Here is a 283380-nt window from a genome sequence, read left to right as displayed (position 1 = left end):
CCCCAACCTAACCCCAACCTAACCCCAACCTAACCCCAACCTAACCCCAACCTAACCCCAACCTAACCCCAACCTAACCCCAACCTAACCCCAACCTAACCCCAACCTAACCCCAACCTAACCCCAACCTAACCCCAACCTAACCCCAACCTAACCCCAACCTAACCCCAACCTAACCCCAACCTAACCCCAACCTAACCCCAACCTAACCCCAACCTAACCCCAACCTAACCCCAACCTAACCCCAACCTAACCCCAACCTAACCCCAACCTAACCCCAACCTAACCCCAACCTAACCCCAACCTAACCCCAACCTAACCCCAACCTAACCCCAACCTAACCCCAACCTAACCCCAACCTAACCCCAACCTAACCCCAACCTAACCCCAACCTAACCCCAACCTAACCCCAACCTAACCCCAACCTAACCCCAACCTAACCCCAACCTAACCCCAACCTAACCCCAACCTAACCCCAACCTAACCCACCTCAACCTAACCCCAACCTAACCCCAACCTAACCCCAACCTAACCCCAACCTAACCCCAACCTAACCCCAACCTAACCCCAACCTAACCCCAACCTAACCCCAACCTAACCCCAACCTAACCCCAACCTAACCCCAACCTAACCCCAACCTAACCCCAACCTAACCCCAACCTAACCCCAACCTAACCCCAACCTAACCCCAACCTAACCCCAACCTAACCCCAACCTAACCCCAACCTAACCCCAACCTAACCCCAACCTAACCCCAACCTAACCCCAACCTAACCCCAACCTAACCCCAACCTAACCCCAACCTAACCCCAACCTAACCCCAACCTAACCCCAACCTAACCCCAACCTAACCCCAACCTAACCCCAACCTAACCCCAACCTAACCCCAACCTAACCCCAACCTAACCCCAACCTAACCCCAACCTAACCCCAACCTAACCCCAACCTAACCCCAACCTAACCCCAACCTAACCCCAACCTAACCCCAACCTAACCCCAACCTAACCCCAACCTAACCCCAACCTAACCCCAACCTAACCCCAACCTAACCCCAACCTAACCCCAACCTAACCCCAACCTAACCCCAACCTAACCCCAACCTAACCCCAACCTAACCCCAACCTAACCCCAACCTAACCCCAACCTAACCCCAACCTAACCCCAACCTAACCCCAACCTAACCCCAACCTAACCCCAACCTAACCCCAACCTAACCCCAACCTAACCCCAACCTAACCCCAACCTAACCCCAACCTAACCCCAACCTAACCCCAACCTAACCCCAACCTAACCCCAACCTAACCCCAACCTAACCCCAACCTAACCCCAACCTAACCCCAACCTAACCCCAACCTAACCCCAACCTAACCCCAACCTAACCCCAACCTAACCCCAACCTAACCCCAACCTAACCCCAACCTAACCCCAACCTAACCCCAACCTAACCCCAACCTAACCCCAACCTAACCCCAACCTAACCCCAACCTAACCCCAACCTAACCCCAACCTAACCCCAACCTAACCCCAACCTAACCCCAACCTAACCCCAACCTAACCCCAACCTAACCCCAACCTAACCCCAACCTAACCCCAACCTAACCCCAACCTAACCCCAACCTAACCCCAACCTAACCCCAACCTAACCCCAACCTAACCCCAACCTAACCCCAACCTAACCCCAACCTAACCCCAACCTAACCCCAACCTAACCCCAACCTAACCCCAACCTAACCCCAACCTAACCCCAACCTAACCCCAACCTAACCCCAACCTAACCCCAACCTAACCCCAACCTAACCCCAACCTAACCCCAACCTAACCCCAACCTAACCCCAACCTAACCCCAACCTAACCCCAACCTAACCCCAACCTAACCCCAACCTAACCCCAACCTAACCCCAACCTAACCCCAACCTAACCCCAACCTAACCCCAACCTAACCCCAACCTAACCCCAACCTAACCCCAACCTAACCCCAACCTAACCCCAACCTAACCCCAACCTAACCCCAACCTAACCCCAACCTAACCCCAACCTAACCCCAACCTAACCCCAACCTAACCCCAACCTAACCCCAACCTAACCCCAACCTAACCCCAACCTAACCCCAACCTAACCCCAACCTAACCCCAACCTAACCCCAACCTAACCCCAACCTAACCCCAACCTAACCCCAACCTAACCCCAACCTAACCCCAACCTAACCCCAACCTAACCCCAACCTAACCCCAACCTAACCCCAACCTAACCCCAACCTAACCCCAACCTAACCCCAACCTAACCCCAACCTAACCCCAACCTAACCCCAACCTAACCCCAACCTAACCCCAACCTAACCCCAACCTAACCCCAACCTAACCCCAACCTAACCCCAACCTAACCCCAACCTAACCCCAACCTAACCCCAACCTAACCCCAACCTAACCCCAACCTAACCCCAACCTAACCCCAACCTAACCCCAACCTAACCCCAACCTAACCCCAACCTAACCCCAACCTAACCCCAACCTAACCCCAACCTAACCCCAACCTAACCCCAACCTAACCCCAACCTAACCCCAACCTAACCCCAACCTAACCCCAACCTAACCCCAACCTAACCCCAACCTAACCCCAACCTAACCCCAACCTAACCCCAACCTAACCCCAACCTAACCCCAACCTAACCCCAACCTAACCCCAACCTAACCCCAACCTAACCCCAACCTAACCCCAACCTAACCCCAACCTAACCCCAACCTAACCCCAACCTAACCCCAACCTAACCCCAACCTAACCCCAACCTAACCCCAACCTAACCCCAACCTAACCCCAACCTAACCCCAACCTAACCCCAACCTAACCCCAACCTAACCCCAACCTAACCCCAACCTAACCCCAACCTAACCCCAACCTAACCCCAACCTAACCCCAACCTAACCCCAACCTAACCCCAACCTAACCCCAACCTAACCCCAACCTAACCCCAACCTAACCCCAACCTAACCCCAACCTAACCCCAACCTAACCCCAACCTAACCCCAACCTAACCCCAACCTAACCCCAACCTAACCCCAACCTAACCCCAACCTAACCCCAACCTAACCCCAACCTAACCCCAACCTAACCCCAACCTAACCCCAACCTAACCCCAACCTAACCCCAACCTAACCCCAACCTAACCCCAACCTAACCCCAACCTAACCCCAACCTAACCCCAACCTAACCCCAACCTAACCCCAACCTAACCCCCAATCCCACCTACCCCACCCTTCCCCTCCTAACCCCACCTCACCCCCCCCTCACCCCCTCACCTCCCAACCCCCAACCTAACCCCAACCTAACCCAACCTACCCCAACCTAACCCCACCTCACCCACCTAACCCAACCTACCCCAACCCCTACCCCCCTACCCCAACCTACCCCCACCCTAACCCCACCCCAACCTACCCCAACCTACCACCTCCCCCCAACCTACCCCCACCTAACCCCACCTACCCCCCTACCCACCACCCCACCAAACCCCAACCTACCCCCAACCTACCCCACCTACCCCCACCTAACCCACCCTAACCCACCCCACCTCACCCCAACCTACCCCCCACCTACCCCAACCACCACCCCAACCTAACCCCACCCTAACCCCCACCCTCACCCCCACCTACACCCCACCTACCCCAACCTCCCCCACCTCCCCCCCACCCTAACCCCACCCTCACCCCCACCACACCCCAACCTACCCCAACCTACCCCCAACCTACCCCCCACCCTCACCCCACCCTACCCCAACCTAACCCCAACCTAACCCCAACCTAACCCCCAACCTAACCCCAACCTAACCCCAACCTACCCCAACCAACCCCAACCTACCCCAACCTACCCCCAAACCTAACCCCACCTACCCCAACCCTAACCCCAACCTAACCCCAACCTAACCCACCTACCCCACCTAACCCCAACCTAACCCCAACCTAACCCCAACCTAACCCCAACCTAACCCCACCTAACCCCAACCTAACCCCAACCTAACCCAACCATACCCCCAACCTAACCCCAACCTAACCCCCAACCTAACCCCAACCTAACCCCACAACCTAACCCCAACCTAACCCCAACCTAACCCCAACCTAACCCCAACCTAACCCCAACCTAACCCCCACCTAACCCCAACCTAACCCCAACCTAACCCCAACCTAACCCCCAACCTAACCCCACCCTAACCCCAACCTAACCCCAACCTAACCCCAACCTAACCCCACCCTACCCCCAACCTAACCCAACCTAACCCCAACCTAACCCCACCCTCAACCCCAACCTACCCCCAACCTACCCCAACCTACCCCCACCAACCCCCAACCACCCCCCTCCAACCACCCCAACCTAACCCCAACCTAACCCCAACCTAACCCCACCCTAACCCCAACCTAACCCCAACCTAACCCCAACCTAACCCCAACCTAACCCCAACCTAACCCCAACCTAACCCCAACCTAACCCCAACCTAACCCCAACCTAACCCCAACCTAACCCAACCTACCCCAACCTAACCCCAACCTAACCCCAACCTAACCCCAACCTAACCCCAACCTAACCCCAACCTAACCCCAACCTAACCCCAACCTAACCCCAACCTAACCCCAACCTAACCCCAACCTAACCCCAACCTAACCCCAACCTAACCCCAACCTAACCCCAACCTAACCCCAACCTAACCCCAACCTAACCCCAACCTAACCCCAACCTAACCCCAACCTAACCCCAACCTAACCCCAACCTAACCCCAACCTAACCCCAACCTAACCCCAACCTAACCCCAACCTAACCCCAACCTAACCCCAACCTAACCCCAACCTAACCCCAACCTAACCCCAACCTAACCCCAACCTAACCCCAACCTAACCCCAACCTAACCCCAACCTAACCCCAACCTAACCCCAACCTAACCCCAACCTAACCCCAACCTAACCCCAACCTAACCCCAACCTAACCCCAACCTAACCCCAACCTAACCCCAACCTAACCCCAACCTAACCCCAACCTAACCCCAACCTAACCCCAACCTAACCCCAACCTAACCCCAACCTAACCCCAACCTAACCCCAACCTAACCCCAACCTAACCCCAACCTAACCCCAACCTAACCCCAACCTAACCCCAACCTAACCCCAACCTAACCCCAACCTAACCCCAACCTAACCCCAACCTAACCCCAACCTAACCCCAACCTAACCCCAACCTAACCCCAACCTAACCCCAACCTAACCCCAACCTAACCCCAACCTAACCCCAACCTAACCCAACCTAACCCCAACCTAACCCCAACCTAACCCCAACCTAACCCCAACCTAACCCCAACCTAACCCCAACCTAACCCCAACCTAACCCCAACCTAACCCCAACCTAACCCCAACCTAACCCCAACCTAACCCCAACCTAACCCCAACCTAACCCCAACCTAACCCCAACCTAACCCCAACCTAACCCCAACCTAACCCCAACCTAACCCCAACCTAACCCCAACCTAACCCCAACCTAACCCCAACCTAACCCCAACCTAACCCCAACCTAACCCCAACCTAACCCCAACCTAACCCCAACCTAACCCCAACCTAACCCCAACCTAACCCCAACCTAACCCCAACCTAACCCCAACCTAACCCCAACCTAACCCCAACCTAACCCCAACCTAACCCCAACCTAACCCCAACCTAACCCCAACCTAACCCCAACCTAACCCCAACCTAACCCCAACCTAACCCCAACCTAACCCCAACCTAACCCCAACCTAACCCCAACCTAACCCCAACCTAACCCCAACCTAACCCCAACCTAACCCCAACCTAACCCCAACCTAACCCCAACCTAACCCCAACCTAACCCCAACCTAACCCCAACCTAACCCCAACCTAACCCCAACCTAACCCCAACCTAACCCCAACCTAACCCCAACCTAACCCCAACCTAACCCCAACCTAACCCCAACCTAACCCCAACCTAACCCCAACCTAACCCCAACCTAACCCCAACCTAACCCCAACCTAACCCCAACCTAACCCCAACCTAACCCCAACCTAACCCCAACCTAACCCCAACCTAACCCCAACCTAACCCCAACCTAACCCCAACCTAACCCCAACCTAACCCCAACCTAACCCCAACCTAACCCCAACCTAACCCCAACCTAACCCCAACCTAACCCCAACCTAACCCCAACCTAACCCCAACCTAACCCCAACCTAACCCCAACCTAACCCCAACCTAACCTAACCCCAACCTAACCCCAACCTAACCCCAACCTAACCCCAACCTAACCCCAACCTAACCCCAACCTAACCCCAACCTAACCCCAACCTAACCCAACCTAACCCCAACCTAACCCCAACCTAACCCAACCTAACCCCAACCTAACCCCAACCTAACCTAACCCCAACCTAACCCCAACCTAACCCAACCTAACCCCAACCTAACCCCAACCTAACCCCAACCTAACCCCAACCTAACCCAACCTAACCCCAACCTAACCCAACCTAACCCCAACCTAACCCCAACCTAACCTAACCCCAACCTAACCCCAACCTAACCTAACCCCAACCTAACCCCAACCTAACCCCAACCTAACCCAACCTAACCCCAACCTAACCCCAACCTAACCCCAACCTAACCCCAACCTAACCCCAACCTAACCCCAACCTAACCCCAACCTAACCCCAACCTAACCCCAACCTAACCCCAACCTAACCCCAACCTAACCCCAACCTAACCCCAACCTAACCCCAACCTAACCCCAACCTAACCCCAACCTAACCCCAACCTAACCCCAACCTAACCCCAACCTAACCCCAACCTAACCCCAACCTAACCCCAACCTAACCCCAACCTAACCCCAACCTAACCCCAACCTAACCCCAACCTAACCCCAACCTAACCCCAACCTAACCCCAACCTAACCCCAACCTAACCCCAACCTAACCCCAACCTAACCCCAACCTAACCCCAACCTAACCCCAACCTAACCCCAACCTAACCCCAACCTAACCCCAACCTAACCCCAACCTAACCCCAACCTAACCCCAACCTAACCCCAACCTAACCCCAACCTAACCCCAACCTAACCCCAACCTAACCCCAACCTAACCCCAACCTAACCCCAACCTAACCCCAACCTAACCCCAACCTAACCCCAACCTAACCCCAACCTAACCCCAACCTAACCCCAACCTAACCCCAACCTAACCCCAACCTAACCCCAACCTAACCCCAACCTAACCCCAACCTAACCCCAACCTAACCCCAACCTAACCCCAACCTAACCCCAACCTAACCCCAACCTAACCCCAACCTAACCCCAACCTAACCCCAACCTAACCCCAACCTAACCCCAACCTAACCCCAACCTAACCCCAACCTAACCCCAACCTAACCCCAACCTAACCCCAACCTAACCTTTTTTTTTTTTTTTTTTTTCGTGGAGAAATCCTCATGGACACCCGCTAGGCGGGTAGTGTCGGACTCTTACCGACTAAAACTCCACGGTGGCCTATCCTGACGCCTGAGTCGAGACGCACCCGGGTTCTCTTCCGAATTCTGCCGGTCACCCCCGGGCGTCTATCTCTCCTTCTTTCGAAGGGAGGCATCCTTGCTCTTCTTTGGAACACTAGGGGGGACCACACCCCCTAGCGCCTCGATCCTGCGCGTCTTCCTGGGGACCCCGTCCCTGACGCCTTTCTTCCTGGTTTCCATGTGCTCCTGTGGCGGCCGGGATAGCTCCGCCGGTTACCCCCGGGGTAGTCCTGCGCTCCGGGGGCTTCTGCCTGCCTAGTACTCCTTGGAGAATCCCAGAAAAATGGCGGCGGTGCGCCTCCTTCCTCTTCGCCAGCGCCCGCCCGAACGTTCACCCATCCTTGTCCGTGCCGCGGCGACCGTTGCTTAACCCATGTGATCGGTGGGAAGTCCACGTCTCCACCGCTGCCAGCGGGAACCCCAACCTAACCTAACCCCAACCTAACCCAACCTAACCCCAACCTAACCCCAACCTAACCCCAACCTAACCCAACCTAACCCCAACCTAACCCAACCTAACCCCAACCTAACCCCAACCTAACCCCAACCTAACCCCAACCTAACCCCAACCTAACCCCAACCTAACCCCAACCTAACCCAACCTAACCCCAACCTAACCCCAACCTAACCCCAACCTAACCCCAACCTAACCCCAACCTAACCCCAACCTTTTTTTTTTTTTTTTTTTTTTCGTGGAGAAATCCTCATGGACACCCGCTAGGCGGGTAGTGTCGGACTCTTACCGACTAAAACTCCACGGTGGCCTGTCCTGACGCCTGAGTCGAGATGCACCCGGGATCTCTCCCGAATTACTACCGGTTACCCCCGGGCGTCTATCTCTCCTTACGTCGAAGGGAGGCGTCCTTGATCTTCTTGGAACGCTAGGGGGGGACCACGCCCCCTAGCGCCTCGCTCCTGTTGCGTCGTTCTGGGGACCCCGTCCCCCTGACGCCTCTTCCTGGTTTCCACGCGCTCCTACGGCGGCCGCGGCGGCGCCGGTGGCGGCGTCGCGCCCCTGTAGCGCGTTGTATTCCTAGGGCGCTGCGACCTCCTGGACGGGTCGCGATCTCGTTCCCTGCTACGTTCCGCCCGCTCCTTCGCCAGCATGACCTGCTCGCAGTAGGTGCGGACAGCGGAGTACTCCTGGCGCCCTCTGAGCATGGCCGCGACGACCGCTTCGGGGGCTAAGCTCTCGCCGATTTCGAGCCGCAGGACGCGTCGTGGTTCCGCCCACGCCGGGCAGAACTCCAGCGTGTGCTGCGCCGTGTCCTCCTCTTCCTCGCAGTGGTGACAGACGGACGTCGTCTCTCGCCGAATCCTTAGCAGGTACTCGCCGAACACTCCGTGGCCGGTGAGCAGCTGCGTCATCCTGAAGGTCAGCGGCGCCCCGCCTCGATCCCTCCACGCCTCCCAGTTGGGAAGCACGGCGCGAACGGCCCGGTGCGGCCGCACGGCGTCCTCCTGGATCAGCTGCGAGCGCCATCGTTCCCAGGTCTCCTTCCTCGCCTCCTCCCGGATGTTCGGGGCCGGCTGGCCGGCGGTCGATGGCGTCGGATTCCTCTGGTGTTCGTATACGCGTTCGAGCGCCAAGGCTTGCAGCTCGAACGGCGGGGAGGCCGCCAGCACGGTCGCCGACGCGTACGATGTCGTCCTGTAGCCTCTCGCTATGCGGATAGCGGTCGTCCTCTGCAGCCTCCGCAGCAAGGTCAGGCTGCGGCGGCTGGTCGCCAGGCTTCTGGCCCAGACGGGTGCCCCGTAGAGAACTCGGGACCGAACCACTCCCTCGTAGAGGCGGCGGACTCTCGATCCCGCTCCGCCGATGTTCGGTAGGAGGCCGCACAGGGCGTTGGCCGCGGCCGTCGCCTTCGGGACCAGTTGCTCGAAGTGTGGTCCGAAGGTCCATCCGCTGTCGATCGTGAGGCCCAGGTACCTCATCTGTCGTCCCACCGGGACCTCTTCTCCGCCGATGTTCACCGTCAGCCCGGGGGGAGGCGTTCCTCTTCGTCGCTGGTCGAAGAACCACAGCGCCTCCGACTTGGCCGGCGACACCGTCAGGCCGAGCCTCCGAATGGCGCTCACCGCGCACGCCACTGCGTCCTCCGTGCGGTTCGCCGTGTCGTGCCACCACCGTCCCCCGGCCAGGACCAGGGTGTCGTCGGCGTAGCACACCGTTCCCGCTCCCGGGGGCATCGGACATCGGAGGACCGAGTCGTAGGCCGTGATCCAGAGCAGCGGTCCCAGCACCGACCCCTGCGGAACGCCGCGCTCGATCCGTCTTCTCTCCTCCCCGTTCCTGCCGGCGTAGACGATGTACCTGTCGGCGAGGTACGCTCGAACGATCCCCACCAGGTACGCCGGGACCTCGAAGTGGCGCAGGGCTTCCAGGATCCTGCCCCAGGGGATGGAGTTGAAGGCGTTGGTGACGTCGAGCGACACCGCCACCGCCACCCCCTCTCGGGAGACCTTGTCCTCGGCCATGGCCCTCAGCCTCTTCACCGCGTCCACGGTCGAGCGGCCGCGGCGGAATCCGTACTGGCTGTCGTGCCATCCGGGCGTCCTCTCGGTGATGTGAACCTCCAGCCGGGCGGCGACGATCCTCTCCAGCATCTTGCCCACCTCGTCCAGCAGGCATATCGGCCTGTACGCGGACGGCGAGTCCGGCGGGCGACCCTCCTTTCGCAGCAGCACCAGCCTGGCCGTCCGCCATGTCCGGGGGTAGACGCCCTCCTCCAGGCATCTGTCGAACAGGTGTCGCAGGCGGGGAGCCATGGTGACGATCGACTCCGCCCACGCTCGGCCCGGTATTCCGTCGGGGCCTGGCGCCACGTCGCGGGACGCCGTCCTCCTGGCCGCTTCGAAGAGCTCCTCGTCGCTGACTCGCAGTTCCTCGCTCCATCCCGTCGCGGTCGTCGTCGCCGTCTCCTCGTCGTCGTCGTCGTCGTCGTCGACGGAGGAGGGGGAGGATGGCGCCGGTTGGCTCGCGCTCGCGTCTTCCGGCGGGAACAGCGTCCCGACGACGTTGTCCAACAGCGTCGGGTCCATGTCCGAGGTCAGCGGGGGCGCCGAGGGTCGTAGCTTCTTGGTGACCACTTTGTACGGCCGTCCCCACGGGTCGGATTCGACCTCCTCGATCAGCTCCGTCCAGCACCGAGATTTCGCGGTCTTGATCTCCCGCTGAAGAGTCCGTCTCGCCTCTCTGTACTCCTCGTAGCGGCGGGAGATCTCCTCCTCGTCGCGCGTCAGTCTGCGACGACGGGCCCTTAGGAATCTTCTGCGGGCCCGAACGCAGTTCTCTCGCATCTCGGCGATCTCCGGGGTCCACCAGTACGTTCCCCGGTCTCGTCCGCCCCCCGGGACGGAGCGCGGCATCGAGGCGTCGCACGCCGCGGTCATGTATCTTCGGAGCTCCTCCGCCTCCTCGTCGATGTCTCCCTGCTCGGTCGCCCGTCGGGCGTCCCAGCTCCAGGCGGACACGATCGCGGCCGCCCGCAGCATCTCCTTGTCCATCTCCTTCAGGCGCCATCGCGGCGGCGGCGGCGGCGGGCGGCGACGGTTCTCTCCCGGTCGTCGTCGTCTCCTCCTCCCGGCGTCGTCCTCGGTCCCCAGGGTCACCTCCATCAGAATGTAGAGGTGGTCGGACAGCGTTTCCACCCCCTCGGCCACCCTCCAGTCGCGGATTCGCCTGAGCAGCTCCGGGGTAGCCCACGTGATGTCCACCACCGAGGATCCTCTCCACGCCACGCAGGTGCTCGCCGAGCCCCTGTTCGCCAGCAGGAGCCCCAGACCCGCTGCCCAGTCGGTGAGCATCCTTCCTCGGGAGTTGGTCCTGGGGTTTCCCCATTGCGTCGAGTGGGCGTTGAAGTCCCCCAGGACGAGCACCTGGCGGGGGAGACATCTTCGGACGCACTCGCCGACTCGGTCCAGAAACTCCCCGTACGCGTCCAGGTCGATGTTCGGAGAGACGTACACCGCCACCACCGCCGCTCCTAGCCACTCGACCGCGACGAAGCCGCTGCCACGGTCCAGCAAGAGGCACGAGGCCGACGTCCACGTTATTCCTGCGGATCCGTCCAGGTCCCCGATCCAGTTGGGCGAGTCGGGTATACGATGCGGTTCCGCCACCGCCGCCAGGGCCACCTCGTTCTCCCGGATGGTCTGGAAGAGCAGATCTTGCGCTCTTCTCGACCTACCGAGATTGCATTGCAGCAGGCGCTTGAATTATGCCGCCACCTCCATGGCCTCCTCCCGGCCATCCGCCGCTGCTGCTGATTCGGCGGCGCTTCCCGGTGTCTCTGCCGCGGCGGCTGCTGCTGCTGCTGCCGCTACCGCTGCTGGTTGGCGGATCGGTCTCCTCCTCTTGACCTTCGGGGGGCTGCATGCCTCTCCGCCCATCCTGTGATTCGCGGGTGCCCCGAGCGACTCGCACAGCGGACACTTGGGAGCGGAAGCGGGACACTCTCTGGCGCGGTGTCCGCTCCCGCCGCACCTGTAGCACAGGTGCCCTCGGTCCTCGCCGGATACGCAAGTGGCGCGCACGTGCCCCAGTTCCAGGCACCTGAAACACTGCAGCGGCCGCTTCGGTATGGCCCTTATCCTCGCCGTTGACCAGCCCAGGGCTATCTTCTCCGCCTGGGCCAGCTTGCGGGCTCCTGCCGCCGGACACTTGACCCATGCCGATCCGAGGCCGCCTCTGGTGGCGCCGATCTCGCCCACTTGCACCTCCGCGCTGCCGCATCCCGCCGCCGAGGCCAGTGCTCTTCGCAGCTCCTCCTTCTTGACCGAGATGTCAATCCCGGTCACGCGCAGCTCCGCCATCCTGGTCGGTGTGGCGATTCTCACCGCCGTCGGGTCTAGCGTCTCGGCCAGCCGCGTCGCCAGTAGCGTCGCCTTTCCCCTGTCCTTGTCTCCGGGGACTTGTATTATAATGGCGCCCGTCATCGCCTTCTTCATCTCGAGGCGCTCCGTGCCGAGCTCCGATAGCGGGATCCTCGTTCTTGCCGCTTCCAGGACGTCGGCGTACGACATCCTCGCCCCCTCTTTCAACGTCAGGGTCACCGCGGATGTTCGCGGTGCGCGAGGGGGCGTGACCACCTTGGGTGTCCGCGGTGGTCCTCTCTGCGTAGCGGGGGCGCTCGCCTTCGGTGCGCCCGTCGTCCTGCCGGCCTGGGGTTGCCGCTGTTGTTGCTGCCGTACCCGCGTCGGTGGTGGCGCGGTCGGACCTTTCCTCGCCGCCTCTCCTCCGGCGGCGGCGGCGGCTGCCTTCGCCTCGCTCGCCTTCTTCCTGTTTCTCCTCCTTTTCTTCGTCGTCTCCACCAGCTCCCATCCGCCGTCCTCCCGTTCCCTTCGGGGCGGCGTCGGTTGGGCGGCGGGAGGGTCGACGGGGCGGTCCCCGCTGGGTCGCGCTTCGGGGGTGCGTTGACTTCGCGCGTCTCCGAATCGTTCTTCGATGGTCCTGAGAATGGAGGGACCCAGTTCTCGGACCGCTCTCTCCAGGGCGTCCAGACGCGTCCTGTTCTCGGTTCCGCCTTCCCACGCGGGGCGGGCGTATTCGGGAGCCGCGTCGGAGCATCGCGGGCACTCGTTGATGCGAGCGGCCAGTCTCCTCAGCTCCTGGCGGAGGGCTGCGTTCTCCCCCTCCAGCACGGACAGCCTAGCGTCCACGTCGTCGGTGGCACGCGCTGGCCTTTCCCTCCTCGCGGATTCCTCGTTCCAGGCGGCGGTGATATAGCTCGCCGCGTTCTTCAGGGACCTGATGTAGGTCCCCTTCAGGTTCGACGACGTCGTCGCGACGTGCATGATTTCAGACACGTGCATCGTCAGGCCCGCGCTGATTTCCGCCGGAGAACTCGTCCTCATCTGCACCTCCAACTCTTCGGACACCACCGGTGTTGTCGCGGCTGCCGTTCTCTTCCTCTTACCCCTGGACGCCATCGAAGCCAGCGACGAACGCGAGGCGATCGAGGCGACCGACTCCTCGTCGTCGGACCTCGCCCGCCCCCGCGATCCCCCCGCCATCGGTGACGTACCGTCGTCCATCGTGGCCGGCGCGAGAAAAACGTACTCGGACCTGTTCGCGGCTCTCAGCGAACGTCTCGTCGCCTTCCTCGGAGGCTCCTCCGCGGTCTCCATCCTGTCGTCCTCTGAATGTCCTCCTGCCGTTATCCTCCTCCTCTCTCCCGTTGTTTCATCGCCAGTCGTAGAAACGCGTCCGGGGGCCTGGCGGTCCACCCTCGAACGGCCGTGGTCGCGAGATATCGACGCAGCGGGGCCCACTTCACTACCCGCGACTGCGCCGGTACTGGGGTATCCCTCCCCTGCACCGTAAACTTTGTCGTTTATGTTCTCCATTTCCATATTGTTGTTTGTTTTTCGCCGAGGTCGTCGTCGAAGTCTCCGTCCTGGTGCCACTCACTCTTTCGCGCCCTGCCCCGGTCGAAGCCGGTGCAGGGCGACAGGGAGCCCCGCGAGAAGGTGAGGTGAGTGGTCTTGACAGGCATGGGCCCGCCAACTTCTCCGAAGTTCTCCGCACCGGATCGGCGAACCGACGGGTGCCAAGGGCACCGATCGGCCGCCACCCGACTGTAAGAGAACATCAGATCCATCGGGGTTTCCCAGGGCATGGTCCTATGCCCCGGGAACCCATGCCCGCCTCGTGCTCCCCAACCTAACCCCAACCTAACCCCAACCTAACCCCAACCTAACCCCAACCTAACCTAACCCCAACCTAACCCCAACCTAACCCAACCTAACCCCAACCTAACCCCAACCTAACCCCAACCTAACCCAACCTAACCCCAACCTAACCCCAACCTAACCCCAACCTAACCCCAACCTAACCCCAACCTAACCCCAACCTAACCCCAACCTAACCCCAACCTAACCCCAACCTTTTTTTTTTTTTTTTTTTTTTTTCGTGGAGAAATCCTCATGGACACCCGCTAGGCGGGTAGTGTCGGACTCTTACCGACTAAAACTCCACGGTGGCCTATCCTGACGCCTGAGTCGAGACGCACCCGGGTTCTCTTCCGAATTCTGCCGGTCACCCCCGGGCGTCTATCTCTCCTTCTTTCGAAGGGAGGCATCCTTGCTCTTCTTTGGAACACTAGGGGGGACCACACCCCCTAGCGCCTCGATCCTGCGCGTCTTCCTGGGGACCCCGTCCCTGACGCCTTTCTTCCTGGTTTCCATGTGCTCCTGTGGCGGCCGGGATAGCTCCGCCGGTTACCCCCGGGGTAGTCCTGCGCTCCGGGGGCTTCTGCCTGCCTAGTACTCCTTGGAGAATCCCAGAAAAATGGCGGCGGTGCGCCTCCTTCCTCTTCGCCAGCGCCCGCCCGAACGTTCACCCATCCTTGTCCGTGCCGCGGCGACCGTTGCTTAACCCATGTGATCGGTGGGAAGTCCACGTCTCCACCGCTGCCAGCGGGCGCTGACAACCTAACCCCAACCTAACCCCAACCTAACCCCAACCTAACCCCAACCTAACCCCAACCTAACCCCAACCTAACCCCAACCTAACCCCAACCTAACCCCAACCTAACCCCAACCTAACCCCAACCTAACCCCAACCTAACCCCAACCTAACCCCAACCTAACCCCAACCTAACCCCAACCTAACCCCAACCTAACCCCAACCTAACCCCAACCTAACCCCAACCTAACCCCAACCTAACCCCAACCTAACCCCAACCTAACCCCAACCTAACCCCAACCTAACCCCAACCTAACCCCAACCTAACCCCACACTGAACCGACGACGTCCCACGGTGTCCAACGATGTCCCAAGGTGCAGTCCAGTCTAGATCATCCAAAATTCTCTTAGGGGCTTTTGGTGATCCAAACTGGACTGTTGCGTAGTTCTTAGCTTGGCATCGTTATCCAAAGATTAATCAACTGATTAATTTTGGAAAAGGATGCCAATTACCAGGTCCCACCACGAGGAGGTGACTACGCACGAGACCCGCCCATGGGTTATGTAACACTACACTTTCGATCTCGACATTCAACCTGTTGGCAGAATGTCGAGTTTTGACTCTACTTAACCATGGGCCTGCGTATGGAAATAGTTGTTTCGTAGCCTAACTGCGAAACACATATCTCCAACGCAGCGCTTACATGAATCTTTACAAACGTAGAACAAAGCCTACGTAACGCAAAATCCATCTCCCACACAACGATTACATCGATCAGTACAAATATCGTACAATAATTCGCATCCCTACTGGCATCATTCGGTATCAAACACACATTTATCTAACTTGGAATGAAACGAAGAAAATGTAGCTACTGACACTGTATATACCATTTCGTGTCTCGCAGAAGGGACATACGAGTCGCTGTACTAAACTAGTTAACGTTCTATTTTTGCGACACTGTAAGATATTGAAGATACTGAAAAGTTATAAACTCTAACGTGATCTCAATAAGTATCCCTTAAAAATGGGAAAACAAGAAAATGCCCGATGAATCAGATGATAAAGGACAAAAATCGCGCCGCGCCCGCAACGAACGAGATCGCGATCTCTCGAACGAACTCACAAACCTACGCGACGTACCCCCGTGCACGAGATAACCCCGAGGTTCAGCGGAAAGCCCAAGAATTGACCGTAACTCGATTCCTGTTTCGCTGTTCGAAACTTACACGAGTCGCGGTCGATGGCGCCGACCGATGATGCCAGTGATCCACGGGTAATTCAGCCGTGGATCCAGCACATAGGCCAGCAACTTAACACACTCCAACTGAACATGTGGAACCCGGGGATGGACCGCTGAACAGGATTACGAAGGCAAGAGGCCTCAACTGAACAGTGGGGTCCACTCACGGGGAGGGACCGCTGAACAGGATTACGAAGGCATTGACCTCCACTGAACAGTGGGGTCCACTCCCGCGGGCCCGAACAGAATTACGGAGGACGTGAAATTGCAGGTCCCTGCCCGAGTACCAAAGTACCCATCGGACAGGACTGCAGATCCACGACTGAATCCCCAACAGATTCGCTAGCATCACCGGAGCGACGACGACTCCCGCGATCCGATGCGAACGTCGAGCAGTCGTCGAGCAGTCACCAAGACAGAGGTGTCCTTGGGGCGACTTACGAATCCAAAGAGTTGTCCAGTGCACGTTGACCCCCACGTACGCGGAATACGCTCGAGCGAGTACGTCACGCTACGGTTTGAAAAAACTGAGTGATCGCGAACCGATAAATCGCGAGTACAATAAGTACTGTGTGGTAAGCGAGTGAAGGGAGACGAGATTTTTCTTTTTTTCGTTCTAAGGTAGATAAATGTCGTTGTACAGAATGAGCTCACAATGCACTTAACATAGGTATCTACCTTACGATTAATTAAGACTAAAACGTACGCATCCCACGATATCCCACGGTGTCCCACGATGTCCCACGATGTCCCACGATGTCCCACGATGTCCCACGATGTCCCACGGCGTCCCACGATGTCCAACGGTGTCCAACGCTGTCCAACGTTGTCCAACGGTGTCCCACGGTGTCCCACGGTGTCCCACGGTGTCCCACGATGTCCCACGGCGTCCTACGATGTCCAACGGTGTCCAACGTTGTCCAACGATGTCCAACGGTGTCCAACGGTGTCCAACGATGTCCAACGAGGTCCAACGGTGTCCAACGCTGTCCAACGATGTCCCACGTTGCAGTCCAGTCTAGATCATCCAAAATTCTGTTGGAGGCTTTTGGAGACCCAAACTGGACCGACGGTATCCCACGGTGTCCCACGTTGCAGTCCAGTCTAGATCATCCAAAATTCTGTTGGAGGCTTTTGGAGACCCAAACTGGACCGACGGTATCCCGCGGTGTCCCACGTTGCAGTCCAGTCTAGATCATCCAAAATTCTGTTGGAGGCTTTTGGAGACCCAAACTGGACCGACGGTATCCCGCGGTGTCCCACGTTGCAGTCCAGTCTAGATCATCCAAAATTCTGTTGGAGGCTTTTGGAGACCCAAACTGGACCGACGGTATCCCGCGGTGTCCCACGTTGCAGTCCAGTCTAGATCATCCAAAATTCTGTTGGAGGCTTTTGGAGACCCAAACTGGACCGACGGTATCCCGCGGTGTCCCACGTTGCAGTCCAGTCTAGATCATCCAAAATTCTGTTGGAGGCTTTTGGAGACCCAAACTGGACCGACGGTATCCCGCGGTGTCCCACGTTGCAGTCCAGTCTAGATCATCCAAAATTCTGTTGGAGGCTTTTGGAGACCCAAACTGGACCGACGGTATCCCGCGGTGTCCCACGTTGCAGTCCAGTCTAGATCATCCAAAATTCTGTTGGAGGCTTTTGGAGACCCAAACTGGACCGACGGTATCCCGCGGTGTCCCACGTTGCAGTCCAGTCTAGATCATCCAAAATTCTGTTGGAGGCTTTTGGAGACCCAAACTGGACCGACGGTATCCCGCGGTGTCCCACGTTGCAGTCCAGTCTAGATCATCCAAAATTCTGTTGGAGGCTTTTGGAGACCCAAACTGGACCGACGGTATCCCACGGTGTCCCACGTTGCAGTCCAGTCTAGATCATCCAAAATTCTGTTGGAGGCTTTTGGAGACCCAAACTGGACCGACGGTATCCCGCGGTGTCCCACGATGCAGTCCAGTCTAGATCATCCAAAATTCTGTTGGAGGCTTTTGGAGACCCAAACTGGACCGACGGTATCCCACGGTGTCCCACGTTGCAGTCCAGTCTAGATCATCCAAAATTCTGTTGGAGGCTTTTGGAGACCCAAACTGGACCGACGGTATCCCACGATGTCCCATGTTGCAGTCCAGTCTAGATCATCCAAAATTCTGTTGGAGGCTTTTGGAGACCCAAACTGGACCGACGGTATCCCACGATGTCCCATGTTGCAGTCCAGTCTAGATCATCCAAAATTCTGTTGGAGGCTTTTGGAGACCCAAACTGGACCGACGGTATCCCACGGTGTCCCGCGTTGCAGTCCAGTCTAAATCATCCAAAATTCTGTTGGAGGCTTTTGGAGACCCAAACTGGACCGACGGTATCCCACGGCGTCCAACGGTGTCCAACGGCGTCCAACGGCGTCCCACGTTGCAGTCCAGTTTAGATTATCCAAAATTCTCTTCGTGGCTTTTCGTAATCCAAACTGGACTGTATTAGCGTGGTTCTTAGCTTGGTATTGAATTATTGTGCAATGCTTGTATTTATGGATGTTGTGGTTTTCCAAACGTTAATCAACTGATTAATCTGCGAAAACGATTACATCTATCAGCACAAACATTGTACAATAATTCGGTACCATACTGGCAACATTCTGTATCAAAGATACATTTGTCTAACTTGGAACGAAAGAATGGAAATGCAACTATTGACACTGCATATACAATTTAGAGTCTTGCAGAAGAGACATACGACTCATTGTACTAAACTTATGAAAATATCGAAAAGTTATATACTCCAACGTTACCGCAATATGCTTCTTTTAAAAATGGGGAAACGGGAAGAAGCCTGAACAATTAGACAATGGAAGAAAAATCATTTGGGTATCTAGCATACATATTTAATATGCTATGAAATGTTCATATATGTAATTGAAATCTACTTTCTGCTAATTGATAAATTTGAAGCAAACTCATTTACTTGATGTGGTATATGAAAGAAACAGGTATTTTTAAAACGAGAACATTTTATACATGAAAAATAAACTACTAATAATGGTTAATTATAGATCAAATTACTATTGATTAAATTTTAGCAAATATAGAGAATCATTTGTATCTTTTTAATCGAAACTAGGGTTACGTTGAAAACAAGAATTTTAAGTAATTGAATTTAATCTGAATTAAAAATTCACTATGAAATTCGAATATTTATAAAATTCTACATTACTGTTGAAAGATTGAAAATATCGCGGTCGAAGAAATGTTAAAAGTTATGGTTCTAAGAACGAACAATCACCAGCGGAAATTCCAATTGCAATGAATTAAATTTTAAAAAATATTTGAAGCCTTCATAGCAACTTTAAGATATTTCATTATAATACTTTGTTGCGCATGAAATCGCTCACAGTTTCAAATATGTAAATCTATATATAATATACATTCGTAATAAATTTCTGTATTTTAGCAGTTATGGTAACGTTAACGCTGACAAAGAAATATGTCTTATAGCAGTATTTTCAGTAATAAACGTGGTAATAAGGGGCGCTGAAAAGGAAACAAAGCAGTAGCCAGAAGGGCTACTAAAATTCAATCGTATTCCACTCTATATAAACCCGATCAACACGCCGAGAGTGGAACTGAATATTCTTGTTTCGCAACACTAATTTACTACAAATATTTATGAAGCAGAAAATTTTCAAAATCAAACGCGATGAGTGCTTCGTTATATCTGCAATATCAATTAATCTACCATTAAAAAAAAAATTAAGCCTGAAAATTCCCGATATTTGATACGCAACGCTAATAAGTATAAATCTACGCACTCGTATTTAAGCAATACGCAACACTAATAGCGAGAGATCAAAGTGCAACCATTTAAGAGGTTGCTGATGAACGATCACACTTGTACAACTCTTGCAGCTGTACGTGTGATCCAGGAACAGTGTCCGACCAATGCAGTCGGGGGGTTTGGGCATTTTGTAAACGCAACTCTACTTAACAAAACGCGATCATTCATTATCGCAACGCTAATTCTTATAGTGAATTCAAATAAAAATTACTATTTACTATATGAAAAAGCTACTTTAAATATTCTGATATTGCTACTTGCAATACTATAAAATTAATTGAAAATTAACATTTCTATAATCTAATTTTAAGCAATAGAAAATAGGATAAATTCTAAATATTCATAATAAAATTTGCAAAAGACAATCGCGATATCGTAATTCGCAACTCTAAAGCAAACGCGATTATCATTTTATCGCAACTCTAACTCAAACCGTAATCATTTTCTCGTCACACTAATAAAAAGCCGCGATGTCATCTCGCAACTCTAATACAACCCGTAATTAATTTATCGCAACACTAATAAGAAAAATCGCGAGTGGGGCGCTGACATATCGCAGTGCAACCATTTAGGAGGTTGCCGATGAACGATCACACTTGTACAACTCTTGCAGCTGTATCGTGTGATCCAGGAACAGTGTCCGACCAATGCAGTCGGGGGGTTTGGGCATTTTGTAAACGCAACTCTACATAACAAAACGCGATCATTCATTATCGCAACGCTAATTCTTATAGTGAATTCAAATAAAAATTACTATTTACTATATGAAAAAGCTACTTTAAATATTCTGATATTGCTACTTGTAATACTATAAAATTAACTGAAAACTAACATTTTTATAATCTAATTTTTAACAATAGAAAACAGAATAAATTCTGATACGTATAATTCTATAAGAAATTCTAAAAATTTATAATAAAATTTGCAAAAGACAATCGCGACATCGTAATTCGCAACTCTAAAGCAAACGCGATTATCATTTTATCGCAACTCTAATTCAAACCGTAATCATTTTCTCGCCGCACTAATGGAAAGCCGCGATGTTATTTTGCAACTCTAATACAACCCGTAATTAATTTGTCGCAACACTAATAAGAAAAATCGCGATTTGCCCAATGGGACGATGGACCGATATATACATCGGTCAAAAAAGCTACTACTACTACAAGTACTAAAATCGAGCATAGTGACAAAGTAGTAACAATAATGACTTCCCATGCTCTGGATGACCCAGAGGATGGAGAGCCATTAGTAGTTGCCCTCTTGAGTGGCAGTTTGCCGGGCCTCTTCGGCTTATAGCCCCTTCTTTCTTCGGGCGCAATGCCCGCTGAAACTTAAATCTAAGCTCGAGACTTCTAAATCGCAAACAAAAAAAAAAACTTACCAAGGTAAAATAAAAATATAAACCGCGGAAGCTGATTGAAGTGCACATGGACTGACCAACGATCACAGCAGTGATCGTTGCCCACTCGCATGTGCGTGCTCGAGCAATATACGTTCGTTTCGAGCCCACTCGCGACCGCGACCGCGAAATTCGAAAAATCGAAAGGCAAAACCAGAGACGAGTGCATGCTCTACTCGTGCCAGTTTCACCGTCGATTTTCCAAATATGTCCAGAAACAGGTTGGCTACACGAAAACGCGCCTACCCGACCAGAGACTGTGCCAACCTGCCCGGCCCTACCTACTTATAATTAACAGACATACCAGAAAGTATACTACCTATCCTACCTAGCGCTATATTTAAAAATGGCAAAACAGGCACACCAACACACTCGCTCCACGGTTCTCACACAAACGCTCGGGCGCAAAGGTCCTACACTAGAGAGGACGTCCCGGGACGCCTCCGACACCCGAGCTTAACACACACCATGCACACTCTAAGGTACGTACCGTTTTCCTGAAATCGACTGACGAAGGCTAGTGACCATTGCGTAAAACGTGATAAAACACGTCTGAGGAAATGATATCGTTAAAATAAATGTAAGTAAACTTGGAATTATAATTCTAATTTACGGCAACATTTAAAGCGTGGTTACACTTAATCGCGTGGGCGATATTATCACAAATTGTGATTGTATCGAGACGTAAATTGAATCGATATATGTTTCGACATTTTTAATATTTGATGTTTTAACGAATGAAAAAAAGCGACGCAGTTCCACGGCCTAACAACACACACACATAACGTGGAAAATACGTCGTGCACGGTACACTAACACATCGTCAGTCGCTGACAAATTATTACATTACTTAATTCTAGATCATCGTGCCCAGTGTCTTTCTCCCATTCAAGTAGCTCCTGGGCACGTGAATGAGGTCCTGACAATGGGCACGGAAAGGGTTAAACCTGAAAATCCTGATCTAAAAAAATTATTAGTTTGTGTAATTTTTATTTAACGGACTAACGTTCTCTGATTTTATATTTTACTACATCGTTTCTGATTAAATCTACTTTATTGATTTAATAGTAACTAAGTAACTCTACTTTATTAATTTAATAAATCAGAACAAAACTTTAATATTGCAAAACAGGTAGCGCTAATTGAAAAAGACTGAGGCTCGATCAAATGGAATAATTGACTCTAAATATATTACTAAGAAAGAAATAATCTCAGGCGATCTCTTTATCAAAGCATATACTCGAAAGTGCAGAAGCAGTGTTCAAAATTATTGCTTTGATTCAAAAATCTGCCTGTCGCGAAGTATCTTCTTGCACGTAAAATTTCACACATTCTTGTACGGGAAAAAAATGAATTTTGACTCATATTTTAAATTCTAACCGAAATGAAATAAACTGACGTGACTTGATATTATCACGATTAATTCATTGTTTAAAATCAAGTATGTTTATGTTAAACAGGTATATTCGTGTACATATTTGCCATTTGCAAATATTTATACGGAATGTTAACATGCATATTTAGAAATAACACGAATATATTCTCAAGTGTATGTATTTAAACTAATTATTATAATCGCGCTGTGCAAGAAGACCTATCCTAAACTAATAAATTTAAAAAAAGAATGTTACTACTCACGGGTATAAGAAATACCCGCGGTCACTATGCTCGCAACAAAATTCTACGTAATACAACCGGTCACCCGTGCCGATTCGGACCTTTCATCCTACGACATGATTGAGTGACCGGAGGAACAAAAATGCATGCGACTCACCGTTCGATGCGGAGAAACAGAGGACGTACCATGGATGCTGCGCCACCCCAGCGAATATCATCAGGGAGACTAACATCAGGCAGGAACCGTGTAAAGTCCAGTGGTGGAAATGGTGGTTGTTTAAGGGCGGGGGGGGGGGGGGGGTGAGAGGAAGAAGCGAAACGTCGTTTCGACAATTTTCTTCTTTTTCCTATCGATCGTTTATTTAGAAAATACTGCTATTTTTGTACGCTTAAAAATTATTATTAAGAAATTGGAACAAGTTTGAAAAATATTATTTAGTTGAAAATTGTGAGATACTTTTCGATAGCAAACAAATGCTCATGAATAACGTGAATGCAATGCAATCGTTTGCAAGAATTATATTGTTCGCAATTAGAATATATACTGTGAATTTTCATTATTAGAATACGAAATATACATTCCAATAATACACTACAGTCGCGTGTTTTAAATAATGGAAAATATTTGCAAGAATTCAAAAGTCCGCCACTAAATATATTTAAAGAATACTGTGCAAACGCGCGCGAAACCTTGTTTCGAGGTATTTGAATCTACCTGTTACTAATTTGCAAGTTTATGACGTTATAACTCAATTTGAAACAATAAGATAATTCGTTAAAAATTGGTTTGAAATAAGAGAATGATTTCATACATCGGGATCTTTCAGAAGAATCAATGGACTCCCGCGACGCACCCCTGTGCACAAAATAACCGCAAGATTCAGTGGGAAAAAAGAATAGATTTTTATATCTCGTTCCAAGTCAGATAAGTATCATTGTACAGAATGAGCTCAGAATGGATTCGACATAGCCAAGACATATCCCACCATGTCCCGCTGTGTCCCAGGGTGTCATACGGTGTCCCACGGTGTCCCACGGTGTCCCACGGTGTCCCACGGTGTCCCACGGTGTCCCACGGTGTTCCACGGTGTCCCACGGTGTCCCACGGTGTCCCACGGTGGCCCACGGTGTCCCACGGTGTCCCACGGTGTCCCACGGTGTCCCACGGTGTCCCACGGTGTCCCACGGTGTCCCACGGTGTCCCACGGTGTCCCACGGTGTCCCACGGTGTCCCACGGTGTTCCACGGTGTCCCACGGCGCCCAACGTTGCAGTCCAGTGTAGATCATCCAAAATTCTTTTCGCGGCATTTGGTGACCCACACTGGATCGACGATGTCCCACGTGGCAGTCCAGTGTAGATCATCCAAAATTCTTTTCGCGGCATTTGGTGACCCACACTGGACCGACGATGTCCCACGTTGCAGTCCAGTGTAGATCAGCCAAAATTCTTTTCGCGGCATTTGGTGACCCACACTGGACCGACGACGTCCCACGGTGTCCAACGATGTCCCACGGTGCAGTCCAGTGTAGATCATCCAAAATTCTTTTGGAGGCTTTTGGAGACCCAAACTGGACTGGTGCGTAGTTCTTAGCTTGGCATCGTTTTCCAAAGATTAATCAACTGATTAATTTTTGGAAAAGGATGCCAATTACCAGGTCTCACCACGAGGAGGTGACTACGCACGAGACCCGCCCATGAGTGATTCAACATTATGCATCGGTCTCGACATTCAACCTACTGGCAAGAATGTCGAGTTCTGACTCTACTTCATGGGCCTGCGTAAAGAGATAGTTATTTCGTAGCCTAACCGCGAAACACCTATCTCCTACGCAGCAGTTACACGAATCTTTACAAACGTAAAACAACATACATAACACACCATCTATCTCCCACACATCGATTACATCGATCAGTACAAAAATTCGCAACCCTATTGGCCGCATTCGGTATCAAAGACACATTTGTCTAACTTGGAACGAAAGAAACAATATGAGGCTACTACGAAAAGGGAGCCCCAACAATCAGACGATGGAAGAAAAACCGCGGCGCACCCGGAACGAACGAAATCACGATCTCTCGAAAGAACTAACAAACCTACATAACGTACCCCCGTGCACCGGATAACCCTAAGGTTCAGCGGAAAGCCCAAACATTGACCTTCGCCCGATTCCTGTCACGTCGTCTGGATCTTATCACGGTCGATGGCACCGACCGATGATACTAGCGATCCAGCAAATAGGCCTGCGATTTAACACACTCCAACTGAACAAATGAAGGCCCGGGGAGGGACCGCTGAACAGGATTACGAAGGCAAGGCCCCAACTGAACAGTGGGGTCCACCCCCGCGGGTTCGTCACTTGAACAGGATTACGGAGGACGTGAAATGCAGGTCTCTGCCCGAGTACCGAAGTACCAATCGGACAGTATCGCGGATCGCAGGTATCACCGGTGCGATGACAACTCCCGTGATTCGAGGCAAACGACGAGCAGTCGTCGAGTAGTCATCAAGACAGAGGTGTGCTTGGGGCGACTTACGAATCCAAAGAGTTGCCCAGTGCACGTTGACCCGCACGTACCCGGAATACGCGCGAGCGAGTACGTCACGCTACGGTTTGAAAGAACTGAGCGACCGTGAACCGATAAATCGTGAGAACAATTTTTCCAATGTGGTAACCGAGGGCATCACGAGAGACGAGATTTTTATTTTTCGTTCCAAGATAGATAAGTATCTTTGTACAGAATGAGCTTACAATGCACATAACATAGGTATCTATCTTAAGATTAATTAAGACTAAAACGCTCGCATCCCACGGTGTCCCGCGATGTCCCACGGTGTCCCGCGATGTCCCACGATGTCCCACGGCGCCCCCGCGGGGGGGTCTTAGTCCGGTCTAGATCACCAAAACTATTTTGGATGATCAAGACCAGACTATATTGAAGTAGTTTTTAGCTTGATATCGTTTCTCAAATAATAATACTAATATTCAAAATAGTACTTGGTGTATTATTATTTGGGAAACGATACCAATTACCGGGACCCACCACGAGGAGGTAACTACGCTCGGGTCCCATTTACATAAACAGTTTTTAAGCATTGGAAGCAGAGATGTAAAATTATTTTATAATAAAGCGACATTGTAGCGGCAATATTGTTTTGCCCGGAGTTTATTTGTTCTTACATTACTTGCAATCTAACGGTCTTGATACTCCGAGGCAAAACAACAACATGATTTGAAATGTCCTCTGACTTATGTCCAGCTACAGAGAAGATGTGGTTGCATTCGGTTAAATTGCACTCGCTTCCTTGATTCCATGAATATGGTGTTGTTTCCTTAGTTTCGAGCAGACATGGAAAATTACATCTTAAGATTACACTCTGTGTTAAGACAGGTTTTCTACGAAATAGTGAAATGAGAAATTAAATACTGTATTGAAAATTAAAAAATAATGCTACATAGAAATAAAATAGTACTTCAAAGACTTGATAGATTTCGTTAATAAAATGAAACAAAATAAATCATTAATTCACTCACTACGAATTGATGGTATTGATTTAAATCAATGAATGCAGAGCTACAACCGATTAACGGTACAACTGCTATAAATTAAGAGCATAACTACTTTGAATTAATGGGAGAATGTGGTTATAGATTATTGGTATAACTGTTAGGAATTAATGGAGTAATTGTTTTAGATAAATGGCTCAAATGTTATAAATTGATGGCTCAGATGATATAAATTAATGGTTTAAATGTTGCAAATTAATAGCTTAAATGTTATAAATTAATAGCATAAATGTATACAATAACAGTTTAAATAATGTAAATTAATGGCTTAAATGTTATAAATTAATAGCTGAAATGTTATAAATTATTAGTTTAAATATTGTAAATTAGTAGCTTGGATGTAGTAGATTAATAGCTTAAAAGTTAGAAATTAATGGCCCACACGTTAAAAATTAATAGCTTAAATGTTAGAAATTAATAGCATAAATGTCTACAATAACAGTTTAAATGTTGTAAATTAATGGCCTAGACGTTACAAATTAATAGCTTAAATGTTATAAATTAATAGTTTAAATGTTGTAAATTAATGGCTTAAATATTATATATTAATAGCTTAAATGTTATAAGTTAATAATTTAAATGATGTAAATTGATATCTTAAATGTTATAAATTAATACTTTAATAGTTACAAATTAATGGCTTAAATGTTATTAATTAATAGCTTAAATGTTATAAATTAATAGCATAAATGTATACAAAAACAGTTTAAATGTTGTAAATTAATGGCCTAGACGTTACAAATTAATAGCTTAAATGTTATAAATTAATAGTTTAAATGTTATAAATTAATAGTTTAAAAGTTACAAATTAATAGCTTAAATGTTATAAATTAATAGCTTAAATGTTATAAATTAATAGCATAAATGTATACAATAACAGTTTAAATGTTGTAAATTAATGGCCTAGACGTTATAAATTAATAGCTTAAATGTTATAAATTAATAGTTTAAAAGTTACAAATTAATGGCTTGAATGTTATAAATTAATAGTTTAAATGTTAGAAATTAACGGCTTAAATGTTATAAATTAATGGCTTAAATGTATAAACTAACAGTTTAAATGTTGTAAATTAATAGTTTAATGTTGCAAATTAATAGCTTAAATGTTATAAATTAATAGTTTAAAAGTTACAAATTAATGGCTTAAATGTTATAAATTAATAGCTTAAATGTTATAAATTAATAGCATAAATGTATACAATAACAGTTTAAATGTTGTAAATTAATGGCCTAGACGTTATAAATTAATAGCTTAAATGTTATAAATTAATAGTTTATATGTTGTAAATTAATAGCATAAATGTTATAAATTAATAGTTTAAAAGTTACAAATTAATTCCTTAAATGTTATAAATTAATGGCTTAAATGTTATAAATTAATAACTTAAGTGTTATAAATTAATGGTTTAAATGTTATAAATTAATAACTTAAGTGTTATAAATTAATGGTTTAGACGTTGTAAAGTGCTAGTTGCAATGTTGTTATTTGATATTTTTTGTTTTATTTACCTTATATTTAAATTCTTCTTCGATGTTCACTCTCCGGAATTTCAGGCACAAAAGAGCTCGCGCGCGACTTCCGTGTTCCTTATATACTTTGACAAGATGCCGGTTTGTTAATCAAACGGTAACGATATTTTCACATAGCAGGGGACGGTTTTTCCATTATAACGAAATCAAATTGAACGATTTCTTAATTTTTATCTTAAATTGGCATCTTTAAAGATTTAATACGATATCCATTTTTATCATTTTAATAGTTTCTGCAAACTAAGACTAAATTCACACTTCTTTAATATGACTGTTCGACTATTAATTAGTTTGAACAAAAAAGGGAAAAAAGCCTAACGGCAGACGATGACGTTACTGTGAAATAAGTTAAGGTATTAAATAATCAGTCCGATAAAATTCATACTAAGCGTTATATTATATTATCGATATTCGTTCATTTACTCGTTCTAATTACAAAATGAAATGTTCCTTTTTCTTGAATAACACCTACATCACTGTTTGCGATAGTTAAAATTCTTATTTAATGCTTATTTAAAAGTCAGGTACCTTTTCAATTCTCCTCAAGTTAAACGAGTAAATTTACTCGTTATAATTGTAACATAAAATGGCTTTATTTCTTCAATACCGCCTGCATCGCTGTACGTGATACAGTTATTAATTATGTAGCGAACAATATGATCTAATTGGCTGTAATCACGGTTAGGTATTTCTTATTGATTCCTTGAAGAATGGTGTGATTCTTATAAATTAATGTTTTACATGTTGTCAATTAATGTTTCAGTTGCTATAAATTAATAGTTTAATCGTTGCTAATTATTTGCTTAAATGTTATAAATTAATGGCTTAGACGTTATAAATTAATAGCTTAAATGTTAGAAATTGATAGTTTAAATGTTATAAATTAATAGTTTGAGTGTTATAAATTAATGGCTTAAATGTTACAAATTAATGACCCAGATGATATAGATTAATAGTTTAAATGTTAGAAATTAATGGCTTAAATATTAGAAATTAATAGTTTAAATGTTAGAAATGAATGGCTTAAATGTATAAAATAACAGTTTAAATGTTGTAAATTAATAGCTTAAATGTTATAAATTAATAGCATAAATGTATAAAATAACAGTTTAAATGTTGTAAATTAATGGCTTAAACTTTATAAATTAATGGCTTGAATGTTATAAATTAATAGTTTAAATGTTAGAAATTAACGGCTTAAATGTTATAAATTAATGGCTTAAATGTATAAACTAACAGTTTAAATGTTGTAAATTAATAGTTTAATGTTGCAAATTAATAGCTTAAATGTTATAAATTAATAGTTTAAAAGTTACAAATTAATGGCTTAAATGTTATAAATTAATAGCTTAAATGTTATAAATTAATAGCATAAATGTATACAATAACAGTTTAAATGTTGTAAATTAATGGCCTACACGTTATAAATTAATAGCTTAAATGTTATAAATTAATAGTTTATATGTTGTAAATTAATAGCATAAATGTTATAAATTAATAGTTTAAAAGTTACAAATTAATTCCTTAAATGTTATAAATTAATGGCTTAAATGTTATAAATTAATAACTTGAGTGTTATAAATTAATGGTTTAAATGTTATAAATTAATAACTTAAGTGTTATAAATTAATGGTTTAGACGTTGTAAATTGCTAGTTGCAATGTTGTTATTTGATATTTTTTGTTTTATTTACCTTATATTTAAATTCTTCTTCGATGTTCACTCTCCGGAATTTCAGGCACAAAAGAGCTCGCGCGCGACTTCCGTGTTCCTTATATACCTTGACAAGATGCCGGTTTGTTAATCAAACGGTAACGATTTTTTGACATAGCAGGAGACGGTTTTTCCATTATAACAAAATCAAATTGAACGATTTCTTAATTTTTATCGTAAATTGGAATCTTTAACGATTTAATACGATATCCATTTTTATCATTTTAATAGTTTCTGCAAACTAAGACTAAATTCACACTTCTTTAATATGACTGTTCGACTATTAATTAGTTTGGACAAAAAGGAGAAACAAAGCCTAACGGCAATCGATAACGTTACTGTGAAATAAGTTAAGCTATTAAATAATCAGACGGATAATATTCATATTAAGCGTTATATTATATTATCGATATTCGTTCATTTACTCGTGCTAATTAAAAAATAAAATGTTCTTGTTTGTTGAATAACACCTACATCACTTCTTGCGATATTTAAAATTCTTATTTAATGCTTATTTAAAAGTCATGTACCTTTTTAATTCCTCTCAAGTTAAACGAGTAAATTTACTCGTCATAGTTGTAACATAAAATGGCTTTATTTCTTCAATACCGCCTGTATCGCTGTACGTGATACAGTTATTAATTATGTAGCGAACAATATGATCTAATTGGCTGTAATCACGGTTAGGTGTTTCTTATTGATTCCTTGAAGAATGGTGTGATTCTTATAAATTAATGTTTTACATGTTGTCAATTAATGTTTCAGTTGCTATAAATTAATAGTTTAATCGTTGCTAATTATTTGCTTAAATGTTATAAATTAATGGCTTAGACGTTATAAATTAATAGCTTAAATGTTAGAAATTGATAGTTTAAATGTTATAAATTAATAGTTTGAGTGTTATAAATTAATGGCTTAAATGTTACAAATTAATGACCTAGATGATATAGATTAATAGTTTAAATGTTAGAAATTAATGGCTTAAATATTAGAAATTAATAGTTTAAATGTTAGAAATGAATGGCTTAAATGTATAAAATAACAGTTTAAATGTTGTAAATTAATAGCTTAAATGTTATAAATTAATAGCATAAATGTATAAAATAACAGTTTAAATGTTGTAAATTAATGGCTTAAACTTTATAAATTAATGGCTTGAATGTTATAAATTAATAGTTTAAATGTTAGAAATTAACGGCTTAAATGTTATAAATTAATGGCTTAAATGTATAAACTAACAGTTTAAATGTTGTAAATTAATAGTTTAATGTTGCAAATTAATAGCTTAAATGTTATAAATTAATAGTTTAAAAGTTACAAATTAATGGCCTAGACGTTATAAATTAATAGCTTAAATGTTATAAATTAATAGTTTAAATGTTGTAAATTAATAGCTTAAATGTTATAAATTAATAGTTTAAAAGTTACAAATTAATGGCTTAAATGTTATAAATTAATATCTTAAATTTTATAAATTAATAGCATAAATGTATACAATAACAGTTTAAATGTTGTAAATTAATGGCTTAGATGTTGTAAATTAATAGCCTAAATGATATAAATTAATAGTTTAAATATTGTAAATTAGTAGCTTGGATGTTGTAGATTAATAGCTTAAATGTAATAAATTAATAGCATAAATGTTATAAATTAATAGTTTTGGCGTTATAAATTAATTCCTTAAATGTTATAAATTAATGGCTTAAATGTTATAAATTAATAACTTAAGTGTTATAAATTAATGGTTTAAATGTTATAAATTAATAACTTAAGTGTTATAAATTAATGGTTTAGACGTTGTAAAGTGCTAGTTGCAATGTTGTTATTTGATATTTTTTGTTTTATTTACCTTATATTTAAATTCTTCTTCGATGTTCACTCTCCGGAATTTCAGGCACAAAAGAGCTCGCGCGCGACTTCCGTGTTCCTTATATACTTTGACAAGATGCCGGTTTGTTAATCAAACGGTAACGATATTTTCACATAGCAGGGGACGGTTTTTCCATTATAACGAAATCAAATTGAACGATTTCTTAATTTTTATCTTAAATTGGCATCTTTAAAGATTTAATACGATATCCATTTTTATCATTTTAATAATTTCTACAAACTAAGACTAAATTCATACCTCCTTGATACTAGTTTTCGACTATCAATTAGTTTGGACAAAAAGGAGAAACAAAGCCTAACGGCAATCGATAACGTTACTGTGAAATAAGTTAAGCTATTAAATAATCAGACGGATAATATTCATATTAAGCGTTATATTATATTATCGATATTCGTTCATTTACTCGTGCTAATTAAAAAATAAAATGTTCTTGTTTCTTGAATAACACCTACATCACTGCTTGCGATATTTAAAATTCTTATTTAATGCTTATTTAAAAGTCATGTACCTTTTTAATTCCTCTCAAGTTAAACGAGTAAATTTACTCGTCATAGTTGTAACATAAAATGGCTTTATTTCTTCAATGCCGCCTGCATCGCCGTACATGATACAGTTATTAATTATGTAGCGAATAATATGAACTCATTGGCTGTAATCGCGGTTAGGTATTTCTTCGTTAAATCTATCGATGTATTAGGCTATTAGTGGGAGACTTATTGATTCCTCGAAGAAATATCAAATTCTATGAAAGTTAACTAAATGATTTTATTCAATTAGTATTCGTCAATGTTTGTCATATTCAGCAAGCTTCTTTTATAATAGATTATGCCACTGTATATTATGTTTGCCTATAGCTCTTTTTTTCTAATTCATTGATTTTATTATTAGTCTCGTTGGTTTTTCCCGTGAGTATCTGTTGTACGTACATCTCCATTATGCTCAGGTTTTTAACATCATCGGATAACTATCTTCTTTATAAAATAGTTCGTACAACCGTAAACTCGTACTGTTTTTAAAATCATCCGGTAAGTAATCATTACAGGAGTGAACTTGTCGAAGATTTCATGGGTGTGAATTTTCGTAGGAAGGTATAAAATGATTCGATTTATTGTAGCTGGTCTTTTTTTTTAATAAAAATTTATTTCATGTTGTTCCTGGCAAATGACATGGCGCGATTAATAACTATGATACACGTTCAGTATGGACTCCAGCTTGCTGCGATTAGGCCATTGAGAAATTAAACGAAAGACGGAGAAAGAGTAACGATCATTCTCGAATCTGGCGAAAGTCTGACGAATGTCATCTTTATCTTCATCTCAAATTGATTAGTTTCCATTCTCATTCTAAGACGAGTATCGCAGAGAGGTTCGAAAAATGATTTTTCGTTGGAAAGTCAGATTTTATTCAATTTTCATTTCTCCAATTTCTACGGAGATTTTCGTTCTTTCAGAATTTTCTTCTTATTTAACGAGTGCCTTGACGAAGGATTTCTACAGTACCAGCCATAATAGAGAGAACTCGTTTGAAACAGTTTATCGCTAGAAAGCAAACACATCATTGGGCTTTTGCACGCTTAGACTTGATATAACAGATTTTAGCTTATTTTTTTGTAATAATAAGTTACAGGTGCTTGGATAGATCTCTTTCTCAATCGAAGTCCTTTAATGTCTCGATGAAAGAAATTTTATATTTTAACGTTTCAATATTTTAATGATGCAATAGTATAATATTTTAATAAGAAGGGAGAAATGGTTCGTATACGATTCTATATTTTTAATCGGCAAAAATGAAGTTGAAAGGGTAGAAAAGCTATTGAAAAAAATTTGGATATCATCGAAGCATCTGCAGGTCGATCTTAATTCGATCTATCGAACGATGGCCCGCGGTCGGTTCGATCGTAACGTCGATTAACATTTATGAACGGCTGGACCCGCTAGTAACTTCAAAATACAATTTCTTTTGCCAAGAGGAAACATTGAATTATAGGCTCGCCCTACCAACTCAAGATCAACTTCAATTGACGACTAATTAGACTCTGAAAAGTTTCACATCCCTCACGATCACGACAGACATTGCGCGCGACGATTAATTCGTTTCGAAGTTTTTCTTTATACAGAACCAAACACGCGACCGATGAATTCACGGTAGGAAACGGTAACAAGGAGGGCTCGCCGCAGGAAATCCCCGACTCTAAACCCGCGAGCAAAGAGGTTGGAGCGGAGGAAGCGATGGAAGCCATGAACTTAGGGGATTAAGAAGATGCTCATCCTCCAGACCAATCTGGGACGGTTAAGACGGGCACAAGACCTGCTCTTTCAAACCATCCTGGAGAGCACGATGGCCCTAGCGGTGGTGGCCGAGCCATACAGAGTCCTGGACGCTCCGGACTGGGCCGGAGATACGGATGGCTGTCACCTGGACATCAGCACCGGGGGCGTCCGCCCACGGGGATCCACTGGAACGCGGCAACGGATACGTAGCGGTCGAATGGGCAGGAATGGTGGTAATGGACGTGTATGTGTCGCCCAACAGCGTATCGATTATTAATTTAATTTTCATGGAAATTTGATAACGTTTAATTTATCTTAACTAAGACAGCCGTATATAAACGATTCTATCGTTCTTTCTACTCGAACATGGATAACATTTGATATACGATTTATATGTCGGGTTTACATTAGAATTAGGGTTAGGAGCGTGAAACGAATCTTCGTTTGGATTACACGTTGTCGTTATGCAATAGAGAAGACATTGACTCGTGCAAATATGATTATCATAGAACTGGACAAGTAACCGTGGTAATTAGATACTCGAGAGACTAATGACAATGATCCTAGGTTCAATAACGAATCCGAAGAATGACTTTCCGTCCCGACGATGCCACAGAGGAAAACTATGATGGGATGTGTCTAAGGACACGAGATCATCGGATTCGTCGGGGATAGCCTTCGTTCGGAAAGTAAGGGAAATTGACGTTGCTGCTAATCGGTCAATCTCCATATGGGTAGTTAGAAAAAGAAAGCCGCCCTCGAGGGAAAGTTGCTAGTGGGAGACGCCGCTCGTTGAAAAATAGGTCTCCCCTATTTTCCCGTAGTTGGGACAAAGACTGTTTGTCTGTTTGAAGGACTTTAGGTAACTAGATCTTAGTGTTTATAACGGCCCTCGGGCTAGCTGATCGCGTACTGTGGAGACGCGTCGGCATCTGGTAACCATCATACCCGAAGAATAGGATCTGCGTGTGGCGAGCGACGGGACAGAAACCGTTGGAATGTTTACTGTCGCGTGCCGCTACAAATATTTCTTTTAAGGAGAGCGTCTCCGCAGTACATGTTCAGCTAGCCTGAGGGCCCGTCATAAATCTTAGGATTTAGTTGACTAAAGTCCTTCAAACAAACAGTCTTTGTCCCAGCTACGGGAAAATAGGAGAGACCTATTTTTCAACGAACGGCGTCTCCCACTAGCAACTTTCCCTCGAGGACGGCTAGCATCTTTTTCTAACCACCGATATGGAGATTGACCAATTAGCAGCAACGCCAAATTCCCTCACCTTCTGAACGAAGGCTATCCTCGACGAATCCGATGATCTCGTGTCCTCAGACACACCCCATATAGTTTCCCTCTGTGGCATCACCGGGACGGGAAAGGCATTCTCGCTCGCGATCTCATTGATGAAAGGAGTAACCCTTTATGACCAGTGAACGTTACGCGTCCGACTTAGATTTTGTGAGTACGTTCATCTATCATCCCGTCGACCGCGGATTCGTTATTGAACCTAAGATCATTGTCATTAGTTTCTCGAGTATCTAATTACCACGGTTACTTGTCCAGTTCTATGATAATCGTATTTGCATTAGTCGAAGTCTTCTCTATTGCATAACGACACGTGTAATCCAAACGAAGATTCGTTTCACGCCCCTAACCCTGATTCTAATGTAAACCCGACATATAATTAATCCTTTTTTTCCGCAATCACGGCTCTTTTTTTCTTCTATCTTTTCATCAAAAAAATATTTTAGACACATCCTATTATCCTACACTGTTATTTCCATTCACCAGCCATTTTCCACTTAATGAATTACATTTCATTCTCCTTCAGTCCCAACTTTCCTTTCTCAAATAACATTAAGCTTTTCAATAATTTCCTTTTTCCATTCCCTCCCGCTCAACCTTCTTCCAACGGATACATTTTTCTTCCCTGGCTCTGTCTGTAATGCGTCAATTCTCATCCACCCTTATAACTCACCATAGAATGATATTATTAAAGCTAGTAATTCTATATAATTCTATATAATTACTAGCTTTAATAATACCATTCCATATTATTACTAATAAGTTTCATACCTTTAAATAGAATTCATTTAACGTTAATCACTTTCCACATAGCATCCATGTAATTAGAAGATTCCAACGGTGTTCTTCCGTACTAATATATTTCCAGATCATAATTACTACCTTTCATAATGGTGTTCCATTACCCAATTCTATTCTATCTGTCATCTATATTTTTCAAGCCTAATTTCACAATTTATGGTCAATGGACAAATAAACAACGCACACATATATCTCCTAAATGTATCTTTATTTGTTCTTTAGTCTCCTAGAATTCAAACAAATCTATTCTTCTACCATCCACAAAATTATATTGCCTTACGTATTACCTATTATCTATTCTATTTGCATTTCGCAAACAAACCTCAATTTCTTCTCTCTTTTTGTTCCTTTCTTACTTGTTTCAAATTTCACGCGTCTAACCTACAACAATGGTTTTACATATCTGACATATTCACGTGCTTCTTCTTCCTGTTCTTCTTTACTTCACCCTTCTGCTACTGCTTGTTGTTATTCGTCACAGTTCATTTCGCCTGTGCTGCACCACATTTTTTTACAATTTTTATTTTTTTTACAATTTATACAAAGGAAAACAAATCGGTATAGCCTATAACCGTATATATGACAACTAGAATTACCCTTAGCGTAATATTTACCTGAATTTTCGATCAATATACCTTTATGTTGGAAACTTCCGAATACAAAAATATCTTACACAGATTCGACCACGTGACGTCCGTCTGCAACTATGGAACATGCGCTCGTCAGATGGCCGAATCACCGCGGACAAGATGTCCGGTCATGAACTACATAGAGTTCAGATCAACCACTCCGTCCAATAAATTATTCTAGTACTTTCGAATAAATTTAACCCGTATGAAAGACCCAATCAACCTTATTGCCTTTGTTACGTTATCGTGTCGACGTTATTAATCTTATTTCTTTGTCTTCCATGTTGTTTTAGTATCGTCTTACTTAGTCTAACTCCACTCATTATCCGTTTTTTTCCTTCTAGTTATTTTCTGTTTCTTCATTTTCCGTTCCCTTTGGTACAAAGTAGCGAATATAAAATTATAAAATTGTTAAGTATAAACTATGTCATATATCTTGTGTGTTCGTCGTTACATTCTCCGTTAAAACACTAGCCTAATAAAACTACACTGATAACCATTTGCGTGTAGATTGGCAGCAGAGCGTAACAGGCTCTGCGTAGCATAATCAGACGGCAGAAAGGCAGCAGAAATCCAGCAGATCCTGCGCAACTCCGACAATTTAAAGCGCACACATACTTTTATTTATTTAAATAAGGCCACTAAATTACTCTTATTACTATTATTGTAGTAGGCAAATGAATAATTTTCATATTACATTTTGTATTATTAATAAATACATATTTATTCTTTTATAGCATATAGTTTTATGTATAAATATAAATTAACGTTAAGCACCCAGTGCAATCCCCGATTTCCGGAATGTCCAAATACAGTATGTCCGTTTTAAATGTCCACGCATTAACATATCTCCAAGTATCAGAAATGCGAAAAGAATGTTTCGTATAAAAGTTGCTTGACACTTGACGGGGAAAAATTAATAAGATATTACCATTTCTTTCTACGTTCTTATCTAAAGAGATTTCAATGTCAATGTATAGCTTTTTCTAATGGTATTGTATATTTTTTTGTACACCGCTAGATACATATTTTTATTCTCTACGAAGAATGTATGAAGATATTGGGGCTGAGAAACGGTTGATTTAAAAAATATTGCAACTTTAATCTTCCAAAGTTTATCGTATGAAAGACAAAGAAAGACAACGCAATGTCTTACATTTCCGCAACAGTAAGGCGACCAAGGTACTAACGCGTGCGCTGCACGTCACATGAACGCACAACATATATATAGACAGAATACACTGTCATAGTGTACACACTGAATAGACAGAATACGTACAGGGAAAAGTTGTTCAAAATGTCCTATATTCGAAATATCGAACGTATCCAAAATTCATTGAAATCTATGAATAAGTAACTTTACTTATAATTAATACTATATTTATAATTAATTTGTTATTATTTTATAGTCAAGGGTCGTCGGTCGCCGGATTGAAAAAACTTATCTCGAAACACAAATCCAATACACTGATGATATTCGTTTCTAATTGAATTATAACAGATGTTTCTTACAATCTTGCATACGTAGTTATGATCGGATTTTGGTAATTATTTATATTAAGGAACACCAACGCTGATGACGTTGATTCTCACGTATGTCGTTAAGTACTTGATTCTGAGTAAATTTTTGCTGATAACTTCATCGGTGGTCTAATTATTGCTTTATTAGCAATTTATTGCTTAATTATTATATTTGTAGAAAAAAAAACTGTTCCTCTTAGTACATTGAATTTTGCCTATACGCTTGTATGCTTATTTGCTGTTCCTAGATTCAAGTTTCTCTTCAAGATTCTTTTCTATTCCTGTAGAGACTGCCGATGGATGTTAGACGCGAAAAAGGATAATGCGAGTGAAAAAGAAAGAGGGACTAGGTGTCGAAACGTTTGGCTTCCATATGAAATAATAGGAAGGAAATCTTTAACTGAAATATCAAACTTTTTTATTTTTCATTTGTGATGAATAGAACCTTTATCAACATGTTTTTTACGCGTTTCTGTTTGCTATAATTTGCGAACATATTCGCTTACTTCATAAATAATAATTAAATACATATCAGTAAGTAAATACAAAATTCAAGTTGTACCGTATTTGGTCTCATTTTAATTAAAATGTTCTTACAAATACGCTGACAAAGTTTCATTGAAAAAAAGCCAAAGATAAGAAAATTTCACTCTTCGATTAGTACTGACATACATACATACATCATCTGAACGATATCTGACACTGGATCGTGTTACACTACTCGACCGCGGCTGGCTCTGGAACTTACCGGCGCGTTATGTAGATTTCACATGATTGCCTACCTGTAATTTGATCCCCACCCTCCCATCCCTATGATGGGGATGACATCCGTGCGATTACCAAGAATAAGAGTAGATTCTTTTCCTGCAATTGTTATAGAAGTTTTCCTTTCCAGTATTCACTTCCATCCAGGTTCGTGCATGTCTCACGGTCAAAGTATCAGTGACATGCTACATATATGTATGTACTTTAAGCGAAAAGTGAAAAGGAAAAGTTCCAAAGGAGAAATAAGCAACTAAATAACTAAAGCGAAAAGATGGAAAAAGAATAATATCTTCGACAAAGTCAGATTTTAAATTGGATCTGAGGGTTCAACGAAGTCAGAGAAAGCGTTCCGTTGATCAACGCGTTACTAATTTTTGTTTTTATTGCGTTTATTGACAAAGGTTATTAAATATTACAACGAATCCAATGTTGGTTCTTACTTTAGGGCATTCGCAGATTATAATTTTTATCGTTTTTGAATAGCGATCACGACATTTGCTTTTTTTTTTTTTTTTGTTTTGTAATTTAATTACGATCAAGTTATTAGATATTATATGCCTTGTCATGCCATATTGAAATAAATAGTTGAAATAATAAAATAGTGAATAAAACGGATAATAAATAAAGTAGGCCACAATAAGAAGAGAGTACAACTAATGGAAACTGAGTAATGTACATATGTACATTAGTACAACATTAGTACATACATGTACAGACTGTATATAACTAATAAATTTAGGAAGTGTACTTTTTAAACTTGTATTACAGGCTCAGATGAAGAAGTTGTAAGAAGTGTAGCCTTTACTGTTTTTTTCGCGATTGCGATCAACTGCAATTTATTATGTAGTAAACTAATCCTCCTAATTTGTTTTAAATAAATTCAAATCGTTTGGCCTGATCGATTTTAAAAAAGTTATTCTGTTTTAAAGAGTGTACCAACACTTTTGTTCGTGACTACATATGTTTAAACACTTGAACGTTATTAATTCATAACGCTACTTAATTCTGAATATGAATGTTTCCTGTTCTTTCCAAAACATTATAGTATCGATCGCAAACTGCGTGAAGGATAAAAACTGACTGATTTGTATTTTTTCCAAATATGAAATATGCGTTGCATTTCTCACTGTCAATGTATTACAATAGCTAATTTTAATAGAAAATTATAATTTTCATTTATATTATACGTGAAGTATGGAATTTATTTCGTCTATTGTAAATAATTGAAATTTCATTAACTTTTATATATATATAGCGCACACTGAATACGTACATATTTTTTACATTTTTTGTATGTATAATTTAAACAGTGATAATGAAAAACAATCGTACGGCCTGGTCACATCATATAGCTTTTCTTTATAAAAGCCACGTGTTACTGCGAAAGCGTGATTATCAAATCTATTTGCCAGAGAAGCTGATTGGTTAACTCAAGGTCACGAAATCTGATCGTCCATGCTTCAAAGGAGCAGGCAGCAGTGCCGCTTCTGTTCTCTCGGTGTATAGTTGCGAAGTTCTGAAGAAAGCGCGGCAACCAGACTGCGTTCTTTTTTTATTGTTAAAGTTGCTATTATTGCATGCTTCTTAACTTGTTCCAAAGGTTAATTAGGAGAATGACTGTGGAAATCGATAAAGAAGAATTAAAAAAACGTTTGACACCGCTACAGTGGCACGTCACGCAGGAAAAGGGTACAGAGAGGTACGTATATCGGGAATTTAATTCACTTGCTATGAAATTAAAAATTGAATCGTGTCGATCTTTATATCGGTATATGTTATTTCTCGATTTCATTAGAAAATTAGTTGTAGCTGTAGTAAAGTTTCGTGTAAAATATAAATGTACGCCGCTATATCGTTACATACGAGTCTATACATGTAAACAATATTTTACAAAATTCTGAATTTTTTTATACAAACTTGAATAACGATGCTTTTAAATCCTGCAACGTGTAACCTATTAATAATGTACGTTTTATACATCTTGTAATTTCCCAAGGATTAATGTTATAATCGACGAGTTCGATTTTTTGTTACGTATAATTATCAACTAACAATGTCGCATTATTGAACCTTTAGTCACTTAGGTTTAAGTAAATTGCAACAGTCGCATGATACAATTTTCCAAAAATATTGTCGTACGATCGAAACTGGTTTACTTTTAGGTGATGTGAGACTAAAATAACTTTTTCAAGAGCATGTATTGGCTTGACTTTGCGTCATGACCGAGTGGTTTAAAAATAAAGTATAGGTCCTCACAATTAACTTCCTAGTGTACATGCATCTTCATGCTTCTAATTGTTCTTTGTTTCTCCATGCAGACCTTTTTCTGGTTGCTACAATAAATTCTATGAGAAAGGCACGTACACCTGCATAATCTGTGATCAAGAATTATTTTCTTCTGACACAAAGTACGATAGTGGTTGTGGTTGGCCTGCATTCAATGAAGTATTGGAACAGGGACGAGTCAAGTTAACCAAAGATACTTCACATGGTAAGCGGATATATGAATTTTGATTTACTGACAACACTTTTAGAATTATGCTCGGATTCTTAATACAATAACATAGTATTCATCATGCGTATCATTTTACATTAATTACATATATCTATTTAAATGGTACATAGATAAACTCCTTATTATCAAATTTGACTTATATGACAGATTGAGATATAACACAATATCATATCATATCACAAACATTAGAGTTTTATCTGTTTACCATTCTTGTACATTCTTCATTTTTTCTTACAATTACTCTATCACAAAACCTTTCCTAAACTTTTAGTTCTGCTACTGTCTCGTAGTCTCCTAAGTCTTCTGTAATTTGTTTATCATTTTATTTGGTCAAATCTTTGCAATATTTTACATATAGTACAGACATACATACACAAAGTATTATAATATCAATTAGTAAAATATATTGGTACAGTATATTATATGCTTTATGCGTGATAAGTTTATCAACATAATTCAATTTTTGTCACAGATATATACATGTTTTTAATGTATAAGAACAAAATGACTTGTACACATTTATACTATTTGTATAATTTATTTATATTAAAATTATAATACTTGGGAGGCAATATTCCTTGTATCCTTTACCTCGCATGTTAATGCTTAGAGTGTGATTTGTGTTAGACTTACATCGCCTATTGTACAAACTAAGGTCATAATTATCCATTAAAAATAATCCTTTCTATATCTTATTTCTGTATATATGAAAAATATAGAATTAATCTTTTTTTTTTTTTTTTTTTTTGGTATTTAATCATGTAATAATTCTTTACATATAGCTTTGCTTTATGTAACATTAAGATTTTAATAAAATTATTATAATTATTAAATACTTTGCTTATATGAAGACTAAATAATAAAATTACAAGTTTAAGTTTGCATTAGAAGAGAGTATGCGTTTTATAATTTTTGTTATATCGATTACTAAATAATTCATACGTTTGTTGGTACTAGTTACGTTGAATCTTACTTATACATGTAGAAATACATTGGCAAATAATGATGTATAACATGTAATATTAACCAGGTTGTGACTAGAATATTTGATTAGTTATTTGAATGTTACTCTATATGCCACTTACAGATAACAATATTGTAGTAATTTATTCATAAAAGTAGGTTTGGCAATATGTTTAAATCATGTTAATTAAATGAAGATGTTTCTTTCAAATAGTACCATAAAAATATTTGACTAAAGAGGCAAATATTGCTCTGAACTATTTTAATATATCTTTTAATTTTGTCATACAATATCAAGACAATTAGATATCAAAGGGAAATTTGGACAGAGCTTCGATGGATGAGTAAAGCAAGGGACAAGATTACGGGTATTGATTAGAATGTGTAGCTATTTCTTACTTTACGCATTATTTTAAGGATATAATTAATAATCACAGATATATCTTTATTTTTACTTAAAACTTCTATTTCTTGTGAATACTTATTTAGGTAATTGATTTTAATTTTCGTTACTATCAGTCTATAGCTTTTATTAATATTAGTTTACTGTTTTTGGTGCTGCTATAACTGGAAAATATTTAGAGTGAACAAACAAAGGTGTTGGTCTGCGTTTAATCACACTCTATTATTCTATTTCCTTTGTCTTCCTATTGCTCCGCTACCACCACTTCACTTTCACCATTGACACACGAAAACTGCGTCGACAATTGACGTACAGTTGGTGGAAATCTACTACTGCTGATCGCAAACCCAGATATGGTGCGGACCGAGGTGACCTGTTCAAAGTGTGGTGCACATTTGGGACATGTATTTAATGACGGGCCAAAACCTACAAGGAAGCGATTTTGCATCAACTCGGCATCCATAAACTTTCATTCAGCGGGAGAAGAGAAAAAGATGACATCATAAAACTAAGGAGGGCATAAATTTTTAATAAAATTTTTGAAAATGTTTAAAATATCTAACTTATCTTATTGACAGAAAGAATTTATATTTCTTAATAAAATGTGACTCTATTTGATATTTTGTAATTTGCTGTTACTGTTTTGTTACTCTTCGGAATTATAAAGTTCCTTTAATGACAAAAGCAATCATGTTATTAAGAAACAATAAATATTTTTATGTTAAATCTTAGCATACATATTCCATAGTTGCTATGAATATATGTCTTGTCTATGCGTCGTAAACTCTGAGATTAATAACATTTATTAGAAAGCATAGATTATAATACACAGATGTACATCCATAGCGACAAATCTATTAATGGGATACTAGTGAATAATAGTGAATATCTGCATTATTATAATCTTAGAATAAATTCGATTCTGTACATACACTCTAAATGACTGTAAAATAATACATTTAGTGTGTATAAAATATAAAAAATTAATGTAAAACACTTATCAACTAACTTATAAAAACATTCTATTATTTTTTCATGTTACACATTTCATGGACAGAACGTGTAAATAATAAGTACTATTTATTTGTCTGAATATATATGCTAATAATATAAAAAGTTTGTTATACTTTGTAATTATTTGTGGTGCACAGTCTTTTATATCCAAAAAGAAAATCTAACTACATTTGAGTTTCATAAATTTACTCTACTCTTACTGTATCTATAGAAGAAATACTTTATCGTTCAATATTATAAAATAGAAGGAAGGATGATTTCATTCAAAGAACTAGGACGTTTTGTTATAAAATGTTTCCTTATATTTTAACGTTTCAAAACAAACTAAAAGATGTTACAGTACAATATATACGCAAATTCTAGGCATAATTTTTACAATAATTCATTATCCATTTGCTGCTTTCTTTCATTTTTAAATTCGACACTGTTAAGTATTAGTTTTCCTGAGAAACCAGAATTTTACCAAATATTTTCAGTAGATAATAAAAGCCAATTTTATACAAATAGAGGTACAGTTGAAGTGGGAAATTTTATTAAAAATTTGAAGCCAAAACGTTTACTGTGACATGTATAAATGAACTAGCGGCTTCAGTATCAGTAGGCCTGATTTATTTTATAATTGAGATCTCGAAGCATTTTCAAAAACATCATAAAAAAAGGTATTGAAAACATGCATATACATACTTAACTTGATTTGTGTATAGGAACCTATTTCATAGTTCTAAACTGACAATAATACATTCCTTATGAGGATACATAAATGCACTTGCAACGGTAATCAAGATGAAGATGCAAAAACATTTACACTTGTCCACATTTTTATTATGTGTTTTATACGTAATTTTGTATTGTTCATCAATATTAAAATAATGACGATTGCTTGCTAATTTTATAAATAATGTTTACTTTTATTACAGTAAGGCATATTAATACAACTTTTGTACTTTTGTTTATTCTCTATACATAAGCAACAGGATTCATTCAAAATATTCATATTTCTAATTATTATTTGCATACGTTTCTATACAAATTTTTCAAAATATGGACAAGTAAAATTTTGCATCTAACTTGCCTCGATTTACGAATAAAAATGAATCTTATAGATAGCTACTACTTGTAGCTGAAATATGCTTAATAACTGTCGCAGTAATATAATAGACATAAAATGGACGTTACTTCTTTTTTCTAAAGATATTTGTGAAAATGCAGGACCTCGTTCAGTATTTCTGATCGAGTTGTTAACGTCAATTTTGACCCTGAATCTCATTTTCTTTTCTTCTTTTTTTCTTTTTTTTTTTTTTACAGAAATGTATATTTATTAATACTAGACGTGCACAATTATTTCGTTTTCTATACCTCCTATAATTGCTTACAATTCCTAGAAAATTTGAAGTTGATGCTGAAACAAAATAATGCAAGAGCTCGTTCTTACAGAATACTGAAACAAATTCCATGCGATTATATATTATAATCCCTGATTCTTTACAGGTAAGTAGATTTACCCTTCAGCATACAACTCCAAATTTAGGCGTAAGCGCACAATACAAACTGAGCTGCTTCGTCTGTCAAGTATAATTAGACATTATCGATTATTATAAAAAACTAATCAGGCTTTTTAATATTACGAAAGTAATAAACTCAGTAAATAATGAATATATTATTACATATACGATTGTTCATTACCAAATAACGTATGCATTTTCCTTTTTTTTTTCCTTTTTTTTCTTTTTCTTTTTTTGTTTCATATGTAATATGTTAATTTCTTCAATATCTATTATAATTTTACGTGGCGTTCTTTAGCTTTAGTTTACGATAAACTCCTATACGTAACGAAGATGCAAAGAATAAAAGTAACAAATTCGAAAGTTCGTATTCCTTAAACTAAAAGTATCCAAGGTTTCATTCTCAGTAATATAGTATGTTTAAGATATAATATAATTAGGAAAGACATTAATTATTACGTTTAATGTAGTACAACCATACGTAGAAACCTTGTCTTATATAATCATCGTCAACATAAATTTATATATTTTTTCTCAATCTGTATCTGTATTAAACAAAATATGAAATTATTCTGTTGATGGTTCAAGATCATAAGGAATCTAGCGCGAGTTTTTCACGTCTCTAAACATGACAAGACAGGCACTTTATAGTGTCACAAAATGTTCCTATATCTGAACCTTGTTTTAAAATTTCGTCCATCATCCGTTCACTTCTTAATAAGACACGTTAAAGACAACTTATGTTTGACCTGTATCGAAGAACACACGTAACTAGACATTCGTCTATAGAAAGATGTTCTCACATCATAATATACTTTAGCAACAGGGTCGATATTTTAACGTGTCCCGTCAGCGATGCAAATGAGAAAAAGTACTTATATTTTATCCTACAACTATAAATGAACAGCTTTAAATAAGAATCGCGTGTATGAAATTCATCATAAATTTCATTATGTATGAAATTAATTGCCTATACTATATACAAATTAACATAATAATGCAAAAGTTGCAGTGTCCAAATACTTAAAAGATTCATTAAAACTTCAGTTTAATATAATAACATAATGAAGTTTACTAACATCCAATTGACAAGAACGTGATTCTTGAGAACGTTTAAAACAAGTTAGGCTATCGCTTATACATCTACGTCATACTGACAGACCAAAGACTGAAAACATATTGCTCTGCTCTCCATATCTTCATTCAAAAAATATAAGTCTGACACGAAGATCAATTTTCTTCTTCTACGATTTTTTTTTGTTAAACCATAATAATATATTAGAATAGGTCCTATGTACTTGTTCACATTTGTTTTGTGGTATTATCTAATAAGGTTTTTGCTATAAATAATGTATGTTTGTAGCTAACTCTGATCTTCAATTTTAGAGTCAGTAATACTAGCTTTATATTTTTAGAAAATAACTGACAGTCGCTTGAGAATCCTCGATGACAGTTCGGTATTAGTACAAGAGCTCTTCAGGCAACAACCCACTCGTACAGTTTATCTTTTACTTTGAAGACTATTTAAATAAAATGTTGAACTCTTAGTAACTAATATATACCCATCGAGGAATACAAGATTTCTGCCGTCAGATCGTTCACAGTTCTTCTGATTTAACTTGATTTCCTCGCAACATGCGAGAATCGAGCAATTTAAAAACTTTGAAACCATTTCTCGATACTTTTCAAGGTATCGGATAAGTTCTATCTATCTATCTATGACCTATATATATATATATATATATATATATACATATATATGTATATATGTTTATAAATATATATATATATATATATATGTATATATATATATTTATATACGTACGTACATACATACATACATACATACATACATATATATTTATTTATTTATTTATATATGTTTATTCATTATTTATTATATATTATTGAATTATTGTGCCGTTCCATTTTGGGAGGGTGATTCATTATTTTTCTGCAAAATTATATTTTTATGATCATATCATAATACCACTCTTCTAATTACCTTTAGCAGCTTCCTTCGCTGCCATTATTAAAGGTGTTAGGGAAGCAAGTGGCCTTGCTAATTTCAGAAAAGGATGCTGCAATTTGCCATAAAAGTACAAATTTTATTAAAAGTTTATTCCATTTACGTAAATTTAAATATAAAACATATATTAATTGTACTTTAGGTTAGTATAAAATATTGTTAGAATTACCTTGAGTAATTCTGAAGCCGCTGATCGTTTCTCCACTTCGACCTCCAAACACTGATCCAAAAAGTCTTGAAAAATTCCTGACAGTTTATCCTTTTCTTTGATTTCAGGTTTACCATTTGTTGCGATCAAATATAATGCTCTTAATGGATTTTCATTTAAATATGGTGGTTCTCCTTCTATCATTTCAATAGCCATTATACCCAACGACCAGATATCAACCTATAAGATTTAAATAATTTATAAATATTATAGTACAATAGTTATATAGTAATTACTATATAGACATTGCAATGTAATAGTTGTAGAGTATCATTCTTTTCATTCACCTTTGGACCATACTGTTTTCTTGTAACTACTTCTGGCGCCATCCAATATGGTGTACCAACCATTGTAGTTCGTTTGCTTTGCTCTGGTGAAATTTGTGCACAAAATCCAAAATCTGTTAATTTTACTCCACCGTCTAGTCCAAGCAGGATATTATCAGACTTAATATCCCTGTGTATAACTTGATTACAATGAAGGAACTCCAAAGCTTGTAGGACCTCTCTACACACTGCTGCTATTTGACCCTCATCCATACAAGTCTCAGTTACAACATCTGTCAAACTACCACCAGGCAAATATTCCATAACTACCCATAATTCTTCTCCTACGAGGTAACTATCCAAGTAATTTACAACATTTGGGTGCTTATTCTCCCGCATAACCAATATTTCATTTATTATTAACTCCTTCTTTGGTTGTTGTGAAAGATTCATTTGTTTTATTGCAACTTCCATACCTGTTGATGTTTCAATTGCTGTGTACACCGTTCCCGAAGCACTGGAAGATAACATTAAAAATATATAAAAATGCAAAAAAATTCCATAAGAGAATATTTACATTTTATATTATTTTATATTATATAACTTACCCCTGCCCTATTTTTTCCATTTTCGTATATTTCCTATTTGGGTCACCTACACTTACAATTGTTCTTAATTTTTCTAATATTTCATCATCTGACATTTTTTTCTTTCTAGCTTTATCACTTTGCGCTGGTCTTGTTTGATCGGTTGTCGTTGATGTAGGAGTCGCTTGATTTTTATTTCTATCCAGTTGTGATTGATGTGGCTGTTGCGGCGTTCCGTTTCGTTGGGGTGATCCTAACGTGGTAGTTAATGGAGGCGGTGGTTCTTCTTCTATTGGCTTTGTATACTATTGCAAAGTATTTAATTTTTTAGTTTAGTACTTACAACACTTAAATATAGAAAAATAATTCTAATTTTTGACAATTTGCAGACAGTTATTACTTACGATCGATTTCGTACGTTCGGGCCTAGCAGAAATCGGTGGTGGTGGCGGTTCATCTTCCTGTTCGGAACTAGTCGCGCAAGCATCCGTTGGTGTACTACTTGGACTACTGCTACTTACTCTATAATTTTATATACAGAATAAGTACAAAAATAGGAAGAGAAAGAGATTTGGAAGCATATGAGGCTTACCTGCTGAGCGAATGTTGAGAATGAGAACTTCCAGAAGCTTGTGACATTGCTTGACCACGAATATTTCCTCCTCCTCCTCCTGTCCCAACACCTATACCCACCATGCTTCTAGGACTACTGGCTCTCTCAATAGGAGCTGCACATAAAATTTCCTGTGCTTCATTCGTTAATGTATATATAACTGGCATATGATAATAAGAACATTATAGATTAATCTTTATGTAAATGTTATTAACTTACCAACCACCCCAACCATTTTTGTAGTTGTCATGTATTTGGAACCTTTTGTTTCTTTACTGCTACTGTCATACCAATTCAGAACATCCAATACAGCCTGTGGATTTTTCTTCTGTTCTTGTTTACTAATATTACTAGACATAAGCAACCTTGCCCATGCTTCTGGCATCCCCTAAGAACAAAAGTTATATTTCAAAGTAATCATTAATAGTCTTACATGTACAAAACTTTAAAGAAGATGTAACTGATAGGTTAGGATATAATATTTACAAAAGTATAATTCTCAAAGTTCTGAAAACTAAGAGAACACCGTGCAAATATAAAATATTTAAGACTCCAATTGTTACAGTTGTTGAATAAATAGTAAGATTGTAAGCACTCAAACCAATGTTAAAATTCATTCTGCAAGAAAGCAATAATATTAAATGCAACGTTGACTAAAGCATCTATAAATCTACTAAAGCAGCTATATGCTTCTAATCTATGATAAACTCTAAATTTTGAAATAAAATATAACAACTTAATCCTGTTAATTGCAACAAAAACAAACAGTTAAATTAAGTGTATGTATAATAAGAAGGATTATAAACAAACTACTTTTGTGGTCATTTTAAATTACTTACTTTTAATGGCAGCTTGAAAGAAATACGTGTCTAGTTAGTTTTTCATGTGAAAAAATAATAGGTATAAGAAGCATCAGACAAATTACCAAATTACTTTTCCACAATGTCCATACACATGTGAACAAGTGATGAAAATTTATTTTTTTTTTTTTTCGGTACGAAAGATCCATTTGAGATATACTTTTTAGACAAAGAAAATTGTTTGCATTAATATTTAATAATACATTACTAGTTGCTCTTACGATGACACACGTTTCACAAATGAATTATTCTTCACATACATATATATATTCATTTATCACAAACACACTCGCACACGCACACATACATACACGCACGCACGCACGTACGCACAATTTTAATTTATTGAAATATAATAAAAATTGCACTACAAAGTAAATTAAATTCTATCCAGGTTGTAGTACTGTAACTTACTTTATTTCCACATATTTTTATTATCATTTATTATGCAATATATTAATACATGAATAAGCCAATGAAAATTGCAAAGCGATTGCTAAATATTACCTATTAATAAATATCAATTTAATAATGTTCCATTGGTGAAAACAACAAATAAAAATTCAATCAGAGATGTTTCATATCTAAGAATTAGTTCTGTTTTTCTTGCATTGTCAAAAGGGATCTTGGAGAATTTATGTAACCAGTAATGTAATGCAATAAAGAATTACTATGTAATGTCTATGTGGATGCTCCGTACCATTGTATAGTAGCAAAGCGGAAAGCGAGTGCATCTTGAACAATAGTAACAAATTGCAAATAGTGAATTGACTTACCGTAAATTCACCAGTAACAGCGTCAAATCCAACATGTACAGTATGTTCAAAGTTGGTGGGATAACTGATGTTGGGTTTATCCTTATTTTCTTTTACCTTCATTTTGCTTTTCAATGTTTTCTTCTTACGTTCATCAGAATCAGGTTCCTTAGGTAGTGGACGCATATCCACTGGTAAATTAGGTGTTGATTCACCTCTGAAACATGTTTAATCTATCATTATCTAACTAGTGATATCAAATGAGACAAAATAATCTTACAGTTATACATTCACTTCTATATACATAAATTATACATAAATAGAATTTGTAGATTAAATGTTATATTGGATACTTTAATATATATTTTATTATTTATATATTTAAGTAGTAAGCTATTATTTATAGAACATACAAATATATAACTAACTTTTACATTCGTTATAACAGCTTTTATGTCTAATACATTCAAAATATGTACAAAATTAATATAAAAATTATAATACATATAATACATATATATGTATAATACATATATATATATATATATATATACACACACGTTTGTTAGTAAGACTGCATATAAAGACTTAAAAGGATGGTCTCCCACATCAGAATGTCATCGTGTCTGAACTGTAGGATTTTATTTTTAGCAACCACTAGATTAGTGTCTGTTATCCTATTTTTGGAAGATGTAGACATTTACTTATTGTAAAGAAAATAATAAAAATGTAATGTGTAACAAACTTATCAGCTTTTAGTGTTACAGAACAGTGTTCTGATATTACATCTATTATATTACATAGAAATGTATAGAACTAGAGAATGAAACATTAGACATATCTGTTACTGAATATATATTAAAATATCTAATATTAAATGATATATTCTTTCATTGAGAAATTTTTCGGTACTAGTAAATTATAACAACATAATAATATAGCATAGAATATATAGTTACCTATTTGATGTAAGTCGTACAGGAGGTGCAGGGGGTTTGTCTTCTTCATCTGACATGTTGTTTCTACTTTTGTCCCTTTGTTGCCAATCTACCTTACGTTGCTGCGTTTCTATAATTTTGTTCAAAGATTTGTTTAATACTATTAGCCCTTGCCTCAGAGATCCTAGTCGTTCTTACGTTATATAAATCCTAAAAGACTAAAGGTTTGAATCACAGTATACAGAGAATTCTTTATGTTGACAAAAACACCAAGTTGTTTGTTGAAAACATGAGACTTGAAGATCCATTCACTTTCGTTATAGATAAAAGAATTTGCTTTCTTGAATTTAGCAGACGTTATCGAAATGATGTTTGAAATTACCGGCTCTATATCACAGATATGGATATAGTCTTGGTGACCGGTAAAGAACAGGAGACAAAACGAAAGAAAAATGCCTCTCCTCGTGAGTGACAGTTTCGGGTACTTGTGAAAGGTGTTCGATTTTGAAGAATAGCGGCGTCTTCGAACGGGTCAATGTCGTGAGTATAGGGTGTGCTCGAAGACGAGGGATAGACAGGCACCTCCAAAGCGTGATTCACGCACGCACGGGAGCAGACACCGCGCCGCATCCACGGATCTCTAGTTCTCTCTCCCTCTCGCCCTCCCTCTTCCTCTGTCTCTCTCTCTCTCTCTCTCTCTCTCTCTCCCTCCCTCCTTCTCTTGTTCTCACTTTCCACCGTTCTCCGTGTCTGGGATGTTCTTTAGTGTCGCGATTGCTCTTTCGTTCTCGGAGTGTTTTCACTCCTCCCTTTTTCTGTTGTCTCGCACTCGCGAAAGAAAAAATACGATTGTATATCGTGTATATATGGCGCCGCTTTATCCACACGTCCGTGATGTGCCGTGTTTGGGCACGGCGGAGGCGGAACCACGCGGCGCTCTGAGTCTTATCAATGGTATCTCATTTCGTACGTATAATCGACGCCCAATGACGACGAATCTCTTCCTGTTCTTCTCCACACTTTTTTCAAGGTTGATAAGAAGTCTGAATCACCACCGCTGCCACAGTCCTCTACCACTGTACAGCGCCTCTACTACTGGAACACCGTTCACTCCCTCTCTTTCTGTACCTCCCTCCTTTCCTTTCCCTTTCTTTCCCTCTTTTCCACTTTTTCATTTGCTTCTTTCTCTCTCCTTTTCACCATGTATTCCTCTGTTCATACACTTACAAGGTTTGATCATTAGTACTTAGTATGTACACGCATATACTTACTTTCACCCGCAACCTATTGTCGATTAACACGAGTAAGTCCGTATATGTACATATATGTATATATGCGTGCGTTCGGGTGCCTGTATATATATATATATATATATATATGTATATGTATATGATTTAAAAAGAAATTTAGAACAATATAGGTTGGAACGGTGGTAAGACTGCAAGTGAATCAATTACAGGTTAGCCAACATGGAAACAAATACATATTGTTGTAAACTTCAATATGGTTTTACTCGTTAAAATGAAAGCTTTCAGTGGATTATTATATACTTTTTAAAGATAAATTAGAAATTTGTATATTCAAAGAGAGTGTGCTGAAATATCTTAAGATTTCGTATGCGTATAAATCGTAGTTTAGTAATTATAAAACTGCATATTTGCTATTTTCGTGTAGGTACCTATTCATATTTTTATTTTTATTTATACTAGAGTTTGTACATAATGAATTAAATATGCTTTTACAAATTAATTTTATATTCGTATTCGAAACTATTCAATCTTTACCTTTCGAAAATAGATGTAATATATATTTTTATAATTTATGTATCATAATTACATGTTTAAATCTCTTCAAAATATTTGTCACTAAAAAGTGTGCTTGTTAAAAATGTATTATCTCGGTTTATATGTCTGACAAATGAGTATCTTACTTATCTGGAAGAAGCATATATGGGGGTTAACTATATACTATAAATAAAGTAAATAATAATTTAAAAAATATGAACTTAAATTCTTAAGACATGGAGTATAATAATAATAACAATAATAAATACATATATATATACAGGACTATTTATAATTATATGCATAACAAAGACTATATAAAGAATATAATGTTCAGATATCATAAGCATTATTAATATGTATGAAATTGCATCTTAATAACTTGTATATTTCTAAGTCCATAATAAAATTAACTGATTTTTTTTCTTTTTTTGGCAAATATAAATATTTATCGTTATCCATTACAGGTAGTTTGTTAACGTGTGTCCAGAAATGAATCCTTTGATTATATTATACCTGTCTATGTAATATATTTTTGTAACTTAAGAAAAGAAGGAACAAATATATAAAAAATCATATTATGACATATTTGAGGAAGTTCTTACATGTTTTACATTCCAAAACATTTGTAAGAACATTGCTCTATCATATGTAAATTTATATGTAAGTTTTGTTTTGTAATATAAAATGCTTGTTTGAAAATCAAAATTCTCTTAAAAGTACTTTTTATTATTTTCTCTGTTATTCTTGATACTTTGAATACATAATACTATGACATTTTAATCTTGCAGATTTTTATCGTTTGACATATTCATATTTATAAGAATTATCATTCTGTATTTATGCATAGAATCATCATTTAGTATGGTTATAAGCCTTCCGCATGATTAAGTTGTATTTATAATGTATATTAATATAAGTAAAATGATACCAATTCTTTTATAAATGATTTTTTACCGCAATTATATTAAAGAAAATAATAGTTTCAGAAGTGTATAATGTTAGATTAATTACATTTCTATTCGATATAAGTGCTTTCCAGTGCTGCATAGTCTAAAAGCTTAAAAATTTAGAATTTATTTATTTGTGTGTGTGTGTGTGCGCGTGTGTGTATATATATACACGTAACATCAAAATAATTTAGAAACTTAGAAAAGATAAAGATTGGTTAAATTTGCGAAATGTTACAGAAATATTAAGTAATACTTGATAATATTAAAGGTATTAATATGCATTAATGATAAATACATTGTTTGTCATACATTTTATTAAGTACAGTTGGCTCAATTATCTTATCTTTCAATGATACGTGAATAATGACAACATGTGTGAAGTTAGCTACATACTTAGCTTAAAAGTTAATCACATTGGAAGAAGGTAGAGAGTAATCACAATTATTATAATTCATAACATAAGACTGTTTACTATTAAGGAGATCGTTATTTTCATTCTGAACAACCCATGTTTTTGATATTATGAAGTATCTGTAAATGATATTTAATGCTATTTGTTGACTGACAAGAAAATTGGTGTGCGTTTATTATAGGTTATAGAGTTGTACTATGTGATTCATCGAACAGTGTGAAATAACCTATGAATTTAACATCTGACCACGTATTTGACGTATGTTCGGAATGTACTGCTGTCATAAGTGTAATGGAAACTGTTTAACTGTGTAACTGTATCATACTATTCAATAATTTGTTGCAGGACACAACAATTGATCAACTGTCGCATACGATTTTTAACTAATTCTTAGATATAACATTATCAATTCAAGATGAAGAAGAAGGTATTCAAATTTTGTACTTATCTAAAATCATAACCGCTTAAATTAATTTGTACCGTTTATTAATAGATGTTCGTGCGTGCGCGCGCGTGTGTGTAAGTTTTACATATAATGAATATTCTATATTTTTTAGGTTCTGTTGATGGGTAAGAGCGGTTCAGGAAAGACTAGTATGCGCAGCATAATTTTTGCCAATTATATTGCTCGTGATACACGTCGTTTGGGAGCAACAAGTATGTAATACTTGGCTTATACCAGTTTTATCAAATATTTGTACCTTATGCATTATTTATTAATTTACTGGTATGTTTAATAGTTGATGTAGAACATAGTCATGTTCGATTCCTTGGTAATTTGGTGTTAAATCTTTGGGATTGCGGTGGTCAAGAAGCATTCATGGAAAATTATTTTGCATCGCAACGTGACAATATATTTAGGAACGTAGAGGTTTTGATCTATGTTTTCGACGTAGAATCCAGAGAATTAGATAAAGACATGCATTATTATCAAAGTTGCTTAGAAGCAATATTACAAAATAGTCCAGAAGCAAAGATATTCTGTTTAGTACATAAGATGGATTTAGTACAAGAGGATCAGCGAGATTTGATATTTAGAGAAAGAGAAGAAGATCTGAAAAGACTTAGTTTGCCACTCGAATGTACTTGTTTTAGAACTAGCATATGGGATGAAACATTATATAGGTATATCTTTGTAACTCTACAATGATTTCAATCTTTATTTTATAATTCCATGCAAGCTATTATGTTTAGGGCATGGTCTTCGATCGTATATATGTTGATTCCAAATGTGAAAGAGCTTGAACAGAGTTTGAAACAATTTACAAATATTATTGATGCCGATGAAGTACTCTTATTTGAAAGGGCAACATTTTTAGTAATTAGTTATTGTCAAAGGCAACATCATAGAGATATACATCGATTTGAAAAAGTTTCTAATATAATAAAACAGTTCAAACTTAGTTGCAGGTAACTTGCTTATAAAAAGTATATATATAAGCTAGTTTGAACATATATTTATAAATTACATATTTTTAGCAAACTAGCGGCACAATTTCAAAGTATGGAAGTTAGAAATACAAATTTTGCAGCTTTTATTGATGTGTTTACATCAAATACATATGTAATGGTTATTATGTCGGATCCTGCTATCCGTAAGTATTTAGTATCTTAATTCGTTTTTTAATAAATACTGAAATAATTATTCCTACTGTTTCAGCATCAGCAGCAACATTAATCAATATTCGTAATGCACGAAAACATTTTGAGAAATTAGAGCGTGCTAGTCAGAGCTCGGCATTAAGTAGATAGAAATCAGCTCGACCCAGGCGCGTTGTCACCCGGGTCCAGGCTGTTAATCGCTATTGAATCTAAGAGTCACTTTAAAAGAGAATCATCACAATGAAGGTGCATGAGAACTTTCCTCTTTTATTAATTAAAGTAAATCGATAATTTTGCTAATGAATGAATAATTTCAATATGTAATTTGTGACAAAACTATTATTAATACTGTCATTTTCAAAGAATTATATTGTATTTCAGAATTTTTAGTTTCTTCTATACAAAATTTGAAAGAATATTTAAAAATTTTGCTACGCATGTACGTGTTAATAAATGAATACAACATATATATATACAAAATATATATATATATATATATATATATATATATATATATATATATATATATATATTTATACTTGTTAGTATGAAATTGTACGCTATTAGTATCATGTTAAGTGGACATATATATCGTTGTTCGCTTATAGTAAATACTGTCTTGGCTCTTAGAGATAATACATGGTTTTCTGGGTTAAGCTTTTTCCTGGTTCTATGATGTTATGTATTTTATTTCTGTATAGCAATTATTCTCTCTGGCCTGTTACAAAGATATATATATTTTCTTAAATTATATTTACTTGATATAATAGTGTACATATATACTTATTATATAAACCGTGCTATTGCAACAATCAAGCTAACCGTAATTGTATCTTTCGATTTAGATAACGATAATGTTAAATTATACGTTATATTTTGTATAAAATTTTGATTGGTACCTTTCGACATACGGAAAGAAGAACAAATATTAAACATGTATGAATTTATTTACAGCTGTATTTACGAAGAAGTAATAAAAGGAACATGGAATAATAAAAGCTTATGCTTTCACGTGTATCACTAGACTGTATTTTTTAATTATGCGAATAAATAAAGTCATCGAATTGAATCTAAATTTAATGTCGTATTTAAATGAAAAGTAGAATAAGTTAAGTAATCTTTGAACTAATCTTTATACTCATTTTTTAGTTGTGTGATACATTTAAAATTGCCGCCTTCTGCTCGGCTATGGCGAAATCGTGTGTTGTCACCATTTTAGGTTGATAGAACGTGACAAAGTGTGTATTGTATCCACCATGGATAGAATAATCAAAGGAATTACGAAATATAGGAATTGCCATAGGGAAGAAATGGTGAAACAGTTTCAAAGAGTTCGAGATCATCCCGAAGTACGTTACAATTTTTTTTCTCTAAGTCACTGTTGATAACTTGTGGACATATTTCTCTTTTTATGACGTTTCATGTTTCGTCTGATATTAATATTTAAATTGCGAAAGACGGTGGTAATTATTTTTGATATTCGTGATAAAAGGTATACATGTTGAGAAAGTATAATCAAATTTAAGTAAAATATGTATTTATTTCATATATGTTTTTATTAGATTTGGAAAAGAACAAGTTTGTTTTCATATGTCCTTGAACTAAAGAATCATCCATAGGAATCATACATACATGCATGTGGATAAAATTTTATCTCTGTAAGCATGTGTCAGACATTAGTTTGATATAACGCGACCTATAAAGATTAATTTAATAATAGATTGAAATATTTGAAAGTTGAAGTTATTAAATCAAGTATTAAAATCCGCGTTGTTATTAATATGCTTTATTGTTGTTTTAAATGTTTATTGCATTTATTCTTTCTCAAACTGTTGCTATGCATGAAAACTATATACATATACGTAAGATATGTATGTACGTGTGTGTATATAATTTAACGTGTAAAAAAGCTATTAGAATATGAAAGTATAAAAAGTATTATAAATAATATACTGCATAAATTACATAACTAATGTAAGGTGGGATATTAACATTTATTGGCATGACTGATTTTTGTCGTTACTTATCTTACACAGCCAAAGGCAGTATTCTTTACTTGCATGGACTCCCGGATGATTCCAACTAGATTTACGGAAACAAACGTTGGGGACATGTTTGTCGGTACGAGACCTTATCATGACATTGATCTTCTCGAATATGAAACTTGTTGCTTCTTTTTTTTTTTTCCGAACAATTTCACGTTTCAGTTTAATACAATGGAACATTACTGTAACGTTTCTAATGTTTTTAATGTATTAATTTGAAAGATATGTTTTCTTTGAATGTGTCGTTGATTTTGCTAAAGAAACATGGTGTGAAATATTCCAAAGAACAAGTATTTGACAAAATTTTTTTTTTAAGTTTTTGAAGAATTTAAAGTTTTGTCAAATTTTATGTTTTTTCAGTAAGAAATGCCGGTAATCTTATTCCTCATTCTCAGCATTTCGTAGACGAGTTAACAATGTGTGAGCCAGCGGCCTTAGAACTTGGTTGTGTAGTAAACAATATAAAACACATTATAGTTTGTGGCCATAGCGATTGCAAAGCTATGAATTTGCTGTATGCTTTGCGGGACGAAGAATTCGCATCGAAAGTGTGTACTTTGTTAGTTTTACTATTTTTACACATATTTATTTAATCTATAATAATTGTTACCTCTTAGGTGAACAGAAGGATATCACCGTTAAGAGCATGGTTGTGTGCACACGCTAGCAACAGTTTAGCGAAATTTCAACAGCTTGAAGTTGCTGGCTTCCACGAGCCGATATTATTTCAAGCTGAAACGCCTTTACGGAAGTTTGTGGCCTATATCGACTCAGACAATAAATTTGCTATAGAGGATAAGTTATCTCAAGTTAGTATAGATGCATTTATTATCGCATAATTGGCCAAACACCTTTTAAAACAGAATAAATCGGATAAAATTTTCAGTGTATATACAGGGTGGTTGGTAACTGGTGGTACAAGCGGAAAGGGGGTGATTCTACGCGAAAAAGAAGTCGAAAATATAGAATAAAAATTTTCTTTTTAATTTTTTTTTCTAATTTTTCCATCGAGACAACGATCTACAGTTTTTTTTATTATTTATTTATTTACATTTTACAATTTGTCCAGTAGGACATTTGGTAAAATATTATAGCTTAGTGAAGTAGCAATATAGCATGTGAATGGCTACCCTCAGTGGGATACCATCTTCGAGCGATCTACAGTGAGATCCGTTATAACGTACCGCACGCGTACCGAGCGAAAATTCAAAGTCGATTTTTTCGAAAACAAAGCCTCAAACGAAAAATTTTTATTCTATATTTTCGACTTCTTTTTTCGCGTAAAATCACCCCCTTTCCGCTTGTACCACCAGTTACCAACCACCCTGTATATATATATATTAATATATTTTTATTAATTCCCTTAACTTAAAAAAAAAAAAAAAAAAAAAGAAAAAAGAGAAGAAGAAGAAGAAGAAAGAAAGATAGAAAGAAAAGAAACGCAAGTTGTTTGGTCCAATTTGGTTATACTATAATAAAGTGTGTGTGTATATATATATATATATAGTCGGTTACGATCATCTCTGTAATTAATAAATTTAAATTGAAGTCTATTTTAAAGAAATACGTGTATTTTAATTTCAGATAAATACTCTACAGCAGTTACAAAACATAGCTTCTTATGGGTTTTTAAAGAAACGGCTTGAGAGGCATGATTTGCACATTCATGCTTTGTGGTTTGATATTTACACTGGTGATATTTATTACTTTAGCAGGGCAAATAAAAGATTCGTAGAAATAAACGAATCGACCGAAGCGTCTTTGCTTGCAGAAATTAAGAAATATTATTCTTAAATTGCTTAATGCTAAAACGGTAACTTTTACTTATATAGGTGGGAAATCGTTTCGTCGTTGAGATTGAATAATTACGATTCGTTGAACCTCCCTAGAATGTTTAAACGTGGAGTGGGTGCGAGTTAGATACTCGCTCAATCGAAGACCGTGTAACGTACCTGAATGTGAAAGTAGTGAATTCTCTTCTATTTTTTTCTTTTTTTTTTTTCTTATTAAGATTCATATTACAAACTCGTTTGCACAAAATAGATCGCCATGACAGTGTTGAAGGAATTTATAATAAGGATATTTGATATAGATTTATTTCTAATAATTCGCGGGGCATAGTTTAATTGTATATTATTATTAGTTTCACTGTATATTATAGGGAGATTTTTTTTATGTAGCACGTGTTCGTTAACATGTAAGGTGTAAAGGAAAAATTATTTATTTATCGATGAGATTTGCACTCAGCAGAAAAATGAAACGTTATTTTTGGAATAAATGATATAATATTTTTGAAATGGTTATACGATATATACAAGGTTTTTTCACTGTGTATTTATAACAATTTATACATGTGATAGTAAATATTTCTACAATTTATGTAACTTGATATAATTACTTGTAATTTGATATAATCACTGTGATAGGTATACAAAATATAATTATTGTTTTCGATATGTTCGGTTTGATTCATTTAACGATCCGCTTGACTTGTCATCGATTTGGTTCAGTATACTTTGCGCTTGAATCACGTGAAATAAAATTGAAGTCGAGCAATAAGAGCTGGAGGACGTACCGTATTGACGGATGGACGATTTCGTGGCCAGGCGAACTAGAGCATGCCACTCCCGAAAGAGAAAGCAAAACAACGAACCAAGGTGTAGAATTAGGATGATTATAAGTATCAATATCAGATGTTCGAGTCTTATTAACGCAATGTACAATAGTTATTTGCACTTACCGCAAATATTTAAAAATCGTTGTTTACTTTTATTATTTTCGTAAATTTAAAAACGTAAAACGTGCAAATTTACATGGAAATGTTTATACGTAGTAACGAATGGTATCACAGTGCTCTGCAATATCATAGGCATCTTCTGTTAACGAACGTTTGTTAACGACGAAACGTCGTCGTTTCATAGACAGGTATTAGACGCGTCGATGCCAACAGTAGGTTTCCATGCAGCGGCCGTTATAAAGTAAAGTGCAATTGTCCACGAAACAGTGGCGAACCATTTTCGTCGCTACGCGTTTTCGTCGTGAGTCATGACGACAGGCGTTAACATTGCCAGTAGCGAGACGTGCAGTTATATTTAATAATAGGCAATAGGTAATAACGAGGCAAAATGCAAAATATTTTACTGTACGCTTTGTAGACAGAATCGAATAATATTGCGAATAAATTATTGCTGGAATAAAAATTGCGGATAAACGAAGTTGTTCGAGAATAACGGATAGAGACTTGTTCGAATATGTTTTCGAATATTGTACGTAGAGAGTAGAGAGTAGAGAGTAGAGAGTAAAGAGTAGTAGCAATGCATGGAAATCATCGTTAGAACGTTTACTTAAATACAAAGACAAAGCGGTCGCTTGCAGATCGTCAATCGTATCACGCCGGGAAACAGAGTGCCACGGGGGCGTTTTGGCTTCGAGTCGGCGCCTGACTGGCTGTGCAACAATTTAGTTTGCCGTTTTGCCATTTTATTTGCAGTTAGTGCTGAAATCGAAAGACGATTTATTTGCGACTAACGAATAATTTTTCGTCTAATAAAATCGCTATTTCTTATTCGCGAATTTATTCGTTATTCGAATAAAACTTGCCCAACTTTGCTAATAGAGAACGCTTACGCTACTACGAAGCGACGCTTCGTGGACAGTGGGGTTTAGCGTGCGAGGCGCGCGTACACGTTCTGTTGGCTGTTTCAGATGAGAAAAATGGTTCGAGCGGCTCGCGCTTTTCAGCGTGTTTCGCGGCAAAGTAAAAGCGAAGGGGATTCGCTGCTATGTTTAGGCGAATCGTCGAGTTGGTCCGGTTAGGCCGGTCTACGGAGTGTGACGAGCTCTGACACGGTTGCCACTTGCCACTTACCACCAACCGGAAGGTGGAAGCAAGATCAAAGAATCTCCGCGATCTTCGGTCTCCACGAACGATACGCGCGTCCCTCTTGCCCATCTTTCTTCTCTTTTTCCTCTTTTTTCTCCTTTTCCCCTCTTTTTCCTCTTCTTTCTCCTTTTCCCCTTTTTCCTCTTTTCCTCTTTTTCCTCTTTTTCCTCTTTTTCCTCTTTTTCCTCTTTTTCCTTCGCATTCGATACTCGCACCCCACGAATCGTTCCGCGGCATCTATCACGGCGCTGAAAGCACGCGTGTACCACAAATAATAAATATAACACACGTTGTACGTTAAAAAGTAAAATCATGTGATCTTTTGTCTTTATATATATATATATATATATATATATATATATATATATATATATATATATATATATATATATATATATATATATATATATATATATATATATATATATATATATATATATATATATATATATATATATATATTAATATATATATATATATATAGCCCAAGGTCTAGTCTAAAGACTCGTAACAAAGTTCTAGACTTTTCTCGCCTTCTGACTTGCCGTTGTTACAATCATCATTAGAAAAGTAAAGTGTTAAGCGTCGTACCTCGACGCTTTCCCCATTTATGCTCGAAAATATTTCCTTGATCATAGAGCAATTTAGTAGCGCTTATAAAACAGCTATATTAAGACAAGTAATTTAGTATGTACAGTTGGTTGGAAGTTGTCGAACATTTCGTTGTGCTGTTTGGTTACGGCTACATCGTCGACACAGCTATTTTCCAACTAGCTATGCAGTTGCCGGAGTTACCGGGGTTACGTCGGAATCGTAAGAAGGTTTTTAAAGCGTGCACACTACCGAACTTCCGTGAAGGGTGACACCTTTAAATTAGACTCGGTTACGAAATTCAGGTGCACCGGTAGTTTCGTGGTTCGTTTACCTGGCCTTACCTGGATAGTCGAAGAATACATATTGTTTATTGCCACTGCGCTACGCTGGACAGTTTGCGTAGTTTCAGTTTTGTGGCGAGGGACAGAATTGCGGGGCTAACCGAATCTACCCGAGCTACGGGGGTTCTTCTTGAACCAGGAAGTCAAAGAAGGAACGATTGACGGCCTTTCAACCCTCTGTTGACCGCAATTGTTCGATGCGCTGCTTCCGCGTTCGCCTCGGTCTTTGTTCCGCAATTAGCGGAACGAGTTTCACCGAAATATCGCTCGACAGTTTCTTTGCAAAGATTGGAAGATGCTCTGAGAGGTGCTTCGGCAATTTAATCCCGCAGATTGAACGACTAGCACGATTTGTTACAAGAAATTTACAATAAGAAATTTTCCAAAATTTCTTGTTAAGCTAAATTTATTTCATCGACACGCAATCGATATACAATATTTAACATATTTTACAAAACTCATAGTTTACAAAACTCGCGTTTTAGAAATTTCTTCAACGTCACGAAGCACAGAAACGTTTGTTTTTCAACGTTGAACTTGTACTACTGTATTTAAGTAGTTTAAATAGCCAAATACCTGTAGTTAACCTATAGTTCTATATATATATATAGAGTATGAGATTTTGATAAAGACGGGATTCATCTATACGTGCATCCAATCCTATAGAGAATGCTTTAGACATTTATTTTGAATTCACTTTTTTCTTATCAATCGCGTGTCTATTTATATGAACAATATGTCTATACGAGCTTTTTGTCTCGCCCCAAACCCAAATCGTTTAAAACAAACTGTATAGGATTTTCACAGCACCTGCAAACGGAGCGAAAGAGCGGCAAAAGAGCGGCAAAAGAGCGGCGAAAGAGCGGCAAAAGAGCGGCAAAAGAGCGGCAAAAGAGCGGCGAAAAATCGGCGAAAGAGTAAAAGAACGTTCATACCTTTTGTTTCGTCTTGCCAGAATGCATTCGTCATATCGTTTTTTTTTTTAGGCGGGATTGGATAACGTCCCTTGCACAAATTTACTCGGTACGTTAATTAATTACGCGGATACGACATTGTTAATTTTTCTACGGTCGACGAGCGTTCCTCGCCGCGAGCCAACAACGCTCCTACAAGAATAAGGTTTCGGAAAAATACACGAGCGGAACGGAATAGTAAATGTATTGTAGTAATGCTACCGGGGACTGCAGTGTGTTATGCCTCGGCACACACCACTGGCCACGCGCTCTTTTTCTTCGGCCAGTCTAAAGCGAAAGAAAGAAAAAAAGGAGATCGTGCGAAATCGTGACATCGTTACTATCTCCTATGCTTCAATGGCGAATCTATTCGACTTTTCGACTCGCTGAGTTATACTCGAAGCTGGTCAACTATAACGTTTCGACATTCTCGTTATTTACTCGAACGAGATAGAAAGTCAACGTGGAAATAAAAGATGAAATATACTCGGTCAAAAGTTTAGGTACGGTTGTTTCATTTGAAGATTAGGAAGAACCGAAGAAGGGAAGGTTAAGAAGGAACGGAAGAACTTACTAAGTACATCGTTGTTCATTTCTTCCTTTTAAAATATGACTTTACTACTGCAAACGAGTATATTATTTTAATATGACATATTTGAAAGAAGAGAGGGTTTTCTGGAACGGAGAGGAGAGGAGAGGAACAAGCGAGATTTTCAAAAGTAGCAAAAGTAAGGAAATAGCCATAGTATAACTATGGATTTAAGGAAGTAATATTTTAATTTACTAATTATCATATGACAGTCAATATCTTTAAAATCACAGCAGGCAACGGGAAAATACATGTATAATTTTGAAACCAAGGATTCAGTTCCAATAGGAAGAATTTTATAAGTGGAGTTTAAAGCTTGCCGCTGCTAAAATGGTAAATGTGATATATCACGTTTCTCCATAGTTATAATACAAACGGTAAACGGTATGTAGGTTTATAAACGATTCGTATCGTCGCATCGTCGTAACGTCGCATCTCGATTCTTTTGTGCATATCTTTCGTCTGATTTTACATAGTTTCACCTTAACCGCAGATTGGTAGTACATTAGAGGTTCAGTTTTCCCTTTGTTGATTATAGTTTGCCAATGATTGTATATAAATATAGAAAAATGATAACTGTAATCGAGGGAAAGGTTTCTCGGTCTTTTTTCTTTTTTAGATAGGTTTCAACGCCTATACCATTTATAGGAAACCTTTATGAATATGTTACGCGAGTTGTACGAAGCTTCGTTGGCGCTGTAATAAGATGCAATTCTCGCGATTACGTTTGATACGGATCGGGAAATAATAATATTCGGCATATGTGATAATATAACTGTACAAGTTGCGACTGATTTATCGCAAATATTTACATACCTAGTTACAACAAATTCGTAAAGTATGCTATTGTAGTTTTACATATTTGCGTGTTCGAGTTGAGTGTGCTTCCGTAATGATTTACGTTTGTAATCTATGTAAAACCAATTTCAATTTCTAGACCATCGGGCTGAAACGAATTTTAATATTATCGCTAGAAATATGATGAAGATTTTGGAAAGGATAAAAAAACATATGTTTGACTGAGAAAGTAAGTAAAAAGGCAATCTTCCTAACATTGGATTGCATTTCGACAACGTGTTAAATTTAAAAATTGCCTGTAAAAAGTACAAAAATCCGCTTTATGCGTTCTTGGCCTGTAACCTTCGTACACGCACATACGTATGTACGCACGTATGTAGCGTGAAAAGTGGACTTGCGCTGTTTTGGAATTCATGACTCAATCGTTTCGTGTACAATAACCGCTATCAACTTTTCATTTCTCGCTTCGTTCGGAGCTTACTAATCGGCCGTCGTTGGATTTAGGTCGAGGAAGTGACGAGTGGTGCGAGTTTGACACAATTTTCTCTATGAGTCGGCCGAATGTCAAGGTGTAAAAGTCTTGAGTGTGACGCGTGCGTGTCTATTCGCCGTCTCGAAATGCCCGAAATTCTAAGCACGACCGTTAGCCTAACGTTTAACTGTATAATCGTGGCGCAACCCGTACGAAAAACCTCTCTCTTTCTCTTGCCCTCTCACTTCTCGCCCTTTCTCTGACGCTTCGTGAATTAATGCGCGCAGGTTCATCCAGCCGTAATGTCAGATGTTGCTGTACTCCTTACGAATGCGCCGTACCGCTACGGACAATAGACCTCGTTAATGAGATCTATGTTGACGAGGATGTCTCCTCTATGGGTACCAGATATCGAAGATAGTATTTTGTATAGATGGAAAGGCAATAAAATACATGGTACATGTTATGATCGGGGTCAACGTCTCGGATTTGAACTCTTAATTGGTAGTTGTTGGTAGGATACCGATGGCTTGCCAAGGTATTCGAACACTCTTAGAAACTCGTACGATGAGCTGGTATCCACGACGATGGCGAAAGTCGTTTATCGATTCTCAAGTCTTCTCTCGTATATTGACTCCTGGTTGGCAAACTGGTTCCCTAACGCTTTACCCGAATCTATATAATCTATATAATCGTTCTTCATTGAAATCGACCAACAAGACAACACGCGCTGTCTCGTTTACCTGTTTCCTAGTACGATCGTTTCTTCTTCTTCTTTCGCGAGAAAACACGATTTTCAATCGACATTGAAACATTGAAACATTGAAACATTGAAACATTGAAACTGATATCGTAGCATCTTTATCATCACGATAGAAGAGAATCACGTAGAACGCCCTTGATAAATGTGCAAGTCCTTGCAGTGCGGCACGTTGCAAGTTGCGAGTCGTTTCGCATCGGTTCGCAGCGAGAAAAATGATCGTGTTTGCGCAGATCGACGATTGGCCAATTCTCGGCAGCACAGTGTGTCGAATGTCCCCCAATGGTATCGTCTATTTTTGCCAGGTACTTACTCGCAGAACGGTAACGCTGGCGTAGCTACGGCGTAATTATAAAATGTTGCAACAACAGCCTAGCCGGTGCAATGAACTCACGAATGTACTGTGCCATGACTCTCCGCCGGCCAACAGTCCAATTGTTATGAAACATCTTTCCATACGTTTCGTGAACGGCTACCTCGTCCAGCAATGTTGTACTTCGCCCCAAAACGAGCGCGTGCCTTACGCCTACGTTTATCTTTATCCTCTGCGGATTTCCTAATAAAATTGTTGCTTACAAAACGACGCAGATCTTGACAGAGTAGTACAAAATTTGTTCCAGTGGTTCTTATCGTGTTTCTTAACGTTTTTTAATGGTGCAGCAAAAATACCCGCTGCATAATCCTCCATCCCTCCTCCATTCCACCTGCCCACCACGTAAATTCAATATCTGTATTGGCTTGTATAACAATTTACCGATTAATTATACCGATTATAGTATAGGTTTTCGTCGCGATATGCGTACATGATACGTATTTAGATATTAGCCAATTTTGCATCTCGTTCATACATTCAGTATTATATTACCGTATCAAATATAGATTCCGTGAAACTGAATTTGAATTATAGAATATAATTCCGTCTTATATTAAAGGTAAATATCGTTAAATTGTATATCTTATTATAATATTTTTATAATCTTATTATAATACCTGCATAATGTCAATTGTATTTTTAATGTCAATTATATGTTTTATATCAGTGTGAAATTTTACTGTATCAAGTAGATATAGTAAAATATAGTGGATTAATTAACTAAATTATCGTTTAATTTAAAACGCGACATTTGTTATATCTACAGTAAACAGGCGGCCGACTGTCTTAAGATTTGGAAAATAACAGCACCTCACTGTTATCAATCTTCGAAATATCTAGCCTTCGTACAATTCCAGTACACGAGAAAGCGATAAACTCGTATATTAGTTAGTAGGCTCGTATTAGTTCTTTATTATTCGTTACTGATTAACTATATGTAACTATATAACAACTGATATAGTTATATTTCGGAATATTTATATATGGAATTCTTCTTCTAGTCGGATATACACGTTTCCCAATAGCATTTTCTGGCATAATGAAATATCGCGTATAAATAATTTTTAGAAAGTTTTCCGTCCCGTTCAGCTTGATGGAGAACTACGATAAAATACAACACCGAAACCGACTTCAGATATTGCGAACGTTTAATCCTTCAAGTACCAAGGTCATTTTGACAATATTTTTCATTCGATAATATTTTAGATGACAAATCTAGTATACCGCTATAGTAGTAGACAAAGTATAGTAGTAGACAAAGCAAGTATATAGAATTCTAATAAACGACACATCCTATTTTGCATTACTTTAGGCACGTTGAAATTACTTTAACTAGACTCCTGCGATATCAGAGTAACGTCCGATACAAATGACGAATACCTACGTAGAAAGGATTTTCCTGTTACTTGCAAATGCACAAAGCAAAGAGTTAGCGATTCTTTTTTTATTTCTATAAAGATTCAATTTCTTAAATTCTCCGTGATGTATTATATAATTTTTTGTTAGAAAATGAAGGATATTACTTTCTCTCTGTCTCTCTCTTTCTCTCTTTTTGTATCTCTCTCTCTCTCTCTCTCTCTCTCTCTCTCTATTTGTATTCATCTTTTTGTATGCATATCATCTATTGGAAATAGCAATAATTCATAAAATAAAGATAAAAATAAAGATAATAAAGACAGCATAAAAATAAAGATAATTCATTTTATATGCTGTTCTATTTCGTCCTGTAAATTTATTCGTTTATTATATTTTTTATTCCTTATTTATATTACATTGTGATGTTTCGTTAATGACTGCTAAATGCAAAGGATACCTAGTCGTGACGATCGCTTTATCATTTTCATTTTCATCCGATTGAAACTTTACGTTTCAACCTGAGTTTCCCTAAAGAAACTTACGTTTCCTAGAAAAGTATGAAATTTTCCACCGATACAATTGGGGTTTATTCAAGTAAAATGAGAGTAAAATATATATTTTATCTATTTATTAGCTAATAACATTAGCGAATTGACAAGCGATAGATTATTAGATAGATTGTTAGACAATGTTCACTTTTAGAAAACTTGGAAGCGTTTTTTATTATGTTCCGTGTATGTTATATTTGCGTACGTCCGCGGTATTTGTTATAAATTTGAAAAATTGAAAGAAAAAATTGAAATTTATTATAGCAGAGTCCGATCGATTAATAATACAAGTACGATAATAAACGCAGCGACGTAGAAATACTTTTTGTAACCACTGTAAATGTAGCATAGGCAGGTGAATAAATAAAAACGGTACGGTCACAGAGCGAGAGTATTTTACGCAGGGCCATGGCGCAACGCGCGGCGGCCACGGGAACGATGTTATGTAAAATCGAAGCAAAAATTTCAGCCACGTAGAAAAACCGCGTTCTACAGTTGCTGGGAACCTCGAGGATACCTACTTGCCTACGCTACCGAGGAATTGGCCACCACGACCTGGCCGATTGGTCACGATCGTTGGTGTTGGTTCGTACCTTTTCGAATCGTCGCTTCTTTTTTCAATCCTCCATTTATTTTTCCGATATCGCGACATTGGCGTTATACGTTAATTAATTAATCGATTAAATTAATTTCGAAATTGTCCTCTCTCGGTGCTATTTGATTTTTGCTTAGGTTGTTAATTCGGCTCGACCACGCTCTCCTCTTAGCAGACAAAAAGATATTTAATATTTTTGCAAAATCTGTGGGAAAGAGTCGACTATGTCTCTACAAAGTCAATCTCACGCGTCAAGAATAATCGTCTCGTTTCGTTCTTCGAGCTTAACAAATTTGGTAACCATCGAAAAATACGATTGGATGGGAAAATAAGTCAAAGCCTTAAGTCGATCTATTTAGCTTGTGAAAGGCTGATATCGCAAAGTTATCGTATCGTTATAACTTGTAACCCCAGCCTTTCTTGTTAGGGAACGATATTCATTCGGTAAATCTAAAATTTCATCGATACTTGAATTTAGTAACGTTTAGTTTAGTTTAGTTCAGTTTAGTTTAGTTTAGTTTAGTTTAGTTTAGTTTAGTTTAGTTTAGTTTAGTTTAGTTTAGTTTAGTTTAGTTTAGTTTAGTTTAGTTTAGTTTAGTTTAGTTTAGTTTAATTTAGTCTAGTCTGGTTTAGCTTAGTTTAGTTTAGTTTAATTTAGTCTAGTCTGGTTTAGCTTAGTTTAGTTTAGTAGAGCCTGGGATCGCGACGAATCAGCTAAAATATGTAAGATCGTAGAAGCGTAAGGGCGCAGCGTAAATCATTGGTCAGGATTGGTAGCGATCGATCACGAGTACGACAAAAAAAAAAGAGAAAAAGAGGGCGGTTGCAGAAGTTGTAATAGGGCCAATTTCACCTTATGAAGGATCGCTGCGGTTTTCTCCGTGCAGCTGTCGCGTCTGTGAGTATAGGTATAAGTAGTATAAAACGTACATCGCGGTCGGTGGACGCGTGGCGGTGCGTAGGTCGCCGGTGCGTGAGCGTGCAAGTTCAAGAACAATGGCGCTTCACGATCTGTATAATGTAGGTACAATAGGATTTTGCGAGGCGGCGGTGCCGGCTGATTGTGATTGTGATGGTGCGGCGGTGGCGGTGGCGGTGGCGGTGGCGGTGACGCTGGCGGTGGCGGTGGCGCTGGCGGTGGCGGTGGCAGCGACCAGCTCTCGTGCCACTGACCCACAAACACACTTACCTATGTTATAGGTACTATGCTGCTATATACACTGTTGTGCTATGCCGTGCCGCGCCATTGTCGCTATACCTTAATGCCCGTACACACCGCGTTTCCGTCTCTCGGAACGTGTTTGTGTATGTCGTCCTTGGAAGATTTACTCGCGGACCTGATCGTACTGTCGATGCCGAGCTTCTTGAATTTTTCATCGGAACCTGCACTACCGTGAACCGAAAGTAACTTCGTATCGAGCAACCAGGGCAGTAATTTTACGGTAAACGTTTCACAATCAGAATATGTATCGTTATTCGTTTCTATAAGGACATGCATAACCGGTAAAATCAGTCTCGCTGTTTTTTCATTTTCGCACTTTGAGCACTTGCGCTTAAAAGTCTTCGCACACCTCCTACTGTCGATAAATCTTTGCTACTTTGTATAAATCGTGTATCTGAAATTGTATAAACGACAAATTGATCTTTCAATCATATCGTATAACTGTATATATTCATTATCGTATAAGCCATCGAACGACTATCAAACGAATAATTCAGTCTTGTTGTCTTGTAATTTTTCAGTCTTGTAGAATATGTAATAGCGATGCCGAGAGTGCTTTTCCCCTTTAGAGGGCCTTTGTCTACGTTGACAAATATGACAATCGCTGCATTCGTAACCTTATAAGTTGGTAAGACGATAGAACGACTATTCGACTTTTATCGAATGCCTGATTAAAGTTACACGTAATACAAAGATATTAAAAATTCAAACTTTTTTACTACCGATGATAATATCGATCTCGTAACGTTCTTCGTTCTTTCTCTTGAAATTCGAATTCAGATGGAGCGAAATTAGCGCGAAAAACACGAATCCGCGCAACTGTGTCTGCAGGAACGTAGCCTCGTGTAATCCGCCGCGTCTACGTACTCCCGCGTTTTACTCTCCATCTCGATTGTCCCACTTGGTAAACAGGACAAAACTGGAAGAGCAAGGCTGGGGTCCTGTCGGTGGCGGAGAGCGGCAAAAGCGGAAAGAGGTGGTCGATCCGCTCGACTTTTTACCATCGCATCGTCACGAATCCGAGACGAGAGTCGCCGCGTTTGGAAGGAGGCAGTAAAGTAAGCAACAGGACGGAAGAGGAAACCGAACCAGCCGCGTTAAGATCGCGAACAGTTCGTTATCGCCGTTACAACTTTGAACGCCTCGACCCACTCTTGGTTTCCGATGCCAAACAAAATGGAAACAATCTGATCCCCCCTCCTCCGTTGTTTCCTGCTTCTTCTTCGTTCTCTAACTTTTTCATACCTCTTCGACCAGATTTGACTTTGCGCTGCGATCGATTCGACCGTGGAGTCGCCAAATATACATATGTATTAGGTTGTCGGAAAAGTTTCTTTCGTTTTATGATGTTTTCCGTCTATTATACGATAGACGCAAAACGTTTTTTCTTTTATATTATTTTGTCGTATTACGTGCGATCCATTTTGTTACGTGGAGATAAACACCGCGACGTTTCACAGACTTGGTTTCGCCTGGTTTGTATGAAGGCACCGTTACTGTTGTAAATAAGAAACACGTTTGCGAAAGAAAGACACTTTTCGGACAACCTAACATATCGTCGATTATATATGGTCGATTTAGCGAAGCAGAGGTGCAGTTAGAAAAACTAAATTTCGATGAAAGTCGATTTCAGATAGGATAATTATATTAAATTATAGAATAATTATAAAAAATTACGAATAACCCGTTCATTCATAACCCGATGAGACATGTTCTTTTTTCTAATTTAGATAACTCTGAGTTTTCAGGCTATTTGGTAATTATTGTGGTTAAAATTAGTTAGTTTAGTAGTAGTAGTAGTAGTAGTAGTAGTAGTAGTAGTAGTAGTAGTAGTAGTAATTCCTTACGGGATAACGTCGCGTTAACGAGGAAACATTTTACAATTAATTATTTACAATTCTTCTTCCTCTTTTAGTTCATTTACGCTATCGAGTTCCATTGTTGAACACCGTGATCGAGAGAGGAAGCTTAAAGAATATTTTAAAATATCTTTTTGTCGCTATTCCTTGCTTCGCTTAATTAGTTAGCTTTTGTCATATACAGCGTAACCCTAAGCCTAACGTCTCTTATAATACGATCGTTGTACGCAATTTACGATTATACACAACGAACACAATGGCCATGTATTCGATGATACGTACGTACGTTTAAATGGTTCGTAACTATATTTCGAAGAATCTATCGCCGTCTATTATATACTCTTCATAATGGAAAACTCTCGATTCTCGTCAATTGTTAATTCTCCTTCGAACGAGTCGTTCCACTTCCAGTTAGGATTATAATTAATGAAGAATGGCCTCCTGGTAGTTTCCTTCTTTTATCTTGGAATTTAGGACATTTTTTGCCGGTTCTTGATAAAAAGATTTTACGAGAAGCCGCGATCTGTTATTTTTATGAGATCGGGCTTATTTTTACGATCGTGCCGACCAACCGCGCATACCAGAACCAACACAACCTAGCCATCGATTCCTTTCTACGCTTCTTTTTTCTTTCTTTTCGTTCGTCCGACGAATCGAACCGGGTCACATTTCCTTCGCGATGCCACGACAATAGACAGCGAGCAACCTTTACCTAGCTACGCTTAACGCAGAATTCGGATGACACCGGAGTTCCGTTGCCCAAATTTCTCCCTCTCTCGTTGATTCTGCATACCCAAATCCGGAACCTGGTTTAGTCGTACAGGGGACCGTCCCCCCCCCCTTTCCCCATACACACTTGACAGAATGTCCTCATTTTTTTTGGGGCCTCGAGGGCCGCGTGACTTCCACAACGTAAAACAACTGGGAGCCACGACGCGACATAGGCTCGCGTGAACTTCCAATTCGTCCCTTCGAATTCCGTGAACGTGATATCTCTCTCTGGCGGTTAATTTTACCGTTCTTTGCTGCTTCGATTCATTGATATCCGGACAGCAGCTCCTATCGCGTGAAGAAAAATAATAGATACGTAGCGAGCGTACGTAGCGTTAAATAGCATAAAAGTTTCACGTGACAACGTGTCTTCTCATCATTTTCGTTAGCTGTTTATGCTTTGATACACGTATGTAGTAATAATGTTTCTAACAGAAAGAAAGTATCTATTATCGGTAGGGATTCTGCTCCGGATAACAGAATAATACGTATTCGGCATTCGGATAATAGATAATAGAACGTTCAAACATTAGACGTATTCGAACAATTCGGGATTTCGAATACACGAAGCTCTATTATTTTGTAACGCGTTTGATACGTATTACGTATAAAAGCTAGTTGTTAATATGCTATATCGTTAAACAAATTTCTTCGCTTTCTTTCACAGAAACATGATCATGTGCGATGTCTTGTTTCAGTTTTCTACTACACTCTGGTACAGTCATTATTTTCATATGTGCGATTAATGAACGAAATGTGCGATTTTACCTAACTGGATTTGACGATCGCCGGCTTCTCCTCTGTTAATTTCACACGCATCGTCTCGGATCGTAGGAGACCTTTTTCTTCCTCGAATTTTTCAAACAATCGCCATTTTCTCTTTCGAATTTTCTTTCTTTCTTTCTTTCTTTCTTTCTTTTGAATCGCATGTACGGTTTGTTTGTTGTTAAATTTTAAGTAGCGTTTAAAATAATGTTGGTAGCTATCTCTATCCGTCAAACTTTCTGTAAATATGTCGCATAACCAATGCGGAAGGCATTGGTTGGTTCATTTTCTTTACTCATCTTATTTGAGCCTAGTGACGACTAATGATGGAATAGCTTACTTTTACTTGAACTGATATTTCTCTTACTGTTCTTCAGCGGATTATTCTCGGTAATATAATTCAAATATTCCGCCTTCCTTCGGATTTATGCATTTGCCAGATATTATAACGTTATAATGTTTAGAAATTATTATAATACTTATAAATACATATAAATTACTTGGGTATTGGTTTAATCACCTAATACCTAATACGACATTTATACGTTACCTGGATATACTATATTTGTACGCGCAATCCACCGATGAGAAGTCGTACGAATATTTGACTTATTCCACCATAATGGATAATATTATGAGCTTTTTCAACGTTTTATTTGTATCATATCGTACAACTGTGCGCTAGCTTCTTTTCGATCGAACGTTGTCGCCATGTCTCATTGGTCAAGATAGGAAAAGAATATCGTAGAAACGTGTGTCATTGGAGGCATTGTTAAAGAGTTGTACCTAATACAAAAACGATATACTATATAAACGATATTTATGTAGTATGTATATGGGTATATAGTGGTATGGTGGATGACGATGATATGGTCGATAACGCGGAATGCGACGTGTTTGTCGAAATTGTGGCGGATCGATTGCCGATATTGGTGCAGAGCGAAGAAGAACAGTCGAGGTTGCTTGGACGCGTTAGGCGGTGAAAGTGTAGAATTTCTTTCGTTTCAAGATCACCGACGATGGAGGATGTTTGTGATTTTGCAATTCTTTGGTAGTATCGTGAAAAATTGTTTACCGTTGTTGCGATACTCGAGAAAAATGATTTCAGCTTGGCAATTGTTCGTCTATCCGTATTCAACTACTTTCGTTAGACTAGCGACTGTACAATCGAGCGATTCAACATTTTTGGCTGGTTTCATAACCGTGGAACGTTGCTAAATGAACTCAGTCTACAAATATTGACTTGGAAGACAGAAATAAATACGGCGAACTATTAAATACGTAAAATTACTTAAATAAGCTTAAATAGGTAGAAAATGGTTTTGTATTGGAGAAACGCTGTTATTCAGAGTAAGTGCACGTTTGAATCGTGCATTACGGGGCGTCAGCCTCGAAACAACGAGTTGGCCGTTCACCGGCGATCAGAGCGGCGCAGCGGTTCGTCTCGGCGCGATAAACAATTACGAAACGGATTGTTAAAAAAGGAAGTAATACGGCTTGCGCATATTTATGTAACGGCTGCACAGGCTTAGCGACCACGAGCGTGTAACGGCAACGCGAGTAAGTTTCCTCGTGAGCTAGTGTAAAACATCCGCATCGACAGCCTATGTGTGCACGCGCCACCCAGGCTACAGGCTACAGGCTTCTTGCCTTGTACACCTGTGCACCAGCACGTATGCCTGCCACGTGTGTGTCCGCGTCTGCGTTACACTTAACGCCTATCTCTAGTCATCGGCCAATGTGTATGGTAGGGGTAGGATCCTCCATGCTCCAGTATACCACCAAGAAATTTCACTTGGTGCTCATCACGACTTTACGATTCTTTCCCACATATACGTATATGTATATGTATACGTATACGTATATGTATACGTACAAGAAAACTCGAGCGTTCCAATTACGTCTACGTATGGGTATATGTGTATTATGCGTTAGCCGTATAAGCATGTAAGCGAGTTTTCGTGTTCCCATTATGTGTACGTAGGTAAACGCATACGTGTGTGCGTGAACGGCGAATTCGCGTGTTCCTTATTGCGTCTATCGCGTTTACGTGTATGCACGGGCTATTTGTTAACTGTATGTGTTACCTGCAGGCAAGTTCGATTACGTGTATAGGTAAACGTACGTTGCAAATTGCGTGTATCTGTCTCTGCAAGCACACGTACGTTGAAGCTCGTACGCGTGCTACCGGCCGTTTAATCGGAGAATGGCCAGCCAAGTCCTTGGCAAGGCCGATCGAGACATCATCCAGCCACCTTTTTCCAATTAGCGGACGTCTGGTAATCGGCTACCGACTTCCTACGAACAAATGCACGCGTCTCCGACCGCGCCGTGTGTTTGCGAATTGCCTCGTTCTTTCGAATCTCTTTTTATCCTATAGGTTTTTCTTTTGCGCGAATTTGTATTCCGACTGATTTCGGCTTGGTTAAATATTTGTATGCATCGTTGATCGTGACGAGAAGAAGTAGGAGAAGTACCTGAGAAGTACTGAATTATTTATCGAATAAAATATTTCGATTAATTACTTTTAAACTAGATTCAATGGAATTAAACGTTGTTTCAGACTAACCCGTATTTTTGAAAAGAAAATTCGTACGTAGTGTTTATACTTTATCGCAGTTGATAGAAGTGAAAATTTTAATTTGCTATTAAATGTAATTCTTTACGTTTTGTCAAAATTAATAGTAACGCCAATTTAATTCTCGGACTGCGGACTACAGACTGTGGTAAAAACGGAATTACACATTTACAGCGTTATTATTTCCACTGCATCGACGCGTAGAAAGCAAAGAAGGTATAGAATCTTAGACGTTTGCAATTTATGACAAAATTGTTTATAGGTATATAAACGGATGAAAAATACATTAAGATTAAGATTAAGATTAAGATTAAGATTAAGAAAACTTTCCTATAAATACCGATGTTGGTATTATCTACGTGGAAGTTGGTGCGTCAGGGTTCATTGGTAGAAGGAACGAATTTTTCTATCATTATCGAGTAAGTAAACGAATCAAGCTACGCAATTCATCTAATTAATAAATAATTATTTAGAAAATTACGCGGCCCCCTCCCTCTACCTAATCTTTCCATGAAATATTCATAGAAATTTACGTTATCGGCGATCATTAACCCCAATACAGATCCAATCGGCTATCCATTTGCATATTTATTTTAGCAACTTTTCAATTTTCTAGCGAGGATACAAAGCGAATTACTTTGTATCTATAGATAATTTTACATTGAAAGTTATGGAAAAATGTAAAGTATTAAAGCGATTGAAACTTGTATATTGACACTTGTACACTTGCTGGATAAGCATAAAATTTTCTGATCGTTCGTACAAGGATTAATTAATCGATGGTAGGTAGAATAATTTGATTGTTCGTTTCGTTTCGGTAGCTCGATTCCTTCGAAGGAGGTATCGTGCGATATCTCTTGACCTTGCAGAACGGCGAACAATAAAATTTCCCAACAGTTAACAGCAACGAAGGTAAGGATGTTGCGATTTGCAAAATTTACAGCATCGGGCCACCGGATTCTTCGCCGTTGTAGTAGACGCCGTTCAACATTGAATTGGCTAGGTGTACGGTTTTCCGAGTGTTGTAAAACACAAAAAAAGGATGTTCGGTGGCCACATCTAGGCCCACAGGTTGTTTTTGGCCGATTTACTACGGTAAGATTTTAGTACACGGGTGTCGCGCCGTTTGACGCAGGCAGCGAGATACGATCTTCCTGATTTTGTACAGTTTTGGAATTGGCGGTGGCAACTATGGCGGTGACTACCCATGAAAGAGGCATAACTATCGCGCGAATTACCAGCCTACGCTGATCAAAGCGCTGGTTACAGCGTTGATTACTACGCTGTTTACTACGCTGTTTACTACGCTGATTACTACGCTGATTACTACGCTGATTACTACGCTGATAGAGATAAATTTCAATATACGGTAAGGAGGAAAGATTTTGGTTTATTGAATATTTTATTGAATATTACGTCGTCAGAGAAACAAACAACTTTTCATGTTTAAAACGATGCTGCAAGTTACGTATAGATCTAGCTCCTGGTTTCTGTAGCCTCTGGATAAATCACTTTATCGAACTTGTGAGAATCGATAAATAAAAACGTCAGACGTAAAATTGCGATGCCTGCCACGGTAAACTGTCAAATCTCCGAACAACGTCATTTACTATTTTTTACTACAATCGTTACAAGTAGCACATCCCTTCTTGGTCAAGGTCTCGAGATTCATCTACTCAGGTGCAGCAATAATGGCAGAGCGAAATGGTTTTCGGTGGCCACATCGGGTGCCACAAACCGTTCCTTCTTTCATCTCGCTCTTTCGCAAAACCACCGTAAATTTTCAGGCGTATTTGCGGAAGGACCGTCGTCCAAATTTTAAGTTGTCGAAAAGCAAAACCGTCGTGCCGTGCCTACCAACAATCGCCGTACAATTTCAGTGTCATTGAAACCTGTTAAATTATTATTTACGGCTTCTTGTTGGGAACGTGGCCATGAACTTTGTTCCTCGATCAAATCGATCTTGACTGGAAATAGAGAAACACGTCGAGTCCATTCATTTAAACAAAAGGCTTTTATTTTTGGCATCGTTTGTATAAAATGGAACATTTTCATTTTTACTTTTCAGTTATGTATAGACATGTATTTTTCTCTTTACCGAAGGTTTCCAAAGTGCTGTCAGAGCCGATCCAGCTTTTGCTAGGAGAACGATCGAGAAGCTAACAAATTTTAATCTCCGTTCGCTAAACTAGCGGTAGACTACTACTTCGGTTTGAGTGACGTTTACTTGGGGATCTCTATCCTTGCAGTATTCTCATAGCGTGTTCAGTTCAGGCTGCGTGTCTATTACGTCTGGCGAGGTTATTATCGTGCGATCCGTAAACATTAGCGGTTCCGCGATTAAACAGAGTCGATAGAGTTTGATGTAACGTTTGGATCGAGACTCTTTCGTGTCCTTAAATATATCTAATAGTCGTTAATAATGTGTAGAAGAAAGTTAAATTTGCATAATATTATCGGTGGACGAAGAGTATAGATTTTAAAGACAATCAGTTTGAAATTTTAATAACTTTCTCTTGTTAATTATCGACGTTGGAAATATCTTTCTTGCGAATACCATTCGCGCGTGAATTTCGCAGAAGCGAAACTGAATCTATTTGTCATAAAGGAATATATAAGAGGAATAGTATTTCAAATTCTCCGACTTGTTTTTCATTGTTGCCTTTTTGGTTTGAAAAGAAAATAGGTAAAGATAAGAACGAGTAATTGTAAAAGATCTTTTGAACGAATATTTTAACAAATTGTAAAACGACAGAGTCGCGGTATTACGAATTTCAACGAATAAAACGATACAAAAATGTTCTTCTTGTCTTTTGTTCGAATGAACGTTTTTGACGTATTATCAACTAATAAGTGTCTGTTATCCGTTAGGATATTATAGGTAATTTTTCTTACGCAATATGGAAAGCAATTTTCAGACAGCAACAGTTTTTGCCAATTGCCGATTCTATTTAGAAGAAAGAGTAAACCAATTTCAAGAGTATCGGGATCGCTATGCCACATTGAGGGACTGTTTTTGACTTTTAGAAGAGCGATTCGCTGTAACAAGCATATCAAATCTCGCGTGGCAAAATATTTTTGGTTGGGAAGCATGGAGATGGGAAAACTCGGCGGGCAAGGTAGGCAAGCAGCCAGGCAAGCAGCCGGGTGGGCAGGCAGGCAGGCAGGCAGGTAATCGACCGACCGACCGTAAGAAATCACGCCTCGCAATATTTAGACTCATACTACTTAACCGTGTAGAAGCGTACTGTCGTCGGAAATGACCGATTATTCACGGCCCTTTTCTTCTCCCTACTTTTCCGCCTACGGAAGAAGATCCTCTTCTTTTCGGAAGAAGATCCTTTCGGGTTCGTTGTACCGACAATAAGGAAGCCTCGGTACGTTTCGCAGGTAGTCTTTTCCCTTTTGGAAAACTTCCGTGTAGTCTACTGCTTCGTACAAGAATACTCGTTGTTCCTTACTTTTCGAAAATTAGATCAGATTTCGACCTACTAGGATAGTCTACTAGTATAGGAAAGTAAAATTTTCTTTCTGTCTCGAATTATGCTATTTGAATTTTATACAATAAAATTAACAAAGCAGTGAAACGACCGAATAAATATGTTGCACGTTATAGAAAACAGTATTATATCGTGGTCCACTAGCATATACATATAACTCGAATCAACGTTGTAGATAATTCAGTTTTATTATTATGTATTGAATAAAAAGGACTGTAATTAAATTACAAAGCGTAATAAATATATTAATAACTCTTAGGTAATAAATAATTTAAATACCGTACAATAAAATGTTATTTCTCCTATTTCTTTCTATTTCTTTCTATTTCTTCCTTCGTAATATTCGCGTAAATGATACGTAAATGATACGTAAATTATAATATTTCCATCTTTGTTCACATTAGCCGACATTGTGCACACATCGTTATAATTTAATTGCATTATTTGTCATAATGTATATGTACAAATATTTCAGTTAATGTGTAACACACAGCGTGTATGTGTACGAGTATTTAACTTTCGAGTGGTAGAAATGTGATAACGCGACAGATAGTTCGATTAAATTAATTAATAAATGTGTAAACGAAACTAGTGGGAAAGTGTTTCGTTCGTGGAGAGTATATTTTCCCTTCAAAACGAGACGAATGCGACGAAAGAAAACGAGATTTTCAAATTGAATCACTCTGTTGCCAACGATATACGTAATTGCTTCTTCAACGATTCGTTTCAACCACGTTTATTAATGAAAATCAAATGATCGTTAAAAGGGCGGAACGGACGCAAGATACGTAATTGGCAAATCAAGGAAACGCTTTTGACGAGTAATTTGCTTGACCTCAGCGAGTTTTATTAGCTGTACCTCGAGGCGCGTGTGAATCGTTGTCTAATCGCTTCGTCGACTATGCGAGCCGCCTCGGTTTATTTAATCGTCTCCTTGGGAGAACCTTGCTGCGTTGCACGAGCAATGACACGAGGACAACTTATCTATCCTTCGTTGGTTTTTCTGCCTTATTCTTTGTCTTATGGCTTACGCTTACGTTATTATTAATGCAGAGAAATCCCGGTTTCCCTTGTTATGCGGCGGTAAGCGCAAAATCACTTACTCGTTGCAATTCGATCGAGATCGCTCGAAAGAATATTTAGCCGTAACGTTTATAAATTATTGGAGAAAGAAGTTTTGTTACTTTATCAGGGGGTGTGCGTGGTTTTCAACTGTTCAACATTTCCCTCGAATTTTAATGTAATTTTAATGTTTAGGTTTTAATGTTTAGGTAATGTTTAGGTGTAAGTTTTATGTAATGATACGAGAAAATAATATACGATAACTATTTCTGCACTTTTAGTTAAACACGGAGGGGGAGATAACGTGAAAATGACGGTTGTAAATTATCATTGAAGCCACATTGAGAAAACAGAAGGAATCGCGTTAGAACTTTGTAACACGTGGAGAGAAGGATATTTGGGCAATTTTTTCCAAGGACCCGAGGTATAGAACGTAAGTATTTAAACTAGTCGTCACGCGTGTCGTATTTTCGACACGTGACCATTGTAAATTTTCAACAATTCGTAACAAATACTCTCACCGTCTGTGACACACGTGTCTTGTTCGCGTTGCCACGTTCCTGGTCGTGCTTCGTCCTTACGGTCCACGTGTCTTTGGCCGACACCTTGTGCCTAAATGAATTCCAGGATAATACATGCAATTCATCGTGTCATCGGCACGAGCAAGTATCGAACGAGTACTTTGGTCATTTCAATTTCGAATGTGACTTTTTCAATAAAACGAGATTATTTAACGGAGCAAGATTAAGGAATTGAAATAATTGTGTTAAATGCGAATATTCTGTTCTATGCTTTCGAACAAAATAAGTGGCTTATATCGATGGAAATAAAGAGATTGGACGATGAAACGAGTAACGATGAAAATTGATTATAAATATTCGACTAATTTGACTTTATTCTATATTTGTTATTCGATAAAAGAAAGATTAATTATACTATGAATTATACGAACATAGCTTTTCAGTCTTTTCAACTATATAGTTGAATATATATATGTATAAAGGGTATTCGATTCTTTCTGACAAATTGCAGTATAATGTACGTGTATGAATTAGAATTAGGTATTCGATAATAATTAATTGCACGATAACGTAATCTCGAATTAATAAACCAATATCGTAGATTAACAAATATCTCTGCCTTGTTTCACGTTGCCTTATCTGTAAAGCGATGTAAGGTATTAATTAGAAATAATTAGAAATATCTTTATATAACATTTATCACAAAGTCCAATTATTTGGATATTTACTGTTATTACAACCTTGTTACTCTACGCTGAAAATAGATAGAGAATTTACTTATTATTTAAGTATTATTACTACCTTTGTAGTTATAGTCCCGAGCTGTAGTCAATCTTAAAAATATTCGATTATATACATTTATATATGATTATATGATAGAAAATCGATATAGATATTTCTAGGTTGTAGATATTTCTAGGCAGGGGATGCCTAAATATTTTGACAGCTTTTGACTTTGGAAGAGCACGCGATATGGTGACATTTACAGTGTTTTTCTCTTTGTAAGCTCGAAAGGTTACGGTTGATTGAGGTTCTGCAAACAACCCTGTGAATTCCGTTCGAACATTTAGGACTTGCCGATTGCCTTGTTTATTGCCAATAAAGAAGGTTTTGTGCTGCCGTTTTGCTGACTTTTACGAAGAATCACGAGTGATCCTCGTTTAAGCCTCCGTTTGAAACAATTTTAACGTTCGAGTAGATGGTTGGGGAAGAGAGTATCTTGGATGTAATTTCTTTATCCGCTGCATTATACTTGGAACAGATAATAAGAAGAGAGAAATTTAGCTAAATTAAACAGGATTTCGTTTTCCTATTAATACGCACCAACTACGTACACGTTTTGTTCGAAGAATCCAGATAGAAACGACTAGGTCAGATTTCCACACGATCGAAAAATGTCTGTTGTATCTTTACTGGTTCTATATGGCTGTATATGGCTGTATATAGATCTGTAGCTGTATCAGCGATATTTCCGAAACTTTCTTTCCATTTCCGGCAAGAATGATGATCGAGGAACGGAACGATGCTCGACGAAGCGAGACAGTTGGTAATTCCCCGCGAGTGACCGAGAAGACTCTCACGGTTCGCATACTTTTAAAATAAACTTGGAAACAATTAGGTCGATCTGGTTAGCGATCTTCGCGGAGGAGGAACGCGGTCGAGTGGTACCACTAGTCGCAGTAACGAAAGTGTAACCGACTGGGGCAAAAGTGGGGCCCGGTTCGTTGGAATCGACGGAAAGGGGCCCCCGACGGTGGGACGCGGCGATCGCTCGTCGTACCGTGTCGCGCGTCCTTGCGTCACAGAAAAACGGAGCCCTCTTCGACCATATGCCTGCCGCGGCCAGCACCACCAAGCTTCGACGCCTAATTAATCGAAAGTTATACAACAATTACCCATTATGATGCAAATCGCCACGAACCTATTACACGTGGCAGCGTGTACGACGTGACAATAACATCGCAGCGACGTGATACATATACCGTATATACCTTTATTGCCTTTTCTTCCCTTCCATAGGGTGAATAGGAAACCTATTCGTACGATTCAATACGAAATTGGCATAGTTTGGATTAGCGGTGTTTAGTAATTTCGGCAAGGAAGAAACGCGTGAATATAAGAAATACCAGATAATTAAGGAATTTTTGATGGGAGGAAGATGCGATGTAGGTAAACACTGTCAATGCCGTTGCCAGTGCGAAGACAAATTCTCGACGTTAGGTTTCCACTTTAAAGGAGGAAAAAAGAAGTTTGACCTTAGAACCTTCCGCCACCTGGAATTCCGTCAATGACTAAATCGATAGGTCCGTTTATAGTATTTTGCAAACTACGGTTACAATAACGGTAACCTGCTTTTTTTTCCCTTCTTAAAATCTCTGAAAGTTTTGGTTTTTCATCTGTTCGGTATGACCATGACTGTCACGGATTTGTAGGGTAACTGTAAAAGGATTTTCCGTTGAAGGGTTATTTTTTTTTTTCTTTTTTTGCGTCGACAAAAATTCATACCTGGTCCAATACTACTTACATTTTTGCTTCGTTTGAGAGCGAATGTTCGGTATTATCGAAAGTTGCGAAAAGCGATTTCTCCAACGTGTCTGCTTGTTACATCGCCGATGAATTTGTCACAAGTTTATTAGTTACATGATTTTTTATCTAACATAGATATTTCCAGTAATGGTTCTAGAAGATATTTACAATTTCCCATATAGCCTATTAATTGATACGAAATTATTTATTAAGAATTATTTGATCTCTGATCTTTTAGATGCTTGGTCTTATTAATACATGGTATATTGGCCGAACAGAACGCATCTTACCAACGAACACGGGCATGCAATAGCGCTTTGGATGGTTGCAAGAAATGGCCATGACGAGGCATGTGCTGAAAGCGTATGAACATTCCTTTGCTCGTGTTCTTTCAACTTTTCAGAAACTTCACCACGCGTTATTTCCATTGACTACAAGGTTGTTCGTTGAAATTGACTGGCCGGAATCCAAGACCAGCTAAAAATTCAACAAATAATGAATAACAATTTTGCAAATACCCGAATAAAAGAAAACGATTAGTAGTAGTAGTATACACGAGTTCTTGGTGTAGATATCCAATACCTGATGCCTGATAATACATAAGTGCCTAATACATAAACATAATGTACATAAACGATATTTTATCCGATATTATATCTGGGAAAGATGTAAACATACACTTTTTTCGATCGATACAGCACTTTTCTTTTATTAAAGAAATCGTAAGAAACGAATAAGGTTCGGTATAAAATTATTTTTTCGTTTAACCGTGTCCTTCCCACCATTTTTGAGCCAATTTTCTCGAATATTTCTCTAATGAACATCGAATCGTATCTCACGGTTAATGCTTTAACCTTTTAACTAATTAATAACTTTTCCTTCCGATTTTATGGTAAACTCGATTCAATTCCATGTTGAATGACGAGGATATTACAAATTTCGTTTGTTCGTTAAAATGAGAGCAAGACCGAAATCAAATGGAATAAACCTTAAACTTTAACGATTAAACCGTATCATTATCCACGTAAACAGTTAAACGGCAACGAATGATCGCCGTTCGTCTAAATATAGCGCGTTGGAGGCGCAACATAACTCGTGCATAACTCGATTACAGTGCAAGAATTACACCTTTGCCATCTTTCTCGCGAGCTGCAGTCATGCATGCATAATGCGTATCTTTGTTTCTGTTGCACGCCCATGATCGTGGAAAATCCGACAGACGACCAATCATACGAGATAAACAGTTTTGTGATGAACTTTGTGGAGATTCTACAGAGAGAGTCAGCGCGGTTATTTTCGCATGTATCCGAATAACAAGCTCCTATTTAGCCAAGTTTCAGTATCAAGTACACGCTGTGTATCGTTGACTAATATCGTAATCGTCGACTAGTCGATTGGCTGTTAGAAATGCACGAAAAGATCGTTTGGCGTAGTGGGCGTAACTTTGAGTTCGTAATTTTGAGGCAGAAAACGAAGAGGGAAACTTGTGGAAAGGAAAAAGGAAGAGAAAATTATTCAAGCTCGGGCGTACCGTATACGGTACAGCCATTCGCCGGTGGCAATGGTACGTACAAGTTCGATCGTCGATGTATCTGGTGAAGGTGAAAATTACGAAATTCTCGTCTCTGCCAGTTAAATTCAAAACTCGAGCACAGACGCGCTACAGTAAACACGACTAGCTCGTTGGTGAATTCGCGTGCTCGACGATGGACGCGAATATAAAACAGGTACGCCATCTATATATGTAGTTCTGGTTCACTAATTTACATAGATCGTGACTTTTTCGATATTTACATTGGCTCGATAACGATAATTAACGGCGGGACTACGAAACCTTAATTAGAAGAGGAAGAAGCCTAGAGCTTCTATTCGGTTGGATGGCTATTTCGATTTCGGCGGCATATAAACACTCTGTATTCTATTTATCGTATACGCTGCGACATTGATAACATTTACCACGTAATATATACTTATTCCGCGTTCGATCGCATCGACCGCGAGGTGAATAGCGACGACGTTGGGTCTGCACGAGTTATACGTACATATGTATTTTCGAGCATACAGTTTATTGCGTTTGCTGCGTAATCCTGTTGTTATAGTGCTGTTGGAATTGCGTCTGGTTCTGTTCTTCGGCATTCGCACGTTAGAAAGGAAGAAATAATTACGGTTTATTCCTCGTTTGATATAACGCGTATACTGTGTATATATTTCAACTGTGTATATGTCGCATCATTGATAACTCGTCGAATAGTTTGTCTTTGGTAGATTCATCGAAAATCGTTCATAACCGAATCTAGATGAATCACGATGAAAATTGCTTCTGGCATGTCATCTTAAATATCCTATTGATTCGAATAACTGTATCGCGTCTTACTCCATGGTGGATAAATGGGATACGGGGACACGCGAAGACGATACTCTTTCGTGAAGCGTTGATAATACTCTGATGCGTGGGTGAAAAGCGATTGAACGTATCGTAGACGTTCGTATGACGAACATTTCTCGCCAGTGCTTTCGTGATTTCATGATTTTAATTGGAATCGAAGGATATTAATTATGGTGGGATAATTGAACCGGTGTTTGCGTTCAGCAGACGGCCAACGGAGGAACAATGTTGTAGGAATCAACATACAATAACTTATACCAACGACGTTTCACTTCTGTTGTTCCAATAAGTATATATCGGATTTGCACGATGTTCAGGCACGAAGAAAATAGACCGTTAAAGTTTTATCGAGACTTGCTGGATAGATTTGATGGAAGCGGTTGAAGAAACGGGATTTAAATGGAGAGATTTGTCTATATATTTAATCGCTTTATTGAAAGAAACTAATTTTTACAAATTACGAGTCACTCCACCGATGGAGGATTCGTAACGAAAACTCGACTTCCTTGCGAGCAAACGATACTTTAGAATCATCGATAATGTGTCCGATAATCGTAATTGTTTTAATCTTTTTCGAACAAAACATTCGTCATATCGCACATTCGTTGCAATTATATGTGTGTGTAATTATATGGTGTAAGAACTGTATCCGATTAAATTATGAAATACTGGATCTCGTAACGAGATTGTTGTCCTGTATGGAGCCTAGTTTTTTAACCATTCTAACGTTTAACCATTAGAACGTTTAAACGAAGATCGTGCGCCTTTTCTAAATTCGTTGCACGAACGTAACAACAATAAGGTAGTTTATTATTAAATAACACGCATAAAATTGTAATCGAAGCGAATGAAGTTGAATCAAGTGAATCAAGTACTGAATGTCGAAGAAGCATCGACCAAGTATGATTTTCAGTGTAACGTATTTTAAAGAATTAAAAATGTTTTTTTCAATAAAAAGATGACCGACAGTTATACGTGTATTTTAATTTCCACCAGATGTATAGGAAAGGAGCGGAGTCTAATTCGCGTCGTAACTTTGCGGTTAATCTTCTGTTTCTATATAATAATAACGACATCGATAATAAGAAAGTGCACTGACTACGGATATTTGTGCAAATGTGTTTGTCGCGTTTCCATAAACTGATTGCTGGTAAGTATCTAGAAGAAAGAAGGGAAAAAAGAAGAAGGGAAATGCGTAGAGTTGTTTTATTTTTTAGTTATTATCAGGTATAATTTAATTCGAACGTTTTGTATGTTTGTGTACTTATACGTATGTATCAACTAATAACTAAAAGTATCAGAAACTGATGTTTTTAACACATTTCGTGGGCCAACGAACAATCACGTTTTCGTATCTGTAAAAACACTTGTCTTTTTTCGTTTGCTACCTTCCGTTTTGCATATTATTCTATTAAAAAGACAAAGAGAGAGAGAGAGAGAGAGAGAACGATTACGTTAAAAAAGAGAAAAGTTGCGTACCTTCGAGCGATTAGGGTCGAAGAGAATCGTACGTCGAGATCTATCGGCGCCCGTATCAAAGTACTTACTTGGTCGTAGTCGGTATCGTTGAATCATCGTGGCTGGTCCGAAATCGAGGAAACTCTTTCCGACCAGCGTAGTGGTATTCCGACCAGGCGACGACGTATCGGTGTTACGATACGAACGGTGGCGGAGGGATCGGTGGACAGTGATTTAACACCGGTGGTGTAGGATACACAAAATGGTGTGGCCGAAGGTGGTGGAAGAAGAGCAGCAACGCACAGGAGGAGAATCACGAGGGAGGAGGTAGCAATTCGTTTGTGGTGGGGGGTCCTCGGTCCCACCTCTCCCTCTCGCCGCACGGTACGCAAGGAGGGCCACTGGAAGTAGGGGCCGCTGTCGGTTGGTGCCGTGTAAGACCCCTCGCAGTAAGGGCCCACAGGCCATCCAGTTCGTTTCTTCTTCGCCTACTTTTAGGAATTAGTCGCATCTCGTCCGGCGCCAGACGAGCGAGGCCTCTCTCCTGTTCGTACTACATCGACAAGGCCTCCCTCCTCTCTCTCTCTCTCTCTCTCCCTTTTTCTCTTTCTCTTTTTCTTCCTCCTTCTTTCTCTCTCTCTCTCTCGCTCTCTATCTCTTTCTTCTCCACATCTCCCTCTCCCCCTCCCCCTCCCCCTCTCTCTATCACTCTCTATCACTCTCTGTCTATTGCTCGTTCCGTCACTGTCTCTCTCTCTCTCTCTCTCTCTCTCTCTCGCTCTCTTCCTCTCTCGCGCGCGCTTGTCTCGCGAACGTTATCAACCGGAACGTCAGATAGTTCGGAATTGACGAGACACGAGGAATGAGACGCGGAAGAGTCGTTGGATCAAGGGACGACGTCAACGTCCTCGTGCGTAAATTTTTGTCGCGACAGTGATCGTATCCGAGTTGGATTTTGCCAGAAGAAACGCGAGATAGAGACGTGGTCGTCGAGTGATCGTATTTGATACGGTCTCGTCTTATCGATCCCGGAGGATCGGTCCTGTGACATCGACGCGGAGGATATCGAGCAAGATCGAAGGTGATACAGCGACGACAAAGTCCGTGTAAAGAGAGAACGATAGGTGGCCGATGAGGAACAGCGGATTGCCGATGAAAGATCGACAGTGTTCGTGGAGGCAAGGGAGGAGACGCTGGTCAAGGTCAAGGATCGTGTCCCGCGGGAATTCCATTTGCTGATCTATGCCGAAACGCGTATTACGGATTTTTCCACAACTTGCCAGAGGGAACGTGTCAGCCTGGAAGGAAACGCCGGATGATCGAGAAGAACACGAGAAAGAGAGGAAAAGGAAGATTCTTTCGTGGATACCGGTTTCTTCTCGGAGAATTCGACGATCGATCGACGATCGTATATTCGGTGATCTTGTGCCTGGCAGATTTCCCTACGTCGTTCCGTTTCGTCAGAAACACGACGATACGTTTTCGTTTTGTTATTGCTTGTCGGGCCTCGTCTCGCCCTTTGCTCGGTGCTGCGCCGCGTGACAGGTGAAGTCTGTACAAGTGATCTGGATAATTCGTCGTCGAGAGAACCAGACGTACGGGTGAACAGTGTCTCATTCTCTGGATAGATTTAAACGAGCAGGTGGTCCCGAGGACATCAACAATTCCACTCTGGATACCACGCTGCTCATATGTAAGTGGATCGTTAAAATACAGGTATTTTATCCTCGTTCCATTGTTTCCGTCTGTTTCGAATCTTCATTTTTTGTAGAAGAAACAGTTTTTCTGCAGAACGGTTACTTTCACAGAAAGAGTCGCGTGAATTTGATATTTGGGTGTAAAATGGGGGAAAAGGAGGGAAAACGGCGTTACACGTGTTGCACGTGTAAATACCTTTCTTCGAAACGATTAACGACGGTTGTACGATTAACTGACTGGATCACGGCACAAACTGACAAACTGACAAACTGACACAGTTACACAATATGGCTGCTCTGTTTGCACAAATTTCGCGCGTATCGTGCCATTCGTAACAAATGATTAATTCGATCGTGGCTTTTCCGCGACGAATTTGAGGAAGCGGGTCGTGAACGTTTTGCGAACGGCGTTGCATTTTTATGAATCGATTCCTGCACAGAATTTCTTGTACCACATACGTCATTCGAGTTACCACGCTTTCTAACGATAGAACCCGTGTCTCGTATTCACGATCGAAGTTGCGAATTCCGGCCGACTTTTTTTTCCCTCCGCTGCGAAGAAATTCAACGAGTCTCGTTTAACGACCCCGCCGCGTACGAACGATCGCGTAGTAAATGAAATGGTCGCGAGCTGGTTATCCTTGGACTTTCGCAACGTGGTGAACGATATCGTAAGGAAGGTCAGGTCTACTTGTTTGAATGGACTAGAATTGTTCCGGAACAGCAGCAAGTTGTATAGAGAGTGTTACACCGATGCGACCCAGTAAAAAGTCGAAGACACTGGAAATTGAGAAATCGAGCAGTCACGATGCGATGGATCGTCGATTGTATCGCGAGTATACAGTAGGAATCTAAGCTGGTTTGAAAACATGGCAATTGAAAAATTGTGCATCGTGCAAAGTGGCCAAGTTGACGCGAATATGTTGATTTAAGTAGCGAGTACTTTTTATTCGCGATAGTATAATTGTATAACGGTTCATCGATTCGGTTGTATTTGTTATTTAAGATATTTGTTATTTAAGAGGGGACGAGTTTGTTTCGATAGCCGATGTAAGCGAATAATGGGAAATATCGTTATCCTTTGGTTGGTTTCGAGAGGTCGCTCGCAACGTGTCAGTGGGACCTGGCACTAAAACCTAACAGTTAGTAACGGGTACTGGTAACCGTGTCATAAAGGAGGATTCTCCGCGGCGTGAAAACATTTCGGTATTTCCGCGGTGGACCGCGGGTAACCCGCTATATTAACCCGGTATATCGAAAATGGGCAAATTTGCAACGAAGCCGCATCCGTTTGCGCAAAGATCGCGAAGAAAGGCGGCTCTTCCTTAAATATCGTTTCCATGTATTTTTTCATCCACATCTGCCGACTATCCGATCTGCGTTCCCACCGTCGTAAAAACGACTTTCTATCTACGGCGAGGGGGAAACGTCTACGGCAATGGCGACTCGTATGAAATTGCAGTTGAATGAATGCCACCGTATATTTAGCCGTATATTTAGCCGTATATTTAGTTGGGAAGGGTGTCAAAGTCGTTGGCCGTTGAATAATAACGGGTCGAATGGTAAACGGTTTCTGGGAGAAATTTATTTCGCGAGTATCATCGTTGGCGATCTTACTCGCAGGTGTTGCGATCGCCGCTAGACTTTTCCAGTTTCTCGCTCTTTCGCGGACGACGAATCGTATAGCAGAGCCGCGCGTTCGATCCAGTAGATTCCAGTCTTTGCCAGCGGAGCTAGACTAAAGAAATTTACGCGACAGTTGCAACGAGCAAAGTCTCGCTGTAAGACTTCGAGCCTCGATCGTCGAGCCTTAATCTCGAGCCTTGGAAGAGCGTCTCTGACTGTGTTTTGGGAACAACGAGCTTGTCCTTGACCGAGACCACGAATTTCGACGACCGGTTCGAGGAACGCGCGCGCGTCCATTTTCCAAGTGTAGAAGATATCCGAATCGTGGCATAGTAATAATATAATACACGGACGAAAGTGTAGGACAAGTAGGCCTAGGGGGATAAGGAAGCCTAGGAAAGCAGCACCTATACGTCTTGCTGTTGGTGGTTGTTTGACATTTAGAAGCCGACACGGCCATTAGGTATTCGGGTACCGACAACTAGGAGGACGTCGGATAGGAAGAAGACTATAGAGACGGCGGAGACGGAGGCTGCTCGGTTCGCGGTGAAATTTCTCCGCAGTGACTTGCTTAGTTCTGGCGAGTGGGGGATCGACGTGTTGGCGCGAGGTTGTAGACATCTCGCAAGGCGGTTCGTTGCTCCATGCCGATTCACGATTGGCTCGAGCCAGTGTCAGTGTCAGCACGCCGATTTCTCGCGGTATGCTCGTTTTTCGGGCCGAGATCGGCCGAAATTATTTGGAAAATTCGTTGCAGGCAGTTTGATTTGCCAAGTATCTTTGCGACCTTTGATCTTCCTATATGCCGATGCTATATGTAATGGCAATTACGTTAACGCGATGGTGCTCGTCTCGCTTTCTTGCCCCTTTTCTATCGCCGCGATATCGAAGAAACTGTCAAGACGATTAACCCTGTTCGCGTTAATAATTTTCCGCCTACGAAACTGGTATTCCACCTGTTCGATTCACGGTTGCACCGAGCCGCCGCAGCCTTCGTCTCTTCGTGGATATAAACGATCGTAACCTATCGTAAGTCGGCTTGGAAACTTTCAATGCTGCGCGCCGAGCCTTCCCAGAAGAGGAATCGAGGACGAAGAAAGAGGAAGCGCGTGAAAGAGCAAGCATCGGGAAACACGTCAGAGGCTGTTTTTTTTTTTTTTTTTTAACGAAGGACCAGAAAAACACGAGCGAGTTTGTCGGCGAGAGAGCAGGTCTATTCGGTGTGAGAGAAAAGTGGCGGTCGGAGAGAAAAGAGAGAGAATTACGGAGGCGCAGAAAGGGAATGCCGTGGAGCGACGAGGAAGGTGGAAAGAGGGTGGAGCGAGGAGCGAGGAACGAGGAGCGAGAAGAAATACCGGCGGTGAGAAGGACGAGAGAATAACAGCGTGGTGGGGCATTGAGCCGGTGTTACCGCCGTGGCTGGAGAGTAGGTCAGTGTACCACGTTAACCGGTATTCCAACGAGGTAGGGGGGCTTCCGACTCGTCAGTTCCGCAAGGCTCTATAGATACTCGCAGCTCCGACCACGGTCGCGTCCATGCTCGCCTCGCTCTTCTCAACGGCCAACGTAACTGCTTTGTTCGCTCGGATGTTCGAGTACCGGTACTTTGCCGGGTTTGTTTCATCGTCCAGGCAACTGTCCCCCGAAGAATCGGCCTGGCTTTCTTCGTAGTACAATAGTAAACAGTTTTTCGTCGGACAGAGATCCGACAGAGATCGTGATGGTGGTCGGAATTCCGATCGCTCGTTGTGTCCATTTTGACACGTTTCCCATCAGCCGTCTCCTTTACCTCGAGCTAGTCTTCTTTAACCTTTACCTTAATGGTTACCGCACTTTCTCCGTTGGCAGCACGGTGCCAGGTTGCCTCGCGTACGTTCGTACGCGCCTATCTGCTACCATGCATTTTGATGTCGACGTTCGGCCAAATACCGGAGCAACGTTGAATCGGTCAACGCGGTTCTCCGCAAGAGAACATGCTTTCAACCTTGAAATCCTGTTCGATTACATGGTGGACAATTACAAAATTATCCACTTGCCGAAGCTTCGCCAGACTTTTGTCATCGTCGTAGGCACGTGCATGGAATACGTACATGGAAATTGATAACAGCTAGATTTTCTGTGAAACTGACTCGCTCGATTATCCATTTCTCGATCGTTGTCGCGTTATTCTCGAATCAACTAAAAAATGCTAAACTAATTATTTCCAGACCAACTATCACGTTTATAACTATCACGTCGCTTTTTCCTGTTTCGCGTAATTGTACTTGTGTCGTATCCAACTCTAATCTCTGGTACTTAATCTCGCACTTTGTCGTATCGGTGACACGCGTCCGCTTTCGTACAATCAAAAATCGTGTGGTCGGTCACGTACGATTGCAGAATCGATCGTATTTAACGGAATACTAACGAGTCGTTACGAGATCCATGAGTCAAAGATAAGGTATTTGCGCGAAGTATGCGAAGCGCTAGAGGGGCGGGCGTTACGCTTTTGCCGGCGTTCAAGTCTCCAATTTCGATGCGCGTACAGCCGAGTTTCCGTACATCTATCAGCACGAACGAAAGCGATTGACGTTGCACAGGGATTTTACGATAGTTAGTAGGTTTTCTCAAACCCACATAGTCGACGCTAATCAGCCAGAGCGCTAACGAACGTTTTAAATATAACCGTGTTTGAATATACCGCTATGATAGATAAAAGATAATACCCTCATTTGTATCTGCTTTTGAAACGTATTAACGCGAAAGTCACCGACCAACAGACGCGTTATCCTGCATTCCTGCATTCCTGCATTCCTCCTGCGTGTCAATCCAATTTACCTGTAACGCGACTTCCGCTCCTAGAAACGTACTCTCCTTTTTTCTTCCTGTATAATTTATCCGCGATCGATATCGAATTTTATCGTAAGGATTTCGCGAACCTGCTAAAAGGTGCTTTTTTCCTTTCTAATCTGTTATTTTTCCTTTCTTAATCTGCTTATTCCGTTGTCCTTTGGCTTCAGACAGACTGTATGGATTGCTAAAGTGTCCTAAAAAACGGGAAACTTTAGAATCGTTACTTTTATCGTCAAGACCGATAGTGATCGGCGCGGAATTTCCGTGCGCGTCCAAAAGCGAAAGAACAACGGGGCTTTTACAAGCCGAGCTTGTAACGTCGACCGAATTGAAAAACGCGCACGATCCCTGGTTCGTGGGTTGCACGCGAAAACGTGGAAGCGAGTTTCACGTTTACTGATTTCTGGTTTTCCGTGTTACGAGAAGCGGCGTGACCAACAGTGTGCAGCAGCAGCAGCAGCAGCAGCAGCAGCACGGTACCACGGGAGACAGGAGACGCGTGCACGAGTACGAGTGTGGCACGTTTCCCGTATGTAGGTCACCGTGGGGAGCTGCGATTCGCACGCGCCATTTTTCGCAACGAAAAGGAAAGCCATGGCTCACGCGCCTAGCAAAATCTGACTGGTTTTGCGTAGGCCTCCTCTCCGTCGAGCGCAACGCGTAACGGTGCTTCGACCTACTTCCGTTCCCCACTATACACGCGCTCGGATATAGTTTAGCCGCGTATAGTAGCGCGAACAAGTGCGCCCCCGTCACGTGACCACGCGCGCGCCTCTCGTCCAACCATCGAGAAATTCGAATTCCGAGCGTAAAAATACTTCTAACCTCGGTTATTTTAATCGTGGACAGCCAGGCGATCGATCGTAGAATTGCTGCAACGTGCGTTGAACGCCGATTTACGATTATAGGATTTCCGTTTACAACGTTGTCCATATTATAAAAGGCATAGCGTAAAAGAGGCACGATTGTTTTTCATGGGACATGTTGTCAAGTTAACGGCGTCGTTACGTTGGAAAGAAAATCGGCGGGTTGGCTGGCGAAGAGGATAGCGGCGCATCGGCCGGCAAAAGTGGGTCAGCACGGAAACCGCGGCTCGCACGCGCCATTTTTCACAACGAAAAGGAAAGCCATCTGGACAAAATCTAGCCGATTTGCGTAGGCTCGAATCGTGCAGCGGGTTGTAACGGTGCTCCGGCCTACTTCGCTTCGGGCCCCCACTATACGCGGGCGCGAGCGCGAGCGCGAGCGCGGTATAGTTTCGGCGTATAGCGACGGGCACGAGTGGCCGCGGATCAACGTTGCAGCTTCTTCTCGCTTACGCGTGAACGGCCATTTAATTCCGATATGTTTGTATCGGCAACGATTGTTACGAACGGTCCCATTCGTTACGATACAGAGCCGTGGAATTTGTATTTTTAAAGGTAACCTAGAAAATTCGTATCGACGATGCTTCAAACCCGTTCAAACTTTCCTCCATGCGGCTGCATCGTGCCATCGAATAAACTCCGTCGACGATCGTCGAATATCGGACGAACAAGCAAATATCCGAAGCGTGAATATATGAAATATACGAAACGACGGTTATATAAGGAAATATACGATCGAACGACGGTTTAAAACGCGATATAAGAGTCGAAAAGTTGGATGGGTCGGCGTAAATCGATAAAGCCGAATTGGTCGCGCCGCGCGAATACCCGGTGATCCCATTGATAAGTGGCTCACCGAGACATTGTCGTAGGGCCGAAAAAGTGGGACCGTAGTGCGAGTTGTTTTCTCGTGGTCGATCGACGAGCGGGTCGAGCGGCTTGTTTGCCAGTCCACGCCATTGGATAACGGTACCCGGTGAACACGTCACAGCTCCACGAGGGCCCCTGTCCCCTCTGTCGGTCCCCGAAGCGGGCACCTCCAACGCTTGTCTACCGTCGGTTGGCAATCGACAAGGACGGGCTCTAACCGACGCGACGACAAGGACGGATACGGCATGCTGGAGGGAGCTTGGCTGGGGCAGAAACGATGGTAGGAGGGATGTCGGACCTCGTGGTGGGCAGTCGGACTATACGTATGCGCCGACCATTTGCATGATTCCCATGACGTGCTTCTACGGCCACGCGGATGTGTCAATCGGAACGGAGAGAGAGGAAGAGAGAGAGAGAGAGAGAGAGAGAGAGCCGATTCGCGTTTTTCGTGGCAGGATATGGGGATCGCGAACTCCTCCGATAAAATGCAAATAAATCTTCCTTTGTGCAATCATCTCACGACCAGATTTATATGTCATTCACAACCGGATATTAGATTATTCAGACTTTTCTATTTGATTGTAGGATACTTTTAGAAATTAAAGTTAAAAAAGGACAATTTTGTACCTTCTATTCTTAGGAGTCGCGTGATTCGCAAACCTACTTTGCATTGTTCCGTTTGTTTGCGTTGGAATTTTCTACCAGCGTCGTCTGCCTTTTCGTGAATGAACGGTTTTTGCGTTCGTTTTTGCGTTCGTTTTTGCGTTTCTCTTCTCTATTTCTCACTCGTGTGGTAGCTAGTTATTCGCAAGACGAAAATGTATTTTTAAACGCGGCAATTTGGTTGGTCGAGTGTACCCAGCCGTGGCTGGCTAGCGTGCCACTAACCTAGTTAACAGGAGCAAGTCTTTCTTCTCGAGAGAAGTGGTATCTGCCTACTTAACTTTGCGATACATGCTGCTATGCTATACATGTGTATTTACACGCACCAGTATTACCTACGTTTTACCTGTGGATATGCATGCTACATAGGAATAGTATTGTTTGTAGGATATATACGCTCGCGGAAATAAAAGACAAAGTAATTGGTTCACCAAACTATTTCTTCCGTTTACCGTATAATCATTGCATTTTGGATCCTTCTTTCTCGTATTTCTTAAGCCAAGAACAGAACCTGACGTAACGTTAATTTAAAACTTTAATTTCCAAAGTATTCGACGACTGCGCAAACTCGATCAAACTTTCGTTTTTATAGAAATTATTTCGAATATAAGGTAAAATAGAAACGAGCGACGTTTCGCTGCACGGTGAAATTCTTCTTCTTCTTCTTCTTCTTTTTCTGCTTCTTTTCATTATTATTATTATTACTATCGATTCGTATCTTTATAAAGACAAGTAGAGGAATAGATTTGTTTTACCTTCAAAATGTTGTAATAGGCGTTAAACGATATTACGCGGATTCTGTGGATTTCTGCACCCTTTCTTTCAAATTTTCCATAAATGCATAAAAATCCGCAGCCTGACTATCACGTATACGATTCCTTTTGAAAACTGAAATCCGTGTTACAGGTCCCCGCGGCGCCGTTGGCGGTTGCAGCACCCCCGGCAGTAGAGTGGATCCCTGGTGGAATCCTGGTTCCCTCTTCCCCTCGACCCCTGGGCCCCCAAGGATCGACGAGGGGGCACCGGATAACGGTAGTGGTGGTTTTCAGTTCTATAGTCCATCGAATCGTAACGCGAATAGTCCGTCGCAACAGTCACAACAACAACAGCAACAGCAACAACAACAACAGCAACAACAACAACAGCAGCAGCAGCAGCAGCAGCAGCAGCAGCAACCGGACCACCGACACAAATCGCAACATCAGGCGAATCAGTCGAACGCAAACAGTAGCGTCTGTACGAGCTACGGTATCGCCTCGACGTCGTCCTCTTCGTGCTCGTCGTCGGGCCTCGGTCACGTGGATTCGGTAGCGCGAGGTGCCGATGCCGTAGGTTCGCCTGGCAGCGTGTACGGCATCGCCTCGTCGTCACCGGAACCCTCTTCGGCCAGCAATCTGACGTTTTCCGCGCTCTTGACCACCACGTCCTCCACAGAGACCCATAATCGAACATTGCGAACCGGGGTCCCAACTACGACCACGGGTCAGAGTAACGTGCTACCGTCCACGTCGACGATATCCCACGGTCCGATTAACGCTAGAAACAACGTCGGCAACAGCAGTGTCGCGTCGCCAGATTCCTTAAACGGAATCCTGTCGTCTCTAAACGTTAGGATCAAGACGGAGGAATATCCGAAAGTACGCACGGAGGAACGAAGAACGACAAACGCGACACTTTCATCAGCGTCACCGTCGTTGTCTTCGTCCTCGACGTCCACCTTTAACGCATCCCTGCTCAGTTCCTTATTGTCCACGTCGCGAATCTCGACGGCCTCCTGTAGGAACGACAGCGACGAGGACATTCTGTCGAGATCGTGCATCAAGCTCGAGTATCCGTCCACGGATACGCAACGGCCGAGTCAAGACCATCAACAGGAGGAACAAAGCACGGTGCGCGGCATCAAAGTAGAATATCCTCTCGGTCAATCGTCGCAGGACGTTCTGGATACCGGTGAGGAGCAGGAACTCGCTACCACGTCGCCGTACGACATCATCCCAGCCGGGAATCCCAGGTGTCTGACGAAGCAGACCGTTTGCACCGGCAAGAGCCAAACGAGTTCCTTGGTTAAAGACGTGATCGTGCCCGTCTGTCCGGGCGGTGTATCGCCAACCTCGGATATTGTGATCGAGATGAAGTACGAAACTCAGTCAGGTCCGCCAACAGCGCCGCCGCATTTAACATCCTCCGGGGTTGAGCCGCCTCACAGCAGTCAAGGGACAGGCATCGTGGTCGGTGGTTCGCCCGCGGAGGTTGTCGGAGTGGACAGTTTACTGCTGTCGCCATGGGGAGCGACTGGTCCGGACTTCCTGGAGCCTCCCGACGTCAAGCAAACGGCAGCTGGTCTGCAGGATGCATGGGACACCCTACTTCTCGGTTCGTCGGTCGGCGTCGCCTCGGCTCAATCGCTGGCAGAATTGAAACCTCTTCCACCCTTCACCGGCTATACCGGACATTTGAGCATCAACGGTATACCTGGTCATCACTATCACACGATAGCGTCGTCCGCGCAGAGGCCGTCGCTACCATCCTCATCGCCAACGTCTTCATCGAATCAAGAATATTACGAGTCACCGGTCGTATCCTCCAGCACGCCGTGCCCGCAGGGTAGCCAAAAGCAGCAACAACAGCAACAACAACAGCAACAGCATCACCAGCACCAACAGCAGCAGCAGCAGCAGCAGCAACAGCAGCAGCAGCAACAGCAGCAGCAGCAGCAGCAGCAACAGCAGCAGCAACAACAACAACAACAACAACAGCATCATCATCATCATCATCATCATCATCATCACCAACAGCAACAGCTGCCACAGTCGACGCAACAAGTGGATTACGATATCGAAGATATAGCAGAGATCATTGGTTCGGCGATAGCGGACACAACAGTTCCTGGTGGTGGAAACGGGGCAGGTTCGGAGCACGACCCGGACGCGTCGCGCGATTGGATCGACATTGCCGAGTGGATCGATACCGCGTGCTCGCCGAAAGCTCAAGAAACTACGTCGCCAAGCCCGTATTCGCAGATATACGGGACGGCGACACCTTCGACGCAAGCACAGCAGCACGGCTCGACCTTGCAGAGTTTGCTGACGCATGGGTACGCGCCGTTGATCAACGCCAGGTTGCAATCCGCGAATGCTGGCCTACAAAATGCATCCTGCGGCGAGACTCCGTCGTCGACGAGCCCCTACCCACCTGTCAGTCCACCTGGCAGAGTCTCAACCTCGTGCAGTCCCGATCATTTGCTGCACTCGTCGTTCGCGGCACCTTCTCACCCCAGAAAGAGGTCACGGCCTACTCCAAGCTCTCAGAATACATCGAAGAAGAGTCCAGGCACGGGTGCGACGGCACTACCGTACGGAACGGAATCTGGCCTGATAGGCGGCAAGGAGAAGCCGGTGCATAGGTGTTCCATCTGCAACAGAGGATTTCTAAATAAGAGCAATATCAAGGTGCACTTGAGAACGCATACGGGCGAGAAGCCGTTTAGGTGTGAAGTATGCGGCAAAGCCTTTAGGCAGAAGGCGCACCTCATTAAACACCAACAGATTCACAAAAGGATCGGCAGGGATTAGATCGATGGAGCGGTTTCTCTCTATTGTGGGGAGAACGTATCGAGCGTACCTAAATTACTGTAAGTACCTATGGCGAAATGGCGTTGATCGAAACGTTAAGACGTCGAAACGTCGACGAATCGATCGTTATGTAACGTGTTTAATACGATTCGTTCGAGGAAAATCAACGAGAAGCTGATGCGTTGTTAAACGGGTTGCTAAACGAGGAATCTGATTCTATCAAGCGTATGTGAGTGGGCAAACTTAGGCCGAACCTAACGAAACCGTGCCGAACGATAATTTTCGGTCTCGAGAAAAGATAGGCGGCAGTGCGTAATTCCCAGGTGCAATATCGAGCAGGATCGAGAATCTCGTAGATGGGTATGAAGCCTTCGATCGGGACTCGACCAACGATTCTTCTGCGGGGGTGAATTCAGAGGAAGTGAGATGATCTCTTGTGCTGTGTTACATTGACGACGTTAAATTGTGCGTGCATGCCACTGTTGCGAGGTGTGTATATATACGTGTCGATAACAGAGCACACGTACGCGGGTACGTGCGTATACATACGTAGAAAGAAGCGAACATTAAAGAAAAAGGAAAATCTCGAGCAAAACATATTGAGCAGAGAGAGTGTATATATATGTATATACATATGTATATATATACATATATGAATATATACATATATGAATATATACATATATGAATATATACATATATATATACATATATAAGTGTATACATATACATAGCTAGGTGTAACATATACGTAATAGACGTAAAAGGAAGTGACGAAAACTACGCGAGGCGCGGCCACGCGTATGGTCTCGCTACGGATGTACCTAATCTCTTCCAAATACGTTTTATTTTTATTATCTTTTTTTTTTTTTTTAATCAAGTAAGTCCTACCGCTTGTTCTCTTATTTATATTGCTTTTATATAATATACTCTCACACTCATATTGTCCGCAGTCCTTTTCTGTTTCTATGTTATTTAATTTCATTCGTCTCTGTCTGTCTGTCTGTCTGTCTCTCTCTCTCTCTCTCTCTCTCTCTCTCTCTCTATCTATCTCTCCCTCTTATCTATTCCCCTTTCTATCGGTTTATTTTTGTAAGATAGTCAGTCGTTTTTTTATGTCGTTTTTTTACTCGTGTTTCTCATCCTTTTCCGTTGCCTGTTCTCCCGCTCTGTAAGTTCCTTTCGTCCTTTAGCTTTTGATCGTCACGCACCGTCTGTAACACGTGTACGACGACAGTATCAGGATTGTTTGAGGACATCCTTTTGCAGACCGACGTTTCGAAGATTGGTTATTACGTTCTTCTTCGTATTTTAATGTTCGTAAGCTGTCGAAGCTTCTTTACAGGTTCTTTTCGTTCTTTTCGTTCCTTTCTTTTCTTCCTTTTTCGCTCTTTTTTCTTTTTTTTTTCTTTTGTCCGAAAAAAACGTAGTACTTGTGAAAGAGAATTATACGTACTTGCTCGATCGTTGTTTCGATTCGTCGTCGGAGAACGAGCCACGAGCCTTCGATGGATCGACCGACGGAGGGCGATATCTTCTTTTTTCAAATACGCGACGTTTTCAAAAGAATACTCATTAGTTTTCGACAGGCTGATACTTTCGACCTTGATATTAATTTATTCCGATCGTCCTTCCTTACTCGATCCACGAATTCTCGTTGAAATTGTATCGTGTGTTGCAATGGCCGATGACTGCGGAACTGTAATTTTTAATTTGTATAAAGTCGGAAGATGTGGATTATTTATAAAACTCATGTTCGATTAAATGATTGTTACCGTAATACAAAGTTGTCAGTTCGTTTTACTTCCCACGATCCCTACTCGTTTCATTCTTCGTAGGTGCGCTTTTTGGTCTTCACCGTTTTGTTCGTCTTTCATCTGGTACGAATGTTTCGTCAAATAATCCTACGAATTAACGAGATCTTTCTATAATCTTTCTTTTGGAATGTTGAGGTATCATAGATTAACGCGGTGTACTTAATTTACCGTATAAGAGTAGATCACGCGAAATGACCATCTTTAGTAACGAAATTTGCCATCTTCGTGGAAGTTTAATCGAAGCGGAACGTATCGACATTCGTAAGGTGAAAGTTGGCAAGTTTTCATCCGAAATAATCAGGCTGTAATACTTGACGACGAAATGTACCCTCCGTGTATTTATGGGGCTAGCCAATCAGCAACCACGCACAGATCTCGGCTGCTCGTTGCGTGTTCCGTGTATCCGGATGTCCTCTCACGCGTACGTGCCCGTTTTGTTACTTTTATTTCACTTGAAGTGTGGCACTGACTCAAAGAGGAGAGCCCAAGTCCGGATTCTGCGTTTACTTCGCATAATGGTCCCGTTGCGTGTTTCGATCTCTCGGAAACAGATTTTTCTTCGTATCGTACATTTGGCGGTGGATAAAGACTCCATGTCTCTTTAATATAAAATGCAAGTATAAATGTAAATATAAATGCAAGTGTAACCAAGTTCGAAACGAATTTCTAATTTTACGTTGGTCCAGATTTAGTCTCCTATACGATATTTCGTTTCGTACAAGAGGAATCTGCGTTAGTGATAATAAATAAATTAGTAATGTAGTATTTAGCGTTCTAAACAGAGCTTTAAATTTGATTTTACAGGAATTTTCGTTTTACGATAGAAATTTCTTTTATATTATATATCAATCAACGTTATATTAATGTTATATTAAATATCGATTAATATTTCAAGGAAAATTTCATTTTATCCAGGATTTTAGTGCAGAGTAGGAGTTGAGATATTTAGATAGGCTTCGTGTTGTCGCGGTGTTTAATATAGTTGCGTAGTTATATATCGATAAATGGTCGATATGTGATATTTCGTTTTCAATAAATGCGTTTAAAAATAAAACTCTGTATCCCGCCACAGTCGGATCGAAAGGCACGATTAACGTTCTCCTTCTGTTCTCTTTCGTTACTTCGTTACACGTGCTTGTAAAAATGTACTTGCTCCGTAACAATAATTTATTTCTCTTTTGCTTAAGATTAACCTGTCTTTTTTCCCCAATTTATCATCGTTTTCTGGCCGTTCCGTTTTCCGTTCCAATTAAATAGCGAGTAGAAAGTTTTTCTTTCGGTTGCTATATTATTATTACGTTGTCTTGTATAATTCAATTCCTCAACAGGGAATTGCCCGGTTTCTCAATGAATACGCGTATTACTCGAACACGCATACGCATCATAGATCTGATTTTCTCAGCTTGCATCTTTGTCTCACGCAGTGGATCACTGGCAAGTCAGTCGATTACCACGTTCGCTCCGTCTCGCAAGTATTGGCACACGTACGTAAACTTAAGTAAACGTTCAAAGTCGTTAGAAAATTATGACGACGTTTCGAAGCGTTTCGAAGCTATTCCGTATTTATCTTATTTTCAAGCGAATCGTATTTTCCTATCATATTTACAAAGTTCTCGAGTATCGAACGAAACTATGTAAAGTGAAATCTCAGTTTACGCGAATTCAGCCTAGTTGTAACAGTTTCATAATAACTTGTAACCGTTGCAAACAATGACCTTGCTACTTTTCATTTAACGTTAAATATATTAACGATAAATATCGTATTTGTTTCGTTTTATCGATGTCTAAAATCAAAAAGATCTGCTAATGACGTTACATAATACACTATGAAAATTACATACAATATATGGAAATAAAAGAGGAGCGTGGATTCGAGTCGACGACTCGTGTCAGATTACACGACGAAGATCGGTCAAAGGTGGAGAGCGTCGGCGAAGAAAGGAAAAGAAAGAAGGATCGGAGACAGCTTCCGCGACAGGTTGTAGGAACGGTGCATTGGTTAGAATAAAGACCGCGGACCATTGTTAAATGTAATAATATAACGGGGTTACGGTCCCAAAGGTTACACGGTCTCTCGTGACGTTGTCTTGGCAGGGAGAATAGGGGGACAGAGGTAGAACGGGTGCAGCCGGACGAAAGAGGAGACGAGATCGGGAAGCCGATCTTCTTATTTTGGTCCGATTATGGAGATCCGTTAAAGCGAGAAGCGCGAATAGCAGGTACAAACGAATTTCTTGCAATTTATGCTGTAGACGTGGCGATAGACGTGGTCTGCTACCGCGAATCCGTTTATCCGCCATCGCCATTTATCACCGTTTATAACCATTTGCCTGTGACAGATGCCGAGAGACTGGGCGAATTAGGCTAATTCCGGCACCTCGTTTTTCAACATGGATAATGTATCAGCTTGGATATCTATATACAACATATAAAACATCCATACTTTCCTAAACGAAAATGATTCTCTGCTTAGATTTCATTTCCTTAATCCTATCAACAAATCAAATATCAACTCCCTTGTACAATATTTTATGCATATATACTAATATCATGGAATAGTATCGAACGTGATAATCGTTAGTTCGGTGGTAAATTTCTGCAGCAAACTGTCTTTTCTAGGGCGTGTAATTATCCTAACGCGATATTTCTATAAATAATTGATCGTGTCTGATTATGTATTCGACAAAGTATCGATCAGTCTGATCGGATAACAAGAGACATACCATTGATCGTATTCGGTCGAAATGGAAAGAAGAAGAAGAAGAAGAAGAAGATCGGTTGAGAGAAGGAACCGATCCGAAGGAAGAGCGATTGATTAAGAAAGGCGAGAAACAGACGAGATACGAGGAGTTAGAGGCTAAACGGCTAAACGTTAAGACGGCGCGGTAGAAGAAAGGGATCGTGGCATCACGAATCCAATCGCGGCCTACGTAGCCAGTCAGGCCAATGACCTAGATTTTTCGGGCCCGTTGGGCCAGGCAGGGCTTTTTACCAAAGATCGCTGGGTCAGGTTATAACGAGCGTACACCTTTTCTAGGAGACTGGTTCCTGGACTCCCGTAGCGTGGCAACGTAAGAAGGTGTTTGACGCTGCAACAAATCGAAGAATCCGAATTAACAGGATGCTCGGTGTCGATACTACGTTTTCCACTATCCACACGGTATCGGCGGACTCGGCTGCTGCTCTTAAATAACGATTAACGTTGAAGAACGACGTTTCTACGATGTTTCGAAACGTCATAATTATAAATATATAAATATATATATATATATATTTTTTATTTGCAATTTTGAGGAAGCCTTTTAATGCTTTAGCCTAGATTTTATCACAACTGTAATTAAGCAATTGTCATTTGTAATTGTTTGATATTTGTGAAAACGAAAGTGGGTTCGAGGTGACAACTGGTCGCCGAACGTAGCCACGGTCACGGGATAAACGTTTTGCCTGACGAAGGTGTGGATCGGTTGTATCGTTCTCCCTAGAAATCACATAGAATTGTACTTTAGAGACGTCGATATAATGGGACACACGTTGTATTAGGAATCAATCTCTAGACAGAAACTGCCTAGTAACGGCGTTTCGATCTTTCTCGATGTTTTCAAAGAGTATACAACGAACTTTTGACAGAAATTGCCTAGCAACAACGATTGGAACCTTCTCGATGTCTCCAGCGAGCATATAACAAACAAATGCAGTCGTATAGCGAAAAAGATTTTCATCGGATATTCATTCGTGTGATCGCCTTGGAAAGTGATACATCGAGCAATTTACCGAGTGTCTCAGCAATCGTATTTTTGTGTTTAAAATTATTCTACGCATAGTAAAGAGTTATCCCGTTGACCGTGGATTCGTTTGAACCCCGGAACATTGTCAATAGCGTTAATTAAATTCATTATTCGTAAAACCTATTAATCGTTAATCTCAATATTCGTTAAATTTATTATTCGTAAAACATATTATTCGTTACTCTTATTATTCGCTAAACTTATTATTCTTTAATCTAATCGTTAGTTAAACTTATCGTTTGTTAATCTTATCATTCATTAAACTCAATATTCATAATATTTTGTAAAATCTTGTATATTCGCGTAAATGTAATCTCTGTCTCGTAAAACGATGGTTAACTCAAACGAAGAATCGTTACGCGCCTTAAATTCTAATGATAATCCGACATATATATATATATATATATATATATATATATATATATATATATATATATATTTATATAATGAATAAATAGACACGTATTTTTGAATATAGGTTTATCAGATGTGAACGATCCATTGCATCGTAGTTGTATCTTATCTTATCCGGAGAGTGCTCCCACCCGCCTTCCAATTCCAGGCAAACATCCGCGTTCCTGGCGAGCGTTTTCACGTTTCCGTTTCGACCGCCAACCTAGTAATTTATAAATTGCCCTTTGTAGCGGTCAACGTTAAGTCGGACAATAGAGGCACGCGGAAGTGGAGGAAGATCGGTATTTTCGGAGGTGGTTGAAGCGTGCAGGAAAGAAGAGTCTCGGAAAACGGATGTGCGGAAGATTGGGCTCGATTGTGGGCTCTCGTCGAGAGAAAGAGAGAGAGAGAGAGAGAGAGAGAGAGAGAGACAATGGACATCCTTCTGTGGTTTGGTGCACGGGTTCTACCGTTGGGTAAAGCGTGACAGACGGTAGCGTGCTGGCAGCGACTGTAGAACGGCATAGGCCGGTCGAAGAAAGTCTTTCACCGTGTACGAGAATACTCGACAGGGGGGAGTACGAGGAGAAGGAGCAGCAGCGGATAGTGGTGGAACAGGGCAAAGAGGAACGACGAGGGAGGAGAACGATGTTATACTACGTTGTTACGTTGGTATACTTGGTCGTCGGTACCAGGCAGCGATGTTCCACTTACACGGCACACTTAGCAACCCGCCTCGGTTCAGGATCCTGAAGAGTGGGTCTATTCCACGGCTCCGACCGCGTCATGTACTACTCGGTCGTGTATACGACGGCTGTTCCGACGTGAAATTCCTGATAGAGCAGCGCCGAGCGTCGACTACTTCCTTAGGAAATGACGGACTCGATGCTAGAAAACTAGGGGAGAATTCAGGTGCGCGCGTTTCGATCGATGCTTATCATCTGCGCCGAATTTCCACTTAAACCGCTGACAAATTCAGATTCCAAAGGATTATTAGTATGGATAAATCGGTATTGCGTAGCAGTAACGAGGATCGTAACTTTGGCAATGTATGGTGGAAAATTAGAGGAGCTAATGTGCGACAAGTAACAAAAGTTGAGTAAATAAATCTCATGTGTTTGCGAAATTATTTTATTGTTAAGAAAAACAAACTTTTTGTTTGTGTAATTCGTAATATACGTCTTTGTAATACTTTGATTTTCTAATCGCTTGCACAAAAATGACGAGAGCATGTTCCGAGAGAAATGATTTCGTTATAAACTAAACGTAATCTAACGAACTAGTTCTCACAGGTTGAAGGTTCTAGGGCAACGGAGTGTTTCGATACGTGAAACGCGCCAGATAATTAACATAACAATTGCGTGTCGCGGAATGACGGCAACGCGTTCCTGCTCCAGTGTTTGCCTTTCAGTACTGGCGTCTTTCGAAATAATTTACATACCTACATCGACGTAATAAATATATAGGAAAGTATATCGAAATTAACAATGACTATGCAACAATAGTTGGATAAACTTGCGCGAAAACAGAGAGAAAGAATGAAATTTTCATTCATTGTTGCCTGTTAACCTGTTGTTAACCTGTAACGACAGGTACCTGGAATGTATTTGTCTCGAGTGTCAGGCATTCGCAGTCGTAGGAAGGTAGCGAATCGTACGAAATTTGATATAAAGGCTGAGGCTAAACGATCGATTCAAGTGGATCAACGATACCTTTTCTAGCCATTGTAATAGCGACGTGGCCACGATAACATCGCGAATCGTTCGAGCCACGCGATTCGATTCTATTCGGTTCGGCCGATTCGTAATCAGCGACGAGATCGAGGCGGCGCGCCAACGTCCGTGTCTCGAAGATCACGCAGCAACTGGGCCAAGTCGAAATTTCCTCCACTTTTCGAACTTGCGTTCAAATTCGAGCGTTCGCTCGTTTGATGCGAGGGATAGAAGACCGGTGGCGTCTGCGGGTGTCGTTGTCCTCGCGGTTCTGCGGAGAACACGATCGACACGATGGCGGCATGAAACAGCAAGATGTTCCGAATTCCCGTTGAGAAATCGAAATTACGTCGAATCCGCTCGTTTCAAGTTCGACACGCTTTCCACCATTTAAAGAAAGTTTCGTCGCGCAAAATTCTGCGTCACTCGCGAAATCCTCGAAATTGCACTTGCAAGCACGGTCGTCGATGTCTCTGGTACTGTTTCATCGAGAACGAGGAAGATTGAGGAGGCTGGCGATATAATGGAAGGTAAAGAGTACTTGCTCATTTACTATGCTACTCTATTTTTTTTACAGTTTTTATCTTTAAACGACAATTTTATTATTATTTGTTCTTCCAATTACACAACATATGCAAACGAATAATTGAAACTGCACCGAAGCGTTGTTCGACGAACTGAACTCTCGATTCGCTGGTTCTTCTTTACATGTGCAGTACGTTTACGTTACTTTTACTTTTTGTTATAGTTGGCGTTGTAAACGGCTAAATATCAACGGTAACTTTGTAGAATTAGAACTCTTTCCAAATGAAATTTCTTTTCTCGTAAGACGTTACGTAAGACGTAACATTGGGTGTCGTTGCGCGTGATGTCGATATTTTTCAATTTTTGTCGTAAATTTGACCAAATTTTGAAAAATAATTCCCTCCCAGTAATAATTATTAGTATAAAGCGGTTAGGTAAAATTAAGCACGATGTAGAAACAGAATGTTTACATCTGCGAAATTTGGATATTTTGGATATTTTGAGGAATAAACATAGTAACTTGTTTCACCAATAGTCGCGATAAATAGACCGCTAATTAGGATTTATCTCGATGCTGTAATTGCGTACTCTCCGCCTGTACAAACACGTCGTTGAGATATTGTTCTCTAATTACATATACATCTGTTGTTCGTCTACATAAATGTTATAGATATGTACTTGTACAGGCTGTTGGAAAATGGTTTGTCACGAACATCGAAAGGTAGCCGGCGAGTTGATCTTGACATTGAAGAAAGATGGACATTTTCGAATATCGAATATCTTATATCTTTTAACACGTTTGATTGGAACGCGGTTGAGGCTAGAAAAAATACGTAAAACGCAAAGAACTGGATAAAATGTATCGTCTAATGGCGGTGAAAGTTTAAAATCTAAAAATAAATGCGCGATATGTTTGGATGGAAAATAGACAGTTGTCCCGGCGGTTGCTGACGAACCGATTGCGCGGCTGTGGGGCCGCGGGGCAGGAAAAAGAATTTCGTAAATGGACGAATAATTAAAGGCGATTCGAATCATGTGAGTGGTATGGTTCACACAATTACGTGTTCTGAGCTGCTTCTCAATGGACGATGGTGGGTATGCTTTGTAGACAAGAAGACGAGCACCTTACACACGCGTACACACTGTACACGCATAGACCCGCGTCATACTTGCAACTTGTGACTCCGTAATAGGATTCTCCATTCCCGTGGTAAAGTTCCCATCGTCTGGTCTATCGTTCTTCGGTCTTTTCAACGCAACCTCAGCCGGAGATCGTGTCAAAAGATTCGCGACACATTAGGTCGCAGTCCGACGAAAATAAGAAAACAAAACGATTCAAAGAATACGCTTCTCGTTTCGCTTCTTTCTTCGACTCGATTCGCGCTCCATACAATTTCCTTCTCTTTTCTTTTCTTTTCTTTTCTTTTCTTTCGCTTCGTAGGGTGGCACGTGTAATCTTATATAAATAAGCGTCAACTATTCGATTCTCTGGATAAAACATCTTATAATCAAATAACTTTGATGTCGTTAGATTTTTACTTACAAGCGATAAGAAAAACATTGGAACGCTAAATACACAGAAGATAAAACCTAAGCTTTAGGTAAGCTTTTTTAAGGCGATTAAAGCAGAAAAAAAATCTGGTCACCACTGTACGTCTGTATCGGTCTAGATAACGAGCATCTTACTATACCCTGAAGCTTAAATGCGGAACACTTGTCGATCTATCAAAGAAAGCAGAACACAACGAGTAGTACGTAAAGCATAGAAAGCCTTTCACCATTAAGATACTATCGGCAAAATAAGCGTGTACATAGGAGGTGCTAAAGAAGTAAGTTCACAAAGGTGAAGGAAGATATTTTGAAACCAGGCGGCAATTGTTTCCTCGGAAGGAGGTTTGACTTTTCGTGATTATTCTCGACCCACGTGGCAGACCGTGGCCTGTTAACTTTTAGTCATCGTTTAAAAATCTCGATCGTTAGCGTACGAGTAGCGTCAGTCGGTGATTAAGGGGCCATTAAGCGTTACCTGTCGCCCTGTTGAAGTTTGCGGCAAATAAGCCGCGCTGCCAAATAAAGCTCGCTTTACGCAATGTTAGCTTCGTGTTATCCGTTCAGACTCGGAATGGAAACGAGAAGATATCGCTGTACCGTTGAAAAAACGAGGAAATTCTACGAAAATGATTTTTCGAAAGCCATATACGATTTTCGTGTTGGTTTTTCGATAGAAGCGATCTTTAACGTGTATCTAAATATATTAGATAAACCGACTAACGAGTTGCACTCGGAAGCTATCTTTAATCGACCCTTATAAAATTATATAAGTTTTATATAAGTAATTGTATAATTATATTTATATATATTCTTTTCCTGCGATCGATAGGTTTACCGAGACGAATCGTTTATTATTTAAGCTGTACAACGTCGATCGTGTATTTGGATAATGAAATTGAAAGACTCGCACAGAGAGTGGAATCATCCGAACGGTAGTATTTAATCGGGTAGAGGAATTTTTGCTCGAATGGAACCGTGTGGATGATACAAGCGAACCTCGGTGTTAATATATTGGCTATTGAGGCTGCTAGTTGGGAATGCTTTTGAAAACGAGGAAGAAATGGCGCAGTAAGACACGGAGAAATACAGTTAAGAATTCGTCGCACGTGGAATCGCTATATCTAGCTGTTCTTGCCCTTATCTGATGCTCCATTTAAATAAGAATTCCTAATTACCATTGTACGCTCCCTTCCAGTCACGATTTACGATTTGCCGTCGAACCATGTACACGTGGAATGACAACGATCGTAGCTTGTCATCGGCGTTAAGGGCACCTGCCATCGTTCTTTTTGCTTCGGCACCACTATCTTTCTCCTCTCTCCTATCGGTTCTAGCGGTACCGTCATTACATTAGCATATTTTTAATGCGCGCGCAACCACTAAATTGTAACATATTATATATACATACATATATATATACATATATATATATATATATATATATATATATATATATATATATATATATATATATGTATGTATAGAAGCCAACAATCAACGATCGATCAACGGATAGATTGAAAATCTTGATTGGTCCGGGCTAACGAGGTAAGTGCTTATGGACTAACGTTACTCGTAATTCAGATTCGATGGTAGTCCTTGCATTTGCTCGGTATCGTAGAACGAAGCCAATATACAAAAGTATGGAAAAAAAATCTCCGCGTAAATTTCAGTCATATTCATAAAAAAAGATGGTTATCGGTTAAATTAAATAATTATTACATTATTAAATTAAAGTAAATAATTATCGATTCTCGTAGCTTTCTACGTTATTTCTCTCTAAGCCTGTATAGATACGATAGATGTAAAGATTCCTATTTGGTGCATTTGGAGCATTTTGCATGAAAGTTTCAAGATTAAACATAAATAGAGAATATTTCAATAGAACGAGTGAAACGTAAGATTGTTAAGATCGTTGAATTAAAATTTTAACGAAACTAACGATTTTTAAATATTTGCAACATTCCTTCCTCGTTGTTTATAACTTGTAGTTTAAAACCAAGTAATTTTTAGAACGTGTATTTGTTAAGACTTCCTACTTACATACATGTACATTATATGCTCTAAAAGTTTTCGACCTTCTTTTCAAAACACTCTATATATTTCGCTTTCTCCTAGATGTTCTGAAAGACAAGTATCTTGGCAAAAGCGTAATTCTTTGTATACATGTAGAAATAGAAGGAATATCTCGTCGACTCCAATACCATTGAGTAAATTGATCGATAAAGTACAAACGTATACGACAAATTCATAAAAAATCTATCTATTTGGAATAATCGATTGACAACGAAGAACGTTCGATTAGACCAACTTTGAAATAAAATATCGAATAAATACCGAAACGTTGTTAAACAAACGTCATTTCCGGCAAAAAGAAAGAAACGGAAGAGATCGATTGTTATCCTATGGCCTTTCAAAGTAACAATCTGGCTGGTGTGGCCGCTGTAACGTCCCGTTCTCACATCTTAATGATCGATCAGACTAATCGTTGTACCGCGTGATTTACGACGTTTGTCGCGAACGCGATATACATCCATACATATACGTAAGTATGTTCATATATTGGAAAAATTGACCTTTCCTTTCTGGTTGTAGTACGACAAACAAGTACTCCACGTTTCATCCGTATCTAATTATTTCACGATAATATTTCTTAATATATAATATAATACTTCTTTGCGTATTTTTCTTATAAGAAATGTTGCGATAGATGCGAGGATTGGAATGAAAAAATGGTAATGCACGAAATTCATCAAATTTCATAGAATAATAGACGTCGATTGTAGCCGAGCGACTGTTGATTTTTCACACAGATTTCATTAAAATTGATATTCTTCTGGTATCGTGTATGAATACCAAGTGGCATTTGTTTTCATTGTCTCATTTTTTTTTCTTTTTTTTTTTTCCAGAATGGATACATTTCGTACTCGTACGTGGTATTAATGATACTTGTATCGCGTTTCCGTAGATTTCACCGTTAGTATCGTTATAATGATTCCGCACAGTAGTTTCTACAGCGACGTACGATCTGTATATCGATCGAATGCGAATCCGAAAGTGTATTCCGTTTCAGTTTGTGCGATATTAGAGAGACGATCGATTGGTTGCTGTGTTTTTCGAAGATTTAAACGTGTACGAAAAATGTAAGCTGTTGGTTAGATTTTACCTCAACGATATCGCTATTTTACGTTACGATAACGTAAATTCCAGCGTAATTGTATTTAGACACGCAGCCATAGCTTGAAATGCATTAATGTAGTAATAATGTAATTGTAATTTAACAAGATGTAACATGGAATAAAGTTGCTGATAACTTTCGAAATATAATGTTGCTGTTCGATCGAGCGTAAACCGAAATACCGAATACCGAATATCCATAAATATGTTTTACTTGTCGCGGTTTATTTTGGAAAAATGACATTTGAAAGAGAAAATGGTATTCCACGTTCGACCATTCTCCTCCGTTATTACAGATTATTCGATTTTGCACGATGAAAGTTTTTCCCATCTTGCGTCGTTTCAGAGCAGTAGCTTGTCCTAGGTACGCGAGACCCACTCTATATTGCAAGGAAGAAGTGCGTTTTTCTTTAATTTTTCAGATCACTGAATGGAATCAAGTGGAAGTAAGTAGACCAGTGTTTACGAACGATACGATACGATACATGGTATGATACGTATTTATCGGTCAGGCCTGAACCGATCCGCCACTTTGGTATACTATGTTTCAGCATATTCGTTTTAAATATTAACGAGATCCAAGTAATAAAATAAAACAAATGAATTATCAGTAGTATTACCACTACTATGTATATTTGTTTACATGTAATACATTATTTCCTGCGAAATAATCACGGTCTTGGAATCGTTATTAACACGAGTTTCCCAAGAGTATTCACAACGTAAACAATAGAACATCGGGTTCGAAAGTTCGGAATGAATTTTCTTTATTGAAATACTAATATATATCTAATTATTTTAAAAAAGCGTTACATATATATACATATATACATAAATAATAGAATTAACATTTACGAGATACAGCGAGTTTTATATCCGAGTAATTCTATGGACAAAAGGAAATAGTTGACCTACCTATTTCACTATGTTTACCTTGCCTGTATATTACTTGCCTCTTTATAAACAGAGCTCGATATCTAACTAACGATGGCTGGAAAAATGCGCAGAGTAAGGCAGCACGATGATAAAACGTCTGCAGTCTTGTGTTGCGTTTGGATGCAACCAGGTCATTTTGTACTTCTCTGGTGGAAGCACGCACAGATACAGTTTGTTTCGGAAGAAACTCGCCATAACTCGGAAACAAGGTCGAACAGGGCACACGTTTATACGAACTTGTTTTATTGTTTCCGTGTACGGAATTTACCACCGAAGCGGTCGGATCAACCAAAATGTTGGCATATCTACCGTATCTGCTACGAGCGGCACTATCTGTTATTATTTGATACAAAACACAGCGGTGTGGTGGCTCTTCTGTGCGCAATAATATTGTATTTACCTGCTACGTAAATGTAATAACGAGATGTGATATACGTAATATATATCAATGTAACGTACTTTGAATATTTTACACGTTTTACCTTCAAATATATCATTAGAATTCCTTACAAATTACAATTCCTTGCAAATATATTAGTGATTTATTAAATCTAATAGATGTTGTACGTCGTTCGTATATTGTCGATACGGATTAACTAAAGCGTCCACATGGTTGCATGTATATCGATGGCAGTGTAGTACGTAGTCGACCGTTTAGTACGAAGAATTTTGTATAGATCGTAATTTCGTTAGAAAATGAAAAATGAGAGTCACCGAAGACCAAAGTGACAGAGCGATTTTGTAATGGGTCGACGCCACTCGTAGATCGTCGCGTCTCTTTCGGGCTTCGTCCGATCGTTCCTCGTCCTCGGTGTTCGCAGGCTGTTCTTGCACGCGGCAAAACAACCTCGAACGCGGCTAATGGGCCGAGCTGACGTCGCGGCTCGCTTAGCGATCAAGTTCGATTTCTCTTGGCATCGTAGCTACCGCGTGTGCAGCACGCGCGGTGAAAACTATATGGGGTGCCGTCGAAAATTGCCGTCGAAAATTGCCATCGAAAATTGCCGTCGAAAATTCCCATCGAACATTATCGTCGTTCAGTTCGATACGCGAACGAAGAACCACCTTCCCCGAGTTGGTAGCTACTAGTCGACGGTGCGGTGTGACGATGATCGATCTCGATACGATTTCAACTATATTCATCGAACCTGGTCGCCGGTGGAGGCGAAACCTTTCTTTCGTTCGCTCGTGACACGATTATCGGATTATCGTCATAATACTGGATTTTTCATTTTCACGTTGATTAAGATTTGAAAAAGTCGAAAGAAATTTCTTTTTCACGTCTGCCCTGGAGAGGCAAACTGAGATACGTTCGCTCGTGGAGCTCGAAACAAAGCGCAACGTATTAACCGCAACGATCGATGTACGAATTTTAATGTACGAATTTACGGATCTCGCATAAATTCGTATAAATCGCTTTGTTTTTATTACGATTGCCAACCTAACCCCAATCGTTCATTTCCTTTCAATGGATCTCTTAATTAGAGGATCTTAATTAGAGTTGTTTCAGATTCTAACAACGATATTTATATAAATACGTATTACGCAAATTTCGTGTTGCATTAGTTTCTAATTTTCCGAGGAAAAGACGTTTCTCTAACGATAATTTCTCCTACTTTAAAAACGTTTTAGATGTATTCGAAAAAGTCATTTCGCATCGCGCCTGCAAGTATATAACCCGTATTACGCGATCTATTTCAACCGCAGTGAAAGTGCCACACTTTGTAGCATGGTCGTTTTCAAAGATCGTGACTTTGACTAAAATTTACTCGGTTGATCGTTGCTAGCGTAATTATGCTATCGAATGCCACGGGTCAACTGTTCGTTCGCATCGTTATACATGATTTAAAAGTGGGGAAAGTAGCTGTTACTAGAAGGGCGGAGATATATCTTCGATAGAACTCTTCGTCCATATTATTTTATAAATTCTTCGCAAGTGAAACTATGAGTTAGCAGGATATTTAAATAATGTCATCAAATTAAATAAGGCAGCCGTTGAACGAGAAAATTTCTCGTAGTTGGCGTAATGCCGGCGTTAGGTTCGATGTAACCATATCATTGCACGTTTAACTTTATTACTATAATCTGTACGATAACTGTACCGTTGGTACTGTTACTACTATTTCAGTATATCTAGCGCGTCTATTGCCATCGTTATCGAGCCTGCTATTCGAATAATCCACAAAATCAAGGATCACTCGACGTCGACACTTTGTTAACATTGCGTCTTTGTTTGCGCGTTTTGCAATCGCGAATCCTCCAACGATCATCCAACGATCATCCGTTGGTTACGACGAATAAATCCGGCTGATTGAAAACGCGATGTATCGACACGCGCTTACGTAGAGTCGATCGGTTCTTTTGCCAGTGTTGCACCAGGAAGAGAAGGTACACTGTGCTTGGAGCACATCGTAGAAAGCACCGATTGCGTTGGTGGCTCTCTCTCTCTCTCTCTCTCTCTCTCCCTTTTTGCCTCTGCCTACTTCAATGTACAGATACGCCAGCACGAAAGCGATCGAATAGCTTGATCGCAAATCAAACGAATCAAACGGCTCGGAAGAGATAGCGATTTCAAACCTTTAATATATAATAGCGGTGCATTTAAATTTGTACGTAGACTGTTGGAAAGGGATAATTTAGGAAACAAGATACTGCGCTTCGTAACTACAAAAGCAATCTGGGATTTTCCATTCTTACAGAGGTATCGGACGCGAGTCTAGAGTAAAATTTTATTTTCCAGGAAGATGATTCGTAAATCTATTTGAAATATCTACAGGAAATGACTGTTCTGGCATTGAAAAAATGAAAAGAGTCAAGTGCGACACGCTGAAATACTCTGAAACAGCACACAATTCAGTCTACGCTAGTAAATAAAAACAGAATGCTTCGCACGTGCACTCGACAAATTTCTTACCCATCGTCGTTCTCTCGACGACAAATACACCTCTTAACAAATATTTTATTTCACACTTTCGACCGTATATCAACATATAAAATTATCCTCGATCGGTTTCGAAATTTCGTGAAAGTATTCCAACGCTTACCACGGAAGATTTTTATGAATATGATTGTACGCGTTATACGAAACGTTTAGAAGTTTCGTTAGCGTTGCAACGAGACGCGACCATCGTAATTACGGTGATAAAATTAAAAAGTTATTCCGAAAATGTATAGAGAAGTTTATTACGAACATACGCCGAGCGAAACATTAGTATAGAACATAAATAACGGTCTTGAACGTACAACTGATGGTGGCAAAGATGGTCTCGCTAAATATCCTGGTTTATTGATATAACGAATAATTGACTGTTCAAATAGTTTGGCGAATAGCTTGCAAAGTGTATGCTTCCAATAAATATCTTGTAACTTCTATATATATGTTTGTGCGCGTGCGCGTATATCTTCAGATGCGTTTCGAAACTAATATAATCGGGAGAGACTGTCCTATCTCGTTATAACGCTAACGAGATTTCCAAATGTTTCGCAGAATATCCGTCATACGTACGTAAAAAGTTTGTAGGGACGCTGGAATAATTTTCCGAGCCATTGTAACCTTTACCTGTGACAAGCTAACCGCTTTATGCAATATTTACCGTACGTATTCAGCGCCGAAGAAAAGAAAAGAAGAGAAAAAACTACATATTTAAGGAGCATAAATAACAACAATTCTGCTGGCGCACGTGTGCCGTGTGCATTGGCGTTCGCGAGAGAGCACCGCGTGTGCGCGTGCAAGTCTATGGAAGTATGAAACGGAGCTCGAGTGGAGCGCGCCGTGCCGCTGCGTCGTTCTCTGCTTCTCTCGTGCTCGTCGTGCTCCTCGTGCTCGTCGTGCTCCTCGTGCTCCTCGTGCTCCTCGTGCTAGTGGGACCTTGTTTCATGACCCACATAAAGCAAGGCCGTTAACACTACTCGCGGCTCGTGCGCGTATGGGTGCGGGCCCCAACCAGCTACTCGCCGCTCTATGGGACCCCACGGACCCCCTCCATCGTTTGTCAGGGGGCCTGACGTGCCCCTCCGATATACGCTACCTGCATATATGTAGTACCTGCATGTATCTGTATGTAACGTCGTGTTACCATACCATACATCACGCGTACGTATGAGTGTAAGATGAACCGGAGAACATGGACATGTTGGTATGGGTGAAACGAGTGGACCTGTATGCCGAAATCTGTGTGCAACGAGACAGCTCGAAAGTCTATGTAAAGGTTAGTCGTTCAAATCGTAGCTCGTAGATAACTATAGGATGCTAGATTTCCTATAGGTCGTGCGCTGATTTGCCTATACTTACGTAGACTGGAATCTACGTTAATCGAGTAGTCGTTGTTAGAAGAAGAATGGAAAAGTTTTGTTATGAATTATCTCGACGCTGCGACCGCGTATACGGATCTATGTATAGAGTATAAGATGTCTGCTAATCGAATTTAGCGTTTTGAATTACTCGAAGATCGCTTGAAATCAACGCTCTCTAAATATTAAATACAGTCGACGAAATCGCTGTAAGTGACCGGGGAAGGGTCGTTGATCTAATAAATATTGTTATAACAACGATTAATCGTGGACGATCGATATGTCTGTTGCGTGTAAGAAATATTCGTTTGTTGGAAGCGAGGAGAAAAACAGTGAGAAAAACAGTGTCGTTGTTACGTTTAAGGGAAATTAAAAGAACGAAGGATACGTAAATGGAAAGTTAAGCGGGGAAAAGGGACAGATCCTGGGTTCTGTTCGTGCATTTATGTAGGATTTGTAGCGTGCACGCTGAATGCACATCCGTATACAAGTGTGCGCGCGGCTCGATAAGTTAGTAGGTCGCATGGACGAGAGACGTAGGTGTGCGTGAGCAGCGCAAACCAACGCGCTATCGTATCCATGGAGAACTGTGACTCGAAACGAGACTCGACGAGGTATGTACCTTGATCTTGACTGGATGCAAGCACCGTTTCGCTGTCGTCGCACGTTCGATATCGAATTGCCCCTATTTGCTTTCGCATTGTTCGCATTGCTGCCGCATATTTAAACCGACTTTATACTAGTACTACTAGTACTAGTAGACTGTAAATGGGAAAAGTTGAACAAGTTTTAGGTGTTTGCAAATTTTCCGTGAAACGTGTTCGTGCGATATACGGGAGGAAATATCGCACGAACACGTTTCGTATATGTCATTTATTTGGCTGTATGTATATGGAAAGAAACGTAGATTTGTACATTTTGATTAAAGAAGCTGTTAATGTAACGCGGCTCGTTAGTTCGGCATGCAGTAACGTAAAATACAGTTATACGATATAAATGGATACGGCGTAAATGAAAATTTAATTTATCTTTCCTTTGTACGTATTCCTATATTGTTACTCGATATTTAGACATTTCAATGCACGTGTTTTCTATCGTATTCGTAGCGATCGTATATTCCGCGATATACGTTGTATTTATTCGTTGCTCTTACTAACTATAAATCCACTTTGCAAGATTATGGTACGGTTAAAGGCTTCTTACATTATAAACTTTTCTTCGCTCGTCGTTCTATATTTCAAATTGGAAAGAACGATTTATTCGTGCCGATCGATACAACGAAATAAGCGACTAATTATAATATAATAGTATTAAATAGTAGTGGTAAATATAAATGTATTTCGGATCGAATCGTAAACGATTTTTGAATATCGGCTAGGTGGTTATAAGCACATTTGCTGCCATCTGACGGGGACGTTCCGCATCGGACGTTGTTGCAAGGGAATGCTGAAAGATGTCCGGCGATCATATATGCGGTAAATTCGCATGAATCGTTGTGCGATGAAATCCTCGTCTTACGTCTGGCTTTTTGCATTCGTGCAGATGCTATCGCCAAAGTTAAAATTTAAATGAACGATCTGTGTTTTTACTATCGGCAAGTAAAGTAGTATCGGTTGGAAGGATGTTTTATTATTATTCTTGCAACGAATTCGTATAGAAATACAGGATAGGTGGCATAAATATGCGTGCGTTGTCCTTATCGATTCAACTAATCGTAATTTGGTAAAATAGCAGCAGCCTATATTCCGTATTACTAGAATTCGATAGAAATTTTATAGAAAGATATTTTCGTAAAATAGTATCTCGTAGAAATGATATTTTCATAGAGAAAGATCCAAGAGTAAGAAATTTCATAAAAGATGAAAAAAAGTTAAGAAATAATAATAAAGAATTTCTGTGTAACGTTTCGAAGAATTGACCCTGCGGAGGAATTTGCGATACCTATAGAGACGCCTGCGTCTCTGTCCTATTGATCGACCCGAATCCACAGGAGCTGTGTATACCGTGAAGCGCCGTGATTCGCGTTTTCTGCCGGTTTTGCACGCGATCTGTAATTATCGGGCGACTCGTAGCGGTCACGACACTTGGCCGAATGCGAGTCTCTGCAAGTTTAAGAGCAGGTTGCCGCAGTTATCCGGCTGATGAAACGAAGAAAAGTACGAGAGCTTTAGACTTTCGAGAATTGTTGTCTATTTTATTGGTCTTCGAATCTTTCTTGTACAGCAATGGTGACAATATATTTGGGATTCTTTCGCATCGTTGGTAAAGCATGGTACACGAGCGGTTTAGCTTCCATCTGAGATACACGCGTAATTATCAAAGTGTTCGGTCCAAATTATTCTTAACGGTTTATCGATAACAGAGTAGAGTTCTTTTGCTGAAAGTACGAAGAAACGTACGTACTGTATCGGATATACGTGTGGCAGGTTCCTGTTTAAGAACCGTGTATTATAAATTTAAACGTGACAGTTCGAATGCTCGAATTATCATTGCGCTATGCGACTAGCACCGAATACGATTTGAATCTCGTTTTCGACAAGCACGAAGCTCGTGGATTTAAATTTAGCGTTACGCAGTTTATCGCAACAAAGTTCGTCAACTTTATTATTTTAATCGTTCGAATCGAAAAGTTACGAAGTAACTTTTAGTTAAAAAATTTCTTCTATTTTTAAAATGAGTGTAAAGTACAATTTACGATTATTAACGTTTCTTAAGTGTACTTATAAAACGGATTTTTTTGTTTGTTTTCAAAGTATTTGTTTTGTGCGAATCTTTGTTGTCTTGCGACGATCGATTCTATCAATTCTATATTTGCCGAAAGCTTGGCTCTTTTAACCAATGATATACGTTTAGAAAAATATTGCTTCCAAGTACACGGCCGTAAATCGATATAAATATCGTAATAAATCGTAAATAATTGTACCATGCTCCGCAAGAGTAGCCCGCTTAACGTTCAATTTGTCCATACTGTAGCGGTGCAACTAACGATCCTGCGCGTCAAGCCCAACTTGATAATCACGGATCGCCAGTGCACCCAACTCGACGGTCGATTCCGATTAAACTTACTTCTTATTACACGGATTTCTTGAAAAAATCGTTTAGTCGTCGACAATTCGATAGAGCAACGTACGTATATCCTCGCAAGTTCTAACGTTACATATTCTCGCGATACTCGAAGCCGCATTTCGCTTCTGTTAAATCAATAACACGGGCACAACGGTTTACCAAAGACCTTTATCGATCGAACAAAACCAACTGCCCGATTATTATCTCTCGGTAAAGTTTTCTATCGTTTAAAAATTGTCTAACGAATGCGGCAACGTTACGAGTTTGTAATACGCGATGTACAGATTGGCCTGTCGTTGATCGATAGGTGGACGATCGCGCCAGAGTAAACCTATATTTAAGAATTTTCGGGCTTTCGTCTTTCGTTCGTGTGTTTCTTATTTTTTATTTGGACCAGCTCTTAAACGATAACGCCTTGTTGGGCGAGCAATTGTTTCCTTTGATGAAGGCTCGGCGACTCTCCTTCCATCTCTGCCGGCTTAACACCGTCCAACGACTTTGACGTCTTTAAATTATTCAGAGCTTTCAAACAGTTGTTCGTAGTCATTTCTAAGGACTTGGAGCTTTTCAGCGACGCGTTCGCCAGTTTCTTTATAGTCTCTGAAATAGGACACTTGATGAAATCGGCTCTCTCCCTTTCCTTCTCTTTGATCCTCTGATTATTCTCCACGGTCAGCATGGAATCTTTCGATTCCACTTGCTCTTTCATTTCCGCTTCTTCTTTCGCGTCTTTCGCGTCTTTCGCGTCTTTCGCGTCTTTCGCGTTTTTCGTTTCTTTGGAATCGTCGTTTTTCGTTTTTGCACTTTCCTCCGCGTTCGATCCTCTCAGGACGTCAGGACCGGGTGACCCGGTCTGATCTTGACCCGATTCCACGCGACCGTTATTATTATTCGTCTCTTCGTCCTCTTTGCGGTCGTCTTGGCCCAATAAAGACTTTGGCGGTGCCTCGACGTAGCCGCTTTCGTCGCTGTCCACTTCCTCGTCCAAGGAGTCCAAAGTCAAGAAAGGGGAGTCGTCGTTTTGCAGCAAGTCGTGACTCATTCTGCCAGGGTACTTTTCCATCACTCGTCTCTCTCTATCCTGCGGGTCGTCCAACCTGCACAATATCTCGCCTCTTGGTCTATAATCCACCACGTCGTCAAAGTCCTCGACGTACTCGAAATCGAACACATGCGACGCAGGATCCTCTATCTCTTCCTCCTCCTCCTCCATCGATTCGTCCTCTTCGTTCCGATGTGGAAACCTTTCACGACCGGTGTGCACCGTGTTTCGACGGTGAAAACGCGGACTTCCGGCACAGGTCATGAAGTTTGGCGAACCTTCGGAATTTCTTCGGGGACCTGCACCTCTTACGACCGCGTCATCCGAGAACATCACTCTTCTGTCTATTCGCTGTTCCGTTGTCTCACCTGTAATGTATGCGCGTTACGTTACCATAGTTTACGAACGAGCAAACGTGGCTATAGTAATTCGTATCTCCGACGATCTCGAGTAATCTAGTTCCGATTATTTAGCCGAATTGTTCCGCTTCCAGTTGCGCTCGAGTTCAAGTAACTCGACCGTATTTCTATTTCTACTCGCTATATCTCTGTTACATTAATTTTAACGGGTTTGAAAAACGTGAAAAAAGAAACAAGAAATTATCGGTCTAGGGACTAGGCAAGTGGACCTTGATACGTTGAAAATTGTTAGAAAAATTAGTCACAGCTCGGTCATTATGCTAATACGTTATATTAGCGATTGTTAGATAAGATAAACTTTATATCAATAAGATAGTCGATGTATGTAATCGGGGATAATCTGAACCAAGTTTAACCGACCTATATAGTTTATCTTTTTCTACTCAAATTTCTCTCTGGTATCAGTTTTTAAAGTTCAAAGTTCTTTAACGATCTTCCTTAATTTTGAAACAATTAATTTCACGATAATTCGCTGTAACCATATTTCTTTTATACCTATATATTTTCAAATTCATCGTATTATCTTTTAGCTAGGTTCATCGCCCGATTCATTATACATATATACGTATACGTACATATATATTTGAGAGAAAAGGCAAAATTGAAAAAATTAAGAGATTTAACTTGATTTCGATATACCTGTAGCATGGTGATCTTCCGGACCTGGAGCTCTTTCTTCGCTGGTCGCGGTGCTGGCTGTTTCACACCCGCTCGAAATACTTCCGTTCTCGTCGGAAGATTCGCGATTCAGAGCATCGAGTAATCGAGCGAGCCTCCAGCTATCTTGATCTTGCCAACTGTGCGCCACGTTCTCTAGTGTCCTCAACTCTTCGAGGATCCTCTGCTGCTCTATTTCCTCAGCGACGATATCTTCCTCGATCGCTGATAATTTCGGCGCGCTTTTCGATCTCTCAAGGGGAGGTCGGTAATTCTGGCCTCCGATACTGAGAAGTAGCTTTCGTCGTGGTAAGGAAGGGTTCTCATACAGAGCGTTTGCTAGCGATAATCTGAAAAAAAAAGAAAACGATGTTCACAGTTTTAGAGATTTAGTCCCCTCACTTGGCGTTATCACCCTTTTCTATAACAGCGTGAAAAAATCTAAATTACTATAAAAATAATATTTAAATATCTAAATTACTCGCAAATACAAAATTACATTCTACTCAAAAAAAAAAAAAAAAAAAAAAAAAAAAGAAAAGACGAATACAAAATCACGGTCGATCGTTCGATTTTTTGATAATTTCAAATAATTGTTACGTTTGGTCTGAAACGAGTCGGCGTCTCAATGCTTATATATGGAACCGTTTTCGCCAAAAGTTAAAGCACAGTTGACAGTAGAGTCCAAGTACACGTATCTATCGAATTTTGAGTATTTGGCTTGCCCAAAGAGAAATTACGCTCTGCCACAAAATCATTTATACTTGGAAATCGATACAATTATCATTAGCGCATTTTCAATAAAATTACTCGAGAAACGAAGAAACTTTTAATTTCTTCGACAGCAACGGCAGATAACAGCACGTCATTCCCGTTTCCAGCTTAGCTTCCCGATATCCGGCTCAAAGTTCTGTCATTCGGGACAAGCATCTGTAATTTGCAACAATCGATCGGGATTTTGATCGTGCGAAAACATAAATCTCCGATATTATTTAAAGGAAAACGACTATCGTCGTGATCGTTTCTTTTTCGAAACATTCGGTTAGATACGCGTTGTCGAACGATCGAATTTGACCCGAATCGTGACTCGATTGCTGCGATCGTGTTCTACGAAGGCGACCCAAATTGTCTCTTCAGCGAGAGGTTACGGTCTTACGGTAGCTCTTGTCGACTGGCAAATGCCTGGCAATGCTGGCACACACACACACACACGAAGTGCATCTGATTTCCCCGCCGTCGAATTCCTGCGGGAATCCACTGGCCTCGATTTTCTTACGGGCTACGTCTAATATATACCGAGTATATGCTATGTACACTGAACACTTTATTTATTTATTTTTATTTATTATCCATTACAGGCAGAGACTTACCACCAGTAAGGAGAACAAGAAAAGAGAACGTTGTACGTAGCGTATAAGACGTTGTGCGTAGCTGCTAATCGGAATTAAAAGGATACGATTAATAAATAAACAAATATACGGGTATACGTTACCGTTTCTCGGCTCGATAAAAGTAGTAATAGAGGGTTTTACTTGTGCTGGGTCCAACGATGATTTCGAACGTGAAATAAGAGACCAAGAGCAACGTATGCGTAGAACTTCTTTCCCTTATCGAATTGGGTACGTCTTTTTCCGCGAGACGGAGAGTCGACGTTGAGGCAACGTTAATAGCAGAGAAAACGGGAAAGTAAAAAAAGAAAACTTATCCCACAAGTTCGTTTGTGACGAGGAAAGGACTATTCCTTACTCCTATGAGTAGGAATAAGCGTAGATGAGGAATAACGAGGATCGATCGATTCGGACCGATTGGAGGACCGATAAATTCGAATTTGCTCGTTTCGACTACGGCGACATCGATCGATGCCGATTACGATACCGCGAATCCGTTCGCGTCCTTCTTCGCGTAATTCTTTTCAACGATCACGCCGTTCTCTTTCGTACTTGCGCATAACACACGATCGATTTGCTTACCTAGCATTTTGTCTGGAGACCTTGTCCCGTCGGAATTCTAGGAGCGCTTGCTGTAACCTGGCGTTCAAGGTCGAGGCCAGCCTCCTGGCGGTGGACTCCTTGCTGCAGAGGGCAGCGTGGCACCTGAGCTCTGGCCTCAACCTACGTCCTTCGTGCCGGTAGACCCAGACGAAGAGGCGCGGATGAGAAGCAGGTGCCGTGCAATAGGTCACCCTATGCGCCCAGTACTCCGTCAAACCGTGATCCTTGGTCGTGGCGGTCAAACCGCCGTTCGTGACCGTCAACCTCATCGACACGTCCGGCCTGCTGCTGGTAACGTAATTGCGCCATAACGTCGACACTGGTTTCTCTACACAGCCCTCCCCTGCGATTTCAATCAGAATTTCTTGTAAAATTATGGCGAAATTACCATATAATTATGGTTAATTTATGTTGCGTTTTATGTATTATGTATTATGTTTTATGTATGCGCGAGTAGGGATCAGAATTTTCTTATTCGACAGTGGCGGCATGATGCATCTAACGTTCTAGGCACGTTTTAGCACTTTACCGATCGTTAGCGTTTCAACGGCATACGCACGCCCGACCGGCAGCTCGGGCGCAGATTCTCCCTTTAGACTCTCTGTTTCGGTTTAAACGCTCCGATACCGTTCTTTTTGTTCATCGCGAACGGTACCGTTTTTCAAATTGGTATAAAACCGCGAGATCTTACAAAGCGACGCACCTGAGCAAAGTACCTTGGTGCTAAATAACGAACTAATGCTCGAATAACGAGAAAGATTGTCGGCGGCAAACAAACCGATTAATCGGCTATCGGTCGGTAAAGTGTTAATCAAGCTCGAGTGAAATTATATCAAATAGAACAGGAATATTATTTCGTAAAATTACGGTATTTAGTAATTAGACTGCTTATATCTAAACTTTGTTTCGAGTATTTCTGAGCGAGGTCGGTTAAAAACGACGAGTATTTGATGGTCACCTCTATGACGATCTATAAGAAGAAAAATATCGAATTTCACGTCTCGACGTAGATGTTGATACTGTCCTTACAGACGTAGTTTGTCAAACGTAGCGTTTATAAGTTTTGCTTTTAGGCTCGCAACGCACGAAATTATATCGATTTTTCCATCGATCTTTGAAATTTTCTCTCTTAAATCTTCTCGACGAATGCTTCTGTCTTTGCAGATACACACCGTATCGTTGTATATTTTTGGATAAAAACCTAGCACGTTTCAAAATGTAAAGTCGTACGACACATGTTGGAAAGAAGTAACCTGTTATTCGTGGATCGTTGCCTCGTTCCATCTTCTCGCTCCTCTAAAATAACGATACTATTGGTTTCGTTAAAGCATCGTCGTATTATGTATACCATTGGCATTGCAACTAGTTTCGAACCAAGATGTCTCTATACGTTGCAGAAGGTTGTTACGTTGTTACGATCAAACAACGTAACAATCGCCTTACTGTTATTATTATTCGCGTTATATATATCGCCATTATTATTCAATGTTTGTATCGCGGTATTATTAAGAGTGGCATCGGTGAGTAACAGTAATCGAGACAAAAGCTGCGCGTACACGAGTTTCACCGCTCGTTTCCGCGTACAATTACACGTAGTACAATTACACGGTACATAATATCTATTACTTGCATTAGAGAGGTCGAAACAAAGTGGTTCTGTCGAGGGTTAAAGCCAAGACGCGGTCTATATTCGCACGAATCCGAACGTAAAACTATTCTTTGCTTGTTCTGCATCGGGTCGCGATACGTCTCTCTGTTATGGCTTATGGAAAACGACAGCGATTTCTCAAAGGAGATCCCGAGAGCAGCGTAAAGCTATCTACGTCGGAGTAATCGTAAGAAATTGAAAAGAAAAGGCGGACAGTTATAAGATGAAAACAACGGCGAAATAAGGAAATAAGAAGCGAATAGATTTCTCGGAGCCTGGAAAACGCTGAAAACTTGAAAACGCCGCAATGTCCGTCCGACTTGACGGTTCGGGACTTGAAAATTCGGGACGATCTGTTTGAAGGAGCATCGGGAGGATGTTTGAAGAAGTGCCTGGAAGAAGCGTAAGAAAGGACGGCGAGCGGTCGTTACCACCGAATGCCTTGGCGCGTGTACGCCTCGACTAGACAGACATTCCAGCTTCTAGACGCGTACGGAATACACGGCGAGGAAACTAAATCGAGGAACAGGCATATCCTGACCTTCGATACAGTTCGATCGGCCGTTCTTCGTTCGTTGCTCGGATCGCGTTACCAATTTAGAGATACAGGAAACGCCAGTAGTAGTACAGTTACTTACAGTAAAGAAAGCGATGGAAGGGAGCGCGTGAGTCGCGAAGAAACGAACAGGACAACGACAGGGTGCGACGACGGACGAGCAATAGCGGGTAAACGTCGCCACGAAGTAACCCGCTCTCTTCTAACAGAGCAGAGATGACTAATTGCAAGCCATCGGGTCATCGCACGAGTAACTAAACCTGATCCGCATTCTCTATAATAATTTGCTACGCCGTTTCCTTTTGTTGGCTCGTCGTATACGAAGTTCCATTCGATTCGTACGAGTTTTATTTATTCCAATGAAATTTCTGATAACGCTCGATCAAATTAATTATCGCCGATCAAATTCTATCGCTTATGTTCCAATCGAACGAAATTCAATTAAAACGTGAATTCCTGTTGTACGTGTTGGAAAGGAGACTGTAGCGCGTCGAAGTAAGAAGAAGAGTTCGTATTTATACTTCTCTCGTCGGACCTCCTGCCTACGCTTAAATTTTCAAACTCTTAGATCGTTTGTTATTTAAGACAGTTTCCAGTCGATTTGTAATTGTTTTCGGACTCGACTCGATTTTCTATCTCTTTCGCGAGACTTGGAATTCCTCGTTAGTGGCTAATAACGGGCAGAACTCGAGAGAATTGATATCTAGATCGAACGAATAAAATCTATTTTTACGATATTTACGATCGATTACGCTTATGATAAAGAAAAATATCCGAGACAATGGCACGATAAAGATAAATATGCGAGCCACTTGTCAAACCCATTAGTCGCTAATTCGTTATTTCCTTGGATTGTAATCGCGACAGAAACGTATTATCGAGAAACAGTTGCCACGTATTTGAAACTAGGGAACAACAACGGCGAAAGAATGGAAAATGGAAAACCTAACCCAAACATCGATGCACGAGAACGCGTAGAATGTCTCGAAAATGACTATAGAAGTCTAAAGCAACGGAATTAGTTAATCGATATAAAAGATATATAGAATCGGATGGAAATTATTTTCACAATGTACGATGTTTCGAAGAAGGTACACGTTTCACCGATGTTCTATCTCGGAATTCTTCTTCGAGTTTTGCAAACTTGTATAGCTTGGGTCAGTGAACTCGTCTGGGACCGGCTAGGCTGACGGTCTAATTAAAAAAAGATACGTAGGTCCGTTTAAAAAAAAGTAGCATTTGCCTTAAGAATTTTGGTGGTATGTCCGCTTACGAAAGATTTATAAATAATGCTGCGTTTCAGCAATACTTTCGTGCAATGATTAAAACGCGATAGCCTATATTATCGCGTGTAACTACGTTCATCCGTATTTGCTAATTCGATTAATTGCATCTACCTACGTATATTGATTAAATTGCCAATTAAATTGCTCGTTACGTACATTATTTCGTGTTGTTATAATTAGATTCTTCGATGCTGCACGACTGAATTTATATAGAATAGCTATAATAGAAATTATCACGCAGCTCTATCTTCGTTCGACGATAGTAAAGCGATTATGTTTTAACATAGGTTGAATCAAACGATGGAACGTCAGTCGATAGAATGCTATCGCAGGGTATTATAAATCGTAACAGGCGTGTGAATTTTATTCATTTAAATAAAATATGTATGATTCTGCGATGGAAAAAAATGGCAAACAAAGTAAAATAATTAAAGCGATACTACTAAGTGATCAACAAGGAAATAATTTTAATCGTGTTGACATGAATTTTGATCGATAAATATTATTAGCACCTATATAAAAGCCGACTTTCACCTTACGTAAAGCACTGCGCTTTCTATTTAATAAAATTATACATTTCATTTTTACTTTGCGCGAGGAAAAAAAAAGATTAATTGGAAATGAAAAGGGAAGGAAGGAACGAACTGAAAAGGGAAAACAATCGGAGAATAACGTTTCTAACGAGAACGAAATACATTGATGTTCTACCGGATTAGAATTGCAATCATTTGCCATTTATCAAATATATTTTGATCGAGCAAGCATGCGACATTTGAGTAAATTCATCCACCGATTGCAAGAGCAAATGTTGCGTCGACGCGGTGTTTCATCTACGGCATTCTTTTCGATAAATTTACATCGATGAATCGTATTTCTATTTTCTATTTTCGCTGGTTTCTCGGTGTTAGATCCACGCGAGTCTTTCGTCTAGATGCATATCGAGATAAAGATTTAACGCTGTCCTTTCCCCGATTAGATCTTCGCTGTTCGGATCGACTTGGCCATGTTGCGCGTCTTGCGGTGAAAGTAGCGTAAACCGACTTTCAGTGGGCCAAGAAGTGGGAAACTCGGATTAACACGAACGTGAACGAGTAACAACAGTACGAATAACCGTATTTTCTTTCGTCCATACGCTGCAATTTTCTAAATTTTGAAGAAACGAAAGTGCCCGCTTTATCCGTTCGTAGCGCTCGCACCATTCGTTCCGCCGTATGATTTTTAATAGGTTCATTTATTTCGTAACGTATAAGGTGATCCTCATAAATATTCATGTAGTAAAATAGAAGTATGTGTTATACAGAAGGAATCGTAGCAACTAGATATTCTCAAGACATAAAATATAAAGAAACGGATGATAAATCTCGTTTTAGAAAACCTAGTCTCCGATCGGATTGGACGTTTCGCGCGCGCATTTCAAGATCGATGAGTTTTGACTATGGTCGTAACCGGGACCGATCGAGATCGCGAATAAAGAGGAAGCAATCGGATCGGAAAAACAGTGCAGCTATCGAGGAGTCGCTGAAACGAAGATAATTGCATGTTACGAGTAGTATCTTTAAAGTGCGAGCATACAGCTTACCTTACAATTTCATTTTATGTGGATTTCGTAGATAGATAAGTTATATCTTTTTAATACGCGTTATTTCGTTTCTATCTAGATGAAACTATACCGCTATTATATTTGAAATAATTAGAATCGAGCTGTTTAAGGTCGATTCGCCTTTGTATAACTTATAGTTTTATGGTTATTGAAATTTTTCATTAGAAAATTACTCGGTTAGAACTACTCGGTTAGAACGAGTCGGTCTTCGAATGAGGATGAAATTTATGCAAATTCAGAAACCTGTTGCTTTTGAAAGGAAAAATCAGCAACGTTGAGTTTAGTCTCTCTTATGCTTCTTTGTATGCGCACTTTGTACGTAGCCTTGTACGAGAAGCAAACGAAATCAAAGATAGACGTTAAACCGTGAGATGGTCAAAAAATAATCAAGGCTTTTAACAATCGATATCTCGTTTGGAACTTTGTAACGTAAATTATTCGTATGTTCGGTCATCGAATTCGTTCATTCGTCACGTTTTACGCGCTTCGTTCACCAGGTATTTTTACCATCGACGTTTTTCTCTATGCAAATACGAAGAACAAACTATCCTGTCGTTAATATAAAACCACTCTGTGCCGATTAAAAATACTTTTGTTTTTCCGAAAAAGAAGACTAAAAGGAGTTTTGTTTTCCCGAGTAGCGGAGAATAATCAATTACGAGTTCTACTGTTATACGAGAAAGTGCACGAGAAAATGTTTCCACGATATCTTTATCTGTTGCACGATAATTTTTATGATCGCAACATTGTAACTGTATCGATGCTTTTGTCACCAACGAAACGATCGTCTTCTTCGTTTCACGACTCTTTGAATGTTGTACAGTCGCATAGAGTATATAGCGTTGCGGACAAAGTGGTTCCAATGTAAATAACAGACGAGTTAATTATTTCGAAAAGAATGCGATAAATATTTCATGATTCGTAATTACGCGCAAAGTTTAGTTTCTCGTTGCTTTCGTTACATCAAGCGGCTAACCGTATAACGTTAAATTCTTGATTTACGTCAATACATATTCTCGCACTATGAAATTCAAATTTTTCTCAGGCGCAACGGGCAACCGAATCCAATTAACTTGCGTGTTTCATCCGACATTCCGCGCATATTCCGTCCGTTTCGAAAACTGCGCACTTGAAACAAGTACGAATCTTAGGTTTCGTAATTAAATTCAACGCGGTTTCTACCGCATCGTTTACAGTTTTACGGTTTACGGTTTACGGTTTACGGTTTACGATATTCCTCCGATTTAATTGTTTAATGGCCCAACGTACCAAATTCGAAAAAAACAAGAAAACTGTAAAATTAACCGGTGATTTTTAAAAGTTTCCTCGTTTCTTTGCCATTTACGGCAAGCGCCAATAAACAAATATCCCGATACTTTCTGTACGCGTTGTTTACAACGATTCCAGCCATGCGCGGCGTTTAAACTCGTCTAAATTTTACCCGAGAAAACAACATTTCGTAGGCATCGATCCAAGAGAAATGGCGAGCGATTACGAAACATCTTGTCGTTCGGGTAAATCGAATCCCGGTTGAATACAATCGATAAAGGTGAACCGCGCGAGCAAACGATCGTAAAAATCCGAGCCATTAGTCTATATTCTCGGTTCTCACGAACGGATTAGCACCAGGTTTTCTTACACGTTCTCATTTATGCTGGTTTCTTACGCCTCTGTCATTGGCCACTTTGTCTTCTTCACACCGCCGATAGCATTCGTCATTGTCATTTTTATGCTCCGGTGGAAATTTTCGTTTGCTCGAGTATCGCGATATTATACATACTATGCATGTATGCGAGTACAAAGTCTTGGAACCTGCTAATTATCTTTATCGCGTTCCGCTTATCGTCTAACTGTGTTACGTCAATAGCCATCCCAGGATATAGCCTGGCGACCACCCGAATACATTCGGTGGGCGCGTTTCTTTAAAACCGGCCGAATTTATTATTACTTGTTAATTTAAAACTGCCCATTTGCGCAAATATCGTCTCTTTTCGAACGAATAAAAGCGTTTACGGCGCCGCGTAATCGCCAGTGATCATAGGATAGATCGAGTCTTTCCGTTGAGAGGATTCGCGCGAGAATTTGTTTGCGCGTCCAGAGTTTGCGCGAAAAGCGTCGAGACGTTGTACGTGCGTTTATTACGAACTCGATATCCGATTAAAATCAACGATCGTTCGTACGACATATCTGGAAAAGAAGTTTCAGGCTTTCTGCCAGTTCGAGACAACGATCAACGTGCGTGTATAAATTTCTAAGATTGATCATCGGTGCAAGGTTTGCTTTTGTTTCGTGTTAATTAGAATAATAAAAAAATGATAAGTATGTATGTAAGTAAAGACGAAGCCACGAATATCACCAAACTCCTGTCAAAGTACAATCGCGAGACTACAGATTGCTCCATCGTTCTCCGTTTGTTGTCACGTACAAGCTTAGTATTCGCTGCATTCTTCAGATTCCGTACGATCGCGTATAATAGCGCGTACGTGTTTATTACAGCCTGTACGATTCGTAGGAAATTTTGCAACGAGCTTGTTTAAAATTTCCAGCGATACCTGCCGTTAGCCGGTTTGCTCTACGACACCCGTTCCAGTTTCAGCCGTTTTTGCAAACACGATGTCGTCGCAAGAATGAAAAGTATATATGTAAGAACGTTGGCTGCAGGCGTAAATTCGTGGCACGAGCGAAATCGGGTAGATTTTACGGCTTAAAAGAGGACGAAAATCGAGAATATGGGAAATATAGGAAATATATAGGAGTGGAACGCTATAGCATCTTATAGATCTTATAGATGGAACGTCCGTTTTAAAAATTATCATTGACCTATACACCTATATAGTTTTTTGAACTCGATAGCGCGATTCTTCTCCGATCAATTATTATAAAATTATAACATTATCTCCGGAGAAAGGTTACGGTAATCTGCGGATTTTTACGCATTTGATACGCGCAATACACAAATATATACATGCACGTAGGATGACTTTTAATACGTAAAACGATTTCTCGCCTATTCTTTCAAAATTTCGTTCTTTCAACTACTTTGAACGAGACACGCCTATCGCGATAGTATTGGCGAAATTTCAAACAGATCCGAAGATGTACATGCAAGTTACAGGGTATTTATTTGAAGTTTGCAAAGATCGGCAAGGTATTATTTGAACGGTCGATTATTGATTACAGGGCTACTTATACAGGGCGTCCCGCATTCGCAGTGGATTCTGCATATGAAAAGAGTAAAAAACGTTCGTACAGACAGATGCCCTGTTTGACGTAGTTGACCTAGTTGTTTTCTTCCTTGACAAACTGTATCTGCATACCTCCGCAAGAGGTGTTCAAAACGACCTCTTTACGTCCAAACTGTCTCACTCTGTCCGTTTCTCGGGCTACCGTCTTCGCTTTTCGCCGATCTCGGTCGATTCTCTCGCAAAGCATCTCGCGGTGCTGTCACTTTATTTGAACGCGAAGCTTGCTGGACAACTTGAGAACGAGATCCAGCTTTTTATCGTTTTCGTTAGTTTCGTTTCGCAGAATCCACCGCTGAAGCGGCTCCCCGATACATATATACGATTATATGTACGTATCGCGTACATATAATAAAGCTACGGGGCAGCCGACACAGAGCGAGAGCACCGATCGTCATCGGTATACTACTGATTTTCCATCGAGCGTACGTTTGCAACTTCTTTTCGAGATTGCTTCAAATTCTACCTTCTAATTCTAAATTCGCGATAGTCGTGTCACTCGTTACATTGCTAACGAAATTTCACGCAATTTCGTACGATGCGTATGATAGGTGGCCAAAAAATGAATAAAAAATGGATAAAAAATGGATAAAAAAATTCGGTGGTAAGCGTTGGAATACCTTCGTCGACTACTATACACCGTAGGTATAGCGATTTTCTGGCGAATGTGTATCGTACGATTCTCGACACGTCGAGAGAAAGCAGCAGCAGCGTCGTTGACAATGATCGTCACGATCGAACGAGCCAACGACGCGAGGTATCGCGCTGTTGGTATCGAATCGCAAGCGGAAAAACGGACGATCTGGAACGACGCGGAACAGGAAGCGTCGCTACGGGAGAGCCAGTCGGTTGCAGAACGAGTGGTATAGCAAAAGTATATACGACCGCTAGGCCGTAACACTCTGTTCGGTATTATCCAATTAAAGGTAATGCTAGCAACCCGTTAATTTTTCTTCCGTTAGACGGTCGGCCATTTTGCCGACCGGCCTCGAGTTCATCGTGTTTTCGAGAAAATGAGAGCTACGGCCCGCTAGCGGCCGACCCGACGCGCGACAGCACGCGACAGCACGCGACGGTACGGTGGCCGTGCAACCGCTCCAGCGTTTGCCTTCCTAATGACATCGTGCTGCAGATGAAAAATCCGCGTTTGCTCTGTCAATTGTCGCGACCTGCGTGTCGGTCCATCGTTCGAATCGGTGGAGCTAACCAACCGTCACGATCCAACGATCCGAATGACGCAGATACGGATCCGCGTAACCAGACTTGCGTTGTAATTCGATTGCAGCGTGGTAGGGCTATTTCGGTCACCTATGCTTGTTACTCGCACTAATAATAATTTTTTTACCATTTTCCTTTTCTTTTTACCATTTTTTTACGATTATTCGGATTATTCGGCGCTTCGAGTTCCGAGAACTGCCGACTAATCTGACTAATCTCTTTCGACTGATCAACATGGTAAGAAGAACATGGAACACTGGAACTTTCAAACCTTTCGAAATTCCTGTAAACTTTGTGTCATTTCTGTGACTGCGAACTCTCAAAGTCCAGATAAACAGTAGGCAATTTGTATCGATAAGTTGGCTTTTCTTTATGTTTTTCGTTATTCGTTCGATAACGATCTTACGAGAGCTTACAAAGTTCCGTACTTGGGCATCGTGAGTCTAAAAGTCGGGTTTCCGACCATCTGTGCGATAATCAGAACAATAACAGGAAATGAAAACCCGAAGAACCGTAAATCGTGGTAACTCGAGTGTTTGCGACTTTTTCTTCATGACGCACTTTTCGTTACATATTTTCCACTACCTGTTTGCGGTATCTTTAATGGAAAGTTAATGTTTTACGATCTACCGTAATCACGAGCGTTAAATCAAGTATCGAGCGCGTGGATTTGAAAGATAAGCTGATAAGTAACTCTGTGAAAAATGCTCTACTCGACAGAAGGTAGATGATACACGGAATCCTGTGGCGATAAGCGAATGTACGGTTCGAACGTTTAAAAACAGATAAAAGATAACGACGGTGGACGAACAAGCTTGAATCGTGTTTGATAATATCGCGGAGATATATAACGTAGCGATAGTAGGAGAAACGGTATAACAACGGTGGCATCGATAAAGGCTAGCTTAAAGGAATAACTAGAAGAAATTGTGTTATGAATTTTACGTTACCGCAGGTACACACTGGTACTCGACGTTAAAAGGCAATAATTTTGAAAACTGATCGACCATTCGCTAAAACGTATCCACGGATATAGAGAAAGGAATTTATTTTTGTGTCGATTGTTTGTGTCGGTGCGGGTGCTGTCGTAGGTCGTGCTGTTGTTCGCGTTTCGTATCGCGTACATCGCTCCTAGCAGGGAGTCGAACGGTCGAATCGGGTGTTTAACCGAACCCGTTCAGCTCTTGTCGTTCCACGCCTTTTATATCCAAGAATTTGGGGGAAAAGGGGCAGTGCAGCTAGAAGGAATCCGTGTCCTAGGTGGCATTTTCGTGGAAAAGATCGTTGCATCGTATTGGTCTCGAGCCTTTCGTAGCGTCAAAGCCGAGCAGCGTACAACCGTGCGAATAAGGGAATTCGCGCGAACGTAACAGAAGCAAGTAGACTAAATAGCGAGTAACTAGACTGCCAGCTGCTAGCGCGTTTACGGATTTGTGGGAAATTGAGAGATGCAAAAATGAACGGAATACTCGTGATATGGAAAGGTATGCAAAGTACGTAATATTCGAACTCGAGTAGAGTGTGATCTACCGTGAGTAGTGCAAGTACGTGCAAAGATCTAATTATACCAACGTTCTACCGTTCGAACGATATTTTCCGCTCGTGTCCTTTTCGCTATTCCACAGCTACTCCTTCGCTGTTCCTTCCCGCGATCTTATATCTTTCCGTATCTCTGAAAACATGGGAACATGAACGAGCGAAACAACGTTTTTTACAACGTTTTACGCTTTTGATCCGCAAAATTTCGTAATTTTCTATCAGTAATAGAGGATAATCGGCCAATGAATTGATATTAACGATGTGAAATTATCAGGCTGCAAATTGTCTCTCTGGTGGCAATAAACGACGGAGATCGTTATCACCGTTCGTATACAGCGTATTTATTTTCCAACGCAAAACAATAAGTTGCTGGAATAGCGGTACGTTAACGACGCTTTTGTGCTTCGATACCGTCACTCATAGATACCGTAGACAGTCGACGATTAGTCATGCGTCGAATGAAATCCATTTATTATCCAACTGTATCGTCGATGAAACGACCATTAACGAATACGGCAAAGCCCATCCATCTATCCAAGTGTGAAAAGTAAGTTTCACTGTCGCGTAGCATTTTAATGGATAATAATAACGGATGTCGTTTCGTAATTGAAATACTCGAAGAGTACGGTAAGATCATTTTAAATATACCGGTCAGGGCAGCAACCCTTCGGATATATGGTGTTTCTCCAACCAATTAATTCCCCAAAAGGGGAACGTTCGCCAGCTTTTATTAAAGTTGAAAGGAAACAAGATTTATCGAGTATATCGAGTTTCTACCCGATACGTATATATTTCCAGGTATATCGAGAAAATTCGATAAGCTGAAATTATTATCGCATCGTCGATCAATAAATCGCGAAAAGTTAAAATTCGTATTTTTATTATATAGAGGTTTGTTTCGCCTTCTAAACGTTGCAAAGAATATACGGGCTGCAAGTAAGGCTGTAACGGAAAGTTAGCCAATTAACGAGACAACAGGTTAAATCGCGAATAGTATGGAATATCGATATCTCTCTTACACGCGTGCAATTGAAATTACCATTATTTACGATATAGCCACGGATAAACAAAACGACTATACCTATGTACATTCCATTGTCGATATATCATATTTTCTATCTAAGGCTTCAAAGATTTTCTCTTTTCTACGTTTTCAAGTATCTCGGTCAAACTTTATCTCTGATTTTTAAAAGCATAGATAGATGGGCACGCAGGTAGCTTCCTCTTATTAATCTCGATATCAAACCTGAAATCTTGTCGCAAGCTTCCAAGATTTCTTCAGATTTCAAACTTTTTAGTCAAATTATATTTATGATTTTTCAATCGCATTTCGAAGCATCTTTTGTTTGTACGCGTGTCTTTTATCGACCTTGATACCGTAGAGCATCATCGATATTCTTATAGGTTACGCCGTGGAATGTTAAGTATATCGCGTTTGGCCAGTACCAGAAGTTTAACTCGAGTTGACTTTGTCTTCTAAGCGGAGAAGCAACGTGACTTCGTGGTTATTGAATTTTTCTGTTATTTCTCGGTTGCGTCCAGTTGCCTCGAGTTTTTCATTGTCTCCGACACATTTCGAAACGCGTGCTGTTGCGAAACGGAATTAACGCATTTCTCCTGCGCTCGTTGCACCCACAACGATAGATAACGATTTCCAGGTAAAAGTAGACAGAAACACCTTTCGATCGTCCGTGGTTACGCGTAAAATGAATAACCGTTTCGCGTCTTGTACCAGCGCGATTCGCGTCGATTTGTCCACGTTGTGCAACTTTGCTGATTCTTGCAAGAATCTGCGAATAAAAAGAAAGGACCGTTGACGATAAAATCTAATTGCCACGTTATCCTCGCTTCTAGCCATATATTCGCAGTTATTAAGGTTAAAACCTATTAAACAGATATATAGATATATAAATTTGAAAGGCAGAGGAAGCAACGTCTATTTTCAATGTTTTTATGGGTTCGCGTCGGATAAGGTTAAAGATTGACGCGTTGATCAAAAAGAGGTTATATCTACGTTTCGTTGGAACGAAGCAACGTATGATTTCGCTTTTACTACGGCTAAAAATACACGGTCTCTTGCTACTGTATATGAATGCGTAGAAGAAACAACTATCTGAGTAGCGATAATGCTCGAACATTTCTCGTTTTCATAATAATTGAAACGGATACTTTCCGATATTCCAATATTCTACGGTTGCGGTACAGTATTCTACGACTCGAAACAAACGAATGCAGCGATACGTATAAAACGATGATTTTTTCCCTGCCATCTCGCTTATACCCAATAAAACGCCAAACTTTGTATTATATAGAGGATATTTTATTTATTTATCGTCAAGCGCAGATCATTTTCAATTCGTTCGATTCGAACGAGCCGTTCTCGTACCGGATGACAGATAATAAACCAATGTAACACGGTTCGACGCATCTGTCTCCTTTAACGTTATATCGACAAATGTTGAATCCGCCGACAGCCTATCTAACGCAGTTGAATTTACGGAATTTTATTTCTTCGTTGGTAAACGAATACCGATTTTTTCTGTCTCGCTCTATAACGTCGTACGACTTGAGATCTACGCAAGTGCATAGTCATTTTACCAAATCTGTCCATTACTCTGCCATCGTATTTTACTACCGTGTCGTATTGACAATAAGTTGTCTCTACTTGTATCGCAACTTATCGATATCTAATTTACAAATCAAAATAACGTATAGTTCTTATATAGAAGAAACCCAGGTCCTAGGGTCTAGATCCTAGATTCTAGATTAATAAGCAGGATAAAAATAGAATTAAAAAAAGATATTTGATGGAAGAGAAAATCAGTCGTCGGTTTCCTCTTTCGTCGCTTTACCGTACCTATTATCGCGACTTGTCTAGAGTTGCTGCTTACGGAAGACGAAGAACCGTGTTTCGAACGTGATTACAGAAAGTCAAAAATCGTGATATTCGGTTGGATCTATTTGCATTCTTCTCGAAAGCGGCGCGAAGGTCAGCGAGAACGAGTTGCAGGCAAAACTGGAAGTTGTTAAATCGAATAAATTGAACGACGGACCAGCGCTACAAGTATCGTTCTATAAACTCGGACTTTACGGTATCCGTTGAGAAAAGTAACGACAAATTTGATCGACGTAGCTGTTAAAATTAATGTTAACGCTACAAAGGACGGACAATTTATCCGCATATTTGCAAGAAACGTCGAATACGTGTTCCTTTCGCTTTAATATTATATCGGCGTTCACGGACAATAGATCGATGTGTTCGAACGTCTTTGCCGTGTTTCTGCGAAGAAACACATTTTTTTTAACGTTCCGAGAAAATCTTTATGCATAAAATCGGAATACGAAAGCATACGTTTCTTTTAGCGTAAAAGTAAACGATCTTTGCGTTTCATATTTAACATTTTCTTCCTCGGACACTCGTGCAAATTCGTATCCTTGTAAACGTAACTAAAAGATAGAATTTAAACGGATATCTGTGCCTGTCTACTAACCGTCGTACCATATATAGTCGACACGAACCTTATTGAAAGATAAAATGACAATAGTAGGATAACGATAACGATAATAGAAAATAAACGTATTAAATCAGGATGTTCGAGAAAAGTGTAGAAAGTCTCGTTTAATTGCGCTTAATGGAAAACGTTAAATGGAAATGAAACGAAAATTGGTAAATTTTAACTGGTGGCGATGATCTCTTGATCGTAGGCTGCGGTAAACTGTATTGTGGCTGAGGCTGTATTTTCGTTCAAGTAACGTATCATTGTAACGTTCAAGTTGTAAAACGCGGTTGTCGTTTTATTTTTGATCGATAAGCACGATAAGCACTTTTCTAATCGAAACTAAACGGATATATGGAAATTTGTTAATATTTGCATGTTTGCATCTTCGAATATGGCAGAAACGGAGGAGAATCCGCAGTCTGGCGAACGAGAGAGCGCGATATGCCAATGCAGAGTTAATTTCGTGGCTGTTAATAGCCGGTAAAACCTCCTTCTCCACGCTATTAAGATGTTGATCACGTCGCATGATCTCTAGCGGGTGAAAGTATCGGCGGCGATCGTGTTACAGTCGATTACTTAAATAATTTTCTTTCCGAGTTTCTGGGAATCGCGACAGGCGGTGGATTTCGTGAAAAGCAACTCGGCGGGAACGACGGGGCTTTTACTACCTTCCGTAAAAGGGATCGAAGGAGGTTACGAGTGTCTGCTAGCCAGAGTCAGCCGAGAATTAATTAATCGCGACGAAATAAGCGGTTGCGAATAAACGTACCGTAATAATGGTGTTGCCGATGATTAAGGCCGACCCAGTCCGAAGCAAAGGTATGTAGAGAAAGTAGGAGTCCCCTCCTATCGAGATCGCAGATTGTACTCCGTATACGCCTGTCGTTGTACCGCGCGATATCCAAGTATTCGTTTCTTTGTCTCTTCTTAATCTCTGGCTACAGCGGGTAATACGGACCGGATAATAGAATATTTGTGCGCCTAGTAGATACTATACAGACTGTACGAATTTTTTCTCAAATTGTGCGCAGCAAACGCGACGAAGGCTGTTTTCTCGTTAACACGCGCCGAAGCTGTCGTTATATCCAGAGTTTCTATTTCGTTGCTTCTTAAGCAAATATAATCGTTTAGCGAGTAAAATTCGTTTCGTTTCGTTTCGTTTCGTTTCGTTTGTTTGCGCGCGAATTTACGACAAATTCCAGTCGAATGATTTATTCGTATCGAACGCTGCCAGTATCAACGGGTGGAGTACGCGATTGGGCTGGTTAGACGTTGACCTTGCTCGGCTGCTAACTGCAACGAGTACGTATTACGCGCTTCCGTCTGGTCGTTTGCGCGTCTCGGGCTCGACGATTTAGAAATACGCGAGCTCTCCGCGCGTCTCTGTCGTCTGCTCGACGTCCCTTTGATTTATCCGTGTCAGGTCAGCCACCTTTCTCCTGACGCGATTAATTAGCTGCCCTGCCGATTAGAATTTGCAACCACTAGGCTAAAAAACGTTTACGCAAGTTCACATTTGTTCAAACTGATTCTTGTAACCGAGCAAGTGGAAGCGAGGCGATTTGTTTCAACCACTGGATGTTTATACTTTGCTTTGGATATTTTCCGCGAGTGCAATAATAATCGCGTAATAATACGCGTATAAACGTATCCCTTGCGCCGTTGCATCTTTTCATTTACTACGAACGAACGAACGAACGAACGAACGAACGAACGAACAAACGAGCGAACGAACGTGCACAGTCTGCTAATAACGATAAATGGATATACGTCGCTTCGTACGCAGACGCGAACAGAGTGGGAAACCTCCTTCGTTGTACATAAGAAATGTTCGATACAAAACTCGCATCTACTTGTTTACGTTCGACGAAGAAAATCATGTTTCATAAGACAAGAATCGTCAATGGTATTTATCGTGCAAGGTGTGAAGCTTATGTACATCGATATTAGATAGAAAATTACGTAATTTGATGGAAGCTGTGACACGATGCGGCGACATATTTCAAAACGAGCAAAATGACGAGTTGATTGTTACGATAAAAATAATTTTTTATACTAAGATTAATTAGGCGTCAGACGTTATTAGATGAAATGGCGAGGTATTCGTATCTATATTTAGATAGGACTGCTCGAACTAATCGGCATGTAATCTTCCTATCAGTTTCCAAGAACTTTTTTATCACGCTATTTATATAACTTACGACATTCTCTCGTTATATCTTTTTTATTAAATGTTAAATTTCAGCACGTTCGACGATCGACGATTTATCGGCGCGTTATCTGAAAACGCGATTCCTCGTTAATTATCCAAACTGGTTTTCATTATGTTTCGAAAGATTTCTTTCGCTGTCGTAGCTGACACCGACGATAATAGGCATTAGTATCGAATATAGTATATAGTATCGAGGTGAATATCGTTTTCGTATTAATAGGAAATGCGTATACATGCGTATATAGATGGCAAGAACGTGCCAAGAACGTGGCGATTCGTTTAACATGGATTCGAAGGAATAAGTGAAACGGAGAAAAAGATCGTCGTTAGTGAGTTCAAATTACGTATTAGGTGTATCGGGGCAAATATACGTGGCTTTCGCGCACGAAGAAACACCACGTATTAATTACCATAAGTCGTGAAACACCGCGTATTGGTATTTCCAGTCAGTCGATAAGTTCTTGGTCGAGCTGATCGTAGGAAATTGCGGGACGAAAAGCGAGAAACCATAGAAACGTAGGTAAGGTAAACGTTAACATTAACGCAAACCTAGCCTAGATAGAAGCTCGCCTCGCAAACATCGTATCGAGTGATCGGAGCGAGGCGAGTCTCGATACCACGGTGTCTCTGCGATGTTTCGGTTTTACGCGAGCGTGGTGATTATTTGGAAAGAAGCGGCCGTCGAATAAGAAGAAAGGCGCGTAAAGACAAAGAAAATCAAACGATTGGCTTACCCTTGGCCCATCCAGTGAGAACGTTCCCAAGATAAGCGACCTTGTAGCAAGGGTCGTATTCGGTGATGGAGGCGTTGCCACGATGCCTCCTCCAAAGTCTGCCGAGGCCCCTCTTCAAGGACTTGAGGGTCTTGTGGCCGAATTCTTTGCCGGCAGTGGGGTTCTGTGCCGAGGCGCAAGTGCCGTTCTGTTCGTCGACGGAATTCGGGGCCACGTCGCCCATCGTTTTCATGGTTGGCGCGCGACCGCGGCCACGCTGCTACCGTTCGGTTGTATCGTCCGAAAATATTTCAACGTCTTGTTTCCGTTTCTCTTGTCAAGGGACAGAGACGCGAGCGCACGGACGCGTACAACTCGTAACACGCGTAGAACACAGCTTCGATCAGATACAATGTTATCGCGCGATGGAATCGCCGGCAAAAGTCGCTACATCGTGCGACTTCCGGTGGTGGTGCGCGGTGGTGGTGGTGAGTCGGTGGTCCGGTGGTGGTACCGAGAAGCAAGAGTAGACTGGCGAAAGAGCGAGGCCACCAAGCGGCTCGACCTTTCAGGGTTCCGTGGCGGCTGCTCGAATCGAGAGTCGAGTTATCCAACCAGGTGGATGAGCTCTATCGAGGTCACGACCGCGACCACCGGTGCCGCTGATCGAGAGAGGTTGTGAAACTCGAATAAATCTCTCTCTTGATACCGAGTTCTGCCCGCCTGCTCCACGACTATTACCACGCGACGCCGCGTATTTCCACGCTTCAAGGCCGACCTCTCCTACTTATTCTCAAGTAAAATGGAAGGTCGTTGGTTCTCACGAAAACCCGCGAATATCTTCCGGAACCTCCTTCCCAGTGCGTCCCTTCTTCCCGGTGCGAACGACGTTCCTCCTTCGGTTGTTCCTGCAACAGAATCGGACATCGAAATTTATCGCGGAATTGCTTTCGTCGCGCTAGTCGCCAGAAAAGAAAACTCGATCGTTTGTTATCGGTAGGCAATGATGGAATACAGTGGTGTAGTATTTCTGTAGTAGTAGTAGTCTAGAGCAAGGACAAGAAAGAACGTTCTATTTGAAGCGAAGTTTAGTTTTCTTTTAACGAGCAATACCCGATGCAAAAACTGACCACAATATCTTCGTACGTCTTATTCCACCAGCACTCGGCTCACAACGTCTGTCTTCCCAGGTCAAAAAATGCTGACCCTCAACCCTTGCACCCTTCTCCCACTCCTTTGCTCATTTAGCTTTGACGTCACCAAGGCATACACTCTTACTTGCACTCTCATTCTCTCTTTCCCAGCACTCTTACGATTCTTAGTTTATACCTTAAATTTACAACTTGTACTATCCCGAGAAAACTTCAACTTAAATTTGTGATAGACCAAGCGTATACCCTCCCTTTTTTTTTATATTACAGTGGTATATGCTTCTTAAAATACATTGCCTGTCACTGCAATACCTACACTGCCTACTTTTCGACAAACTTTCGAATTTTACTTTTCAATTTCTTACGATACACTGTCTATCGCTTTGATTTTCTAATTGTAAGCCGTTTTATCGAAATCCACGAATAAAAGCTCGACAACTGGGTCAGCGATAATAGAAAATCTGTTAACAAGTGTGGTAAAAAAAAAACAAATTTTTACAGCGACGATCCAATTCTGAATGGAAAGAAAACTACGCTTCTTGTATAGCAACTTCTTGCAAGACTAAATTCGTCCCACAACTTGGCAAGAGGGCTAAACAAGTTTCACATCGATATATTCTTCCTTTGATTAAGCTCCTTTTCTTTTTTTGATTAAACTTTTGCTTCGCACACGCGCACAATGAATTTTTCTTAAATAACAGCGGTATTTTCGAAATTACCAGATATTTCTTTTGTAGCTCGTTATCGTTCCAAATATAAACCACATTTATTCTAATATGTAATTATCTTGTAAAACGCGGATGGCTATTTCCTTTACCTATATAAAGGCATCTCGGAAAAGAGAAGCTACTATTATATAAATCAAGATGTAATAATGATAAATCAAGACGACTAACAGCGTGTGTCTTTCAATTGCTCTTTTAATTACGACCTAATCCTAAAAGCGATCCTAAAAGAAAAGAAGGTGACGCGAAGAACGCGTAGACTGTAAAATAAAAATGGTACTGTCGCGAGAAATCAAAGCGGGAGGTGGAGGATCGTTTCAAGACTGTGAAAATGGAAATGCTATTTTTGACATTTTTTTCATCTCCTAAAGCGTAAGTAGGCTGAGTAGAAATTCTCCTACGTGTAGATATATATTCTTTTTACACGTGTATCCAATCTCTATTTTCTTTTTCTTGTTTCTACAAAAACGCTTTGTCTCGAATACGAGGATTCGCGAGAAAATCTTATTTATTTCACATTTCCGAGTTACTTTCGCACTGGTTGCCACTCTAGAGGAACGAGCATCGCGTTTCGGCTTTCAAAATTCAAATTTTCGTTACGCAACGCGCAAAGATACGATACGTTTCACATGGCGAATACGTTCTCGATGATTATCCGAAAGCGAATCTTTATCGCTGTATTATAGAGGCAACGTGCAAATAAAGCAAATAAAGAAATACCTCTTAATTGGTGCAACCAACTAAACGTTAATACGTGCAATTTTCTCGTTAATGTCGATCGATTAATGTCATTGTTATGAGATCTCTGTCCGTGTAAAGCCACGTAGTTCTCGACGAGGAGTTTCTGATCTTCGTTCGTATTATAGAATTATAGAAGAACAGGCTGTTCGTAGCCCTGTCAATCGCAGATGCGACTACGTAGCAACAGGATAAAGACGCATAATGTAATTTCCTGGACGACCTTCTACTAGGTTTTGCATGGAAACCTCGATAAAAGCGCGGTAGTATTCCATTTGCAAGCACATAGAACCCGGACGATAAGCACGTGTCAGGAAAGCGGCGACACATTGTCTTCCGTGTGTGTGTACGTATAAACGTGTATATCGCGTAGATATTTTCAGATAAATGCGTCCACCAGCCGTCCACCAGCCGTCCACCACCTTGGCAAAAATTGAAAAATAACCATTACCTGCGTCGATTAGAAAGGTGGTCCGTCTCGAACCATTGGCGATACTTTAAACTTTAAAATAAAATAAAATGTCATTATAAAGCTAATCGTTTTATCAGTGTCGCTACATTCTCGTTATATAATTTAATACGCGATCTTTCTACGCATTTACATTTTAATTTAATACCGGGCAATATATAAAGTATCCAAAATACGATATTCCGGTATCTGATAAATATTTGGTAATATTTAATAAATGAAAAAAGGACTGGTGCTCGAGAGTGCCATCTTTTCCAATATTTATATCTAGTAATCGTTGTCATCTGTCTGTTACTAGGTATTACGGAGTAACAGTACGTGTACGCAAAGTCATATTTTTCTGAATACAACTATAAAGAAACGGAATCTCGGTCTCGCCAGTGATTTCTTTGATTTACTAGTGATTTCACAAACTTCAAAATCATTTTCGTGGAATGGAAAACATGGAAAACATTGTAGCCGACCGTAAACGAACGTACAAAGTACGAAGAAATTTCCAACATCGTTTTAAGAGGTAGAAAAAACGTCTTTGCTATTGGGTTATATCGATTTTAAACGTGTAATCTCGAAAAATTCTACAACTAGGTCTACAACTGTATATAACAGTGTCGTTATTCGTAGTTGAACAACATATTGGTAGCTGTTGGTAGCTAAAATGACGAACTACGCGAATCGAAATATCAAACGTGGATTGACCACACAGCACGGGACGTGTCGAGAGAGTTTACGAAATTTCACTCACTACGAACCACGGTAAATAAAAGGATCGCAAGGATGGACGGGGATAAGCGTAAAAGCTGGTACACGGTTTGTTGAATTTCGAGCCCAAGGCTCCTGTCTTGCGCTTCGGCGCGGACTGAACAGTACAAATCGTCTATGTTTTTGCCCGCTTAACTTATCTTAGCGGAAATTACGGCTTTCGACGGAAGCGTTGCGGTCAGTCCAGTAGGAAACGTTGCCCAAGAATCGAGCTACCGTGTTTCAGAAGACCAACAAATCTCTTTCTCCTTCGAATTTCTTTTATCGAGTGTTTCTTTGCCTGTACGCGTACGCGCCTACACTGCGTCCAAGGTATTCTTTTTCTCAATATATCGCATAAATTAATAGAATACAATAGAATAGAATAGAATAGAATAGAATAGAATAGAATAAAATAGAATAGAATAGAATAGAATAGAATAGAATAGAATAGAATAGAATAGAATAGAATAGAATAGAATAGAATAGAATAGATGGTAAAAGAAATGGGAAGAAAAAGTAAAGCCTCGCGTCCTTCTCCTTCTTTCGTACGATGGATTTTACAAAATAAATGTTAAAATATCTGCCAAGTGAATGACTTTGATACACACGATATAGATAGGTTTGATATAGACAGGTTAGTAAGTCGTTTTATAAGAAATGTTTCAAACTCGCACGATTAAAAAAATAATATGAAAATTCCTTTGTCGTGAAAAATTCATCCATTACGTTAACCTACGAAGCATGCGAACTTGTAAAAAGAAAACTGATAAACGATCGTGTGTTTTAAAACTGTCAGGTGATTATCGGACGAGTGTTGGAACATTTCGATAATAACTCGTTACTTGCGATTAACTGTAATTGCGCGCGGTAAGCGTCAAATATAAACGCAACGCCGATGTAAGAAATTGCTGTCTGTCCGTCGTGAAAATAAAAACGTAAGATAGCTAAAGGCAAAGTGCAAGAACGGTGTTCGTTGTTATTTAGAACGGAAGAAACGTCTCCGAGAAAAGGTACTGATTAAACCATCGTTCTAATCGACCAGTAGATAATCGTTTCCGCGAAGTGCTTCCGATTTACAACGCATCGTATCGATAACGATCGACTCGCAAGTGCTTTCTTAGTCACTGAATAACGTGAGATCAAGATTCGAACTGTATACGCTTCTCGTGGTCGTAACGAAGCTGGTAAATTTTTGAAAACGTATCGAGTCGCGTGGAAATTACTTTCTTAGTAGTAGGTGTACACGCGTATAACGTGTTGAAAATATTATTGTAATAATACATAATCGACTTATGGTAAATCAAACGTATACGATAAAGTCGTTTCTTTGACCCCTAAAGCCTCGCTTTACAAGAAATATCGGTTTCAAAGAGTCGCTATACGTATCGCTTTTGCGAGGGAAATATCATTTTTCCGTTCTCATCTTTGATGCAAACAAATTTTTCAATAAAAATCCACATAGTCGTGCTGAATACCAGGCGTATCCGACTGCCTATTTGCGGAAATATCAGGCGTATAGTCTCTTGGTGAATAAATAAAAGCGTTTACCAGGTGCTGCGTAATCACCAGTGATCATAGAACACAGATCGAGTTTCTCCGTTAGGAGGATTCGCGCGACCAATTCTTATCGCTCGAGCGACAATTCCTTTTTTTTTATTACGATATATCTGGAAAGAAAGTTTCAGGCTTTCCGTCAGTTCGAGTGCGCGGATCAACGTGCGCGCATAAATTTCTAAGATCCATCCGTTGCTCGACCGTATCTTGTTAAACAGGACACGATCGTGGTTACTTGAGTCAATGTCATGCACAAAGATGACGGTTGTAACTGTTACAATGGGCCGAAAATAGAATACTCGAATCGCTATGTATGTACGTGTATGCTTGGACGATTCAACGATTGCACAAGACTGTTTCGCCAAGTGTCGTTATATCAACTACCTAACGTGTAATATAATACACGAATAAATCCTACAAAATAACGAAATATCGTATTGTACGATAGATAATTTCGAAACGTTAGAACGTTATCTGATATATTATAAATTTAGAGGCTAGTAAATAAAGAATTTCTAAAATAAGAAAAGTGGAGTTTGCGTGGAAAATGTATTTACCTAGCGAGTAGATGATGACATATATAATATAAATATTGAAAGTCAAAGTTGCCACTGAATTACGCAGTAACGACGTATGTGGTGTATAAAAAATTGCATATGAAAAAAGCTTCGGAACTCACCGAAACACGCCGTTCAGATCAAATATCGTTTAAAACAATGTTTAATCGAGAAACGAACCTTCGAAGTTGAACGAGTTGGAAGTTGTATGTTTGTAGCAAGTTGTAAATACGGGAAGAAGCTGTAAGTTTGCTGCGGATCGCTTAAACGCCTTGTTACTTCTAACAAATCGCTAACCACCGTAGTCGCTATAATAATTAGTTATCTTATCACTCACTAATTATCTACCTGTGCTTATCCGTACATGTATAATTTGTATTAAAAGTCACGGTTAAAAAAAGCTATTAATTATCTGTGTTAAATTATCGATCGTCTGTCACACAATCATCGCACAAAGAACAATTCATCGGGATCTTGATTCATCGCGATATTATTAATGAAATCGCTGTCGTTTTATCCTTCGCGCTATTTATTCGCAGCAATTTCGAAGGAATCGCCTCTTTATTTTCTGCGTAGCCGCTTCGTTTGAAACGTGCGCGTCGATATCCCGCCACGTGTCACGACGAACTGTAAAATTACGACGCCACCGGGCGAAACTTTCGATGCATCTATCACCTCTCACACGCATGCACACACACACACACACACACACACGCGCGCGCGCAATATCGTTCGATATTTAACACTTATTGTACACGGTTTGTCGTTGGTGGCAAGTAAATATCTGGAATGCCCGTTTCTAGATTTTACATAGAAACGTTTTTACGTTAGTTTCAAAGTTAACTTTGAACAACTTACTCGATGCTACTAAAATTTCCACATGTTTTTATAATAACGCGTACGATACGAACATAACAGTTTTACGTAATATATATTTCATCCTACATCTATGGATCCTATATATCTATGTACAGTGATGAAAAGGCGCGGATGAATTAGCAGCTCGAACGTCCGCGATTATTCGACTAATTGTTTCTTATGTAGGTTTACGTAACGAAAGGTTGGTTTGTTCGTTAGTATCCGATCCGACGATAGTAACGATCCGATATTTTATAAGAAAACAGATGTAATTACTTTATCACGCTTTAATCGTACCTTTACGTACTATAGTATGAATTAAATCGTTGAATTTGACGATTAAAAGTATTATACAAACATGTAAGTAGCAAATTACTTTATTAATTGCAAAATTTCATAGGTAGCAATTCTTGATAATTAAGATAGATACAGAGTTTCTCGTGGCGAGGGAAGCGAGCCTGCGAGATGAAACGAATGTAAAATAGAGAATAACGTTTTCGAGACGAGATTGCTTTGCCACGTGTACATGTGCGTACAGTTATTTTTCTGGAAATACCGTTTCGCTAGAACCGATACTTTTTCCGGATTTATCGGCATAAAAATTACGTTAATTTTCATAGATGGAAATTTACATATATCGTTCTATCGTAACCTGTTATACCTGATAATTCGTAAATCGATAAATATCGAATATCGATAAATACTTGGAGAATAAGAATTGAAACATTTTTACGATTATCAAATACAAACCAATGGTCATAAGGTGAAAATAACAATTTCGTGACTTGTACCAAAGACACTTGGAGTTATATCGCTATTATTTTACAGTCTTATTTTTACAGTTTTATTTTTTAAATAAACGAATCTTTCAAACAATTTTTAATCGTAATTATCAATTGGGACGTAGCTAAGCATAAAGTGCTAAATGCTAGAAACGTCCTTCGTTCGCAAATCTCCTCGATTAAAAGTACCAACGACCGAGTATTCCGTCAGCGAGTAATATCTAATATAATCGGCCGTAATTCTCTCTTTTTCTCCCGTTTTCTCTCGTTTTCTCTCGTTTTCTCTCGTTTTCTCGGTTTTGGGGTCGTTACGAGTAGCCGTCTTCCACGTGAACGAATTAACACGGTCTTCCTGGCCACGACTGTTGGCCAGGTAACGATCAACCGCTAATACAACTATCATCGAGACGAATTGTAAGAACAAGAGCACGCGCCATGGCCTTCGACTTTGCCGGATTTTCGCGTTTTACGAAACGAAACGCGTAGATGTAAGATTCGGGTGACCTCGAACGTGCCTTGAATCCGCAAACGTGCTTGACATTGTGAGAAATGTGCCAGCAGAAGGAGACAACACCGGTAAAATTTCCGACTAGGCGCCTGGCTAGGCCCGACTAGGCCCGACTAGGATTGTATTGCCGAGTATATAAGAAATTTTTAATTCCAGTTCGCGAGAACTTCTTTCTACTTCTTAAACTGTATTTGTAGGTCGTACGATCGTGTTAACAGATCGGTCGTTAACAGATCGATATAAAATGTTTATTTTCAAAGCAAGTGCTTCTTTTCGATACATTCCATTTTCCATTTCTGTCGCGCCTATCTGTCAAATTGTTGCGTTCATTCGTGTATGTACACTTTGATCGCGCTATATGTTCGCCGTTTCGCTAAATCGTTCCATTGACTAGCCACGTGATTTGCTTAATTCTCACGTTGGCCTTTTTGCTCAATTTTCGACGAAGGTCGGTAGAAAGCGTTCGCATTCCTAGTAGCAACGCGAAACAATGTGTTTATGCAGCGTATTCGCGTAAATAGCGAATAGCATGGCAGAGGTCGTTTAACCAACGGATCTCGTAAATAGCGAAAGGATTTAGTGGAATTAACGACCTAGAGCCGAGCAAAAAAGTATCTTATATCTGGTGTAAACTTTCTCCGAATAAATTGTCCGACAGTCTTCTATACGACGAGATTTTTTTAGAAATATGTCTTAGCTATTTCTATCTAAAGATGAAGTTATTCGTTTCTATCGCGATGCGCAACATACTAAACTATCTATATAACTAAACGATCTATATGCCATGTAATCCGCGTATGTTCTTCCGAAATCTAAAGCGAACGAATCTAGACGAAATACGTACGAGCTTATGTCTCCTACATCGTTTTCAAAGGCGATTACGTAGCACGTAATTACCACTTGATGTTTGTCAACACGAGTTTATCGAGAGATTAGTTTAGAGTTTACAGGTATAAATAATTATAAAGTACAGCTCACGGATAAATTAAACCAGATAATAGTATATGATATTATACGAACATATATCGTTACTTAGCGATAATACCGCGTATTAACTTTTAAAAGCTATGATCGAGGGGAATCGCGTTTCGTAATGCGATCGCGCGATACTATCTTATTGAAATATATCTTATCTTACTTTAGGTACTGATAAAGTCAAACAAACGCAATTAAATCGAATTCTATTATCATTTAATACTAAATAAAACTAATAACGCTAAGGAGCAACGATACTAAATAAATAGTTGTTGTTTACGATGGTTGCAAGTAACATGGATCGTAAAATCGATTATCGAATAAAATTGGCAGCGCGATAGCTTTCAAGAGGTAATACTTTCACGATATCAACGCTGACACCCACGTTCCGTTTTTACACGAGTTCGTTCGAACGCTTTCCAGAAAAAATATCAAGTTTTTGTTTTTACCGCCTAACGCGATACCAGCCACTTCTTTTCGTAAATATCCGTTTGATATCGTTCGTCTCTTTGCGTTCGGAGCTTTTTCACTATCGCGTTGTTCTCCGTTGCGATCTGATCTAAATCTATGTTTCCAATTCTTACGCGATATAATTACTTGCTATCTCGTTTTTTCTACAGGCTGCTATACAAGTTGCATCGGAAATTCCGTGACAGATAGAAAACTGTTCGATCATAAGATCCTAGAGATCGTATTTGTCATTCGAGGTTCGAAAGACCAGCCATTGATCTTTTTATCGAGACTGTAACAAACCGAACAACTGAATCTTCCGTAATTGAGATTGTGCTAAACCGAGCGAGCCTTTACTACGCAACCCTACGACTTGGCTAAATTGAATAATTAAATCGAACCACGGTTGAATCTGTGACTCAACCTCGTTCTCTTCCAATCCAAGAGTCGGTCAATTTCTTTCCAAGACGTCCTTAGTCGAGAATTTGGTACGGTTTCCAATCGATTCCTTTCCTTCGAAACAGATATTCGAAGAAACGGATAGCCGGATATTAGGTACAATGGAACGATGCGTAGCACCTTCTTTCTTTTTTTCATTGGATGATATTTCTATCGTCCATCGTTTCTTTAGTGTCTCCAAACAGCGTAAAGTTATGCGATAATATCTCGAAAAAGAAAAAAGAAAGTAAATGTTTAAATGCATAAAAATATTCTCATGCGTAACATATAGCTCGGATGGTCGTGGACTGGTTTAAACAGACACCAGAGACAAACGCGTCACGAAGAAGCACTATCCTTAAACGCACCTGCTACTCTCTTTTGTCGCGAAATATACTCGTCCGCGCGAAATAAGGATAGAAAAAGAGATAGAGAAGAAACACGCGCGAGCAAAAGAAAAGGATCTCGGTACTCTATAGTACCGAGTCTATGACTCGTCGTGGTAATTATCTCGGTGGTTGGAAAAAGAAAAAAAAAGAAAAAAAGGAAGACGTTAGCAAAGGAAGACGAGACGAAGGGAAATGGAGCATAGCCCTGCACCGGAACCTCCCACGATTGTATGCTAAAGCAACGATTGCGAGAGCACTGTCTGCAAATTCACCTTTTATCCGCTACACGAAACTCAGTCGTACTTTCGTCGTTTCGTGATTTATAGATACGATAGCAAACACGAGTTCATCGGTGCGTCGAGAGTTTTACGAAAGTGGAAAGAACAAAGTCAAAAGTACGGAACTTGTTGTATTGGTTGCCCGCCGGTTAGAAGGAAATCTCGACGGAAACGAGAAAGGGGATGATGCGCGGGAAAATGCGTCATCGAATTGCGTACGCGACTTGCACGTGCGTACCTATGTATACGTGTAAGAATTACGTAAATAAGACGGATGGTATACAGTGGTGAAAATCTACATACACCTATTTTAATTACGCGTATTTCACTTAGGAACGAAACGAAGAACGCACTTTGCTACGAGATTTACCCTGCCAAATTTAACACTTACATATCGATATGCGACGATTATCACTGTGTATTTGTCAAAGGAATTTAAAAAGTTGAAAGAGTTTGCGTAACTCTGAAAAATCTTGCGATGAAATTACATCGGAAATTACAAAGCCTTGAATTTGTTCAATGCCAAGCAAATGGATAGGCGTTATTTCGATACGCTAATTACGCGATAATTGCGTGATTTTTAAGGTTCGTCTCGCTTTTTGTAAGCTTAATAACTATGAACGAGGGCGCGTGTGTGTGTGTGTGTGTGTGTGTGTGTGAAAACCTTTACGCTGAAACCGTCGATATTTAAAAAAAGAAAAGAAAGAGGAATAGTATATACCATTGTAGGTTCATCTACGTAAAACCTGTCTCAAGATAAGTAAGAAATATATCGCTTTTACGATATAAATTACGGCCGATTATAATATGTCGAATTGTATAGTAGCTGATGGGGGAAGGTATGTACGTAAAAGCCAAAATACGTAAAAGTAATTCTTTCGTCCTCGTTGGAACAAAACGTACATATATAATAGGTTTCCAGCTCTTGAAGCACTACGTTATTTAGATAGCTGCGATATGAAAGGGAAAGAGACGTGAACAAGGAGGAAAATAAAAAAAGCGAATAATAACTACATCTCTGATACGTAGATAGACGTAATAAGAAAAAGTGTCAAGTAAATATAGTGGTGTAACGAGCGTCGTTGTGCTGCGCTCGCTCAAAGGCCATTGGACTCTGTGAAACTTTCGCTCGACGCTTTCATGCGGTGGTGTAGGAAAAAAGAATTGTCTCAAACACAGCAGAGAAAAAACGGAGAAAAAACGGAGAAAAAGCAGAGAAAAAACAGCCAACGTTCGAATTACGTGGCAAACTTCATCTCGACGAAATTCAGTTTTCTTACTAATTAGTAATCTTAAATATAGGATTAGGGTCAGAGATGCTCTTGACCAAGTATCGTAGCGCGTTAATACAACCTAATAATTGACCGTTCCAACGTACGTACATACATATCGTTAGGTTGACAAGTTTTCATCGATATTTATTAAGAACCTTCGATTAATAAACTACGATTATCGCTAAGAATGTATGAATTAATGGCATACTAACGATCGAAAGATGTTTCGTGTGTAATCTAAATCGTTTCTTTACAACCTTATCGACGACGTGTTCAAATTAGAGATACACGATTTATAGAAATATCAAATATCTGTGTCTGTGATAATGCTAAATCGATCGATCTAATAAGGGATAAAATCGTTACGAGTCTAATTGTAATTTCGTAGTTAATTTATATACATTTTCTAACAGTGTTTGAATACTTTCGCGGGTCACTGTACAGGTAGAGATAAGGAAGCGGTAATTTCGTGATTCGGGCGAAGAAGCGTCTTTGTACCAACTGTACTTTATACTGTTGGTTTGGCAAGAAGGGGTTGCCAATAGCGGTGTTACGTCGGGCGACACTCTACCTAGACCAGGCCACACAGCGCGGGCAAGATGGCAACCAGATGTCCGCTCATCCTTACTGGGTACCCTCGATAATCTCAAGGACCCATCGTAAATCTCAGGAATTTGCCAGCCAAGGTCCTTCAGACCGAACAAACGTCTCTTTACCGAATCGTTTCTAAAGCTTATTGTTACTACGAAAAAGTTAGTTTTCTCACGTATGATGCTTACAACTCTCTCTCTCTCTCTCTCTCGGGGGCGGTTAGCGCCCTTCCTCCTCCAACCAACTTGGAAAATTAAGCAATTGACAGCAAAGTCTTTCCCTCGCTCTCCCAATGAAACCTTGCCCTTGACGAATCAGCTCTTTCTTGTAGATTAGACCCACCCACGACTAGCTAGCTTTCCTCCGACACAGTGTCACGTAAACTTAGGGGTTGGTTGATGAAATAAAATAGCCGAGTCGTAACACAACTATTGTCTTTATTTTCTAGCACAGCACAGGTTTACACAGATCGGAGAGATGTTCACTGTTCGATGGTTTTGTCTATTTTTCCTCGGGTGTTCTCGTCTCATTACGGAGGAAAGCTGGGTGCATCCTCTTTAATTAACAACGCGGATTCGCTGTTCGCACCTTACGTTGCTTTCCCCGTAATTAGTAAGGACTTGTAACAACCTAAGGGCTGTTTCAAGGACCATCCATAAACAGATAACAGAAATAATAAACTTAAAAGTTTAGGTTTATGGTTGGTCCGGGGAGTAATCGAGGGTGCGCGGTGAAGACTTGCACACATCCTGCCTCTAATATGAATCGACGTTACAACAGCATCGTCGCTTTAGCTCGCTTATTCTTCATCGTTAGAATAGCGAACGTGTGATTACCGGGTTTCTATCCTTGAATCAATCACTTACGTAACTTATACGGACGCTGTGTATTTTCGACCGATCGTGGGGAGATCGATTCTACGAATCGACACCGCTAGTCGATCTAGGGGTGTCGATTCGTAGTCCTGATTTCCGTTAAGATAATAGGGGTGGTTGGTGTGGTATAGAGCTGCGATTAACAGAGTCGTGTCGGGGGTGAAATTGGCGATCGTGTTAGGAAATAAACTGTGGCGCGGGAAGAAGAAAAGAAAAAAGAAGAAAAAGAAGAAGAAAAAGAAAAGAAAAGGGTAAAGGGGCACCGGCAAGATTCGTCGGAGAAGCCGGCGGCGAACCTTCTCAAGGAAGGAAGTAAGGAAACCGAGGTTCGTGCCGGGACTTTCTCACGACGGTGGCATCGTAATCGCTATCGCGAATCTCTCGTTGGATCCTAATTGCAATCTCTTACGACCGCCTACGAGTAACCGCAGTCGTTTAAATTTGTGTCGTTATATTTCTTCGTGTGCACGATGCGAGCTTCTACTTTCGTTGATACAGAACGAGAGGAGAAACGAAAGGTGAAACGAGGGGCTCGGTGCGTAAAACCATCGGCCATGTCGTTGGAGAAAAGTCGAGTTTTCCAGTAGATTTTTTAATGCCTAGTAGCGACGTATCGTATTCGTTCGACGCCTTGAATCGACGACGACCCTTTGGATATTTAATTGGATATTTCAATTGAATATTTAATTTAAGTGGATATTTTTGTAAATGGAGCTGAAGAAATGGAAGACGGTATTTTATCTACCGATGGTTGCCAGATATGTCACAAGATGAACGTTACACTTTCGATATTTATATACTTTTCCATATTACGTTCCGTTTAATTCCGTGCATTTGTACATTTTCAAATTTCTAATCTAACTTATCGATAATGACCTGCCTATACGATAATTAACGAGAGTTCAAGAGCAGACGAGCGAGATCGATCGATTGGACGTTAACTGAGATTTTGTTCGAATAAATGGAATTTCGTTCAAAGTTGTAGAAACCAAAGGGAATCGTTGGCCTGTGCGTCGTTCGTGTTTTCGTGGCCGCAACGGCCAAGTGCGTACAAAGTATGTACACGCGTTATTACATATTTTCTCGAAGCCAGTGATTACCGACGATCTGGTGGCTGGCGACCGAGTACGTAACGGCTCTTATACGCAGCTCTTAAAACGTGGAAATAAGGTTTGCACGAGAACATTCCTAAGGCGGAATTTACGCGTCTTGACGACGCTCGCGCGACAATCCACCTAACGGGTTCCTATTAATAACTAGCTTTCTTAGTTAAACACGGACCTTAGCGTAGCTCGATTTACGGCACGTAACACAGAGATTAGGATTCCGGCATTGTTCGACGCGATCGAAACTCGGTTGTTAGCTAAATTACGCGATACGTGCGAGTAACGTTTACTACGTAAAGGAATTCATTGTTTCGAGCGTTACGCACAGACTGTTACGACAAACTTTAAAGTGTTCCGCTTTCATTTATTCCATTTGTCCATCTTCTTTAATACTACCGGTATTTTATTCGTCTATCGTTGTACCATAAATACCACTATGATCGTTAGTGACTTTACGACGGTGACCTATCGTACACCATCGAATATCGCAAACTAATATCGCAAATGAGAATGAACATTTCTATGTTGGGTAACTTGGAGCATCTACGAGAAGTCGAAACGCAATCGAGTTGAAAGCAATTACGATACGGTATTGGCCATATTATTGTATTCGGAACCGTTAACAAACGTTTCCGACGATATTCCGCGGACGTAAAAGTCGATGGCGGTGATCCGAACGTGCCCGATTGAAAAAACCGCGCCACGAGCGACGTATAGAAGAGCGGGACTTGGCTCGGGACGATAAAAAATCAAGACCACTTTCTACAGCGTCTGTGCTCCAGTTACGATCGAGTTATATACTACAGCGTGTATGTTTGTGCGGTTATAAAGCGATCGAGGTGCAAGATCATGGACCGTTTGAAAAAAGATGGAGCGATCAGCCTGCTGGCGGCGTTTCTGGCTTCGCTCTGCCATATTATTCGCACATTCCTTAAGAAAGTCGATCAGCTTAATGCAAAAGGTTTATTTGTATTTTATTTATATTTATAAAGGATACTTGGATAACGTAAATCGCTTTCAGTCACGCAAGCAGTTGGTCGTTGCCGATGATTTAGTCAATTTTAGTTTCAAAAATTCTGCGCCGAACGTGGTTGAACGCCGAACGCCGAACGCCGAACGCGGTGGAACGTTGAACGCGGTGAAACGTTGAACGCGGTGAAAACGTTTCACCTCGAACGGACAGTCAAGATCGCTTCCTGCAGGATTTCTTTTCGTCTGCAACGTGCGTTTCGTGCCTCGGCAAGGTGATCAACAAGATCCACCGACGAGGTCAACGATTCTCAGTTTTTGCGTTCTTTTCTTTCGCACGGACGACGAATCGATGAGATAAAATTTGATTTCTATTCATTCTTCCGTCATAAACGTTCAAACGTTCTCACTCGAATCCTGTAACTATATCGATAACTGTATGTAATAACTGTACGTAGCCATGAGAAAGAAAGAAGATGGTTAGAAGGAACGGAAAGAATTTCTCCTCGAAACAGATTATAATCCAGCGACAGGTTGGTCCGTTTGCATTTTCGTCCAGACAAACTCAAAGGCCAAACAAAAGCCAGAGGTTGATTTTCAGCTGCTGGAATTTTAATAAGCCGGCGTTCTGTCTAACGACCGGCGAGAGGAAGGGAAATACGCGTTCGAGCGTCTCTTCCACAGGATGGTAGAAACGGGAGACGCGGGCGTCTACCACGTTTATTCCATTTATCGTCTTTATCGATATTAATTTTAGCGACGAACTCGAGTACGAGAGCGAACGAAGTAAGTAGCTACATAGCGAGCACAAAAAGCAAAAGAAACGAGTAGGTTGGTGTTTAAACGCGACACATTCGATCCCTGTACGAGTAGCTTGGCAAACAAAAGGACTAAAATCCGACTAAAGTCGAACGAGTTTGAAACTTTATTACTCTTCGAATCATTTTTCTCGATTATATCGATGAAATTCGCTATCGCGAAATTTTCACGCCTAATCTAATTGCCTGCTAATAACCGGCTATTTCCCCTTTTGTAAAGGCATGGGAGTATACAGAGCGTGCGGTTTAAACGGATCTTTACGAATGTCTCCGAAACTCGTTCGTAACAGCGGAGAATATTTCGAGAAAAGGTTAAACGATCTTTCCAGACTGATGGAGTTTCAGGTCGATGATCAACAATGAAAATACAAAGGATCGATAACATCTGGAAAGAAAAATATTCGATATTCTACAGCTTTAATTAGATTTCATCTACGCTTTAATAATATATGTATATTATCCTGATGTTATAAACCCGATATAGGATAGTAATTAAGAGATATATAAAAGTACCGCAGGAACGTATCACATTGTGGTAAAAAAAAAACCGTGTTTCCAGGACGGAACACGTACGTTTCTTAGCTTTCTTTTCGTTAACGATGCAAGTTTCTCTAATAGCGAATGCGTGCTTTTGGCGATTCCTATAAGCCGATGCACAACGCAAACGCAACAAGGGACAGGGAAATGCATTAGAAAACGCATAGATGCGAGCTCGTGACTAAACTCTCTTAATCTGTTTCCGGTTGGCGCACGCACCTGCAGGAAAGTCCGTTCCTTTCCTTTACGTGTTTAGCGTTTTCACACCTGACAGGAAGATATCGTTAAAAGTTTCGTCGCCTAAGCTCCAACCACTCGGCATTCGATCTGCTTCCTTCCAGTCTGTTGCAGTCGGAGCCAGTCGGTGAAATTTCTCAAGTCCGATATACAAATAGGCGACGCGGATCACGATAGAACGATCCAACTTTTACTCTTGACTTTTAATTAACTCTCGATAACGCACGACGACTACGAATTTCACGCGTGACAAAAACAACTTGGAATAATAGTAGAAGATACGAAGAAGTAAACGGATAATAGTAGAAGAAAAGTCGCTTCTACGTTGCAATTTTATAAAATCGTCGAATGCTCTTCAAGTTTCTCGTATTCGTTTTTTACTCTTTGATAGACAGTTTAGATTTCGATAGAAATATTAACTAATATTCGATAGAATAATATAGTACCGATCGCGGTGTTTAAAGCGTCGACGGACAGGTAAGATACACGTGCATTTTTATAAAAGTAAAATGTCTGACTATGCGTAAAAGCAAAGCTGCGATCGAAATCGATTACTTTCTAGCCGCAATTTCCTATTTCTACCGTGGATGCGAATGACGTTTTTTCAAAGGTTAGCCCTCGTTCGTTCCGTTTAATTGAAATATCAGTCACGACTGTTTTCGCCGCCAGTGAAAAATCTACGCCGCGTTAGAAAGTGGCGCGGCGGGAATGAAAAATTTCTTATAAAACCGTGACGATCGCGTAAATCGTTTTTACGGACTTTTAAACGAGACTCGATGCCAAGAAATCTGTTCGATTCGAAGAAACCGTTGGTTTCGAAATGCGAGAAACTCCTACGCGGAACGTCGATGGATTTTCCTCGACAATATCATCTGCAACTACGCCGGTCGCGACAGCCGGGAACGCTCACTTTTCGGATAAACGAATTTAGAAAAGTCGCTTGTCTCGTGAGAACCGAGTCTCGTCGACTTTTCCGATGCAACGAAGAAATTAATAGAATCGATCGATTTTACTTTTATTAAAAGTGGGAATATTCGAATATTCTAGATAATTTGTATTTAATAATCGGCAATTTACGGGTGTGGAATAGAAGCCGCAGTCGAAATGAAACTTTCCTACAAATATAATTTACGTTGGTCGAGTGGAAGCCACGATTCAGACACGATTACATGTTCGACGTGATAAAGAAAAGTAAAGCACGATTGTCTCGTTTTAAATCACTCGCTGCCTTTTCTTTCTATTTGTATTAGTATTCGTACTAGTGACCGTCTATGACACGATCGATACCGCGTCTTTCCCCTTTTCATCACCCTTTTCTCCTCGCTATTAATCTTCCATCCTTTCTAATCTTTCCTATCTGCCTAATCTCCCATCTGTAAATCGCGCGGAGATTGGCGAAATTTGTTAGCGGTCGATTCCGTTCGGAATCGGCAAAAGCAGCCGCAAGGTGCGAGATACGCGATAAGGTCGAAGAAAAGATGCAACCAGGCTGACCGCAAGAAATTTGACGATCGTACCGAAACACGTTTTTGTTTCCGTTTCAAAAAGCAATTAGCAACTAGTATATAAATGTTTTAACATCGGCCGTGCCTAATAACTGCTTCTAAATCGAAATTTTCATTTCTAATTTTTTATCCATTTCTCGAGAACGAGTCGAATTTCGCGACAATAGAATTATTCTACTTTCAAGATGATAAAATCATTGACCCACTTTCGAATCGCTGCTCCATTTTCCACGTATTCGCTGAATAGGCTACGTTTTATCGACCGTGTTAATACTTGTTACGTAAAGGATAATTTCGAGAAAGAAAGCAATCGTTCGTTTCGATGATTTCAACTTCGCTAATAAGATATTAGAGGACAGGAATTGACGCGATAACAACGCGATAACAACGCGTAAACAACGCGTAAACAACGAAATGAAAATAGACGAGAGAGCGTGGAGGAAGGATACGTGGATGAGTTACTAGTGATATTTTCCAATCTATTTCCAATGCCGTGGAATACGAACGAAGGAATACGAACGATGTCAGCGCATTGTGTAAGAAACAAGGTAAAGATAGAAAAAGGAGAACAGACTGGTTTTTCTATTCGACGCGATAGTTAAACGAGAGTTAACCTCGACGAAGGACGGAAGAATCGATCTTTGGCTTGTAAGATCGCCGCGTATTGCGCCGCTGGATTTTCCTCGCGAAGAACGTTAAAGGAAACAATTTACCAGGTAAGATGAACGCGTATCGGCAAATTTATCCAAGCCTTTCTCATTCGATCCGATATTTTGTTTATTAGATATTTGCACGAATCTTTCGCACTGTCGTTTCCAACGTGTCGTCGATGCAGAACATCATCCACGATTCGCGCCAACAACTTATTTCCTAATTCTCGTAATATTTGACGATTAAATAAATTTATCAGAGATATTTAGATTCGCTCATTCCACGAGATTACGTAAGTTATGAATCGCACAAGAAACTTCTCTCATATTTTATTCTACTTTTATTTTTTTCTACTTCTTGCAACTGTCCTGCACCTGCTCGATGAATCTTTAATTCGAATCGTTCCAATTGGCTAGTCTTTTTTACATCATATATCATGAATCTCTATTTAACGATACCAATTTAATTTTCCTGCACGCCTAATCATTTGCTTCTGACAGCGTAATTTAGGTAATTTATAAAATAAAAGTAACGAGTTTTAATTAACATATTTTATGTAAAACGTACGTTTCAGACTGTACACGACTGTACACGATGCTCGAGAGTTTCTATGGAAAAATTGTAAATTAATAGATGCACAAGTTGGTTGCCAGTAGAGCTTGGCAAACTTCATTTGGAATTTAAATAAAATGTATAACAGTTTCACGTAGTTTCGATCTTTTAATTGCAATTAAACTTATAATTGAACGAAATATCGGTTTGTTTACGGTATCGGTTATGGTAACGGCCATTTCAAATACCATTATGCATACGTATCTGCGCTTTTTAAGCGTAAATAAAAGAAGTAGTAGTTGAAATAATTATATCTACGTTTGAAATAGTAAACATTCAAGTCCGTTTACTGCGATTCAAATGATATAAAAAGAGAAGATTCTGAAATAAAAGACAAAAATGTGAAAGCCTGCCGCAAGCAACGTTGCAAACTGTTACGAATAAACAGAAATAGGAGCGACTTAAAATACGAAAGGAGAAAAGTGGCGTGGGTGATTGGAAAACGACGAGATAACAAATCTAAGAAACTAAGAAACTAGGAAACTGCACGATTAACAAGTTGGAAGGACGTTGAAACTAGCTTGACGAAAGCGTGGACACACCTGGTCGAATCGACCAACTACGTATTATTATATTAATCGATGGGTGTTTGATTAAATTCGACTTAAATTAAATTGATTAAATTAAATTCGATTAAACGGTATAGAATATATACGCAGAAGCAATTTGCTTAAGAGGTGCTTGAAATTTTGCTCGCACCTATTTCCAAGGCGGAACGATCAAACGTATGCGATTAAAAGCAGCGGATAGTTGGCGTAACATCGCACGTTGCGCTTCCAACGAAAACGTTGGAACATACTGAACGAAATAAAGAGAGGCAAATGGTAGAGCGAGGCGCATCTTTCCATAAAATAGCGGATATCTTTCATTTGTTCCGGCAACTGAGCCCGGGTTCCAGCAACGGACAGTGGATTTCAATCCGTTTGAAAATTCTATTTCGCCGATTACGAAATGCCGACAGCGTGCGGCTGGTATCTGTGTCGAGGCGAATTCCAAACATCGATTTTCCCCAAGCTAATTTGGATTTCATGGAGGAGCATAAAAGATATAGAGGAAGAGGTCGATGGCATTCGGCTGCGGCTGCGGCTGCGGCGCACCAGAGTTACGCGGCGGTTAACAGAATGAAAATTCAGGATTAACGTTCCTTGAAACCCGTGAGAACATTTTTCGCTGGCCAGCGCGTCGCGACTCAGGCCCGATAACAATCCCAATTTTAATTTCCCCGAGGATGCTTTCGATTTTCATTCGGTGGAGACACGTACGTGTACGTACGTTCATCTATGTGTATATACGTAGGCTGTTTGAGAAAGTTTGCCAGCAAAAACTTGCAAAAGCTTCTACGAGCATTCAAATACTTTTGTGAGCTACTAAATATAAACTTTTTGTACCCCGACAAGTTCGTATAAGCGAGAGCTACCCTCTATACGAACGACGATAAATCCCCTCTTATTTCGACACCTGCAACTTGTATCTGAATTTTTGTCCCAACTTTTTCGAACATATATATATATATATATATATATATACACACAGATATCCGTTACGTATGTCCACGTGTACGTGAGTGTACATCTTTAAAGACGGGACTAACTAACGTCTAATCGGCTGGCCTAACGACCCAACTAACTATACGGGATACGCAACAACACTGCCAGCAGCAGCAGCAGCAGCAGCAGCAACAACATCTTCGCATAACGATCGCCGGCTTACTGCCTGTTAGTCATCGCTGAATCATGATCCAGTGATACACGACCCGCCATCCGAGGCAAAGAAATACGTGCAGGACTTACGATACACGTGGTAGATACACCCTGCAGTTTGTCCTTCAAAGCTACTTCCGCACGTGTACCGGTCACTTATCTTTCGTCGGGGCCAACGATCACGATCACGAACATTTGTAGCCTGTCTCTCATCGGCCGAACAACTTGGCGACCGATTACCGCCACATATTTCTTATCGTTTCCTCGTTTCTTTAGATTCTACCTGCGGTAATTTCCTTTATTCGTCAACGATGTAACTTAATATCTCGTGCATTTCACGGATTTCGATGATTTTTCGATAAATTGACTGTGAGGTAGTAGCGACAATGACTTCAACAATGTCAAACAGCTATGCAATTTGAGGTATAAAGAGATGTTTTTGCCTGTGATCGTTGTTACGAATTACAAATTGGCTATCGCCAGTTTCACCGCGATCTTCGTAATACCGATTTCAAGAAGACGTGAAAAATATCGCGTCGAAGCGAATCAAGACCTTGCCTTTGAGACAATGCGGTCGCTTAAAGCGAAAAAGCGCGCAAGTCCGTACGAGGAAAAACTGGCAACGCTTAGCAATTTCAATTTACGTGGAGACGCAGCACGGTAGCAAGGGTAGATGGAAATTGTTATCAGCGACGAGAGCCCCTAGTGAAATAAATTAACGCGTACGAGGTCGATGGCAAACAGCTTCATCGTGTAATCGAGAAAAATACGTAATACAACGTGCCGTGGTGCTACGGCCTGTATCCGTTGGTGGGTCGATCGTTAATGCATAATGCACCAAGCGCACCGTGCGTGTACCAGCTACCAGACACGATCGTTTTCCCAATCGTTGATCGAAAAAAATTCGCGCAAGTATTAGATGAAAGGACGGTGGTCGCCGCGGCAACGCAAATTACGTCTCACGGCATCCGACGATTCACCGAGTCCAGTGATTTTCACCCTACTATATATCCGATTTTTTCTCGCCTCTCCGCCACGGGAAAAAGACTTTAAGAGTTTCGTGACTTTGCTACTCGTTTTTTCGAGAAAACTGGTAGAACTTGAACTTGCGCACAGTCGTTACGTACGCGTACCGTGAAAAGTGGAGCATGCGTGTGTATGAGTAAAGAAAGATCGAAAGGTTTGCACGCGATAGAAGAAAAAGGTAGTATCGCGGCGAGCCAGTCGAACGGTAACCTCTTTTCTTCCTATTTCTTTCTTTCTTTCTTTCTTTCTTTCTTTTTTTCTTTTTTCACACCGCACATCTCGTTAATCTACTCGTTAATCCGAAAAACGAGCTACGCCTACGATGAAATCGCGTTACAATAACGTTTCCTATCCTGAAAGGGTAACGCGTATCCTATCGTAATTACGCTGTAAACGCTCGGCACCTGATCAGTGGACGGAAACACGCCGTTTCTCGAGTCCGCCTTACGAGCTACATGCAATACATAAATGCAGATTGATCAGAGTATGCGTGTACGATGTACGTTATACACGTAGTCTGCGATATTTTTCATGATACTGAAAAACCGTGTATGAAAAATACAAACGAAAAAAACGCGTAATTTTGATCAATGTAACAAACAATTGTCTACTCTCGTTATTCAGACACGATTCGAACCGTGAATTAGTGAACTGTGAGATCGATAACTATTCTAGGAAATTGTGATTCGTCTCTTTGTACGTACGACGCGATCGATTCAAGATCGATTCAAGATCGATTCGTATCCGGTGGAACAGCAGAAATCGTCGTTCAATGGATGAAACAGAGTCGATTGATCCTACAAGTCCTCGAACGTTTGAAGATAATGGGAATCGTATAGATATTGAAAATTTAAAAATAACGAGGAAATAAGCGGAACGAGCTTATCGGACGACCTAATAAGCGATTTGTAGTATAGTTTCTTGTTTCGTATAAAAGATACATGGAAAAGTACATGGAAATCGACAAAATCTCGTATAAAAACGTTAGGAAGGAAACGATGCGACGGCATAATTTGTACAACTCGTCGTTATATCATATGCGAGCATGTACGAATATATCTAATAGATTTAAAGACTCGTCAAATTCTGTAATAAAAAACTCAGAACGTGAGATATATCTAAAAACTATATTATTTGAAACGTATGGAGAAAGGCACAACGTTCTTTCCATTAAAATGTTCACGTAGCATTTTACTACTTTTTCTACTCGGATAATTTAGTGGGAATTCGAGATACGGATACGAGCGTGCAATACGAAATAAGATAACAGTTTAAAAATATAATAGCTTTGTATCTACCGGTTCTTTTACGTTATTCCATTTGCCAAGGTTCCTGGACTCCTGAATTTGAGACTCGTATTACGAGTGGACGTTACGAACGGGTCAAAGCCACGATAAAGAAGCGGAGAACGGTGTCATGACGTCGAAATATTGAAATTAGAAGGTAACGAGTATCGATATCTACGCGTCCGACGTTAATATGGCGCGTTATATTTCTATATTTCATTTATCGATTTAAAATCGCTGATTTTTCTCGTTTCCTTCGCTTGGTTAAGAGGTGGCGCGTGAAAAATATTAATTTGCACAAGTTGGTAATCGAAGCACAGTTGTAGGAAAGCTACGCGTTTAAATAAAAATTGTTCTATCGGTCTTGCGATAAAATTCTTTCTGCTACCAGATTAGTATCGAGCAAGTGGCACGCCGGATTAATAAGCAGCGGTTGAATACGTCAGAGCTCGGTTGTCGACAAAGTCACGCTGTACCGGTTTAACGTTAAAATATTCATTAGGCGTAACGATCGGCCCGATACTTTCCGCGTGGTTCTGCGTGATTCCACGTGTGCTCGATACACGTGTGCGCGGCGTAATATAACCGGCGAGTAGAACGATGATAACGAGCAAGAATCGTGCTATACTACAATCGGAAATGTCATTTTTCTGCACTAGTACGCGCCATTTTACCACGATATGTATATCACCGTTGTCTTACTTGCGATTGTCTTTACTGCATGCTCGCGATGATATTTACGATGGCAATTTGTTATTTGACAGCGAGGCACGACGAAACGAATTTCATTATTTCGTAGAATTATAAGAAATTAAGATTCTACGCTGATAACCGATATTATTTTTCAAATATTTTCTATCGATAGTGTCCGATCTTGGTTAAGCTGTTTAAACGGGCGGATCAGGTATTATTCTTACAAATCGATGAAGCGGACGTTTCAGGCTTCGACGAAAGGGCAGACGAGATATCTCGTCTATAGATGTGAAAGAGAGTCGATGCAAACTAATATCATTACGCCGGTTATATCGCGCAGAACGAATAATCGACGCTTTCTTCCCTCGGTTCGGATCAGACAACGAACGGGAGAATCGAGAGACCGTGACGGAAAAGCTTGGCGTGAAAAACCTCGATAAAAGAGAAAGCCATCGGAACCTACGCCAGCTACCTGTCGTTCGTAATCCCGTGGAACGTAGATTCGCGTAGCTCGCGGCAATTACCAAGATCGTCTTATTAATTTGGCGCGGCTGAGGAAAGAAGCGATCCGGGCTACGATTAATCGCTAATGGGTCTGGACGATGATGTCGGCGACGAAACCAAATTCATTCCGTTGCGCGTACTCCCTATTGGGAGAACCGTCAGATTGGGTGAGGAAGGGGGAAGGGGGAAGGGGAGGGGGCAAAGAGGCGAAAGAGTCGTGGGATTAAACGGTCGATAATCGAATCTATCGTTACAAGAGTACGAGGTTTTCTCGCCGGTCGTAATGACCGCCGAGCTTAATGACTCGTGTGATCCAGCGAGAGAATCGAGAGACCTTCTTCCGTCCCCGCGTTCTTTCGTGTCACTGCAGAAAGTTGAAAACTCGCAACGCGGCTTAGCGCGCAGAAGGAGGATTTTTTCTTCGGCGAAAATAAATTATCGTATTCATTCTGCTAAAACGATTTGGTTAATCGCTCTACTACAGTCGTTTAATCCTAGGCGATGTAAATGTTAATTACACTTTTTCTCGTAAAAGTTAATCGTTAGAAGCTTCGAATCGTATGCGTTCAACTGGGATAGTAGTCACGCGACCACACATGTTCGCAGAACTATCTCCGCTATATTATCCACCAATTCTTCATATACGGAAGAATTTTAATTGCTAGCCGCGTAATTGTCTCGCACAGATGCTTCGCGGCGCTCTACAGGCGGTCAATTTTAAATAGAAAATTTCTAATTGCTTCTATTAGCAACTAATGCAAGCGATTTACCATGTTTTACTCGATTTACGCGATTAAGCGTTAAGCTTGAAAAATTAGCAAAACCGTGGCGATTGGAACTTTGTGTCAAGAAAATCTTCCATCTTCTCACAGAGATTGTACGTATGGAAAAGTTGCGTTTCGTGCTCGGCTGTGTCATTAACTTGGTATAAATTACGCTTCGTTAACACGAACGGTAGATTATACGCGCTATCTGGGATTAACAGTATCGACAGTCCATGAACAGTTTCTTTCTTATGCTTAAACAACGAATCGTCCCTATTAAAACGTACGCACTATATAAAAATATGAAATTCTTGTGTAAAAACCGGAAGGCTCTGCGAAAGAAAGTTTTAAACAAAGTTTTAAACATCGTTTTACAAGAAAACATTTTTCCTCGAAAAAGGAATCGAGCAAAGAACTAATAAGAAAATGTTTGGAAATGTACGTAAGATCGGAGAAGGAAACGTTGACTGTGACCATATACCTTTCTTCGAGATAAGAAACTTTGTACAGAAAACGGTGACGATGGAATCGGTGGAAGTTGATCGGGCCGTTTCTTTGCACGTCGAGCCGACGATATTTTTTCTCTGGCATTTCGCGGCACGCGAGAAATAGCGAGCATAACTGTTGCGCAAAGTCCTTGTCTCGTTGTCAGTCTACCGTAAACTTGACTTTACGAGCATCGCACGGCCACGAGTCAGCTTCGACGCGTAGCTTTTTCGCGGTTTCCTCTGCATTTTGCTTCGTCTCGCCAGCGTAACGGTTCCCCGTTGCAACCTGTCGAGCTTGTTGCAGCGACCGGAAGATCGAATCCCTGCCGACCTACTGGCTATTTTTTTTCTTTTTTTCTTTTTTTATTCTCGAGGAAGTATGCCAGGGAAAAGCGTCAGCAATTTCTTCGCGGCGCTATAACATAGCAGCGTCGGAAATTCCATCGGGACACCAGGTCCACTAGAGCTACGTTACAATGCCACGGTACGACGATACGGTATGACGATGCGATACAACGATACGACACAGTTTACGACACAGTTTACGATACGATACGATACGATTCAGGCTACGATGAAAACGAAACGGCAGATTCGTTTGGCGCTTTGCGTCTCAGCGAAAATTATCGCCGATGCCTCGATACGTCGAATTCCACGGATTCTATCGGAGATGTACGAATGTCAGCGACGATTCATCCACGAGACCGGCTATCCGAGAATGTTCTGTCCTTGGGATTCCGCGAATCGCGGATCGGTATCGGCCCATTCCCTTTTACAATTTCGCAGAGGAGAGCTCAAAGTAAATCTGAAACGTTTCTAGCCAGATTTTGTCTCCCAGCGGCTGATAAATATTTTTGGATGCTAGATACGTTCCGCGCGTCTCTACTCCAATTTTATTGTTTACGAGTACACGAACTAACTAGAAATAGACACGCGTTTCACGCTTGTACCGATCGATACGTACGTGTACATAGAGCGAGAATCTCATCGTGGCAAAGATAATCATTGGATCGAGCAATCCTAACGATCGGCAGCCTCTACACACTTACGTACCTACATACGTATAAGTATCTTTATATTTGTGCGAACGAAACGAGATGCCGTTTTTTATTCGTATGTAAATATCACGCGCGTATCACGTATTATATCGTACAACGTATTATATCGTGCGATTTTATACACATTTCCTATCCCACTTTCCTATCCACCAACAGATTTCGCGTTTATAGAGATTCCTATATTCGTATTATGTATCGATTCGATCTTTGTTAGGTTACGTTGCGTGGTTGAGGCTTAGTAATTCGTTCGCATGCTTTGCTCCAGCTGATAATACTCGCATTTGTATTCAAGCGAAACAAATGCATCAAACATGTTGCGTATATTCTATTGTTTTCGATTAATATGGTTCGTTTGTATTTATCATTCGACGAATTAAAATTCTCCTTTGTTTTGTATCGCGTTCGCTCTTCGTATGTACTCGTATTACTTAAAAGTAATTATTCGCGGATCAACGTTGTTTCTATTATTAGAGACGTTAGTAAGAGAATACGAGCGAGCGTCGTGTACGCAGGTGGTCAACTCGGAGGCTTCGAGAAACTTTAGATACAGAAACCACGTCGTAGCACGTACCATATTTATTTAAATGGTACACTGGATGCAAAAGGTACCATCTTGTTCACGAATAATCATAGTATAGAATACGAGAATAAAATCGGATTTATTCGTATCTGTATATAGTTATTCTGTTATATAGTTATTCGTTTATAAACGAAATATATCGACACTTTTATTAATTTAAACGATCAAAAGCTAATTTCGAAAAGATACGTTACTGTAAAGGAAGAAATTTCGAAATTTAGCAAAGAACGCAGCCAATAGTATCGCAGTCGCGTTAGATGGATTAATGGCGATGAAAATTGGATGGATGGCGAAGAATCGAATACGATGGAGATGGAATTTTGTTTGCTATTTTATCATCGTTGCCGTCGCTGTTATTCGATTTGTGCGAGAAAAGCAGAATACCGCGGCATTCCGCGTGAATTTCGATCAACACCGCACCACCCTGTATACCGTGTGTACCGTGCGTACCGTGCGTACCGTGTGTACCGTGTGTACCGTATGTACCGTGCACGCTGCAGCTCGATGATCGCCGCTCGTTAACTTGCGCGGTTAATTACATCACGGCCAATGACGTAAAGCGGGAATCATCTGCACGAAGCACGATAGGTATGTGCGAAATTATCCCCGGAATATCTTTCCAGTGGTCATTGCGTACCGATTCTATTGGCTGCACAGCGTTAACAAATTATGCGACCATCTCACCGTTACGATTAGACGATCTATCATCGTGTTTAGGGCTCGTTATTAACGAACGGGCGCGCGTATCGTCGTGCTCTTTATTTATGAATGTACAGCTGCAGGCAGATAACGGCACTTAACAACACTGCGCTGGTACACGGGGCACACGCAACAAATACATGGCGCGTTAGAAAACACTTTGGTTCTCGTTATCCTAAAACGAGACATCTATCTCCTCGATATCTGGCTGCTTGGGAAATTGCGCGTTTACGCGGCAACAAGGACGTGCTATCGAGTATCATTCGATTCCATCTTATACGCGTTCAGCGCATCCAAACGATTCGTTGATCAGCGCCTCCATATCCATTTCGATCGGAGAATGTCCTCGCTGCGTACACGATTCCAAGAGATCGTGCATCTCACCAATGGTTATCGATTACCATCCGACATAGCTCATTTTCATCCTTAATTTCGTACATGCTCGTTGCACACGCGATTCTTACTTCCTTCTGTAATTGCTATTCTGTAATACGCGCATCTCGCACGAGGTGCACGAGTCATTCGCAGCAACAACGAACAGAGAACGCACCGGTTGTAACGCCGCAAAATAGAGCGAAATCGTCCCTACCACTGGCCCTCTCTAAATTAGACCGATCCAACACCCCACCTGCTAACGCGGATATTTCTCCTTCCCTAAGGACAAATATCCGCGTAACGTCGTTAATCAGAGGACGCCACAGCCATCACAACCACGATCTAACTTTTTCGTTCGAAACACGTTACTTATTTATTTACTCGCAGACGCGCGTGCTTTTCCTTTTTTGATCGCGATAACTGTTACGACACGGAACTCCTTCAATTTCGACTTATTATACCGTAAAATAGAAAGTTGCCTCGCTTACTTCCATAGAAACTCTTATCTTGTTAATGTTTACAGCGACACGCATTAATATTTCAATGTTTCACTTATTTATTCATCTATTGTTATTTATCATCAGCTCATTTAGCTTGTTTCTTATTTCTTATTTAGGAAAGGTATGTGCGTTAGACGAATAAAATATACGATTCCATCGACTACGATGTTTCTTTCGATGTACGATGTTCAGAAAAACGATGCGGTTAATTACTAGAGACAAACGTATAGAAGAATAATGTTTCGCATACCGTTAATCCTGCTCGCTGTTATTACACACTCGCATAGTTGTTGTATCAAAAATATCACGTTGTGTCAAAATATTCCGTATCTTTATTTTCAAACACGAAGATATTCGCTGAAGTATCATTTTGTTGTTGGTATTGGGCTGATCTTTCTCGATTGCCTGTGAAACATTTTTTTTTTTTTTTTTTTTTGCTTTTCGTCTAATATCGAGTACGATGATAATAAAAATCGCGTTTCTGTGTAAATTTATCGATTCCTGATACAAAAAAGTATATCCAGTTGTATAAAATTTGCCCCGTAATATTGGGTTGGCAACCAAGTGATCGCGAATTTTGTCATTAGGTGGTAATGACAAAACGCTTGAAATATCTGGTTTTCCTTCGAAAGAAAAGTTCAAATCGCGCAGCAGCTATTTTACCTGCGGATCAAGATCAAATATTTGCGAAAAAATGTTTTATGCGACATTAAGGCACTTATATTAAGCTTATCTATTCTTCGTATCGTTTATCAGCTTGATCAACGCGTATCTGTCATTCCGAATCTTTGGCAAACTTATCTGATCGAGAAAATCTTCGTGCTGCTTAACCGACAACGTAATAATGCTAATCGGTCAAATATCGATAAGGAGAAGAAAATATTTGTTTGGCATAAAAGCGATACGACTTTTCTGATAAAGCCAGCGTAAATGAAAAATTCAATGGAAATTACGGCGTATCCGGAATACTTCGCAACAGCTTCTCCTTCCTAAGAGAAAAGAAGTTGTGCGTTGACTCGATAGAAGAACGACTGGTGTCGAATGACGATTTTGTTAAAATTAAAACGTCACGATAAGAGCGAGAAGAATCAAACTTTTATAAAGGTGCTGCGCCACGATCTGTTTGTACAGTTTAATAATCGACGTAACTATTGGAAAATAAATGTACATCTCTCGAGCCGTAAACAAGGATAAGCGTTAAATTGACGAATTTACGATTAAAACTCTTCCTACGTATTTAATCCTATTTCTTTACGATCCGATTTCTTTAATCCTATTACGATCAATTAATAACTATTACGATTCGTTAGCTCTGCTGTTTTCATATTTTACGATAATTTATATTTGACGTAACCCAAAAGAAGAAAAATCAATGTAAACCATGTATACGCGCTACTTTCTCACCGAACAGTTCGATCGATCTCGCCCCGTTTTCTACATTAATTACGAACGAACGAACGAACGAACGAACGAACGAAAAAACAAAACGATTCAAAAACAAAAATCATAATATTACTGTTGGCAATTTTATCTTCAATAGGTATTATTAGTGGATAGATGATAATAGATATGGTTACGGTTATGGTTATCCAACACTCGCGTCGTTTTTATCTACGTTATTTTCATATCGTTTATCTATGAGAATTAATTTATGCATTTGTTCGTTAAAGAACCGATCCCATTAGATCAATCTAATGCTCGTCGTCGTGTTCTTGCATTCTTAAACATCGCGTCGCATCGATAACATGGTCTTTAACGACGGTCATTCTAATTTGAATTATTTCTTATAAGCGACAATTTTCCCGTAAGCAACGTTCTTCAAACGGTATTACACATTTCCTTCCTCTCCATCTCAGACTGATATATTTAATAGATATTTTTAATAGAATCCAGATTTTGCTTCAAATTGATTCACCAAGTAAAAACATTTGTGAGAAATTCTATTTGGATAAGAAACACGTATAAAAGAAAACGCACGTCACGCTTACTTTCCGAAAATAAACACGGCCGTTTTAAATTCCAACCCCTGTCGATTCACGTATTAACGAACTCTGAGCATTTGCAGAGACATTTTGCCGAGCCAATGGACTCGAGGAGTTCGTTCGCTGCAACATTTTGCTCGCAATTACGAAGGAAATCGCCTACCTGATACGATCACTGTTTTCTCCCCACCGACCGCCCGCCCTCCCACGGTTGCTCACGGTCGTCAGTCACGTTCGATCACAAAACGTTTGATCACCTCGTCACCTTGTTTGACAGTACCTCGAAACGCGTCCACGCTGAGAAACGAATTGATAAAAAATCACGGAAGAGAAGAAAAAGTGTCGAGTGACAGAGATGGTACACGCACGACGGTCGTACACGAACTGACACGAGTCGCCAGTGTGCCGCTGGCTGGCGACGTTAGCGTTTGACTACAGACGGCGCCTGACTACTCACCACGGGATTGGTCGACGGCCGACCACCTTGCACGTATGTTCGTATGTACGTATGTATGTACGTACGCGTATACACACCGTACACCTGGCTAAATTGCACGATCGTTCGTGTGCGTTTCTGCGGTCAGGAACAATAGAGGCGGAACTGGTACCGAGCTGCATTTTTTTCGCCACGAATGAATGAGATGCGCTCGCTCGGAGCTGCTGGCTCGCGTTCCCGCTGTCTCGTCTCCTACTCCTACTCCTACTCCTACTCCTACTCCTACTCCTACTACCTCTCTACGATACGATAGAGTGGAGCGCACGCCCAATCAACCTAACGCAACACTGCGAAAAATTATGTACCTATATACTATGCACGTATATATGTACGTATACTTGTCGCGTTCGAATACCGCTAACCTGCGAGTCCATAAAATCTGATACAGTCAATAGTCCATCTTCTACGTGGGATGCCATGCCGAATCTCGCGTTTTCGAACGTTTTCTAAAGTTTCGGCAAACATTTGTGCGTATATCGTAAGTAGAAGAAGAAAATTGGCAGAAGCACGCACTAGCTACTAAGGTATTTATCATTGCATTCGAATTGGATTCGATTGGATTAATCGATTAATTAAATCTCAAATATTTTGCTGATTTCCCAGTACCTACCAGCTCTACCATATAAAGCGCGTACTACTGTAACGATTCTACTATATAAACTGCATTCGTGTTTCATTTATGCATCGATAAAGAACCTTGTTACATTTTCGAGCAATTTTCCCACCAACTTATTTAAACGGATATAATCCGATATCGAATCCGATGTCTGAATCTGACTAATTTTCATTTAGTATAGTAGATTTAGAATCGTAAGTCACGCGATAAGATAAATTCCGATTATCTAATTTCGTTAGTCGCTTCGCTATTCGTTCTTCGTTGCATCCTTCCCGAATCTTCCTTACCGATTATGACTTTGGAAATAGAAATGAACTATCGTATCGATTAGTCGAATATCTTTATTCCATTGTCGTTCCGATCTCAGAAACTAAACTGAAAATATCCATTTTAGAAGAAAGAAAACAAAAAATACCGCTGTTTAAAAAATAATCAAAAAATAGTGTACACGTGCTTAAGAACGAGGTTGGTGCCTATGGTTTCCAGTCGTGCCATATAAAAACGAAAATCACCGTTCCGTCTAGCTAACTTTGAATAATTCCTTCTATCGAGATCCGTGCGATTCGTCTGCGAGTCTGGTAAAAGAAAACAAATCGCAATAGCTGCACGGAGTATGCAAATGGAGAAATGGATTCTCCGAAAGAAAGCTCGTGACGTTACATCATCTCTGGCAGAATTTTGTACGACGACATAAAAGAATAACGACTTTCGCCGTGCGTCGTTTGTAATTTGGTGAAAGTATACGGCGTTTCTTCCATTTGTACTTGCTTCGATTTCAAAGGCGTCTATTGGATGTCGTTATTGCGCAGCAAGATCGTACATTATCGTACCATTTAATTAGGCGTACAGTCGTAAATAGAAATTCTATCGGACCGCCACTATTCCACTCTTTCTTTCATCGATTCGGTCGACCGTCTTCTTTCCTTCTTATTTTCTTATTTTCTTTTTTTCAACGTCTGCTGGAGACCTACGGTTTTTCAACATTACTATCCGACTCTACGTTCGATACCCTTGATGTAGAAGTTTGAAAAAATGCACGAATTAAATAGCAGAAAATTATTTGCAAAGGATTATGTTACGTCGGACGACGCTCTACCTGGACCAAGCCACACACCGGCGGGCCAGACGGGAACCAGATGTCCGCTCATCCTTACTGCGTACTCTCGATAGTCTCAAGGAGCCATCGTAAATCTCGGTAATTTGCTAGCTAAGGTCCTTCAGACCGAACTTGCCAGAACTCAGACAGAATCTTTGCTTCTAAATCATTTTCTGTAGCTACAGAAGTCTACTGCAGCTTGACACGGGAAAGATAGAGAGAAAGAAGATTTTTCTCACGTACGATACTTCCCACTAGCAACTTTCTATCGAGGGCGACCAAGACCCTTCCTAGCCCACCAACCTTCGTTTATCCAATCGGAAGCAATGTATACTGCCTAGCTTAGGGTTACTTCTTTTTCCTTATTGTTACGTCAACTATAACAAAACCTCTAAGAGCCTTGCTCGACCACCAACGAATATTGTGCCAGTGTATCGCATCTCTATATGCTAAATCATCTTAAGCAGATATCTTAAGCATATATCTTAAGCAGCGGAATTACTCACTTGTGTTATTGTACAAAGTTGTTGGAAATATATATTTTATAACCCTGTTGATCGCAGCGTTATACCGCAACAACCACCCCTGTTATCTTAACGGAAATGAGGGGATCGATCGACTCGCGGTGTCGATTCTTAGAATCGTAACGGGAATTTACGACTCCCGTTGACGCGCTTCCTCGCGATCGCGTCTCCCCACGATCGGTCGAAAATACAAATTATTTGTTATTAAAGAATTAGAATTATAGAACTAAACGAGTTATAGGTATACGTGTATTAACTGCTTCCCACTAAGCCAACCATCGTCCCCGCCAAACAATCTGCATTGCATAGCGGATGGACATTCGGCCTGGATATTCCAAGTATTATTTAAACGACACGCACGAAACAGCGAAGCACGACGCCCGTTTTAGTGATTTGAAAGTAAAAGAAAGTCATAGAAAGATAAAAGGCCGCGTTATAAATATTTGTTTAATAATACGATGCTGATACGAACGGTACGAATAAGTCTTTAGGATATAATTATTTTACGTGCTAATATTTATGCCATATCTTTATTAGATAAATAGATAATTTATTACGTATGTCTTGCTCTGTCGCATCGGTTATAGGCCATGTTAATAAATGAAGATAGGAGGAGAAAGCCTCCTACCAACGCGGCTAGTAGGTAATATCGTTTATGGGGAAAAACCAGCTTTTTCGTTAGTCAAGTATTGGGTTTTTCCCATTAAGTAACTATCTGCTTTCCCCGTAATTAGTAAGAACGTATAACAATCTAAGGGCTGTTTCAAGGACCATCCATAAACAGATAACAGAAATAATAAACTTAAAAGTTTAGGTTTATGGTGGGTCCCTGGAGTAATCGAGGGTACGGACCGAAGACCTGCACACTCGTTTAATACACGTATTATTGCAAAACCACGAAATCGCGAAATGGACGAGCCGCGTGCAGAATATCACGGCGAGGGCACGTAGCGTCGCACGTAGAAACGATAATAGCTGCGAGTCGAATGTTAAATAAAATAGAAACGGATCGAATTCCACTTGTTTGCAAAATGCCGTTTGTCCATTTTCTGGTAGGCAAACTATTCGATAAACTATTCGTCGATACTTGTGCGAGGAAAGACGAGGAAAGTCGAAGAAAACGAAATGAGATCGTGTACGTTCGTTATTGCGCAACCGTGCAGATATTAATTAACAGCTGTTGGTTGCATCGAAAATCCATTACGTTGTCGAAGGAGAAACGTAACTGAATACCTACGTATCGATGATTATGCGATTTAATGGTTTAAAGAATTTTCAACGTTTCGAACAAGTGTAACTACCGATGAAACTCAATTCATTTATAAATATACAAAATACACCACCTCCGTTCATGCATATTAAGTAATATTACGTATTTACAAAAAGCCAAGTGAAACGTGGCAAACCATTACAAAATCGTTTAACCTTATTGGCGATCTTAAATTGCAAAACAACCATGTTAGACGTCATTATGAAAATTCCATCAATTTTGGATCGTCGTGTTGTACAGGGTGCGTCGAAGTTATACACGCGGGTTACCACAGCGTGATTCTACAGCCTCGGTTTGCTACAAATTGGCGTAAAAAAGCTAACGCACAACATCGAGTCTAACTTTGACATTCAAAGTCGGAAGAACAAATTTGTTCACTCGTCGCGAGAGAACGATGAAAAAAGTTTTGATGGCTCCTGTATTGGCGTTATTTACGGTACGTTTAGAACTCATAATCGGATACAAAGAGTCGAATGGCGTCAGAGAGGGCACGATCTCACGTCGTTAGTTTCTTTGCAGGTAGGCACGGAAACAACACGCGAACGCGATTCCATATCCCCGGCCTCTTCTCTACAATTTTCCAGCACTGTGTAACTTTTCTGTTTCTGTTTCTGTTTCTCTGATTATAAAGATCAACAGCAAATGACAGAATCAAACATACTATCAACTCTTATAATCCAAGTTACAGTACCACGCCAAAATAATTTACTTATAATTCTCAATGAGAATCGATTGATTGTAAATAGTCTACCAAGTAAAAAAAAAAAAAAAAAAAAAAAAAAAATAGCAAATGACAGAATCTCTCTGCAGAAAGGTAAATTAGCCAGACGTGTTAAGCTAAATTTCCAAAAATATCGCCTGGCAATTGTATTGTATATATATACATATATTGTAAGAATTTTAAATTGCTTTTATTTTTATTTGCTGAATAATTTAATATATGGATGAGAGAACGAAGAAGAACGAAGGAGAGAAACTGTCGGACAGACGATCGGGTAATCGAGTTGACCCCATGGACGATTAACCAAATTGGAAGGTCGCGGGATGACTGAATCATGACTTATCCGTGAGCTCGTGCCATCCGTTGTATTCGCTGAAAGTTTGTAGATTCGAGTGCAAACGTTCGATAAAAGTTAATCGAGCGAAATTTCTAAAAGTTAGCGACTATGTAGACGGAGATGAAAAAAAAAGAAGGTGCCTAACAAGTCGGTAGATTTTAACGATCCTCGACCTACTCCATACATATTCATGGTGAAAGGCGTGGCAGTAACGTTATGTCAAGGTAACAAGGTGTTTGTAACTTTTTAGATAAAGGTTCGAAGAGAGAACGCGTATAGCTATATAGAAGGAAGTTATTGCGGCGAACGATATGACTTTACAGCCATCAGGAAACGAGGCTCGCGTTAATAGTTACTCTACGATTTAAATTTATCGTGTGCTTCGGAATAATCGTATTTACGTCCAACGGATTAACGTAATATCAATAATCTTATTTAACAGCTAGTCTAACCGTTTGTTGAACGGTCGATACCTCCTATTCGTCCTTTAAAAAAGATAGATCGAGCTCGAAGGAAATCCGGCTAAACGTTAACCTTATTATTTTCAATTTAGAGTGATACACGCGATATGAAATGTTTTAATTTCGCCACGCGTGTATGTATCGATGCGTGAATTTCGAATAAAAGGATATCATGGTACCCAAATTAATAACTATCAAAGGTATAAACCTTTTTTCTGAGCTTCATTGGGATTTTCAAAGTCGTTGCAAGATAAAATAAATATCGGCACAACTGTGCTCTCCTCGGAATCCTACGACATTTGTTTCGAACGTTATTTTCCATCATCCATAGTGTTCAATACTTTCATAAGCTACTTTTAACATAACATAATTGCATTTCGACAACGGTAATGCCATTTATCTCTCTCGAATTATCTGGCTCTAACAATAGATTGCAGTGTCACAGCGACACTCGTCATCGGTACAACGATCGTCCTCCGTTTCAACGGTGACGGCTACCCCTCCCAATGTTTACCATCATTAATGTTTACTGATGTTTCAAGCATCCGACAAACAGATGTATATTCCTTTATATTCTCCGACTTGTCTAGAATTACGTAACTTGGATAAACTTCCGCCACGAATACTAAACCCGATGGAATAATTTAGATAAACGTTGGAATCTCGCCTCGAGTCGCTAGAAGATGTGATCGATATGTATTTTAAATTCTAAAGCTTTTTTTACGCGGTTCGCGTCTATAATTAACGACTTGAAAATTAATAAGTAGATATTTATGACTTTTCATTCGTGCACAGTACTATTTATTACTGGAAATTTTATTACGAGCATTAAAAAACAGCATTAAAATAGCGTAAAGCACCGAATCTACATGTATATACTTGCGTACGTGTATTATATAAGCTTCGACGCTGTTGCTATTCTATAGATCTTTTTTTGGAACGCAAACTACAAATCACTTTACGCAAACTACACGCAAACTACAAATAAGACAGAATCATAACCTTTGATATTTTTTAACACCGTACGATTTTTATACAAAATCGCATTTTTATCAACACAACTAAAGAAATAGAAATATAAATAAAGATCTAAATCACGTACTCGATACTTTGAACGTTTTATACATTTCTTTTATATATATTTTATATGCATTTTCTAATTGTATTGTTATTATTTCACGCACGGCGGCCGGATTGAAAAATCTCAGCCCAATCCAAGCCCAATCGATTTAATCGAGTTGTAATAGACATTTCTTACTCGCGTTACTTTTTCTCCTTCTATCTCTAGTCTCGGATATACAGTTGTGCACGGGGCTTCAAGCTCGCCCGACCCTCCTCTATAAACGGAAGATAAGGCGACTGGCAACCAATACTCACGCGTACGCTGTAATAGACGCACGCCTATAGTCAGAATTCGCTTACCGCGTGGTACGGACAGTTTTTTACCAACTCGGAAGCTAAGCGTGACCATATATATATATATATATATATATATATATATATATATATATATATATATATATATATATAGAGAGAGAGAGAGAGAGAGAGAGAGAGAGGAAAAAGTTATTCAAAATATTAATTTCTATCGCATATTTCAAAGTCATTGAAATCGGATACGAGATAGCCTTTCCGCAGTTTCACCAAGTAAACGTTGGAAATGATTCGCGATACGTGTGTGAGAAGCGAAAGATGTAAATAAACGATGGTGGTAACAGCGTTTTTCTGGCGGCAGACAACTTTGGACGGCGCTGATGTATATCACGTTCAAACATTTTTTTTTTATTCTTCCGGCGCTTATCAACGTACAAGCTTTTTGTACGAACGAAAGCTGTTAATTGCCAACAGTTAACTGCAAGTAGTTTGAACAAATGAACTTTTTTAATTTCATTGGAAAATCTTTCGATAAAAGAAAAATATGCCGTAAAATTGTGTGAATCAGTTTAATAAACATACATGAACAGATAAAATGTGTTAAAAGCTACCTTTTGCATAGTACGTACATTCCTTCTTCGGATACTCCGCTTACATATTCAGATACACGCTGACATCCGGAGAATATAAATGGAAACGATCGAAAAAGGTATAACGATCGTAAAGGTGAGTTTACGATAAAGGATTTATCATGCAACGTACAACGTATAAACGACCTAACAAGACTGCTTACAAGATAACACGTCTAGTTCGTTCCAAGTATATGATCCGTACTAAATTCGCCGATCGATCCATTCTGAAGAAGCTCTCTGATCCTCTGAGAATAACGAAAAATGTACCGATACAACTTTCCATCTGCATCCTTGAAAATTCCCATCAGTTAGCACGACCACGCGCCTTGTTGTAACGATTTCCACCAAAAGAACAAGTAACTCTAAACAGATTCTGAACAATTTAATTCCTTTGCTTTTTCTCACATTCTGCGATATGAGAATGTTCAAATACGATAGAGTTTTCTTGTAACAGCGGAAATTTCAAGTATGTTAGCTAAATATTGACACGATAATATATGTACGTATCTCTCGAGGGAAAATTTAAATGTCAAGACAAAGTGAATGAATTATCGATGTTATTATTGTCGCATTAATATTACGATGTAACTGATATTCCAATTTCATGTATAAATATCCTTTCAAAACGTTAAATGTTTGCGTTTCTCCTTCCATTATTAATTTCTTTTTATTATTGTTGCAGTCATTGACGACTACTATCGTGTTAAACGACGCACACGTGTATTCTCGTTTTGCTAGAGAGAAGGCTGCATTGTGGTACTCACGCTCAAGGCTCTAACAGTCTGTGGCGCATGGACCTCTCTTATCACCACTGAGACTATTGGTAGTCTAACGTGTCAGTACCTGCTACCTCCACGTACAGTGGGTAACAATTAAACATGAGAGATAGTTCTATGTTTTATGCGAATACCGAAGCACCAAAGCTGCGCTGAAATAACCACGATACAACTACGAATAAATCGCGTTGCAGAGATGCCGAGCGAAAACCGACCGAAAACCGACCGGGATTCCAACAGCTTTTATTTATTGAAATGAATTGTCATGTAACGATTGAAGGAACGCAGCATGGTTTAATAATCTGCTTAGAACAGCACACTGAAATAGCGAAACGTACAGTATAAGATTCCTTATGAATTGCAAAAAGTCATGGAAAGGATCGGTGTGTGTGTGTATGTATATATATATATATATATATCGGTGTATAAAATGACAAGTCAATGAAAATACTACATCGCCTTTAAAATTTCAAATTTCGCCATCAACTTTCTAACCCAGCCAATATTAACTTCGAAATCATTGTAGCCCTAATTAATGAAACGAAGCGTAATATCGTCAAGAATATCAGTAGGATTTTTCGTTTCGAAATTTTCTTACGCATTTCAGGTTGGGTGAAAGTAGTGCAACGAGTGAAAGTCAAAGCTACAACATCGAGCCTTTGGAAGTACATAAAAATGATTGCACGAAACGAAAAGAAGTTTAACGTAATATTTAAAGAGCAATCGTTTCTAAAAGCCTCGAGATATTTGCAACACTTGGAAAATCGATTTTTCACTTTTCTTACGTACTGTGCAATAATCTTGGTGGATAACGTAATTCGCCACTTTTTGCGTGTACATTCCGCGGATGAAACAGGTGCCTGTTATGCCATGTTTAGATATTAGCGCATCAGCAATTGCTGTGTACAGTGACCGCGAGAACTCATAAAGCGACCAAGTCAGACGTTGTGTCATTAAGGCCATGTTTGTAATAATCACCTCGAGAATGGTCGAATATTAGATAAATAAATAACGCGTTAGCTGCGTGTATATTAGCGTATATAGGGTGTTTCGTGCGACAGAAGCTGCGTTTTTTTTTTCTTTTTTTACAATTAATAGAGATATAAGAAGATTTTAGAAAAGAGAATTAAATCAAGTAGCGAACATCAGCTAAATATATACTTGCTATTACTTTCGTTTTATTATTTTTGTTACTTCCATTACTTCTGGCATAACGCTATCTTTTACTTTCACTCCCGTATCATGGATAAGAGTAGCTAACTTCTTCACGCACTTTTTTTCTTTATTACACATTAACGACCAAAGATTCTCATCGGGTTCGCAACTTCCAAACGAATTTTTCGAATTAACGATCATAAGGCTATCGACTAAATGACAGAAAATCACCCGAAGAAACGGTGTATATTCTGTTTACGTGATACAATTCTAAAATATGATAATTCTACGAAAATATATTACCTTTAAATTTTCCTTAAACTTCGCCGCATAATTTTTAAACGAACCGATATATCTACCAAAATTAATATTTCCCAGCGAATCGCGTTTCCGAAAGAAGCGAGATAAAGGAAAGGAAAGGAAAGGAAAGGAAAGGAAAGGAATGGGAAGGAAAGTAGCAAAGTAAAGCAAAACGAAGAAAAGGCAAAAGACAAGAGTCGCGGGCAAAGCAAAGGCACATACCTGAACAAGTCGCTTCGCGTCGCTGCGATCGCGATTGTCGGGCCCCACGGCTATGTTAGGTTGCCGCATTCCACCTGTCAGAAGGTGGGTCCGCTCTCTCACGGACCGTAAAGGAAGCAAAGAAGCCACTAACGGCAGAAAACGAATCGCGCTCCGAAACTTTCTTTCCTAACTGTCACGAAATCTCCTTCGGAAACCGATCCTTTTCAATATGGCTGTGTGCATACATAGGTTCTGATCCGCTATTCGCTATACTTACGTATGTACCTCTTTAATGTCCATTTTCCGCTAACGATTCGCGCCGCATTCCTGATTCGATCGTAGAAAATTCCAGCTAGAGATCCTATCGAAACTGCCGTCGACGTTGCTTCTTGAAAAATATTTTCACCTTTCTCCTAAATCTGTTCACCAAGCACACCAGATCCTGCGCAAATGTATATCGAGAAGCACGCGTGGGTCTGGAATGTAAATGGACTGGACGATTATTAAAAAATCAAACAAAACCGACCGAGTGTACTTTTTCACGATCACTGAACGCACGATCGATAACGTGATACAGTCCGCAACGTCTTTATCGAACGAACGATTCTACGGGACGTCTCCCGAAACAAAAGTCCAAACAAATTGTTGCCCGAGCAACGTTCTCCACAACATAACTGGACACCGGTAGGTAGGGGAACTGATCCGAGGAACGAGTGCTAGGGGCTAGGTAGGAGGTAGGAGCGAGTCCGAATGGCGAGAGGAAGGACGTAGGATGCCGACGAAGGAGAGGGAGGAAAGACAAAACCAACAGGAGGGGGAAAGCCTCGTACTCAACGCTGTCCTGATGAGGCAGGAGGATGGCCGGTAGGCGTTAGGGCTCAACACAGTTTTCTTCCTATGTAGCAACCTCTCTATACGCACGTGAATGTAATTGAAATATCCTTGTTTCCTTTCAGATCTTTTTTTCTATTTATTACCGTGTATACCTGTGACTCGATTTTTACCTTCCACACCAATACCCAACAGCTACCACGTCTCAATGCCTCTCCACTTTATGTTCCTCATTGTTTACACGGCTACTTTGCTTCTTTCTCTTTTTTTTTTTTTTTTTTTGTTTTACGCAAATTAGTTATCCTTTTTCCGTTCCTATTTGTTCTCCGTTATTACGGTTTTTAATAAATATCCTTTTTTTTTATAGTCTCGTAACGGTTTGAATCATATTATTTAAAGAGAAATTTAAAGAGAAAATTTAAAGAGAAAAAACGAGATAAAAAGAAATCTACTCTTAAGGAAACGAATACACTCGTAGGTATACTCGTAGGTATACTCCAAATACACTGGGACGTATCTTATACTATTTTCAGACTGTTCATTGGAAATCTAACGAACGGAAGAGACAAAGGAAATGCTAAATACAATTGAATAATAATACAATTTATAATAAATTACAATTTAATTTCAACAACTGACACGGAAAATAAATTTATTCTTACGTTAACGTTCTATCTTTCGCCTATGTTCCATCCATAGCTCATCCGCTTATCATTTTTATTTCGCTCTAACTGCAGCCAATTATTTTTTAGAATATTTTTACATTTTAGATCATCTATACAACAGTAAGGAAATTTTTAATAGTCCTACATTATAAAAAGTATATTAAAAAATTAGCTTCAAACGCTTATTAATACATATACCGTACATGCATACACGTACATACATACATGTATATCTCACTTACTCTTCTATTTCTGGTTTTTAATTTTATCCGTTAATTAATGCAAGAATCCTGAAATTAAATAGCTATAGAATTAATATTTATGATTGTTTATCAAACAAATTGAATCGATTAGAAAACAATCTATATCATTATCTTATACGTTTAAACGTTACAAACATTTAAAACTGTATTTTACGTTAAAGTTATTCCTCTTATTGCAGCGGAGAGATTAATGTAAAAAGTAGCGTAAAACATGGTTCGCGTGATCGTATACGCCCATGAGAGAAGAAGAAATATTTAAATCGTCGTCACCGAGTACACCGCAAAATTACATAATATGTAATTCCTTTTACAATTGAGGCCAATCACATTGCGTAAAAGAATCTCGTCATTTACTCCGCTCTAACTGCTTCTGAGCGCGCGATTTATCTAGATTTCCAAAGATACAGATGAAGATTTAAACAAAAGATATCAAGATATAATAAAGTGAACGATCTTAATAACGATATTTAATATCAGTATCGATGATTCAGTTCTGTGATTTAATTAATTTTCATCTTGTACGAATATAGCAAAAAATTATACATGTATATATATATATATATATATATATATATATATATATATATATATATATATATATATACACATAAAATAATAATATATGAATTTTTATTTTAAAGTATAATTAAAATATAATAATGTTTTTTCATAATTTATTATGTACATATATGTATTTTTTCTTTTTTTTTTTAACCAAATATGTACATTTTTTAAATATACATAATAACTACTTTATGTTTAAAAATTAAATTTTTGATTTCTTTTCAACGTTGACGTTGAATTATATTAAAAATGCAAAATGTAGTTATAGTTAAATATAGTTATTGTGTACTCATGGGATTCTTGTATTGTACATAGAAAATATTATACATACTTCATAGCTAGATTCTCTTATAGTTAGCCACATTTGTGAGTTTGCCGAAAGCACGTGGATCGTTATAGAAATAAAATGGCAACAATAATGGAATTAATTAATTTTTTTGATCATGAATCAAAAGAATATGAAGAATTCTTGCAACACTTAATATGTTTTAACGGAGATATACCATTTGATGTAGAAGAGGTAAAATTATATTTTTGAACATAACCTTACACTTGAAAAATAATACATTTCGATCGTAATTTCAACGCAAATACACCATATAATATACAATGTACGTTTCTATTTTTAGGTTGAAAAAGTACAGAATGTCATTGTATCGACTGTAAATACCTATTTAAATCAATCACAATCTCGATGTAAAGGTTTATTAATTTTGGACACGATCTTACCACAATGCTCGAAAGATATTCTTTTAAAATATTGCATACTATGGATGTCAAAAGCTACCCAAGTATTAGATAGTATCCATAGTACGCCACAGGAGTTATCCATTTCTTGTAAAGTTCTTGGACAACTGATTATCAGATCGAAAGATATTCCTGAGATACAAAAACAAGTATCTATGCAAAATGTAAAGCAGCTTATCAATGTAATTAGTAACCTGAGTACAGAAAAGAAATGTGGTCCGGTATATTATTTAATTGCTGTATTATTACATCGATATCCAGAAGTTTGTGAACGTTCTCAGGTAGCCGATCTTCTTTACTATCGCAGAAAAGTGATGTATAGACATATTTATTTAGTGTGAAATATTTTAATATCTCAGGTGACTATAAAAAAAATTATACTACTACAAGTTGATTCTACGCAAGAAAATCTGGTTTGCGCCAGTGCAAAATGCTATGCCCTTCTGGCAAAAGCAACAGAGCGTTCGTTTAAACCTCCACCTTCGAAACCAAATTATACTGGATGGATATATAACCAAGCGCTTATTTGCAATAGCTTACATGTAATAATGGATGAATTATTTTCAAACTTGACAGAATTAGAAAATGTGAACATATGGGATAAATTAGAATTACCTAATATATCTGAAGAGAATATCATTCAATTCTATTTTACACAGAAACAAAGATTTTCGAACTTGTGTTCTTATTTATCATTTATGTTATGGTAAGAGAATAATTTACAAATGTTAGTTTGTATGTAATATATTAAAAGGAGATTGTTTAAATAGTCTAAACTTTATAGCGGAGTTGATGACAAAAATTCAGTATTACCGCATGAGATCTTGAAGGTTTTATGTAGAGGATTAGCGATACAACCGTCAAACATAAAAAATCAAAATTCTGTCAAAGAACAGATTTTATATCTTATTTTACCGAAACTACATATTGCTTTATTCAATGTTTTGAATTCACTAATAAATGGGTAAAAATATTATAATTTTTAAATAGCAAACTATTGTTAAAATGAAATTTATATGAGTTTAAAATATGTAGATTTAAAGAACAGTTAGTATCGTATGGATCGACGATATTGGAACTGCTTCTTCAAACATTGCAATGGACAGAGAATGCTTTAGAAAACCAGATAACGATTAATAGAAACAAACCATTTAGAAATGTAAGGATATCTGTTTATAAATGTCTTAACTCTTGGTTAATGAATACTAACTCATTATCTGGTATAGAGACAGTTGCGGATGAATATCTTTCTTCTATATTAAAAGATATTGTACCAGAAAAAGATCGTGTTTTATTGACTGTGAGTTTATAATAACATTTAACAAAAATTTAATTGTATTTCGATATAATACAAACTTAATTGACTTGTTTAACGGATAAATTGGTGTCACAGATTCAAAAAACACAAAATTTATCAAAAAGAGCATTGAAGCGTCTCCGAGATAGTCAATATGAGAAGGGTATACATTTGAGTAATGGAATTGCTTCTAATAAAGAGCATTATCTGGATACGGATGTATGTAAAGTGGCTCTTGATGTATTGCAAAATGTATTTTTCAATAGCGGAACTCTTTTAAAACAAACATTTTTTAAGGTAAGCTTTCCACTTTCATATTTTGTTATAAAGCTTGATGCTGGATGTAATAATTGTTTCTTTTTTTTTTTTCCTTAGACTGTACAAAATATTGTAATACCTTTGCTGTATGACTGTTATTTGAGCACAACTGAACAAAAATTTTATAAAGAACATGCTCACTGTCGTTTGTTACTATTTAGAGTATTGAGAGCTCTGCAAATGAATCCACATTCCTTAACGCCTTTACCTACGCAATACTCTCTAGAGATATTTGAAATGGCTTTGAATGATAATAATTTAGATATTATTCAAGAAGCCAAAGTGGCATTGGCCGAACTTGAAAAAATCACGCATCCTCATGCTCCACCTATTCAACTAACTCAAGTAGAGTAAGTTTTAAGAGTTCATATATTTGCCTAAGAATATTAATGTCAATGGCGAATAGTTTTCTATAATTTGGATTTTAAATCGAAATTATATATATTTTTCAGAACAATACAAAAGGAATTTGTCACCGATGAACAAATTGTACAAGGACACAGCACAATGGAAAACGTACTTTCACCTTTTGTTGAAACTATCGCAGACGAAGGTGTAGAACCATCGCCAAATAAAAAATTAAAAGTTACAAATTCACATCATAATGAAATTGTTGAACCTGGGACAGAAAATACTACTGAAGATAAACTGCATATTACACAAACAAACAAAGATATTGTAAAAGAACAAGATAACACGATAAAAGAACAAATAACAGTTACAATACAGAATAAAGATATTATAGAAAGTGAACAAGCTGCACAAATTTCTGACGAATCAGTAAATGAAACTGCTTCAATGACAGTCGTGTTTAGCGATACAGAAATACCGAGATCAATGTCATCATTGAACGTTATTAAACAAACTGACGGTATTTGTATTGAAAATACGAATACAACAGGAGATATTAAGCGTAGCTCGGAAAATATTTCTAGAATATCTGAAGTAAATAAAGAGCATTTTGCACAAGAAAAAGAGGAAGAAGAAATGCTGCAATTGTTCCAGGATGTACCAAAGAATGACAGTTAATCACATCCATTTTGAACATTTTAAATTCGCGCTAAATATATTGTTATTTTATGCTTTCCGTGCATTACGTACATATAGCTGTAATATTTTAATCTTTTATATAGAATTGTACTTATGGATTATACATATATTTGCCTGCTGAAATTTCTTTCCAAATATAATTTTTAATTTCTCATATTTTGTACTTTCTATCAAATCATTGATTTTTGTTTCGTTCTTTAAAATTCGTTATAGAGATTTTTTAATCATAGAGCATCATTATGAGAATTTTATAATTGTATATACAATTATTTACTTCTCGATAATTCCGATAATGCGAACGTGAAGGCAGCACTAGCTCCTGTACCATGACCAAATGCTATAATTCTTTCTTTGATGTTCATCAAAATATTCTATATAATCTTCCACTTATTTAACCACTAGCATAATGTCGAATATGCCATTATTTTACCCGGTAATTCCTTCGCCCAGGAACTTAAAAATCCTAACATAAATCTGTAACATAATGTATGAAAAAGTACTTTTTCTGTCTTACTATTATACAATGAAAATAAATATTATAATAATTACATTAATGTAGGTATTTATTTGTAGTTTGATTATCAAATGAACCCAATCTATATTGAATCGATACAACTTGTATTATTTTTCTTTCAATTATATCCTTTATCTCATACTGACAAGCAGAACCTCTACTGAAACCGCCCCTCATGTACGAAAATGTTAATGCCGGATATCCATCGTTAGAATTCCGGAACGTAACTGTAAATATGTTCAAAAATCTTACATTACAATCTTCGCATCTTGTAATTCTCTTGTCATTAATTAATATTAAGTTGGAAACACGGTGGTTCCTGTTTCGTGGCATTAATTTCATCTTCCACGTGCAGAAGAATCAGTCTCTAAACGGAATAATGATCTTTTTTACTTCCTTATTTAATGAGCATGTTTCGTTTAATAAAAGAGTGTAATTTAAATAAACTTTTAGTGATAACACTATCATGTTTATTGAGTTAAGTCCTGCAGTCCTTATTACAGGATGTATGAGTTGATAAATTGATGTCCACATACATATATTTTATAGTGATAAAGTTTTATTGTTGTGATATATATCATTAATATGTGTCAGCTTTTAAATTAAATTGGTATAATTTGGTTGGAATAATTTAAGTTTTACGAAAAATCATATTTCGTAAAATTTTGTTGATAAAGAAAATATTTCAATATTACCTAAAACATGAACTGCGAAAAGCAAAGGAAAGCAGTGAATGAGCATACAATTATTTTTTTCATTTAAATTATTTTGATAAAATTAAAGCACACACACAAATTAAAACTAAACTTGAGAATATTATGCAAACGCGTCTACACATTTTGCATGCTTGCATTACAATAGTCAGAACATCCGTTTCCCTAAGTATTCTTGGTATTGATAACTAATACAAGTGAGAGTTTATATATATATATATATACACACGCACACACAGAGCAGAAGTATATAAATGCTTAATACTATAAAATTAACAATTATTAAATTATTATTTTTATAATAAAATCTATACCAAGTATCGTTTCGCCAAAGATACATTTCGATTTTTAAAATCAAACATTTCAGCGGGGCACTCAGTGCAACCAATTTAAACTTTACACGTTGATGTGATTTCCGGTTGTGTCTTTCTCTGTTCGATATTGGTTCGGTCGGTATGTGACGCGTGATTATGTTACATTTAAAATCCTCTTAAATTTATGAAAATAAAATGCATCTGCTATAAAACAATTGTTATTAGAACACATTTGTTAATTTTGTAGACGTTTCTGTAAATATTTTAGTTTTTAGGAAGGAAATTAAGTTAAATGTTGATTGTATCGTTTAGAGGTTATGTTGTTACGCTACGAGAATAACAGATAGTGTCACGTTTTTCACTGTTTCTAGCATTGTAAGAGCAAAATAATTTAACGTTTTATGTAATTTTGTGTATAGGATTTAAACCATGGGTCGAGTGATTCGTGCTCAGCGTAAAGGAGCTGGATCTGTTTTCAGATCCCATACAAAAAGGAGAAAGGGAGCACCAAAACTTCGCTCCTTGGATTTCTCCGAGAGGCATGGTTACATCAAAGGTGTTGTGAAGGTTCGTTCAATTTTTTTATTTTATAATATTTTCAGTTAACTTTGTTTTGTTTCTTTTTTTTTTTTCACTTTTCCTTTTTACTGTAGATTCCTACTGTATTTTCACTTTTTAGAAGTTATATTCACATTCATGATGAATTCTAGTTTGTCTACTTCTGAATAGACATCTGATGAATAGCTACTAGAGGCTCTTTCTGACACTATTATGCGTTTTTATAAAATTATACTATAAAAATTTATTACTATCTTCTGTTAAAAATGATTGCATTTGCAGGATATCATTCATGACCCTGGTCGTGGTGCACCATTAGCTGTTGTTCATTTCAGAGATCCGTACAAGTTCAAAACCCGTAAAGAATTATTTATTGCTCCCGAAGGAATGTATACTGGACAATTTTTGTATTGCGGGAAAAAAGGTAAACGAATAACTTTAGCCAGGATATATTATTTAGAATGCATTGAATTATTTATAAATGGAAGAAATATGGAAAAAGTATTGGTATAAATCAATAATATAGAATACTTTATGTTGCAGCGAATCTCCAAATTGGAAATGTGATGCCTGTTGGTCAAATGCCTGAAGGTACCATTATTTGTAATTTGGAGGAAAAAACTGGCGACAGAGGTCGATTGGCGAGGGCTTCGGGAAATTATGCTACAGTCATAGCTCATAATCCCGATACAAAGAAAACCAGAGTGAAATTACCATCTGGCGCTAAAAAGGTTATACCATCCAACAATAGAGCAATGGTTGGTATTGTTGCTGGTGGTGGACGTATTGATAAACCAATCCTTAAAGCTGGTCGAGCGTATCATAAATACAAGGCGAAGAGAAATTGCTGGCCTAAGGTACAGTTTATCTTTTACACTACTAAATACAATATGTGCAGATTTTTACGTTTTATTAGAAAAATGTTTGTCGATGATGGTTTTTAGACATTTGAAACCTGAACAATTTGTTGTGGAAAATCTTTGAACTGAGCAAGCCTGCAGTTTGATATCTATAATATGGTGTGGCGTCACCGGTATTGGGTCTGTAATATCTTTTCTTATTTACAGGTTCGTGGTGTTGCTATGAACCCAGTTGAGCATCCTCATGGTGGTGGTAACCATCAACATATTGGTAAAGCATCCACAGTTAAACGTGGAACTAGCGCTGGTCGTAAGATCGGTCTTATTGCTGCTCGTCGTACAGGAAGAATTCGTGGTGGAAAGACCGACACTAAGAAAGACGATTAGATTAAAGATTGATTAAACTCTGAGACTTATACAATAAAATGTTTAAAAAAATCATTCTATCGTAATATTATTCACGTTGCCGTTCGATTCATGTCATCGAAAGATTTATTTTACAAAAGTATTGAATAGTAATCTTATAGTTTTATTTTTCTAGTATATTTGATAGTGGAATCTGAATTTAGCGTAACAATTTGGTATTGGAAATTTGGATGTAGTCAATATGTCGAACACGGGTACCAACCGATAATAAATTAGAAAAGTAATACAATGTGTTCGTGGATTCTATTCTAACATCATGTGTAAGCCGTAAATTTTGTTCCAAACTTTAATACGCTAGAATAGTAGGAATGGTAGACAAACAGAAAATTGTCCAGCAAAGTATGCTCTTTTAGTTGCGTCGATATCCGGCGGATATTAGTCGTCAGCCATTTTGCTAGCGATATTTCGGCGCTCGGCCATTTTTGTTGCGTCGACGTCAAGTGTGGCCAGAGGCCTTTCATCGTAGCCAGTATTCGAATTTCCTTTGTACCGAATTATCGACAGGCAGAAACTGTAATTCTAAATACTTGACTTAGTCGACAAGTTTCGTTTTTAGCTCATCAAGAAACGGAAGGAAAGAGAAAAGGAACGAACAATTGAAATTTTTTGCTTAGTGATTGCCTAGGTGAGAAATAGCTAAAGAGCTTCTGCGGCAGAGCTACGAAAAATACGCACCGAGGCGGAGTAATATGAGTAATGCAGCCAACCAGAATGGATCAGGTCTAGAGCAGCAGGTAAAGAAAATTAGCGGTTTTGTTATATTTTTGACAGGCCAAGCCTTGTTCCAATCTACCGTTTCTTCCTTTATCCTTTCTACTTGAATCTTTTGTTGTCTTATACCGTCCCAAAAATTTTCTTCATATAATCGTGCGTGACTATCCGTAAGTATTATTTTATAACCTACATTTCTGCGAATCAATCATTCTTGCATCTTTCCTACATTAAAAAGTTTGTAGACTTGGATCATCGTCGGGTTGGTTTGTGACGTACAGCTTTGTAATGGCGGCAACCAATTCCGGGAACAGCAAACCTCGTGCCGTGACGCATTCTAACATTGCTCTTCTATCATGTTCAAGTTCTTATGATTAGATGAATTACATATAATACATAATTCCGTATAAAATTGAGGGTACACCGGATGTAAAAGCTCCATTTGCTTAAGGAATAGGGAACAACATCCACACTGCTTAAATTTGTCATAGATGTGATATGAGTTTTAAACTAATAATTGCTTATTTAACAGTAAATAATTCATTATCTAATAAAGACAAGCAATATGTTTGATATTCTATTAATAAGAACAAGAAGATACATACATTTTAGTGACAAATTTAGGGCATATACCCTATAAAATAATTTCTACATATTATCATATATACATACATAGTAACATTTATGACAGCGTATAAATATCAAATAGGTATATGTTCTGTTTGTTTCCTAGTATTTAAATTTAAGATACATCTTTCCCATGGTTATTTTGTTTCGATAGTTGGGTCTGTTTTTTCTTTTTTTTTCTTTTTCATCAATCGGATGCTGTTTAATTTTGTCTTTGATTCCTTGTATAAATGCGTACATAGATTGAGATCTGGAAATTGGCAAAATATTTAATAATTGTTTCCGGTTGTTATTAAAAATAGAAAGTAATATACAACCTAAATCTGTCGTTGATGTGTCAATCAAACAATAAATTTTATTAGTTATCTCATATTTACTTTCATCCATATACTATTTTCATAAATAAATTGACTTTGTTAAAAAGTGCTACATCATTTTAAAATTTCTTTTCACTATACATTTATTTTATGAACGTAGGGATTCTTTTATATGTTGTCATTATAGTCTTTATTGTTGTAACATGTGACGAATAATATTTGTTGACCTCAGTGAAATATCTTTTATCAACTTTGTATATTAGATCAAAGACTAGTTTGTCTTATTATATATATATATATCATTATAATTATTTATGTTCATGTATGTTAAACACGATCTATTTGCTACTTTTTGTATTTTACTTAATTTGTCAATATGATATTTTACTTATTTCTCATATCAGTCTCTTGGCTACTAAAAACCTTGATGTAAATTGTCAGTGAAGCGCAAGATGATAACCAAACCTTTCATAGTGATACAGAAATAGGAAGTAAATAGGCATGATTAAAAGAATTGTAAACAATGATGTACATGCTGTACATATATGACATAATTTAGACAATTTCATTTAAATAATTTCATATTAAAGTACTTACGTGTTATATTTTCAAAAAATCCAGAGTTTGCTCATTACTGTTGTATATTACGAATAAAGAAGATTTAAAAATATTTGTACTTTATATTTTAGTTAGCTGGTCTGGACTTGCAGGGCTCCCGCCAACCAAGTGGGGGTCGCTACGTAGCACCGCATTTGCGAAATAAGTCTGGAAGTGAGTCTTCTAAATTCTTATTACATTATATCTATGCTTTATTTTTAATTTGCATCTGCGTATATACATAGTATCATATTTTGAAATGATTCTGTTGATTTTTCTACTATGTTATACATCTACATACATGTATGTATGTAGAATTTGTATTGTAAACACCCAAATATAATATCAAATATTGGACGAATATCTAAAAAATGTTGCTACTGAAAAGATATATGAGTCAGTAGAGCTTCTTTGTATAGTGCTATTTTATAAAAAGTTTTATTATTTAAACGATTTCGTCTAATAATTAAAAAAAAAAAATGATAATAATAATAATAAAGAGAAGATAAGGACTGTAATATTAATTTGCCCACAGGCAACGCGCCTTCTGGCGGTGATCACCATTTTTCTTCCAACTCAAGACCATATTCCGATAGAGATAGAGGAAGAGATCGCGATCGTGAAAGGGAAAGGGATAGAGATCGTGATAGGGGAAGAGGTGGTTCAGCCTACAGAGATACACGCTCTCGTGATGTCGACTTTGGAAATTTCGGGAATTTTGGTGGGCGCAACAGACGTAGTGCCAATCAAGAAAATGGAAGAGATTATAGATATGCCAATTCTGACCGAGAGCGAGATCGTCAAATTAATTCTGGAAATGACCGTTGGCAGGATCAACCTAGAAACGATCGCTGGCAAGAGAGCAGAAACGATCACAGAATGGGTGGTAGATGGAAGGACGATAGAGAGGGAGGTAGAACAAACTCTGAAATCGACTGGACAATTCCCACTTCAAGAGACGAGCGATTGGAGGTGGAGCTGTTTGGTAGTGGCAATACTGGCATTAACTTTAGTAAATATGAGGATATCCCAGTTGAGGCTACTGGGGATAACATACCTCCACATATCACATCTGTAAGTTTTAAAATTGCATATAATTGAATTGCACACGTATAGTTTATAACTAGAAATGAGCCGTATCAACTTTTACGCATCTTATGATCTTACTTCTTCTTATAGTTTGACGAAGTTAAGCTGACGGAGATAATAAAGAATAGCATTACTTTGGCTGGTTATGATAAACCCACGCCAGTACAGAAATATGCGATACCGATTATTATCGGGCGCCGTGATGTTATGGCCTGTGCCCAAACGGGGTCTGGTAAAACAGCGGCCTTTTTAGTGCCAATATTAAATCAGATTTATGAAAGCGGGCCACGTGCACCTCCAGCCAACACTTCTGGAAAGCGTAAACATTTCCCTCTTGGTCTGGTACTAGCACCTACTAGAGAGCTTGCTACGCAAATATATGACGAGGCGCGGAAATTCGCATATAGATCACGTATGCGTCCTGCTGTTGTTTATGGTGGTTCGAACATTGTAGATCAAATGCGAGAATTAGATCGCGGTTGTCATCTTCTTGTTGCAACACCTGGTCGCCTTGTAGATATGTTAGGGCGAGGTAAAATTGGGTTGCATAATTGTCGGTATGTATAAAACTTGTGTTATTATTAATCTCGAACGTCTAATTTATAGCGTATAATGTTTAATATTTCTTTTCAGATATTTAGTATTGGACGAAGCAGACCGTATGTTGGATATGGGTTTCGAGCCACAAATAAGACGTATAGTCCAGGAGGACACAATGCCTCCTACTGGGGAAAGGCAGACACTTATGTTTTCAGCTACGTTTCCGAAAGAAATTCAAATGTTAGCAAGAGACTTCCTCAGTAACTATATCTTTTTAGCTGTAGGCCGTGTTGGTTCTACATCTGAAAATATTACTCAGAAAATTGTATGGGTGGAAGAACATGATAAGCGTTCTTATTTGCTTGACCTTCTTCAAGCTGGCAACTACTCAGATTCTTGTACGTAATCGAAATTGCGAAACATTGTGTAATACGTGTATACTTTACATGTATAACATTAACAATTATCTTTTTAATTTAGCTGCTGAGTCATTGACTCTAGTATTTGTGGAAACAAAGAAAGGTGCAGATATGTTGGAAGAATATTTACATCATATGGGATATCCGGTGACTAGCATTCACGGTGATCGAACACAACGTGAACGAGAAGAAGCTTTGCGTCGCTTCCGAGCTGGTAAAGCGCCGATACTTGTTGCTACCGCCGTTGCTGCCCGTGGGCTTGATATTCCACACGTGAAGCACGTAATCAACTTCGATTTACCGGGAGATGTTGAAGAATACGTTCATCGAATTGGCCGTACTGGTCGTATGGGAAATTTAGGTTCGTCTTTTTTACTTTATGATATATTTATTATTACAGGCATTTATTACCCTTTGTTGTCCGATGTTTAATGATAGTACAAATGTAATTTGTGCGACAGGTTTAGCAACGTCATTCTTCAACAGCAAGAATATTAACTTGGTGCGCGATTTGGTATCTCTTCTGATTGAAGCTAATCAGGAACTTCCTCCTTGGTTAGACGATATGTTCTCTGAAGCGAGATATTCTGGAGGTGGATCTCGTCGGGCTGGGAGTACCAAAGGCCGATTTAGCGGTGGGTTTGGTGCTAGAGATTATCGTCAAACACCAAGTTCCGGATCTGCCCGTAATAATGGTTCCTCCAATAGGCCTGGCAGTTACGGAGGTTCGTAAATGTTCATTATCGTAATTTAATGAAAATTTCGTATAAATCGTTCTTTCTCTTATAGGAAGTTATGGCAATTACGGAGGTAACTATAACAGCCCGTATAATAGTTCTGCTAACAATGTCAGCGGTAATGATCCTGATTGGTGGGACAAGTAAAAATCATTATCGCCATTTCTATTTTCACTTTTACCATTATTACTATCTGTACACGTAAATTCAAATATATGTAAGAAAGACACGTACGACATACACATCGGGTACAACACGCACGTATTTGCGCGCGTATACGTATACACAAGAAAAGACAGTATCACGTATAAACAAATCACATTCGCTGACTGCCTGTGCACTACAATTTTCAAACTAAAAAGAAAAAAGATAATTGTGTTTATTCAATTCCATAAATACTTTTATTCGCGTGCGACGAAACACGATTGACAAATCCAGAATGCAATCTTCAGCATTAGGAACTGTGAAAGGAATTCATCATACGATACCAAAAAGACGATGAATTCGTTTCGAAGGGAATGAGTTATCAGGATTTGTCAGCTATTGGAGAGAAATGTAGGATCCATCCAAAGTTTCGTTGCCGTGCGTGTTGAACAACACAAATAGTATATCGATTAACGAATCAAATCGAACAGTCGTTAATGCCTAGCTACGGTATAACGATGCGACGCGTAGTAGGTGAGAAGAAACTTAGTGAAATTTTTTAGAACTCCTGTCGAGACTATGGGGCTCATTGTGGCTTCATTATTAAAATTTTTGAAGGACGTGGTGGGCGTATCTTCGAGAATCGTGTGGCGTCTAGATTCGTGTAATCATAGAGCTTTAAATGCACAAGTGCTTTATTATTCTCGCCTGAATGGCCAGTACCTTGTGTAATTTAATTTAATACCAGTGGCGCCATTTTCCTTCTTACTTCGTTTTTAACGCATCTATATTTGACTAGGCGCCTACGATACGCCATATCGCCATCGCCATAGGTTTCGTCACGATTCCTGTTTTAAATTTACTATAGTCCAGCGACGAATGGTACTTTGTTGTTTTGCCGTCCCCAGACACAGACGACGTTGCGCCGGCGATATCATGGTTTAATCGACTAAATCGCGTTAAGTGTTCAGTAGTCGAGAGCTTTGATGTTATGAAAAGGACACACAGGCTACGTCTTAAGGTACTTTTAGAAATCTCGTTTATATTTCTGTCACGTCCTGTTAATATATAAGTAAGTTTAAAAGTCTGATGCTGTAAACTTCTTGCTTCTGTAACTCTTTTGATTCAAAGAGTTATTTTATTTAAAAGTTGGGTCATTGTATTTAGAGTAGGCTGAACATTTTCAGCAAACGTCAGGTATATTTGTACCTGAATTTTAACATACTCTAATTAGAATTTCTAAACGTAACAAAGACGTTGTCCTGTAAAATTGGTACGGTGGTCAAAATCTTAGATCGCAATACTGAATGCGAGTGCTCTAGAACGAGAAAGCTCACACACACACACACAAAAAAAAAAGAGAAAAAAGAAAAAGAACACAAAAAAGAAAAAACGGGTAAAAATATACGGTTGCAGTTACAGAAGGGAACTTCAAAAGAGATAAGAACAAAGAACAAAAATACATTACGTTGTTTGTTGGCTCAACCTTGCAAGACAAAAGGGGGTAAAAAAGGAAGAAAAATATACAAAAAGCAGGCCCTTTGAAAATAAGGATGCATAAAGGCGCACTCATATTTTATAACTGTATTTATCAGTACGCTATATATATATATATATATACATACTAAGTAATATTCGTAAATACATAAACATTAAAATAATTGAAAAACGACTGTGATACCGAACGATCTTGTGACATTCAATTTCCATGCTAATTGATAAATGAACAATTTAACGAAATACAAATATTAAATGTATGAATTAATCGGCATTGAATGTCCGGAAAGCACGAGCTCAGTTGTTTGAGCAGAGAATGGAAATATTAAGTCGTTAAAAGTGAATAGAACATCAAGAACAACGTGGCTGTTGTCCGATCGGGGAGGGCTGAACGCTAGCCTCTTACAGTCCTAAAAACACGTTTTTGGGGCATTGTTTCTACTTAAAATAAACGCGCATTAATAATAGATAATAACGGCGGAACGCGTCATTACTGATTGATGATGTTGGTAGGGCTTTATAGAATGTCGATATCTTTTGTGCAAACATGTCGGATTCTTACCTAATCTATGTGAGAAAAAGTACAAATTCAATTTGTGTGACAACTGACAGGATTTTTAGACATGTCATACTTATACCTGTTATATTAATAGATTTATAGTGCAATCGCGTGCGTGAATCGTATGCCGTGTGACAGTGGACCAAGGTGTGAATGCCTCTTTGACGGGGAATAATTATTTCAACTAGAACTTTCAAATAGTGTTATACGAATAATATTGTTGGCTTCCGACCACCATTGATGCGCGTGGTTTCAAATTCTAATATGATTGATTTATCGTCGAGTCCGTTTATCAACTCGGAGGCCCTGCCAAGAACATTACAAGAAGAATTCACAATGAAAAGTGATCGGTCACTTTTCTGTTAATATAGTGTACAATTTTACGGCACAATTGTTCAGTTAGACCTTAGTCTATTTAAGAGATAGTAGATCATGCCGTAATATTACTATTATTACTATCACTAGTACCACTATCGCTATTGTTCGTATTGTTTTTATTATTATTATTATTATTATTATTAATATTATTATTATTATTATTATCATCATCATCATCATTATTACTATTATTATTATTACTATTATTATTACTATTATTATTATTATTATTATTATTATTATTATTATTATTATTATTATTATTACTACTACTACTATTTCATCTCCTTTCGATAAAAATATTTACGTATGATTTCGTAGGTGGTACTATATGCGCAAACTTTGCATAACGGCTTTGCTGTATTGCGTTGCGTTATTTTACTGCGATAGGTGAAAACAAGCAAAAAAAGAAAAAAAAAGAAAATAGGTGACTTTTGGACACTATTATCCCGAATTTTTCCTTTCGCATATTTATATATCTTTCTTCCTCTCCTCTCCTTTCTTCGCGAGATTCGTAATCGATAAAAACCCGCGATCGTCTCTGACAGTGTTCCTGTTGTAGACAGACCTCCCGTTGAAATTTCCATAGCTATGTATATGAAATCGGAGAAATTCTGGATTCTATCGTCCAATCGTTCACTCAGGCAACGAATACATATGATGTGTCAGTGTAAGTTATTAGTCTTGTGCAGTTGGAAGTAATATGTTCATTTACGAATAATGTGGTGGACAGAGATTATGCAAGTAACAACTATACACGAAAGTATTTTCATACTTGTTTCTCTCCTAGTTATAACGCTATTTTTATACATAACAGAGTGATGTTGACCGCCGAGCAATCACAATGTCATTAATTCCATGTGTACTATTATCTTTTTTTTTTCCTCTTTCCTTTCGTATATTGTGAACCAACAGGTGTTCGAGTATCGTGATCGAATCTAAACGATGTGTAGCTATTGTCGTATGTTTCATATTTAAAACAAAAAAAAAAAAACAAATATTGATAAATATATTTGTGCGATAGTCAGATGTCCACCGTTTCGTAACTGGTAAATGTATAAATTCAAGCACGGTATTATGATTTAGGACGTATTAGCATCTTTAGAGGAAATAGGAAAGTGGTATAATAAACGAGACTATTTATTAACGTGTGTTAAGTATTTATTTTTTATGTTACATCTCTCGAAAGGACAGTCACATTTGTACGGTACAAATACCTTTAAATATTGTTTGGTCCTCTAAAGTATATCGGACGAGCAGCCTTAGAAAACATTTATGGATCTACGCAGAGTGGAATGATTAGACAAAGATCAATTAAAGTGTAGTGCGAAGAAATGTGAGGGGCTACGAATAGTAATCGTTACATATTATGTAAAAAAAAGTGGCGTTTGACTGTGACTGCAATCATTATTACGAAAAGAATGCGCAATTACAAAGCACACATACGAGCGAGAGAGGGAGAGTGAGAGAGAGGGAGAGATAGATAGATAGATAGATAGAGAGAGAGAGAGAGAAAGAAAGAGAGAGAGAGAGAGAAACATTGTAAGCCATATGTTACTCTGTACAACACGCAACAATGTCAACAAAAGAAGAAAATATAATCGGTACACGTAAATTGCTACCGAATAAAATTGTTGCGTGCGGTAGATCATAGTTTTCTTTCTTTCGTAATTTTTTACGTTACGCGTGTTTGAAAACTCGAATCTTGTTCAATTTGCTCTTGGTGAAAAACAAAAAGATTCATATACGCTAATTGTGTGTCTACCTCGAGCAATTTTCTGTTTAAGGTAAAAAGAAAGGATAAGATACTAATACTCAAAGGAAACAGAAAAAGAAGCATTGAGTTATCGTATGCGCGTGAGACGATTGTGAGGCAGAGGGAAGAAAGAAAGATAAACGAGAGAACGAGAGAAGGGGGAGAGATAGAAAACGAAGAGCACACGCGTAGGTGGCAAATTTTCGTGGGCAAAACTAGGTGGGATGGCAAAAAAAATGTCTTCTAACTTTTATGAATGTTATTTAATCGAGAAGCGTCGCTTGTCGTTGAATCGAGAACGCAGACAAGACGTGTATGGAGGAGCGGAAAAGAAAAAAAAAAAAAAAGAAAATAAAGAAAAGAAAAGAAAAGAAAAGAGTAAAGAAGGAAAAGAGCAAACTACAGAAAGCACAATAACATTGCGCTTTCGATACGAGTCTCAATGGCTGTGTTTCATTTTTCTACGGCGAATGACGCTCGTTGTATCATTCACTTGTAACTCTAATGATACTGCTATATATCTACTTCACTGAGATGGCGAGCAAATGGCAAAAGTGTGAAAGAGTTAAGAAACGGAACGATGAATGTACCATTTTGTCGGTCTCTTAATTAATAATTGCACATTTACACGCTACATTAGGTGAACCGAGAAAAATACGAGAAGTAGGAAAAAAATCTGCAAACAACTGTACGTCGTACGGCTATTGAATGAAGTAATAAAAATAAAGTGTCTGAAATTTAAAAGGGAAGTCAACTTAACCTTATAAAGTGTATGATATATACATATACATATACATATATACGTAATATATATACACTTGACGTTCATTAGTAATAAGTTACGGTCGCATTGTGGATAGCATGTGCTTCTTGCGCTTGGGTAAAGCAACATGTGTGTTCCGCGAAGAATGATTGTAGAGTGTCAATATTGTTACAAATACCTCATAAGAGACGATGGATCACATATATTATTTAAACGTCGTTCATTTAGTGATTCATTCGTTTATTTATAGTATTATGCAAAGTGACAGGAGAATTCTATTAAATGAATCGTATAATAAAGAAAGGAAAGATTATGCAGTGTAGAGTCTCTCTTTATACATTATATGCGTGTATATATGCCTTTTTACCCTGCTGTTCGCATGAAAATTCAAATGTTCCATCGTTTTTCAAACAAGCCATTGCCAAGATATTTTGCATTACAGTTTTACTATTTTTTGCGAATATGCGTCAGTAGTTCTTTACTTTTTATATTTTAACATAAAAAAAATTGCATAATCTTTTATACCGTACAATTTTTAATTCATGCAATTTCAGTAGGATAATTACCTGTGTGTTCTCGCTTTCGTATCCGTGATGAAAACTACTATAAAATATTTAGTTTTCATGGGTATGGAAAAATATTAATTTATATAAAATATCCTAAATCACTATCAAAAATATACATATCGACCACACACAGATAATTTTCATGTATGTATTTTTATTATTTTATATGTCTCTAGAAGAGAAGGGAAGAATATGTTTAGAGAAGCAAATAAATTCTAAATGAATTCTCACACGCGAATTTCTTGATTTTAGCAATTTTCTATTCGTTACATACTTTCGTAAATAGAATTTTTAGTTGGGACAAAAGGTTAGAGCATTAATTTATATAAGGTCTAGGTAAAGGATAAACTACTCTTAGCGATAAATTTATAGTTTAAGAAGCAGATAATCCTAGTTGGGTATCTTTATATGGTAGGTGTATTATCTGGAATTGGAATACAGGGAATACATCGTAACCGCTGATGACGAAACGCCAATTCTGTTGGGAGTAACTTGGACCAATCGTATAAGACCACGATCGCAATGGCGGCGTGGCTGAACAGTTTTGCGTTATCGGGTGGTTAGGTAGAGGCTTCTAAAGCCAGCAAGTTTGTTTTCTTATGTATTAAAATATTCATATTATCGTGGCTCAGTTTTTTATTCAGTCATGTATCATTGTGGTTTATTATTGGTCTTATTGGATCTGTCTTTGGATGGTAAATAATCCTAACCTACGATACCTTTAATATAAGTATTTTGCGGTGTAATACTTAATAACCTTGTATTCCAGTGGTTGGGAGTGTTTCTCAATTAGAAATTGACAGGCATTTGGAATTAGGTAGAGAGTTTTTAGCAAAAGGACAGTTACAGGATGCGCTGTCACATTATCATGCAGCTGTTGGTAAGTCTTGTTTGCAAGCGTTTATTTTAATATATTTTCTTGTAGATAACTTTTGCGATAGATTTATAAAAAATAAAATGTACAAAAAATAAAAAAAGATACATATATATATATATATATATATATATATTAAATTTTCTTAAAATCTTGATATATATTGTTTTTATAGAGGGAGATTCAAATAACTATCTAACATATTATAAAAGGGGCACAGTTTATCTAGCATTAGGTAAAGCCAAATTTGCGCTCCTTGATCTTGATAGAGTCTTGGAATTGAAGCCAGATTTTACTTCCGCCAGATTACAACGTGGCAATGTATTGCTTAAACAAGCCCAATTCGATAAAGCAGAGGCTGATTTTCGACATGTTGTAAGCGCGCTTTTATTTAAAAACACAAACTTATAATTAATATACGGTGTGTCCATTCTGTTCTAATATTTCTGTTTCATTCGTTATAGTTAGCAGTTGAACCGCAGAATTCAGATGCCTATAATGCCTTATATAAAATAGCACCTGTCCAAGAAGATTTGTTAGTTATAGACAGATTAATGGTTGACGGTGATTATGCAGCAGCTGCGCAACAAATTTCCAGAGTTATCGAAGTATGTCCATGGTCAGCTGAACTTAGGGAACGTAGAGCTGAATGCTACGAGGCACTCGAAGATTATGTTAGCGCTATTTCTGATGTACGTTCTACGACCAAGTTACAATCTGATAATATGCAAGGATTTTTAAAATTGGCCACCTTGCATTATCGTCTTGGACAAGTCGACGAATCTTTAAAGTAAGTAAGAATAGAACGTAAAATTATGTACGTTGTATCTTAATTCGTATAATTAAAATTATGTATGTGCAGGGAAATTCGAGAATGTTTGAAACTTGATCCGGAGCATTCAAAGTGTTTTTCATTTTATAAGAAAGTTAAGAAAGTGGCAAAACTGTTAACAGATTCGAATGAGTACGAAAATGAAAGAGATTACGCTAGTTGTATAGACTCTGCTCAATCTGTACTTAAACTTGAACCGCAAGTAGCTAATGTGCGTTTCATTGCTCATCAGCATCTTTGTAAATGTTATACCGGTAATTCAGAACCAAGTCAAGCAATAAAAAATTGTCACGAAGCGTTAAAAATAAGAAAAGAAGCTGCGGTATATTGCGACAGGGCAGAAGCGTATCTCGCTGCTGAGATGTTTGACGATGGTAAGTGTTATTTATATAAAGTTAAAATGTTAAACTTTGATACGCGATTATCTTTCAAACTACGCATTTCGTTCTTCGATTTAAACATTGAACTACTCTCTCTACTCCAGACTTGTTAATTCGCTCGAGTATTCTCACACGACAACTTGTTTAAGAGATAATCGCGTGAAAACTATATACAGCTGTACGTGCACGTTGTACAGTACATGAATCTCTTGTGTTGTTAATATAAGTTAATATCGTAAAAATTATTTTTCCAAAAGCGATTAGAGATTTTAAAGAAGCTTTAGAAATTGATATGAGTCTACAAAGGGCGAAGCAAGGTCTTCATAAAGCGCAACAACGACAAAAACTTTCTGAATCACGAGATTATTATAAAATTTTGGGTGTGCCAAGAACAGCATCTAAACGTGATATTATCAAAGCATATAGGAAAGCTGCGCAAAAATGGCACCCCGATAATTTTCAAGAAGGGGAGGAGAAGAAACGAGCAGAGAAAAGATTTATTGACATTGCAGCTGCCAAAGAAGTATTGACTGACGATGAAAAAAGAGCGAAATTTGATCAAGGAGAAGATCCATTAGATCCTGAATCAGGGAAACATCAACAAGGTTTCAATCCCTTCCAAGAATTCCATCACTTCCATGGCTCTCCCTTCCAATTTAAGTTCCATTTTAATTAGTAATTCTTTTCATCTTCACGGCATTAGGTCAAATAAAATTCCTAATTTTTCATAGTATGAAAATATTAAATCGCTATGTATGCAATATGACATTTGCTAGCTGAAATTTAATTTTGTTAATCTACCTCGTCGGTAGGTCATATGTCTTGTATCTGCATTGAATCAGAAGACTGTACACGGAAAATTGTTAATGAATCAGTAAGTCAAGAAAAAGTGACCAATAACTATAATAATAATAAATGATAAACATAATAAATGATGAATCGTAACACATGATTAAGAATTATGTTGTTCGAATCACACGAACTATAAAATATCCTCTCATTGTCAGTTTTCAGTCAGTAACTTGTTATTGAAATTCAATATATACATAATGTAAATAACGTATACATGTAATTTAATATGTTAGTTATAATAATTTATATAATATGGATTGTAGTAACTTTGAGTAATTGACTTACTGAATAACTAATAAACGACATACTTGATGCAGACTGAACGTATAATTAGTTTTCAGCGATGTGAATATTCGGTACCATCGATACCACCATATAGACATAGATTTCGTATCATTGACATACGAAACGAAAGTCGTGATTGAACTCGCATTTTAATAAAACTATAGGATATATGGCGGCGATAATGTTGCTGCTACCTAAATGTTACAGCGGTGGGCTGTGTATTATTGAGTTTAGCTTAAAATCATGCGACGATTAGATGAAGTAAATACTATTAAAGCCATTTTTGGTAATGTAACGGATCGAGTACAGATACACTTGAGGTATGGATAGCGGAATCATGTTACGGAGTGATTGTATTCGATGTTAATAAACACATGTAGGACAATGCTGTGTGCGTGTTGTATTCGCATGAGTGTGAGAGAACTTTATGTAAATACTGTATCTCTAATATTTGTTTAAATATATTTGATTAATTTATATACATATATTACACTTTATAAAATACGCGACGTATGTCGTACATTACGCTCTTAAATACCTGCCGCATCCTAGGAATATTTTAACGTATATCGATCTATTTCCATCTAAATTTCTCTTTAAATGGCTAATATTTGTTCTAGATTTCATTAATCCTACCATTGAATGGTCGGTTTTGACTATTTTCAGTTTATTATAGACAATCGATTATGGACAATTTCGGATAATTACAATTAGTTTATGTCATGAAATAGTTCATTTATACAAAAAAGAAAAAAAAAAAGAAAAAGTGAATTAAAGAAATTTATTTCGCTTTTACGTGATTAGTTTTGTAATCACTGTAATTATTATTTATCATTACTATCATTTGCAATTTTCTTTCTTATTATGATGTTTCGAATGTAGAAAATCGTTAAAGCGAGTCAACTATTCCCGCATTTCTCCTGGAATGTTATTTTGTATTTTTCATTTGCAGTTGAGAATATCGTAAATTTTACTACTAATTATTAATGTAACAAGGACAATAATAATGTAAACGAAGGATGAATTAATTTTTAAACACCTTTTATGATGATTATATGAGTTACAATAATAATAATATTCGTTAACTTTATTATTTATTTTATATAATATTTATTAAAATAGGAATGGTAAAACAAGTTATTCAAGTTGAGCAGTTAGACTAAAAATTAGACTAAAAATTCATCTTTTAACGTTACCATTCATTATCATTTATATGGAATAAGGTAAAATATGATGGCAAAATAAATATATCTTTCGATATAATTTAAAGAGCGAGGTGCTGAAAATGAAAATAAAACTAAATCGATGATGGCATAAGTGTAAATTTTTTTAAATTTAATTTTATTAACTATCACGACTATCTACGTACATTTGAACACATGTCGTATTTAGCGGAAACAAAACAATCTTAAAACATACTATTGTACTACTATAAACAAAATATTAAATGGAATTTCTTTTTTCTTTTCTATATTAGTAATTTCGATATACTCTAATTGGATATATTGTATTCTCTTTGCGTAGAATCTATATATATATATACACATATATATGAACAAAAAGAAAAGAAAAAAAAGAAAAAAATATTACAGTAGACGAAACTAATACGAAGAGAGAGTGATTTCTACGTTTTTATTCTCGAAAATATTTGATCTGCGTTTAAAAACGAAATATCTTATATAGATGAGATTATTCAATTGGACAGGTTTCGTTGTGGTCAATTGTTCTTGCGGTTTTCTTTTTTCCGAGATTTCAATATCATACACATTTGCTAAAATTATGTACATAATATATGTTTTTTACTAGACGGTACACCACTATTGCCACGAATATCGTAATACCTCTTGTTAAGTAAATGAATATTCTCGTCCAAGGATAGCAGCGCGAATATTTCTAGCAGTAAATAAAAGTAAAAGATAAAAGTACCACCTTGTACTTGTTGTCAGTACGTAGTTTTTAATGCTGAATAAGCAGTGCACCATTTTTATTGTTCTATATAGATCATCTCATTTTTCTCTTTGTAATACTATTCCATTTTTCTTTTCTTTTCTTTTGTAAACTTTCTGTAATTTTGTAAATTTATTCTCAAGAATTTTCAGACGTTCTAAATAATAACGCGACATATACGAATCATTTATACGTATATATAGTTTATGTTAATTCATTTTGAATGAATTAACTTTCGAGCAAAATAGTTATATTGTCTAAAAGAAAAAAAAAAAAAAAAAAAAAAAAAGAAAAAAAAAGAAAAGAAAAGAAAAAGAAACGATGATGATGCATACGTAGATTTATGCATATCAGGTATTTTTGCGTCAAATATCACATAATTTTAACGCACGAAGCAGTGACAAAATGTTCTTGTTATATACATAAAATTGTATGCAAATGCATTTTAACTTTCTAAATACCTAATTTTTGACATTGTTGTCCGATTCGGAAGTTTTGATTGAAATACTTTTGATCATCGATCCATAAGCCCCTGTCACGCTTCAAAGCATTGGCTATCTTCGGTCATAAACTTAAATAACAGATAGCTATGTACAAGTATTATACGAAATAACTTGTATATTCATGTGGCATTACGCCTCTTCTCGGATAGAAGGTGTGACTTGTCGCGTATTCTAATAGATTCGTAATTGAGCTCATATAAATGTCAGCAAATCTGAAGAGTCTTCTTGAAAAATACGTGGGGTTATGATATGTTCTAAACACAGAGCCGAATTGTTCGTTGAATACTCGTTTTATCTCGTTCCTTAATTTATCTCTTTCCTTGATCCATTCATCGAGTACCGCTTGCACATCCGTTCCTTCGTAATCTTGATGTTCTTCGATCAATCCTGTCAGCATTTGTAGCCAATTTGCATTTTCTTTAAATTTTGGATTATTTAACGTTGCAATCTCATGCTGTAACACGCAGAAATATGTTTCTGTTATGCGGTTGATCTTTGAAAATAATAATTTTTGATAATATCAACGTAAGATTTGTTTTCTCATTTACAGATGTTTAGATTTAGACTGTAGATGTAGATTAAGATGTATGTTTTATATAGTAGGCTAAAGTACAGCGGACTACGTAAAACGTAATTTTCAACGAGTTTCTCAGTTCTCAGTATAAAAGTGCAAGAAATTGCAAGTTTACCGTTAATTCCGTAATTATAGCTCCAGTTCGCCAACCGTGCTCCAACGTTACATCCGCTAAATCGCTGTAAGGATGATCTCCAAAATATAATACTTGATGCCCCCGCCATCCGGTCATATCTTGTAATTGTTTAACCGTGCCCTAAGATTGAAAATGAACGTTAGCCTTTAAATATCGAAAAATGAGTAAAATAATGGAAAAATAAAACGCTGAAATTCAGCCATACTTCAAGGTATATAACTCCTTTTTCGAGTTTGGTGACTCGGTCCCACAGCTGCGTTTTGTTAACTTCGTCGTATATTCTAAGAGGTCGAGATTCTTCGGTAAAAAATTTCGGTTTTCTTGCTTGTACTATCACTACATCGAAATAATCTTTCCAATTATCGCCAACCAAAAATCTCATTCCAGTATCGCTACAAAAAATATCAATATACGCATGATGATACGCATCGTATAGGATGAATTTACGGAATATGAGAGCCCACTGACGTTCGATCAAATATTCATTTTATTTATTTTATTAATTTTATTATTTAAACATTGGAACAAATATTAGTTTCATAGATGTTCGATGCTATTTACTACGAGACCTATGTTCGAGAAAGTATCTGGAATTAGGAAGAGCGTATGGTCTCGCACTAGCAACGTGTTGCATTCGAAGAAAGAAATGAAATTAATCCGAGACGATAGTAAATTAAATTATTCCATCTTTGTTAGTCTTATCGGTATTATCAAGCTATTAATTTACTTTGTACGTATTTTAGTATCTTATGTATCATTGTGGTTATTAACGTCGTTGGTTACACGATACTTACACAAAATGAAAAGGGCTATTCGTTACTAAAAACATTTTTTTATTAGCTTTCTTAAGCCGATCAAAAAATCTTTTTAAATCCTTATTTTGTTCCAAATATTCGGATACATTTTGTACTACCAAACCATGCATTATAGGATGACAACTTTGTACAGAATTCTAAAATATAAAAAATCAACGATATTCATTTTTATGGAAACAATACATACGATATAACATATCGTCTTACCTTAACATCTCTGAAAAGTATTTCGGGGTGATAATCGATATGATTTCTAAGGAAGTACTCCGTAACGTTACATAAAAGACCCATTTCCGGTACGGAAAATAGATCAGCTAGCTGAATCATTTTCGTTCGGTGCGGTGCATCCTAAGAAAAATGAATTTCAACTATACATAGGAAATCTGTCCAATCTGTAAAAAGTTACGGCTCGATACTCACTTTCTTACGTTGGAAAAAACCCATCGTGTAAAACATACAAGTTGATGCGTGCAAACAAACAAAAGACGTTTAGATTTTGAACGTTTAGATCGTTACAAGACCACTAATTCGCAGTGTTTTTCAAGTATTTGAAGATTAAACGATACGATACGTAACAATTACAAAGGAAGATTAAAACGTATTCATGCGTTCTCTTATGTTGCCGGTAAGTGTTATTCTTCGTTTCTATTATTATTTCTATTATTATTTCTATGTTATTCGAAATGCTTGTTTGCCCGTTGAAACGCCCGTTGAAACGCCCGTTGAAACGCCCGTTGAAACGCCCGTTGAAACGCCTTTGAAACGCCTTTGAAACGTTTCATCATCTACTATGACATTTATCGTTTTGAACATAGACAGGAAACGTGACAAGTTTTACAAAGTGGCAATTTAATATTATAACAAGGAGTAACTGTACATACGTGCATAAGAAATATAGAAATATAAAAAAGGTCTACGGTAAAATTATTCGTATATACGTGTGTACACACGCGTATATATTATTTATGCGATTATCGTATGTCGTATATCGTACGTGTCGTACGAATCTTGTTGAAATTTCATTGGTATCGTAACGAGATACAACTATCACGATCGTAGTGGTAAAATTGAAACTAATCCGAAGACTAACAAGCAACGTGATAATTGGAAATGTACACTTGGAAATTAGTATCACAGCTGTCATTAAACATAATACGTAATATTACAGCGTTGCAGACGATTCTCCACCATACATACGTACATATGTCGTCGAGGTTTGCTCGTACAATGGTTTATCGACTGTTTAAATAATTTCGCGAAACCTATCTATCGAATAAATATCTTTCAAGTTTTACGTAGATTTTTGGATTTGTTTCGAACCTTATCGATGTAATCATGGTAGTCGTATCGTATATTGAAAAATATCGTCGTAATATATTGAAAAAATGTTCCTACAAGCGTTTCGATAATCTCGCGAGCCAACCTATGCATTACTACGAAGATCGCGATTAAACAACATTGAACAAAAAGCGTAATTTCGCATTTGCTGGTAGTAGTCGGATACTTTGGAACGTTGGCGTATATTCGGTAATAAGAGCAACAGGCTCTCTATGGCATATCGATTTCAGCAAATTATCAGGGAAACGATAGTTTCCTCAAGAAACGACACCGATCCATTATTCTTAATTATTCAGTTCATTCGAGTATGCTTACATGAGAATGTTTATGAGGCGCTTCCACATAAGCGATCGGTATTATCCGGTTTTTATAGAGCCTAAGGACCTCTTCGGCGGGTACTGGATGCAAACCGCGGTAAACGGCGCCAAATTGAATTTGCAAGAAGCTGTCGAGTTTCAGCAGCAGACCCTTTTCGATGTCGTAATGCAGGCCACGAACTGCGAAATCCTTCTTGTACTCGAGGTTGCCGATTCCCACGGGGTACTGTACAGCCGATTAAACGAGTTTGCGTCAACTTTCAATCGAAATTCTCGTTCGGCTGTAATTGTCGCTTGATTTTCGAGAAAACGTTGTTGCTGACGAGCCGAATTCGCGAGCAGAAACCAGTTAGGAAGTTTCATTCGTTGGCTCGAATTAGTCTCGACGAGTTTGAGAGTTTGTCGGACGTTTCCCTACCGGGGTACGTGTATACGTATATACGAGAAGTCTCCTCGTGTCAGTGAAAAAAATCACGGTAAATTGATTTAACGGCTATCATGCCGTTATACACTGCGTGTCGCAACTAGATCGTCCATGTTTGAAATTAAAGAATTAAGGAATTTTCGTAGATTTTCGTAGATTTTCGTAGATTTAAGTAGATTTCGTAGATTAATTTAATTTAACGAGCACCGTTCGCTGCATTTTGCCACCTTTAAATTTCCATCTTGGCAAACTATCTTAACATTTTCAATTTTTATACAGGTATAAAGTGGAACACAGGATACAACACGAGGAAATTTAATTAGAAGATTATTGTATGGTACGACTTTGTTTCGTTACGCCATGCATTCGATTTGTACGCTGATTGTATCGCTGAAAACAGCGATAAATATAATGCAACCTTTTCGAGAAACAGAAATTACTTTTCAGTACGATTTTTCAGATTTCAAACGTGGCATACTTTCTTCTCGTTTCTTATCGCGCTATATAACGTAATTACGATATCGACAGAAATATATCACACAAGATGAAAGTATAAAAATTGAAAGTTGCCGAGGATGGTTTTATAGCTATAAAATATCCATAACATAGCGACGTATATCTTTATATACCTTATACTTTTGAATGAGCATATCACGGCCCAGACTGTACAACAGGTAATCCATGGATGGCTTGTAACAAGCCAACGTGTAATCGTAATCGAATCCATAAACTTGAACCTCTTTCAGGTCGAGTTCGTTGCAGGCAAACACCCCTTTTGGATTTACGTCGAGGGGAAGCTTTTTAGCTGAAAAGAAATTCATCTTATTAACATCGAGCCAGCCTGATTGCATAATAAACGTAAGTAAAGTTCCATTTATCTCGAGCGATCGTACAGTTTGTATCATCGGTTCGCTAGAGTGGCGCAACTAAGAAAAGTAAACGGAATTAAAATAGAAAATTATTAATTATACGATCCTTTAACAAGGAAAAATACCTTTCCTTCCATTCCAATTTAGCTAATAATCTCCGAATTTCAATAATACGATAGTTCTAATGATACAAAGTACGTCAAGTGTATTGCCTAATAGGGATCGGAACAATCTTATTTTACGATTGTGGCATTGTTTCCGCTAGATAGCGTAATTATAATTAACATTTATTTACACGTAAATGTTGTAATTCATTTTTACAGATAACTTTTGCAGATACGTAAAAGTTGACGACTTTTATCATTCGAATAATAGGAATTGACGTTCGAATAAGAAGTTGCGATCGGTAGTCGATTTGGTCGAGTACTAATTAAGCGGAGGTTATTCTAATTCTTATCTTTCGTTAAAAACAATTAAACGCAAATGTATTAAAACATTCGTTTGACATTTAACACGCGAGTTAAAGTTTTCATCTCTTTTATCATTTCCTGCATCGTATATATCGTATATTTAGAAGTAGACTATTCTTTCTATGTAATGTTTCAGACTGTCTTACAAACGGATGTATGATATACATATCGGACGTATATATGCATATATATGCACTTGCCTCCATACACGTGACCTTGTACGAGGACTTTTCAATTAAATGGCAGGATAACGCACGGCATTATTTCTCCATTTCGATTTACGATAAGTCCGTGCTCTCGTTTTGTTCCGCGGATGCCTGATACGAGATACTTTTCACCGTCCTAGATTTTTCTGCTCGACCGTTCGTCCCGTCTCTCCCGAGGTTCTTTTACTAATTGTCTCTGTCTGTCTGTCTCCCCCTCCCCCCCCATCCATCTATCCATCTATCTATCCATCTATCTATCCATCTATCTATCCATCTATCTATCCATCTATTTATCCATCTATCCATCTATCTATCCATCCATCTATCTATCTATCTATCTATCTATCTATCTATCTATCTGTATACAGCGGAAACTGTTCCAATAGATCCAATGTACCAAATATTTTTGAAATTCGCCAAAAAAAGCAATTGTTATATGGTCGTATCGTTGTTGTTTCGCGCGACAGATAGAACTATACTCGACAATGGTACGTATGTATATCTGATTTAGCTTGGAGATTAAGCGTAAATCGAATGCTTCCTGAAAAGGGGGATGCATTAACAAATCAATTATGATTTCCGCATGAATGGACGCGGGTATCAAGGTCTCGCGCCAGTCGCATTTCGGTTCGAAATACGAAAATATCGAAATATCGAACTATCGAACTATCGAACTATCGAAATATCGAAATATCGAAACGCGGAGACGCGCGCATGCGCGGACGAACCGCGCGGCAGAACGCGTAAAAGTTCGACCAAGATAGAACGCTGAACGATGTGACGGAACTGAGAAGGATGCCGAGATAAGATGGCCGCTGTCTGCATACTGATACTCACACTTGTACTTTTCTCGTGTCTTTTGGTAATTGTCGAGCATGTCCTTGCGCGATATTTGGCCACGGCTAAGGGCACGATCGCCGACGGAACGCTTGGGTACGACATGGCTGCCGGACACGCGAACCAACCAAGACGGTAAGACACTTTCGATTACGAGAGGCGATGCTGCAGCGACGGCGAGGGTCCTCGTGTGCAGCATCACGAACGATTGGCGGGTGTACACCTATGATCGCGATGTTCGACGATTGGCGCTGTGCACGGCGGGAAATTCGAAATAGTACACTGGCAAGCGTGTTGGAGGCTTCGACGTCGGGCTAGGAGTCTGTCGGGCCGCTTGTTGTCTTTCCGCTTGTTACTTAATCGTAATCGAGCACGCGTAACTTGTCGATAAACTCTGATAACGATAAATTCGGGCTCCTCTCTTATATATACGTTCTTCTTATGAAGTACACATTTTCCTCGTTATTGGTAAGTACTCGCTATTTATATCGTCATACCGTGTGCCTGGTTGGAAGGGAATTGGGAAGGCTTGGGAACGAGTTTGAAGCGCGATAAGCGTACGCACGCCACGTCCGACCGACTATCACTGTCCGTTTTTGCGTTCGCTTCGTAACGAGGGAATGAAGGGACTGTGTACGGTTGCGGTTCGATCATGTAGTTTGGAACGCTTCGCGCAGCGTCGCTGTCTACTACGATACGTAGTACGGCCAGCTGTCGCAAGTGGGGAAAGCGGCGATACCTAAAAGACGGAAATAGATGTAACTGTTGGTATGCGACACGTGGTGTGTTGCCAAGCGCAGCACCTCTTTGGAGTTTAAACTTGTGCCGATTCGTGGTCAGGTAATCGCGTCAACAATCGGTAGCGGACAAACTTTCTATTCGATATCGTACGTTCGTTTCGTATCGTTGCACGAGCGAACAACATCGATCATCTTAGCTTCGCAAACATCAACTTTTATCGATTGTTATTACATCGACGCGAAAAATACTTTTTCCCAAATTGTTGAATATGTTTCTACGAGATAAATGTGAAAGCTGATAATTAGGAAATGACAATCGTTTAATTACTCTGATCGATGGCAGATCGGCAACGTTTCTCGAAATCGATATTGCTGGTGTTATTGGTATTATTGGTATTATTGGTATTATCGGTGATATTGGTATTTTTGGTATTAGGTTAGGTAATTAGAAACGATCGCGAATCCTTAAATTAATTAACGTAGTGCTTGAACTCAACCGGTTAACGTGGAACTGCTTGGTCGGACCGAGTATCGTAGTCGCTTTCGATCGCTATCGTAGTCGATTCCATAAATCGACGATATTGTTCGATGTGCAGGGCATCGCGGTAAATTGTAACGGCAGGAAAGCGTATGCGCGTGACTAGGTGATACAGTGACTGGCGAAAGTATTTCGACATATCGCTACAAACCAGGCACGACTGTGCTAATTGTACTGGTCAAGTTCGAAGCCAATCTGAAAATGCGCATAGAGTTGCGGATAAAAAAGAGTTTGTACGATAAGAAATACAAAATTCTAGAAGATGGATTTACATTTAATAAGAGCTAATGCTGGGATTAAAGAGAGACCGCGGAATAGAAAGTTAGTAAAATTCATCGTGTACCAATTTTAAACTTTCTTTTATCCGCCACTGTGCGTAGCTTCTACGCGTTTAATAGCTAAACCATACTGTAGGAAAAAGTAAAGAGCGTAAAGGACGGTCCGATCGAATACTTTGGTTCGTCGATATTAAGTTTATTATAGCGGATAATTAATTTATTGACCGTATAAATACGTTGGCGATCTGTGTGCGTTTTAAGGCTTGTTTCGAACTTTGCCAATATAACTTTGCCGAAACGATAGTGGAGTTTCGTTACAGCGTTTAATAGTGCTAAAAATAAACTATTTCGTACAACACGGATAATACGTACGTATGTATATTCGTAAGGTGTATCGTTTCTCTAAATAGTCGAATACTTTCCTAAGTAACCGTATATGTCGCCTCGATCCAATCCGCTGATATTCGAGTCTTCCGTAATCGTTACCCTGGCAATAGCTGTGCCGATGTTACGAGTAACGACGAGCCGCGTCCTTCGGACGGTCATTCTCACGTTTCTGCTTCCGTATGTTATGTACTCGTCGCTACTGCTGACACAATTTTCTCGATTAATTATAGGCAACGCGCGCGCAAAGTGGCAATTTGGCGAGACTTTCTTGCCACGGTATGTTTCAACGCAAGTGTCGTTTCACCTCTGTACAGTTGGAAATTACGCAGGCAATTTGCGAGCGTGGAAGAAAACGCCTACTCGTTCGTTTCTTCCTTCCTTCTAGATAAAACGCTTTTCCTTGGCTTCCTTGCTCGCGTATTTATCGAGCAGAACGTACTTTTAGGATTTGAAGTAGCAACGACCGCTGTCGTCAACGATATCTGATATACCGTCTGACACTCGTCTTTCCCTTCGTGATAGAGTACAAACGCTACTACTACCAAGTAGAGAAAGATTTCGAATTAGAATTGGCGAGGTAATATAATTCGGTGGATTTTTCAGTGGAAGAAATTTATAGACCGAAATTTCTAGCGAAAACCTACGAAAGCAGTAAAGTAACTAAAGTAAAAAGTTTTTGGTTGAAACGTGTCTCTCCGCTGCTATTTCGCGCTATTTTCGCTAGAAACTGAAAGCTAAAATGCGTCACTCTAGCCGAATGTTTAAACGCATCGTGCTAGCAGATAACGTTCAGATCGATCAGATCGAACAAACAACTACTTATCCTCGCTCCATTTTTTCGGCCGCATTCGTAAAACTTTGAATTTGCATAGACATCCGCGGTCTATTAATAGAAGTTTTCTGCGTACTGGAAACATTGTTGTTGCCAAGTAGGCGAAATTTGAATTGAATGGCGAAATGTATTTATACGGACGAGCGACTATCTACGTGTGCTTTCGCGTAGAAAAAATTTGAAGGAGTTTGGTTAGCACGCGATATTTCATTGTTTTAAAGATAACACGTGCCTACGTAGACTAACTTGAGACCGTCGTATCTCGAAATTCATCGTGTACACGAGCTAGATAAAATTATATAACTAAGATTTATTTTTTAAACCTATTTTCAACGAATAAACTACTTTATATAGTTCAAGTTTCTTACGCAACGTTCCACGTATATATGTATATGTGATATGTATTTCGCGAAAGATAATTCATCGCAAATCTATCGGAGAACGTAGCGTTTCGGCTATTTACTTGCTCGTTCCAATCATGTACCAATTATGCAGCAAAATGTTACGCCTACTTGATATAACACGCTTAATAATTTCGCTACTTTATTAATAGAAATAAATTAACGCTTTAGATCGCCGAGATCGTTTAGATCGTTTAGGATTACGCGTCTAACATTGCCGCGCAAAGTAACAAACGGTCTTTTTTTATTTTATCTGTGAAGAAAATTTACGAAAGGAAAAATGAATTGTCCGTAACGAACGGAAGGAGGATGGATCGTACTGTGTGACTGTGTTCGAACAGATCGCCTATCTCGTTACGTGACTGAATTTTACGTTAATTTTAGATTAACTTATTACGACAGTGTAAATCGCAAGGTGAATGTTACGAGTTGCCAACTATAGCAAACAATAAATTGGACATAACGTCGGCTATTCGGTCGATAATAAGTGTAATAACACTTACCTCGTAATATTTTATCGTATTATTATGCATAGATGTTTCGATGTACGCATAAAACCTTTGAATAATATTGGAACGTTTAACCAGTACATATTTTATTAGATAATGGTATAACAGCAATGGCGAGCAACTAATGTAACATGACGCGGACGAGCGATGGCAGAGAAGATGGTTTCTCTGTAAATTAGCGTTAGGAAGGACAGTTTAGTCTTGTTGATTAATAGCAACGGTCGTCTGTTATCGCTAGCTAAAATTTCGTTTTAAAGATGACTTTATCGACAAAGTTTGCTAACTGAAGGCTATAAATTCCCTTTCGATAATTAATAATAAAGTCGATAATTCCAACTACGTAACAGCGCTATGAACGCGGAGTAACGCCAACTAAGAAACTCGGTTGCCTGCGAAGCCTTTTCATCGAACGAATCAACTCGTAAGAAGCCTTTTCGTTTAAGCAAAAAGTATTTGCTATTTCCATATTGATTTAGAAGGTGACGATATTCGATAGACGGACTCGAAAGATTAACTAGGCCGATAATTCGGTGGATTTTACCTTTTACCTTAGCTTTTACGAATATAAATGGAACGATATTATTTAGTTTCGATGGAAAGAAAATTTGCAAAGGGAACGCGACGTATAACCGATTCGAAACAAGTTATTTTCGTAAGACGTTGACGATCCAAGCGACGAGTTAATAATTTTGGCAACTCGATCTTCCAAAGATAGTATCGTTCGAAGCTGGTTCGATTCAGCAAGTTTTACGAAGACTACTTTGTAAAAACTATTTTTACGAACAAGTGGTTATGGACGATGGCATTGAGAAAAATTGAGTTACCATGGTGTGGATTTGCCGTGGAATGGCTCGTACGTAACGATACCAGTGCCTACCGCTGGCACGTGACCTCGTTGCCTTAATCTAGCCCAGTCGTCGCGTCGGTTGTCGGTCGTCGGTTGTCGGTTGTCGGTTGTCGGTTGTCGGTTGTCGGTCGTCGGTCGTCGTACTCTTGGTAATGTTTCCGATCGGCGGTACGCAGCCCCGAGAAGCGCCTCTAGCGAAAAAAGCCCGATCAGAAATCGTTCCGGTATTTCACGGTAATTCGCTTCACGTTCGCGCGTTCCATTCTGTCGAAGGAGGAAAAGAGATAGGCGAGAGGGGAGAAAAGAAAGAGGAGGAAAGAAAGAATCGAAGGAAGTACAACGAAAAGGATTATGCACCGACTTTCCATTCTTTATGGAATGCAATTTCACGATACAGACTTTCTATGCTCTTCCGCGCCTCTCACTCGACTCCACCCATCCGGCCGATTATCACTCGCCATCGATTCTTACCTCGTTCGCGAATCTATCGATTCCCGGATTCGCTTCGATTTTTCAGCCGATGCTCTGTACTTTAGTTCCATTTTTCTTCGTCTCGTCTGCTTCGTTTCCTTTTGTTCGGTCAGACCACTTTCACGGTTTAATAGTTGCGAGGATCGCACGTACCGTTTCTTACGAATAAGTAATAGTTTAAATTGCGAAGCGGTAAAACACGTCCCTGCGTGAAATTGGTCGTCTCTCTATGGGACGATTGCCACCTTTCTTCGACGTAACAGGAACACACGCGAGCTTGTATTTGTGGGTTTTACGGTGTGTCGGGTTATAACGCCGTGCTAGATGTGTCGTAAAACGGAATTTAAATAACACACGGGCCTTCGTAGAAAGTAGAAAACACAACGTTTTACGTTTACGATGAAAGTGATTAATTGGAAGTGAAATATGTTATTTCGATTATTTTATATCGGATCATTTCGGAGATCAAGTACCTACGAACTCGTGCGTTTAACCGAGTTAAACGCAATAGTTCGAGTATCGCGTTTCAAAGGATACTCGTCGATCGTTCGTCTCTAGAGAGGTACCACTAAATCGTAAAGTATTGAAATTCAAATTTGTTCAAACTCTGGTCGGTTTCTGTATTAGTTTTGTATCGCGTCGCGCATAAGCTGTATAACAGTTTTCGTTTCGCTATTTCGCGTATACGTGTTCCAACGCGTGTATCGCACGGATATGTATCGATGTGTTTGTTTGATCCGTTTAATAATCGTTCAAACCTCTTAATACCACGTATACGTACACGCGACAAATTCTTTTTCTTTTATTTATCGATTTGTCGATTTATCGATTTATCCAGAGAGATTCTATTGAAATTTGATAATTTTTCACGTTGGTGAAAACGCGAATAGCTTCGTATCGTTCGACGGTCGATTATGGAACGATAATCGACGTCTACGTTCTATGGCAATTGTCGAAAGTTAACGAACGTATTATGGTTTCTATCGTTGATCGATCTCGCCGGTGAATCGTCGGTGTTAAATGATCGCGAGCGTTCAGGGAATTGTTCGCTGAGTTGAACGGGGCGTACGATCGAGCGACTTTGTTAAGCTAATTAAAGATACGTATTACGATATAATAGACGTGTCGAGAGAAACTTTGCCAACGGAAGCTCGTACGTCTGTTTGGTATGAAATATGGTAGGAAAATCCGTGCGCGATCACAGAGATTAGAACCGCGAATCGCGCTCGATAACCGGATATCGTAACAGAACGAGTACAGTGTAATTTACCTTTATTTTCAATGATACCGGAAAGTAGGTAACGAAGGTTCGTCGATGCCGAAACATAACAAATTCGTTGATCCATGCGTGAAAAAAGATATGCGTCGTAATTATATTTATTATTTATTATTATCTCAGTGTTATCGCGTTAACGAAGACTGTTTGCTCATATGCCGCGTGTATATCGTAAAGTTTCGTAAAATTGCTTTCAAGTCTCGCTCGAGGTAATCGTACTGTTCGATGCGACACTGTTCGATGCTTTCGGGAAGAAATTCCAGCATAACGGCGTAAAGTGTGACAATTCGGACAGTGAAAGCCTGAACTTTTTCCAAGGTTCGATGAAAACATTCCATTTCGATGTATACGCGGAATCCGTGGCCGTAACCTGCCGACTTTTCCGAATTCACTCGTCCGAAAAATCCTCTTTGTTATTTTTATTACGTATTATCGATCGACCGTGAATTACCGAATAGCGTTGAACGTGCTAAAGAAAGGGACGTGGCTGTCTCGAAGGATATTGCTCCGCTATCTACCATGACGTTCCATAGACACTGACTATTTTCACCGTGAACGATATGTAATAAATATCTGGAGAACGGTAAGAAGCTCGAATCTGTTTGAAGCGTCGTTGTTAAAAAAAAAAACATCGCTTTTGAAAATCTACAAACTACGTCTAGATTATATATAGTCAGAGCTCTCAATGATTCTACTCTTGACGTATTTCTCTTGTTATTTGTATTTTCTATTTACGTTTGTATTTACAAACACAATTGATTTGCTAGCACGTTAGCGACTTGCGTTTTACCAGTGTCTATCCGTTTATCGATATCAGAGTGTAAACGATCTTATACAGAAGCGCGGAGACAGTTAAAAACAAGCACCGCCTTGTTTATCGTTGTACGAACAAACTTGTCGTATTTAGCGAGTAATATTTGAAACGGACGCGAAGACGCGTATAGGAGTTACGAGATACGTATTTATCGGCAATAATCCGTTAACAGGAAGTTCCGTCGATCACCGAAATATCACGCTTGGAGCGAAACGAAAAGCTCGGCGAGAAACGCTTCTGCTTAGCAGAATGAAACGACGAGCAACCGAGAATCGAAGCGCGATCGAATAAAAGAAAAATCGAGTGGAAGTTGACGGGTGTTTGGTCCAGACGACATCGTCGGTTCGCCGACTCGTTTCTTGTCATACACGGTCGGCGTACTTTTATCCGTGTTCATGCACGTACACGAGTACGCTGTGTATACGTGGGCCGAACAGCCTCGCACGTATAGGACTCGGTAAGCCGAAGAACGCAGATTGCTAGAGGCGCTGTTCCGCTGACCTACTCTACGATTATCACTCGCTGTAGCCGATCGCCGGTGCAGGTGCGTGTGCGTTAACTAGCGTTGCCAACTATACCTCCTGGAGGAAAGGAGGACGCGGCGCGTGCACGCATAATCGAATAAACATTTTCGGCCCTTTTGCTCCCACTGATTTCATTTACACGCGTCCATCCTTCTCGATTCGCAACCAGTTCCCATCGAGTTCCCATCGAGTTCCCATCGAGTTCCCATCGAGTTCCCATCGAGTTCCCATCGAGTGTCGTCGGTTTTCCACGTATTCGTCGACAAAGAATGTTTTTATTGATTATCGATTTAGTTTCCTCGCTCTTACGATATATCGATATATTTTCTAGATGACAGACCGGGCGACGAAAGGACGAGATAATAAAATATATGCGAATTGACAAACGTTGGTAGGTATACCGAGTGGAAAGCACGTTGGAATATTATTCCGTGAAACGTGATTTGTATTTTTGGAAGCTAACGTGTAACGCGTGACGCGTCGGTTATGAGACGTTAGGCAGCGACGTCTGTTCCTAAAGTATTTATCGAATCAAAGTATCGATCGGATAGTGGAGTTTACAGTTAGACGATTAATCGCCACTTTCCTTACGAACAACCCAGCTTTGCTCCTACTTTTACCTCGAATTTCTCTAGTATGTTTCAAGAAAAACGTTGCCTATAATATCTCCACGTATCTATAATCTCAATTTCATTCTCCTAATAGCTTTTCCGCGATATCGATCATCGACGGTTTCTATGCTCGGTGATCGTGCGTTGTATTCATTTGTCAATGTAATGCACGTTTCTCGCCGCTGTCCGCTTCGAGTAGCGTTTAATCTCGTCTTACGGTTGGTCGAACGACGAAAAAAGAAAAAAGAAAAGAGAAAGAAAAAGAAAAGAAAAAAAGAATCGGTGATCGTTAGTGGTGCTGGCGTGGTGGTCGGCTCTTCTAACCAGCGTTTTCGAAAGATCGTTACAAATCTGCGTTTGGCGAGCCAGATACACGAAATTGCCCGTAAGTGTAGCAGGTAGAGTCGCGTCTATATGCTGCTATGTAATCGCTGTATGAACGCGGTAGAAATATTTTTTACGGGCGTTGTACGTGCGTAGGCCGACAGGGACAGGCGACGAGAGTGCTGTTTCGCTGCTTCTATCGCGGCATCCGTCTTCTTCCGTTCGCCGCGCCAGATCCGTGTAAGAGTCCGATTAACAGTTAACGAGGAATCTGCGAACCGAACGAGTCGGCGAAGGCCGACGATTTCTGGCAAGCATCCGCGGCGAAAGTATGGCAGATGGATTTCGCGACCGAGCCTGCCGATGATGCGTGACCGACTCGAAAGCGAGCATGTTTTCTTCCTCGATCTTCGTGCTTCTTTAATCCGCTCTATATCGGTGGTTTTTGCCGCTGCACCAACGCAACGTCCACTCGTTTTTTGCGCCGTACGCCTCTGGACATGCACGCCTTACTCTGTTTCCGTGCAAGTCGAGACAGCGGCTCGAAAACTTTCTAGCGAACAAAAAGTCGTCCCATTCGAATGCTCGCTGGAAATTCGGCAGTGACTTTTTACCCAAGCTGCGGTAACGAACACAACCTCCATCGTCGCTCGACGTATCCGTGCGGACGTAAAAGGCTTGCTGTTTTTCTTTTTCTTCGGAAAATTTATCGCGTCAATCGCGTGGTCTCTTAGTTGCGCTCGGATTCGACGGAGATTCGTTCTACCTTTTACGAATCGAGACACGTATTTGGTAACGTTGATGTTGCCAGTGTGAACAGTAGCAACGTATAACGTACATGTGTGGATCGCGATCGATTCTTTTACGTTACAATATACGCTTTGACGATTACCTTTTGGTAATACGTTACGTACGTTTATGCGTGCACGTACGCTGTCGCATCATACCGTGTATATCGACTATTTTCGGCCGATTAAACTTTTATTACCACGTAACGATAACCAGAAATATGACAGAGCATGACGCAGAGTTCGTATAGCGCGGCAAAATTTTGCCATTAAATTGAATTTTGTCGGTGTTTGTTCGTCACAGCACAGATAACGTCGCGCGTGAAACGCCATAGAAGAATCTTATCTTTTAGAGGTATAATTTTTTTCTTTACGTATAAACGCGATTCGACGGAATCGGCGTTACGATGCTCGTAATAGCAAAACTAAATGTAGCACGAACTGTGATGTAATTAGTTGTACGTTATTCGAGCCTAGAAACGGCTATCTTGATAAGCGCGACAACGTTTCGGTACTTACGAAGTAACGTACAATCGAGAATTACGGTCGTTCCGTTTTCCAATTTTCTTTCCATTATCTTTTTACTCATATACCAGTTTGACTTTATATAGCTACTGATTACAAGCGCGTTTAAAACGACTTACTCGTGTTTACGCGTTCGTGTTTACGTGCTTTTATCGCGCAACAAGATACGATATAGTTATTACGAATCGAATCTTTACTTGATCGCTATAAACGACTCGTTGCCTTATTCTTCGCGTTCTCAATGAAATATAGAAGCAGCTTTTACTCCGTTGTATCCAAGCTTCGCGTTTGACGTCGTCGCATAGATCACGTTCGATTTGTTTTCGAACCAGCCGTACAGACAACGATCGAACCGCTAGTTTCCATTATGCACGCGATTTGTCACGACAAAACGCGTATCTCGGTACGTGTAAAAGTCACGAAGAACTTGGCACGCGACACTCGCCGCGAATGATAAAACGTCGCTAGGAACGCGTAAAGTTGCGCGGGATAGTAGCCGCTTAGTGGCGGCGTTTTCCAGGTTGAAAAGCAACCTTGACCTAGTGACGGGACCACGTGGCGCTGGGTCGTACTATCAGGAAATTGTATTTCACGCTATCTTCCGAAGGGGCGTTCGTTTTTTGTTCGTTATCTCTTTTTCCAACACTTTTCCTCCGGTTAGTTCGTATAACGGAAGTTGTACGATATCGTTAAATATCGCTAAATTTAATATACTCGGATTTAATTAATTGCTACGTAAATGCAATAATAAATATAGCACAAAGCGGAAATACTTTTTCCAGCCATTGTATATCACGCGACGTAAAACAGCATAGCGACATAACGGACGCGTTATTACAAATTCCAGTCATTCCTATGCCCTTTTTTTCTTTCGCATTTCGTTTTCTGTCGCGTAAAAGAAATTACGCGACAGATGTATGCTCGTTACCATCTTTCGTCTCTACCACACGATCGGTATGTGTTTTCATCGTGTTTAATCGAAGACAGGTATAAGTACTACTAATCGACAAGTATTTGAAACTATCTTTGCATGTTTGCGAATTTCTACGAATACGGAACGAACGAATTTCTACGAACGGATAATAATATAATAATATAATATATCAATAGGTATGTAAGAACTATGAAGAGTGAAAAGTTACTGCTTGTACGACGTTAGGCAAATTAGCGTAGCGTCTAGCATAGTTTTGTCCAGTGGAAAGTTCAGTGTTGGTCGGATAATTATTTTACGCTTGATTTTAATGCGAGTAATAGATATCAGATATTTCGTAATAGAAAAGACGAATACGACTTTAAGAAATTCTAGAAAGACATCTCGTTGGTAAATATTACGAAACTGAACTTTCTGATATAAGAACGAGTACAAATAAACCGTCCAACTATTTTCGATAGATATAAGAAAATATCAGATCGTACTGATAACGTAATCGTTTTAATAGCAATAGTTGTCCCGGTTTTAAACACGGAATTAAAGATTAATGGTAAGAACGGCTGAAGAAATGGAAAGAAACGATAAAACATTCGGAATAATTCGATCTTCATCGACGATATCTTGCTTTTTCTTTTACAATTAACCGGTTACACTGATTTTTGCCTCGTTGGCCAATTTGATTTGCCCGTAGGAAGATAGGTAGTCCTCGTAGCTACGTCCACGCGTTTTCTTTCCACGTAACCGCAAGTCTTTGAGTAAATCATGTTTAATCTTGCCGAGCTAATGGAACGAGAGGTGTGAATTTGAAATGCTCGACTGCGGTGACCCCGGTATAATCGAGGAAAGGGAGGCATGGAAATACTCGTGGGATCGTCGATAGGTCACATAGTTTTCGGATGACGAACGTGTGTAGTCGATATGTGTAGTTTAATCGTACACGACGTCGTTACAAAAATTCAAATTTCTAGCGGATAGAAGAATGGAAAAGAATCGTATTTAATTTTCGTATTGTCGAATTTGTCTAATTACACGAAAATATACGAAAAAATTCGTCTACTTGTTTCTAATTAACCGGTACTACGTGAATGTCATAATATGGTACAACGATGTGGCGATATTCGACGTAGCCACGGTATATTCGTTCGTATCCGATTCCTTTTGCGAGTTCCCTTTTCAGAGATCAGCCTCGTTGTTGAAAACGCGAACGAACCAAAAACCGTATATTTTCGCGTGCAGCAGCGGTGAAATCGATTACATTTCGATGATCGACGTTGATACGCGACGTCGGACGGACACAGACCGTCGAAGAGAGAACGAAGCTTTCAAATATTTCAACGCGATTACGTTTCTCCTTTTCCTCGCCGCGGACCAGTTCCAACGAGCGTAATCGCGACATTTGCTCGTAGAGTAGCTCCATTCCATGTAAAACTTGGATCGATCATCTCTCAGAGACGCGTTATGCACGATCACGTTGTTACCTAGATTTTTCGTTTCAGGCTTCCAAGGAACGACGACTCTGTTCGTAAGCGGATCACCGACGACAGCCGTCGTTTTATTTCCGACCGAGCGGGAGACAGGCTATACGTCGTTCATAGCCAGACAGAGCATCGACAGAGTGGAATCGGTCTGTGCGAGGTAGCGATGGGCTGAAATAAGTTGTAAGCAGGTTCGAACATCGGCCGACTATTCCAGCCTTCTATAAGTATTCCGAAGAAAGGAGGCAATACTTTCGAGCAGATTCGAACACGGAAGGGAGAAATTGAACTTTAAAAATGAAAAAAAAAAAAAAAAAAAGAACTACTCCCAAGTAGATGGATCCAACGCCGTCTTATCATAGGATAGATACTCCGTTCTGTTAAAATCACTTTTCTCAAAAGGTAACACGATTCCGTCCGTCCGACGATCGATTACATCGTCGGTCTTGCAAAGTTGCAAAGGCGCATGTATAGCGTTTTTCTGATTCTCATAACTCGACTGGTATTCGTAAGAGTATCGATCGAGTTCTAATGTCAGAGTACATAGCGGAGTAAGAGGAGTAAGGAGGAGCGCGCGGGAAGAAAACAGCCCTGGCGAGTACGGCGAACGAACCGTTACGCGTCGTTACGGGTAGCGTTCGGACGGTGCGAAGCGAAACTTGCAGTCGGATTTGTAAATTACGTATTGAACTTGATCCCATCGACACGGTGGAAGCTGGTACACGGTGGAAGCACCGCGAATCAGCGTGCCTCGGGAGTATGGACCTTGCGAGCGGTCAAAGTCGTGGCCTACTTCGCTTCCTGCCTTCGAAACTTTCTCCTCGTGGCGTCGCGTCGTTGGCGCGTTCACGGCTGCCACGGCTAAGGCTCTTTCGATTCCGTCTTGGCTGCGTCGTCTCTCTTTTCTTCTCTCCTTCTCTCCTTCTCTGTCCCTCTTGCTTCTTTTTCGTTTGCTTCTTCTCTTCGGCTTCCGGTTCTCTTCCTCTTTTCGGCATCGGCACGACGGCGCGCTCGTTTTCCTAAACGCGCAACAACTCATCCTCCTCGACCGGACGCGTCCTCGCTGTGTCAAGCGAGATGTCGTTGCGCGTAATTATTTCATGCCGCGTTCGTCATTCTTGTTCGTGGTAATCCGGATGATTGCTTGGCTGGCTTGCGCGTAAGTAATGGCCACTAATAATCCTTAATTACAGCGTGCTCGTACACCGTGCGTTTCCCCCCCGTCAGATTTAGTAATCGCGTTGTTTGCATTATTTACGAGACACTCCGAAATTACATGCCGCGCATCGAACGTACATTTTTCGTCGACGAACGTTTTCCACCAGTCGCGAGATAAATGTGTCAAGGGGAAATACGATTTCGAGCAAACTTTGATCGTTATTCCTTCGATCTACCGCCGTTACTACGATCGACATAGGATAGGATAGAGGAAGCGTCTCTATCGCTTTTAACGATTTTTTTATCTTTTTCATCTCGCGGAGCCAGCAACGCTATCGTTCTTCTTATTATAATAGTCGATAATATTTAAAAACGACGATAGGATAACATTTTGTATATTTATGCTAGATCTACCGAAAAGTACTGCCGAACTCTGAGTAAAAGTAAAATTTATTACGCTGATTGTTTATGCTCCGTTTATGCCACCTTGTTCGTTTCTATAAAATTAGTCGTTTTTCCTTCCAATAAATAAATCTTTCGTTTACATTTCTGCAATTTTTAATAACTGCGATTGAGAATTTTCGACAGCCCTTGGCTGTTCTAAGGCTGTTATAGTTTGAATCGCATTTGCATTAATTTTCCATCGCGTCTATCGTATGCACCCGTTGCATGGTTCGAACGATTCATCGTGGACGTTGGTGTATTACGTTTAAAACTAAGTAAAATCGAAATGGTAAATGAAATTTGGTAAGCAGATTTCTCGAAAACTTGTGCGTATCCTCTCGTGTTTATCGGAATCGTGAACGTATTTTTCCTACCACTGGTTTAAAACGTCACGGCTACGAGATATTTTCTGAATGCACGTACGTGTAGGATGTGCAACTAAAAGTATTATTTGGGACGTTCCATTGGCCGAGTATCCATCGCATCCGAGTATGGGCCACGATCCATAAACCGTGTATACGAACCGTGCACGGCACGCGTTATTTACGTTTTGAAAAATTCTAAGATGCTCCTTCGACGGCTAAAACTCGTACTGCTGTTTCAAGTTTTACTATCTTTCCATCTGTCTATATTTCCTAGGAAACGAGAAAGCTGCAGATCCCGTGCAAACGTCCTAAAGATGGCAACGATAATCGCGTTACCGAGAGTATAGAAACCACGTTAAATAGGATAATCGAAAGTTAAATAGGATTAAATAGGATTAAATAGGATTTATGCCACACAGGATACAAGAACGGAGAACTGGAATTTTTTCATCGACTCTACTACTTTCGTTTGTTGCTCCTTTTACGTTTGCGCTCGACTTTCTCCATTCGTTAGACGTTTTGCCACGGTATCGTGTCCAAATTACTTTTTACGGTCCTTGAAACGCGACCGTGTTCTTTTTCAGCACGCTTCTTCCATTCCTCCTTCTTACGGTCCTTCGTTCTCAGCTATGCATCGAAATTCATTTTCGTATCTTGTTCGGCACGAGAGCCCGCCGATTGCCATGTTCTGATTACTCGAGGAATCAGAGCGTCCTCCTCGCCGGCCGCAGTAGATTAAATTTTTAGCGAGTCACTACCATCACCGGGCTATTGCGATTCATCGCAACGTTCCTGCAATTAGCCACCGGTGAATGGATTCGCGGCATTCTTAAGAATTTAGCGGCGGGAAAAACAGCGGCTTGGTAACGTCTTCGAAGATGGTCTTGCGTGGAGAACCGGCCGAGCAGAAATCTCATGAAAATTCGATATTCACGCAGCAACGTCCGCTACGGTACCATCCGTTCGCCACGTATCGCGAAACACCGAGCGTAACTCGTCAACGAGAATTTGTCGAACTTGCGTTTGCAAAAGTTGCATCGATATAGAAAATTATAATCGCGATAAATACGACAGTTACGCGTTGTCCCTCGTACTACTAACGGTTGATGTTTCTACTTGTCGACGATCCTGCCTTTCGGCCGATTCGGATTATCGAATTCCACTGAAATTACGCGACTATCGTGATTATAAAAAGCAATTTCAAGAATTTGCTTGTTGTTGTTTGACAGTAGTCGCTGAAAGGACTATTTTATATACCGTGAAGTGGAACGCGTAATCGCTATAGTGCAACTACCAGTTTCTTATAGTTTTAATTTATTTTTGTTGTACGTATACGGCGTATACAGAAAGTATTTGAATACTATTAATACGCGTTATAAGTATTATATACGAAACTTTCTGAAATTTCATTACCACCGTAACGAGATGAAACCGATTGTATCGAGCTAATTTGAAATCGACGCGAACACGCATACCTATAGAAATTATTCTACAAACTATTCACTACGAACATGTGCCTAATATAAAATTAGTACGGAGCAGAAATAACAATTGTAAAGCTAATATCCTAATGGTAAATGATCGAGTGGTTAAATTTTTCGGTGATTTTTGCAAAATGTACGCCCGCGATAATTATCTCGCGATATTCACGTGCGTTGCATATTTTTAGATTCGATGAAATTTCAAAATGTTTCGCGTGGTATATTCGTGACGAGTTTCTACGCGTAAGCGTTGAAACACTTTCGTGAGCCACTCTAGACTACAGAATCCTCGATTAATCGTTTGCTCGCTAATTTCGACGAAATCACCTATTTTTGGATCAGCAGTGCGCGTACACTTGGATTTTGAAACGGGATCGCCGAGTTACGAACGATTGGAATCCCAACGGGTTCGAACGCTTCTCTCGACAATTTCGAAAAGGTGGAAAGATATTCACGAAGCAGGCATCGACAGCGGTCTCGGCGTAATCGCTGCCGCGTCGCTCTCCGATCGTGCATAAACTTTCGCGCATAAATAAAATTACATCTGTCGGCGGACGATCGAGCCGTGGTGCGTCGCGTAGTCTACAAACGGGTCTAACGACCGGTGAGTTTACGCCGCGTGAGTCACTGATCGTATCCTGTTTACGTATCTTGCAGCGCGTCGATCGATTCCGGATGCGGCCTCGCGAAAGCAGCCGAGAAGTCGATACTATTTTGCTTGATGCGGCCGCGACGTAACTCGAATTCCACACGGAGAAAAGCGCGCCTCTATTGTTGGTCAATGTGCGACCGCTTGGTAGCGATGTGCTCGAGTATGCAGCAAGTAGGTTCGAACATTGACCGATTACGTTCGAACCGGCGATAAGCGTATCTCGAAAAAGAAGGAAGCGGTGTCTTCACATCAGAATCGTTTAGAATCACGTTAGAATCGTTTTTAAGCTATCGCTTAGTCGGCTACTAGTGAAATCGACACTGTCTTACGATACAGGAAGGGATACAAATTGCCCCGATATCAAATAGTTTAACAACCGATACTATCTTAACGATCGTCGTTCGATGAAGTTGCATCGTGCGAAAGAGAACGCCGCTACCAACTATTCTATATATAACTGTTCTTCCCCTAAAGACAGGAAATTTCGATTTTTCTTTTCATTCGATTGAAATTTTACCTCGGTTTCGTCTTTTCTTCCGACTTTAAATTTCGAATAGTAATAAACTACTTGTCGCAATTAGATATTAAACGATAATCTTTATGGGCTTTCGAAAGATCGATGAAACGAAGTAACAAATCCTTTCGACTCTTTCTTTTCCGCTACTTTCTAAACATTATTATTTTCTTTGATCGTTCGAGAAGCAACTCTAACCTTTCAAGCATTCTCTTAGATGAAAAGCGCAGAAACCTTTTCTATTTCTGTAACCGTTAAACACCGTAAAATGATAAAACGACGTACGATCGTATGAATTATAGCTGGCTTTTGGCAAAGATCGATAACCGTTCCCGTAACGTGCGTCGATGTGCCTCTCGTTTAAAGATACGGAACGTAAATTGGTCGTAAATTGTTAAAAATAGGATCGAAAATGTGGAGAAGGTCGTGTTTTATCTGGAATTTGAAATTTGAATTTACGACGAAAGGGCTTTTTACTTTATATTCTCGTATTTCTGGTAAAAATAATAGTTGCATCGATATTTAGGAGAGTTGGCTGACGTGAAAGTTATTAGGGCTTAAATATTATAACGGAGAATAACGCTTTACGGTGAAATAGAATATCTTCGCTTAACATTCACTCGTGGCGGTCGACACGCGTTACCGGCACGGCGTCACGGAAAAGAAGAACGAGGTTTCGCAGAAACGGAACGCACGAACCGCTTAAAACAATAGACCATCCATCGCATACCTCGAACGCGTCGATTGACCGCGTATTTTAAACATGCGTCCGACAATAGTAACGGTGGAAGAATGTTAATTGCAATGATACTTGCGGTGGATGCACGTAATATCGTTTTCGAGACTAGTAATAAACGGTAACAGATGGAAAAGAGGAAGCACGTTCGGCTCCGCTGATACCAAATCTTAGATAGCTTATATTTCGACTTATAACTATACTATATATGTGTTAAACTAACTTGATCGACGTTCGTTTCAATTCGTTTGTCATTTTTCATTCAATTTTAACGTTCCTCGAACGTTGTACGAGATATTGAACCATTTCGTCAAATTCGTACGACGAATAAACACTTGTCTGTTCAATTTGAAATCCCCTCGATTTTAATTCTTCTTTGTCTCATTAAACATTCGCCAATGTTCTTTCTTTCGATAACGGGTGTTTTCTTCCGAAAAAGGGTAACTTTACTTTTCTCTTTGTCGCACTCTTCGCTCTCGTCCGCTCTCCGTCTCGTTTCTTTTCACTGGCGAAGCAAAGCGAGTTGAAAGTTGTAGCTTGAAATCCACTTTTTCGGATAATTTACGATATTTAGGAAGTCGGAAGGAGATTGGCAAATTTATCGAGAAACAAACACCGTTGTACTTTGTTCGAATATCAAAGGAACGAAATGCGAGGAGATGTAACGATAATTACCGATGATTACCATCGTCGTCAGTTTCGCTATGCTTCGTATGGCAATATCGCAAACGGATATCGTCGATAACGCGACGAGAGAGAATAGCGACAAAGAGATCGAAGAGGCGTAGAAAACGCGTAAAACGGTTATAAGAAAGTCTCGAGTCTTCAACCACCGGAGAAACGTTTCAAACGGGCGTGAATAATAATTAGCCAACGGTGTCCGGTCTACCTCCTTAGGAGCTTCGAGCGAATAAATAATTAAACGTTAACGTAAAACTCGGCGACCGTGGCATTTTTATATCCGTTATTTAAAAGCGGACGTCGAGAAAGAAGCCGGATAACGTTTCGTTCTTACGGTTGAAAGTATGCTTATAGGTACATGTAGTTTTAGAATTAGTCTCGTTGCGAAATAAAAGTGAAAATCCATATTTTCTCACCTTCGTCCCTTTTTACCGCAGCACTTTGTACGCGTTCGTCGTTTAAATATCGCGTGGATAGTTGTATCGTTTATATTACGATACGATAGTTTAGTAACACAGCAGTACGCTGCTGTTGGTAAATGTGCGGACACTTTGCTCGATTTGTACCGGAAACACGCGAATATTACTAAAATACATGGAATCAATGGGAAACTGACAGTGAAAAGCAATATCCGATGCCTTCTCGTGGAGTCGGCCCATTTGCTAACTCGAAGTCGACGCTTTTAAAAGGACAAATTTTCCATACGGGACGATAAAGACAAGAGTAACGGTAACGCGACAAATATTTTCTAAAATTTTCTGTCAACTATGCCATTCGGTTTATTATACCGTCTCTCTGCGATAAACGAATTTATTTTGAACTCGTCGCATCGGCACTCGCCTACCATATAAACTTTTAAACGCTTAAATTACTCGATTAAAACTTTATCAACGGCCAGTTGAAATTCAAAACATACCATTTATCCAAGATTCTGTTTCATCTGTTTAATCTGTTTCATGTATTATTTGACGGGCGAACGTTACAAGCATTTCTAGCTGTCGTAAAGCAATTTTTTCAATAGGAAAGATTTCTTATTGATATTCAGGTCAAATCGTACGATAGAGTTTCGAGATCGGACAAGTTCGGTCGGACAAGTACATTTTTGTTTATCTTTTCGCGTTTTTCAAGGTGTTTCCAAGGTGGAAATGAAGCGTCGTTGGAGTTTACCGTGAAAGGCGAGTTTGGTATGAAAAGCGAGTTATCGAGCTCCGTCTCGTATCACGTCCTTATTCTATTTGCGCCGAGAATCTCGTCGATTCCGGATGCATAGGATGCAGCCGGTGAAAGTGAGTTCAGGGGCGTAGCCTTGTGACGAGAGACGAAGGAACGGCGACGTTCGAGAGGACGAACGAGTCGAGGGACACGAAAGGAAAGCATGCGACCGAGTCTCCGCTAGTATATTCGTATATACCTTTATTTCAACGCATTTCTAGATACCTACAGATTTATTTAGCGACCTGAAAAGCTTTTCTAAAAGTAACTAATTTTTCTTTCGCGTGTAACGCATATTATTAATAAATTATTTGTATATTACGCGTGGACGGGGTCTGATAAAAGATAAATTCTTCGCTTGCGTGCATCTAATAATTATAATTTGGTATTTTACGTTCGAACGAAACCGTACGTACGTTCCTTTAAAAATGAATAAAATTACATCTTTCGTTGAAAATATAGAAAGTGAAATACAAGGTTGTATAAATACAGATTAAAATAAAATAAATAAATATTTGGTAAGAATAAGGTTTTCTCGCACAAACGCGAGTATCGTGGCGGGCCGAAGAGATAAAGAGAGATTTTAATCGGAACGAATTGCCGAAAGAAATCGTCGCGTGACAACAATATCGGTTTTCGATAAAAGTTACATGTTGGTCTGTGCTGACGTTCCAGAGATATCGTAGTTACGGTATGCAAATACTTTAATGGAATACGTCATCTGCGACTAATCGATATACATACATATATTAAAAGCTATTACGTATATGAAATACGTAACATCGATACGCCTGAAAATTCATTTTCATTCGTGCATTTCTATTTCTATTTCAGTTTCTTCCATTTTAGTTAAATTTTGAATTATGTCGTCGTAGCAACGAATTTATATCTGCTTGCATTCTACAACACAGTCTCGAACACCTTTTATTTGTAATGCGGTAAAAGATTACAGCTTGAAACAACGAATTATCTCATCTGATTTATTATTTTCACTTTGCGAATACCACGGAGGAAGTAACTTTTTTTATTTCGGTTATTTTATTTCAGCCAAGTGGCTTCCACTTGACCGAGACAATTGTTACAATGGTAGCACGCAGGCGCTCAAAGTTGTTCTTGCTTCGAACATTTTGTCAGAAAGACGTCTATTATATATTATATATTATATATTATATATTATATATTATATATTGTGGCAAAATCATAGGAGCAGATTGTCGCGATAGCGTGTTACATTCGATAGAATACTTTGTTCGTATTTGAATAGTTGGAGACGCTTACTCGGAATGATCTCGAAATGATCTCGGAATGATCTTCACGAACAAACAAGATAATATGTTATTCGAGCGATCAGTTTTCAAATATATTATTCGAATAACGTCGACGCGAGATAAACCATTGATTGCTGTTCGATGGATTAATCGTATACGTAGTTGGCTGTTCTATAATACGTAAGCGGGCAAGCATATCGGTATAGTTAGAGGAATACCGGCGAGATCGAAAACAGCGTGGAACGTTCACGTTCGAAGAACGAAGAGACGCAAAAGAAGGACAAGAAGACCGAAATAGACGACGGTGATGCAAAGGAGAAATGGCATAGGGAGAGTGAGAGTAACTTGTCCCATTGAATCGATATTAATCTCCCTCCGTATTAGGTAGCGGAACTAACGGCATTGGTATGCAAGACAGTGTGGCCAACAAAAGTGAAAAACGAGAGTAAGCGAACCCCGGTTGCCGCTGTATCGTCGAGAACGATTTCAAAATTGCAGCAGCACGAGAAAGCAAGTAGCCGGAGGTCCGCCAGTGACTCATTGTCACGGGATTCGTTAACTCGCCAGGTGGGAGGCTGGTTGGAACAGAAAATTCACGCGTAGGTGGTGAAAGTGAGTGGTTCGGTGACTTAACGAGATCGTTTTCGCCCGATGCCCGATGCCAGATGCCTGATGCGTCGGTCGCCAGAACGTGGAGAATAGGAGCGATTTTTGAATGTCCGCTATCTTTTACAGTGAATATTTATTAGATTCGGACGCGTGAAAAAGATATTTTGATTGATTTTATTACTGACAGACGCGTTAGAAAACGAATTATTGGGCAAGTTAAAAGTTTTGCGAATTACGTATTTTCGTACCGGTTTCCGGGCCCCTCTCGATCGCGGGCGGTCATCGCGGAGGTTTTAGTCGGTTGGAATCCGGCACTACCGCGTCGCTTTTCCCCAGAAGCGGCCTGGTGTCCGCTCCTGGAGATTTCCTCCACGTTAATAAAAAAAAAAAAAAGTTACGTATTTTCGTGGAATCAAGTACGAGTACAATAGAACAATACGATTTTTACATCTCCACTTGGTACACTTCGTGCTCGAACTTTAACTTTTCGATCGTTAAAATATTCGAGTTACAAGTACGCGCTGTGTGATCTATTTCGCCAGCTGCGTGGCAATTTTATCGAGCAAACTTGAGCGCGTTTTGAACGCAATTGTGAAAGAAAGCATTCTTATTCCCGTAGAAAGTGCATTCTTCTTCTTCTTCTTCCTCTTCTTCTTCTTCTTCGACAGACCGGTGATCGGCTAAACGGCGGAGCTATTTTTTTTCTTCGTCGCGCAATGACGGTGATAAACGATCCTGCTCTCGCCCGGAGAAATCTTCGATCTATCATTCGCCTCCTTTTCTTTGATTTCCTATTCTTCGATGTTCGCGACGCTCGTATTGGAAAAGGTCGATCCTTGGTGCTTTTGCGAGTTACAGTCATAACGTATAGCATTATGACGAGACGTAAAGTGAAACGCGCGATCCTTATCTTCCTTCCGATGATACACGCTGTTACTACAACGGTGATGGAGAATATAGTTTCATGGTCGAAAGTGTAACGACTTTCAATTTTACGTGGTAATTGGCGAGCAAGTTACAATAGGCGAGAATTTATGAAATATTATACTAATAAGTAGCGATGGGCTTAAAGTATAGCGACTGCAAAACGTATTCCAAACTTGCAAACGTTTCCAACTGGGTTCACCGATAAGTTTCTTTACTTTTCCCTAGTACGTAATATACCTATGTTTCGAAGAATATTATAATTTACACGAAGGAAAATTAAGGAAGACGGATGTGTGTATATATATATAGATAGATAGATAGATAGATGATAGATTAATTCTTTTATTGATAATTTACTTTTTTTTTTTTTTTTTTAGAAGAAGAAACAGTACTTTAACGGTAGAAATAATGGAACTTTACGAGTATCTTATCAGAGATTAATCAAAAATCGCTCCTCTTAGGTATCGTTCATAGATAGTTGGAAGAGAAAACAGGTTAAAATAAACGTCCAAGTAGTTGGAAATCGCAGGATGATGCACGATGAATTTTAATACAACGTGGTTGGAAAGAGCGAAACTCGCGTTAAATCGAAGGATACGAATCTTTTAAAAATACATAACTGGTAAATGTAAGAAGCTTCGCGACGAACTAATAGCATAATGTTACGACGATCGATGTAGTACAAAGATGTTTCAAAGATGTAGTACATGTAAAATTACATAAAAAGGAAATTGGTGTTTTTTATATAAAAGTGTTAATTAATAAAATAAAAGTATTGGTAAAATCGGTAATTTCCTTCCAAATATTGGAACTCTACGAAGCGAAGCTCGAACGTTGGATTTGATTCGGACTTGTAATTTCATGTTGAAGTTGGTCCCATCGCTACCAATAAGTAGTATAAGTTCTATATCGAGACTGAAAACAATCGAAATATCAGACAATGGAAGAAAGCGTTTCAGCAAGCGTGATAAAAATTTATTAGCTATCGAGGCATTCGTGATCACGCGTGTGATTTGTTTAGCAATCGGCTAATTGTTCCAGCGTCTTTCTCTGTTTCCTATACGATGACGCAGGTTTGTGTGTGTTACGCGTGAATTACGAATATCGTTACACAAAGGTAGCGGATTTCGCGGCCTCTCGTTCGTAGAACAAACGAAACGGGTTCCCTGATCCATCGCGTGCGATACTTTAGCTAGATTTGCACGTTGCTTTATCGGGCCGCGATTCACGCACGACGAACTGTTAAATGTCGCGTTAAACGCTTTATTTTATATCTTTCCGTGGTTGATGTTTTGAAACCCGCTTCGATTGAAACGACTACTTGATCCTTTGCAACGAGTGCGAAGAGTAGAGATAACGATCAATTTGTATTCTTTAAATACACTTTCGCGACTCTACGATAACGTCGACCGTGTTTTTTCCATATCGCTTAATTTTCTATAAATCTACGATCTTTGGTAGTTTTCACGCGATCAGAAATGTTCAATACGAGATTTATCATTATTTATTTATGTTGGTTGATTCGACATAAAACTCGCGATATTTGGCACGTCAGACGACGAATTTGTTCTGTTAGTTTCTTTATTTTCTCGATCGTTCTCAAATTGCACGATGTTGTGTGTGTGTGTGCGCGCGTGTGTGTAGAAAATGATCGCGAACACAGAAAACGTCAAACTACTTTCTACCGTTCGCGATGCCCGGATACCGTTAAACGCTAATACCGATATAACGAAAATCGAGGGGCCCCTTTCGAAAGTTCTTTCAGTCGAAAATGAACATCGGTAAAGAAAGTTAAGACACGCCATTCCAAATATATCTGTTTACTTTGGCAACTTGTTAGGTTGTTTGTTGTCACCTTTAATTTCGAAGTAATAAAATAACAATCGGAATGTGGTTATTATCGTTTATCGATACAATTTTTATTTACGATTCTGTAAATTAATCAGACTGGCAAAAGTAAGCAAGTGGCTGGGTATTTTTAAGCCACAACGTATAAATTTGTCGAGGACGTAGTAGTCGAAGTAGAACGATGATAAATATGCGGAAAATTCTTTCTCCCTTAAAATAGTCACAACTCGAGTTCGCTAACCATGCATCAAAGCTTTGTGTTTCGATAATTTATGCGTACATTTGCGACATCTCCTCGTAATTTGTACGTCAGTTTGCGAACGAATCGTCGAATTTATTGGCACGCTAAACGTGTTAAAAGCGCAGCTTCTTCAGGCGCTATTCGAGGAATACGGCGCCGCTGGCGCTGATACGTCCAGGTTAAAACCGTTCTTTCAGCGATTAGCATATAGGCACACTGACACACTAAGGTCGCGTATCTACGTGCTTTCCTTTTTCTTTTTCCTTCTTTTTCTTTTTTTTGCTTTTTTCTTACGATACTTTTGGTACCAGACAACGTCCGAAGTAAAGAATTTTGGAGCACGCAGCGCGACGAGCAGTTTGGCAGAGTGGAATGACAAACAGGTGACCGATCGTGAGCGAGCGGTTGGATTTCCGATAAAACTACATTGGCTCGTGAAAATATTTGAACGTTTAGCATAGGAAACCTTTCGAGAATTATTGCGTTTACATCGTCGTTCTTTTGTTCGATCGTCGTATCCTTATTATCCTTTTAATATGTTAGATGACGCTAAAAACGGATCGTCGTCTTAAAATTCTATTAAATTATTAAAAATTCGTTTAAGTTAAACGTATTCACGTTGTTTATCGTCTACCTTAAATATATCCGTTTGTTTGTGTCGAGACGCCGTTTCCTTTTTTCAAAGAAGAAGTATCCTTATTATCCGCTCGAACGATTTCCGCGAGTTGATCATCTTTTCCATTCTTATGCTACAGTTAGGCGTTTCTATCTACCGATCGACTATTTTGCGAATAATTTGTTATAATTATTATAATTTCTAACAAATATTTACAAATATTTACGATACGGTTATATTTTTTTCTCTACTTTCGAATTTCCGTAGTCGACCGGCATCGGTGCTGAGCAATTTATACGCTACTCTATAGTTTATATATATATATATACTAAAGAATATGTACACGTATGTATATCCGTTGACAGGTAATAATAATAACCTTAACGCCGATAGTCGGTATTTCCGAATAATATAAATTTCTATTGTAATTACAGGGACATTTTGGTAGAATTCGGTCACCGAAGGTGCTCAAGTTTGAAGTATGCTCTTAAGAACGTACGCCGGAGATATGTGTACAGTGGTAATGGAATATTATGGAGATGATTTAAACGGGTAAGAGAGCAAGTTCGAGAAAGGTTCGTCAATTGCGACGAACGGGTACGACTTTCACTCCATTCGAACGAGCAGTGCGCGCCACGTTGTATTATTTATTAAGGCAAAAAGTTTTGTGCTTAATGATATTTTTCGCAGATATAAATGAATTTGTAACGTACTCGATGTTTAACGGGACGACGAGTTTGCTCGCGTTATTGCTTCGAATTGATCCGTAATCGAGAATGCAAATTAATTTCTCACTTTGATCACAGGTGAGAGCACGTTGTATACGCGAAATAGTTATTTGAAGAACAAGGACAATAAGAAATTATAACGGAAAACTGATATATAAATGCAGCGATAAACGTAGCCATGTACAGAAAGTATATTCTGTTAGCCTCGCTTCGTCCTTTTCATCCGGCAAACGGTGCATTACTTACGACGTACGTTACAAAGAGACTAAAAATTCCGCAACGGATAATGAAATTCAGACGGCCAAAGACAAAAGGGACGCGTTCGCCACCTCGATAAATCTACCCTACATCTCGTATAGTGGCCCCGTCGGTGCAACGGTAAGTCTTAAAAGGATTCGATCGTCGTTGTCCAATAAAGATTTATCAGCGAATTATGACTTTATTCTCTCTCTCTCTCTCTCTCTTTTCCCCGACACTTTTATATCGCTCTTTGACAAATTTTTCATCCTTTCTTTTTATCGATTTTCACCGGACACATACTTTAGTTATCGTCGCGGGCTTCGAGTATCAAGAATCGAGAATCCATGGAACGAACGAGCGTTTCCTTTTCTTCTCTTGCTCGTTTTAACAAAGAATCAAATAAATTTAAACGTTTCCACGCGGTAACGAAGACGACGTCATACGTGACGAGGTGACGTCAGGGTGAACGGGAAGAAGGAAAAGCGATTCGGTGACCCAAAATTGACAAAGATATCGGCACGGTGCCCGTAGTTTGGTGGAGGCGCACGCCCACGAACCATTGTCTTCGTAATGGCGCGACGCGACGTCCGATCGTGCACGATCGAACCAGCGATCGAGTAATCGAGCACATCCAGGTGTGCCCCCGTTGCGCGTCGTCTTACATCGCGGCGAACTCTCTATCCTACGCGAGCGTTCCGGGGATCGTGGATTCCCAGTGAAGATCGCGAGGACGCGCAATTAACTAGTCGATAAACCAGGCGCGCATTTTTCCCTTTGCGAGCGTGCATCGTAATTAGCGGACGGTCGGTCAGTCTCGGTCGCTACGCGCCAGGAGAAAGTTGGCTCAAGGTGAACCGTGAGAATGAAATAACGTGGCGCTCGTAGCGTTTCTGGTAGCGGGCTGACTATTCCACTCTTTTCTTTCTTCTTTTCTTGTCGTTTCCCGAATCCTTGACGGGAAGATGGGGCCGTTGCAATTAGCCAAATTACGATTCGAACGTAACCGAGTTTACGATACGCTCGACTATCGAGAACGCTTTACGCTAACGTGCCGAGTCTAAAACAGGAACTTGACCGTGAAAGTGAGCGTGGCGAACTATCCTTATTAACAAAAACTGTTTGACCGGTTGCCGAAGGCACTATCGATGGTAGCAGATTTTACATATATTAGAAGAAATATACGGCGTGTCAACGGCATACGATAGTACCTAATCTAAATGACTGTCTGTTTGTCCGTACGTTGATTAGTTACAGTAGCCGATTACGTACAGCGCTATCTTGAAATTATTTCGAACGAACGCCTTACGTAATTAAACGTCGGTGACAGTTTTACCGGATAATTGCGTCTTATATCGAATAAAATTCTCGTTTTCCAAGTCTATGACCGTTTCTCAACACGATTTTCTTGACATCCGTGTTATTGATTACGACGTTGGCGTACTACTTTTCTCGACGTTTCCTTAAAGCGATACATGACTCCCTATGTAGGTTAATCCGTTTTTGCATAACATTGTCGTTAACTTCTTAAATTCTCGTTAGATCGTCATTGATTTCTAACTATTAGCGATTACTCGCGATAGCCTGCGCATAATCTACGTAAAAGGATCTGCGAATTCGTGGCAGCGACGAATAGCACAGTGCGGTGATAAGCGCGACGAAATTATTATAAAGGCTGATGTATGATGTTTCGTAAAAAAATTCTATCATCATTTAATTGGTAATTACCAGAGACATAATTTCTAATTATAAAGTACAATGTATCTGTTTATGGCGTGTAAAAAGTTGTTCGATCGAGTTATTAAAATATTTGATTTTTAACAGGAAAAAGTGGAACGACAATTTGAGCTTACGCGTGAGTTCGACGTTGGGAGTAGCAACTTACAAACGCGAATCAACCTACGGATCGGAAACGACTTCGGCGATAGGTATCCTGAGCTTTTTAGGGTGCGACGAGGACGAGCTCCTCCTCCCTCGATGCGGTTTCGGCGGTGGAAAGTATGCCAGAATTAAATCTTGCGTTCGACTTGATACGAAATGAACGATCGACGGTGCCGTTTGGAAATCGACTGCGAATTGTCGGTCGGAACGCTGCTCGAATTCCTACAATTCGGTGGTTCGAAGTGAGAAATCGGTCAAACGCACGGTTTGATTCGATCGGATTCGATCGGATTCCGTCGGATTGTTTCACGTACGAGGCACGCGGTGTCTTGGAAATTTCGAGTCCTCCCTCGAAATACCCGATATACCGAGTCGTTTCTAAACGCTCTGTTCATCAGGATATGCGCTATTAACCGAACGAATCGGACATCGAAGGCGAATTTCTCTTATTCTCGCCCGTGACCGCTCGTTGTTCGAGAGAAATTTTCTGCCCACAAACTTTGCGAGCAAAGTAAAAGAAAATCCGAAACGGGTGCTTTCTAAGAAAGTAAATGTTCGTACGTAGATGTTTGTCGCAACAGCTCGACTTCGAGTTTTGTTTCCTCGTCTTTCGGCGATCTGGCGCGATCGTGGCGAACAAGGCATTGCGTAGACACGTAGAGTTTCTACGATATGCGCGCAAGATGAAGTTTGAATTTATACGAGATTTAACGAGTTTTTGTATATGGTGTAATTGGCGCACAGTCCGTTTCCCCGCGCGTTTTTCCTTCCTCGTTCGAGCCAAACGACGAGAATGCACTTAACAGGTAGATAAAATGACTCACTCGTATCTGAAATAGCGTTATTTGTCCCCTGCATTATCTCCTTCGATATTTTTTTAACTTGGCTATGTTCAGTGCCATCAAGCGAGTTTAAACTCGCATAGTCGTAAAAATATACCGATCGGTGAAAAAAAAAAAAAAAAGAAGAAAACGGAAGAAAGCGAAATAAACGAAATAAACGAATTACGGATTGTCCGTTGGCAGTTGTCGACACTCGTTTCGCACGAAGCGCGACCATCGAGACCGTGTTTCCTTCTTCTCGACAGGTTGAACGCGTCAAAAAATCGACCTGTGGATTCTGCGCGCCGCTATATCCCTCGTACAACGTCGTAGATCGCCGTTGACCCGACGTCCAAGAAGGACGAGAAAAGGCAATCGTCAAGTATCGTTTTCTCCGTGCACCGCGTCAGTAGCTTTTCCGTCGGGGTTGCGTACGCGTACAGTGGCTCACGAAACGAGCACTTTAAGAAAATTGTAAAAACTTGTTCTCGCAAGAGAATTCTACGATTTACAGCTCGTAAGTTCGTTCGCGTTACGCTACTCGATAACACGTTCTGTTACACGATCTCAATTTTTTGTATCACGCGTTAACTTTTCAAATTCTATTTGATTGCGCGCCGTGATATTCGTCGTATGTGCAATTCTCCAAGCAAATTACATCGCGTCAAAAATGGGCAAATATCCGGGCAAATATTCGCGCATGCTTTGGAGCAGTAGCGTGGACGCGAGGACGACGAGGCAAGATCCGCGTGAAAGCTGAATGCGAGACTCTCGTGAATGGCTGCTGACGTCAACGCTGGTGGAAAAATTGCGCAATTTCACCGTTCCAGCCGGCGCGAAATTCGTTCGCTTGGCTTTCTTGGGGAATCGGAACCGCGACGGAGGCGGGACCCGGAGGAAGAAAAAACGCCGCGCCGGAGAGTCCGGGGAAATTAACGGGGTCGGTGTTCGGAATGCGCGTTAATTAGGATCTAATTTGCGCTCGCGATCCACAAATCGCGTTGTAATTTCCCCGGAGAAGACGCGCCTACTTACGCGGGAATAATATCTCGAAATTTATCGTTTGCTTTCCGATACGCTTGCGCTATTGTTGCCGTCGTAACTTTCGGCGTTATTTGTCGGTTAAACGTTTTTCGAATATTTCTTGAATACGCGACGCACGGTAAACGCGCCGCGTTATCGTACAAAAGTATCGGACATTTGCTTATTCTTCGCAGAATCTCACTTATCTCGATTACGAAATTACGGATCAAAGTATCCGCATCGAGTTCGTTCTTTACATGTTCGTTCGGTGCATGTAGCTGCGTTTATTTGACGTTTAAACGTTTATAGAACGACCGAAAATGTGCAGAATATACGCGATATGGAAGAATATAGGCGCGCACTAACGCTATCAACGGATTGCGATAATTATTGGCATGGTCGTAGTAAATAATATCGATATCCTCGCTATGAAACACTCGCCAGGCTCATCTCCTACGGAAGCAATCTTCCAAGTATCGTATCTAGGTCGATCCGATAATCCGGATTTCGATTTAGAGTAGGTCTGTACGCATGAAACGCGTTAGAATATTAAATGTCGATTTAGGAACGACGCGCATGATGATGTCTCTTACGTAAATGGGTTACACGAATGTTTCCGCGTAGCTCCGCTTCTATCATAAACGCGTACTAGCACTTTCCCCTCTAACGACGTCTGCTTGTATCCTTTGACACTCGGCGTGATTCTTTAATACGCGTTATCTTTATTCGCTTTATCGCGCGTTTAAAGAAATTTACAATTTACAATTTCTAGCTCGTTCCCTCGTATAATACCCGTGTTTTTTCAAAGAGGACGTAGGGGAAATTTCTATAGACAATTTTATATATTTTCTCAGCTAAACTTACGGCTTTCCTTTGCCAAAAAGAAATCAAAGGTTTACTTTCTCGCGTTATTTGACTAAACTAAAGTTTACTTTGCTAGAAAGTAGTAAGCTCTGGAAGATAAATTTTATGGTACGAGCGATATTATATAGCCGAAGGAAAGTGGAAAATATCTACGGCGCACGATACGGTTACCTTGTAAGTGGAAAGAACGCGTTACTTGTTGGAAATTAATATAAACGATTTGTTTGCTACGTAGATAGCTTTGCTGTAATACGAACGTCCGATCTCTCGCCATCATTTACACGTTTACTCGTTTTCGTTATCGTGGAAACTCGAATTAGCGAGCGAAAGTCGATACGCATCTTTGGATTTCTTGCACGATGATCGACGAGAGTATGCAAAACTACGTACACGTATATAGCTTTGTAGTATCTTGTCTAAAATCAGACAGCGACCGTGAATGTTGTTGGTTGAGAACTTTCGCTGCTATCTTGACCGTGCTCCACTTCCGGTATTCGAGCGGAGAAGGGAAGAGAGACGGAGAACGGCCGCCTATCGTTTAAGAAGACAGATACGTATCATGGAAAACTACTTTCTACGATTGGCGATAAAAATATATAAAAACACGCGTATCGCCTTTGACGATATTTCATTGACATTTGTCGTTCCTAATAATGCCGTTCGTAATTGTTTCGATTTTGTATTCGTCACGTACGATCATCATATATGATAATACGATACGATAATTCGATAATTCGATAATTCGATAATTCGATAATTCGATAATTCGATAATTGGATAATTGGATCGTATGCGACGAAGAAAGATTAAACTGGAGTAAGAAATTTGTACATATCTTAAGATGCTGTTGCGGCAAAACGTAACGAGGAATATGTGTAAATTCCGTGTATCGTAAAAAGTAGGTCGAATCGCGTGAAACTTAGATAAGCAATTTTATAGGTGTTAAGAAAGAGAAGAGAAGGGTAAGACGCGGGAAAAGGATTTCTTCCGGTGTTCTTCGAAATTTCATCCAAGGGAAAAACTATGTTTGAGAATTCATGGAAAACTTTCGCTGATATCCGGTACCTGGTGTGGACTTCCGGTGGACATTCGCGGTAGGCAGAGCGAGACCGCGCGTCATTCTTCGTCGAATGTCGTGTGATTCAACCTCGCTCCGTTTACGTCTCATTGTAGCTCTCTCGGCCGATGATTAAGAAAAAAGAAAGTCGAGCCTACATTCTATAGACGGCGGACAAAGTATTGTCCACGAGGTTGAAAGCATAAAAAACTATCGCTGGACTATCGCTGTGAAGAATGGTTGGTTTCGCGTGGCCGTAGGCAAACGAAATTTTCAAACTACCCACCCCTTGCGACTTTTTCGCGGCTTTCTTCCCCGACAATATAGATAAGAGGATAGACGAAGGAATTGAAATTTTTGCCGCAGGTGACGGTCCCGGCAGATCTGGCGAGGGTTTTTGGTGAAAGCCGACGGCCCCGAGAGGGGAGAGTATATAGACTGCGTTTCGTTTCTGGTGAGCTCACAACCAACTTACTCGGCAAACCCGTCGGTGTGTTTTGCCCGTCACGTTTATCAATCCACCTCTCTCCGCTGCTTTTCGTTCATTTGCCCTTCCATTTCGCGAGGATCTCGTGGTCGGGTGTCGTCGCCACCGAACGAGACGAAACCAACGAGAAAATCGACGAGCTACGACGAGAGAAACGCTCGAGTGCCAAGTGTGTGTGCCAATAGGATTATAATCGGCTGAAACTGCCGGAGGAAAAAGGTTTGTGACAACGTTGTGATCAGTGGTACCCGATGGACCGATTGATACGCTCGTATACACGGTGGTGCCTAATCCGTGATCGTTTAGTTTCCGTATAGTTTCCGTATAGTTTCCGTATAGTTTCCGTTTAGTTTCCGTTTAGTTTCCGTTTAGTTTCCGTTTAGTTTCCGTTTAGTTTCCGTTTAGTTTCCGTTTAGTTTCCGTTTAGTTTCCGTTTAGTTTCCGTTTAGTTTCCGAGCATCTTCGAAGGTGACATCTCGAAAGTCTCTTTTCGCACTACACGCGTCAACGATCACCGTTGGAAATCTTTCCGATCGTTTGTGTTTTTCTGTTTTCTATCATTTGGTGACTCGCGCTTTTGCGTTTCATACGTTTCCACGCCGCAGAAAAAGACGATCCTCCTCGATAGTTTTCGATTCTGCTCCGTCATTTCGTTAGAAAACGCTCTTCGTTTTCCAAATAATTACCTTGCTTACCTCTGCCTTTTAATCCTTGATTAATGCTTCGTTTTTATCCGCTACGATAAAACACGCGCTTCCATTCACGCGAGCGATCGTTCGATCGTTTTCTATGAAAATAGCAGGCGTTTTTCTTTTTGCCAACGTTCATCGAACAAAGCCGATCCCTTCTCCTCGTTTCTTGCTTCTTGTCCCCACTCTCTTGGTCTCGCGAACACACGTTGAAAAGGCAAAAGGGTATGTGGGGTAGCGAGTCAGTGTGTCAGCGTTCTCACGTCTCTCTTCGAGGCGTCCTTCCTTCTCCGGGTCTATGTGGAGAATAAGGCCGCGTGTAGGCAGAGAAAGATCTTCGTGCTGGATAACGAAGAGAGAAACGAAGCTGACGCCGGACGATCGCTGGAAAAGGATGGATTCTTCATTCTGAATCTCGGCAGCGCCGTTCAACATTCGTACTCCATCTAACTGCATAGGAGACGAGATTCGCGATAAATGCCAATGATTTAGAGACGTAATTGAGTCCAGTGGTCGACTTTTCAGCCAAGATGAAAACGTTGCTACGCGGATAAACGTTCGTTTCTATTCGAATCGATTACGCGGAAAAATTCGCCGACAAATTCGATATCGTACTTTTAGTAAAATTACTAGTTACTTTTTGGTAAAATCAGATTTCCCGATCCTTTACAGATCCTTTTGCTTGATTCTCCGAGTTTCAATTGCTTGCGGAGCCCGTGTAAACTTTTACGTTTTATATTCCTTAATTTCGTTTGTAGATTTTTCCGTGAAAATCGGTTCGAAGGTAGTTGCCGCGAAGCGAGGGAATGCCCGCCACCTGTCGTTCGAGTCCGACGCTGTGTAGTCGTTCCGCGGCAGTTGGAACGTCGCCGGATAATTTCGCGGGATCAGCAGAAATACCATCGAAAGCCTTTTGTTTCGTCCCTTTAACAAGCGAGACGAATATTCGTGAAAGTTCCTGGGCAACCGGCCGTGTTCACGCGAGATCAATTTTCCGCGGCGCGATGTTGCCTTAATTTCCCGCTTTCTGCCTCGCCTCGGCAGCGAACTATTCCTCGGAGAAAGAAACATCGGAAAACGAGAAAAAAAGCACATACGCGTTTAAAATGTATCTCTTTGAAATCTTTCTCGACTGTTTCTTCGTTTCAACCTGTTAATCAGATCGTACGATACGTTTATCTCATCTCTCTCTCTTTTGCCTACCGAAACCACCGAATCTATCTTCTGCCCCCTTATTTTCATAAATTAAGAAAACTAAGAATTTTCTCGACGATTCCTATCCTATTCCTGCGTTCTTCGCGCATCCTATCGATAAAGAGATGTTTCAGTCTCGTAATTTAGAGATTCGGAGAAGAGGGATTTCTCTAATTCGAAACGTTTGATCCATATTTTTCGTGGCCACTAATTATGAAAAATGAACGTTATATACCTACTTGGAAACGCGGTGAATTTGTTTCTCTCTTTAATCGTTTCGATAGAAGGTAGAGATACACCTTGATCAGCTTAACGCGCTCTTCCGACGTGCCTTTTAGCTGCATGCTTTTCCACTGGATATCGACTTTCTCAATGTCTCGATTACATTTGCTCGCTATTCTGCCTATTCTTCCTAACGAGATAAAGAACTAATCGATTCAAAGGCTGCCGTAGAAAAATTCATTTCTAGTAGAACGAGACGATCGTTTCGATCAAAATCTCCTCTTTTACCAGAGATGCTTCTCGATCGTTGCTTCGACTATCCAACTTGATTTACTTTCGTTAATTGTCGGTTGTCGGCGAAGATAGTCGGTTCTCGGAACATTCGACACACTCGACGACAAAGTTCAATTTCGGAAGATCCGGACGTTTAGCGCGTCGCTTGGAACATTTTGAGCTATCGCTTGGCGAAAACTTGAATCGAGTCCACTTTCCGGTTTCCTCGAAAATACCATACGTCGTACGATTAACTTTCCATCGATAAGTGGAACGGTGTAACCATTAGCATACTCGAACCATCTTTTTTTACCTTCGCATCCTTTCCTCCATGTCACTTTCACAACGGGCGACAGAATTTCGCGCAACACCGCGTCCTACCATGCTGTGCGTTGGGCACCGCGTCGTCTGGCATTCGTACGGGGTTTCGTTCGGTGCGTGTGCCACTACCGTGCATCGTAGCTATAACGGTACCTCGTTACGTCATGTGCTCGCACCTGTCACGCCTCGGTCGAACAAAGGGTTGCACCACCGGTCGCCGCCGTCGCTAATAATAATAACCAAGCGAGAAAAAAATACCGGCCGAGGAGGAGGAGGAAGCCGCGCTGCTATTCGATATCTGATTTCCGTGACGAGGAAACTGGGACTCGCGTCTTCTCGCTTCCTTGGTGCCGGCGACGTATTCGGAGCACCGCGACGCGCGATGCCCAGGGCGACGCTCCGGTCTCCGGACCTTCGTCGCTTTAGATTCACCTTGTCGCCAACGTCGCCTTTATCGATCGCCGTATTTTTCGTTTCGTACGTTTCGCGTTCTACGCACAATTCTCCCATATACACGACTGTCTTTATCGAATCGGAACTCTTATGTTAAACGGCGCGTTGCGAAGGCGATTAGCCTGAGCGGTGTGCTATCATATACGTACGTGTGTCTCGTTCAAGCTGCCGATTCAAGATGCATCTGGCGACGTACAAATCTCTCGTCTATAACGTCATTTTTGATTTATCAACGGTCGCGATAAATCATTTACATAGAATTTCATTTCTATAGAATTGCCTATACAGAGCCAAGCTTTGTACAAGTGAGGCGTTGGATCGCGTTATCATAAGGCAGTTGTCGTTACAATTTCGATTACGTTGGAATATTTTCCAAAAGCTTCGCGATCGCTGTCGCGATTCTAATCTCCAAGATCCGCTATCGTTCGACTCGATCGATCGTTTTCTATCTACGATCGAATCTTTAGCCGCGCTATCGTCGTTAGGAAATATAATTCGCGATTAACTGGCAGAAACGGAACGGATTCTTCGATGTTTTTGAGATGTAGGTCGGTTTGCGACGGCCGTTGATGGAAAGAAAAAACGGTACGTTAAGATTTAACGACCAACGATGATAAATTCACGAAGATATCTCTCGGATCTGTTGGCAAGATGCAAGGCGAATCGCTCGACTGGCGGAAACGAGGGTAGAGGAGGCGCGTTACGGAACGTAGTTTGCTGAAATAATCGTGCAACGCTGCTTTTTCGACCAACGGTTGCTCTTGGTCGCGTACTTTGATCTCACTGGACGCCCCTTTTAATACGCTGTCTGCCGATCTGCAACGATTTCAAGGACGAACCGCTTATTCGGATCGTTGCTAATGGTTCGCGAGCTCGATCCCATTCGGTGTCATTTTCTCCGGTGTCTACGCATCGTATTTAGGACGTGAGACATAAACGACACATTCTCGACTCGCTTGCGTTCTCTCTCTTTCCCCCTTCCCCCCTCTTCCTCTTCGTTTCTCCGGATAAAAGATGCGCGAATCACCGGCACACGGTAATCGGAGAAAAGCTACTCGCAAAAAAATCTATTCTCGTTGCGGAAGAGAAGTCGATTCATTGTGTTCGAAAGGACGATTTCCCCGATTTTTTCCTGCTAACAGACTCTCGAATAGTTCACACGTTTGTTCAAACAAAACGACTAACCTTTTTAACCGGATCTTGCAAAAATTGCAGGAAGTTCGTGAAATTCTTATCACGTTTGTTAGTCTCTTTGTTATAGGAATTGTTGGAGGCGATTAAAGAGTTTTGCCAACTTGCTTGATTTCATTATTCGTTTGTTCTTTACGATGCAATTCAGCGAGAATCCGTGAGAATCCGCGAGACGATGATTATCCATCTTTTGCTGAAAAAAGTGATCAAGTCCGGAAAACGTATGTCCTCGTACGAGGAAAACTGGCTGCTTTTAATAAAACGTTTGCTCGTTTAATCGATAAACTCGTAATCGATAATTTTCATTATGTGAGTCGGTTTTTCGAACGGTTGTTTACTCGCAGGATGGCAACGAACGTTGCTAATTTCCGACTTTTCGCAACTCGACACACTTTTGACGTTTCTCCATATATTCGGAATGATATTTCCTGCGTCGAATGTTATCGGTTGCTTCTTCGACATAGTTCTTAAACGATACGAATAATTTTTAGCAGAGACACGTCGCATTCTTGTCGAGACACGGAAGAATCAAATTATCGATGAATCGCGATAGTCGCCAATCAAATTTTCCAATTACAAAGCTTCTCTTCGAGTCTTAAAGCTGTTATAAGTTGCAATTAAATTCTAATCGTTTCAACTTATAACGAAATCTCATAATCGAGCGTTTGGTTGTCAAGTGGTTTGCTAGATCTAAACTTTGATCGGAATCTTCCTATTCGAAAGAAGATGGTTATCTTGCTCGAAATCAGGCATATACGTTTAACAGCAGCGGTAACTTTCGTAAATTTAAAGGGGCTCGTTAAAATAATATAGCCGGCGGTACGCGTAGATACGTTGAGCAAAGTATAGCAGAGATGGTAAACAGAGGACAGAGATGCTAAGACGAAATGGGTCAAGATTTCGGTACGTGTCTACGTATGTAAATTTAAAATACGCGCAAAGACAGTCGCGCGGCAAGCAGGTGGCCCTGTCTTCGTCATCAAGCAGATAAATATTTGGGTATCCGGAACGAAATTCTAGGATACCGCCTGCCTAAATTCACGATTTTCGATCAGCTACACCGGCGCCAAGCCGAAAGATTCATTTTTGGGGCCGCTTTCTCCTATTAGTTCACCTTTCTACCGGATCCCGATTCCAGTTTGTATCTGTGCTTGTCTCGCGTGTCTTCGCATAGATCTCGTTCTTATACCGACATCGATATCGCGTATGAAAAGATATCGATATCGAATTGCATAATACCAGAGTATTTGTACGCTTACTATAAAGAACTTTTCAAATTCCATCGTACGTATCGTATAAAATGCCCTTGAAATTTCATTACCAGTAACGAAACGAAAAGAAACGAAACGAAACGAAACGAGACGAAACGAAACGAAACAGTTAGAGAGGCGAGAAGACGAAATTCTTGACAAAGATACGATCGCGATATCTGATCGAAATAGCGGTCCATGGACTTTTAAAAAGATCCAAGTTTGTGTTTCGTACGATTCGAGTCGTTGTAACAACTTTGACGAATAGGAGGGATACTTTTGCGCGTATTAAGAGAAGCCGTGGTTAGAAAGAGCAAAGGAATGCAATCTGACCGAGTAAAATGGAGGAATGTAGGCAAAAATAGAAGCAGAATATCGTGGTATTCGTTAGGTAAAATCGTGCTATAAAAAGATAATTCCTGGGTTTTTTTTTACAAGCGCTGTTATAACGCGTTATGAAATTTACGAAGGGAAAATTTATAAAATACATTCCGTCACTTTCCTATCCGTGAGTTACTTCCATTTTTCTTCTTCGAACGTTTCTACAGACAAAATGTATGAAATATTAAAATACGTACGATATCAAAGTAAATCGAGAATTTGTCGCGTTACAAAAGTGTCGTACGGTAAAAGGTTATATCTCAGCTACGCTGAAATAATCCTCTCTATGAATCTTTTTATAAAAGAAATAATAAACGAATTATACGTACAACGTTCGATGAAAAACTAATAGATATACTTTCTATTCAATTTTGGGATAACGGTGTTACTATCGTGATTGGCTTTTTGATCAATTTTTATGTTCCATTTGAATGCAAATACGTGGAATCGATTTCTTGCAGCGAAATTCGATATCCAATTTTTATAACACCGTTATCGAATGTATACGCATCGCATTGTACGTTCGACGGCATTTGAGATATTTTCGTTGAACATTTATCGTACTTTCGTCGATACATAGCTAAATTTAATCAAAACGAAGACAATTTATTTTACAAACAAGAGCTCGACGTTCTTTGGCAACGAAATTTTTCTATCGCTCGTCTAATACGCTCTAATATTTCGTTAGCGATCGCTTTATTAAAACCCTTGGAACGCCACCTTCGTATGCGATTTACCATTAAAGTATAGCGGTTGCGTTGCATTCACTCGCGCTTTCACGTATTATCTATCGTTCAGCGTTATCCCTACGCACGACCACTACCATAGGCCACTTCCGGATGGTTTGGATTAGTAGCATGCGGGTGAGAAATGTGGGTCAGGCCGTTGCTCGCTTTTCTAGTCTGGTTCTTATCGGTCGCGGTGTTACGCAAATTCAGGTTTACGACGCGATTTCGAGAAGCGAAAAGGAAAGTGTGCCGAGCTTAACTTAAGGGCGATGTTTCGTCGTATCTTTTCGAGGGCTTGCACGTTAATCGCTCGTCTCGCGAAAGTCAGATCGATTCGTCTCGCGTTCCGTGTGCGCTGCACGCGTTACAAACACAGCCAGTTTATCGACTTGGTGATCTCTCGTATCCGCGAAAGTGGAGCGTTTTATAATATGCACGGCTCCGTGTTACCATCTCCTGCCACGTTGTAATTAATAGATACGCGATAATTATGCAAATTGCCCGCTTCTTCTTGTACGATGCTATGGCGAATCGAAATGTACCGAAAACTCTGATACGTTTTAGAAGCTTATTTACACCTTCGCCTTATTTACGCCTTATTACGCGTTAACCGTATTTGGAGCGATACCTTCCGTTTAAGAACTGTTCGGTATAAGAAATATTCGTCAATTTTCTTCTTTTCTTTTTTTTTCCGGTAAACTTTTTTGGACTTGGAATCGACCATACTAGACACATTCGCGCTCAATTTCCATGTCCGACGTGCGATGTTTGTAATTCTCGAATTATTAAATATAGAGGGTTTCGTTCAAAGTTCCAATACGAAGGCAGTCCTAGGTAAAAATCTCGGTGACAATAAACGAATGCGAAAAGTTCGAAATTCGCGTCCGAAAGACGCGACGTTCTAATCGCTATAACATTTTTACACTTTGTCGTTATCGCTAATAATTGGATAAGCGCATAACGTGGAAACGACAAAATTAAAAAGAGGCTAGTGTCGCTAAACTGTAATAGATGATCGATGAATAGTCGTCGATATCAAAGTTCCAGCAAGGTTAGTTTTAACTTGAAATATTTTTAACTAACTGGATGCTTTCATTTATCGTTGCAAAGATTCACGTGGGCGATTTATAAGTCTTATTGCTGATTGTATGATAAGTTTAAATGCAAAAATAGCGTCAATTTTCGTCTTTCGTCGAAACTTGTGTCGCACGTTTATATCTTTTGGTCAACAGAGAAAAAATCGTAGAACGTTGAGACTTGGTCTCGTAGAAGGGTAATGCGGCCACCGATTCGGATCTTTCTTTCGCTAACGATTTATCGAAATTGCACCTAGTCGAACGTCCTTGTTTCCATGGTTGAGACATTTTTGTCGTAATCGATTCGTTGGTTCCGTGGCACGATTCGTGTCACGATCGGCGTACGTTTCACCTATGCGACAGATAACCGAAATATTTTTCAGAGATTTCTCTGTCTCGGCTTTTTGTCCACCAGCGAACCGACATCGCGATATCGTCGCGGACAGTGGCTCGTCTGCATCGTTCGTTGTTCTATTACGTGTTCTCTCGTAAACGAGTTTCTTCGTAAAATAGCGCATCGCGAGCGACGCTGCGTTACGAGATTCCAGACGCAATACGTTCGGCGAATGTTAAATTCGCCGAATCGAAATTTAAATAACAGGCGATAGCTTAACGGATGTGATCGAAGCTAGAAAATGAGTCTTTAGAAAGCTCGATGGATAGATGGATAGATGGTAAAAAATGGCAAGCGCGAGGAAAATACGTTTATCGATCAACGTTCGTGCGATATACGTATCGAGAGAATTGTATTTATAGGACGATCTGACAGATGTGGTCGATCGACGACGGAAATAAATCGAATACGTACTTTCGATACTTTACGGTGCTACGCGTAGCGAGTAATCCGAGGCACGTTCCACGAAAGGAAGATGTTTCTGTAATTCCGCGAATTTAACGTTTTCCTCTTGAAGTGAAAATCTATAAGAAGAAAAAGAAAGAGGAAAAGAAAGAAGAAGGAAAGGAAAAAGGAAAAGAAAAAGAAAAAGAAAAAGAAAAAGAAAAAAAGAAAAGTTCGCTCTTCCCGTTTTGTCGATTCAGTTCGTCGAGCGTGGCGCTTTATTTACGATATCTAGCAGCGGGGCAACTGGAGCCAAAGAGAGCTCGTTAAAAGCGTGGAAACGTTGCCTCCGTTCGCAGAAGAACAACGACCACCGAAATAAACGCGGCTCTCTCCTCCCCATTGGCCGTTTAATGACTCTCGCGCCTCGCTCCGGCTATCTTTCACCTGTGCCCGAGCAACGTTGCACGCTCGAGCGGACAGATGAAGGAGAAGGCGGTGGGAAGAGGAAAAGAGAGATGGCGAAGAAAGAGGGAAAGAGAAATTGTGTATAGGGGGAAATAGAGAGAAAGAGAGAAGGACGCGAAAGGAGGAATAAGAAGGAATGGAAACGGTGGCAGAGAGCGGCGTTTTGCGGTAGGGTAGGGGAGTAACAGCGAGCGACGAGGACGGTGGGCCTGTTTGGGACTTTGCTTACGTAGAAGGCGGAAGAAGCCGGCGGAGGGGCGAGTGTACAGCGCGGACGATCGAGATCGTGAGTAGGTCACTGGGACGTGGCTCGTGGCGGAGACGAGCGTGGCTCGCACCTTCAGTCAGTCCCCGTCGGCCAAGGTAACCACCTCTGGGACCGTGCAGTCGCGTCACACAGAGCCACAAGTTCCCTTTTTCTTTAAACGGGAAAAGGAAGCACGCTCGCGCACTCCGCCCCGATGACGAACAATCGACGAGCGTGAATTGTCACTCGGGGTTATCGCTTCGTGTGTACCCCTTGGAAGGCGTGCTTCGACCGGGGGGTTGACAAAGGGATCGCGCGGAACGACGACCAGCTTCTTTCCGAAGGACATCGGTGGATCTCGAACGCGATAGACCATAGGACCGGTGTTTCTCTGCGAAGAAACCAAGGATTCGAGAGAGGTGCTTCGATCGATTATTTTTCTCTTTCGATTCGTTCTTGTTCACTGGCTGTTCATCGTGCAAATCGTTTTTCACGTTATCCGCAGGCGAAAGAACGCGGATATTTGTCCGGTATTTTTCTCTCATCTTTTCCTCGCGCTTTTTTCACCATCCGTCGGTCGTACTATTCCACTCGAAGTTTTTGGTACTTTCTGATCGCACGGACTCGCGATCCTCGTTCCCTTTGATCTCTCCTCCCCCATTCGAAGTACAAGTTTTCTTGTTTTCTCGCGTTCCGTCTTTGAACTCTTTCCCTTGTCTCCGCGCTACCCACGGAATTTAATTTTTCTCCTATTTTTTGTCTCCTCCTCTTTCTCTCCAACCCCCTTCAAACTTTGTTTCCTCGCCAATTCCGACAGAGATAAAGCAGACTTTAAATCTCGCGGAATTGAATTTCCCGACGATGCAGGGCTGCGACTTTTTCTTTCACCGCGTCATCCCGAACGAGCTTTTAATTAAGAAGCTCGGCTTTCGTAGAGTGCGGTTTAGATGCTCGTTGCGCAACGTCCTTTGTTTAAACTCCGGACGGTAAACGTGCTACTTGTGCATCCGACTGACGATAAATGCCACGAATCTCTTTTATCCGGTATATTTCCGATCCTCTCGCATTCGGTGCTCGCATTCCACTTACATTACATTCCACGAACGGGGTGGCAACGACGTGGTTCGTTGTTAAACGGAAACAACGAATAATCCAGATGCTTCGAATCCTCGTAGAGTGGATCGAATTGAAATATCGCGCGACCTACGTAAGATCCGAGTGTTCGATCGATCCGACGTCAACGATCCATTGGAATCAGCTGTTTAACCGTGGACGCATTTATAGCAGCCTTTGTTTTGCTTTTTATTGCAGAGAGGAGACTCGCATGATGGAGAGGACGTGGCGGAGTATACGGAAATCGACTTTAATCTTGTTGCTGCCTCTGCTTTTAGCCGTGAGTACAATTTACGATTTATTCGACGATTAGATACGGTCTTGTCGTTCGACTCGTTCGTCTCTTTAACCCGTGCCCTTACTTTGGCGAGTCAGACTGGCGACGAAGATTTTGGCCCAAACGCGAATATCGCCAGTCCGACTCGCGACCAGATACTTGGGCCGAACGTAAACGCAACAAGTCGAGCTCGCGGACTGTTTTTTTTTTTTTTGCCCGTTACGATCGTCGCTGAACGTTGGTCGGTGTTTACGAGCATCGGTCTGGTCTGTTTAGCGCGCGTCGATGTCTACCGCTTGGGCCCGAGTTTCGTCGAACTAAATGGCACGCGTTCGGAGACTTCTCTACGCGTTTCTGTACGCGCAAGTGGAAACGCGATGCGTTATGAATCGGTATTACGAGTATTACGAGTATTACAAGGGCAAAATACGACGCGATCCCGCGTATAAACCGCAATGGGAATAAGTAAACAGAATTTGGCGACGTCGCCCGTCTCTTTCTCGCTACGATAGGTTAAATTGTCTTCGTAATCCACGCGAAACGTTAGAGTCACAGATAAGTACACGTTTCTCGATTCTCAAACTACAGAGTAATAGTAACGTTTACCATGATACGGAGAAGACTGTTGTTCTTATCGGAAATTAAGATGTCGATCCTCGTCAAAATTTGATAGATACAAGTGTGAGATGGCAAAGTTATCCTACTTTTGATAAGCTAGCTCTTGAAAGACGTTGTTTCAAGAAAACTGTTACGCAGCGAATCGATAGTCCTTCGACGCTTAACAAAATAATTAATAAGCGCTGTACTTTAACCAGCGATTACAGGAATCTCAAAGTTTCCAACCAACCTTTCGCCTTCGTCTTTTAACGAACGTCGTTTAATTAAATCGTACTCCGAGGCGACAATCATCCTCGATATCATTATCACCGATTTCGCGTCTTAACGATCGACTGTTTGTTCGTAAGCGCAGGTTACAGGTCGTTACACGAACGATCGATTCGTGCGTTATTACGATCGGTATTGCTACTTGCCAACCTTTGATTAACCGTCGAACGAACGAGATTAACGTGGCGGTTAGCGACTGTTCCCCCCTCGTTTAGAACGGATACGACGTCGCGGTGTCGCAACGACGATGCCGAGCGTCGGTCACGCTTCGCGATTCGGCTATATATGTTTTTTAATCGTGCGATGCGCACGGGCGTACGATTCCGCTAGGACATCGCAACTGTCGCGTGTTGCGATCTCGCATCGGTGACGCTGTGCGATTTATTCGTAGTCGAACCCGTTACGACATCGTCCTTCGAGTGTCCTTTTCGAGTGTCGACGTCATAGTGGAAAAAATTCTCTCGACGTTTGATCGTTCGTCGAACGAGTCCGAAAACATCCGGAAATTTAGGACACATAGCGCGTGATTTCCTTTCGTCGAACTCGTGGTTAACCCTCCGACCGACAGCGATTTCATATTTCTTCGTACGGAATCGCGAGAAAAAAATGTATATCTTGTACTGGTTTGTCGTAACGTAAACGGACTCGGCGATCTACTCGTAAGGATCGCGCGATAATAACGTGGCTGAAACGCGATTTCGATGTCGCCGCGACTGCAGGATCGATGATTCAGATCGGACCGTTAACGATTTTCATCAGCGTTAAAAAACGCGCAATGTCCTTCGGATAGGATGAAAAAAAGCGATCGTGTTTGATCGATGTCTAAACGTTCGCCGGTTGGACCGCTATTCGCGGGACGCGCATGCTGGCCGAGAAACAACGCGACGTTGATGCTCGAGGGGAATGAAGGTTGCCGCGGGCTCTTCTCGCGCTATGTATCGTCGTGGATCGGCGCCGATCGTTTCGAGGTAAAAGCCTGAATGGAAACGGTTACCACTTTGAACAGTCTGGAACGGTCGAGTACGAGCGTGCCACGCGCGACTTAATATCTCGACGCTAAAACTGCCCCCATCTTTCGTCTTTACTATACATCTTAATATGTACGTAGTGGGATTAGGGTTCTAACTGCGGATATTTACGTAAACTCGTGCTTTTATGGAATCTAGGCGGACGATGAAATCGTGTTTCTGAAAATAGCGTATCTATGAGTATTATGTGCATTCCGTGCATTTTTATACTCGAACATTTCCCATAAACGCGTAAAAATCGGTCTAGCGATTATACTTTTATCTTTTAAAGTAAATATCAATGTTACAGACAAAAAATCAGATACTAGTTATATTTACTGGCTTGACAGTTCTATAGCTTGTACGGACTAAACTCGATCCAACTGGAATTAATTTTGATCGACAGGTGATATGAAACGGGTTTAACGAAAATGTTCTTTATAGAATCTTCGATATCGAAGGAACAAAAGGTCGTACGAAATATTAATCGATATTTTCTTCGACAACGATTATCAACGTTTCTTCGAATTAAACGATTCTTAACATTTATTTGATAAGTGCTCTAGAGATTTTGCACAAGTAAACGAAGTTTTACGCGCACAAATTTCATGCAATTTCTTAGGAAAAATTATTTCGATTAACGAACAGAAAGGTAACGACGTGTTAATAAGAAATGTTTCTTTAAAACGAATGGAAAGTAATTATTTCAGAAACAAAACATTACGAATAGGTAAATAAGTTCTTTGAATAACGAATAAACGAATAAACGAATAAACGAATAAACGAATAAACGAATAAACGAATAAACGAATAAACGAATAAACGAATAAACGAATAAACGAATAAACGAATAAACGAATAAACGAATAAACGAATAAACGAACGAGAAATCGATCATCGTAAGAAATTGAAATGAAAATTTATTGGAATAACGCGATTGCTGCGATCGAATGGTGTCTCGCGTGTTGAGCTATTTACAGGAATTACAGGTGCGCGATTTTAAACAAATGGAATCGAAGCGATAAATTCGTTTCAAACGCTTTCTGTCCAGTTAGGCTAACTCGTTGAATTCGAAAGTCGATCCAGTTAGCTGTGTCGTATGTATGGAGATTTGGAGGAAAGTTGGACGAGTTTTATCGGTTTTATCGTTTAATCCGAATGTCAATCGATATTTCACGGATGCGTGTATCTTTTCAGTTGCTGCATGAAAAACCGCGAAGGGTGGAATAAAAGGGAACGCGTGGTCTACACATGGTGTTTGCATATTGCGCTACTACAAGCGGATTATAACCTACGAACGTTGGCTGTGCGCGTAGATCCGTGTCGTTTTTCCACGTTCCTATAATTATGTTCGGATAAACGCAATCAATTTGTCCAGGTGTATGTAATACTTTGCCGAATAAACATTTAAATTTGCGTTAATCGGACAAAATGTATTCGCCGATCGATGCGAATTAACGAGAGCTTGCAACCATGATGTTGAATTTCATCGATACAAATGTTTTTAACGAAAACGGATAAAAGATATCCCGAGTAAGCAATTAGCGAGACTTATCGTCATTAATTTCATTCCATTCGTTCGATGGATATTTCATTCCGCTTTGTTATTTGCTTGTTAAAAATGTAGCCGCTGGGAGGACGACGAGTAGTGGGATTAAAGCGAAGTTTTTGTTAGGAATAAATTGCATTCTACGTAATTAATAAATTTATTTTTGTAACAGTTGCAAATTGATTTCGTACTAGTTTGTGCGATAACGTTTAACGGAAGCATAACGTTATACGAAGCCGGTATTGCATTGGTTACGGTTGTTTCCTTCTATTTTAATATAAAGTTTCCAACTCGAAGCTACAATTTTTATCGGTCGTTTTTGTTAAGCGCCATGCGATATATCGTAGGAAGAGAGTCGAACGAATAATAAGCCACTATCGCGTGTAAAATAACGTAAATAATTCGCGGAACGGAAGATCAAAAAGCAGCTAGCTCGATATATCACGATCAAGTAAGTCGATAAGCACTTTGAAAGTGTCAAGTTCAAAACGTTCCCGACAGTCTCGTTTATTAGAGAAAACGTTACTCGATCGACGATGCGATCGTACAGACCTTGTAATACGAATCGCAACAGTACGTATCGCGAAACTCGTAAAAATATAAGAAATACTCGCTACACGGTAAACGAGACTTCCATGCAAGTTCGAATCCGCATAAAGATGTCACGATCTAGTCGTAGACAACGATAGCAAAACGTTGCGTTCCTTGAAGAGAAATAAAATTCAAATAAAATTGATTTAACAGGTTTTCGTATAATCCGAGAACGATAATGGAAAACAACGTATACACATTGCTAATCTTGGAATAATTAGATGTATAATCAACGAGTAATCGTACAAATGACAATGGGGCTGTCTCCGTTAGCTGGTCCTGCGTAATTTTCACAAATCGATTCGATGAAATTTTACGAGTAAATTTTAGAAATTCCGAGGATTACGTAATTCGAAAGAAGAAGGAAGGACGCTCGGAAACGCGAGAGGAAGGAATGAATGAAAACGGCTAGGTGCAACAGTTAGCTGTTCGCAGGTACGTACACGATGTGTACCTGCGGACACCACTACGGTGTAGTCGATGTTAACTATACGGTCGAGCAGCCGAAGCGAAGATAGTAGGTCGTCGCGCCGGACGCGATGCCCTCTTTCGACTATACTCTCTAGACGATGCTCCTTCTTCCTCGCTCGCTCTTCGCCGTGTTTCCTCGATCTCTGTTTTACCTCCCCCCCCCCGTACCCCTTTCCCTCTTTCCCTCTTTCCCTCTTTTCCTCTTTCCCTCTTTCCCTCTTTCCCTCTTTCCCTCTTTCTCTATCAAGAGGAACGACGATTCGCGAGACGATACGTAGCAGGTCAGACTCTAGTCGAGTTCCAGCCGAGGATCGACTTCTTTTCCATTGGCAGCTTTCTTTCCTGAGAAATGTCTCGCTCTGTCCTCGCGTCCTCTTGTCTCGTCTCGTCTCGTCTCGTCTCGTCTTCCATTCGTCTCGTCTCGTTTCGTCTCGCTTCGGCTGTTGTACGCCTTTTAACGCGAAACGATCGCGCGCGTCTTGTTCGATTGTCTCGCAACGGTAGCTTCTTTCCTATCGTCGAAAAAATTCGAACGGAGGCGTTGTTGACGTCTTTTGTCAAGTATTTGGAAAGATCGTGGTTTGCACCAAACGAGAAACGAGAAACGAGAAACGAGAAACGAGAAACGAAATTTGGATAGTTGTTCTGGAAGGTACGATTAGGGTGAAGTCAAGTTTACACCATATGCGTCGCTCGCACGCAAAAATAGTTACATAACTAAGATTACAATAGTTACATAAATAAGATTTTTCCAAATACTGGTGGCGATAGGAGGTAGGTTTGCGGCATACGAATTTCTTTCCTCTAATACATGCCAAAGTTCAGGGACGATGTTTCATCGTATTTGCGTTGTTGAAAGTTTGCTTTGGCAAACGCAAGCCGTGCTGCCTATTTCGGGCAAGTTGCTTCGAACTTCTTTATTAAAAACGCTTCGATAACACCGAAGCGAGATCACCTGTTAAGAACGTGCGAGATTCTATGAATCTGCTCTCTTCGCTACGCGGATAAGACGATGCAATTAATTGCTCTGCCAAGGGATATATTTGCGAATTCACTTTTGCTCGCTTCTCTTGTTAAGTTTGTTAAAACTAGTTTGTTCTAAACTAGTCCTTAATCCCAATTATCGATTACATATTTTTCATAGATAAATTTGTTTTTCATTAACTGATAATATCTTATAGTTAAATATATATCGCACTTTATAATTAAATGTCACGTAATTCGGTATAAATGATCGAATTAGCGCTTTAAATATTACAAAATATTTCGAAGAGTAAAAAATAAGTATGCAGGATACTTTGGCTAGAAAGAGCGGTATAACGAATAATTTCGTTTTGCAACGTTGCTGGTAAAGAAGCGAGAGAGAGAATACTTTTTCGAAGTACATAATTGACTTGAAATTGAACATTTTTAATTATAAGTACAGTTTATGGCTGCTCATTTGTTACGAAATCTTTTCTCGCGATGAATAGATTTACATTTGGTGTAAAGCGATTTTGTTACGTTGCTGCTAAACGGTTTAAACGCGGGAGTAGCAGAATTACGAATATCGTTGTATTTGAAATAAAGTTGCCGATGCAATCGTAGTTAAACAGTTACACGAAGACTGCATATTACGGTTGGGCGATTAAAAAAACTAGGCGAATTATCGTTCGCAAAATACACGCGAAACCCACGATAATACACCGTGTGTATTATAACGTTACACGTTTCGTCCAAAGTGAATAATTCGCGTCACGTACCTGTTCGATAATTCTTTACGTTGCATCCATCGTGTTCGCGTATATTTTAGAGCCAACGTTGAACCACTATCCTTACCACTATCCGTAAAATATCATCGAACGATACGTCGCGTCCTCTAAATCGCTTAACGAATTTGGCGCGATGAAATAAGCTTAAAATCCGACTCGCGACGGCGAGCTGCGCGAAACGCGTCGCGGACGAAATTACGTTAGACCGAAATATGTTGCAGAATTAATGTAAACAGCAAACGGTCGGCGTACAATGCGAAAGACGCGCACGGGCCGCATTTTCATTGAACCGGCCGGATACGGCAGTCTCGCGGAGAAAAAAAAAAGTCTTTTCACGATGGGGTTTATGGAGAAATGAGAAAAAGCCAATTCGTGGGCTAGCGTGCTCCGAAGACGGCTCGATGGTGGTCGTTTGGTAGGAGCGAAGGCTGCACGGCCGATGACCAGTCGCGACTAACGCACGAAACTAACCTATCTCGCTAATAATTCGTGGTAGAAACGGGGGATCCCGGCTTCTGGAAATTAGCGGCTGCGGTTCACCAAACTGGCATTTATCTTAGCTTCTAACGCGTTTAATTGCATTCCTTGCCGGTAGCTCGTGCCGTCCCAAGCACAGAAACGAAACGAAACCGAAGGCTCGCACGTGCGTTTATAAATAAAAAATATCGCTCTAGTTTTTATCGCTCCAAGATGCAATAAAAATCTGCGTGCTTGCTATCGACGTTTCGACGATTATCATCTGACATATATTACATAGAGGATGTATATGTATATCGTGAAACGAGTGGACATACGCTTAAGAAGCGAAATCGCTAGAAGATGCGAAGGAAAGAAAGAAAAGAAAAAATGTTTACGGTGTCCGGTGTAGCGATGTTTTTCACTTTTATAATTGCTTCGGTGACTTTATAGAAATGGATCAAAGTGAATTTTGCGTGGATCGAACTAACGCTCGCTGCGAAGTAAACACGCATAATGCGTATACGTTATTAAATTATTAAATTTTTAAACGTAACGTTGAAATCGTTTAACGTGTCGGTGTGGAAAGTATGAAAAGTATTTAGTTAGTGCCGTGTCGTCTCTGTTACAGAGAAAATATTTCAGATACGAAAGATTAACCTATATGAAAGTGTTTTGGTTCCGAGATCCGGAGATCGTTTAGTGGCAAGATAAAAAATTAATAAAAAAATAAGCTCACGGAATAACGGAGAAATGGGTAAAAATTGGACGAAGCAATTACTTCAATTTCCACTAGTAACGTTACAGAGTTAGTAGGTAACGAATTTGTTTTTTAAATTTAAAAAATTTTAAAAATTATACTTCTAATTGACAAGTCTGAAAATTAGTAACATGGACGAATAGAGGTAGGAAAAGGTACGTTGATATAGGAGGTACGACTACATCGAAAGTGTTTTATGGTCGTGTAGTCGAAGAAGAGTGAAATCATTTAGTGCAACTTTCACAGCCGTTAGCGAACCGCTATTGATAAAGGCCGATGAATAGGGAAAAGAACGCTAACATTCTTCTTCTTTGTGGTCGTTTGAAACGTGTAATCTTGTGGGTGACCGCGAGCTGCGATACACTGTACTTGTTTCACGAACCTGCACCTCCCTAGCCAGCGTAATCGAACATCATTCGCGTGATTCTCGATCGCTTTAAACATCTTAATAGCGACGCCTAGCATTCGCCTTTTTCTTAAATAATAACGTTAATTTCGTTATTATCGTTCGTTTCGTTCTCGGTTCATCGTTGAACTATTATTTCAATTCTTCACCACGAATATCTTTTAAAGGCAAATAATTTTATGTTAATGAAAAATAAAAATGTCGAATTGGAATATCTTTATAATTTTACTTTCTTCTTCTAGAAACGATATCGGGGTAAGAGTAAAACTAACAAAACGAAAGTATTTCTCTTTCGTTTTACCGTTAATCGTCCAATTGATGAATTAACGCTCGATAGCAGAAGTAGCAATAATATATTGCAACGAACGTAGAGCAATGAACCAATTATACATATAGACTTATATGACGTATGTAAAGTAACGCAATTAGGAAAATGCCTCGAACGTGTTTCAAAATATCGTATATTATATAAGGGACAAGTATGTTTTATAAAACGTGTACACTTAATTTCAACTTTCGTTTCGCGTTATGAAACAGTAGATGGCAACAGTTATTTCCTGACATCGACACATTTTAAACGCCCGAGCAAAGTCTTTAGACGCAAATCGAAGAAATACGAGTGTTAAAAACGGAAAGCCGAAATTTCCGAATGTGAAGCCAGTAGAGCCCAGGAAGCGAGGCGTAAAGAGCAGGTACCAGGCGAGAAATCAGGACTTTTAAATGTAAACCGACGAGACGAAAAGCTACAGCTGGAACCAGCGGTATACACTCATTGTCAGTGATAAGTTCGTCACGTTCGTGAAACAATTCGTAGAAAAGAAGGAACGCTGCAGCCAGTGAAGGACGGAACGGCCGTTTATGCGCTTAATGCACCGTCGCGTCGCGCCGTTTCGCATAGCAGTACCGGCGTGCGGTGTTCTTCTTTAATTAAAATCCCACCCCGCGAGTTCAGACTTGGACAAAAGAGCGTACACTCGCCACGGTTCTCAACCCGATTCTCACGGTTAGGGCTACGCGCCGTCGTTTTAATCGTCTCCTTGTAATTGGATCGCCTCGGTTTTCCCGACAGTCTCCATTTTTGACTAAAGAACAAACGATTCCCTAGTTAAGATGTCCGAGTTCTTATTACGCTACTTCCAGCCGACCAACATTTTCTCGTTATCTAAAATTACAACTGCGAAAGAGCGAAAGATCTTTACTCGTTGCCAGACTGGCCGCGTTTTTATATCTTTCTCTATCAACGTGCATTCTCTGTATCTTTGCGACTTTAAATTTCCCATAAATGCACAAACGTTCGCTGTCCACTTTTGTAGTTTCTTATAATTTCTATCGAGTGGGAATTTCCGCATAATTACGTCTATGGCAATTGGAATTGCTTTCCTTTTTATTTTATGTAAACGACGATTAATTTTACATTGAAGCAAACGATGCATTCGGCGGTAGCATTTCTTGGAATTCCTGTAATTATCCAATTTCCACTATAAGTGGTAAAATACTAAAATACCGATGTAACGACGATAAGAGACGAACTTGAAAGCAAACGCTTCGTATAAACGATTATATCATTTGTTAAATATCAACGCGTGATTTTTATACCGATCGTGACAACGAGAGACACAGACGATCAAATATAGCGTTATAAATTTGATATCTCGAATATCATCGTATATGTGTAACAGAATCGCCGATGCCTGTTTTTTTTATAAATACAAAGCGATAATTATTTTCTAAATCGTTCGTGTCAAATTCTTTGTCATTGCGTAACGCTGCTAAAAGCTTGAAATTGAAATACAAAGTTTAACAAATATTATTACGTGCTCCTTTAACCGTTTGTAAAGTAAAACGACAAGGTCGATTATACTCGGAAACACTTTTTAATCGCACTCGTAGCGAACGTGGTTCGCTAAAATCTGCATCTGCTTGCGAAACAAGTTCGTCTTAAGGAGAACACGGCTTCGTTCAACGAAGAAAACACCGTTGCAAAACGTCGGCATGTTCGCATGAAAATGACGCGTGATCAGCGTGTCGTCGGCCAGCGAATTTTCTCCCGACATTCTAATTTCCCGAAGACGAGCTTACGATACTCGTGTTATCGAAACGCTCGCGACATGTTGGTACCATCGCGTCGCTCGAGCTGACTGACCCGGCCTACATTTTCGCCGCCATATACAGCGAAAGAGACGGTCGATATTACGAGACGTCGTGGTTTCTCTTGGTAAAATCGGCTATCTTATTTTCGACGGTGTATGTTGCGAGTACGTGGACCCGCAGAATCGGTGGAAACGCGTTGCTTTCTAAACGAGCGAAACTCGGCCGCTTCGACCAGATTATCGCGCATTTCGTGTTTTCGACGGATCGCTCGGTCTTTCTCCGTTGTTTTCGTTGGCACCGAAGTTTGATTGGCGCTGTAACGAAATACGATTATCGCGATCGTATTGGTAAAATTAGAAACGAAATTGGAAGATGCATGTTGCAACGGATGGTGGAAAACGAACCGATAGTATAAACGCCGATCGTAAGTGTACTTGCTCGAATGAAATCATTGCGTTAGCATTGCCGGGCGAATAACGTAAAGCAATTTTATCGGATTGTTTGGCAACACGACAGTTTCTTGGCTCTGTCCTGCTTCGAGGGACGTCTCGCGGTAGCGTGATTCGATGGACATCGTGATAAAGCGAACGTTCTAATTAAAGGCAGGACGCTGGCGGAATCGAACCAATTAACTAGCGTCAGTTTTGTCCTCGGTGTTGGGTGAAAGTGTGTGCCGTCCGATGGGCGGCGGATACGGACGATGGGCTTCCCGCTGGATGACAATGGAAAAGTGAAATCAGTCTGGATCTTCGTACGGCTACCGTGCTTCCTTCGGGCACGGAGGTGGTTCTCGCGCCTGGCTTCTTCCATTAGCGAAACGTATCGAACGTGCGGGGGAGTAACGAAAGTAACTCGCCGTGCAGACGCTCCATAAAGAAATTCAATGCCGAACGCTATACAATACAGACCTTTTCCACTCTTACTTTCCGTTTTCTACTTCTTTCTTTTCATATACCATTCGATCGTCTTGATCTCAACTTGCCATATAAATTTCTAATAAAATCAAAGACTGCCGTTACCAAAGTACACGTTTTACCTGCGATTTGATATGTATCAGATTATTGGAAAGTATTATTGGATTATTGGATAGTATTTTTGCCAGTCGATTTATTCTACCGTATTCCGTTGCGTGTTATACGTTTAATTGCATTCCTCAAAAATTACTTATTACGCATTTCTATAAAAATATTTGATGGCAAAGATACTTGTTCCAGCTACGAATCTTTCAAGTCATCCAAAGCAGTTCAAAGTAGATGCCCGTGTGTTACTCGATAGATAAATGCGTGTATTCAAATGCTAATCGGTTGACAATCAGCCAATTACGTACCAATCTACGACCATTTCGTCACCGTGGCAAAATACGAATAACAAAAGTCGGAATATTATTTAACGAGATACCAATTCTATACGTATATCGTACGCTGTCTTCAAATTTTGCCTAAATCTCGCTGCGAATCTTCTAGTCGAGTCAATCTTTCTACGTCCTATCGAACGTTTCGAAACTGTCGATCGCAGCGATATTCGAAGATATCTTTGATCGTTTAAAACGTTTCATAGATTTATCGTCTATTTTTTGGCAGACGCGTCTTTGAATCTGACTTAGTAGCCATCTTAATCCACGAGAGATTAATTAAAATAGGGAAATTAAAAAATCAACAAAAATTATCCTATCCTTGCGTGAACTCCGTTTATCGAGATGAAATCTTGACGAGGTCACGATCAAAGATACACCTCTACCGATTGAATTTCTTTATTTCGCTATTATTTGAACTATTATTCGAATCCATCTGCCAAAAGGAAGGATTCGGATAACAAATAACGAATAATCGCTGACGAGGACCGCCACGTAGATGGAATAGAGAAATCACGAAGGAAGTTGCCGTTTCTCAACGATGCTAGTTGAGATTAAATTTGCGTAAAGATTACTGCGTGGAAATAAAATCGCCGCTCGCTGGACAATTTTCTCGGCCGTTTTCGAAATCTCCAGAAGAGTAGAATGCGCGCTCGGTCACGGCTCGGTCTTGTCCACAATGAACGCCGCGTCGCTAGGCGATTTCGTTTCACGCATCGACCGGTTCCGCGATACTTTTCTATTCAGAAAGTCCTTAGACCAGATCGGGTGCAGGTGCAAGTAGAACAAGAAAGCGGCCAGGTATGCGTAGGTACGGTCGACCTGGCTATCGGTCAGGCACGAACTGTGCGTTTCCTGTTGATCGCGAATCGTCCTTTTTTTTATCGTTTCATTACGATTAGAAAAGTATCAATCGATATTTCGATACTTGTTATCGCTCGACTATCGTTCTTTCTATCGTCTGTAGTTTATTTGTAGGCGTCGACCGTGTTTTTCATGGTACGTTGAGCTTTGTTGTCAAATTTTGCCAACATATCGGTTCTCTTTTTCTTATTCTGATTTCTGTGAAATCGTGTGCAGAGTTCTTTTTCACTTTTCTAATAGTACCGCTATATCGTATATTTGCGGGGTTTACGTCTAATCCTCTTCTTTTCACTTTCTTCCGTATGGAACGTTTTTTGCTCCGATTTCCAATCTTTCTTCCTTCGGACGATCCTGTTACCATACATTTGAACGAACGCGATCATCGGATGGTATTAAGTCGAACGAATCAATTATTAATTTTTTATTTCCTTTTGAGAATTAAAAAGCTAGCGTATATTAGAGCGTTATTCCGATGCCAGATGACTACGTTATAGTTAATCGGCGATTTTTCAAATTATATTTTTAATTACTGCGCGTGGCGGAATATAAGGTGACACGACCAAGTTACGAAGACAGAGAAATAATTACGAACGAAAGGCATCCTATGGAAGATGCAAAAGCTTTCTCTTTGTTTTGATATAATCACGAGTAGGAGTTGAGAAAATGATTCAGTTAATGGAACACTTTCAGAGATCTTGTAATAGTATAGGTTTCTTCGAATTAATTTACGATATAAGCGTGAGAAAATCGTCGACTTTATTCGTATATACGTTAGTCGATATCGAATCGTTTTCTTTACTATTTTTTTATTTTATTTTCTTTTCGTTAACTCGCGTAGAAAATTTATATTCCGTATATTCTTCGGTCTTCGCTTTCCATATAATCTTTCTTCGGAATTGACTCGGGAATTGCTCGAAATTGATTCAACGTAACGAAGCAGAAATAAAATATGACGCGAGATCTAGGTAACATCTCTATAACGTTTTTTATTCGACACCTGTAAATGATTACGAGCATTTATCATGGTTGTCTCCTTTTTTCTTTCTATCCGAGTGAAATGAATTAAATTAGCTTCGTTAATCTCGTTGGACTCGCTTGATACGAAGCGATTGGACAGAGTACTACTTGAGAAAACGATAATTTATGGTTTTATCGTGTATAAGAGAGCACCACAGTGAGACGACGGACAGAAAGCGGTTGGTAGAGAAAGACGCTTCAGTTTCGTAACTCTATTGTAACAGGAACTCGAGTAATTTCAGGAACCTGACTACATTTGTACAGTTACTTTTCGCCTTGTCTATACGTGATCCTTGTTCGTGATCTTTCTTCTTTTTTTCTTTTTTTTCTTTCTTTCTTTTTTTCCTTTTTCTTTTTTTCTTTTTTGATAACTGCGACGTTCTGCGTACCATAAAATGGTTTTATAAAATGGTTTCGCTCGCGACGACGGATTAAATACAAATTGTTCGATTACAGCGAATTAAATCTTTGATATTGCAAAAAGCGGAGAGTGGAAAGTGGACAAAAAAGAAAAATGGCATCGACCGAATCGATAAAAAGCAAAGCAATGTATGAATGAGACACAGAGTCGGTAAATACATGGTACTTTCGTTTGTAAAGAACAAAAGAGATCGTCAATGCGAAAATCAATTAAATACGATACAACACGTATACGGGTAATGAGTATCAACGCTCTTACAACATAGCTATTTTATCGTTTTATGGTTACAGGTGAAAACACGATAGGGCTCGTCCTTTGCTTTTCATGGAAAAGTTTTGGTTTTAGTTCAAATCGGTACGCTACATTAGTGGCACACGGACTGCACAAACCAATTAATTAGGTCTAACGCGATTAAACGAATATTATTCGTTTCTAACGACACGGAATCCATCGGGTTATTCCCAGCCAACTGTTTCATATTTAAACTGTTTCAATTTTAAACTCTTTTTAGCCGCCAAGCGACGTTATTAGACACTTTCGATATAGCACTCTTATCATATAACGATAAAACGTATGAAATATTATTTCGTCGTATTTGCTTCCGTTGTATATACCGATAATTTTGTCGAGACTCAGCTCGTTGAACAAATGTAAATTATTCGGAGTAAGCCTATTTATTCGGTACATGATTCGGTCGCGTGCGTATGTCAATTGAGTTAACCTGGAATGCGAAATCTGTGGGCGTTGGTCAGAACTCTCGACATCCTCGATATGCGTACGCGATCGATTTGAACCGAAGAATGTCTGTTGTATAACAGTACCCTTGTTTTCGGTCGCTTTTAACCGACTCACTTAGTCGTATTAATACAAATTCTGACCCATGTAATAGCTGCCAGCATGTGTCGGATGCGACTCGTGACTCGCATTCGTTAAACCGCGATTGCCTCCTCAAATACAACGAAAGGCACGAAGCACAAGTTAAATTTGAAAAATCCGTGTCTCTTGCACAACAATTTTTATCGATTAATAATATGAGCGAACTGGATAATTAACAAGCACGACAAAAAACCGTAACAACCTTTGTGATGACAAAAAAAAAAAAAAAAAACGTGGCAATTTTCCAAACTTTTGACTTTCAAAACTTCGCAATTTTACAATTGTTCTGTATCAGCGGATGGAATGGAGTTTGTACGATTCGCTTGCAAAGCTTCGGTTATTTTATTATCGAATCGCTTAAATCAATAAAAGCCGAAGCAATGTGCAAACGAAGACAGTAAATACTTACTTACTACGCTATACTTTTAATCTGTCTAAAAACTTTAGTCGGAAATGTTTACTTATTTTCAGTTTATTATTTCCAAACGATTTCTAATTTGTTATGTCAGGCGAGAAAATTTTTAACACCGTTAACTCGTAACTTCCGGCTTACTAAATTTCACTAATAATACATTAGTTTAATTGGACAAAAGCACTCGATTCGGTTGAAATTTAAGCGGGTATTAGTTACACGTTAGATTTTCATAGCTCCCTTTTGTGTTGTTCTCTTGCTATTACTAAAATGTCGATCGTGTTAATCGTAATGATTTTTTTTTTTTGACAAAATAGCGTACAAGTGTTGCAATTTTCTTTTGTTTTCTATTATAAATCTGCTTATCGTATACTTTTATTTACTTTTATTTACCGTATTTCCCTATTTTTATCGATATTTATTTTATCCTTCGACAACGACGTTCTCATTTTTCCGCCATTTCTCAAGTGCCAATGGAACTATCGCAGTACGAGGGAAATTAAAGTGTCTTTTCGTTTCCGATATCTTTGACATCTATCGCAGGAGGAACTTGGACCGTCGAGCTGCGCTTGATGATCTTCAAGGTCGGATCGGTCTGACAATTCACGGCACAATTGCATGGAATCTCGAGCACCGTAACCCGCATTCGATTGGCATTCCGTGAAAGGTTGCAACGACGAATAACGTTCGTGGAATTCCTAATGCAACTCGCTTCTTCCTCGCTTTACTCCGGTGAAACGAGTCGGAGGTGCTCGAATCGAGCTCATTGTCATTCGCTGTATTTCGAAAAGGACCGGCGCTTCGACACCGTTCGCAGTAGACGCGGTGAAATGGAAAGAAAAAACAAGAAAGGAAGAAATAAATGGAGGAAGAAGGGCAGAAGATAGAGGATAGAGGAAGATTTTCCGGTACCGTGTTGCCAGTCCATATTTCTGGTTAACTCGCCGTTATGACTTACCGCTGAGTTTCGAAACGCAGCCGGTTAAATTGTCTTTCCACATACGTGCGGAGCCTTGGAAAGGGCAGTTGGCCCGTCCGTCATAAAACGCGTCATTCCTTCGAGTCGTCCGTTAAGAGTCGTTTAACAAATACCTCTTATTTTTTCCTGCTTCGTCGTAGCTTCTGTACGCGTTCTCGAACCTCGATTACGAACATTTTCCCATTTAACCCTACTGCGACCCTTCCGTCCTTATATTCCGTTCTCGCTATAATTTTAGCGACATTTCTAACGACATTTCGAATAAGTTCGAAATTTATAACGAAATTTAAACGAGAAATCGCTCGAGATATTTTCCGAAACGACCGAAAGAACGCTGCAGAGTTAATATTCATCGAAACTCGTATTTTCCATACGATTCGAAATATAATTTGCAAAATGCATCTTGGATGGTTAATGTTTCGTCTATTAAACGGTCGACGATTTAGTAGAATAACTATTATTTAACTGGTAATCGCAACGACGAGTTGCAGGTAAGTCGCGGTCGATGTAAAATGCGCTTGAAAAGCTAAAGAAACGTTCGTTCGTATTTTTCAGAGGGTAAATTGCGAAGCTCCGCTGGTGGACAGTAGCGCACTGCCTTTAGAACACAGATCGGTTTACGGGGCACCGGCGCAATATGGTCCTCCTGCGACGCACGGCGCCGAGGAAAATTGGCCGCTGGCGTCTCCGGACACACCGCAAATAAAACATTTGCAGGTGCAATGCGAGAAGACGCACATGCGAGTAAACATCGAGTTCGACAGGCCGTTTTACGGAATGATCTTCAGTAAGGGTTTCTACTCGGACCCGCATTGCGTTCACTTGAAGCCAGGCACGGGTCATCTGAGCGCCACCTTCGAGATCTTCTTGAATTCCTGCGGAATGAGTTCTTCCGCTAACCATAACGTGGCGGCTTACGGAGCTCCGACACCTTCCGGTAGTTACGTGGAGAACACTATAATCGTTCAGTACGATCCGTACGTGCAGGAAGTGTGGGATCAAGCGAGGAAGCTGCGCTGCACTTGGTACGATTTCTATGAGAAGGCAGTAACCTTCAGACCCTTCCAAGTGGATATGTTACACGCCGTTACCGCCAACTTCCTCGGCGACAATCTGCAATGCTGGATGCAGATCCAGGTTGGCAAAGGACCATGGGCCAGCGAAGTCTCCGGCATAGTGAAGATAGGGCAAACCATGACCATGGTCTTGGCTATCAAAGACGATGAGAATAAGTTCGACATGTTGGTGAGAAACTGCGTTGCCCACGATGGCAAAAGAGCACCTATTCAGCTGGTAGATCAGTATGGTTGCGTTGTTAGGCCGAAGATCATGTCGAGGTAAATAATAATATCCTTTCGTCCCATCGTAAATTGTAATTTCTTTGTTCTTTATTCGCGATCGAGCGATTAAGCGTATACACAGTTTCGTAATCTTGATACTTTCGATATTGTCCACTCTATTATAGACTACGAAACAAGGTGTAACGATTCTTGGTTGCTTGCAGATTCCAGAAGATTAAGAACTTCGGTCCGAGCGCCTCTGTCGTCAGCTTCGCTTACTTCCAGGCCTTCAAATTCCCCGATAGCATGAACGTTCATTTTCAATGCGTGATACAAGTTTGTCGTTACAATTGTCCGGAGCCAAAATGTGGACATCCTGGTCTCGAGTACGGTGCCCCTGCCACGGCTCTCACTCAGGAATACGGTGCACCGGTTCATCAGAACCTTGGTGCCGAATACGGAGCGCCACCGGTACCCGAATACGGTGTACCACCGGCGTTTGCCGATCCTCGGCATCCTAGCGGACCGGCTGGAGCTTACAGGTAGATGATAACCGCAAATAATTAACATAATAAATTATGGTACAATAAAGCCAGCGAAGATGCTTTTAACGACGCTCTTCGTTTCGTATCCGGAGGACGAATTAATATCGTTTCGTTGCAACGACGTATAGTTATTAATTCGATACGTTGATTGATTTGATTCGTTGCACGTTATTAGCGATTCGCAATTTCCGTTGTTTTATACGAAAACGTTTGAAACGAATATTACTTTCGAAACAGCGAGCAGAACGCGGATGTAGTACCAGCACCGCAAGCGCAAACCTCATCTTCCTCGCCGAGTTCGACGCCGGGAGATGCGACGGCCAGTAGCTCGCCGCAGAGCCCGCAAGATAACATTCACCTTCCTCCGCCCCCTCTTCCTGGTCATCCAGCCGGGGCCTATCAGACCGTGAAGAGAAAGGGAACCGCCGGTTCCGAGGAGCTCGAGGGTAACCTGGCCACCCTCGGAGGTCGACCGAGGTCGGTCGAAGGTTTTCCAGCCGAGCTTAGAGGTGCCAGAAGGCGAAGATCCGCCGACGAACATTTGCATGACGATGATTCCGTGAGTATTTACTTTGCGTGGGTCAGTTTATCTATAAAAAAATTAATCAACGTACAAGATGCTCGTAATATGCGAAGATAAAATAAAATAAATTTTCGGTTAGCTTCTGATTCTTCCAGATTCTGATTATTTTATATATAGAAAAATATCTATTTGTACAAACACGCAGTCATCGGCTGTAGAATTACAATTAGAATGGAATTTGAAATGTAGAATACGATTTTCCGCAAAGAGAACTTTTACTTTTGAAAATGACGAGTTCGATCGAGGTAGTACAGGTACGATTTAGGTAAATCGGATAATAAATCAGATTTTGCCAAGAAACTTGGTTGTCACCAGCATTTATCGTATTAACGCGGTGAATCGTCGTTGCGTATCTTTGTCGGGGATATGGTATATCTAGCTATTGACTCTGTTGCTGCGAGTAATAACAACGATCGTACGATAATACAACTGAAAACGATGTAAGAAGTATAGTAAGAAGATTTCTTTTCTGCAAATACGTCGATGTTCGTTGTTCCAGTGTACGAGTATCTTTATTATTTATTTGATCGTTGTCGAAGAATAAAAGGCTTACGATACTCATTCGATCGTTTCGATTTTCCAGAGTATCTACCGCACTGTCACCTTAGTCTCGAGCCACGTGTACAAGCGAGCAGCCCAGGAGATGACGGACGTGAACACCTCGAGGACGATTCAGGTGGTCGCGCCAGGCGACGTGAACTTCGCCTTAGGCACAACGAATTCCAGCAACGATACCACGGTCGTTATCCAAAACGCCAGCGCCTCGGCCGATCCCGAGACCATCTGCATGAGTCTGCCTGGTTTCGTCGGCGGTCTCGTGATGCTTCTTCTCGTAGTAGTAGTCGCATCCCTCGTCGCGGCGTTTCTTTTCGTCAGGGTGCGCGCCGTTGACCGGAAAAATATCGTGGCCGGAAGCGGCTTCGTGCACGCGGCGTACGCAGCGGATAACTGCAGCGTGCCGAACCCAGAATTCGTCAAGGTGGCCAACTGAGGTCGCGACCGTGAAAGAAATTCGATGAAGAACGAGAGAAAACGATTTCTCGAGGATGGCCGATCTCGAGGACGGACACCGTGCTGGAATATTATTTAATTTTTATGGCCGAGTTACCTCGAACATTCTCTCCGTTCTCCTTCGTCGTTCGTTCGATTTTCTCTTCCGGAATTCAGCTTCTTTTCCACAGGCCTCCTTCCTTAGTCGAATCTTATCGTTGGTCGATCGAACGTGTGCTTTTCTCTTCGATCGAGTTTGCTTGAACGAAGGAACGGACGGAATGTTCGGGTACCGTGTAAATAAGCGCACTAGAAACGCGACTCCGCAGCAGAGAGAAGAAGAGAAAAGGAGGATGAATCAAAGAATCGCAAGAACGACACGCATGGAACGCGTTTCACCAGTCGCGATCGTGCCTGTTAATCCTTTCACTGCCACGAAGCACCGCGTACCATCGGGTTGTTCAAACTTTTATGTTTACCTCGATACGTTTGCAACGTAACCGCTCGCAACGATCTGTACAATTGTAACGTACCGCGCCAACTACCTTACGCGAAAAGATCGATCGTACGAAGATATGCGTTTAACGCGACTAACGGCGAAACGTTGTCCGATGCGGGTCGTTCCAGGCCGGACTCCGTGGCGCGTCATGATCGCGGTAATAAGACTAAGAAAAAGTAGCTTAATCACGCGTTAAGGCGGTAAGAATAAGTCACGGCGTGCTGCGAGGGTAAGGTTCGTGAATGATCGCCGGAGCAGTCTCGGAGGGCATTGTAAATAAGTCGGAAGTAGTCGGACGGCCCTACGCGATGCCGACGCGCGGATTTCTTTTTCGATTCCGCGTTCTCGATCGCAAACTGTGTGTACACTCGATTATTTATACGTTTGTATAATTCGAAAGATATTCCTTCTTGCAACTTCGCCGTAGCTCGTATCTCGTGAGCCACGGGTGAGCTGCGTGTTTGATGTTTCGCGCGACCGGAAGCCGATGTCTCTATCGGAACTCGTGACGATTCCTTCGTATGTCTTCTTATTTATATCGTTTTTCTTTTTACGCTATCTCTAACTCTCTCTCTCTTTCTCTTTCGAACGATCTAACCCTAATTTATTTGTCGAAATTACCCGCGAACATACCTCTCTCCATCTTCCTCATTCTCTCATCCCCTTTTCCTCGCTCTTTTGTCCCCCTTGTTCGCTTAGTATTTAAGATTTTCGAGAAAAGAATATTCCCTGGATACGGGAATATGTTTCAAGTATGTGTTTTAAGCACACGCCCGCGCTTACAGAAACACACGTACGTACGAATGTATATGTAACCTACGATGCAGACAGAGTTGCACATGTACACGCATACGCGGAAGTATATATGCGCGTGAGTTACATCGTATACATTGTTACACTGGCGCGAGCAACGTATACACTGAGACAAGATTTGATTATTTCATCATTATTTTAATTACATATTCATTTTTATTTATATAATCCTGCGTTCCTCTTCTTCGTCCTTTCGGCATTGGCTGTCATTCCCTAAACCTATTAAGGACCAAGCACTGAAACAATACGTTGAACTAACGCAAATGCAGCGGTATCGATGGATGCAAATAACGTAACATATACCGTACATATCATTGTGTCACGGTACAACGAAAGTAAATGGAATAACAGACACCTCTCGCAACTTCGATGCACGAGTCAAAGGCAAAGGTCTGCTACAGATATTTCATTCTTCTTTAATTTCATAAAATTGTAAGGTTTCGGTTTGATGGAGGAAGAAGATGGAGGAAGATACGATTACGGAAAATATATCGCTTAACTTTCCTTTCGTAATCGGACGACGTTAAAAAAGACGAAACTCGATAACGCAAAATTGGTCCTTGATGGATTAATTATTTCTCAATCGTGGAAAATACGTGAAAATCATTCGAAAAGTGCTCGAGATACGATAGGAAAACAGCTCGTATCGTTCTCAAGTTGTTTCTATTTCTCGATGTTCTCCGTTCCTTCAATCGTTTTAGATTTTTAGGAAACTCCGCTTTATCAAGATTCGGAAAGTATTCACGAGCGGCTTCTATAACTGCTTTCTCTCGGATTTCTCTTCAGCAAGAAATTTTTTCAACCGTGGGAATAAACGCAAGTCAGAGACGGCTAATTCTGGCGAATAAAATAGATGTCGTAATAAATCGTATCTTGATTCGTTGATTTTTTCCCATAGAAGAGCCGCGCCACGTTTGTATAGGATTGTGTCGGCTCAGTGGAAGTTTTTCGGTACATCTTTGATGTTTTCTTGTACGTGGCGCACACTGACTCGATGCGTTATAGTTGCTCGTACGACTTAATTTATTCTTACGACTTAATTATGGAAAATTTCCAGATGCAAATATTTGCAGAGTGCATATTATATGCAAAAATATACAAATTATTCAAAGGAAACTACATATCATATAAAATTATAAATGTGAATTTGAATAAACAACTACGGTGGACGTATAACGAACGAAAATCTTTAATAACAATTAATAATAATAATAATAATAATAATAATAATTCAAAGTTGCTGTAGGAAAGAGTTCGTAGAGGAAAATGAAAAATAATAATTAACAAACAATATGAAATTGAAAATATTATTCAAATTATAAATATAAATTATATAAATATTATTCAAAAATATATCAAGGAAAAAACGTACGATTTGGGTTGTTTTTATTAACGGAGTAAGCAATAATTGGCAAATAATTATTATTTTTGATATATTTTTATTAAAAGAAAGAGAAAAACGGAAGACCGCCTTTAAAATTATGTATTTTTCAACAAATTTTCAACCATCGAAGATTAACGCACGCGGAAGGGGAAAAATGAATGTACAAGAATTATCATGTAAAATTCAGATAAAAATGCATGTAAACCGCGTTGAAGCTGTGTTTATAGAAAATTCCGGTGAAAATTGCATAATTACGTGAACTTATTAATTGGTAATTACAGCTGTTATAAAATCTCGTATATGCATGACAAAATTTACTCCTTATTAGATATGTAAATTGTTAAATTATTAAAAATACGAGGAGGATTTATTAATTTTCAATAAGAAGGATAATCTTAATAAATTCGTTATGCTAAAGAAAGGATAAATTTCAATTATCGTGGACGACATCTAGTTCCTGACATTTTCCAGACACGCAACAACGGTCTATACTTGGCCATCATAAGTTCACGATATCTTGCTGATCTTCTGACTTTCTGGATCTTTTCGGCTATGCCATCCATGATCATGTCCAATTTCGAACGAGACGGTAACAGTTCCTCGAATTTGCATCTGTTACAAACAAAACGATAAGTACATCTTTTATTCGTTTATATCGTAGAATCGATATGATCTCGACAAAATTATGAAGCAATTACTTACTTCAGCATACCGTGTTTTAGGCTCGTGTCCACGAAATAAGATTCTACTTCCTCGTTTAAGTTTAAAATCGTACCCAACTGTATTCTACAATTGGTAAAATGAATTACGTAATAAATTGTCAACTGGTACCTCTTGCAAAATAATCGATCAACTGTTATTAGTGAACTGAGAAGTTATAAATTCTAGGCTATAGATTCTTTCTACAATTCGACAATTTTATGTTAAATGGAACACAATGAAGTGACTTGTAAAACCCGTTAATGTTATGCAAAAGAATTTACTAATACTACTAATAATTCGTAATTTATAACTTATCAAATTTCGTTAAAGCCATTAGATGGCTTTCGTTCCAATAGTCGCATCGACCATACGATACGAAATAAATTGAAATAATCTTATACGAACTATTATAACTCGATGATATTCGTTTTAACGTTATATCGTAACGTCGAGACTGAGCAAAGTAGACATTTGGCGTTGTTTGTTTCCATATTACCTTATACTCTTCTTGTCAGCGAGGAATCGAAGTATAATATTTGTCCGATTGAAAATTTTTAAGCCGACATAGTCGTTCACGTTTAAGTGGATCGGTCTGAAGTGGTGAGTATCGTCGGAACGAATTTGTCTAAGATGCGGAAGATTCGAATAAGTTTCACGGACCAGATATAAAATATACGAATAGAAATAAAAATATAAAAAGATACGTATCTCTAACGTACAGAGAAATAAGAAAGAAACCTTTACGTTATAACAACGTGATATCGCGATTCAGATTTGTGGCGATAATATTTCGTCCGGTGGTGATTAAGTGACAAGAAAATGTAGCGTGAATTCGTATGGGCGAATTGTTGCTGCATCAGACATTAATGTTTATTCGTCTAGTCAATGTTCGCTGGAAGGAGAGAAGTTGGAAGCTCGCCGACGTCACATATAGTTTTAATTGAAAGACACGGTTATGAATGTTTCGCGTATTGAGGCGAACCCGTTGTAATTAGCAAACCCTCGGTGAAGCGCGATTATTCTACTTTTTTTCCTCAACGTACCCGGACTCGACCTCTTCTTCCTCGTCGTCGTGCTCTGGAACAACAGGTTTCAGCTCCTCGACCTTCTTCTCCTTATTTCGCGGACTCGCAGGCGATGTCGACGCTTTGACACTTGCGGAACTGAACGGATTTTGCGTCGAACACAAATGCTAATGAAATCGTTTATGAACATTGTCGAATTTTCTCCAACATTCCTACCTTTTTAATATTCTCCTCTCTGCCAGATCCAAAAGCTTCTCTATGTGCATTGCCGATTTCTCCTGGACATACAGATACTGACTTATGAATTAGTTACTTAATTCTTCGTAATCGTCGTAGCAAAATATAACAGATTTAAGATTAGAAGGTGATATGTAATTGTAAAAAATTGGAACTTTTGGTCGTCGATTCTTGCGTTAACTTCTTTTGTTAACTCGCAGGCTCTCTATTTCCATGTTCATTCGTTTTTCCGTTATACTAATGCCAGATCAAAGAAATTCTTTGAAGCTAATCAAGAGTCTCTTGACGTTAATACGTGCAGAAACATTTAAATAATAGATGCATGCAATGGTATATACAGTTAGTCGCATCAATATTCGAACACAGTACCATGTTGCTAT

The 283380-nt window shown here is 40.1% G+C and overlaps 12 protein-coding genes and 5 long non-coding RNA genes across 56 annotated transcripts; 12 read left to right on the top strand and 5 right to left on the bottom strand.

Moving 5' to 3' along the window:
* The first annotated feature begins 32091 nt into the window (after positions 1–32091).
* On the top strand, positions 32092–37479 carry LOC126867113 (uncharacterized). The gene is made up of 2 exons (XR_007690150.1): positions 32092–34257; positions 36792–37479. It is a non-coding gene; the product is annotated as an uncharacterized LOC126867113 (long non-coding RNA).
* On the bottom strand, positions 36304–36798 carry LOC126867112 (uncharacterized). Its single transcript, XR_007690149.1, has 2 exons — positions 36437–36798; positions 36304–36340 (listed from the first exon to the last, which is right to left on the bottom strand). It is a non-coding gene; the product is annotated as an uncharacterized LOC126867112 (long non-coding RNA).
* A 2998-nt stretch (positions 37480–40477) lies between the features above and the next one.
* LOC126867111 (methionine-R-sulfoxide reductase B1) lies at positions 40478–44044 on the top strand. Of its 2 annotated transcripts, none has more exons than XM_050621278.1 (3): positions 40478–40728; positions 41348–41520; positions 43226–44044. In XM_050621278.1, exons 1-3 carry the CDS (start codon positions 40607–40609, stop codon positions 43414–43416), a joined length of 486 nt encoding a protein of 161 aa, XP_050477235.1. In that variant the 5' UTR covers positions 40478–40606; the 3' UTR covers positions 43417–44044. The 2 variants fall into 2 exon arrangements, with proteins under 2 accessions (XP_050477235.1, XP_050477236.1); XM_050621279.1 differs by having other exon boundaries at positions 40479–40728; positions 43262–44044.
* A 159-nt stretch (positions 44045–44203) lies between these two features.
* On the bottom strand, positions 44204–51845 carry LOC126867107 (serine/threonine-protein kinase Pak). 2 transcript variants are annotated; one of them, XM_050621266.1, is made up of 10 exons: positions 51704–51845; positions 50766–50961; positions 49969–49980; positions 49349–49517; positions 49109–49244; positions 48921–49038; positions 48538–48821; positions 47951–48446; positions 47625–47843; positions 44204–47507 (listed from the first exon to the last, which is right to left on the bottom strand). In XM_050621266.1, exons 1-10 carry the CDS (start codon positions 51757–51759, stop codon positions 47424–47426), a joined length of 1770 nt encoding a protein of 589 aa, XP_050477223.1. In that variant the 5' UTR covers positions 51760–51845; the 3' UTR covers positions 44204–47423. The 2 variants fall into 2 exon arrangements, with proteins under 2 accessions (XP_050477223.1, XP_050477225.1); XM_050621268.1 differs by lacking the exon at positions 49969–49980.
* Positions 51846–52487: 642 nt separating this feature from the next.
* On the top strand, positions 52488–59287 carry LOC126867108 (ras-related GTP-binding protein A). Of its 8 annotated transcripts, XR_007690148.1 has the most exons (9): positions 54780–55089; positions 55177–55258; positions 55389–55488; positions 55572–55956; positions 56026–56241; positions 56311–56426; positions 56492–56679; positions 57583–57782; positions 59096–59287. XR_007690148.1 is itself a non-coding variant. In XM_050621270.1 (8 exons), exons 3-8 carry the CDS (start codon positions 55247–55249, stop codon positions 56581–56583), a joined length of 921 nt encoding a protein of 306 aa, XP_050477227.1. In that variant the 5' UTR covers positions 54701–54843; positions 55013–55089; positions 55177–55246; the 3' UTR covers positions 56584–57508. The 8 variants fall into 8 exon arrangements, 6 of the variants coding, with proteins under 6 accessions (XP_050477232.1, XP_050477230.1, XP_050477229.1 ...); XM_050621270.1 differs by lacking the exons at positions 57583–57782; positions 59096–59287 and having other exon boundaries at positions 54701–54843; positions 55013–55089; positions 56492–57508; XR_007690147.1 differs by lacking the exons at positions 57583–57782; positions 59096–59287 and adding an exon at positions 57388–57508.
* Positions 57643–60934, top strand: LOC126867110 (beta carbonic anhydrase 1). The gene is made up of 5 exons (XM_050621276.1): positions 57643–57782; positions 58470–58554; positions 58839–59026; positions 59096–59287; positions 60063–60934. The coding sequence occupies exons 1-5, from the start codon at positions 57690–57692 to the stop codon at positions 60270–60272; spliced, it is 768 nt and encodes a 255-aa protein (XP_050477233.1). The 5' UTR covers positions 57643–57689; the 3' UTR covers positions 60273–60934.
* A 38137-nt stretch (positions 60935–99071) lies between these two features.
* Positions 99072–101071, top strand: LOC126867198 (ichor). The gene is made up of 2 exons (XM_050621449.1): positions 99072–99641; positions 99732–101071. Exons 1-2 carry the CDS (start codon positions 99072–99074, stop codon positions 100512–100514), a joined length of 1353 nt encoding a protein of 450 aa, XP_050477406.1. The 3' UTR covers positions 100515–101071.
* A 19795-nt stretch (positions 101072–120866) lies between these two features.
* LOC126866696 (uncharacterized) lies at positions 120867–185465 on the bottom strand. Of its 7 annotated transcripts, none has more exons than XM_050620589.1 (5): positions 185072–185465; positions 143411–144297; positions 125855–126218; positions 123867–124234; positions 120867–123176 (listed from the first exon to the last, which is right to left on the bottom strand). In XM_050620589.1, the coding sequence occupies exons 2-5, from the start codon at positions 143640–143642 to the stop codon at positions 122167–122169; spliced, it is 1974 nt and encodes a 657-aa protein (XP_050476546.1). In that variant the 5' UTR covers positions 143643–144297; positions 185072–185465; the 3' UTR covers positions 120867–122166. The 7 variants fall into 7 exon arrangements, with proteins under 7 accessions (XP_050476546.1, XP_050476547.1, XP_050476544.1 ...); XM_050620590.1 differs by having other exon boundaries at positions 185080–185465; XM_050620587.1 differs by lacking the exon at positions 185072–185465 and adding an exon at positions 174996–175281.
* Positions 175634–184733, top strand: LOC126866704 (uncharacterized). 2 transcript variants are annotated; one of them, XR_007690009.1, is made up of 4 exons: positions 175634–175852; positions 183042–183220; positions 183330–183528; positions 183743–184733. It is a non-coding gene; the product is annotated as an uncharacterized LOC126866704 (long non-coding RNA). The 2 variants fall into 2 exon arrangements; XR_007690008.1 differs by having other exon boundaries at positions 175641–175852; positions 183330–184733.
* A 49-nt stretch (positions 185466–185514) lies between the features above and the next one.
* LOC126866707 (uncharacterized) lies at positions 185515–187180 on the top strand. Its single transcript, XR_007690014.1, has 2 exons — positions 185515–185658; positions 185993–187180. It is a non-coding gene; the product is annotated as an uncharacterized LOC126866707 (long non-coding RNA).
* Positions 187181–187332: 152 nt separating this feature from the next.
* On the top strand, positions 187333–191079 carry LOC126866692 (proline-, glutamic acid- and leucine-rich protein 1-like). The gene is made up of 8 exons (XM_050620564.1): positions 187333–187637; positions 187747–188145; positions 188224–188570; positions 188649–188828; positions 188900–189164; positions 189258–189458; positions 189537–189829; positions 189932–191079. The coding sequence occupies exons 1-8, from the start codon at positions 187524–187526 to the stop codon at positions 190506–190508; spliced, it is 2376 nt and encodes a 791-aa protein (XP_050476521.1). The 5' UTR covers positions 187333–187523; the 3' UTR covers positions 190509–191079.
* A 1013-nt stretch (positions 191080–192092) lies between these two features.
* Positions 192093–193929, top strand: LOC126866702 (60S ribosomal protein L8). Its single transcript, XM_050620605.1, has 5 exons — positions 192093–192209; positions 192490–192637; positions 192911–193052; positions 193172–193485; positions 193696–193929. Exons 2-5 carry the CDS (start codon positions 192500–192502, stop codon positions 193873–193875), a joined length of 774 nt encoding a protein of 257 aa, XP_050476562.1. The 5' UTR covers positions 192093–192209; positions 192490–192499; the 3' UTR covers positions 193876–193929.
* A 370-nt stretch (positions 193930–194299) lies between these two features.
* LOC126866693 (putative ATP-dependent RNA helicase Pl10) lies at positions 194300–202676 on the top strand. The gene is made up of 8 exons (XM_050620565.1): positions 194300–194648; positions 196259–196340; positions 196702–197240; positions 197346–197812; positions 197889–198193; positions 198276–198575; positions 198676–198939; positions 199004–202676. Exons 1-8 carry the CDS (start codon positions 194604–194606, stop codon positions 199096–199098), a joined length of 2097 nt encoding a protein of 698 aa, XP_050476522.1. The 5' UTR covers positions 194300–194603; the 3' UTR covers positions 199099–202676.
* LOC126866708 (uncharacterized) lies at positions 195190–196252 on the bottom strand. Of its 2 annotated transcripts, none has more exons than XR_007690016.1 (2): positions 196167–196252; positions 195190–196034 (listed from the first exon to the last, which is right to left on the bottom strand). It is a non-coding gene; the product is annotated as an uncharacterized LOC126866708 (long non-coding RNA). The 2 variants fall into 2 exon arrangements; XR_007690015.1 differs by having other exon boundaries at positions 195190–195502.
* A 1819-nt stretch (positions 202677–204495) lies between the features above and the next one.
* On the top strand, positions 204496–208322 carry LOC126866700 (dnaJ homolog subfamily C member 3). The gene is made up of 6 exons (XM_050620603.1): positions 204496–205309; positions 205384–205494; positions 205664–205863; positions 205953–206278; positions 206351–206694; positions 206958–208322. The coding sequence occupies exons 1-6, from the start codon at positions 205261–205263 to the stop codon at positions 207374–207376; spliced, it is 1449 nt and encodes a 482-aa protein (XP_050476560.1). The 5' UTR covers positions 204496–205260; the 3' UTR covers positions 207377–208322.
* An 835-nt stretch (positions 208323–209157) lies between these two features.
* LOC126866698 (5'-nucleotidase domain-containing protein 3) lies at positions 209158–221375 on the bottom strand. Of its 4 annotated transcripts, none has more exons than XM_050620600.1 (8): positions 221277–221375; positions 214521–214696; positions 213466–213693; positions 212020–212160; positions 211792–211949; positions 211203–211389; positions 210977–211117; positions 209158–210741 (listed from the first exon to the last, which is right to left on the bottom strand). In XM_050620600.1, the coding sequence occupies exons 2-8, from the start codon at positions 214572–214574 to the stop codon at positions 210385–210387; spliced, it is 1266 nt and encodes a 421-aa protein (XP_050476557.1). In that variant the 5' UTR covers positions 214575–214696; positions 221277–221375; the 3' UTR covers positions 209158–210384. The 4 variants fall into 4 exon arrangements, with proteins under 4 accessions (XP_050476557.1, XP_050476554.1, XP_050476555.1 ...); XM_050620597.1 differs by lacking the exon at positions 221277–221375 and adding an exon at positions 216274–216891; XM_050620598.1 differs by lacking the exon at positions 221277–221375 and adding an exon at positions 215427–215630.
* On the top strand, positions 216261–279820 carry LOC126866694 (cuticlin-4). Of its 20 annotated transcripts, XM_050620576.1 has the most exons (10): positions 221914–223910; positions 224222–224281; positions 228566–228946; positions 241731–242402; positions 248274–248613; positions 258977–259058; positions 275498–276279; positions 276447–276764; positions 277005–277326; positions 277934–279820. In XM_050620576.1, exons 6-10 carry the CDS (start codon positions 258990–258992, stop codon positions 278339–278341), a joined length of 1899 nt encoding a protein of 632 aa, XP_050476533.1. In that variant the 5' UTR covers positions 221914–223910; positions 224222–224281; positions 228566–228946; positions 241731–242402; positions 248274–248613; positions 258977–258989; the 3' UTR covers positions 278342–279820. The 20 variants fall into 20 exon arrangements, with proteins under 20 accessions (XP_050476524.1, XP_050476531.1, XP_050476537.1 ...); XM_050620573.1 differs by lacking the exon at positions 248274–248613 and having other exon boundaries at positions 228566–228735; positions 241731–241848; XM_050620568.1 differs by lacking the exon at positions 248274–248613 and having other exon boundaries at positions 241731–241848.
* The last annotated feature ends 3560 nt before the right edge of the window (positions 279821–283380 follow it).

Source organism: Bombus huntii, chromosome 6 (genome assembly GCF_024542735.1).
Source record: "Bombus huntii isolate Logan2020A chromosome 6, iyBomHunt1.1, whole genome shotgun sequence".
Lineage (NCBI taxonomy): Eukaryota > Metazoa > Arthropoda > Insecta > Hymenoptera > Apidae > Bombus > Bombus huntii.
The sequence above is the reverse complement of the archived record's forward strand: the minus strand, read 5'-3'. Positions and strand labels throughout refer to the sequence as shown.

Coding starts and splice junctions, on each gene's coding strand:
- LOC126867198 (XM_050621449.1), top strand. CDS start 99,072: ATGAAGTACGAAACTCAGTCAGGTCCGCCAACAGCGCCGCCGCATTTA. Junction 99,642..99,731: donor AGCAACAGCAGCAGCAGCAA/CAGCAGCAGCAG, acceptor CATCATCATCAC/CAACAGCAACAGCTGCCACA.
- LOC126866698 (XM_050620597.1), bottom strand. CDS start 216,472: ATGCTGCACACGAGGACCCTCGCCGTCGCTGCAGCATCGCCTCTCGTA. Junction 213,694..214,520: donor TGCTCATTCAAAAGTATAAG/GTATATAAAGAT, acceptor TCGGCTGTACAG/TACCCCGTGGGAATCGGCAA. Junction 212,161..213,465: donor CGCCTCATAAACATTCTCAT/GTAAGCATACTC, acceptor CATTTTTCTTAG/GATGCACCGCACCGAACGAA.
- LOC126867110 (XM_050621276.1), top strand. CDS start 57,690: ATGGATAGAATAATCAAAGGAATTACGAAATATAGGAATTGCCATAGG. Junction 58,555..58,838: donor CGTTGGGGACATGTTTGTCG/GTACGAGACCTT, acceptor ATGTTTTTTCAG/TAAGAAATGCCGGTAATCTT. Junction 59,027..59,095: donor ACGAAGAATTCGCATCGAAA/GTGTGTACTTTG, acceptor GTTACCTCTTAG/GTGAACAGAAGGATATCACC.
- LOC126866694 (XM_050620566.1), top strand. CDS start 244,299: ATGAACGATCGACGGTGCCGTTTGGAAATCGACTGCGAATTGTCGGTC. Junction 244,385..258,976: donor CTACAATTCGGTGGTTCGAA/GTGAGAAATCGG, acceptor TTTTTATTGCAG/AGAGGAGACTCGCATGATGG. Junction 277,327..277,933: donor ATTTGCATGACGATGATTCC/GTGAGTATTTAC, acceptor TCGATTTTCCAG/AGTATCTACCGCACTGTCAC.
- LOC126866702 (XM_050620605.1), top strand. CDS start 192,500: ATGGGTCGAGTGATTCGTGCTCAGCGTAAAGGAGCTGGATCTGTTTTC. Junction 192,638..192,910: donor ACATCAAAGGTGTTGTGAAG/GTTCGTTCAATT, acceptor TTGCATTTGCAG/GATATCATTCATGACCCTGG. Junction 193,053..193,171: donor TTTGTATTGCGGGAAAAAAG/GTAAACGAATAA, acceptor TTTATGTTGCAG/CGAATCTCCAAATTGGAAAT.
- LOC126867107 (XM_050621266.1), bottom strand. CDS start 51,759: ATGTCAGATGAAGAAGACAAACCCCCTGCACCTCCTGTACGACTTACA. Junction 47,844..47,950: donor GAAAACAGTATGGTCCAAAG/GTGAATGAAAAG, acceptor TAAATCTTATAG/GTTGATATCTGGTCGTTGGG. Junction 47,508..47,624: donor CGGCTTCAGAATTACTCAAG/GTAATTCTAACA, acceptor GGCAAATTGCAG/CATCCTTTTCTGAAATTAGC.
- LOC126867108 (XM_050621275.1), top strand. Junction 55,957..56,025: donor TGGGATGAAACATTATATAG/GTATATCTTTGT, acceptor TATTATGTTTAG/GGCATGGTCTTCGATCGTAT. Junction 56,242..56,310: donor CAGTTCAAACTTAGTTGCAG/GTAACTTGCTTA, acceptor ACATATTTTTAG/CAAACTAGCGGCACAATTTC.
- LOC126866692 (XM_050620564.1), top strand. CDS start 187,524: ATGGCAACAATAATGGAATTAATTAATTTTTTTGATCATGAATCAAAA. Junction 188,571..188,648: donor TATTTATCATTTATGTTATG/GTAAGAGAATAA, acceptor TAAACTTTATAG/CGGAGTTGATGACAAAAATT. Junction 189,165..189,257: donor AAGATCGTGTTTTATTGACT/GTGAGTTTATAA, acceptor TTGGTGTCACAG/ATTCAAAAAACACAAAATTT.
- LOC126866696 (XM_050620589.1), bottom strand. CDS start 143,642: ATGAAAACGATGGGCGACGTGGCCCCGAATTCCGTCGACGAACAGAAC. Junction 126,219..143,410: donor TCTCACTGGATGGGCCAAGG/GTAAGCCAATCG, acceptor TTGAAATCGCAG/GGGAGGGCTGTGTAGAGAAA. Junction 123,177..123,866: donor GGAAGATCACCATGCTACAG/GTATATCGAAAT, acceptor CATACATTACAG/GTGAGACAACGGAACAGCGA.
- LOC126867111 (XM_050621278.1), top strand. CDS start 40,607: ATGCTTCTTAACTTGTTCCAAAGGTTAATTAGGAGAATGACTGTGGAA. Junction 40,729..41,347: donor CAGGAAAAGGGTACAGAGAG/GTACGTATATCG, acceptor TTCTCCATGCAG/ACCTTTTTCTGGTTGCTACA. Junction 41,521..43,225: donor AACCAAAGATACTTCACATG/GTAAGCGGATAT, acceptor ATTGACGTACAG/TTGGTGGAAATCTACTACTG.
- LOC126866693 (XM_050620565.1), top strand. CDS start 194,604: ATGAGTAATGCAGCCAACCAGAATGGATCAGGTCTAGAGCAGCAG. Junction 196,341..196,701: donor TTTGCGAAATAAGTCTGGAA/GTGAGTCTTCTA, acceptor ATTTGCCCACAG/GCAACGCGCCTTCTGGCGGT. Junction 197,813..197,888: donor ATTGGGTTGCATAATTGTCG/GTATGTATAAAA, acceptor ATTTCTTTTCAG/ATATTTAGTATTGGACGAAG.
- LOC126866700 (XM_050620603.1), top strand. CDS start 205,261: ATGTATCATTGTGGTTTATTATTGGTCTTATTGGATCTGTCTTTGGAT. Junction 205,310..205,383: donor ATTGGATCTGTCTTTGGATG/GTAAATAATCCT, acceptor CTTGTATTCCAG/TGGTTGGGAGTGTTTCTCAA. Junction 205,864..205,952: donor AGGCTGATTTTCGACATGTT/GTAAGCGCGCTT, acceptor CATTCGTTATAG/TTAGCAGTTGAACCGCAGAA.